Raw genomic sequence first — 262,327 nt, forward strand, 5'->3', positions numbered from 1 at the left:
ACAGACTAACATGGCTACCACTCTGAAACCTGCCACCCTGGCTTTGTTTTTCTGCCTTATTCCATGGCAAATGCTTAGCCAGCTGTCACTGCTAGGTCCCTTTCAGCATTGCTAATTGCCAAGGGGAAGAGGGAAAAGGCACAGGACTGGTAAATCTGGAATGCAAAAATGACCCATTAAGTGCCATGCTTCAGGGCAGGAGATAAGCACCAGCAGCGGTCAGGAAGGAATTACTCCTCTGCTCCTTACAACACTGCATAGGGGGTATTATGGTGGTGCTGCCACAGAAGCCTTAGGTATTGGGGCCTACCACAGATTGGGGTACACTGGACTCGCTGTGTTCTGCTATGGGGATCCCACGTTCCAGAGTGAGATTCAAGGAGGGAAGGAACGAGATGGCTGATACAATAGGCTGTTCTGCCACACACATGGGGATGGGGAGCTGGGGCTGGGAGTGTGGGTTTGAGGTACAGGGCTCAGAGCAGGAGGGCTTGGGGCTGGGGCTGATTTTAGGTCTCCATGGGGTCACGCCAGTGGAGTCACTTCTGATCAGCACCGGTGTGAGCTCAGAGTCAGGCCTGCAGGGTGGTGGAAAGGAGGCGATGGGGCTGGAAGAGGAGCAGGGAGCTGGCAGTGATGATGGGGAAGCGGGAGCAGCTGAACCTGACAGCCTGTCACAAGCCAGATGAATGACTCCTGTGTTCCTAGGAGGCAGAGCCGGTCAGAGAACCACTGTGTTCAGGCGTGGGCAGGTGTGGACAGGAGACGCCCCCCGAGCACAGCTGTCTGGACAGTCTGGGGCAGCGGAGGCAGGCAGTTGTGCCTTTCAGTAATGCTGGGTATCCCTCAGTGTAACACGCTTGCAGCGCACGGGAAGGGACCCTGGAATTCCTTGGGCGGCTCCGTGACTAGTGCCCGGAAGGACACACCGCCAGGATTTGGGCTCGGATGCTTTCCCTGGGAAGCCCATTTCTCAGCGTTGTGTGTTGCGTCTCCCCTACTGAACGAGGGCAGCTTATTCTCTCTGTGCAGCTCAGGGCCCCTGTTCAGCTGGGCCCCTGCACGGAGACGTTTTAAAATACATTGAACAAATGACTGAACCTGCCACACTTTTTGTTGTTTGAGGGCAAGTTTGTGGGGCGAGCAGCCCAGGATGGGAGACAAAAGGTGGCTACAACAAAGCACAGAGGACACCCAAAGTAACAGGCGTTCTGATGAGTGTACCGAGCAGTAGCCCCAGCGCACCAGCTGTCTGGACGGTGCCAAGCCCACGCCATGGCCAAATTGCTGAGCCTAGCTGTGCCTCAGTTTCCCCAGCGGCGCCTACCTCTAAGAGTGCCAAGCTTGTCAAGCGTTCTTTTTGCCCGGTGCTTTGAGAGCCTCACCTGGAAAAGGCTAAGCGTGAGCTATTGGAATGGAGTGAGCTCAACGAAACCCTGATTTAAAAAAAAAAAAAACCCTCTCGTATCGATCTTTCTTTTTATCCTGCTGCCCATCACCCTAGTATCTGGGCCCCTGACTCATAAAAATCTGTAGCAATAGCAAAGTCCTTTAGGGGATTTCATGACGTCTCCTGCACTTCTCTTTTTTGGGGGGATCAGAGCTCGGCTTGGGGTAGGAAGTTGTTGGTTTGTTTGCTTTAGATTTTATCCATTCCCCCTTTTCTCTCTCTTTGTTTTTGGTAGCCGACACGGGGATGAAAGGGGGTCTCAGAGCTCGGATTTAACCCCTCGTTGTTTGGCTGTGAGCCGTAAAGCCTCGTGCCTTCTCCCACGTTGCGCCTTGTTCTTGGGAGGAGCTCCTTGCAATCATCCACGAGGCTACCTCGTTATCCTCCTTCAAATCTCTCCATGAGGCTGCTGGCATGCAGAGTCCACTGCCTGTCACGCTGGTTGTTTCCTCCTGCTCCCCCTCGGTTGGTCTGGCTCCATCTGTCGTCCCTTGTCTGATACCTAGATTGTAAGCTCCTTGCAGCAGGGACTGTCTTTTTGTTCTGTGTTTGAGCAGCGCCCGGTGCAATAGGATCCTGGTCCATGACTAAGGCTCTTGGGTGCTACGACACTACAAATAACAAAGCGGGGATCTGGATCCACAGCCAAGGTTTGAGGTGTTGTTGGCTCCGGAGCATTTCTACTATTGAAGTCACAGAGTTACATCCACACTGGGTTTCATTTCACGCTCAGGCTGTAGAGAAGAAGGTCAGTGGGAACGGCCCTCCCTTTGTTAGCGCCTCGCTGACAGCAGGATGGAAACATCTACGGGAAATAAAGGCCAGGGGCAAGGGAACTGGGATGGTTCAGGGCCTGGAACCTTTCTCCGCTGCATTGCTGGGGTGAGATTTCAATATGAAATTGCAGAACTTCTAACTGTGGAATGAAACCTTTCGTTTAAATCACCCTCTGGACCAGATGGCTGGAAGATAGCTAATGTGATGCCGATTTTTAAAAAAGGCTCCAGAGGTGATCCTGGCAATTACAGGCCGGTAATCCTGACTTCAGTACCAGGCAAACTGGTTTAACTATAGTAAAGAAAAGAATGATCAGACACATAGATGAACATAATTTGTTGGGGAAGAATCAACACGGCTTTTGTAAAGGGAAATCACGTCTCACCAATCTATTAGAATTTTTTGAGGGGGCTCAACAAACAGGTGGACAAAGGTGATCCAGTGGATACCATACTTGGACTTTCAGGAAGCCTTTGACAAGGTCCTTCACCAAAGGCTCTTAAGCAAAGTAAGCAGTCATGGGATAAGGGGAAAGGTCCTTTCATGGATCAGTAACTGGTTGAAAGTCAGGAAACAGAGGGTAGGAATAAATGGTCAGTTTTCACATTGGAGAGTGGTAAATAGCAGGGTCCCCCAGGGATCTGTACTGGGACCAGTGCTGTTCAACATATTCATAAATGATCTGGGGAAAGGGATAAACAGTGATGTGGCAAAGTTTGCAGATGATACAAAATTATTCAAGATAGTTAAGTCCAAAGCAGACTTTGAAGAGTTACAAGAGGATCTCACCAAACTGGGTGACTGGGCACCAAAATGGCAGATGAAATTCAGTATTGATAAATGAAAAATAACACACATTGGAAAACATAATCCCAACTATACATACAAAATGATAGGGTCTGAAGTAGCTGTTACCGCTCAAGAAAGAACTCTCAGAGTCATTGTGGATAGTTCTCTGAAAACATCCACTCAGTGTGCAGCGGCAGCCAAAAAAGCGAACAGAATGTTAGGAGTCATTAGGAAAGGGATAGATAATAAGACAGAAAATATCATATTGCCTCTATATAAATCCATGGTCCTCCCATACCTTGAATACTGTGTCCAGTTCTGGTCACCCCATCTCAAGAAAACACATATTTGAATTAGAAAAAGTACAGAGAAGGGCTACAAAAATGATTAAGGGTATGGAACAGCTTCCATAGGAGGAGAGATTAAAAAGACTGGGACTGTTCAGCTTGGCAAAGAGACGACTAAGGGGGGATATGACAGAGGTCTATACAATCATGACTGGTGTGGAGAAAGTAAATAAGGAAGTGTTATTTACCCCTTCTCATAACACAAGAACGAGGAGGTCACCCAGTGAAATTAATAGGCAGCAGATTTAAAACAAACAAAAGGCAGTGCTTCTTCACCCAGCACACAGTCAACCTGTGGAACTCATTGCCAGGGGATGGTGTGAAAGCCAAAGGTGTAACTGGGTTAAAAAAGCATGAGATAAGTTCATGGAGGATCTAGCAGTGGCTATTAGCCAAGATGGCCAGGGATGCAACCCCATAGTCTGGATATCCCTAAGCCTCTGACTGTCAGAAGGTGGGACTGGACGATGGGATGTTCAACAATTACCCTGTTCTGTTCATTCCCTCTGAAGCACCTGGCATTGGTCACTGTCGGAAGACAGGATACTGGGCTAGATGGACCATTGGTCTGACCCAGTATGGCCATTCTTATGAGAATTCCACCTCAAGTCATCCAAAGCTGTGCCCATCTGACAGCTGTTCAGGGCCATGAGTGGAATGAGTTTGGTGGGTCTCTGGCATATCCCCAGTGGACAGCCTCCAAATCAGTTAAACCACTAGCACCACAACTGGCAGGCTTAACTGAACGGCCAAGTACTGAGTGGACTAAGAACGAGAGACTTTGGGAGAGGAAGAATGGTCCGGTGGCTAGGGCACTAGCCTAAGTCTCAGGAAACCCACATTCAAGTCCGTACTCTGCCACAATCTCCCTGTGTGACCCTGGGCAAGTCCCTTAGCTCCTTGGCCCAGATTTCAATGGGAGATGGGCACCTCACGACCTGCGAGGCTCTGCACCGGCGCTCCCGTCTGTAAAATGGAGATCACTGCGTTAACGCTCATGCAGTGGGGGATGTACTTGTACCTAGATGGATTGGACTAGGAGAGGAAGCTCCCGCTAGCTCGGGGCAGCTTTTTGCACAGTTTCCTGTCCTGTTCCTTTCCTCTGGCTAAATAGAGAGCCCCTCCTCCCCCCAGGGTATCTACCCAGTGATGGGAGAGTAGATCTCAGCCTGACATCTCCAACAGGATCATTATAACACCAGGATTTGGGGGGAAAAACAACCCATCCTTATGCCACCTGAAAGAGTCGACAAGAGCAACATGATTAAACATGAGAGAAATCCACGCAGATCAGCTGTGGGTTTAGCGGAAAAGCCACCTTCTTACTCCACCCCACGGCATTCTAGCGGATGGACTCCTGTCGCTTTGCTTTCTGCCCTTTCTTTGGACTTCCTACTCCGGTGTCGGAAATGGCGTGGAAGAAAGCTTAGTGGTACCTTCAGGCCCCTCCTGAAATTGGGACTAGCTGGACTAGGTGCTGTCTATACACATAGCAAGGGGCAGTCTCCGCCCTAAAGACCTTGCAGTCTATCATAGGCAAGACAGAGCAAGTGGACAAGGTGACGTGGCTGGCCCAAGTTCAGTGTCAGAAATAGACCCCCCCATCTCCGGACTCCCAGCCCTCTGCGCTATGGGCTGGGCCCGGCTGCTTCCCTCCAGGTAGCGCTGCGACGATCAGAAATGACCAAAGTCTTATGATCCGAACCAAATGAGAATGACAGTGACTCTGGGGGACCAGGTGAGAGGCTGCAGTGGGAGGCCTGGGATCTCCCTGCGATCCACCACCACGTCAGGGATGGACAGCACTGGCGGCAGACGGACTCTGCGGACCCAAGAGGCGGTAGCTCCCTCTGATAGATAGGGGAGGTCTCGCGCTCCGTTCAGGCCAGCTCAATGAGACTAGCGCCAGGCTAGGGCGACGGCTCTGCGGCCCAGTGGGGAGGGCACTTCCCATCCCTTCCTATGGGTTTGTGCAGCATCTGGCACAACCCAGTCCCAGCTGGAGCATCTAGGCGCGAACATAATATCACCAACGACAAGAGCCGTGTCTCTGCTGGTGGCAGGTGACTGACACGGGCTGATACAACGCAGCCCCAGGCTCGGGCTACACGCTGCAGTCGGCGTCGGACCCCTGTGTCTATTTGCGCAGTCCAGCACGGGTGGCCGGTGGCTACACAGTGCGGGGCCCGCGCTCTCTTTCCCCAACAGGTTGGCGACCTTTGCAAAGCTTGAGCGACCTTTGCAAAGCTCCTGATTCTAAGGAAGTATTTACAAGGCCCACTGCGCTGTGAGCAGCCGTGGGGTTTGGCGCAGGACTTTACAGCAGCTTTTCTCCACCTTTTTGATACCGGGACGGGCTTGCTGCCTTCCGAAACTGTGTCGGGGAGATCTCAGGGACCAGTCTTTGAGAAATGCTGCTTTAAAGTGCCACACGAGATTGCTTTGATTTAATTAAGGGCTTCCACCTCTTTGCAATGCCAAGTAAGCAATGGGCATCCATGGAGAATCTTCCTGTGCATTAAAAACGGTAGATGGCATGTATGTGTGTGAGAGAGGGCTTATGTGCAGTTGTATGCGTGTGTGTGTGTAACATGCATACACAAGTTCGGGAGCCTTAGCTCTGGGGAAGAGGAGCCCACCTCTCCCCAGGCTAGAGCAGGAAGGCTAGGGCGTCGATTACACAACAAAGGCTGGTGGTGATCAGGTCTGGGAGCGCTTTTCGGCTCCAGAAATTGGGAAGCTGTCAGCTCCCTTCCTCCCCACCAGACTCGCTGGGAAGATTTACGACCCCTTCTTGCTCTCGGCCAGTCCCAGCGCAGAAACCTGCCCCCGCTCCGGCTCTGTAGCCAATCAAAGGGCTGAAACCCGCCCCCTCCCCCCTGTAACTTTTAAAAATGTATGATCTCTCTCTTCTCTCCACCCCCCCCCCCCCCCCACCGGCTTGTTGCTCCCTCCCCTCCCCTCCCCTCTTTCATCCTGGGTCCCTTCCCTCTTTCATGTCTGCATGGAAAAGCGAGGAGGCAGACACGGAGAGGAGTGGGAGGAGGTAGCAGCAGGCACAGTTCCTGGGAGGGGAGAAGGCTGGAGGGGTAGGGCCAAGGAGACACATCCCAGCCCTCCTCGCACACACACACACACACACACACAGGCATTTCCAGCCGCCGCGGCTGCTGCTAGCAAAGCAAACTTCCCCACTTCCCTTTTGCAAGAGAACTTCCTCGGTTCCTCCTGGGGAGGAGGCTCAGATCCTGGGTCTCCCCGGCCCGAGCTCGGCTCGCTCGTGCCAAAGCTCGCCCTGGACTGAACCCCGCGGCTCCTTTACCGACCAGCCTTGGGTTTGGGGTCCGTGGCTGGAGCATCTGGATACGTCTCACTTCGGGGTAGGGGCTGATGCCAGACACAACAAGTCCTCCTGCGGCCGCTGCTTTGTGTTGGAGTTTATTTTTCTAGCAGACTGCTAGATGCGGCGGGGTTTCTCTTAACTTTGCATCAGCGCCCCCCCCTCCAAACAACAGATCCGCTGGATCAAAGGACGACCCCCCCCCCTCCCCGCACGAGCCCTGCATTTGCTTATTAATTGCAAGGGGGGCAGGGGGCGAGGCGGCCGGGACAGACGGACGGACGGTGGAGAAGCCGAGATGCAAGTGACCAGGGTTCCTCTCTGCCTCCTGCTACTCAGCCAGCTCTTCCCTGGCAAGGTGGGTGCCCCGGCTCCTCGCCCCCCCCCCCCGGCCGCTGCCCAGTAGGACCCAGGCCGGTTGCCAGCCTGGAGAGGCTTGTGTGCTTGACAGTAACAGGGCTGGGGCGGGGGGAGGGGGGGGGGGTTTCGGGAGACACTGACCTGGCCCGTGGGAATCATCGGGTTGGGATCGGGCTGCAGCCTTTGGAATCCAGGTTTCACACCCGCTCCCCCCCCCTTGCACGCCCACACACACTCACTCACCCCGCGTGCAAGGAAAGAGTGCCGTGAACACTAGAGGAAGGGGACGGGGGGTTTTGCCTTCCCCTGCGATTCCTCTGAAGCCCCCCCCCCCTTGCTCCAGAGAGGTCAAAGTTACCCGGTTTCTCTGATCGGGGGAGGGAACGGTGAGTAAAATCGGTTTGCATTTTAAAGGGGGGAGATACGACCAGGCGCAGCCCCTGGGTTTTGCATGGATCTCCGGTTTGCACGGCTTACAAATACGTGGGGCATTACAGAGCGGAGTGGGTGCGCCCCACCCCTCCAGTCCTTTAGTTTTTGAAGTAGATCGAAGGGGTTTTGCCACCGACTTCGCTGGAGAAGGGGAAAGGGTTTGGGTTTGGGGCTGGGCTCGGCTGTCACTTACCTCCCTGCAAACTTCAGCTAAACTCAAACTGCCCTGGTGTATGTGAGAGCAGAATCAAGAACCAGAACCAGCCTTTGGTTTGCATTGGTGGCCTGTGTTTAGCTCTAGCCTGATTTTGTACTGGACAATCTAGCGATCTCACAGGTGGGCAAGACACTGAGGCTGGCTCTCCATCTCCCCGATGGAGATCCATTAACAGCTGCTTTGATTTTGCCCCCATTGGGACTGGGGGTGAGAGCAGAATCCAGCCTTGTGTGTGTGAGAGAGAGAGAGAGAGACAGAAAAGCAATGCGAGTCCCTCATTCATTCTTTCCAGTAAATTTCATGTCAGGATTAATGTGGAACACATTTTCCTGGTCTGGAATTAACATTTTTGTGCAGCCAGTCTCTGTAATTATGCGGTCAGCCCATATAAAAGCTGCATTTATCCTCCTATATCCTGAGGAGGTAATTAACATTGCATGGCTTCATTTTTCTATTCTTATTAGTTGTGACTCAGGGAGATTTTTCGTTTAGTTGAGGAGGGGCTGTTGTTGGGTGGGGTGCATAAAATAAATAAAATAATGAATGCAGTTGTAAACCATTCTTTGGGGAGGAATTGCTTGGTGCAGGAGTGACTGTGAAGCGGGGCTGGGGTTTTAGTTAGACTCTGCTTTGAAGAAGCCCTTAGGGAACTTGTGTTGTTTTTGTTTTCAGACCAATGCTCAGACTGTTTTCGGAAGGGCTGCTTTTATAAACTTGGGGAAAACTCGGCAGATTCACATCTCTGTCCTGCTGTTCAGGCTGGGTGAGATTGGGGTGAGGGGGTGTCAGCTGGGTCATTATTCACTTTGTAGAAGATGTAAACACTGGGCCAGTCAATGGGTTCACAGAGGGATGAATTTGGCCTGTTAATTTTTACCAACAGGTAGTGAGAGATTTTTCATTAAATCTATCTATCTATCTATCTATCTATCTATCTATCCCCACACACACCATCTATCTATCTATCTATCTATCTATCTATCTATCTATCTATCTATCTATCTATCTATCTATCTATCTATCCCCACACACACCCTCTATCTTTCCATCTATCTATCCCCACATCCCTATCTATCTATCTATCTATCTATCTATCTATCTATCTATCTATCTATCTATCTATCTATCTATCTATCTATCTATCTATCCCCATACACCCCCTCTATCTATCTATCTATCTATCTATCTATCTATCTATCTATCTATCTATCCCCACACCCCCTCTATCTATCTATCTATCTATCTATCTATCTATCTATCTATCTATCTATCTATCTATCTATCTATCTATCTATCCCCACACCCCCTCTATCTATCTATCTATCTATCTATCTATCTATCTATCTATCTATCTCCCACACACACCCTCTATCTTTCCATCTATCTATCCCCACACCCCCATCTATCTATCTATCTATCTATCTATCTATCTATCTATCTATCTATCTATCTATCTATCTATCTATCTATCTATCTATCTATCTATCTATCCCCACACCCCCTCTATCTATCTATCTATCTATCTATCTATCTATCTATCTATCTATCTATCTATCTATCTATCCCCACACACACCCTCTATCTTTCCATCTATCTATCCCCACACCCCCTCTATCTATCTATCTATCTATCTATCTATCTATCTATCTATCTATCTATCTATCTATCTATCCCCACACACACCCTCTATCTTTCCATCTATCTATCCCCACACCCCCCTCTATCTATCTATCTATCTATCTATCTATCTATCTATCTATCTATCTATCTATCTATCTATCTATCCCCACACACACCCTCTATCTTTCCATCTATCTATCCCCACACCCCCATCTATCTATCTATCTATCTATCTATCTATCTATCTATCTATCCCCACACACACCCTCTATCTTTCCATCTATCTATCCCCACACCCCCATCTATCTATCTATCTATCTATCTATCTATCTATCTATCTATCTATCTAGCCTTCTAGCCTTCTTTCTTTCTTTCTTTCTTTCTTTCTTTCTCAAAATTCTCTGACCTGTGTTATGCACAGGCCAGAGATGATCATAGTGGTCTCTTAAAAATTGTGGGCCAAATTCTCTGCTGGTGTGAATGCTTCCTTGACTTGGGTGGCATTTGGCTGTTGACACCAGCGGAGAATTAGAGCCTATGACTCAAACTCCCATTAGAGGCAATGGAAAGACTCCCCTCCCGAAGACTTTAATGGGAATTTTGGATCAGACCCATGCAATCACGACAGGTGCTCATGGAGTTGCACACATCCATAAGACACCAAGCTTGTCCTGAGGACTTTACAGTCTAGGGCCCTGGCCCACAAGGAGCTGAGCACTTTCAGTCCATGGGTCTCAGCTAAACGCTGGCTGACATCCGGCCAGGCCGGAGGATGTTCAGCTCCCCTGAGAGGGAGTGCTGGTGTTTCCGGCTTGTCATGTCGCTGGCCTCCAGTAAACCCAGTTTGATCCACACAGGAAAGCCTCAAGCCCAGCGACATGAGCTCAAAGGTTCTGTTAGTAACCACCGGGTGTAGGACCCTCGCCTGCAGTACACCAAGGGATTTTTTTTATAGCCCATCTTTGCCTGATCTCTGGGGTCTCGCTCTCTCAGTGTGGACAGAAAACAAATGAGCTGGTTTTGTGGGCGGAGGTGGGGTCAGGAGGACTTTCCTCCTACTTCTATTTAAAGAGACCTCTCAAAGGTTCGGGTGAGCAGCAGGGACTCAAGGCAGGACGCAGGCAGGGGGCTTTATAAGAGCGCCCTGTAAAGTCCCATGTTGGAATGAGGTAACTCACCATGGAGAGGTAGGGAGCAGTGCACCCCCCCCCCCACTACCACCTGGCTTACACCTTGGCAGTCTGGCCACAGAGTGGCAGAGCCAGTGTGCTGTCTCAGCAAAGGTACCCACCGCTGGCAACAGCTGGTAGCATCCTGGCCTAAAGGCTGGTGCAATGGGTAACACACACACACACACACTTTGTTATTATCACCAGAGGGTTGCACACTTTATTGCTTCTATAGGCCCAGTGCACACCCCACGAGCTCCCGATGTCTCACCCTCCCATCCCCCTCTGTTTCGGGGACTCCCTGCCCCCCCGCCATGCCAGGAGCTCTGGGGGTCCCCATTTCTTCTCCTCCTCCCACACCAAGGTCCCTCATGCCAAGGGCTCTGTGTGCCCTCTTCCCCCATACCGGGGTCCCCCCATTCTCCCCAAGCCCTAATTGAGAGCCGAGCCCCATTGTGCTAGGTGCTGTAGGTGCACAGAGTGAGTGATAGGCCCCGCCCCAAAAAGCACATGCCAGTGACCCCCACACACAGTGAAGGAGGGACCCAGATCCCAGCCAGCTGGCTTCCAGTGCGGCTGGACTCTGCACTTCTCATGCAAGCAGAGGACGTGAAAATCTGGCACTGACGGTGAGTGCTGAGCCCGCAGCTTTTTGGAGAATGCGGCTCCTAGAACGGATGCCCTGGCTGTGCACACCAACACACACTGACGCAGGCACACTCACAGTCCGCGCGACACCACCGCTGCACTGGACGAACCCAGCCGAGTTGCACAAAGAGCCCCGACACAAACACACCCGAGCTGCTAGCAAATAGGATAGTGGGCCAGGCCCAGGGCTGGTACAAATCGCAGAGTTCCACTGAACAGAGCTAGGCAGCTCGACACCTGCCGAGGGTCTGCACACACACACACTGTGTAGATACACACGCACAAAGCTCTGCACAAAGAAACACTGAGGTTGTTTCCAGGCTCCCAACAAAACGTCTCCTTTTCAGGGGAGATAATGATTTCCTGCTGCAGGCGTGTGAGCTCACTGCCCGCCCCCCTCCGCACTTGTAAAAGCTTCGCTGCCCCATATAAAGAGTATATTTTCTTCTTCCTTGGCCCGTAATTTTTTTTTCGGAGGGTAAACGAAACTCGATCCTTGCAGTAGCCTGTAATTTGCCGGAGAGTCTGTGCAGCCACCGCTGTTTAATCCCTAATGTGATTTCCTACGGCAGAGCACGACAGTTTACACAACACACACACATATGCATCCCACTCACGCACACACTGCCCCACACACAATCGCATGCACAGGCACAGATGACACCCCAGCCCGAACTCACATTTTTATTCCAGAACCCACTTCCTTTATTGCAGGGAGTGACATTTTCCTATTCATAGAATCTAGGACCCTCTGGAAGCAAGGCCTTGCGTATATCCTAAAATGGAATCAACACAGGCACATAGATGCCACCAGACCGGATCAGACCCGAGGTGCATAGTCCAATACCATGTCTCTGGCAGGGAGCAGCACCAGACAGTTCAGAGGAAGGTATAAGAACCCCACAGTAGCAGATGTGGGATAATCTGTCTCCCACATGAGGTCTCCTCCTGACCTCTAGTAATCAGAGCCCTGAAGCAGGAGGAATCACACTGGAGGGACCTCAGAGAAGGTCAGTAAGACCTGGCCTCATGCAGAAAGTTGAATGGCCTTGGAAGTCCAGGGGAGTCTTTCCATTGATTTCACTGATCTGTGGATCAGGCCCGATATGTCTAGCTTGGTTGACATGCGGGAGACATGCCAACTAGCTAGCAGTATTTCCAGGCTGCAAATCCAGCAGAGGGTTATTTAGGCGGATGTAGTGAGTATAGGAAGGGGGTGTGTGTGTACAATGGGATGAATTTAAGGCTAAGTCTTAAGCAGCACTTACTGACAATGAGTGCGGTTAGATTTCCAAGGGGAACTGATGCAAGCCTGATGAACTGAGGTTTTTTTAAAGGAGAGGGCACGCTGTTAGCATTGGAGTTGTGAGGGACCTATGCTGCACCAGGCTCCGAGGTAGATTGGATCTATCTCTGACTTCTCTGCCACTGCAATTCTCCCTTGCCGCTTCGATGCTGGTACCCACATTGAAATGAAGATGGGGGAAGGATGCCGGGTGACGTTTTGTACTGTCTGGACTGGAAATCCCAAAGCAGGAGAGAGCAGACTGGGTTAGGCAGGGTCCGAATAGGTACATGAGATCCATACAGAGCCTTTCGTGCGATGTACACGTAGCGCTCCCGGAATGCAGCCACCTCTGGGGTGCAGGGCAAAGAGCGGGCTTGAGCTGAGGGAAACCTTTGCTCTAACGGATGTGGCCCTGGTTTTGTTAATATCCCTGCAGAGCGATTGAATGTCTCCCTCCCAGTAAATGACACGGAGCTCACTTAGAGGCCCGGACAGTGGCTGTCTCTCTATTTCTGTTGCACAGGGCTCAGCACAATGGGGTATTGATCCTTGCTGGGGTCCTTGACAGCTGCCATAATATAATAATCGACCTCAGGAGGATGAGGTCTGGACCAGTGACTTCGAGGGAGAGGGGGTGAAAAGCAGGCTGGCTTTCTAGACTCAAGGCGAGAGGCATGTTCTGCTCTGAATCCCTTGTGTTAAACAGTCCTGGGCTGGGTTAAAATTAATATCTTACTAATACTTAGCCCTTGTATCTGGGGCTGTCAAAGTGAACGTATGCTCCCAGCCCACCTGGGAGGCCGGTGGAAACTGCTATTCCCACTGCGTAGATGGGGAAACTGAGGCATGGAGTTTTTGAGCAGCCCAAGGCTGTAGCAGGTGTCCGTGGCTGAGCCAGGAATAGAAGCCAGGTGTACTCTGACATTAGCCACCAGACAACACTGCCAGTAAAGAACACCCCCACGCACTCGCTCTCCAGCTGTTTTATTCTGTGGGCAGCGTAGTGAGTTGTTGTTTATTACAGTGGTGGCTAGCAGGTCTCCCAAACCCTAGCCCAGTGTGCTAGCCACTGGCCAGCACCGGCTCTCATGAGCCAGCCTCCCCATCCCCCACTTCCAGAGTCCTCGCCTACTGCTTGGTTCTGCAGCAGTTTCGGTCTGCAGGCCAGTAGATCTCACATCCCATTCTCCGTGTCTACAGCTGTCCTTTTGGCCCCGTTTCCCACTGCTGCTCCCACCAGTTCAGCTCCACCAGGGGTGGTAACAGCAGGAAATTTTGGGAAAACAAAAAGCCTGGACTGTCCCGGTGAGTAATTTGCCCATTGATGTTGCTAGATTATCCGCTTATTAACTCTAACGCTAGTGATGTGTGAATGCTAAAAGGGGACGATGCCCTTAATGCGCAAACTGGCTCAAGTTGTACAGTCGGCATCGAGATCTGGTTCTGAAACTTTCTGCAAATCTTGGGGCTGTCTGGATCCAGGCTGTGGGTTTTCCTTCAGTTTCTGGCTGTTAGCCAATACCTACATGTTAGGCGTAGCATAACCACACTGATAGCTATTAGAGGCATGGTATTAATATAGCATACATGATTTATCTAAGTGTTGAGAAGCTATGTTACCTGAATGTATTATGTTCCTTCCCCACAGTTCTGTTCACCCATGTCAGGTATCCACAACACTTCGCAAAAATCAAGTCCGAAAATAGGAAATTTGGCAAAATACATGAATGTTCTGCCCCGGTACAAGCTGCTTCCTGGAAGGAGGGGTCTGCGTGTCTCCTTTTCATATCATGTGGCTTTTGTCTTTAGACAGTCAGTGTGGCTAAGTTCGGTATTTGGTCTCTTGAGCATTTTTAAGAACGAACTGCGCATGTCCAACAATTGGCGACACCTTTGAGTCAATAGGAGCTAGGCAAGATGGTCACTGGACGGAGACATAGCAGAGCTGCCTGGCTCTGCCACTGATGTGTTGTTTGACCCTGGGCAAGTCACTTCTCCTTCCACCCGTTGGCTTGTTGATTTAGTTTGCAAGTCCCTCGGAGCATGGCATGGACAAGGAGCCCCCAGTCTGGGGCGTGGTCTCCAAGCACTGCTGTAGGAATAAGCAATAAACATGCGCTGGGTATTGATGGTCTCCTGGCTTCGTTATTCCCGGAACACCCCAAACCTCAGCGTTAATCGCGTTTGGGCAGCAAAAATGAGAGAGGGGTTGGAGTGAAGAGCCTGCTGCTCGCCCCACAGCTGTTCTAGCCTGTTCGGTATTCTGTCCTCGGGCACCACAGTACCTAAGGCTTAGGGAGCACGTGAAAGTAAAGTCAGAGTAGCTGTGAAAAAACACACCCCTGATTGCCAGACCTATGCCGGCCTCACCTCCAGCCTAGACGCAGCTGTGCGGATCCGTAGCTAATGTCACCCGGTCGACAGAGAAACCCCTTCTGTTGGGCTGTGTCTACACTAGCCTGGCGAGACCGACACAGTGTAGACACGCCCCGAGTATAAGCGATGTGACCGGGAGGTCGTGTTCTCTCTCCTCTCCTTGCAGCAGCAGGGTGTTCTGGAGGACTGGATGGGGAGTTCATTGAGAAGCGTGAGGCCGAGGAGGATGCGGGGGGGCTGCTGTGAATGGAACACCCAGTTGGGTGTGAATAGCGTAGGAGCGGGGGGGGGGGATGCTGTCAGTGGAACAGCCCATCTAACAGGTTGGGCAGGATTGACTGGGGTGGGTGGAGGAGCTACTCCTGGAAGAGCCTTACAACAGGTTGGATGCGACTGGCGGCGGGGGGGTGTGTGTGTGTGTGCTGCTATTTATGGCTCAGACATGTCACCAGCGCAGTGTGGATAGCTGCGGGGGTGCTTACCCGGCTTAGCCCCTTGGGTGTGAGGCTGTGAGCAGTGGAGGGGCAAGGTATTAGCAGTGGAACAGGCAAGTAACAAGCTGGGTGAGACTGGCATGGGGAGGGGGACGCCAGCCATGTAACAGATCGGGTGGGAATAACATGTACATGGCCGGTTCTGCTGGGGGTCCCCTCCCTTTGCCAGTCGGACCCTTCTTGTTACTCCACTGTTCCTCTGAGAGAAGCTTCCACCCTCCGCTATTCATACGTCTGCCAATCACACCTGATTAGGGCCTGCTAAGAAAGAAAGAGCCACGGGAAAGGGTGGGGACCACGAGCGCTCACAGGGGCTGTGCAATACTCTGTGCGTGCTCCTGGAGATCAGGAACGTGTGATGTGTGCGCACGCATGGAGATCTGGAACGCTCGGTATGCGCATGCCTGGTGATCAGGAATGCTCGGTGAGCGTGCCTGGCGATCAGGAACGCTTGGGGCGTGTGCGTGTGGAGGTCAGGAACGCTTGGTACGAGCGCATACGTGGAGATCTGGAACGCTCGGTATGTGCGTGCATGGCGATTAGCAACGCTCAGTGAGCATGCGTGCCTGGTGATTAGGAATGCTCGGTGAGCGTGCTTGGAGATCAGGAACGCTCGGTATGAGCACGTGTGTGGAGATCAGGAACGTGCGGTGCCTGCACATGCGTGGAGATCAGGAACACCAGTGACAATTTTCACAATTCCTTTTCAGGATATTTTCCACCTGCTAAATGTTCTTTTCCCCCCACCCTGTATATTGGCCGTTTCTTTTTTCCTACCCTCCATATGCAGACCCCAAAATCTTGCATATTCGAACGTGGGCGCTGAGCTGTGTCCAAACCAAGGGCCAGATCCTCAGCTGGGGCCAACCAGCCCAGCTCCAACAGTGCTACACCCGTGTACCCCAGCCCACAATACGGGCCATTTGTTTTGGATTTCAAAATGTTGATGTGAGATGCCCCATGTTTGCTCAGAAATGGGGCTGATTTGAAATGAACAGAGTTGAGTGAACATCTCTGGAAATTTCACAGGGCGGTTTCCTCTGGAACTTGACCGTTTCTGCCCTTAATCGCAACAATATGAGGGAAATCTCCAGTGCTGAGCTTTGCAGAGTTCATGGGGAATAGCTCGGAGAACAGCTTCCCCCGCAGTCCCTTCTGATCTCACTTAGGCAAACATTTACACACAAGCTTAACTTGAAGCCCATGAGGAGCTTGAAGTCAGTGGGACTGCTCCCCTGCCTAACGTTAACAGGGCCACACTGAGGTGTTGGGGGAACCTAGGGTGAAACTGGAAACTGACCCCCCCCCCCCCAAATAAAACCCCGAACCAATCAAGAATGCAAAAATACTAAGGAGAGGTCCAGAAGGTGGGGGTGGCAAACAAGCCAACCCTGGACTTATTCTGCATAGGCAGTTTTGGCTCCCCCCTCCAGGCACTGTGACCTGGTGCATGGGGTCGCGTTGCCACTCAGGTTTGGCCCAGCTGCCCCGTCGGGATGGGAGGGCAGCTGAGCCAAACCTGAGCGGTGTGTCGCTCTGTGGGGGGGCCCTCTCAAATAGGGGGTAGGGTGACTGGGGCCAGCTGCCCCACCCTGTTGGGCGGCCCTGAGGCATGTGCAGAAATCGTTTGCAAGACTGGAGGCTTAGCCAGTATCCGAAATCCGGGCTCTTTCACTGAGATGCCACAGGCCGGGTTTGGAACGGATTGTTCAAGTACTCAGCCCCCACAGTCAGGGTCAGATGTTCATAAGTGCAGAGCCCCTGATGAGCCCAGCTCTTTGTAAAGCCAGCCGAGGAGCGAGGGTCTGGAACAGCTTCCCGGTAGGAGTTGTGGGGCAAACGCCCTCGCTAGTTTGAAGAGGGAGGTTGATAAATCTATGAGCGGGACGATATCATGGCGTGCCCGGCGCTAGCAGGGGGCTGGACTCAATGACCCAGAAGGTCCGTTCCAGTTCTGTGTTCCAATGAAAATCTGTCCCCTGTTCTCCGGCCACACATAGAAACGCCCAGGAAAGACGAAGTAGACAAGGCCCCAGTATAAGAAACAAGTAGTGAGCTGGGGGGGATCCTCCATCTGCTTTATCCATCACAGAGATGTAAAAAAAAAAAAGGGGGCCCAAGCCCAGCGATTAGAAACAAAGCCCCACAGAAGTGCCAGGCCTTATAAATGATTAATATAATTCCCGCTTTATCCGAATGCTCATTTTGCAGAACGCCTCTGCCCGCACCGTTGCTGAGGGGGGTTAACTCACCAAATGAGACAACCTCTTGCTTCAGCTGCTATTCTATTGATTTCAAATCCTCCTTCTTTTTAACACTTTTTCTCAGGTCAGGAAAAGCTGCGGGGGTTGGCAAATGGAGGTTTTTTTAAAAATTACAAGCGCCGCCTCTTTAAGAGAGACTGGGACGCGGTGGTGGTGGTGGTGGTGGTGAGGGGAGTTCAGCTTTAAAGAGACAGCGCCGAGGTCACCAAGGGGCCAAGCCCTCAGTTGGTGTAAATGGTCATAACTTGCATTGACTTCAATGCCGCTGGGCTGATTTACATCCGCTGCGGCTGCGGCCCGAGGAGTTTAAGCCCCAGCAGGTCTTGCATCTCTGTTCTGTTTGGCACATGTCCCGCTGATCGGCCCCATCTGTTCAGGTTTGCAGCGGATGGCAGAGGGTCGCATTACCCAGGAGTTCAAGTGTAACACGGAGAATCCAAGAGACTCTAATCCCAGCCCTGACCTCCAGCCAGAGTCACTTGATCTCCTTGTGCCTCAGCCAGTCCAGCTAGAAAATTGAGTCAAACCAAAAAGCAGAACTTTACTCAGGACCAGATGCCGCTTCGGAGCAGAGGTTCTTTGGGTCCATAGACGCCAAGGCCTGCAGTTGTGTCCACATCTAGCTGGGATCTGGTTAGATCTCCTCAATTAAGCCAGGCTGGTATTCAAAGGGGAGACCTGTAGGGAAAACCCAGACTCCTGTGGTCAGTGGGGTGAAAGATTGAGTAGGTGGTGCTGGTCCCTCTAGGGCTGTGCCGATCTCCCTTTGATGTTTATCTGGCCCCCATTGTTGTAGTAGCAGGGCACTTCACAATTGTTAATGTATTTATCCCCACAGCACTCCCTGTGAGGCAGGGCGGGGCTATTAACCCCATTGTAAAGATGGGGAGCTGAGACACAGAGCGGCTAAGTGACTTGCCCAAGGTCACACCGGAAATCTGTGGCAGAGCTGGGAAATGACCCCATGTCTCAGGTTAGCACCCCTAGCCATTGAGCCATGCTTGCTTCTTCTTCTTCTATTTGAAAGATGAATTGTAAAACAGAGCCGCTTCTTAGGTACCGCTTAGTGCTCCGTCGCACTCCGCAGTGGAGGAGGACCAGCAGCCAAAGAGTTAACCGAAAATCTGAACACCTGGATGTAGCCAGAAGGGCCTTTGCAAACAGGAGGGGCAGTTAGACATTGGGGGCTCTGTTGCTCTAACAGGACTGCCTTCTGTTTGAACGTTCCCAAACACATGGACGCTGACAAATGTATATTAAAGTAAATCCACTGCCCTCTGGATTCTCTCCCTTGGAGAGCCCAGCCCAGGCCTCCTCCCTCTCCTTTCTTGCTTTATTTAGGCACTGTGCCTTTAAGATGGCCTTATGATAATTAACTGTCTCCAGATGCATGGTGCCAATTAATTTCTTTGTTCTTGGATTCAGAGGGAAAATATTTAAAGGCCCGGCGCCTCTTGAAAGATGCAGCCAGCCGAGTTCCTGTAGCAAATATGGATCAAGTCATTGTAATATGATCATCCCATAAGAAAGGGGTGGGGGAGGGCTGGGGAGAAAGGTTTGGGCTTAATTAGAACAGGCTTTGACTCCGAGCGGGGAAACAGCCAGGGTTCCACCACTCAGAACAGTGTCGTTTTGTCCCGTCAGCTGGGATCTATCCAGCCATGGAGTCTCACTTTGTGCCCACCTTCCTGGTTCTTAGCCGGGCTCCTTTTTGGGGAAGGAAAGAGGCCTGTTGTAGAGCTGTTACTGTTTCTAGGCAATCAGCATGCCCATACTCTGACTGCTGTTAATATAGAGCAGGGGAAGGCAACCTATGGCACGCGTGTGGAAGGCGGCACGCGAGCTGATTTTCAGTGTCACTCACACTGCCCGGGTCCTGGCCACCGGTCCGGGGGGCTCTGCATTTTAATTTAATTTTAAATGAAGCTTCTTAAACATTTTATAAACCTTATTTACTTTACATACAACAATAGTTTAGTTGTATATTATAGACTTTTAGAAAGAGCCCTTCTAAAAACGTTAAAGTGTATTACTGGCACGCCAAACCTTAAATTAGAGTGAATAAATGAAGACTCGGCACACCACTTCTGAAAGGCTGCCGACCCCTGATACAGACACTTCAGGGGGGAGCCGTGGGGTGGAGGGAGAAAGCCGGAGGAAGCACAAGGGTGTCATTTAGCCCTTCTGAACTGTAATGGTAGAGGTGAGCCTTCTGCAGGGGAATGGGAACACAGAGGGGCTGCTGAGGGCCAGGGACTGTCTCTCTTCAAAGATCCCTAGTTTGTCCCTTCTGCATTCGAGGAGTTTCCTTTTCAGCCTGCAGTTATGTTCAGACCACCCCCGCAAAGGTAGGCATGTTTACACGCTCACCGACATGCATGTGCATGGAGCTCCACGCACACAGAACGAATGCACTAATATTCACGTGCACACAAGTGTGTACAATGCTGCCAGCCTCGAGCAGCTACAGATCAGGAATCTGCCCCCCCCCCCCCAATCCTGAGATTGGTTTAAAAATCATGAGAATTAAAAAATAATAATAAAGTGGCTTCTTTTTCTTTGCCTTCTAGTTTCTGAGCCTTCAGAATCATGCTTGGGTCACATTTTCCAGCTTTTCTCTGTGACATGAGAGCCAGAAACATACTTTTTTCTTTATTGAATGACTGCTGCGAATCTCATCTCATCATATTCTTGGAGCACAGAGACACTAGATTAGCACCCCGAATTTCACCACAAGGCTTGTGATAAAGTCATGAGAGTTGGCTAGATTCACGCACACTCAGATTCTCAGGCAGACAAGTGCACAAACAGAGAGGGAGCTACAGACACACACAAATGCTTATAGGCACGGAACGTGTGTACACACCTGCCCGCAGGTACACCAGGCGAAAATAAATAAGGAAGTGTTATTTACTCCTTCTCATAATACGAGAACTAGGGGTCACCTAATGAAATTAATAGGCAGTAGGTTTAAAACAAACAAAAGGAAGTATTTCTTCACACAACGCACAGTCAACCTGTGGAACTCTTTGCCAGAGGATGTTGTGAAGGCCAAGACTATAACAGGGGATCAAAAAGGAACTAGATAAATTCATGGAGGTTGGGCAGGGATGGTGTCCCTAGCCTCTGTTTCCCAGAAGCTGGGAATGGACGATAGGGGATGGATCACTTGATGATTACCTGTTTTATTCATTCCTTCTGAAGCAGCTGGCATTGGCCACCGTTGGAAGACAGGATACTGGGCTAGATGGACCTTTGATCTGACCCAGTGTGGCCGTTCTTATGTTCCCGCACCGCTCAAGCCTGAGTGATTTTTCTTTTATGTGAAAATGTGAAATCAGGAAAGAACCAAAGGCCCCAGGAGGGAGCACAGGGCATTTCTCCTGTCTAACATGCTGCCTCAGCTCTGCTTCAAGCAAGCATAGAATCAGAGAAGATCAGGGTTGGAAGGGACCTCAGGAGGTCATCTAGTCCCACCCCCCGTTCAAAGCAGGACCAATCCCCAACTAAATCAGCCCAGCCAGGGTTTTGTCAAGCCGGGCTTTAAAAACCTCCAAGGAAGGAGACAGGCAGACTCCTTAGAAATGGACAGGCACGGTACACAGACGGCACTCCCAATGGTCACATGGCTACACCTACGGACACAGCTGCTCCAATTCAGCAGTGGTGGGAATCAGATAAGTACCTAGATAAATCATTCCCCCCCCCACCACCACCATACAGACACACAAGCAGAGGCAGGTCCATAAGGGCAGGGGAAGAAACTCTTAGTGGTGAGCCGCCATGCAGCGGAGATTACCCCGTCCCTCACCACACGTGGGTGGGGATTGCCCAGGCGTCCCCTTCTCTCATCACCTCCCCTGCATCGAGGACTGTGGGGTGAGAGAAGAAAAGAGGAGGGAGGCAGAGCACCTAAGATGAAGGAGTGTGGCTGAGAGAGGGAGGGGGAAAAGATTGGAAGATGGAGGGAGAGAGACAAGTGCGGCTGGGTCCAAGGCTGGGGCAGGAGCTATCGCAGCCATGGGCGAATGCTTTGAGCAGCCGCTGAACTGCTGCTGGGCTTAAGAGCCAGGCTGCTGACTCTTCCCACCGGTCAGGCAGCCTACTACAGGCCAGCTGTGCTCGGTACGTTGCCCGGAGACCGGCTCTGCTGCAGGCCCCGGTTCCTGACAGGTAGCCTGGCTCCTGACCTGAAGTGCTTACCATCGAAAGAGACAAGTGATCTTCAAAGAGCGGGGGAAGAAGGAAACGCCAAAATATACACAACTTTTAAAGCACATTCATCCCCCCCAAACCTTGAGCCACCTCTGGCCAATGTCTTGTAGGCCTCACCGCAGAGGTGGTCTTGCGGAGAAGGAGACGGGAGCGGCTTTATGGCCCAGTTCAGGGAGGGCATCAGGCTCAGAGGATTGTGGAAGAAGTTGTCGAGCAGAGGGTGGCTGAGGTGTCGAGCAGGTGAGAGAGGGCACAGCAGAAAGGGTGGAGCGCCCGGCAATGAGAGAGGAGAGTGAGCAAGTGGGAAGAGAGGACGGATGTCATTGTGGTTAGGGCAGTACCTGAGCACTTAGCTAAACTCAGCTTTGTGAGTTCAATTCTTGAGGGGGCCATTTAGGGATCTAGGGCAAAAATCTGTCTGGGGATTGGTCCTGCTTTGAGCAGGGGGTTGGACTAGATGACCTCCTAAGGTCCCTTCCAACTCTGATATTCTATCTCTGCTCTGCTACAGCCTCCCTGTTCAGCCTCCCTTGTGCCTCAGGGTCCACATCTGTAAAATGGGGATCGCAGCATGGCATTAGCTCACAGGGGTGGTGAGGCTAAATACATCCGAGATCATGAGGCTCAGATGCTATGGTGATGGGGGACAGATATGTGCGAAGAGGGAAGGTGCGGCGCCATGAAGGGCCTTTAAAACAAAGGCAAGCCGCGAGGACATGCTCCTATGCCGTGCGTGCTCTGGGCACTCCCAGCAATCTGCCTGGGTGGGGAGAGGGATCAGAGGAGAGCTACAAGACTGGTTGGAGGTCTGCAGTGCAAGAGGAAACCCACTCGAGCTACGTAGCTTATCAAAAAGGAGGTAAAGGGGCCACTTGATCACGACCTTTAAGTACCGAGTATATTTGATACTAGAGGGCTCTTTAATCGAGCAGACGAAAACAGGACGGACGAGGGCCAAGGGCTGCAAGTTGAAGTCAACGTTCAAAGTGGCAGTAGGTTGGGTGTTTCTAACAGGGAGGGTGATCCACCGTTGGCAGAGCTCACCGGGCGACGTGGTGGATTCTCCATCATTGGAAGCATTTAAACCATGACTTGGACATCCTCCCAAAAGATACACTCTAGTTCATCCACAGATTGCTGGGCTTGATGCAGAAAACGCGGTGAAATTCTCCAACCTGTGTCTTCAAGTTACCTAGGGAGGTGGTGGAATCTCCATCCCTAGAGGTTTTTAAGGCCCAGCTTGACAAAGCCCTGGCTGGGATGATTTGGTTGGTGTTGGTCCTGCTTTGAGCAGGGGGTTGGACTAGATGACCTCCTGAGGTCCCTTCCAACCCTGATATTCTATGATCAAGAGATCAGACTAGACGACCACCCGTGTTTCCTGCATCAAGCCCAGACCCTTGTTCCTGAACTAGAGCTTGTCCAACCCTTCTGGCCTTGAAAATCCATGAATAAAACTGAACTGCCCTGTGGGCCCTTCTCTCCGGGTCAGCGCGGAAGCCCATGGACATGCTAGCGTGTTGGGTGTGTGCAAGCAACCCGCATACCTACCCCCGTCGATGGCTGGAGAGCCCCCGTCTGAAGGGCTGTTCATCCGGCATGTTTCCCCACGCTACTGTCCCTTTCCAATACCTGGAATAAACACCGGTTCTGTCCGAGGGGAGAAGGGAGCGCTAGACTCTCGTTAGCTAAGGCAAACGGGGAAGGCTTTAACACGGGAACTGAAGGGAGGAAGTGACTGAAGGACACACTTACTTAGGGAAAGGAATCACTGCATTCATTCCATATAGGATCCCAGTCCCTCCAAAAAAGTTGCTTTAAATCATTCCCCCTTTGGTTGAAATACTCCCTCGGGACCTTCCAATGGACATTTCTGTCCTGACAGCTTCGGCCACGTCTACACGAGCACTTACGTCGGCAAAACTTTTATCACTCGGGGGGTGTTTTATTCACACCTCTGAGCGACAGAAGTTTTGCCGGCATGAATGCTCGTGTGCACAGCCCTCTGTCAGCGGGAGACACCCTCCCGCTACGCTCGTTGAGCTGGTTTTATTATGTCAACAGAAGAGCTCTCGCTGACTACACGAGGGATCTTACAGCGGCGTGGCTGGATCGGTACAGCTGTGCCAGCTTGTTAGTGTAGACGTGACCCGAGGGTGCTATTTGTCTGGATACTGATCCGTCAAATGGAATTTGATATTAAGGTGGTATGTGGGTGCGCTTCCCGGACACAGTTTGTCAGTTAAACACTGGCGGGGGGGGGGGGGCACCCGAGTGCAGTTGTGGTTTATATGGAGGTCCTGCATAAACTGTGGCTGTTGTTTTACACTGGGAGATGTTTGCGGGGCGGGGGGCAGTCGGCCTGTGGATTTGAAAAGGGTCATAGACAGGGGTTTAGGACCTGAGGTGAAATCAGCATCTAACAACAAGGGAGAAAATCACTTAGTCGTGTGATCCTGTCCCCTCCATGCCTCAGGGTTACCATACGTCCGGATTTCCCCAGACATGTCCGGCTTTTTGCTCTTTAAATAGCCGTCCGGGGGGGATTTCTAAAAATCTAAAAATGTCCGGGATTTCCCCCCGGTCGGCTATTTATCAACCGAAAAGCGGCTGACAGGGCAGCCGAGCGCCGCTCGCATTGGGGCCTCGGCAGCCAAAACCTCTTCCCGGCTCCCCCCATCCCCTGCAGCCTTAGCACGCCGCCTGGCAGCGCTGGGGGGCGGGGCTGTGCGCCCGTGAGGGAACGTGGCGGCGGGGCTGGCAGCGGCGGCCAGAGCCCCTTCCTCGCTACCCCCCTCCTCCACAGCCTCAGCACGCCGCTCGGCAGCGCTCGGGCGGGGTGGGGCGCTCCTTGGGGCACGGAGCCAGACACCTGCTCTAAGCCGAGCGGCACGGTAAGGGGGCCGGGGAGTTGGAGAAGGGGGGCAGTCAGGGGACAGGGAGCGGGGGGGGTGGATGGGTCGGGGGTTCTGGGGGGGCTGTCAGGGGGCGGGAAGTGGGAGGGAGTGGCTAGGGGGCGGGGCTACCCCCCCAATGGAGTGTCCTCTTTTTTGAAAGTTCAGATATAGTAACCCTACATTCCTCCTTCTCCATCCACTCCTCTTGCAAGGATCTGTGAGGGCCAGGCCGTGGGCAGCCGGCGGGCACCAATCAGTCAGGGGGCGACTAGCAGAGTCAGGGATAAACTGGGGCCAGGAACCAGAGTCTTAAGGTCCACCGCAAGGCAAGGCCTGAAGCAGAAACAAGCGGGCAGCGTCTGCATCATTGCTCAGACAGCTCCCCATGCTGGCTTCCTGGTTTATATACTGGTATGAGCCAATCAATGGGCTGTGAGGGGCCGCCAATCAGGCCCTGCTGGGCAGTACTTCCGGCAGTGTCTAGCTTCCAGGGTCCCCCAGCAGATCCCCCCACCCTGAGCTTCCAATGGTGATGCAGAAGCATTGATGGCCAGACCCTCTGGAATCCCATGTTCTAATCCCCCAGGGTCTCTGCACCTTTTTATGCCCAGGCTAAATGTGGACTCTACAGATCACCACCACTCTTGTGGTGGGAGGAGACCCCCTCTGCCTCCTGTCTGTAAATCTGTGGGACGTGTTAGCTGAGCGGGCAAGGGGCCATTTGCCTGCCAGCCCCCAGCTTGCCCTCCCAGCTCTGGGGTTGGGGCCATGAGGTGGGCAGTGTCTGTAAAGAGAAGGGCCACTGGTCTCCTTAGCGAGACCTCTTTGTCAGACAAGCCAGGATGGTGGCAAGCGGCCTCCCCTGCATCTAACCTCCGCACTGGGTCGGTTTGCAAGCTGGACAGCGTGACCAGCTCTGCTCTAGAATTCCTGCAACCACCTGTGGGCAAATAGTAAGTCAGAGACACTGGTAGCACACAATAGACTTCTGTGTGGGCAGCGTTTTCAAACAGGTGTGCTTTACGGTCCCCCATGGGGCTCCCCAGCCCGCCTGAAGGTCGGGGAATCAACCAGAGAAGGGCTTCTTCTCTTATGTCACTCAGCAGTGTTTTTCTTCTCTTGCTCTCTGCCTTTTTCTTTCTTTTCATCTCTCATTCTTTTTTCTTTGTTTTCCTTCTTCCTCTATTCCTTCCTCCCCTTCTGTCTTTATGCCTTCCTCTAGTCCTTCCTCAGCTTCTTTCTTTCTTTCTTTCTTTCTTTCTCCCTCCTATGGATGTATTTGGCTCCTCCAGTCTTGCCATCATTCCCCTGGTTCCAGAGATGTTCATTAGGAAATCAGGAAAGGTTGCACCTGTGTGTCTGTGGTGGGGACTAATGCGTGGGCTTTGAGTGAAAACCTTGACAAGGCGACTGGCCGGCAGAAGCTGCCAGACAGCTGCTCCCGACTGTCCCAGTGCTCTGTCCCGAGAGCAGCCTGGTTCTTCCACAGGGATCTGTGCTGCGCTAGGTGAGATGGATTTGGCCTGGGCGCACCAAAAACATTGTGGTTTAACCAATCCACCGTGTCAGGGCAACTCTTTGTATTATCCTAGGGCCTTCTGCAGGTTTGCCCTTCCAGGTGCCATCTGAATGGCAAATACAGCTCTGTCGTTGTAAGCAGATCTGAGCTGGTGGCAGTGAACATGACTGTGTCCACGTAGCAACCATTTTCACAGCCACACTGGTCAGTATGCTCCTAACTCCTATGGGCGTACTGCTGCAGCTTCCCATAGTGCCTCATCACACAGGAGACAGTGCCCAGAAAGAGTCGCACACAGAACAGCATGTGGAGCAATGCACTCTGGGAGGCCCTACCATATAGGCTTCTGGGAGGAAGGAGAACCAGCAAATCCAGTCACACAGGAACTGTGGGGATGGGGGTAGAGGGGTTCCTGTGAATACAGCAAAGAACAAATGTGCTGAACCAGTTATAATGAGGCAACAATTTGCCGGCCCTAGGCCAATGACATTCAGCCATTCGATGAAATTAGAAGGTGGCAAATTCAGCCTTGATAAGGGGAAATATTTTCCACACAATAGACTGTGGAACTCATGGCCACAGGATGTGTCAGTGGAGCAAAGAGCTTAGCGAGATTCCAAGAGGATTGAACTCTGGAATATCGAGAGTTACACTAAAACCTCATGCTTCAGGGCTTAAGCCTGTCTATTAGAGATCAGGCTGACTTAATCAGGGGGCAGATTGTCTCACATCTGCTACTTCAGGGCTCTCACATCTTTCTGCCTGGTTCCCGTCTCTACTAGAAGCTGCAGTGCAGACAGGGCAGCAGATTTCCACGCAGGCTGTGGATTTGAGCTCTAGAATTCCTGCTACCACCTGTGGGCAAACAGTGAGAGACACTGGTAGCACACAATAGACTTCTGTGTGGGCAGTGAGCTTTGCGGTCCCCCCAGGGTTCTGCAGGAGTCTGAATAATCTGGAAAATCTTTCGGTTTTAACTCAGGGAGCCATTGGGGCAGACACGTGACCAGGCCTGTCTCTTTCACCAAGAGAAGTTGGTCCAATAAAAGCTATTAAGCCCATGTCTATAATCACCACGGTGTCATAAGAGCAGCTTTCACTGGACAGTCACTACCTGTAATATCAGCATCATCAGAGAGATTTTTCAGAGTCGCAGCCATGTTAGTCTGTATCCGCAAAAAGAACAGGAGTATTTGTGGCACCTTAGAGACTGACACACTTATTTGAGCATAAGCTTTCGTGGGCTAAAACCCACTTCATCATATGCATAGAATGGAACATATAGTAAGAAGCAGCAGTTGTTTTTCTCCTGCTGATAGCTCATTTTAATTAATTAGCCTCTTACAGTTCGTATGGCTACTTCCACCTTTTCATGTTCTCTGTATATATATCTTCTTACTATATGTTCCATTCTATGCCTCTGATGAAGTGGGCTGTAGCCCACGAAAGCTTATGCTCAAATAAATGTGTTAGTCTCTAAGGTGCCACAAGTACTCCTGTTCTTTCATCAGAGATATTGTGCTCATCAGCACAGCTTAACACAGCACTTTGGATGAGGCCAGGGCTAGAACTGTGCAAAGAACTGGTTTTTTGGTTTGCTGGCCATACTGTAAAACCAGGGGTGGGGGTGGGGAATCATTTTAGATCCATCCAAAACAAATTTTAAAAACAATGTTCAGTGACCTGAAAAGTTAAAAAAAAAAATCATTTTGGGTTGAATGAAACATTTTGTTTGACCGGAAATGAAATGTTTTGTTTCATTTTTGAGCTTTTTTTTAAAAAAGGTTTTTACATCTTCTTTTTAATAACGTTGAAGTACATTTCGGAATGAAGGGTCATTTTGAATCAAGAAATCAAAATGTTTCCATTTTTTCAGAATTATTTTAGTGGAGTTTTTTTTTTTTTTAAATAAAACAGTTTGGCAAATCCGACACGAATTTGTGAAATGTTTCCATCAACCTCAATGTCCATTTTTTGGTGAAAAATAGTTTTGGCTGAAAAATTATGCCCAACTCTAAGGTCTTGCATGTGATCATGCTTGTAAGATTGTAAAGATTGTAAAGCACATAAGAACATAAGAACGGCCATACTGAATTAGACAAACGCTCCATCTAGCCCAGTGTCATGCCTGTGCCAGATGCTTCAGAGTGAATGAACAAAACCAGGAAATTTCGAGTGATCCTTCCCCCTGTCGTCCAGTCCCAGATTCTGATAGTTGGAGGTTTTAGGGATACCCAGAGCATGGGGTTGCATCCCTGACCATCTTGGCTAATAGCCATTGATGGACCTAACCTGCATAAATTTATCTAATTTGGTTTTGAAACCAGTTATAATTTTAGCTTTCACAACATACCACGGCAACAAGTGCCACACTGTGTTGTGTGAAGAAGTACTTCCTTTTGTTTGTTTTAAACCTGCGGCCTATTAATTTCATTGGGTGACCCCTAGTTTGTGTGTTATGTGAAGAGGTAAATAACACTTCCCTAGTCACTTTCTCCACATCAGCCATAATTATATAGACCTCTATCATATCCCCATTAGTTATCTCTTTTCTTAGGCTAGGTCTACACTACCCGCCTGAATCGGCGGGTAGAAATCGACCTCTCGGGGATCGAATTATCGCGTCTCGTCGGGACGCAACAATCGATCCCCGAATCGACGCTCTTACTCCACCAGCGGAGGTGGGAGTAAGCGCCGTCGACGGGAAGCCGCGGAGGTCGATTTTGCCACCGTCCTTACAGCGGGGTAAGTCGGCTGCGATACGTCGAATTCAGCTACGCTATTCACGTAGCTGAATTTGCGTATCTTAAATCGACGCCCCCCTGTAGTGAAGACGTAGCCTTAGATGAACAGTCCCAGTCTTTTAATCTCTTTGTGTATGGAAGCTGGCCCATACCCCTAATCATTTTCATTCCCATTGTGTAATGGGAGCAGAGTTAAGGTTACCAGGGTGTTGCGGGACTTTAAGGGTACCCTTAATATCCTTTGGTTTTTTTAATGTTATAGGTAATCCACATGGCTGAAGTTTGGCAAAGTTGTAAGAAACTGTAAACAGGATCGTATTTCAGAGAGTGTATGTGTGTCTATACAAATGCACCTTAACTCTGCTCCCTAGGAGATGGCAGTAAATCCCTGGGATTATCTGCATGTACTGACCTGCAGTCACTGAGGCTAGGTCTACACTACCCGCCTGAATCGACGGGTAGAAATCGATCTCTCGGGGATCGAATTATTGCGTCTCGTTGGGACGCGACAATCGATCCCCGAATCGACGCTCTTACTCCACCAGCGGAGGTGGGAGTAAGCGCCGTCGACGGGGAGCCGCGGAGGTCGATTTTGCCGCCGTCCTCACAGCGGGGTAAGTCGGCTCTGATACGTCGAATTCAGCTACGCTATTCGCGTAGCTGAATTTGCGTATCTTAAATCGACCCCCCCCTGTAGTGAAGACCTGCCCTGAGTGAGGTGTAGCTGTACTGAATGGTGGAGGCATTAGCTGGTGCACCTAGGAAGTAGTATGATTGTGGTATAAAGGAACTGGAAGGCTGTGCGCCTCTGGGTGTGTGCGTGTGAGCTTTTCTCTGCAATCCCTGTGCATATGATCAAAGGAAAGAGGTACCTGTTGTACCTTGTGAAATCCAGTATGCCTCATTGCCACGCTGAATGTGCATGCACAGATATGTGTGTACAGGTCAGATGGTACTTTTGCTGCTGACTCCAGAGCTAACTATGTCTCTGACTCATTTCCCCACCAGGTTTCACCCATTGTTTGTTGTATTCTTTGCTCTTTACACAGCCAAGAAACTAGGCAGAAACTACTTTGGCCCATTTGGTTCCCATTCTGTGTTAACGAAATATACAAGTCAATGCAAGGCCTAGCTACTGGAGCTGGGTGAATAACGGATTTCTGGTTCTCTGGCAAGTCCAAAAAATCAGGTGGAAAGAATTCATTGGGTGACCCCTTGGAAATTTTCAGCACACTGGGAAAGTAGGAAAACTTTTCGTTTTGGGTCCAAAGAAATGTTTTGTTTCCATTTCAAGCATCTTTAAATTTTTGACTGTTTAGTAAATAAAGGCAATTTTGACACAAAAAGTCGTTTTGAACTGGAAAAAATTGAAACGTTTTGAATTTTTAAAGATTTTCTTTTAACCACCACAATTCGTCGAAGACCAGACAAATTTGCCAAACGTTTCAGTGTCGCTGAATCTGCATTTTTCACCCCCGAAATAGTTTTGTGTGAGAAATTTCCCCAAGCTCTACTAGCTGCTTACACACGTCTGCTCTGATTGGTAGCTTCTAAAACATAGAACACAATGAGCTCCAGGAGTGCTCACAATCTATTTAAAGGAACACTACCCTATTTTCCTATGCACCGCACCTGTGTTTTCTGAACAGCACTGCTTCCCCAACGCTTTTGAAGTTCGCCCCTTAGGCTTTTGTCCCCGGCTCTTGTTAAATGAGCCTCCTGGCCTGGCTTTCAGCCCTTTACTCTAGAATCATTTGCTGTTTCCGGCAAGCTGATATTAACCAGAGAGATGGGAGCATCTTGTGCTATATTGCGTTTGTGTTTAACCTGAGCCCACCGCTGTGTTTGTGGGTGGATGAATCAGTATGTGCATATTCGCAGAGACTTGTCAAAGGGGGGAGTGTGACTTGCCCACCCCTGATCCCCCACTGTGAAGATCTGAAAGGAACAAACAGGCATTGTTAGAAGAGGATTCTACTCCCCCACCCCAGGGCCCTCCCTGTTTTTAGGGCCTCTTTGTCATTCCTCAGATTTCTGCTCTGATATGGAAACTGCTTTACGACTTCCCAGGCTTCACACAGGTGTCAGATCCCAGAGAGCCATCTGCTGGGAGGAGACCCCCCCTTTGGTAGGCCCTGAACGAGAGAAGGAGGGAGGGCCCAGGAAAGGAGAGAGGAGGGTGGGGAGGGGAAGATAGATGAGGAGAGAAGCCCAGATTCTTTCAGGTACCTGGGCTACCTTGCATTCAAACACCAGATGAGGTGTGAACAGCCAATATAGTTAGTACCAGGTATCTGGGTCTAGTCAAGAGACTTGGATTCTGGTCCGGGCTCTGCCACTGACTTATCCTGGGACTGTGGTCGTGTTGCTTTGCCACTCTGTGCCTCAGTGTCCCCATCTGTAAGCGGGGGCAACATGGTACTTTTAAGTAAGGGCCAAAACATAGATCAAACCATCCCCTGCCCCGAGGAGCTCGCAGGCTGGATGGCAGACACAGATCAGGGCCCATGCACTGCGCGCCCCGGAGGAAGGGATGGGCCACACCTCTGTTGTTACGTGTTGAACGTTGCACGCACGATGGGCTAACGCCAGCGTGTGGGCCGGGAGGGAGGAAGGAGTGGAATGGGGGGCAAGGGGCTAGTGCAGTGGGAGCAGGGGGTGCTCCATGTGGGTGGCATGGAAGAGGACACAAGCTTGGGAATGGAAGAAGGAAACAAACTTGGTGGTGGCACCGGTAGAAGGGGCGGATAAATGAGCTTCCAGCTGCAGGCTGGGGCAGAGTCCATAGATTCAATGGCAAGGAGGGAACCCTGGTATTTAGCCAGACCCCCCATAAAGCACAGGCCTCAGGAGCTGTGCACCCGTATGGCGGCATAGCGCTTTGCGGTCTGTGGATGCAGTCGCATTATTATTATTATTTCTATGCCACCAGCGCCTAGAGATCCCAGCCCAGATCAGGGCCCCATTACGTTAGGGGCTGTACGAACACATGCTGCCCTGAAGGCCTTAGAGTTTAAAGAGGCAAGATGGACAAAGTCCCCATTTTACAGCTGGGCAAACTGAGGCCCAGAGCGATGAAAGGACTTGCCCAAGGTCACCCAGGGAGAACCAGTGACTGGACCCGGTCTTGTGACCACAATGCCACCTTGTGTCTTTGAAGTACTGCATGTATGGCTTGAGCATGCGCTGATAAATCCTTCCGTTTCCTTGAACCTCTAGTGACGCTGGCGGGCTATTTGGGCTATTCTAGAGTGAAGCAGGAAGGCTGGGCTGGGCTGGAGGTGGACGGCTCTACGATCAGCCCAGATTGGTAGTCAGCAAAAGGTGTCGCCATGCAATGATGCTTAGAGACCCATGGGAAACACGTAGGGGGATCTCCATCTGACACTCCTATGCCAAAGAACAAGGCGGGCGGTCTGGGCTGCAGCAGCTGATGGGAAATATCGTTTCTCCCCTTCTGGGTCCCTGCAGGCCAGGCAGATCTCAACCCCATGCTCACAGAGGGTCTCTGTCTGCAACCCCACCCCCACACGCTGCTCTCCAGCCAGCTCGGGCCCTGCCTCATTCATCTTCTTTTTCACCCTTCTCCCCTGCAGGTTTCAGCCCGCCAAGGCTGCAAGAGCGGACACTTCACCTCCCTTGGGGAATGCTGTGACCCTTGCCCCCCGGGCTATGGGGTGGCCGTCCCGTGCGGCAGCTCCAACACGGAGTGCGAGCCCTGCAGAGAGAGTGAGTAGAGGGGACCCTGGGCAGGGGAGTGCAGGCTAATGGCTGGGCACGGGAATCCCGGATGGCCCTTTTGGCTGGTATCTCGCCTCCAGCAGTGCCCAGGGCCAGCAGTGACAGAGGGAGGTGCAGAGACCCACCCCAGCGGTCAGTTACAGGATCGCCCGGTTGCCATGGGGATCCTCTCTTCCCCATCTGAGATGCAAGAGACCCGTCTCGCTCTGCTCATGGCAGCCGGCCTAGTGCGCCCCACGCCGCGGGGCACGGGCCGAACCCCTCGCCGGGCACGCCCAAAGGGCACCCACCTCATCCCATTGCATCCCACTGGCCCCACAGCTGCTGCCGTGTGTGGGTGGGTCGGCCTGATCGGCAGGCCCAGGGACGAGGGACCTAACGCGTGTGAGAGAGAAGGGCAGGATGGGGGGGGGGGAGTGTGGGGAGGGGTCCTGGGATGGGGAGGGCAAGGAGATGCTGGGGGAGCTCTGGAGTGAGTGGGGGGGCTGGGGAGGAAAGGACCCTCGGCCCGCACCCCTCTGTTCCCACCCGCTATTCCTGGCCGGGGCCCACACCCCGCCCCACCCAAACCCGGCACTTCTGCCCTGCAGCTGCTCTGAGCCAGAGCCACTCCCCCTCCCCCCCCGAGCACAGCTTGTCAGCCGTCCCGCAGCTGCGTGATGTGGACCCGGCGGCTGAGAACCGGCCCAGCTCGATCCCCACATGACCTGAGCCAGGCCAGGGCGCCCAGGTTAGCGTTATTCCCCCTGGCGAGGACGTTCACCCAGCGAGAGGCATTTTGAAGCTGATCGGACGCGGTGCTGATCTAAAGGAAGCCACCTTCCAACGTCAGCTGGCCTGTCCGTCCAGACGCGCTGCTTGGGTCAGTCGCTAAACAGACAAGCCGTGTCCGGGACTGGCTCCGCTGAGCGAACGGTACCCCCTCCCACAAGCCCGACCGAGACAGCTGGGGCCAGTGCCTGGCTGGGAGACCTCCCCGGAGCCCCTGCAGTCAGCAGGAGAGGTGGTGTGGGTGACACTCCGCCCTTCGAGTCAGTTACTAGCACTGTGCTGCCTTTCGAGTGAGACGTGAAACCAAGGTCCTGACCACCCATGGTCATTGAAGGTCCCAACTCCGATAATCACATCCTGTCCCTTTAAATCCCCCTGCAGCTTTTCACTTCCTATTCTAAACAATCCGGAGGGGTGGAGGGCTGTTGCTGTGAGCTGTTCAACAGCTGCTATGTTCCACCTCAGAGGTGGCTGCATTTCATCAGCTGATAAAGACACCCCGGCGTATAGTTCATCAGTCCGTTTGTAAAATGCTTTGGGCTGTATAAATGCAAGCTGGTTAACATTAACGCACCCTACTAGAGCAGGGGTTCTCAAACTGGGGGACCCCTCAGGGGGTTGTGAGGTTATTACATGGGGGGTCGCGAGCTGTCAGTCTCCACCCCCAACCCCGCTTTGCATCCAGCATTTATAATGGTGTTAAATATATTAAAACGTGGTTTTAATTTATAAGGGGGGGGGGGTCGTACTCAGAGGCTTGCTATGTGAAAGGGGTCACCAGGACAAAAGTTTGAGAACCACTGCACTAGAGGGTTTGGCCGCTTTTACCCACAATGCTTTGCACAATGGTAATGCAATGGCTGAGTTCAGACATGAGCCTGTCTCCCCCTGGTGGCAGGCGCCTGTAACTATAATAGCGGCTGGAGTTACTCCTCTGACTCAAGTGGCGGATGCTTGTGGTTCGGTTGCTGACAGGTGTGTGCTCAGTTGCCAGTGGCTGTTAGACCAGGAGTAGGCTCTGAGCTCAATGTCTCTTCCCACGGCAGATGGGACGTTCTCCTCCAGCAGCAGCGCCACGGAGCCGTGCCAGCCGTGCTCACGGTGCCCGGTGGCAGAGGCGTGCACCCCCACCCGCGACACTGTGTGCATCCCCCAGTGCCCCCCCAGCCACTACCTGCACGCGGAGAACGGGAGCAGCAGCCGGTGCTTGCCTTGCCAGGTGTGCGGGCCAGGCTACGGGGCAGCGACGCCGTGCGGGCCTACGAACAACACCATCTGCCAAAAATGCCCGGAGGGCTTTTACTCGGAGGAGAAGAGCGACTCGGCGCCGTGCCTGCCCTGCCGGCTGGAGTGCCACGAGGACGAGGTGATGATCCGGGCCTGCAGCCCCGTGTCGGACACACTGTGCATGGGTACGTACCGCGCCGGCCGCTCTGGCAGGCGTGGCTGGCTGAATTGGAGAAGGCGGGCGAACACGGGGTGGGGGGATCCGTGCAGATGGCGAGCGAGGGGCGTGTGCTGACTTTTTGGGGGGTGCAGGTTGCGGTGGGGGTGTTGTGTGTCGAGTGGTACAAGGGGTGACTCAACCCAGCGGGGCCCGTCTCCCGCCTGTCGCTGACTCATGACAACCCCGGTAGCCGGGACGTGCAAAGCGGCTGAGAACTAAGCGCTGCGACTGGATCCACAGCCATAGGCCAGGACGCCTTTGGGCCAGGCGCTGTCCAGACACAGAAAGTCCCTGCCCCAAAGACCTGACAGGCTAAGCTGTGTGTGTCCCCCCCCGCAGCCGCAGGGGAACAGTGTGTTGTTATTACAGCTGTGTAAGCTGAATCAGCAGCCCAGGAAGGACGGATGTCAGGCCAGAGTCGCTTTCAGGGCACAATTTATTGGGTGAACAGAAAACTTAACTAAATACCAAACTAAAGGATTTCCTCTGCCCAACCCGGACTGCAGATCCCAGCGGTTCATCCCTCCCCTCTCTCGGCCCCTCTGGGTCCAGGCACTCCTGCAGCAAACTTCCTGCAGTTCTCCGGCTCAGAGCTCTGGCTGGCCTTTATAGGGACTGACTATCACCTGACCCACCCCCAGCTGACCGGCTGGCTGACACCTTATGAATGAATTTGATTGTTGTTGAAAAATGGCATTAAAAATCAGAAATTTTGGTTGGAATTTAAAAAAAAAAAAATTTCCTGGGCGTGGAGGTGGGGATGGGATCGGATGAAATTAGAAGATTTTAAATGTATCTCTTTTTGTTTGTTTGGGTGGGTGGGTTGGTTTTTGGACTTTGGGGGTTGATCATTTTCCTCTTTCCCTCCCACCTTTTAAAAAATAACTGAAAGAAAGAAAGAAAGAAAGAAAGAAAGAAAGAAAGAAAGAAAGAAAGAAAGAAAGAAAGAGAAAATTTTCATGATGAGTTGCAAATAAGCAAAAAAACCCTGTCCCATTTCCTGGTTTGGAATCTGTAGAAGGAAAATGACCTTGATGCTTTTAGCACACTTCTCCCTATCCCGACCCCCCAGCCTTTTGTGAGCCGCTCTGGTTAGGATGGGACCTGTCCTTTGCACACTGCTGGGGGCAGAATCTAGCTGTCTTGTCTTTAGCCTGAGACTGGCTTGGTGCGTTGCATTGGGATAGCCCGGCTTGCAGGGATAACAGGGAGACAATGTCCCATCAGGGGCTCATTCCCCCTACCCTTCCCAGAAAGTCTTGGCATTGGAACAAAGCCACGTGTCCAGATCGGACCAGACCCTGGCCCAGTTTAGATTGACGGGCAATGGGCCCAGGTAGGATTTGACTCAGATTGTCTTAGGTGTCCTCTTGAGACCTGTTTTCCTTTTTCATTCCTCTCTGTCTTGTTCTCAGTTTTGCTTGTGCATTTACCGCTGGAGAAAGGTGCCAGGTTGGTAGCTCTGGAGACTGGAGTCCTCTCCCCAGTGAACAGAAAGCAGCAGGGTTGGCCCCCGTCACACCAACCCTGGCCTGAGCAAACCACGGGTAGGGTTGAAAAGGGGCCTTCAGCCTTTGTAGCTCATTTGGTCCTTGGCGCCTTTGTCAAAGGGTCTGATTAGCACTGGTGTCATTAGCTTTGCTAGGCTTGAGACCTGACAAATTCGTGTCAGTGCCCACCACCAGATGGGACTAACTGCAGGTCAGTACCAAGCTGGGCTGGATTTGAACTGGCGACAGAGAGCCCCGGGCAGGCATTTGGAGAGCACCGAGCTGAGCGAGGCAGGGATGAAACTCAATTCCCACATCATCATTCCCTGGAGCTGCCCCGTCCCACCTCTTCCGCCATTCACTAGAGCTATACTGTCAATGGGGAAAATACTCCTTGGGCAAGGAACATATTTGGGGCCTCCGTTTTTGGATGGCCAACTCGAGTCCCCTAAAAAGGCCCCGATTCTCAGCCAGCAGGTGTTCAGCACTCTCTGAAAATCAGGATCCTCTAAGGGGTCTCAGACTGAGCCCCCAAATCACTAGTCACGTCTGAAAATCTTCGCCTGTCTGTCTGTCTGTCTGTCTAACCCCATACACACTGGCTGGCTGGCTGGCTAGCCCCATATAGACACTGGCTGGCTGTCTATCCAGCCCCATACACACTGGCTGGCTCTCTATCCATCCCCATACACACTGTCTGTCTGTCTGTCTATCTATCTAGCCCCCCACACGCACACTTGTTCATCTGTCTGAAGAAGGAAAGGCATGTTCCGGGGAAGAGGATCAGGGCCAGAATCGGAATGGGAGGCCAGAGCGGATTGAATCCAGCGAAACCCTCCCACTCTCTCTCTTTCCATCGTCCTCTCCCTCGGGTTTTGTTTTAGAGACACAGTTGCTTTTTTGTCTGCGAGGACAGAGTCTCCTTAGGTTGCCCTTAATCTCCCCTTTGTCCCGGTCGCTGCGTCTTTAATCCCGCTCGGCTGTTGCGGGGTGAGTATGTGGGCTTGTTAATGAAACTCTCTGAAGCAGAGTGTATTAAAGGGCTGGGTGGCAGCGCCATGCCGAGGGGGCAGCGCCAATCCCTTAAGACTTCATTGTCTCCCCGGTCTCTGCCTCCAGCTTCCGTGTGATCTCGTCCTCGCTGCTTTTGAAAGGATCCGGCAAAGGGGTGTTGTCATTCCAAGCGCGGGAGGGGGCAGCGCTGCTGGAAGGAGGCAGCGTCCTTGGGCCCTGTTCACTGCTTAAGGGGCAGGGCGGGCGTTCGCGGGGAGAGGCTTGTCCCATAATAGAACAGCGGGGGAGCCATCTCCGGTCAATGATATTATGGGAGCAGGATTGAAATCGACGCTGGTCCGAGGTCCAGGGCTTGCTATATCTTGAGAACCAGCAGGGCAACAAGCCAGTGCTTTCTGCTGCTAGAGCCCTGGGAATTTTGGATTTCGAACAGTGTATGGCACTGATCTCCGTACCCCGGGCCTCGCACGGGACGCTGGCTAGGAGAGGGAGCATGGGGTTGTGGTTCTAGCAGACCTGGACTGGATCCTGCCACTGACTTGGGGCCTCATCCAAAGATTTTTTGGATGAGGCCCTTGGTGCATGACCTCCGGGAAGTCACCTACCCATTCTGTGCCTCAGTTTCCCAATCTAGGAAATGGGGATGAAAGGAAAGTGCTTTGAGCTCTTCGGCTCACAGGGGCTATGTATGTGCAAAGTATTGTGCGGCTGCCGGCTGCTAAAATTGTGTAGGGTGAAAGGCCAGTTGGGAATCAGAATGGCATGGCTTTTCATGTCCCACAATCCTCCAGGGCTAGCAGTGCATTGGCGGCCCCGGGACACATGTTTCCAGGTGTAGGCTCGTGATCAGGAAGAAGAAACTTCTGTCAGAGCAATGGGGGCTCAGGGGAGAGGTGGCTGCTTTGCACACTGCTCGAAATGACCAAGGTTGCGCGAGTGAACCCCAGCCCCTGTGCATTGCAGGATTGGGGTCCAATCCCCAAAGTCCCCGCCCTAACTCCGCCCCTTCCCTGCCCCTATTGGACCCCTTCCCCAAATCCCTGCCCCGGCCCTGCCTCTTCCCCCAGTGCACCGCGTTCCCCCTCCTCCCCCCTCCCTCCCTGCCCAGCAAATCAGCTGTTTCGCGGCGCAAGCGCTGGGAGGGAGGGGGGAGAAGCAGGACGTGGCGGCGCGCTCGCGGAGGAGGCGGAGGTGAGCTGGCACAGGGGGGTGGGGCCACAGGGAGCTGCCGGTGGGTGCTGAGCACCCACCAATTTTTTTCCGTGGGTGCTCCAGCCCTGGAGCACCCACAGAGTCGGCGCCTATGCCCAGGGCTCTTCAGGAGTCACAGGGAGTCTCTGCTGCGGTGATACCTGCAGCGGCATATTCAGTTGTTGGCAGAGAGCGACTGACATGCTGGAGATGTGCAGAGCCGGAGGGGGACTGAGGCCCAGGGCTCAGCACTAAATGCCTGATCCATTGCAATCAGGGGCAGGGGCTGAAAGCCTCCCCCTTACCCCTTCCTCCCTTCCCCCCAGAGCTGGGTCCAGGAGCAGGGCTGAGTCTCCAGGAGGGGAGGGGAGGGGACACGGACAGGGGTAAGGGGGCCGAGACTGGGGACAGGCACTGGGGACAGCCGGGACCCCGGAGGGCAGGGGTAGCAACGGAGCCCCGGGTGCAGGCAGCGGAGCTCTGCGTAAAACCTGGGGGTGCTGCACCCCTAGTTCCCGCACCTGTGATCAGGGGGCATCTTTCCATTGACTTCAGTGGCTCAGGCCTTAGGGGCGGATGTCAGGTGTCTCAGAAGGGGGTGGAGGAGGGGGGATTTCAGGGAGGGACGAATGGGTTGAATTACAAGCGATGGGATGAAATCAAGGCGAGAAGGAAAGGTCCCAGCGGAGAGAACGGCACCGTGTCATTTTCAGCTTGAGGAGAAATACCCAGGCTAGCTCCGATCGAGCCAGTGCTATGAAAAGCGCTGAGCACCCCAAGCCCAGCCTGGCCGAGAGCCTCGTACATGCTCAGGGCAGCTCACGCTGCTGCGGCTAGCTGGCTAGTTTAGCGTGCTCACTCGACTAGAGCTAACGCGGGTACAGCTAGCGGAGCGGGACATTGCGCCTTCCAGGTCTAGTGTAGACGTATTCTGAGCCCGTGGAGGGGTCCCCTTCCTTTACACTAGCCTGGATTAAACACCTGGAAAACGGACTGGGCGGCTCCTGGGCTCAGATATTGTCAGTGGCTTAAGAAAGCTTTTTCATCTCCAGTTTCTCTTGAATTCTGGAACATGGTCAACCTGGGAGGAGCCGAGCCCCTGGGAGGGGAAGGGTCACAACCTCTGACCTCTGAAATGACAATGCTTGTCCTTTTCTAGTTAGTAGATAATTAAAGTCCTCCCCCTCCCCCCAAACACCACACCGCACAGGGGTAGAAAAGACCAAACTCATATGCGCCTGTCGGTTTGAATGAGAGGGGCTGGCGGGAGGGAGGGGAGGACGAGGCAGGTTGGCAGGACGGCGTGCAGGCTTGCAGAGCCATAGCTGGAATGAACGCCGCTTGGAGAAATGGGAGCTGTCCAGGGCGTGACAGGGTGAAAGGTGACCTGCAAAGGATACTGAAAACATCAGGCTTGGGCCTTTTTTCACTCGTACGATGGAGGAAGACGGCCTGAAAGGTTATTCTGGGTGGAGGGAGGTTGCTTTGTGTTCTGCCATTGTTTTATCCTGAGAAATATCCGAAACATCAATTCTTCTCTTCCTTGGTTTTGCTGGAGATCTTCTGGGAGGTCTACTGACCAGCCTCTGTGAGCCTAGAAACACCGTTTTTTGGCCCAACCATAACGGGGCTCCATAGGGGCAGATCCTTAATGCCCTTCTGGTTAGTAAGCCACCCCCAGGAATGCTTTGGGAATTCAAGGGTGGGTGGAGGGAGGAATGGCCTGTGGAACTCATGGCCACAGGAGATCACTAAGGGCAAGAGCTTAGTAGGGTTCCGGAAGGGACTGGAGACATTTTTATGGAGGAGAGGAACCTCCAGAGTTATAGTAGTAGGGATTTAAAACACCCAAGGGCTTTGGAAGGGAAAAAACCCTAATACTTCAGGGCTTAAGCCAATTGCTGTCTAACAGAAGCTAAGAGGCACCTTTCCCCTAGGGCAAGTCATCCCAGAACTGCCCACTGCAGAGATTCACACACCTGCCTCTGAAGCAGCTGTCAGTGAGTGGATACTGCTCTGATCCTGTATGGCAGTGCCTAGATTCCCCCAACCCCACAGGGAACAGCAGGAGTCGTTAGCCCCTTCCTAGCGGGGGGGTTGCCCACGGCGTTCAGAGATGGGCATTAGTGATACAAACGTACAAACGAGTTTTTCTTAGCAGCCGGGCCCAGCAAGCTGGGCCATACGTGTCTCACTGCTAGCCACTTGCATCCTAACCGCTTACCCTTCCCACTGGTCCTCCTGGCTCCTTAAATGGGAAACGCCTTCTCTGATTCGCAGAGGGAATCTGTGCGCTGCCAGCGCTTCCCACCTGCTCAAATTCATCCGCCCGTCTCACAAGGACTCCGGGAAATGAATCCTCAGGCTGGGCCCACTGGGTCTGTGAGTCCCCTGGGATGGGTAGGCCAGTGGAGAGCACAGCTGCGTAAGGGAGTGTGTGTGTGTGTGTGTTTGGGGGGGGGGGGGTTATACTGCACAGTGGGTGAGTGTTAGCTAGACAGCCCTCATCTGCCTGGGTTTGTGGGGGTTTCAGATAGAACCATGCAGCTTCCCCCTTCTCTGCTCATACCGTATTCCTAGTGTTACCGTTAAGGGAATGTAGCAGCTGCCTCTGGTCTTTGCATGGAACATGAGCCCAGCCCTTCGGTTGGTTTACGCGTGACTGAGCGAGTTCTGGCTGCCTGATACACACTCCAGGTGCGTTCACACCACGCACTGACCCACACGCACACACAACCGCCATAGGAGGGCGTGAGGCTGTGTAGCGCGGGCGTCACGCACCATCAGGTCAGCCTAGCGTTCGAACTGGTCCGAAAATGGCTTTTCTGTCTTGCAAAAAAAATGTGAGCTTTGACATTGGGACGAAAAGCCGCCGCTTTAAACACTTCTGTGAAACGATGTTCTGCGGAAAACGTCAGCCTGGCTGCACTCGAAATATTTTGTTTCGATGAGTTCGAAAGATTTCATTTGGATTTTGACCTTTTTTAACATTTAAAAATTTGTCAAACCTCAGAATAAATTTCGAAATGAAAATTCAAAACTTTGTCTTCCAAAAATCTCATCTTGATATTTTCTCAGCACAGCTTTTTTCCATTTTTAAATGAAATTGCATCGAAAGTGATAGTTTTGCACACCCACAAAATCAGTTTAATTGAAATGACATCTTCCAATGGAAATGTTTCAGAAAAAATGTCCAGCCGGTCGTTCTTAGCATCCACTTCCTACTCTGCACCGATGACACAAGCAATGGAAAATGAGGCACTTCCTCTTATGATCTCATTAACCCACGCCGGCCCTGATCAGGGCCCTACTGTGCCAGATGCTGTCCATACATAGCCAGAAATGTCCCAGCCACCCAGAGCTTTCACACACCAACACGCCATTCTCACGCACACACGCTCACACTTACATGCCACTTTCATCTCTGCTTGAGCTATCGCAGCTGGAGGCTCTTGAGGTTAGAGAGGGACCCAAGACAACAATTCCAGAGCCCAGTCCCTCCTCAAACTCCCCCACGCGCTTGTACCTTGCCCCCTGCTTTATAGACGCATAGACTTTAAGGTCAGAAGGGATCATCTAGTCTGACCTCCTGCACATCGCAGGTCACAGAACCTCACCCACCCACTCCTGTTTGGAGGAGAACTTCCCCCAAGCAGCAAGGGGTCCAGGTCCAGGGTACCAAGAAAAGCTGGTGACTTCACATCCTCCGTTGGAGCTTAAACCTCCCTAGAGTTCCAGGGGACCTGCAAGGATTAGACCGTCTGGGCAAGACGGCTCTGCGGAGGGCTCCCCTGAATCACCCACGAAACCGGACGCAGAGCAAATCTGATTGAAATTCTCTGGAGCCTGCCTTGCACCAGCTGAGCTCAGACCCTGCAGCCGGGGAAGGGGCCTGCTGGAAAAGGCTAGCTCACTGCCAGCTCGCGAGTTCAGCCAGCCTCCCGCTGGCCACGCTCCCTGCCCTTCGGGGGCGGCCGGCTCCATTCGGGGGTGAAGCAGGAGGGGAGCTGCGGCTGCAGGACGAGTTCACGCACCCCACTTTGCAGCTTCAAAGGCAGGAGGGACCCTGCCAGCTGTTCCCTCTCCAGCTGTTCCTCCATAGAGGAGGCCTCTCCCCCCATCCCTCCCCCGCCCGTAACTTGTCATCACTTTCCAGCAGACAGACCAGATGCTCCTCGCGGGCACTGGAGCAATCCCCAGCCGCAGCCTATTTTGGAGACTTTGATGTAGCCGTGCAAGGGGGCGGGAGGCGGGGGGAGGGGGCGTGGGTCTAGCTGGGCCAGACGGGGAGGATGGAGAAGGGGAGCGGCAGGGTTGGTTTTCAAGCCCCAGAGCTGAGGGCCTCGCAGAGAGAATGCAGCCCCACTTTGGTCTCTTTCATTATCGGCTGCCTGGGCCTTCGGCTCCTGCCGTGTCCGGAGAATGAGATCAGGGCACCGGCTTGCTGGAGCCGTCACACGTTCAGCAGGGGGCAGATGGACGGCTGCCATCCCGGGAAGGATCAGACCTTCAGGCTTCTCTAGAAGAAGGGTTGCCCCCTCCCCGACGCTGTGCTGGGCCAGCTACCTGGGTTATTTCTGCCTCCGATGGTAGCCGGTGGGGGGAACTTTTAGCAAGAAGGAGGCAGCTCTTGTGGTTCAGGCACTAGACGAGGGACACAGGAGAGCTGTATTCAGTTGCCAGCTCTGCCCATCACTCCCTGTATGGCCTTGGGCAAATCACTTAACCGCTCCCTGCCTCGGTTTCCCATCCGCAAAATGGGGAGGATAACTCTGGCTTGTCTGTTTCGATTGCCCCCCCCATCCTCATGTTGGCGGTGTTGGGGTAGCCATGTCGGCCCCAGGATATTAGCGAGACGAGGTGGGAGAGGTCATCTCTTTTATTGGCCCAACTCCCGTTGGTGAAAGAGACCAGCTTTCGAGTGACACCGAGCTCTTCTTAGACCAGGGCATGCCCCCCAGGCCAAGGCCCACCTTGGGGCATTACATCCTGCATAAAGTCTCCCTGCAGCGTCAATGGAGTCTTCTTCACCCCGTCCTAAACTGCTGTGTAGTGCGGGGCTGTGAGCTGCATGTCACTGGAGGGCAAAGTGATTCCTGTACTGTAGAGGGCCCAGTTGTCCTTTCACACCAGTTTTACGTGAGCATAACTCTGACTTAGTTAGCAGTTACTCCTGATTTATGCCAGTATAAGTGAGAAGAGAGTCGGACCTTTCATCCAAACAGCACTTTGCACCCTTTGGAATGAAAATCACTCTAGACCAGTGGTTTTCAAACTTTTTTTCTGGGGACCCAGTTGAAGAAAATTGTTGATGTCCATGACCCAACAGAGCTGGGAATGAGGGGTTTGGGGTGTGGGAGTGGGCTCGGCTGGGGCAGGGGGTTGGGGTGCGGGAAGGGGTCATGGCTCTGGGCTGGGTAGGGCCGGGGATGAGGGGTTTGGGGTGCAGGAAGGGGCTCTGGGTTTGGGGGGCTCAGGGCTGGGGCAGGGGATTGGGGCGCGGACTTACCTCGGGCTATTCCTGGTCAGCGGCGCAGCGGGGGTGCTAAGGCAGGCTTCCCGCCTGTCCTGGCACCGCAGACTGCGCTGCGCCCGGGAAGCGGCCAGCAGTAGGTCCGGCTCCTAGGTGGAGGCGCGCAAGCAGCTCCGCACAGCTCTCACCTGCCGGCACTGCCCCCGCCCCCAATACGGAGCCGGTGCTCAGGGCGGGACAGCGCACGGAGCCCCGTGACCCCCGCCTAGAAGCTGGACCTGCTGCTGGCCGCTTCCGGGGCGTCAGAACAGGTAGGGACTAGCCTGCCTTAGCCGGGCAGCAGTGCCAATGGGACTTTTAACGGCCCAGTCGGCGGTGCTGCCCAGAGCTGCCGCGACCCAGTGTCTTCCATTCCCAGTACTGGGTCGCGACCCAAAGTGTGAAAAATGCTGCTCTGGACAAGTCACTTTTCACAGAATATCAGGGTTGGAAGGGACCTCAGGAGGTTATCTAGTCCAACTCCCTGCTCGAAGCAGGACCAATCCCCAGACAGATTTTCATCCCAGATCCCTAAATGGCCCCCTTAAGGATTAAACTCACAACCCTAGGTTTAGCAGGCCAATGCTCAAACCACTGAGCTATCCCTCCCCCCTCCTCGTAGTAATCCACCACTTCCGTACAGCTCACCACAAGACTATCTTTAGCCATCCGCTTACCGTATGACGGGCTAGTTCTTTACAAACATCTAGTAACCCACAAAACCCACTTGGGAGGCAGATATTCTCTCAGCGCTCCTTTAGTCGGCCTTTCCCTACCCTCCCCCAGCAAAAAGTTCTGACGAAAAACCTTTTTTTTTTTTTTCATTTTTTGTCAAATATTGCTGTTGAACATTTTTGAGTTTTTGTCAAACTGCCTCCCCCTCCCCCCTCATGTATTGGTTTCTGACGGCCCCAGAATTAAACTGTTTTCAGTTTAAACCCCTCAAAAGTCGGCTTTTGGTTGCTGAAAACTGAAGAAAAAAAAATCAACGTTGAAGCGGTTTTAAGGCAAACTGGAAGATCTTTAATGAAAACGGAACTTTTGCCTGAAAAATTTATTTCTGTTGTGCTAAAAAAAAAAGCCATTTTTTGCTGAAAAAAAGGTTTGATGGAAAACGTTCCACCAGAGGGGAGAAAACTGAGGCACCGTGGGGAACGGCCCTGGCTGCTGATTTGGGAAAGTGTCGCCCACGAGGCCCCCAAAATGGAGGTGCCTGGGGAGCGAGGGGTAAGCCCGGGGCTGTCTCTCTCTCTCTCTTTTAAGCATCTCGTGTTGTTGGCTGTGTTTGCTTGCAGACAGAGAGCTGCAGATCCTGAAGCGCACGGATGGGGACCCCCGCAAGGAGCACCCCAAGAAGCCTCCGCTGTCTGAGTCAGAGGGCAGCGCCTCCCCCAATAACTCCTCCGAGTTCCTCCCGCCGCTGCCAGACAACAGCAAGAACATCATCCCCGTCTACTGCTCTATCCTGGCCGCGGTGGTGGTGGGGCTCCTGGCCTACGTGGCTTTCAAATGGTACGTGTGGCCTCGCTCATGGGGCTGCTTCAGCTCAGGGGAGGGGGTGCCGGGAGAATCACCGCAGGGGGGACACCAGGAATGGTGCCCCTCAGCATAGGCCGGCTCCCATGCAGGGCACCAGCCAGCAAACCAAGTGCTCTCCACAGCCACGCTGACTGGGCTGCCCTCCTGAGCTAACTGACCCCCACTCCTGGCCGGCTGTTCCCCCTCCTGGGGGGACCTTCCACATGTCTTACCCTGTTGGTGCCTGGTAAAGCCCTTTGGGTCCTGCCGGACCTGGGCCCAAACGAGGACACCAGCTCCAAACCCTGAGCTCTGGGGACGTTCCCATCTGACCCTGGTGCTGTAACGGGCCGGAACCAGAATACCGAACCCCCTGACACTCTGGGGAAGTTCAGATTTGGCTTAGGCCCCTTTCTGTGAGCACCGGGATCTGTCCCGCTTTGCCCATCCCTCGTGGTATGGACGTTCATCTCCTCCTGCGCTTTGCATCCGAGTGCTCCTCTCACCGATGCAGTATGCCTCCCACTCACCCCTAGGAGGCAGAGAAGTATCATTATCCCCATGTCACAGATGGGGAAACCGAGGCACGGAGAGGTGACGTAATTAGTCCCAGGTCACGCAGCAAGTCAGTGGCACAGCCAGGAGGAGAACTCAGGAGTCCTGACTCCCAGACCTGTGAGCTAACCGCTTGACCATGCTTCCCCTTCACATGTGAGCTCCCTGGGCTTTGAAAAAACATACTGTATGAAAGCAATAGGAGGGACATCCAGCCAAGGGCAGGGCTTGTCCTATGGCAGGAAGGAGAAGAAAGTTTAATGTCTAGGGGCTCAGCACAGGACTGGGAGCTGGAAACTCCTGGGTTTCTAATCCAGGCTCTGACACTGACTGCCTCTGTGACCTTGGGTGTGTCCTGTAGCCCTTCTCTGCCTTGCTTTCCCTGGCTGGGATCTGGAGGTACCTCCTACCATGCAGGGGCTGGCGGGGCGCAGTGATAAACTAGGGGGTGTTTGTAAGGCGCTATGAAGATGGAAGGCACGAAGTATTAGGAGGGTTTGGCTGGACTCAGTGGGCCAAGTGGATCCTGGGTGCAGCTGCATTGAGGCTGCTGGGCCAAGTCCATTGTGGGTGCAGCACAGCCAGCGATGACTCAGTCACAGCCCGTTCCGGAAGGAGGGATTTGCCCTCCAGTCCCCATGGCCCGCCCGCTGGGCGCACAGGTGTTCAGCCGGGGCACCAGACGGGCGGAGCGTCGTTATTCCCTTCGGGGCAGGGCCGGCCCACGGAAGGGGCCGTGTCCCCCACTGTGTCGGGCGCACTGCTGGGGCCCAGCGGCTGAATAGGATTAAACCTCGTTTGGGGCGCGGGATTAGATCCTTCTCTGCCTCTGTATCCGGCCTCTGCTGGGGAGACCGGAGGAGTGGGCGGTAGATTAATGGGACCCCTGCTGAAAGGATTTCAAACTGCTGGCTGTTCTGTTGGGAAGTGCAAAGCCAACCCCCGCCCGGCTCGCTTTGTGCCTGTGTTTGGGGATTTATTTCCCTCCCTGGTGTTCGAGCCGCCCTGCTCCCCTTCCCGCTTGTTTACATTCTTTATATTCCACTCACATTGAGAGACTCCAGAGCCGAGTGGGTCCCTCCTCCTGCCATATAGATCATAGACCCCCCCATCCCTCCTCCTCCCATATAGATCATAGACCTCCCGTCCCTCCTCCTCCCTTATAGATCATAGACCCACCCATCCCTCCTCCTGCCATATAGATCATAGACCCACCCATCCCTCCTCCTCCCTTATAGATCATAGACCCCCCCATCCCTCCTCCTCCCATATAGATCATAGACCCCGTCCCTCCTCCTCCCTTATAGATCATAGACCCCCATCCCTCCTCCTGCCATATAGATCATAGACCCCCCGTCCCTTCTTCTGCTATATAGTTCATAGACCCCTCTGTCTCCTCGCTCACCCCAGCTTCCTTTCCCCAAGCCTCCCTCTACGTGATGAGTCAGAGAGTATTCACTCGACCGATTCCTTCCCCCCCAGATGTGAGGATCACCCCTGAGTACAGACCCGCAGAGCCTGCTGTGAGCACTGGGGCCGGTGGTGATTTGCACCGCTTGTATTCGCTGGGCAGCCCACGGAGGACTGTGGCTCTGCCCGCATTTGTCGGCTAAAGCACCGGGCTGGGATGCAGCAGATCCGAGTCCAATTCCCAGCTCTGCTTCAAGCTCTGGGTGACCTTGGGCAAGTCACTTGAGCACCAAGGGCCACGTTCCGATGCCGGACTCAGCCGGAGCAGTATATATGTAGGCCCCCCAGACCTGGGCCAGGACCCCATAGTGCCAGGTGCTGTACAAACACAGACCCAACACACGGTCCCTGCCCCAAACAGCTGGCAGGCTAAGGACATGTACAGATCAGGCCTGTACGCTCCTCACAGTCACTCAGTCACCTCTCCGCCGCTCGCCCCTCTCTGCCGCTGCCTAGATATATCCCCCCCCTTGCTGCCTGCTGCCTTGCACCTCCTGTTCTCCTCTCTGTTTAGCGGGTGCCTGGTCACTCGCTGGGGGCCAGTCCTGGGAGCTGCTGAATGTCTGACCTCCTGCTAATGCCATCCGGGAGGGCAGGGGTGGGCAGCACCTCCCAGGATCGGACCCTGGCTGCCTATGGCTGTCTGTAGCACAGCAGCATCCGGTTCCAGCCGAGCGTAGGACCCTGGTTCGATTCTGAGCTCTATGGGGCGGGGAGCGTCTTTTTGTCCTGCGTGTACAGCACCTGGCGCAGTGGGGCCCAGAGCCCGTCCGCCAGCCCTAGGCGCTACCGGGAGGGCGGTACACACATGGTCAGAGACAGCCCCACCCACGATAGTGTAGGGCCTAAACACACACAGGGTGGGGGAGGGGATAGAACCCAGGTGTTCCGAGTCCCAGGACCGGACCCGGTGCGGCCTCCTCGTACCCTATGAGACCTTTCACCAATGCTCTCCCTGTTGCACTAGACATATGCTCCCGTGCACAGACCGGCGCTACAGGACTAGCACTAAACACGGGCATTTGCTCCAGCTCTCTGGCTGGGGACAGGAGGGAGGGGTGCAAGGTGCATGAAGCTGTTTGCAAACCGGGCTCCTCCGTGCATAGGTGGGGAGGATGGGGGCGGCACTGGAGAAAGGGATGGAGCGAGGGAGGCGGAGGGAAGCCGGAGAGGGAGGGTGAAAGAAGTGGAGGCTGGCTAGGGGCAGAGAGACAGAGATGGCAGGAGGACCCCCCACCTCCCTCCGGTCAGCCTGACGTTTCTCCCGCAGCCAGCCCCGGCTGAGCTATCTGTGCCAGGGGTCTGCAGGGAACCGGGGGGGGGGGGGGGAAGGAATTATCCTGGTACACCTCTACCTCGATATAACGCTGTCCTCGGGAGCCAAGAAATCTTACCGCGTTATAGGTGAAACCGCGTTATATCGAACTTGCTTTGATCCGCCGGAGTGCGCAGCCCCGCCCCCCCGGAGCGCTGCTTTACCGCGTTATATCCGAATTCGTGTTCTATCGGGTTGCGTTATAGCGGGGTAGAGGTGTACATGGAGCCCCCTGAGAAAGAGCGCGGCTGAGCCCGAAAGCCCTTCCCTGCCGAGGCTGCGGGCACAGGGCTGGGCCGGATAAAACCCTGCGCTCGGGGGGCGGGGGGGGGGAGAGCTAGGTGTTTCAACAGGGTCCTTCAAGTGCAGGCGCTCAGCTGAGATGCTGCTAAACTCTGGGGGTGTGAAGGGGGCACGTGTGCATACAAGGATCCCCCCTCCCACTGCTAGTACGTTACTGAGCCCAGCCGCTCTCCCCCTTCCCCCGCTGCAGCTGGAACACCTGCAAGCAGAAGAAGCAGCTGGCCAAAGCCAGGGCTGGGGAGCTGGGGGCCTCCCCCGAGGGCGAAAAGCTTCACAGCGACAGCGGCGTCTTCCTCGACACACACAGCCTGCAGGAGCACCACCCGCTCAACAAGGGTAAGGGCCTCTCAGCCGCCGCCTCAGCAGGGCCACACACCCCACCCCACCCCAGGGAGGGTGCCTCTTCCCCGCATAGGCGTTGTTGGTAGCTTCCAGTCCCTTGAGACTAGGGGCCTTGGCGGTTTCTGGGTTCCCCCAAGGAGTGTGAGCATTGGCGGTTTCTATGTTCCCCCAGGGATATGGGCATTGGTGGTTTCTATGTTCCCCCAGGGATGTGGGCATTGGTGGTTTCTGTGTCCCCCAAGGATATGGGTATTGGTGGTTTCTATGTTCCCCCAGGGATGTGGGCATTGGTGGTTTCTATGTTCCCCCAGGGATGTGGGTATTGGTGGTTTCTATGTTCCCCCAGGGATATGGGTATTGGTGGTTTCTATGTTCCCCCAGGGATGTGGGCATTGGTGGTTTCTGTGTCCCCCAGGGAGTATGATGGACCCGTTTCCAGGTCCCCCCAGGAAGTCTGGGCCTTAGCAATTTCTAGGTCCCCCACAGCTGAAAATATCCCCTGGGGAGCAAACGACAGAAGCAGCATTTGATCTACAGTCCGCCCATGAGGGAGGCTGGGACCAGGCCATTGCAGATGGGGTGGCTGCTGTGGCAAAGTGGGCTGCCTGATAGATGCCCTTATGGGCCCCCTGAGGGTCCCCTCCCACTGTATATCCTTGGGCTGGGGCCACCATCTCTCCAGGTGAGGATGACAAAGTAGGGACTGGCTGGTGCTGCTGCATAAATCAGCCAGAGAGGGCGCTGTGGGATGACGACAGGGACGCAGACCAGGAATGGAACCGGGCCTGGTGCTTATTTGGGTGGCTAATGGGTTCGAGTGGCTCTTTTTGGAGCCCCCCAGTGGCTAAAGATTCCAGCCTCTCTGGCTTTCTCACCCTGGGGACCTGCTCCAGCCAGCCGGCCGCAGCAAGGTGCTCAGTGCTCTGACATGTGGCAGGATCGGGGCCTAGTTCCTTAAAGGGAAACCACACCTATTATGGTTAGTTAAGTTAAGCACCAGGGTGGGCACAAGAACAAATGGTTATAAATTGGCCATCAACAGTAAGCAGCTCACCTGAGAAACATTTCCTGCTTTCCCCCAAACGGTGGGATCCCTCCCCATCCTGAATGATCTCTGAAGGAGGCCTTGGCTGGCCGATATCAAGCCTGGACCAATGACAGGTTTAAGGGCTGTCATCTTGCATCTCTGGAGGGGTAGAAATGGCAGCTTCCCCCCACTGGAAAGGGTCGGTGTCCAGCTTCCCAGAGCCAGAACAGCAGGGCGCGTGTCCCTGTTGCTTCCTAAAGCACTCCGGGAAAGGCGGCTTTAATGCCGAACGTGGGACAGGCTCTGTTTTGTGACTCAGCCCAGAGACATGGCCCCCTTTGGCATCCAGGGTGACTCAAGGGGAGGGGTGTGCACTGATTCACCAGGACCGCTTCCTCTAGCACCAGGAGGTCTCGTAGCCAAGCACTGCTCAGCTTAGCCCATCAGCCACAACCCCAGGGGCATGTTGTGCTGTGACCTGCTGGGGCGGTGACTGGGACAGGAGAGCGGTGGCTTCTCTTTCAGCAGCGCTTGGGTAGGGATGCAGGGTAACACCAGCCCACTCACGGGTCCCGGCTCTGACTCTCTCTCTCTGCCTGTCCCTTCACAGCACACAGGGCTGAGCCCCGGCTGTACAGCGCCCTGCCACCCCACAAGCAGGAGGAGGTGGAGCAGCTGCTGGAGAGCTCCAGCCACGGCAAGGACTGGCGCTGCCTGGCCAGCCAGCTGGGCTACGAGGAAGAGGCCATCGACACCTTCGGCCGGGGCGAAGCCCCCGCCCACACCCTCCTCTCCGACTGGGCCGCCAAAGAGGGGGCCACGCTGGAGGCCCTGTGCGCAGCCCTGGCCGGCATCGAGCGGCCGGACGTGGTGGAGAACTTGACCGGCCCAGCTGAAGCCAGCTCGGTGGTGTAATGGCACGGGCAAGCCAGCAGGGGGACGCGCACCCCGCGAGAACGGGACTCGCTAGGAGTTTTAAATGGCAACAAAAAAAGAAAAGGGGGGAGGGGAACAAATTTTGTTAATGATAAGGGAACTTAAAAAAAAAAAAGAAAAGCAACAAAACAAACAAAAAAGCCACAGAGCAGCGGCCTTTGGCAGGACAAGGTGCAGCACCATGATGTGACTGGCGCATGAGCCCACCGTCTCCTACTGGCGGCGACCGGGCCTGCGGGCGCCACACGCCGTCCCTACCGGCGGCGACCGGGCCTGCGGGCGCCCCGCGCCGTCCCCTACCGGCGGCGACCGGGCCTGCGGGCGCCCCACGCCGTCCCTACCGGCGGCGACCGGGCCTGCGGGCGCCCCGCGCCGTCCCTACCGGCGGCGACCGGGCCTGCGGGCGCCACGCGCCGTCCCTACCGGCGGCGACCGGGCCTGCGGGCGCCCCGCGCCGTCCCCTACCGGCGGCGACCGGGCCTGCGGGCGCCACGCGCCGTCCCCTACCGGCGGCGACCGGGCCTGCGGGCGCCACGCGCCGTCCCTACCGGCGGCGACCGGGCCTGCGGGCGCCCCGCGCCGTCCCCTACCGGCGGCGACCGGGCCTGCGGGCGCCCCGCGCCGTCCCTACCGGCGGCGACCGGGCCTGCGGGCGCCCCGCGCCGTCCCTACCGGCGGCGACCGGGCCTGCGGGTGCCACGCGCTGTGTCAGCAGGGGAGCTGTGCCTTAATACTAGGGCAGGTTCTTTAGCGCCAATGGACGAGACCTGGGATTCTGGAGCCGAAGGCTCTGGGTCCTCTCCCCGCTTGACCATGGGCTTGGGAGAGAGCCAGCCCCCGAGGTGAGTTGGTGGGTGATGCCCTACTGCCTGGCAGGGAGAGCGGCTGGCATGGCTGGAGAGGGAGGAGCGTTTGGGGGGACGGGTTCTCTGCCCCTTTGACTCCGTCCCCGTGCCCGCCCTGTCTGGGGATCCCGGCTGGCCTTGTTGTGTGGTTTCCTTCCGTCACGTGGCCATTGTAACCCTTGGGGACTAACCATGGGCTTTCCCCTTCCCTGTGCGCCCTCTGGAAGAGCCCTCAGCCATACGGCAGCCTGTGGACCCAGACCTGCCAGGGCCAAGCCATTCGCCCTCCCCAGGTGGACTCCGGCCCCCCAGGCCAGGGGGTGAAGGGACCAATCACCGGGCACGGGCGTAGGGCACTGCTGTCTAACCCATTCTACCGCCCTCCTCTGTCACCCCTCCAGCCCAGGCCCGGCACCACCCCCAGCCAGCGCCTCCCCCCACAACTCACTGCACCATCCCCAAACCGTGTCTGCCCCCACCCCCCACTACGCGCAGCGAAACGCCTGTGCCAGGCAGGGACTGAATCGGGGCCCTCCTGGCTCCAAGGACCAGTCCCTGACTCAGCGTTTCCTCCCCACCGGCTGGTTTGTTTGAGGGTGGGAGTCGGTTTTCAGACTGTACCCCCCCTTGCAGCCAGTCCGCTCCCCCTCAGCTAACACCCCCCTCCCCATCCTCTCTCTCCATGTCTAGGGCTTGCTCACTAAGGACGGTTCCCAGAATCCTTTAGGGTGCCGCCCTAGGGCTGGGGCCTCATGGACGTTGCCTGTAGCCCTTGTAGGGGTTCGGCCCTTTGCCCTTGGGCCCAGTTGCTGGCGGGGATTGGTCCAGTGTCATATGGGGACTTCCAAGTGACCGAGCAACCCCCCTTCAGCCAGAGAGGGAACGGGGGTGGGGGAAACCAGCCAGCCGCTCGTTTGGCCCTGCTGCCCCCATACAGCACTGCTGGTGATTTCCCCCCCCACACACACACACACGGGATTCAGGCCCCCCGATGCTGGGAAGCGCTAGCTGAGCCTGGCGCTAGGCACAGGCCGTTGCAGTTTGGCATTTCCCCCAAGGTGCCAATGTCGTGCCGCGTGCCCTCCCCCACAGAATGCCTGCCCCCGGCGGGTCTCCGCCCACCTGCCTGTGGACCGAACTCTGCTCTGGGACTGCCCTGTGCAGCACTGCTTGGCACGCCGCCCCCTTGCGCCAACCCCTGCAGCCTCAGCCCGGCCAGCTGGAGCGGCCGCCAGCGCCACGGGTGCGCGCCGAGCTGGGCCGTTTCGGCTCAGCAGAAGGAAGGAACTGATTGCCCCCCTGCCCATGGGCCAGCTGGGTGCAGATCTACCATCGCTGACGGAGGCCTGTGGTCAGCCCAGTCTCCACAAACGGCTCCCCTAGAATAAGACCTTCTCCCCTCCCCTGCACTGGAGGAATGAAACTGACCCTCCCGCCCCCCGGGTCTGCAGCGCTTGGCAAAGTGTGTCTGTCCCTCACAGTTGCCACGTGAGCCCAGCGGTGCTGAACTGCCGCGGGAGATTGTCTGCGGCGCTGCGCCTCGCCGGGAAATGGAACCCACCTGCCACAGCAATCATGGCCCCAAAAGCTCGCCAAGTTCCCCACTCGGTTTCCTGGGCTCAGCCCGTGGCCAGAGGCTGGCTGAGTCGGTGACTGGAATAGCCTGCTGGGGCCAGACCTCTGTACCTCAAGCAGTAGCTGCCCCACTCTGGTGCAGCAGGTCCTCCTAGGTTCAATCCCTAGTGAGAGCCCTGCTACCATCCATGCTGGGCGTCCAATGGTCTCTTCCGGTTCAATTGCTCTGCTACATACTTTGGAGACTCGGGGCAGGGAGGGTGTGGTCTCTTGGGGACCCCGTACCACACGTGATCAGCTGCAGCAGGGCTGGTCTAATGGGCCCTTCGGGAAGGACTAAGTAGCACGTGAACGCACATCAGCTTTAACCTGTAATCGACGCGCTCGTCTTCTTTTTCTTCTTCGTTTTAGGACGGTTTTTGTTGTTGTACTTGACGTCTCTGCCTGCTCTCGGTTTGTACTGTTCGCCCTCTCGTTGTGTATGACGCTGCCGTGTCTGATGACATGGGTGTAATGCTCATGTGTTAAAAACAATTGCATTAAAAGTGCCATCAGTTGACCTGTGGCCTTTGGGAGGTGGGCTTTTGGGCAAGGGAGTGGGTGAGTAGGAGCAGACCAGTGGCCCAGCTAGGCCAGCAGCAGATGAAGCCCTGGAGGAGGCAGTTATGGAATAACCTGTCCCCAGGGAACTTTTCCTCCTGACCCTGAATAGGTGTAGTTGGTTTAAGCCCTGAAGCATGAGCATGACAGCACCACCCTCCCCCTGGGTTAGTCCAACCAGCGACAGGCTCCTCCCATGGGAACGCTTTAGCGCTATGGGACGGTGCATGGCCTGGAGGTGTGGCTGAGCCAGTGACCCACATGGCCCTTGCTGAGGTGGTGTTGCTTGTCCATACAGGCCCAGCATTTAGCTTTTGTAAAGGCCCACACACACACACACACACCTTTCTAGGTGGAGCTGGCAGGGGGACTAGCTGCTTGGGTGTACTGGCATGGTCCTGGTGTTGCAGGAGCAGACTGGTGCCCTGGCCTGGTTGCACTGGGCTCTAATGGTAACTGCTGCCCATTTGCCAGCACCCCACTGCCCAGCAGCGCCTCCCCCAGGCAGTCTGAAAACACTGCTTCCCCGGCCCCTGCAGCCGCCTCCATCCCAGCTGTGCAGAGGGGAGCCGACCGGGAGCCACTTGTGAGCGTGAACGGGGGCAGCAAGCCCTGGCTGCCCGCGCCCCATGGGCAGCTCCCCCCAACAAACAGCCCTGCCCCATGCCAGCCTCCCTCCTGGTGCTGCCGTCCCCACTGCGTGGCAGCTACGGCGCAGCCGGCTGGGAACAGGCCGGGATGCCGCAGATTCAGGCCCCAAAGGCAGGAGCCTGGTGAGGCCGCCTCAGCCCCGCCACACCCTGCTGGGGGCCTCGCACGCTGGCTCGGCCATCAGCCCTCAGCACACTGACTGCCCCATCCGCCCCCTCCCACCCCCCCGGGAGCTAGGCTTTAGATGTACCTGTGAGGTCCCCTTGAGCTCTGGCATGCGATAAACAATAACCACTAGGTGGGGCCATGGCAGGGGCCTCCCCTGGGTGCAGGGCGGGTGTCGGGTACCTCCCCAGGTCCAGGTGGGCATCAGGGGCCTCCCTTGGGTGCAGTTGGGGCTAGGGGCCCCTCCCCCGGGTGCGGGTTGCCATCCCTGCTAGGGGTGTCCCTGGGTGCAGGCAGGCATCTGAGCTGAGGGTGCTCCCAGGCCAGCAGTCCCCTGGCACAGGCACCGCTCTGATTGACGCAGACGGGGCTGCTGCCCAGGTCCCCGCCCCTCTTTGCCTTTCGTCCTGCCTGACAAGGCTGCCAGCATTCCCGGGTCCAGCCGCTGCTGCATGCTGGGCTGACAGAGCAGGGCCGGCAGCCCCCGTCGCTGGCTGGATGCGCCTGGGGGACGGGGTGCCACCCTCGCAGTCACGGGGCCAAGGGCTGAGCTGGCCTAATCTGCTCCTCACTGCGTCCCCAGCTTCCACCGGGTAAGAGCTCAGCGGTGGCGAGAGTCCCTCATTTGCGTCCCTGACCGGGAGGGTGCTGCAGGGGAGTGTCGCTTTACAGCTCAGCCATAAAACCGAGTCCCTGTTGGGCTGAGTCAGGAGCGCCTGGCACGTGCCCTAGGATCACCCCCGGCACCCCAGCCACCTTCGATCACCCCAGGAGTCTAGTTATGTCCAATAGCACCTGTTCCTGGAGGATAACGGCTTACTACTACTGCTGGCTGATGGAGTCAGTCCGTCAGCTCACGTGGTGCCATGGAGGTGAAGGGCCTGGATCCAAACCCTGGGGCTGACCCAAACACCAAGGGCAGTGTGTGTGGGGGGATTGTTTAAGGGGTGCCCTGTCTAGGCTCCCCCGGGGGAAGCTTTCCCACTCAAGCAGCTGAAGCTGGCCTGCCCATCCTCGCTCAGCAGCTGGCGGTAGCTCCGGGGGGGGGGGGGGGTTTTCGCGCCCCTGGCTAGCAGGGGAAGAGCGTTGCCGGGGGATGCGGCAGCTCCAGCGGACCATGTGGCTGCCCCATGACAGACCCGGCCCCAGTTCCTGTCCCAATGGCCCCGCGCCTTGGGGAAAGCTCTCAGGGCACGTCCTGCATGGGGCTGTGGAACGTGAAGGCAGCAGGGGACGCTAATGGGTCTAAGTCCCTCAGCCCCAGAGGCTGGGCAACGCCTGGGTCTCCTGTGCCCTGACCCCTGGGTACAACGGAGCCAGCGAAGAAGCCCCTGTGCCCACGAGGGGGCCGTGCATTGGGGGGCTTGCGAAAAGCCCGGCTGTGGAGCTGCGGAATTGGAGGCGCAGTGTAGGCTGGCACAGGGGCAGGTCTTCACCCACGGTCCCTTCCCCAGGAACATTCACGGCTCCCCCCAGAAAACACACAGGGCTCGTGCCCTGCTGGATGGAGCCTACCGCAGCCCCTGCGCGTTATTAGGAGTATTCCAATCGCACAGCGAGCCCGGCGGTGCTCGGCGCTGTCCCAAACCTAGGCAGAGCCCAGCCCTGTCCTGAAGCGCTCTCAGTCTAACTAGACAAAGGCCGGGGAGGGGAAATGGGCCAGAGACGGGGCCTCGCCCGGGGGGTGCAGCAGGTCAGCCTACAGTGCTAGGCCGAGGGCTAGAAGCAGGTCTCCCAAGCCACAGCGCATTTCTCTACCCATTGGGCCACCCTGCCCCTTGGCCCGTCCCCCCTGCCTTCCTGCGGGGCACAGGCTCTCGCTGGAGTGTGCAGGTGCCCAGCCCGCAGAGCCAGGCCTGGCCGGCCACCTTGCGTGCCACGCACGGGCCTGCGAGCTCTCGCTGCGGAAGTGCCTACGGCCCGGGGCTGGCCGATCAAAGGGAAGATGCTGAGCAGCTGGTGCTAATGGAAGCCAGGCTGGGAAAGTGGATCCCAGAATGAATGGCAACGGGTGGGGGAGGGGCAGGACCGGGCGAGGCTCTTCCCTTGAGAGTCAGCCAGGGCTGCTGTTGAAGCCAACAGGAACCGAGCTTTCCAGAGCCCCTGGAACTGCTTTACACGCTTAACAAACCCCTCACCTAGCACTGCAATGCAGCCACCTCTGGGGTGGGACATGGCAGCTATTTAGCAGCTCCCTACAACACTGCACAGGAAGCACTCACTGGAACGGCAATGCAGCCACCTCTGGGGTGGGGTGGGGGGGCGCAGCAGTTGTTTAATGCTCCAGGAGGTTATAGTGGAGGGCATAGCCAGTGGGCCCCATGGCGCATGGGGTTACGTTACACCTCTAGGCAGGATCATGTTGCTTGCAAAGGCAGCAGAGGCATCCGGCAACCGCCCACAGCTGAGAAGGTGCCGACAGGCCTGACGCTTAAGGCTGGGAACAGCTTGGTTCCACCAGCCCCGCAAAGCGGCCCGTTAAATTGGCCGCAGGCTGGGGAGGTATCTGTGCTGCTGGGGTGTGATCCAAAGCCAACGGGAGTCTTTGCAGTGACTTCAAGGGGCTGGGCAGTGGCCCCCTTTGTCTTCAGACGATGGGGCAGGGAGGGAATGAACGGGGGATTGGCGCTGACGCCTGCCCGATCAAACCCAGCCATGGCTGAACGCTCTGCCCAGCTCACAGGGCCAGGGCTGTGTCCGCTCGGCTGTCAGTCTGATGCCAAGGCTAGCAAGTGAGCTGGGTGCCCGGATGGTGTGTCAGTGGACGACGTGGGGGAGGCTTGCCCTGGGGCTGCGGCGTTAGCCAGCCAGCCCCCAGGAAGGGCGGGCGTTGGCCTGCGTGCTGCAGAGATAACTGAGCTGTACAGGGCCACGGCTGCTCTCCAGCGACCGAAGCACAGGAAGCCCTGAGGGGCTCCACCTGGATCCTTGCTCCCCCCTGCCAGCCTCTTGGCTGATGGCCAAGGTGGCTGTGAGCCAAGAGAATCTCCCCTTGCACAGGCCCGGGCCTCCAGCGCCGTTCGCTCAGGGCCCCCATCCTGGAAGGGGCCGGGCACCGGCCGTGCTCACGGGCTGGCGGGAGTTGAAGGCACCAGGCTTCTGACAAGGAACGACTGAGCGTCTGTCCCAAGCCTGGACATCACAGAGCGAAGCCGCTCGGCATCAGTCCAGCTGACGCCAAGGCCACAGGTCTGTTAGCTGGGGTGTGCAGGCGTGTGGTTCGACTGCACCCAGCTGTGAGCAGGAAGGGGCACCAGACCTGGCTTAGCTGCGGGACGCGACTGGTGGGTCAGCGATGCTCTTGGCAGCGGAAGTGACGCTGTAGCGCGGCTGCAGACTCCCGGGGAGCCCATCCAAATGGCAACCCCTCCTGGCCAGGCCCAGCCAGAGCAGGCTGGCGCCTCCCAGAATTCAGTGCGCCACTGCCAGTGCTCTGCTCCCAGCTTGGACAGCCACCTGTTGGAGGTCACAGAGTCAATTGTCGCTGGAGTTGGGGGTCGAACTCAGGAGTTCTGGCTCCGGGGCCTGTGCACTAGGCCTGTGGGTCTCTGCCCCGTTAGCAGCAGCTAATCGTCACCAGGCCCAGGATTTGAGAGGCGACTTGTGCTGGGTTGGAACAATCGCCCCGAGTCGACTTGGCATCTGTTGCTATCTGGGCTCTTTGGAACAAGCGGATGGAGATGGGGGAGGTTTCTCACATGTTATAGCAGGAAGCACTAGATGGCGCTGTTACAGTGGCCCTAGCAGCGTACAGCCGCGGAGGAAACGGTCTATTGGTAGTTTTCTGACGGGCGGTTTGGCAGAGAGCTGTTGCAAGCAGCAGGGAGTTTGCTCTCTGCCTCCATCTCTGTAACAGGGGCAGAGCTGCTTCCCGGGAACCGGGCACTGGCATTTGGGCTGAGGTTCCTGAGCGAGGCGATTGCTTGTCTCGTTCGTGACCCCCACCTGTTCCAGGACTGGGCGTAGAGTGTAAAGAGAGACGTTGCATGCGGAAACTCACGCTCCAGGCCATGCCATCTGCTGACATGCGGCCGGGGGGGCGGCTGTAGACTGGTGCCCTGGGATGGTGCGGCTGGTGGCCGGGGGTGGGTGGGGGGGGTCACGCTCCGCCTGCGAAGTCTCACGTTTCCGAGTTAATCTGATGGGCCCGCTCTGTCCGTCACTGAGGATTAAGGCTCCCATCTGCCGCGCAGGAATCCCTTTCAAGAGTCCAGGAATGCCGGAGTATTTTATGCTGGGGCTTGTTTCTGAATTACAGGAGCATTGCTTTGGGGGAAGGGGGAGGGACCAGATTCCTGGGATGGGCTGGGAGGAGCAGGGGGGCTGGTGCTCCTGCCCAGAGGAGGAGGTGGGCTAGGTGTGGGGGGTGCATGGCCCTGGTGGGGCTTGGAGGGGAACGCCCTTGAGGACAGAGGCTGAGGGAGGATGACTGGGCCTGAAGGGCACATCGATGGGGTGAGGAAGTCGGTGGGGTGGTTGTGGGGGGAGAGAGGGAGACGGGGACAATATGTTGGAGTGGTGCCCCTCCTCCGCCCCCAGTAGCCTTCAACCCGCAAAGTGCCACCTAATCTGGCTTCCTGCCCCCTTCTACCCTGCATGTCCCTGACTCGGCTTCCCGGAAGGCAGACTCGGCCTGGCCCGCCCTGCGCTGGGGCCAAGGTGGCCGCTTGCCACGCCTCTCCTGCCCCTGACCTCGGCTTCCATGCTCATGGCCCTGGCTCCTCTGGGGTGCGGAGCCGTTGCTAAGGGGGGGGGGGAGCAGCAGAGAGGGACGGACTCCACTAGGAGGAGTGGCTGGGCTGCGGCCCAGGGCCTGGTGGGGTGTGGTGGGGCTCTGTCCCGCTGTTCACGTCCCTCTCGTTTGCTACCAAGCAGCCGTGTACGTACTGACAGGCCAAAGATGTGGGCTCGGCTGGGCCTCCCTGCAGTGCCGCCCCCACCCCTCTGGCTGGGGGGAGAGTGGAACCCCCCCTCCAATAATGAGCGGGAACCATCCCCCGCCGTCAGCACAGCACAGGAGATCCAGGTGACACGAGAGATGGGAACCCCTGGGCTGCCTATTGCTGCCCGGCTCAGCCCAGACGCGGTTCCCATCAACTGGGCCATTTGTGACGGGAGTTGGATGGGTCTAAGCCCGTCCCCGCTGCCCGAGGAGCCACGAACCAGCAGCCTCAACCCAGGCACAAAGGAATCAACCCTCCCCCTGAGGGGGGCCTGCACGGTGCGATAGCAAACCGCGCAGACTGTATTTGTCCTGTGACCGGTCACAGGCCGTGAGTGGCTCCGGCCGTCTGTCCAGCACACAGGCATTCAGAGGCAAAAACGTGCCCAGGCGTTTGAGAGCTCTCCGGCCGAAAGCATTCACAGGAGCCATCGACCAGAGTCCCCCCTCAGCGGGGAAACTGCTTTAAATTCAGTGCTGGGTAAGGAAGGCCCAGATAACTGGATTTACCACCACCCGTTTCCCCCTGTTATGAGACCTTGTGTGTCACTCAACCTGACCCGCAACTGGACGGCCGCTGCGGTATGACTCAGCACTGCCCCCTCGTGGTCACAGCTTTGTCATTCCATCCACCTTGTTCGATGTTTTAAACACCTGCTTGAAGATCCCAGGCCCTGTCGCCCTGATACTTGGGAGCTAAGTCACCAGTCACACCGTCCTGTCACTGAGCTCAGGGGCCAAGGCTTCACCTCCTGGCCTGCTCACTTCATAGAATCGTAGGACGGGAAGGGACCTCGAGAGGTCTCTAGTCCAGTCCCCTGCACTCATGGCAGGACTAAGTATTATCTAGACCATCCCTGACAGGTGTTTGTCCAACCTGCTCTTAAAAATCCCCAATGATGGAGATTCCACAACCTCCCTGGGCAATTTATTCCAGTGCTTAACCACCCTGACAGTTAGGAAGTTTTTCCTAATGTCCAACCTAAACCTCCCTTGCTGCAATTTAATCCCATTGCTTCTTGTCCTAGCCTCAGAGGTTAACAAGAGCAATTCTTCTCCCTCCTCCTTGTAACAACCTTTTATGTACTTGAAAACTGTTATCATGTCCCCTCTCAGTCTTCACTTCTCCAGAGCAAACAAATACAATTCTTTCAATCTTCCCACATAGGTCATGTTTTCCAGACCTTTAGTCATTTGTGTTGCTCTTCTCTGGACTTTCTCCAATTTGTCCACATCTTTCCTGAAATGTGGCATCCAGAACTGGACACAATACTCCAACTGAGGCCTAATCAGTGTGGGGTAGAGCAGAAGAATGACTTCTTGTGTCTTGCTTACACCACTCCTACTAATATATCCCGGAATGATGATTGCTTTTTTTTTTTTGCAATAGCGTTACACTGTTGACTCAGATTTAGCTTGTGATTCACTATGACCCCCAGATCCCTTTCCGCAGTACTCCTTCCTAAGCAGCCATTTCCCATTTTGTATGTGTGCAATTGGTTATTCCTTCCAAAGTGGAGTACTTTGCATTTGCCCTTATTGAATTTCATCCTATTTACTTCAGACCATTTCTCCAGTTTGTCCAGATCATTTTGAATTTTAATTGGATCCTCCAAAGCACTTGCAACCACTCCCAGCTTGGTATCGTCTGCAAATTTTATAAGTGTACCCTACTCTCTATGCCATTATCTAAATCATTTATGAAGATATTGAACAGAACCGGACCCAGAACTGATCCCCGCAGGACCCCACTCGTTATGTCCTTCCAGCATGACTGTGAACCACTGATAACTACTCTCTGGGAACAGTTTTCCAATCAGTTTTGCACCCACCTTATAGTAGCTCCATCTCGGTTGCATTTCCCTAGTTTGTTTATGAGAAGGTCATGAGAGAGAGTATCAAAAGCTTTACTAAAGTCATTTGCAAGGATCATCGTCGTTCTCCACAGAGCCGTCCCTAGCTATTCTGGGGCCCTACGCTGCCCCCCCTCCCCGTGGGGTGTGTGTGGGCCCCAGGCCTCTGTGGGAGGGAGTGGGGGGGCTGGCCCCAGGCCTCCGCGGGGTGGGGGCTGGTTTAGGGGTGGGGGGGAACCACCTCCCAGCACTCACCAGCAGCTGAGGCCGGGCCACTGCACTCCCGCTGCTGGTGAGTGGAGCCCCTGCCCTGCTGCACTCCTCAGGGGAGTGGGGGTGGGGCTGGGCAGGGGCGGGAAGAGGCGGGGTGGGGGTGGAGGCCCTGGGGAAGAGCCGGAGCAGGAGCTGGAGCAGCTGCGTACTTTGCGTATGGGTAAGGACGGCCCTGGTTCTCCACCATCCTGACCTTCCCCCAAGGTCGAGAATTCAGCGACGCAATGGGACAGGCGGCAGTGCTGGGGGAACGGGTTAGAGATTAAGAGCTTCCATATGAAAAGAAAATGGAGGCTGTTTAATTTAGCGAGGGGGCAGGCGGAAGGTACTCAGAATAACAAATGGGACAGAGGAGATAGAGAGTACATGGAAGTTCCCAATCTCTTATAATACAAGACAGACCAAGGTCCGTGGAATTGAAAGGCAGGCAGCAAGTTTAAAACTGAGCCAAGGAAATAATTTTTAACCCAACATAAAATTAGCCTGTGGGACTCTCTGCCACATGATACAGACTTTAAGGGTTTAACAGTATTCAAATTTTCACACAGAATCCATGACACACACACCCAGAGGGGCCAAAGACGACCCGTGTCACCTGCCTGCTCTTCCCTTTGTTTTAGTTTCATTTTCCTGCTGGACAGCTGGACATTTCCACTCTCAAGGAATCAGGTTCTAATATCTGATGCCAAGGGAGAGCTCGAATACTGAGCAGAGGGAGCAGCATTTGCCTCAAACCATTGCCGGACCGGATCCAAGGTAAAGCATTTAAGGATACTTAGGCCCCGATTCAGCAAAGCACATAAGCATGTGCTTAAAGTAAAGCATGTGCTTCGCCAGGTCAGGGCCTCAAGATCTGAAAGTTGTATGAAGCCAGATTCTCTTTTAATCCACGGAGGTGAATTCCTGCTCCGGCTGGAAGTGCAGAGTCACAGTGCAGGGCTGAGGGGAGGGTTGAATGATCTCTGCTTGCCTGAAGCCAAAACATTGACTCACCGGCATGGAGCTGGCTACGCCGGACGGTTAACAGAGATTTCCCTTTATAGCTCAGCCCAACAGTCAGCTAACGTTGGCAGCAAAGGGGCTCCCGCCTCCAGGCGCAACACAAGCAAGTGAAGCTAAGACGTCCTTTTGCTGATCCTGTTTGCAATTTACAGAAACCGTCTGGTGATGCCACTCAGCCAGAGCAAGGGACCTAGAAGATGAGACGGCCCTTGAATCAATGGGGCATTTGTTTCTCTCTTCCAATGACATGAAGCAACGGGACTGATCCCCTTCCTGCAAGATAATGAGTAAGACCCACTAACCTCTATGACAGCTGCTTGTTTACATTGTCTAAGGGGAGGACTGGTGTCACGTTATTGACTTGAACTGGGACCATATAGAACATGGTTGCAACCAAAGTCCTGTAGTGGCACCAAATCTTGTATAAAGGGGGTCAAATGAGGTGTCTAAGACAAGGTTATGGTTTACTGGTTATGATTATGCTGTTTATATGTGTGTATCAATTTTGTAGTTGAAGTTATGAATATTGGCATTATACTGTCTGTATTTCAAACTTATGCTATGCTTCTGGGAGACATCCCAGACAAGTTGGTGTTAGCTCTGCCTAGCCTGCTTGATGGCCCATTAAGGACCATCAGCTATACACATTGAGAGAAGGCAGATACGCCTTGCAACTCAGCAAAGTATGCAGGGACTGGCCCATGTGACTCCAAACTCCATTTTGCTGTAATTTTCCACAGTAAGAACAAAGAGGTGTTCTTACACCTGGAAAAGACTATAAAAGGCTGATGCCTCATCTCCATCTTGTCTTCAATCTTGCTTCTTACCTCTGGAGGGACTTTGCTACAAACTGAAGCTCTGAACAAAGGACTGAGGACCCATCCCAGCGGGGGATGTATTCCAGAGACTTGAGTTGAACGTGCAGTTTATTCCATCACTGCTACAAGCCTGAACCAAGAACTTTGCCATTACTGTATGTAATTAATTCCATTTAACCAATTCTAACTCTCATCTATATCTTTTTCCTTTTAAGAATAAATCTTTAGATTTTAGATTCTAAAGGATTGGCAACAGCATGATTTGTGGGTAAGATCTGATTTGTATATTGACCTGGGTCTGGGGCTTGGTCCTTTGGGATTGAGAGAACCTTTTTCTTTTACTGCGGTATTGGTTTTCATAACCATTCATCCTCATAACAAGTGGCACTGGTGGTGATACTGGGAAACTGGAGTGTCTAAGGGAATTGCTTGTCTGACTTGTGGTTAGCCAGTGGGGTGAGACCAAAGTCCTCTCTGTCTGGCTGGTTTGGTTTGCCTTAGAGGTGGAAAAACCCCAGCCTTGGGCTGTAACTGCCCTGCTTTAAGCAGTTGGTCCTGAATTGGCACTCTCAGTTGGGTCCCGCCAGAACCAGCATCGTTACAACTGGTCTATAACATCAAGTTCATTCATAGGGAAGACGGCATGGTCTGGTGGATCAGGCACTGGACTGGGAGTCAGGAGACCTGGCTTCGCTACCGACCTGCTGTGTCCCCGAGTCACTTCCTCTCCCACTCTGTTTTGGGGCAGGGACTGTCTCAGTGTGCGTATACAGCCCCCAGCACAACGGGGCCCTGATCACAGCCTTTGGATGCTACTACAAATACAAATCAGTTGAGATCACAGTCGAGACCGAGGCAAATTTGAGTTTGGAATGAGGACAGCAAGAATCTGAGGTTCGAGAGGAAAAGAGCCAGTAGCGTATTCAACCCAGCTCTCTGTAAATGCAGAATTCTTCCCTACAGGATGTTTTCTAGTATCGAGCATTCCCGAGCGGTAACCTTCTACTCCTCCCCATGGCTGGCGGTTCCAGCCTCATACAGCTCAGTGGTAACTCGTTCTCCCTGGTAAAGAACCCAAATCATCCCATTCCGCCCACTTCTGCCTCCCCAAACGATTCCTGCTCCCTCCTTGGCCTCTACATCCTGGCCACTGTTGTGGGCACAGCTATCCGCACGTGCTGCTGTCCCTCAGAAATCCACCCCTAGGCGTTCTGATCCTATTCGTTGCCTTTGACTAAACTCCCTCTGATTTGTCGGCACCTGTCTGGCAATCAGGAGCCCAGGCCGAGGTGCAGTATTCCAGGCTCAGGGGCATAGATTCATAGATTCAAGGACTGGAAGGGACCTCGAGAGGTCATCGAGTCCAGTCCCCTGCCCTCATGGCAGAACCAAATACTGTCTAGACCATCCCTGATAGACATTTATCTAACCTACTCTTAAATATCTCCAGAGATGGAGATTCCACAACCTCCCTAGGCAATTTATTCCAGTGTTTAACCACCCTGACAGTTAGGAACTTTTTCCTAATGTCCAACCTAAACCTCCCTGCAATTTAAGCCCATTGCTTCTTGTTCTATCCTTAGAGGCTAAGGTGAACAAGTTTTCTCCCTCCTCATGACACCCTTTTAGATACCTGAAAACTGCTATCATGTCCCCTTCTCAGTCTTCTCTTTTCCAAACTAAACAAACCCAATTCTTTCAGCCTTCCTTCATAGGTCATGTTCTCAAGACCTTTAATCATTCTTGTTGCTCTTCTCTGGACCCTCTCCAATTTCTCCACATCTTTCTTGAAATGCGGTGCCCAGAACTGGACACAATACTCCAGCTGAGGCCTAACCAGAGCAGAGTAGAGCGGAAGAATGACTTCTCGTGTCTTGCTCACAACACACCTGTTAATACATCCCAGAATCATGTTTGCTTTTTTTGCAACAGCATCACACTGTTGACTCATATTTAGCTTGTGGTCCACTATAACCCCTAGATCCCTTTCTGCCGTACTCCTTCCTAGACAGTCTCTTCCCATTCTGTATGTGAGAAACTGATTTTTCCTTCCTAAGTGGAGCACTTTGCATTTGTCTTTGTTAAACTTCATCCTGTTTACCTCAGACCATTTCTCCAATTTGTCCAGATCATTTTGAATTATGACCCTGTCCTCCAAAGCAGTTGCAATCCCTCCCAGTTTGGTATCATCTGCAAACTTAATAAGCATACTTTCTATGCCAATATCTAAGTCGTTAATGAAGATATTGAACAGAGCTGGTCCCAAAACAGACCCATGCGGAACCCCACTTGTTATGCCTTTCCAGCAGGATTGGGAACCATTAATAACAACTCTCTGAGTACGGTTATCCAGCCAGTTATGCACCCACCTTATAGTAGCCCCATCTAAATTGTATTTGCCTAGTTTATCGATAAGAATATCATGCGAGACCATATCAAATGCCTTACTAAAGTCTAGGTATACCACATCCACAGCTTCTCCCTTATCCACAAGACTCGTTATCCTATCAAAGAAAGCTATCAGATTGGTTTGACATGATTTGTTCTTTACAAATCCATGCTGGCTATTCCCTATCACCTTACCACCTTCCAAGTGTTTGCAGATGATTTCCTTAATTACTTGCTCCATTATCTTCCCTGGCACAGAAGTTAAACTAACTGGTCTGTAGTTTCCTGGGTTGTTTTTTTATTTCCCTTTTTATAGATGGGCACTATATTTGCCCTTTTCCAGTCTTCTGGAATCTCTCCCGTCTCCCATGATTTTCCAAAGATAATAGCTAGAGGCTCAGATACCTCCTCTATTAGCTCCTTGAGTATTCTAGGATGCATTTCATCAGGCCCTGGTGACTTGCAGGCATCTAACTTTTCTAAGTGATTTTTAACTTGTTCGTTTTTTATTTTATCTGCTAAACCTACCCCCCTTCCCATTAGCATTCACTATGTTAGGCATTCCTTCAGACTTCTCGGTGAAGACCGAAACAAAGAAGTCATTAAGCATCTCTGCCATTTCCAAGTTTCCTGTTAGTGTTTCTCCCTCTTCACTGAGCAGTGGGCCTACCCGGTCTTTGGTCTTCCTCTTGCTTCTAATGTATTGATAAAAAGTCTTCTTGTTCCCCTTTATTCCCGTAGCTAGTTTGAGCTCATTTTGTGCCTTTGCCTTTCTAATCTTGCCCCTGCATTCCTGTGTTGTTTGCCTATATTCATCCTTTGTAATCTGTCCTAGTTTCCATTTTTTATATGACTCCTTTTTATTTTTTAGATCATGCAAGATCTCGTGGTTAAGCCAAGGTGGTCTTTTGCCACATTTTCTATCTTTCCTAACCAGCGGAATAGCTTGCTTTTGGGCCCTTAATAGTGTCCCTTTGAAAAACTGCCAACTCTCCTCAGTTGTTTTTCCCCTCAGTCTTGATTTCCATGGGACCTTACCTATCAGCTCTCTGAGCTTACCAAAATCTGCCTTCCTGAAATCCATTGTCTCTATTTTGCTGTTCTCCCTTCTACCCTTCCTTAGAATTGCAAACTCTATGATTTCATGATCACTTTCACTCAAGCTGCCTTCTACTTTCAAATTCTCAATGAGTTCCTCCCTATTTGTTAAAATCAAGTCTAGAACAGCTTCCCCCCTAGTAGCTTTTTCAACCTTCTGAAATAAAAAGTTGTCTGCAATGCAGTCCAAGAATTTGTTGGATAGTCTGTGCCCCGCTGTGTTATTTTCCCAACATATATCTGGATAGTTGAAGTCCCCCATCACCACCAAATCTTGGGCTTTGGATGATTTTGTTAGTTGTTTAAAAAAAGCCTCATCCACCTCTTCCACCTGGTTAGGTGGCCTGTAGTAGACTCCTAGCATGACATCACCCTTGTTTTTTACCCCTTTTAGCCTAACCCAGAGACTCTCAACACTTCCATCTCCTATGTCCATCTCCACCTCAGTCCAAGTGTGTACATTTTTAATATAAGGCAACACCTCCTCCCTTTTTCCCGTCTATCCTTCCTGAGCAAGCTGTACCCATCCACACCAACATTCCAATCATGTGTATTATCCCACCAAGTTTCAGTGATGCCAACAATGTCATAGTTGTATTTATTTATTAGCACTTCCAGTTCTTCCTGCTTATTACCCATACTTCTCGCATTTGTATATAGGCATCTAAGATACTGGTTTGATCTTGCCTCCCAGTTTTGCCCTGACCCTCCTTTCTGAGGGGGCAGTGTATGGGCTTTGGATTCTACGTTTGTATCCAGCCTCTCCCCTTCCCCTGGTGTGTAAGGACAGATGTGCGGCATCCCACACTCGCTAGATTGCAGCAGTCCTCCCCCCCGCCCCCCCAAACAGTCAGTGGGAAATCTAGAATATGAAAACAAGGCTACTTGGCTCAATGCTGCAGTCTGCAAGACCCACGACTCCACTCCAAGGCAATGAAGAGGTGGCTGTCTAAGGACTACAAGATCAGGAGAGGTGGTGTGGTTGGAGGGAGAGAGCACTGGCCAGGATGTCAGGAGGCCAGAGTTCTATTTCCTGGTTCTGCCACCAAGTCACCATGAGACTGTGGAAAGTCAGTTACTCTGTGCCTCAGTTTCCCCACGCGCAAAACAGACGATGAGCCCCTGCTTCCTTGTAAATACTCTGGGATCCTTGGATGAGAAGCACTAAGTGTTATTAATTGGTATGAAATCTACATCCTCTTTCAGCCTTACTTACGGGGAAGCAAGTTGGCTCTCGGGAGTTTTCCACACTGCCACTGAAATATGCTGGCTGAGAAAGCGTACGGCCATTTCAGTGCAATTGTTGCCGGCCATTTAAAAGCCACGGGTCCCAGTCCTGCGAGGACTCCTGCACTGGCAGATACCTGTGCCATCGGAGAAATCCTTTTGTAGTCAATGGGAAGTGTGAAGCTCTTTGCCACACAGTAGTCATGAAAAAAGACTATTCCAAGCACAAAATCCACTCCCCTTCGCCATGATGATCATGAAAAAACTTCCCCTAACCCTGCTGCTGTGCCAGTGTGGTCTAGTGAGTAAGGCACCCGACTAGGAATCAGGAGAGCTGGGTTCTGTTCCTGGCTCCGCACTGACCAGCCGCAAGGCACAGCAGTGCCCTGTGCCTCTCCCATTCTGTATGTCCGTTTCCACTGTAAGCTCTTTGGGGCAGCGACGGCCTGTCACTATACAGAGCCTAGCACAGTGGGGCCGGGATCTCTGTTGGGAGCGCTCCACAGTAATCATTTTGTCCCCTCTTGGACATGGAGGACGACACCAGTTACCGAGAGAAGCTGAAGTCTGAACACAACTGTCTGCTCTCAGGTCACACCGCTGCCTAGTTACGTTCAGAAGGACAGAGAGCTTTTGCCATTCCCCTTGCTTGGCTCACAAGCGACTTGCAGGCCAAGGACATTCATTCATTTCATTTCATTTTATTTTTTTAAATTTTTTTTACATAAAAAGTTCAGTAAAAATTGGATAAAGTAAAATGATTTAAGCAGTAAAATCAATCTTATCAACATAGCACGAGGCCTGCCAGAAACCCAGAGGCTGCCTGTTCCTGAATATTTACATGATAACAGATTAACCTTGCAGGAGAACAAAAAAACAAAAACAAAACTATCCTTACAAAGTGTTCCCGTGATATCAGCACGTGTCGGGCTAAAAGCAAAAAAAAAATTATCAATATATTCACATATACGTTAAAATATAATACAGATCTCGGGGACACAAGATGTGCGCATGGGTCAGTGCGCCAAACAGCACCGCCAGATTTGAGACCCGGGTTTGCCTGCGAAGAGGAAGAGGATGGAAGGAGCTGTCTCCGCTCTGCGTCGCCCTCCTCACTCCCAAACAGTGGGCAACTGCTTCATTTCATACAGAAACAGGGACATTTCTGTCCAAGAATAGGCAGGGTCGGGTCAGAACTGAGAGTCCCATCCACGCCAACAGCCTCCGAGATTAGCGGGCAGGATTCCTTCTCGTCAGGTCCAAAGAGGATGGATCGCTCCTTCCAAAGGTTAGAGGTGGTTATTCTAAGTCCGTGTCCTCTTTGGGCTTGTAAACCGCCCCAAACTTCTGCATGTATTTCTTAATGTACTCCTTAGTTTTGTGCTTCACATTCTCGTTGCACTCCAGATCCTCCGGGTTCTTGCAGTATTTCAGCTCCTTGTTCATCACACCATGAGTCAGCTGGAAAGGAAGCAAGAAATGCAAAGGTTATTGATTGATCCAGGAAACTGGAAGGCACCTGGAAGGATTTCATACGCGTGGGGACGGCTGAAATGGAAAGGGGGACTTTCCGACGGGTGGGAACAGGGATTTTTGGACAAGCTATTCGGATATCTAATAGGGTAATGGATTGAGCTGGCACTCCAGAAATAGTACTCCGATCTACCCTCTCTCATCATAAAAGAACAAGGGAAAATCCAGTGAAATTGAAAGGCTGCAAAAGTTTAAGCTAGAAAGAAATCCTCTCTTACACAATGAATAATTCACCCGTGGAACTCATTGCCACTAGATATAAGTGAATCCAATAGCATCATGGGATTCCAAAAGGATTATATATGAATATGGGTAGGGAGAACAACTGCAATTACATTAGACAGAACAAAAGCCCCTCGCTGCCCCAGAGCCAACTGAGCCACTGAGGGGAGCAAGGAAGAAACTTCCCCTACTGGAAAGTTGTCCAACAATTGACCAAAACAGCGTTTTCTCCTTCCTCAAGCAGCTGGCACTGCTGGCCACCGTCAGACAGGATCGCAGACTAGATGCACCACAGTTCCACTCCTATCTTCAGGTGTGGTATGCTGCCCACAGTGCAGCACGGTCCTTTGGCAACATAGGAAGTGACTGAAGGGAAGTGCCCCTTCTCTGGAGCAGAGAAGGCCCAGAGGGTGCAGGGAGGTTAAGCCCCAAGGGTTGTTTGAAAACCACATCCATCTCCTCTGCATTAGCTCCTCCAAAACATGATGAGCCTTCCAAGCACACCACCAGGGACTATAGCTTCTTTGGGGTTTCTGAGTGGAAAACCATTCCTGTTTGTTTTAACCCCCGCGTGCACAGATGCTGTAATAAAGCCAGGGTACCTTGCGTGCTAAGTGTTTGAAGTCTTCTGTTGTGGTTATCCTTCCTACTTTGCAGTCAGGTTTGCGGTAGGGGTTCAGGCACTGCACGATGAACTGAGACATCTGGAGATGGGAAGGAGACACACTAGTAAATAGGAGCGCTTCATGCCATTGCTGATTAGCTACTGACAGTTCTGTGCCCAGGAACATTTGCCGGCAGGGGTAAAACCCATCCCTCCAAACCTCCTCCCACACGACATTTGTGCTTTCACACTAGTGAATTTAAAGGCAACTGTCAATAGAGCTGCAAGCTAGTGTTAAAGTTAAAGCTTCTTGGCAGAGTCTCAGGGACAGATCCCACCTCCCATTCACACCAGCAGTGACTAAGAAAAGACCAAGTTTCATGTTGTAGATTTGTGGCAGTTGCCATCTTTAGCTGACAGACTGGGTGGATTGACCGGGGACGTTCACAGCTAAAAGCCTATCGCTCAAGGTAAATAGCTACGGCTCTGTAACAACTCATATCCTCTGCATATGGGCACAGAGGGGGACCTAACACACACCCACACCAGTGGGTTACATACTCTCTTGCTGAGTAATTGTTACACGATTTCCGTAGGGCCACCTATATTTTCTTCTTATAGCTATTCCTCTCTCAACACACATGCCCCACGCACTACAAGCACACACAAAAGTCCAGCTAAATCAGTGAGCTAGCTTTTGAAAAGTAACTAATTCATTTTATTACACAGAAAAACAAAAATGGTGGGAGAAATGTAACCATGGACCCAATCCTGAACTCCTTCCCCAGGCAAAGCTCCCTTTACTTCCATAAGAGTTCAGGGTGAATAAGGTGATCAGATGGGCCCTCTGTATGCAACCTGCAAGGTTATGAGTATCTACAGTCCTGAAGACTTTACATCCCACCTGTCCTGCAGGATGGGAACTGGGTTTTCCTTGAATACGGTAACTCAGGGCTATTGACAGGTATTCAGCCTGCAGACAGGAGAGTCTCATCCCATCATGCCACAGTCACTTCCAGAGTGCGGCCTACCTTACCATACTGTATGGGAAACGGCTCCTCTGCTCTTGCTCAGCTGCAGCGAGTCCATCTCATGAGACTCCCCTTCCCACAGCTCTGAGCCACCTTTATGCCCTAAGAAGAACCCTAAGCAGGGTGTGTTCTACTGTCCTGGGTCCTTCCCTCTGCCTGCCCTGAAGGGTGAATTCCACTGAGTTGCTATAAAGCGACTCTCCCTTCCAGAGAGAAACATGGCGGTGAAATCCTATCCCATTTAAGTCATTGTGAGCTTCGTCACTGACTTCAGTGGGGCCAGCGTTTCCCTCAGGGGATTCTTAAGGCTCCAAGACTCCACGTATAGTAGCTGGTCTAAGGGATTATTGAATTACGAGCCCAAGTAAAGACTCAGACTCAGCTCTTCCGCAAAGGACAGGACATTCTGCTGCCCTCCAGCCCCCCGCTCTAGAAAGCCCATCTCAAAACCCTTACCTCTTTCCTGAACACTTCTTTGCTCTTCTTAGCCAGCTCACTCGAAGTGTCGGCTTCTGCTGTTTTGGGTTTTTTGGAAGACTGGGGGGGGAGAAAAAAGTCGAACTGTCACTTTCTGATTTATAAACACAAAATACAAACCAAACCAAGATGGTCCCACACTGCTACAACACGAGAGACATTTCCCCATTCCCACCGCTGACATTACAAGAATGCGGGGCTGGCCCAGCAGCCTCCCTTCCAAATAATTTTGAAGAGTAAGAATTCCGAGGACAAGGGAGGATCATCAGGTACCGTAGAAGTCACTCATCATTCCTGGAGCACACGACTGGGCCCAAATGTCTTTTGTGAGTTAGAAGCCTGCTCTGTATCTGCATTAAGACTCCTTGTGCTCATCTGCAAGGCTTTGTATCAGCCTGCACCTCAGCTCTCCTTGCATTCTACCCTAAGCCTTGGCCACTCCTCTTAGAGGGTTTGTCTACACAGGGAAATTGAGTGGCCCAGCTACAGCACATGATTTACTCCAGTACGGCTATGCTGGTATAAGTCCGCTACGTAGACAAGCCCTCAGGCTTTTCTCTTCCACCCACTTGCAATTCACTCCCGATAAACATCCTACTCTTCTCCAGACATCTCAAGACTCACTGCTGCTGGCTCACTTTCCATCGCTATTCTCGGCTCAGGAACTAGTTGTTCTCTCCCTCGTGCCTGACCACACTGAAAACAAGCAAGCACAAAATCGTAATAAAATGGATGATCTTTGCAAATAGCTCATTTCCTCCTACCCATTTATTTCCCCTCCTCCATGTCCTGTTCTTATGTGCTCGAACTCAGCACATGAGCTCCTCAGGCCAGGAAACTGATTTTCTCTTTTCTCTAGGGTGCTATATAAATAATTACCATCCAAAAGCAAAGAGAACATTAAGGTTGCAGAGTCAAGCACTTGAAAGTCTGTAAATGGCAGAATTAAGGAAAAGATAGTACGTGATCATGTAATTAAAGATGGTACCATAACGTATATGCACAAGGGGACTGAATCAACATGGCACAGACTACCTTCATCTGGCCCCCTTGCGTGTATACATTATGGTACGGTCTGATTACATGATCACATACTATTTTTTCCTTAATTCTGGCATTTCCTAACTCACGAGGGCTTGACTTTGCAACTTCAGTGTTTTTAAACAATCTTGTAATTTCCTAATTAAAAAACAAAATTTCAGTTTTTTTCCCCCCCCAGTTTATCGCGTGGAACCATATTGACCCCCAACTCGAGTCACCAGCAAGGTTCAGACCATTAGATCCGCAGCATAGTCCTCTACCATTTGAGCGAACAGAGTAACTGGTAGCAGTCGAAGGTGGTTAACTTCTATGTGGGTCAGGCAGGGGGATGAGAGACACTGTGCCAGTCAGTTTCATAGCCATTTATCCCCAGCCTGCCTCTCACCCCCATAGGTCCTCTGCCTCTGCTCCTATTCCAACCCGTTCTCCTCACCCTCTGGCTTCTGCAACCCGCCGCTTCTATTCTCCCTCTGCCCCCCTCGGCATTTGAGTCCGGATGTTTCCTCCTCCTCTTCCACGCTGCCTGAGCGCCAGCAGCAGGAGCACAGGCACGCTGCTTTCCGTTCTGGTGCCCAGTGCCACAGCAGCCAGAGCAAGTCCTGCAGACCTGGACTAGAGCATGCTCAGTTGCTCGGTGGTGAGGGCACACGCTGCGTTTCGTTAAGCATGCTCAGTGCAGACACCATGAACTGCCAAACTGAAATCTCTGCAGAGCACATGAAAACCAAGATTTTTCCAGAGGCTCATAACTTCAGAGGCCAAATTTGCTCTTCTTTGTTTTCCCTCTTGAGGCATCGGCAGCACCGGCAGAGACAAAATGTCTTTGGCTGCCTGGAAGGCCTCAGGTGCTGGGGACCTGTACTACTGCCCGGGGTGGCAGGCTGGTCCTGGAGGGTGCTCGATAGTCTAAACAGTGATGTTGGCGCCTGGCTGAGCTCCAGAGATGACAAGCTGCCCCGTGCAGGTCTTTGCTCTTCTCCGGACTTCCCTTTCCCTTAAAGGACATTGGGGAGCACTCTCTGCTTCTTAGCAGGCCCTGGGGATGGAGATCGGTGCCGGGCAGACGTCGGTGCCGATGGTGCACTTCGCACGGATGCTGGTGCTTGGCGCCGAGACCGAATGGGCTGGCTTCATGAGGAACGCTCTTAACCTTATGTCCCGCTCCTTCTTGGTTTGCGGCTTGAAGCTTTTACAGATGCGACACTTGTCGCAGACGTGGGTTTCCCCCAGACACTTTAAGCAACTCTGGTGGGCATAGGTTTCTTGCAGCGCTCACAATGTATGAAGCCCAGGGACCGGGGCTTGCCCCATCCCTGGGCTAAGTCCCTTAAGGGACTAACTAACCTATCTCTATAACTAAGAAAACTACAAGAACTACTTCTGACAACTATGTACACGTAAACAGAGTAGAGAGAACTACTGGTAGATTTGCTTGCCAAGGCAAGAGAACATTCCAGCACCGTTACTGGAATTAAGAAGGAACTGAAGGGAGGAGGAGCCGGCCGCACCCCTTATGCCAGCGCATGTGCATGTGACTCCAGAGGGCGCCAGAACCGGTCCCCTACGGATACTACTGAGGGAAAAGCTTCCGGCACTGGTGCATGTGGCAAGCACACACCTAACATGGAATGGACATGAGCAAGCACTCAAAAAAACATTTTCTCTTATCTCGTTTTCAGAAATGGCTGAACCATCTTAGCTGAAACTTTCAAAAACAATTCAGCCTATAGCAGTCCTCCAGCACAGAAAGCTTCATCCCAAACAGTTAAAGGTTGGCAAAGTTATAAGCAACTGAAAACAGGGTCTTATAACAACGTTAGCCAAGCTGAACTTTAGGAATAGCAGGCACTCCGCCTGTAATAAATGGGAGATCTATTACACTAATAATGAACATCACTTTGATTCCAAGGGGAAATACTGCCCTGTTTCAAAGGGTCTTGTGCTCAGGAGCATACACATATATATTCATTCTGTTAACAGCTTGGAAGTCCCCTTCTGTGCAATCAGAGGCAACAGTTTTCAGTATTGCCTTTTGTGCTATAGGACACCCGGGAGACACAGTAGTGGAAATATCCATAGGGAATCTAAGACTGGACCAGAAAACTCCAGGAAACCACATGCCCCTTATGGCATACGTTTTTCAATGGAATGTGAACCTGGTTTCCCTGCTAATGGATCACTTTCAAGTAGCACAAGGAGCCTACGATTGCTGTTGCATTGGTGTAGCACGCCAGGTTCAAGTCTGCTATTAAGGAAATCCGTGCAGGACACTCTGATTCTATGCAAACTCCTCTGTTGCAGTGGCATTGGAACTTTGGAAATGCTCTGCTGTGTTGGAGGGAAAAGGCAGCAATGAATAACAGAGCAGAGAAGGGCTGGGAGAAAGTCCTCCCACTCCCACAAACCGGGGTTTGTCTACACGGGACATTAGAGTGCAGCAAGCCAGCGTGTGACCCTACAGTGTACTAGTCGTAACGTCCTACGTGGACACTGCTAAAGTGCACTACAAGTTTTATAGTGTGCTTTGAGGCACTCCCATTTCAAAACAGCAGGACGTCAAAGTATACTACAGAACTTTCAGTGCATTGCATCCCATGGGGACACTGCTACAACTGTGTGGCTAAAGCACTGTAGATTCACACCCAGGTTTCCCGCACATCAACATCCATGTAGACAAGCTCACATTTTCCATGGAAAAAGCTAAAATTTGCAAGCCTGGCTACTTGAATACAACTGGTTAATTCAGAGAGACCTAATTCAGGTTCTCTATGGATTACTGCGGTTAGCATTATTAGTGCTCAAGTATGTTTAGCTAGAGGATAGGAGGAGGAAATTGGAGTTTTATTTCTCATTTTATTTCATTCATGTTAACGTGCTATTACAAATGCAATTATGATTCTGTAACTTTCTTTCCCTTAACCTTCAGCACCACGGCTGCTTTCATTTCTGGTGCTTAAAGCTCTTCTCATTGTTTCCAGGATGGGTCTGCCCCACTTTTTAAATACTTCACCCCATATTTTTGTGGAAGGGAGAGATGTTAATACTTGAAGCTATTAGACAGCTCTGGCTTACAATCTGCAAACTACACAGATCTGTGGGGTGCATTATTTTATGATAAATGTTTCTAAAGTTTTGTTTTTAAAGGGATGTTATGTTTATACAAAGGCTCACCCCAGCTCTCCCTTTGAAATCAATGGGACTATTTGCTGAGACACTACCTAAAGCTATCTTAGAAAAAGGACTGTAGACATCCTGCAGTTAACCCAGGGCCTCTCTCCGGGTTAACTGCCTAGCCACTCGGTCAGCAGTCCTGCAGAAAAGGACCTAGAGGTTACAGTGGACGAGAAGCTGGATATGAGTCGACAGTGTGCCCTTGTTGCCAAGAAGGCTAACGGCATTTTGGGCTGTATAAGTAGGGGCATTGCCAGCAGATCGAGGGACGTGATCATTCCCCTCTATTCGACATTGGTGAGGCCTCATCTGGAGTACTGTGTCCAGTTTTGGGCCCCACACTACAAGAAGGATGTGGAAAAATTGGAGAGTCCAGCGGCGGGCAACAAAAATGATTAGGAGGCTGGAGCACATGACTTATGAGGAGAGGCTGAGGGAACTGGGATTGTTTAGTCTGCAGAAGAGAAGAATGAGGAGGGATTTGATAGCTGCTTTCAACTACTTGAAAGAGGGTTACAAAGAGGATGGATCTAGCCTGTTCTCAGTGGTAGCAGATGACAGAACAAGGAGTAATGGTCTCAAATTGCAGTGGGGGAGGTCTAGGTTGGATATTAGGAAAAACTTTTTCACTAGGAGGGTGGTGAAGCACTGGAATGGGTTACCTAGGGAGGTGGTGGAATCTCCTTCCTTAGAGGTTTTTAAGGTCAGGCTTGACAAAGCCCTGGCTGGGATGGTTTAGTTGGGGATTGGTCCTGCTTTGAGCAGGGGGTTGGACTAGATGACCTCCTGAGGTCCCTTCCAACCCTGATCTTCTATGATTCTGTGATTCTCTACGATTCTCTCACCCCACTGAAATCTAAAAAACCTGACACGCAAGCTAGACACACAAGAATCACTCCACCCATTACCAAAAGGGCAGCTACCACAGGGGTAAAACGCAGCAGCTGTAACTGCACAAGGCAACACTACCCAACAGTCTAGTGGAGATGGTGAAGAAGAATAGGGTACTCAGTTGAAATTGCCACGGTCATTTAGGGAGACAGATTGCTCCAGCTAGAATTTGACCAGGGCACCCAGATTAATATGCATTCTTTTACATTCCTAATTCAGGACAGGAGTTCCCAGCTTCACTCTGGCATGCTCAGAACCCCACCCATATGGCTCACCAGAAATCCTATGCTAGGAATAGCTAGAGTAGATCCAGGAGTACCATATGGATTTGTTTGCTGTCACTGTATAAATACATCTGAAAGTGTGTGATATCTGACTGGAGGATGGTGAACGCTTTTAAGCCAATCCAATGGTGCAACTCAGTACTAAACAAAGGGTAGAGTTTGAACTCTGGGATCACAAAGCAGTGGGAGCTGGGAGTGTCTCAGAGATGCTCAGTTCCTCACGTGCAGTGAACTGGTGACGGAAGGATGCTTTGTGGAAAATGTGAGACATTTTAGTTTGCACTGTGGCACTTTGGGGGATGGGAGAGGCTGGTGGCTCATAGGCAAGCAAAACAAACTGGACCAAATTGGAGCAATGTGTCCTGAAATGCTACACAAGGAGTTCTTTGACGCCACCTGTTTTCTCCCTTCTAGTCTGTGAAGGGACAATCAATCTGTTGACATAAGCTCTTAAAAACTTAAAAATGAGAGCTCGTAGTCTGAAATATCAGGCTGCCATATGGAAAAATCACATTTCACTGCAGCACCAGGATCCAATATTAACGGGTATGGCACACAGCCAGCTTATACTGCGTTTTATATCAGCGATCGCACAAAGACATGGGAAGTCAGACTGGCGCGCTCTCAGACATTTGGCAGGGCCATTTTCATTTCGTTTTACATCCCCGTAAATCTGACGTGCTGAGACGGAGCTGGCCTTGAGGGAGCTGTGAATCACCTGGACACAGAAGTAAAGGAGATGCAGTATGCAACAAGCACGTTTTATCTCCGCCTTTTTTTTTTTTTTTTTTAAATACATGGGGTGCTGGAGTCTAGTTTGCTTTGGGTCTGTTCGGCCAAAGTCCAGCTTTATCCACTCCTCTAACCAAACCTGGATATTTGGCAGTAGCTGCGAGTCATTTATTAGCGAAGTAGTGCCAAAAATACCTTCGGAAAGGGCCTTGCTAAATGTTCTTGATTTTACATTCAACATGGACATCATCAGGACTAGTTAATCACTCAAAAGCAAAACAGGATTGTCAGATGAGGTTAATTAATGGTCCTGTAAAGTTACCATGCCCTAATGATAAAAATCAGGGCTTTAGAGCAAATCTTTACCTTTAGATGCATCTGTTCCTCTCTATTTCCTTAAAAAGTAACTCTGGCTGGTTTCAGTCTGGGATCTCTTGCCAATTAAAATTTAGACGACAGAAACAAGAAACAGGTAACAGTTTTTAATAACCCATGCACTGCTTTAATCAGCTAAAGTAGTATATAATGCAAACTGGTCCTGTCCGTTCTATACAAATACTATAAGACTCAGATTTGTTGAAATTCAAAGATGTAGCTACAGTTGCATTTGGCAAGTTCCAATGGACACTATTCCACTACCTAGTTGAACTAATAACTGATGATATCAAGAAGGTTGAGGTGTTACATGCCTATTTTGCTTCAGTCTTCATTACAAAAGGTTAATGGTGACCGGATACTCAACAAATTAATACTAAGAACAAAGGGGAGGGGATGCAAAACAAAATAAAGAGAGAACAGGATGAAGAATATTTAGATTAGCTAAATATATTTAAATTGGCAGGGCCTGGTGAAATTCATCCTACGGTACTTAAGGAACTATATGAAGCAATCTCAAAACCATTAGCAATGGTCTTTGAGAACTCATGGAGGACTGTTGAGGTCCCAGCGGATGGGAGAAGGGCAAAAATAGGACCCATCTTTAAAAAGGGGAACCAAGAGGAATTAGAGACCTGTCAGCCTAACTTCAATACCTGGAAAGATACTGGAACAAATTACTAACAATCCATTTGTAAGCACCTAGAGAAAAACAGGGGTATAGAAGGAATAGCCAGCATGGATTTGTCAAAAACAAATCATGCCAAACTAACCTAATTTCCTTCTTTGTCAGAGTTACTGGCCTAGTGGATTGGCAGGGAGGGGGGCATGAAAGGGAAGCAGTAGATGTGATATATTTTGATTTTAGTGAGGCTTTTGACACAGACCCACATGACATTCCCATAAGCAAATTAGGGAAATGCAGTCTAGATGAAATAACTATAAGGTAGGTGCACAACTGGTTGCAAGACCGTACTCAAAGAGTAGTTATCAACAGTTTGCTGTCAAACTGGGAGGGTGTATCTAGGGAGGTCTTGTGGGGGGCGGGGTCAGTCTTGAGTATGATATTATTCAATATTTTCATTAATGACTTGGATAATGGAGTAGAGAGTATACTTATGAAGTTTGTGGATGACACCAAATTGGGAGAGGTGGCAAGCACTTTAGAGGACATGATTAGAATTCAAAATGACCATGATAAATTAGAGAATTGGTCTGAAAACAAGATGAAATTCAATAAAGGTAAGTTCAAAGTACCTTACTTGGGAAGGGGGAAAAAAATAAAATGCACAGCTACAAAAGGGGAATATAACTAACAGCTGAAAAGGATCTGGGAGTTATAATGGTTCACAACTTGAATATGAAGCAACAATGCGAGGCAGTTGTGAAAAAGGCTGGTATTCTGCAGTGTATTAACAGGAGCGTCATATGCAAGACATGGAGGTAATTGTCCTGCTCTACACTTGGCACTGGTGAGGCCTCAGCTGGAGTAGTGTCCAATTCTGGGCATCACACTTAAGGAAAGATGTGGACAAACTGAAGAGAGCAACTAAAATGATAGAAGTTTTGGAAAACCTGACCTATGAGGAAAGGGAAAAAAACTGGACATGTTTAGTCTTGAGAAAAGACTGAGGGGGACCTGATGACAGTCTTCAGCTATGTTAAGGGCAGTTATAAAGCGGACAGTGATCAATTGTTCTCTGTGTCTACTGAGGAGAGGGCAAGAAGTAACGGGTGTAATCTGCAGCAACAGAGATTTAGGTTAGATATTAGGAAAAGCTTTCTGTCTATAAGGGTAATTAAGCGCTGGAGCAGGCTTCCAAGGGAAGTTGTGGAATCCCCCTTAGTGGAGGTTTTTAATAGCAGGTTGGACAAACACCTGTCAGGGATGGTCTAGGTTTACTTGTCCTACCTCAGTGCAGAAAGCTGGATTTGATGACATCTCAAGGTCTCTTCCCGTCCTACATTTCTGTGATTTTATTTCTTAGATGCATGAACACTGCTTGCTTGATGGAAGAACAAAGATAAACAAGACGAGCATCGCCACAGCCCTGAATATATTGATTTGACATTGCTAAGAGCATTCTGCTGTGAAAAGAGGGAGCCAGCCAGCCAGCATCACCACCCGGTATACTGTTCTTTATGTTACAATGCAGTAAGGCAGTTTGAGCATGCCAGGCTGTCAGACAGTGACCAAAAGCCATTGGTCTCCTCCAGTCCCTTGCTGACACACCCAGCTGTGAAAGTAATGCAATGCAATATTAATATCTACTCCACACGGAAGGCAGCAAAAACCACTGCTCCTGCCAATCTTGCTCTACATGTGAGTAACTGTCTATAAGGGTCCCTTGCCTGGGATCATTTTTCTGAGCATAAACAGATTATTACAAACAAGAGACTCGCCCCATTTTGGCAAGGGCCATATAGATACTGGAGAACCAGCAGGTCTGACCACACAATCCTACCTCCATGTTGTGCAGATGTTATGCTGACAACACAGCTTACAGTCTGAATTACACAACAGTGGAGGTGAGCTCAGGGAATAATAAATAGACAAAGACTTCAGCCTTAATTTCTCCCGCTAGTAAATGACTAACATTTTCTCTTGTTCGGCACACCTTTTCCTACCTCGCCCACCAGCACCAGGCACATCCCTGGCTTTTAATAGATTTGTAAGCATGTTAAGTGAAAAGTCAGCTGGTACGTCACACATGAAGGAATGGTAGAACATTCCTGAACTGCTGCCTCTGTGTATATTTAGAGCTGGATGAGCCATGCCTTCATCTGAGGGATGATATGCCCCATGTCCCCCCCTAAAGTATAACTGCATAGCCATGGCTTGTTAATTGCTCTACAGACCAGCAGCTGGAAGCTTACACAGGACACTGCATACACCATTTTGGAGAGAGCAGGCTAACATGGTGGCAAGTTTTAAAACAACACTTACTGAGGGGGTGGATTAGAATAAAGATTGAGAGAAACATTCCACAGGTATTCCTGGCTATTTTGAACAAGGGCTAACAACAAATCTGAATACTTATTCTTGTCTACAGCAAACAGTGCACTGGTCCTTGAAACGCAACCTCTTACAGGAGTGTTTCAAAGTTAACATTCTGGATGTTTGGTAGAGCCTAATGAAGTGAAAAATGGCGAACAATACTTAGCACTTCTCTGTAAACCTCAATGCACGATTACTACTGTCCACATTTTACAGATGGGCAAACCGAGGCACAGGGCGGGGACGTGACTTACCCAAGGTCATCCAGCAGGTGAATGGCAAGGCAGGATTAGCATCTCCATTCTCCTGCCTCCTAAATCCAGTGCCCTAGCCCCACTGTACCAATGCAAGTGTTCTTTTTAGAATCAAAGCAAATACGACTTTTCTCCCCCAAACCAAAAGTATTTTGAACTTACTAAAAGAATGTGTACGCATTTGCAAGGAGGTGGGACTTCAAATTCGGAAGCGAGACATAAGTGCTTTGTAATAAAACGAATGCTGGGTTTAAAGAACATTTTCACATAGAAGTGAGGCAGTTATGGGCTTTTAACTTTTATTGTTGAGGGCTTTCTTAAACAAAGTGAATTAGTGTTAGTATATTCTACTTGCTGGCTGAACATCAAAGCTCATTCATTTCCCTCATCTATGGTACCCAGATCAAAGGGTTAATAATGAAGAGCAGAGGAGTTAATTTTGATCCTCTACACAGCACAAAAGGTAAATGAGATACCACATAGAGAAAATCCAGAGAACATAGAGTATAGTCAGATTTCACAATGGAGTCTGTGTATGTTTGGAAAAATCTACTTGCATCTAGGTATCTGATTGTGTCAGTAAACACAGGCAGGAGGTTATATTGCTGCCAAAAAGACAAATCCCGAAGTGCAAATTACTCCATACCCTGCTGCTAGAACTGGCTTCAAGCCAACTCTCTTGGTACAGAATTCAGCCTATTTCCCCCCCGCGTGGCAACTCAACATCATGTTCAAACTAATGCAACCACAGCCTCTTTGATGGGCACTTTTATGAACTGAGAATTAATAATCAAAGCCAAATTTGAAGTCTGCCGTGCCAAGCTAAGGCTGGTTGTTACCGTCCAGAGCCAGCAAGGCTTCTCAAATAACACACAATTACAGACTCCAGCCACTATGCGCCACAACTTGATTTAGTGGGGTGCAAGTGGTTCCAATAAAATGCATCCTTTAAAAAACTAAGCCCAAGTGCCGTGGTAAGATTCTGCATTTGGTGGTACAGAAGATATTGCTACAGCCAAAATACAATCACGTGGCTTGACACTGGGGAATGTTGTGGGGCCGTGTGTTGTAACAGTAACATTTTAAGATCCACAGGGCCAAATGACGCTCTCACCCTTACGTGTAAACTCTACAGTCACTATAGTGGCATCACTGCAAATGACAACAGAATTTGGCCTGTAGTATTCCAACATTTTTATATCCGACTTTGGTGCAACGGGAAATTGAACAACTGTGACACCTTACACGTATGAAAATAATACATGGTATTTCCCCTTAGATTTTAAGAAGTGAACAAGGGTATGTCTCTCCAACTGCAAAGTAATATTTAGAAGAGACTAGTTGGGGAGTGGAGCAGGACTCTTCTGATTTTCTTTTAAGACAAGCTCTATTATTACACCCTGAAATCCTGTAGCTATCAGACATGAACAAATAATTATTGTCAGGTATTTCAGTGGTCTGCTCTAACCTGCGATGTCAAAATTCTGACATGCATCCTAGCCAGTTTCCCTCTGTGATCCTTCAACACTTTATGCAGAGGAAAAAGAGTAGTTAGCGTCCTTCTGTATCAAGCACCTTACAAGGGAACTTGCTTACAAAGGGAAACTGATGAGCACTGCAGGATCTTAGTTTTGTTTAGCAGCCAGCCCCAGCTGATCATTGGCGGAGTGCCACTGGGGTTGTCTGCAGGGTGGCAGCTAGATATCATGATTTTTGCCCTACGGATGTCTAACCTGGTAGTAGCCAATGGCATATTGAAGTGTGTAAGGGAAATAATGTATATATTTTAAATCTGTACAGTTCAAAAAGAAGGGTCCAAGCTAACATTTTTTCTTCAATACCCAAGAGAAACATTTACTCTGTCCTAGTACATGTGTGTGTTACTCTCTCTGGTAGGGTAAATGTATTAGTCACAATGCCAATGGTAACCACTTCGTTGCTGGCTCCCCCCACTGCAGCTTGCTGGGCGGCTGTCATCCATTAGGATCCCGCTGAAAGCAATGGAATATCAGAATGCACCGGACACACTCCACAGCACAGCAGTTGCATTCTGCCTATACAGGCTCGGAGGCCCAAATGTACCAAAGCGTACAGCACATACTCAAAGCCCAACGAGTGCACACAGGAGTGGATGTGCATGTAAATCCCTGCCTCACAACGTGCGTGAAGGTCTGACACGCAACACTTAGCTCTTCGACTGTGCTTTGATCTATAGATCTCAAAAGGCTCCACAAAGGAGTTCAAGTATCATCAACACCATGTTACAGATAGGGAAACAGACACAGAGAGGAAGCCCCTTGCCCAAAGACACAGGTGAGTGACCAACTGGGGAAACAAACCCAGCTCTCCTGAATCCCACCCCAGTGCTATCAACTGGAGCACTGCAGAAAAATTGAACCAAATGGCTGACAACAGCGAAGTGGTTAATAGCCCCTTGCATAAAAATCAATGGGTTATGTCATGGGTATACGGGATTTACTTATTAATAGATGCCTCCTGAGGTGACACTATGACCCATCTTGTGAGTGGGCAGTGATTTTAAGCCATTACTTCTGTGTTACTTCTCTTTGGACAGAGTGTTTTGAGATAGGTACATCCAGCAGTCTGTCTTGGAATGATGAGTCCAGAGTAAAAACTGAGCAACCTTTTGAAAAGATGCATTTTCTTTCTCTAATAGGTAGAGCACAGCCCAGTTGTGCCTCGCACCCCACTGAGTGAGAGCACCATAACATTGTGGTTGCTAAGGCCTAAAGGGAATCCGGGGACAGTAGGGAAGGACCAGCTCCTTTCTTGCTCCCTTCTGATGTGGATCTTGTGATACTGCCTCTGCCACCAGTGCCCATCAGCCAGCCCCAGAGCAGCTTCTCTGAGTCCCTCCCTGCCACTGAGCTCAGGGCAGAGGAAGCAATGGTGGCTCCCCAGCCCTTTGGAAAAATCACTGCCTCACCCCCTCTGCCTCACCGCACATGGCTGAAAATTGATCCCATACCCACAATCTTTTCAGCCACAAAGGACTATGGGATACAGGGGGCACCAGAACAAATCTCCGGCCATTTTGTTGTGGGTTGTGGTCCAAAAATAGTTGAGAATCTCTATTATAAAGTTAAAATGATTCTAAGTGAAACTATGAATTTAATCTTTTATAGTACCCTCTCCCACCCTTCACATCTCCACTATTCCCAAAAAATAATACACCTTATACAAGCTTCCGAAAATTATATGTAAATTTTTTCCCCTGGACACACTGTAGAAGTGTCCTTGAATGGGGAAATGCAATTTCATATAAACAAGAGAATAAATAATATGCTACAAAGAGCAAACGTGAGTTAGAACATGCGTTCGCGCAAAATCTGCATTTTCACATGAATGTACCTTTTGCACTGCAAATTAAATACATGTACTTTGCAGGCCCTGCTGTTTTCCCGGTGCTGCCAATTCTCATGGTTTTATGACAAATCTCATGATATTTGGTGTTTTTCTTAAAGATGCAGCCTCTGGAGTCAAATGATTAACTGAGAACCTCAACTTTCATTTAAAAAGACATTTCTAGCCCTTATGAATGCACAGAAAGCCTGAAAATGTGGCCCAAGTGAGCCCTACAAGCTCAGACACCGGATGACAAAGAAAGTAAGTCCAGAATGGTCATTTTAAAAATCTCACACTTTTAAGGCACTCATAATGCTGGGGAGTATGGCTCATGATTTTTGTATGCTTAGGATTGCCGAGACTGCTTTCCTTTTGTGAAAAGTGATATTAGGGACCTCTCACTAATGGAAGAAAACCCTTACACTTCTATTAGCAGCCTGCACAGCTCATTTTCTGCATATTTCCAGCTCAGTCTATTTTTGACATGCAGCTGGCTATTTTAATGACTTTAAGGGGGTGTGTGGTGTGCAGTACAAAGCAATAAAGCTTCCAGAGAAGGTTCTTTGAATGGCAAGTTAAACGAGATACAGTATCCTTCATTCCAAGGACTCACATGATATGGCCCAACTAACAACCAACAGGTAACTGTTTGCTCTGATTATCAGCTCTAAGAACAACCTTTTGCCACCTTTGTTATTTCTCTAAGGTGTGTTTAATCCCGTAGTATCCTGAAAACGAGTATATTTTCTTCAGTGTTCTGCACACAGGGACAGAAAACAATCTGAGGCTGAACATTAGCAGAATTTAAATGCATTTGTCTGGTAGTTATGTTTAATACTAGAACAAACAGCTCCTCAAAGCAACAGCATTGAAAGAAGATTCCACTGATCCTGGCTTGGAGAAAATGGAAAGCCACTGGAGCCAGTAACCAATCAGAAAATGCTTCACGTTTCTACAGAGCCTTCTATGCAGGGTTCTCATAGTACTTCTCTAACATTAATGAATTAAGCCTCACCACCCTCCTGGGAGGTAGGTAATAGCTCCTTTTTACAGATGAGGAAACTGAGATACTGAGGTTAAGTGACTTGGCCAAAATCAGTTATAAATACAACCCAAAACTCCTTTGCTCCCAGCCCTTGTTAACCACAAGACCAGCCCATCCCTTGTTTATCACCCCAATCCTTACTGACAGCTGGCATGAAGAGAAACCACAGATGACTCCTATGACAAACCCCCTTAGCATGGTGTAGAAAATGTATAAATACAAGCACATGCACAGAGTATGTGTACGGTAATAGACAGAAAAAGCAAGCAATACCTTATAAGCATTTGGTGTACCCTCTATGCTTCCATCTTGAGACATTAATGGATCCTGGGGGGAAAAACAAAGGTGGGGGGATTTTTTTCTAAAAATATCTTAGTTGAGATGCTATACACAAAATGCATTGGAAGACCATGGCCTTTTACAAAGGTGATATTATATAAAGCAGGGAGTTGGGATGAGTTTTTAACCACATGGGTAAGTGCAAGAGACCAGGAGCGAAGATTTTGGGCAATGTGTTATTTACTCTGACAGCTATGAACTATGAAACTGACATCCTTAAGGGTTAAATTTGGGGGGCGGAAAAGGGAGGACAGAACTTTCTTGGTAGCTGGTCCAAGACTCTAGAACTCCCTTCAGGAGGAGATAACATCCACAGATCTTATTCTGGTTCTAATTACTCCAGCTACATTCAGTAGTGGCAAGTTTTCATGATGAAGGGCTTGTCTATCATGGGGATATTTGTACTGGTGTAGCTATCTTAGGACAAACACCCAGCATAGCTGTGCCACACAAGTGGCAAATCAATGCTTACACTGGCATAACTTACCCTTGTTCAAAACCAATGCAACCCCATGCATCTACACTGGAGGGTTTGCACTAGTATAACTACCCCAGTACAGAGATCCCCAGTATAGATATACCCTAAATCACACAATAGTTGGTGGTGTGGATGGAAGAAATACCTACACATTAAGTCACAGAGGTGCTTGAAGAATTCAAGTTAATGTAAGTTGTCATCCTTCTTTTGCTTTGTGCCCAAAGACAACTGCATTAGAAATCTCCAGCTGGACAGTTCATGAAGTTGCTTTTCACACCTAGGGAGCTGGGGTTAGATCACAAATTTGACAATCATGTCTTAGCTGCTAATGACATTTTGCCAGAAACAAAAAGTTTCACCACTGGGCTGGGGAAGATGAGAACTGGGACTAGAATCATGGTGTCGCAGGTCCAGAATGAAGTGCATTTGCAAACACCTGTCAGGAAAGTCTAGTTATTACTTAGTCCTGCCTGGAGTGCAGGGGACTAGACTAGGTGATCTACTGAGGTTCCTTCAGTCCCACACTTCTTTGATTCTATGGGAATGGCAGGGGGCAAAAGAACCTTGAGACTGGAATGGCAAATATTGCAGTAGGCCAGAGCTGTACAGGGATAAAGCTTTGTAACTACATAGGGACAGAATCAATGAGAGGTTAAAGACGAGACCAGGGACCACCAGGAGAAAGCGGAAAAGCAAAGCTTGGTGCAGTTGTCTCCCACAAGCTTTGTCTGTTGCTGGTCTGCAGTCCAACATGTCAAGATCTGCATACTGCATCAGTTCTTTGAGTCTGACTCTTAGCTGATCTGACTGTTTCCACTCACACGCATAAGTAAGAAAACTGAAGTACTGCAAAACTCCTAAGGCACATGGAGGCCCTACTCTTGATCGGCCAATAGATACAAAATAGTTCAAAGAATTTCTTAGATTGTCTAATTTACGGAGAGGGCTTCTCTGCAGAGAGCATAAAGAAAAGGTCACTTTCTACACTCACTACTATGCAAAAATAGAATCCGAGTTTGGTTTTGGGTTGGGAAAGTGATGTTTTGGGCATTAATTGATTTGCTTAACGGGAGAGCTGTTTGGAAAATATGAACATTTTTCAGAAAAAACTTCTGTGTGTTTACCAAAACTTTCAATTTAAATTTTTTTCAACCAGTTGTGAAGCTGACTAGAAAACAGGATGAATTTGTCACTGAAATTTTGTCTAAACAAACAATCACCCCTTTTTTAAGATCAAAATTTCAATGTAAAGTTTTGTCAATAATTCAAAATTTGGAAAATTTTGACCCGTTCTGCTTAAATGTTCATGTTGCAATCTTAGATCCTATCTACACTACAGATACAAATGTGTTTTTCAAACCAATACATGACACTCCTCTGGCCCAGGTACATAGTTTTCCCATGCCACAAATGTGTCAACCCTATTTGTTCTAAGCCTGACCTCTTACCTGTGTTTGCATCGCTGCACAGGGGGAAAAAATCTGTGCAGCTGTCTCACAGCCTCATTGGAGGACAGGTTCTAGAAGACATGCATGCAGAGTAGCACCAGAAATTACACACAGCAATATACTTCACAGTGTCCTACCGTAGGGAGAACTGGGAGGAAGGAGGATTGGCGAATACAATTGCCTAGGTACAATCAGTGGGTCCTGTGTGCACTTCAAAACACTGTGTGCCAAACCAATTATAGGTAGACAACCAGGCACCAGCCTAAGCCTATGGCAAGGGTGAAACATTTAGTTGCCACGGCTACTAACAAACAAAGTATTAACCATGTTGTATGTGGACACAAACCATGTTCAAAACCAGCTATAACCCTACCTGGTTACAGACTCAATTTGTAGCACAGACAGGACCCAGCTGAAAAGGAAGGAAGGAAGGAAGGGAAGGAACATGCAGAGCAGAGACGAGTTTTGTTTGTTTGTTTGTTCAAACCAAAGAAAATAAAGATGTGTAGCGTAAACCCGCTCAGAGCTCCCTGCAGCCGAATCTTGGATTCTTCTCCGGAGAACCATTCATGGCTCCTGTGCCTCCAACATGAGCCTTTGCTGCACAAGATGAAAGCAAGCTGTTCTGCTTGTGAGAGCTGGCATTGGCCGGCATTTTAGAAGGGACATGCCCAGGCTATTCTTAGCACCTGCCCTCTTCTGAAATGAAGACTGAGGCAAGGAGGAAAAGAGAGTCTCTTGTTCAAATAAGTACAGCAGGGGGAATTATTAAATGAACACTGACAAGTAGTTTAGTCACACAGATGAACCCAACTTGACAATGGTCTTAACCAATAAGAAATAATTTAGCTGTGCACAGAAGGCCTTAGGTGAACTCACGGTCTCATTACTCTCTCCCTCATTCTCCATCCCCCCCATCTCCTTTCTATTGGTGGTTTCACCCACTTCTTGCCTTAGGTTAAATTATAGATTATCTTTTCCACTCTGTTTAGACAGCACCTAACACAATGTGGCTCTGATTCAGTGCACCTGGAGTACAAAGAGGATCCCATTTGCTAACGTACATGTAGTACAGCAGTTTTTAAACTTCGGATAGGATGGTAGTTATACTGCAAGTTACATTTTACACATGAAAATTTAAAATTACAATTTAAGGATCAAAATACTCTTAAATCTACCATCCCGCTGCCAAGAAATTAAGATCGACCCGAGCAACTTTTGTTTTGTTTCAAATCTACAGACAAATATTTTGCAACCCAGTGGCTCTCTAGGAGCAGCAAGCTAGCAAATACTATTCCCCAGAACGGTGAGGGTGAAGGGACTGTTGCACAAGTCCCAGATTTGGCATATCAAAAATGATACATAAGCTGAAGTTAAAACGTGATCATCTTGGTTCATTGCAGCTGGTTTTGGAACATGCAGGATGGATTGACGTCAGCGCTCATCAAATGAAAGAATCAAATCAGAAAGAAAAAATCTCGAGCTGCGAGCGGTGGGAAGTAAAATTAATTTTAACTTTATTATTTTTAATCTCAGTGTATTTTTTTCCATATAGAAACTTGCTTAGTATTTATTTTTATTGCAAAAGTGCCTAGGAGTCCTAGACATGGATCAGCACTCCACTGTGCTAGGCGCTGTACAAACACAGAACACAAACACAGTCCCTGCCCCAAGGAGCTTACAATCTACACAAGACAATAAACAACAGATGGCTAGACAGACAGGCCAACATGGGAGTACAAGGAAATGAGACAATGCTGGTCAGTATAATAGGTAGCGGTCTCTGCACACTAGCAGCCTAGCTGTCGTCACTTATCTGATAGGCTTCACGGCAAAGGAGAGTTCTGAGGAAGGCGTTGAAGATGTTGATGGGGAACTTCTCCCAGGAGTGCGGGGCCACATGGGAGAAAGCACAAAGCTGCTTATTTGAAAATCTAACAAGATGGCAATGGAGGCTAGCATCACGGGCCTATCAGAGGGGGAGCTGATCTTTTGACACTGAATGAGAAATAATAGGGAGGGTGGGGATAGGTCGTGAATAGCCTTGAAAGTGAAGACAAGTAGCTTATGTCTGATACAATAGAGACGAGGGAGCCAGTGAAGGGATGCAAAGAGAAGGTGACGTGGTCAAAGCAGCGGGCTAGGACAATGGTCTTCGCAGCAGCATTCTGAATAGATATCAGCAAGGCCAGGCTGCCTTTGGCAAGGCCAGAAAGAAGGATGCTGCAGACAGTAACTGAAATGCGAGAATCACAGTTGTATTAGAAACCGTATCAGAGGCTTGTATTTCAGCACAGGACACAGGATTTGTTATTTACATCACTCCAAGGTCTTCCTAATTGACAAGTAAGCTCTGCCGTGATTGGATTCCTGCCTAGCAGGAAAATGGACTGCGTGCTCACTCCAGTGCTGCACAATATACCAGTAATATGCAATATGAAAAAAGAGCACTCTGACGATATTCAGATCCCTTAATCTTGTATCAGTGGGTGATGTGTTAAATGGAAATGCTGTAGAGCTGCGTTAACAGCACTAGCTGGCCCTGAGGAGCAAGAGGGGCAAAGAAGATGGTAGTTGGGAACCCAAGAGAAGGAAATCAGGGTTGTAAGTGAAGAGGCGCTGAAATGGAAGAGACTAGCCTGCGAGGGAGGGAACAGGTCAACGTGGTCAGTTGAAAGAGAAATATTGGGAATTGGAAGGCAGGAGCACCAAATGCACCAAGAAAGTCAGAAGGGGGATCCCATGCCTGTTGATGTCCTCCACCTTCTTTGAAAGGAAGACGAGGCAAACAAGAAGACAGAAGGAACCACCATGTTACTGCAACCATTGGGTAGCCTTCTAGAAGTGTATCTATAGGCGACATTAATATAGGGAGCTGGAAATACGAGGGTTGATGTATTAAATCCAGACAAACATCTTAAAAAAAATCCTAGGTATTTTAACTGCTACTTCCCAAAGGCACAAACTCATCCTTTAAAGCAAGCACAAAAACCGTCCTTGACTCCCACTTCTTACAAGAGAAGGATTGAAGTGGGAGCAACACAGCAGACTTCAAAATCATTTTTTATGAAAGAAGAATGGAAGTAATGATAATAATCATGCTTTAATGCATCTACAGCATCTTTCATCCAAGGATAAAGCACTTAAATTGATATGCAAACTACATAGAGGGTTTGCTTCGCCCACCACTGAAATGCAGCCACCTTTGGGCTCTGGGTTTAACAACAACAAAATGAGTAGTCATACAATCAGGTCAAGCCTTCCTTTGTGGGTCAAAAGAATCAAAGAGGGGAAATAACCATTGGTGAAGACCATCTGTCATCAACGCCACATCCATTACTGCCAATATTCCAGAATTGTGCCTCCGCATATCACCACATGGCATAGAGCAGTGATGCTGGGTAACAGGCTAATCAGACCAAGGACTGCAGCAATACTACTCCTCAGCAGAAAGAGCATTGGATCTAGATTAGGAAGAGCCTGAATGGTGTCTGAAATTTGATCCTAGTTCCTACCCCAAAAGGTACAAAACCAGAGTAAGTGGGAATGTGTCTTCTTCTGAAATCTTGTTATTGAATGTGGACAGCCTGCGTCTTAAGCAACAATCAGACAGCATTCAGTTTGAATATTTGTAAACACATTGCTATTTCTAGTACAGACAACAAAAAGGCATGTCTGTAAAAGGAAAAAATTAAACACTTGCTAGTGACTAAACAATATATTGTCATAAAACAGAACGTGGCTTAAGGTTAGCCAAGGCATCGTGTGGGGGCAATAATTTAGATCCATGGAGTATTTGACTGTAGCAAGTTCCACACCTGAGAGCAAGGGACTTACCTTCTTGGCTAGTTATAAACAACAGAAGGTTTTTCTGGCCAATACTCAGAGTATAGAGAGTTCAAGAAAGAGTTCAAGATTGCTAACTACCTTTACAAGGATGCAAATTCCTTCAACTGAAGGAGCAGTCAGACTTTTCCAGATGCTCAGAATGCTTCCCTCTGGCAACCAGTATCACTTTGGTCTTCTCCACATTGAGCACCCAAGTCCATATCTGTCAGATACAGAGCAAGGGAACATCTGTCTGGGTCCAATGAAAAGGAGATGTTGAGCTGAGCGTCATCAGCATATAGATGACACTGGATCCCACAGCCTCACGTAAGATCTCTCTCAGAGATTTCACATACCTACAACAAAATGGGTACTAAAAATGAACTTCACAGAACTCCTCAAAAGTCCTGGGAGAGGAAGGGCAGTTACCCATATAAATACATCTCTACCCCGATATAACACGAATTTGGATATAATGCGGTAAAGCAGTGCTCCCGGGGGGGGGGGGGGGGGGGGGGCTGGCTGTGTGCTCAGGTGGATCAAAGCAAGTTCGATATAATGCGGTTTCACCTATAATGCAGTAAGATTTTTTGGCTTCCGAGGACAGCGTTATATCGGGGTAGAGGTGTACTATATTAAACACACAGCTCCCATTTTCCAGCCCTCATGAAATTTACCCTGATTTTAATTACAACATTCAGTTCCTTAGGACAGTGCAATTTCATGTCTTTAGACAGGTGACAAATGTTGCATATTTTGCACTAGATGCATAACAGAAGTTTGGTTTTTTTAAATAAATCTAAGTGAATTCTAAATCTGACATCGACATGAATGAACTCTAGAAGATTTCCTCCAATTATGTCTAATAATCATGACTAAACAGAATCTACTAAAACAACTAAGATCTTGATTTAATTTTGATGAATTCACCAAGAGTAGGTGGAGATTAATTACATCAGTAGTTGTACCACTCCTTTGTGCTCACTTTCATGTGTAGTGGCAAACCTGATCTAAGTTACAGTGAAATTCCCAGAGAAACAAGCATCAGACCCACATTGATTTCAACTGAAGTCAGCATTAGTAATGTTATTACAATGCATACCAAATTTTTTGGATTATAAGTGCATAAAGTAAAATTTAGCCCATCTTTTACAGCTGCAGATTTTCATAAAGCCACATCTCAGCACTGATAATGCATCATGATGTCAGTGGGATGCTGAAGCAGTATCAGCCTGAAACATGGCATGAAGTCTTTCATTTTACAGCAAAGTTCTCTAACAGCAGGAAAATAGTCTAATTTGGTGAGATCTCAATGCACAAAATGTTAAAAGTTTTACTGGGATACAATCAACCTGAAACCTAATCAATTTGGGGGACGGATAGTTCAGTGGTTTGAGCATTGGCCTGCTAAACCCAGGGTTGTGAGTTCAATCCTTGAGGGGGCCACTTAGGGATCTAGGGCAAAATCAGTACTTGGTCCTGCTAGTGAAGGCAGGGGGCTGGACTCAATGACCTTTCAGGGTCCCTTCCAGTTTATGAGATAAGTATATCTCCATATATTTTCAAGATGCAAATTAATAGTACTTTCAGCTGCCCAGAGTCTTCCTACCAGTTTCTGTGGCTTTCCAATTTAATTGTCATATATTTAAAAAAAAAAAAAAAAAAAAAAGTTGGGGTTGCTTTTTGGGGGAAAGGGGGTACTCCTGTTGATGCATGAAAGACCCACACTAACAGAAAATGACTGTGCAGGAGAAACAGTGAAACTGACAATGAAAAATTTTTCTGCCAAATGCACAGAAAAATACAGAAAAACATTCTCCTCCCCCCCAACTCTGTTACTGTAATTTAAGGCATCCATACTAGGTAAAGCAAAACAGATGTGATTTTTAAGTTGGTGTCCTTTCAACACCATCTAGTCTATTGACTATATATTCCAAAACTTTGTATATCTTTTTAATGACCATTTTCCCATTTCTAATGGTTATCTTTTACCAACAGCACGTAAGTGTATTTTATCATACTTGAAAATAAAGTGTAATCTATTCACTATATGTTTAATACAGAGACTAAAAACTATCGATCCTTTAAAATGATGACTGCCTCTGACCCAAACGAAACATCTGGATTTACAAAAGGACCCATTCCTAATACAAATTAATGCAGATCAGGTCCTCTTCCATTTACAATAGGAAGCGTCCCTACCACGGTTAGTCCAGGCACCATTAAGTTACTACCTAAAGGCAAGATTCAGACGTAACAGATTCCAGAGTCTGATGGATCAGAACAAAGAGCAATCACTTTTTCCAATTCATTTCTCATTCCCAGGAAGAGTGAAGCCTTTATTTTCAAGTAGACAAACTAATGTATTCTAATTAAAAGGACATTAGGAGGGTCTAAGTTATAGGTTTTGTTTAATAAATATTTTACAAAACTTAATTGAAATGTCCTTTTAAGTTTAGATGGAAAAAGTGTGCTTTTGGTTTCGATGCAACCATTTCCCTGTGCTGTTTGCAACCTACACAAAGCAGGACTGGGTCAGTACAGGTAAACAAGAAAATGAAATTGACCAGAAGCAGATTATAAACAAAAGGTAAATTGACTAGATTTCTTATTTTTTTCAGGCTGAGTTAAATGCAACTATATAAATGGTGAAAAGTACAAATTTAACATTTCTTTCACTTTTAAAAATCAAGAGCATTCATAAAGGAAATTAATTTATAGAATTTTTAATCCTTTTCTCCATCACACTAATTACTTTAAAGGGAGACATTTTCAAAATGGTGTGGTGTAGGGAGTTAGCGAAGTCACACTGGAAACTCACTGCACTGAAAATGTACTCAATTGCCTTTTTTTTAAAACTACACAGGCAAAAGTGAACCAGAAATGACAAGATGTGTGTATCTTTACGACTCATCTATTTTAAGGGACATGACTGCTGCCTGTCATACCAGGAATGTCTTGACATTCCATGGATTCCAATGGAAAGCAAATGCAGCGGATGGGATACAGAACTAACAGCAAAGTAGTTAAAATGGCCTGGTGGATTTTTTTTTGACAATTTGCAAAACTAACTGCTCCACAGCTGAGCAGTTGTATACCAAGTTCTTGCTCATTATTTTTGTGGTGTTCTTTTTTCGCAAGGGAGTAAACATTTGCAAATTAGGTATTTATAACAGAATGCTGAATGCTATACTACTTAGAGAAAAAACAAAAACAAAAAAAACACACATGGATTTGATTAATCCCTAGGAGCACTGGCTTCTTTCCAGGTGGTAACACCTAGGAACTGGATGTTTTCAAGGGGTTTTAGGAGAGCCCTACGGACATTTGTACATGAGGCTGAGGAAAGCCTCCCATTGTAGAAGTGAAGTGGGACAAGGATACTCCTGCTTAGAGCAGAGCTCTTCATGGCAGGGACAACATCTATCTCTATGTTCGTACAGAGCCTAGAACAACAGGGTCCAATCCTGGATGTCTCAGTAATATAAGCAACAGAAACCCTCAGTGAAATTCACCTGGTGCTTTCCATGTATCTGAGAGCTCGTGACTTGAGCACTGCGTGGGCTACTAGCAGGAAGAAGATGGGTTAACTAGTAGTGCATTACCATAGGAGATAGAAAGGGGGCTAGCAGGGGGAAGACCAGCAACAGTAGGTAGAGAGAGTGAATAGTCGGAGCAGGAGGTTGGGCTGGGAGTTTTCAGGATTGTGAGGGGGCTGGAAAGATGGAAGTTGATCAGTTTTGTTGTGTTTTCAAAGAGCTTTTGGGTGCTGAGTTGTTCTGAAAATATAGTCCCTAAACCTGTTGACTTTAGAATCTTGCTATGTCCATAGTAAACCATTTCCTGGAAGTTATAACTTAGTCCTGCCATGAGTGCAGGGGACTGGACTAGATGATCTCTCGAGGTCCCTTCCAGTCTTATGATTTTATGATGCTATAACCCAGTAAAACACTTTCTCCAGTGCACCTTGACACAGGTCTCCTTTTTACCCTCATTTGTTTAAATTGCAAAAGTGCAAGAAAAAAGTTATGATTTCAGATCCTCACTGAGACCTTGGACATAGGCCATTGGATGTTAAGAAAAACCAAGCCTACTCCACTCTTTGTTTGCTTTGCAAGTGAAGTTACTTTCTTAGTGGGATTTTGCTACATATTTTTAACACTCAGCTACATACATGACAGACAATCCTTGGATTTACAATCCCTTAATGCACTAACAATACAGGCAATAATGGCTCCTTTGGGAGAGTTAAAAAACTGTCAGCGTTTGAAGTAAGAGCAGTCAAACTATGTATCCATAGAAGAGTGCTTAACTATAAAGCTAAATAGCAGCTTTAAAAAAAAGTCTAAATGGGCCAGTAAGGAGGGCTCAGTGAAACCTGGAAGGTACCGTATATACTCGATCATAAGCTGGTTCGTTTATAAGCTGACAGCCCCCCCCCCCAAGGTGGATACGTAAAAATGGAAAATTTTATGACCCATTCATAAGACGACCCTATAATTCAGGGGTCAGCAAACTTTGGCTCCCGGGCCATCAGGATAAGCCACTGGTGGGCCAAGATGGTTTGTTGAGCGTCCTCAGGCACGGATGGGGGGGAGGGATAGCTCAGTGGTTTGAGCATTGGCCTGCTAAACCCAGGGTTGTGAGTTCAATCCTTGAGAGGGCCACTTAGGGATCTGGGGCAAAATCAGTACTTGGTCCTGCTAGTGAAGGCAGGGGGCTGGACTCGATGACCCTTCGGGGTCCCTTCCAGTTCTATGAGATAGGTTAATAATATAATATATGGAGATACACCTAAGTAAACAAAGTGTCCCGCCGGGACAGCAACTGGTGGGGAAATTTTTTAGGGGGGAGAAGCTGGGAGTCAGGGGAGTAACCACTGTGACCACCCCCCACATGACCCCACCCCTAGCTCGGGACTCTCACACTCTCCCCATCCCATCCCTTCCCACCTTATCTGGGGAGGGCCAAGGGAGAATGTCTCTGGCCTGGCTGGAGCTGCTCCGGCAGGCTGGGCAGCATGCTCCAGCGGGCCAGACCAGGCGGCGCGGCCGCAGCATGTTTCAGCGAGCTGGGCCAGGTGGCATGGCCGCAGCGTGCTCTGGCTGGCCGGGTAGTGCGGCCGCAGCGTGCTCTGGGGGGCAGGGCCGAGCGGCACGGCTGCAGCCTGCCAGCCCCGGAGCTGCAGCTGCTTCGGAGGCTGGGGGGAGAGCAGCGTGCCCAGAAGCGGAGACACTCTGGTCCCGCCTCTTCCCTTCTGGCTCTGCTGCCTCTCCTTGCTCCCTCTGTTGGGGGGAGGGGCTGTCCCACCTCTCCCTCTCTATACCTGTTCATAAGCCGACCCCCTTCTCTGGTGCTTCCCTTTTTTACTAAAAAATTCAGCTTGTGAACGAGTATATACAGCAGGGGGGGAAAAATTAAGTGTGCTGAAAGGACTGCCACTCAATGTTAAATTCTATAAACTCTCAGTATCGCATTAGCTTTATATCGCACTTCCTCTATAGATCTCAGTGTGTTTTACAAAGAATCATCCCCATTTCAGAGATGGAGAAACTAAGGCACCGAGAGAATAATTAACATGCCCAAGGTTATATAGCTGGTCAGTGGCAGTGCCAGGAACAGAACTCAGGTCTCCTGCCTCCTAAGTCTTGTGCTCTGCCCACTGAATTCAGGCTGCCTCTTTTTGGATAGACAGGATCTCTCTTTTGAGGGTACTATCTATGACCTTGTCCCCAAAAAACAGTTACTAACTTTTCCGTAACTGTTGTGCTTCAAGATGTGTGGCACATGTCCATTCCATGTTAGGTGTGGGCGCGCTTCGAGCACAGTCGCCAGAAATTTTCCCCTCAGTGGTACCCGTCGGGTTGGCTCTAGCACCCCCTAGTGCCGCGCTCTCATGTCAGCAGTATAAAGGGACCAGCTGACCCCGCACCCTTCTCAGTTCCTTCTTGCGAGCCAACTCCAACAGACGGGTAAGGGGGTGGGTCACAGAATAGACATGTGCAACACATCTCGAAGAACAACAGTTACGGAAAGGTTAGGAACAGTTTTTTCTTCTTCGAGTGCTTGCACAGGTCCAACTCCCCATTAGGTAACTCGCAAGCAGTAATGCAGGAGGTGGGATCGGAGTTTACGGACATACTGATTGTAATATGGCTCAACCAAACCTGGCGTCATCCCTGGCCTGCTGGGTGATGGCATAGTGGGAAGAAAATGTGTGCACTGATGACCAAGTTGCTACTCTGCAAATGTCCTGGATAGGGACCTGGGCCAGGAACACTGATGAAGAAGCTTGTGCCTTGGTAGAATGGACAGTCAAGACAGCTGGTGGAGGGACCCCTGCCTGCTCGTAGCATGTGCGAATGCATGCTGTAATCCAGGATGAGAGCCTCTGAACTGAGATGGGAAGGTCAGCTACCGACACAATGGATCTATGGAATGGTTCTGTCCTCTCCATATAGAGCACTAGGGCACATTTAAAATCCAGTGTCTGGACATGTTGTTCCTCCCTGTTCGCGTGAGGTTTCGGAAAGAAAACCAGCAGGAAAATTGCCTGATTACTGTGAACCTGCAAAACTATCTTTGGGAGGAACGCGGGGTGGGGGCATAGCTGTATCTTGTCCTTAAAGAAGACCGTGTATGGGGGTTCTGATGCAAGGGCCCAAATCTCTGAGACCCTTCTGGCCAAAGTAATAGCCATCAGAAAGGCCACTTTCCAGGAAAAGTATTATAGGGAACAGGGTGCCAGCAGCTCAAAACTCAGGGGCCCATGAGTTTTGACCAGATGGGGTTTAGGTCCCCTACGGGAATGGGCTCCAGAATCTGTGGGTATAGTCTTTCTAGGCCTTCAGAAAACAGATGGACATTTCATGCGAGAAAGCGAATCCGCTATCCATCGGATGGTGGAACGCCGAGATCACTGCAAGGTGTATTTGAACTGATGATATTGCCAGACCTTGCTGGTTTAGATGTTGCAGATACTCCAGGAACAGTCTCCAGAGACGATCGTATGCTGGGAAGTCCAAATGGAAAAGCACTTCTACTTGGTGAGGTATATAGCTCTGGTAGAGGGTTTCCTGCTACCTGAAAGGACCTGGCGGACTTACTCTGAACAGGCCAACTCCACGGGATTCAGCCATGGAGCTTCCAAGCCGTCAGGTGGAGGGTGCTGAGGTTTGGGTGGAGCATTAAACCGTGGTCCCGTGGGATCAGGTCCAGGAGAAGAGGGAGTGGTATTGGAATCACTTCTAAGAGACCTAGCAGTGTGGCAAACCAGTGCTGATGGGGCCAGACTGGGGCCTTGTGCACAAGCGGAATGGGGGGGGGGGGGAGAGAAGAGTGTAAACAAGATGCTCCGTCCAAAGGAGCAAGAAAGCGTCCGTGTGCAACCCCGGGCTGTGGCCTTGCAGGGAACAAAACTGGTGGGTAGTCCCTCACCGCTGGAAAACGACTCTCACTATGTCGGATGGAGGAAGCACTCATGGTGACTGGGGAAAGATCTGCTGAGGTGATCTGCGAGTTCGTTCTGGACCCCTAGAAGGTGAGGAGCTTCGAGGTGGATTGAGTGCATTATGCAAAACTCCCATAAGCGAATAGTTTCCCAGCACAGGGGGGACGAGCGAGCCCCACCCTGCCTGCTGAGGTAGTACATGGCTGCCGTGTTGTCCACGAGCACTAGCACGCTCTTGTTTGCTATGTGCAGTAGGAACACCTGACCGGCTAGGCGGATCACTCTGAGTCCTCTGAGGTTGATATGTAATGATAGCTCTTCCTGGGCCCAAAGGCCATGGGGTCCTGAGGTGCCGCAGGCGAGCTCCCCCATCCTAGCTCCGACACATCCAAGACTAGGGATAACGAAGGCTGGAGCCTGATGAAGGGAATGTCTGTGCAGACTGTCAGAGGGTCCCGTCACCAATCGAGAGGGGGCGAGGACCAGGGGAGGTACAGTGAGCACTGAGTCCAAGTGGTGGCGGCTTGGTGAGAACACTGAGGCCAGCCAAGCTTGAAAAGGTCAGAGGTGTAGCTTTGCATACAGCACTCTGTATGTGCACAAGGCCATAGAAGTTTGAGGCAGAAATGTGCCATCGTGAGAGGGTGGGCCTGGACCTGTGCTATTAACAATGCTATCATCTGGAAGTGGGTTTCCGGCAGGAAGGCCTTGGTCTGGCTGGAGTTGAGCACTGCTCCAATAAACTCTATCCTCTGCACCAGGGTGAGGGTAGACTTCTGTTTAACAGCAGGCCCAATGCCTGAAAGGTTGACTGAATGCAGCAGACGCTGGGCCTTGGACCGGCCTTTACTAGTCCAGGGGTGGCCAACCTGTGGCTCTGGAGTCACATGCGGCTCTTCAGAGGTTAATATGCGACTCCTTGTATAGGCACCGACTCCGGGGCTGGAGCTACAGGTGCCAACTTTCCAATGTGCCAGGGGGTGCTTGGTGCTCAACCCCTGCCCCCACTCCCCTCGCTCCCCACAGAACCTCCTGCACGCCACCAAACAGCTGATCAGGAGGTGCTGATCGGCGGGGCTGCCAGTGGGTGGTAGGCACTGGGAGCAGGGTGGGGTGGGGTCATGGGAGGCTGCTGAAGTATTACTGTGGTTCTTTGGCAATGTACATTGATAAATTCTGGATCCTTCTCAGGCTCAGGACTAGCCAGTTGTTGAGATATGGGTACACTTGTACCCCCCGCCTTTTCAAGAAGGCCGCCAGTACCTCCATGCATTTCATAAAAATCCATGGGGCTGCCAACAGGCCAAATGGAAGAACAGCAAATTGGTAGTGGGCCTGATTCAGAACGAACTTGAGCAACCTGTGTCCTTGGAAAACTGTGATGTGGAAAGAGGTGCCTCTCAAATAGAGAGCAGCATACCAGTCCCTCGAATCCAGGGAGGGAATGATGGTGGCCAAGGAGACTATGCAGAACTTCAGCCTTTTGAGATAGCCGTTGAGATGGCGCAGGTCTAGGACAGGCCTGACATCACCTTTGGCTTTGGGAATTAGGAAATAGAGTAAACACCTTCCCCTTAGTTCTGAGGAACTTCCTCCACGGCTCCCACTCGGAGGAGGGCGTGCACCTCCAGGGCTAAGAGTTGCTTGTGAGACGGTCCCTGAGGAGGGACAGGGAGGGAGGGAGGGTGGGACAGAGGGGTGGGAACAAGCTGGAGAGTATAACCCATCTTTACAGCACTCAGCACCCAACAGTCTGTGGTTATATGAGATCCTGCTCAGCTGAAGTGGGACGGGCAGCCTGAAAACAGTGGGAAGGCAGGATCCAGCATTATGGGAACTGATATAATGCCCTCGGGCATCCCGCCAAAAGCTCTGTTTAGAAACACCCCCCCCCCCGCCCCTCCTCCCCGAGTGTCTGGGTAGGGTGGGTAGAAATGCTGAGGTGGATGGAGGTGGCTGTCTGCGCCTAAAACCCCAGCTTCATTTCTTTTGTAGGTTGGGATGGCCGAGTGGAGAAATGGGCACTCTGCTGACGCTTGAAATGTTCCCTCAAGGGCGCTGGGATGTAAAGGCCAAGGGACTGACGGTAGAGCTCTGGAGTCCTTCAGTCCATGGAGCTTTGCATCTGTCTTGTCTGAGAAGAGCAAGGCCCCTTCAAACAGAAGGTCCTGGAGAGACTGCTGGACCTCCGTTGGCAGGCACAACGACTACAGCCAAGAACACCTGTGCATGGCCAGGGATTTAGTCACTGAGACTGCCGTGTCCCAGGTGGCCTGCAGGAAGGCCCGGGCTATTGACTTCTCCACACTGGTAGAAGTGACCTCCTGCCTGGACTCCTGGGGAAGCAAGTCTCTGAACTTTGACATGGAGTCCTAGACATTAAAATCGTATCTCCCTATCAACACCTGTTGTTTGGAGAAGTGGAGCGGTAAACCTTCTGTAGAATAAACCTTTCTACTAAATAGGTCTAGCTTCTTTGAGTCCTTTGTCTTAGGGGTCGCTCCATGCACCCCGTCGCTCCCTTTCGGTGGCCCCTGAGACCACCAGGGACCCCAGTGGGAGGTGGGAGTACAAGTACTCATACCCTTGGTGGGAACAAAGTACTGCTTCTCAGCTCTCCACAGGTGGGCAGCAGGGAGTATGAGTTTTGCCACAAGGCTTTAACTGGTCCCATGATAGCCTCATTGAGAGGCAGAGCCACTGTAGTTGGCCTAGCCGCAGCCAAGATGTCGACAAGGCTGTGGGAGGATTCTTTGACTATCTCCAGTTGCAGCCCTAAGTTCGAGGCCACCCTCTTCAACAGCTCCTGATGAGCTTTGAAGTCATCACCAGCAAGGGGTCCTCCTTGTCTCTTTCTGCAGCGACTGGGTCCTGCAGGTCTAGATCCTAAGGATCAGTACTGGGTTCGGTACCGGAGTCCAGGTCAGAAGTCCTCTCCATGGCCACCAAATATGAGCGTCTGGAATGTGTCCCTGACATCGGAGGAAAACCCCAAGGGTTCCAAAATGGCCATTGCATCAGCATAGGCCAGTGCGCACTGGGCCAAGCGCTCAGCGGTATCTGAGCCCGGGTCCACCACCACAAAGGGCTGACTGGGGAGTATCAACAGCAACCCCTCTGCTAGGTATACGACCCCACTTCCAACTCAGACGTCGAGCCCTCCTCCGGGGACCATGGAGGTGCGGTACTCATCGGTTCTGGAGATAAGTGCTGAGACAGGGAGGCCTGCATTCAGGATAGCAGGGATGGTTTCCTGCTAGACGGTACAGAGGGCAGCTTGGGGTGACCCGCTCCTTTCTATCCACCTGCACCGCTGACACCTGCTCTTGGATTAACGGTGGTACCAATAACGCCAGCAGGTCTCTTTCCGCCGCGAACACCTCCAGGGCAGATGGAACCACAATTGCACTGGACCCTCGTTGTCCCTCTGGCACAGGCTGGTCTGGTACTGGACTCAAGGGAGGGGAATGCCCCCTGTCGGCCAGCTGCTTCTTATGTTTCCTTCTCGGCACCGGAGAATGGTGAGAGTCCCTGACAGTGGGAACAGCAATCCTCACCGATGCTCAAGTACTCACTGCTGAGTCTGACCAGATTGGCTCTGTAGAGTGCCTCTTCCATCAATAGGAACTTCCATATGGCCTCCTGGTCCTTCATATGAGGCTTGAATTCCCAGCAGATGCGACAACAGTCCCGGACATGAGCCTCACCCAAGCACTTTAGGCAACTGGTATGTGTGTCACTCAAAGGCATAGGCTTGCTGCAGGAGGCACAGGGGGCAGATGAAAATCCATTAATAAGGCAGAATCTTCAGCTAAACTATGTAGAAGAACTATTTACAGTCCAAATGAAAAATAAATAACTGGAAGAAAGAAACTGGGGAAATGAGCAGTTTCAGCATCCGTCACGGGCGGTAAGAAGGAACTGACGGGGTGTGGGGTTGGCTGGCCCTTTTATACCGGCACCAGGAGGCACTGGAGCCAATCTGACAGGTACCATTGAGGGAAAAATTTTCGGCAACTGTGCTCGAGGCGCGCATACACGTAGCGTGGAATGGACGTGTGCAATCACTCGAAGAAGAACAGTAAGCTTCTCTCTCTCTCGAGTTGCACTCGAATCGCAATTCCAGAAACAGGATTCCACACTGGGCAATGCTGATGCCCAGCTTTAAGAGTATGACCTCTATCTGGACACACAAAAATTATTTCATGACCAATAACACAAGATAATTCTCTTTGCTCAGCCAGACTCAAACATTGTATCCATGACACTGACTTTGTAAAAGAGCTAGTGTCAGGGTCAATAATAACCCTATATGGGTATTTATTTATTTGGCGGAGGAAGGGGGAGCTGGAACATCAGGAAGACCTCTAACAAACAAGCTATCATGTCTGAGAGGGGAGTCTACTAGGGCCCCCTCCTAGCTCCAGCAAGAGGAGTTCCAGATAATGAAGAGAAACTTCTTCAGCATCTATTTCCTATGTCAAAGGGTCAAGGAAAACCTTGTTTAATGATTTACTAACAAAGCTTTCAGAAACATCTGGCCAGACCATTAATTTGAGCTTTTCAGTCCACATTTAAAAGAACACCTCGATCTTCTGTTCATACTCCGTCTATATAAGATATTGTCATCCACCACTTCAACAATTTGAGTTTTCTCGCATGCTTGGATTTGCCACACAGTAGATTATTTGGCCACAGGATTTACGGAACGACACAAGTTTTCCACTCTCCATTTAAAGAAGCTGTGAAAGATGAGATGTTTCACCTGCTGATTGCACACTTACCTTCATTGGGTTTTCATCGTATGTTGGAGTCCCAAGGTCCATCTCAGCTTCATGTTCGAGGCTGGCATCATCTCCGGGGCTGTCCCAGGTAGGAGGATCCCACTGGGTTTGCCTAGAGAAAGAAGGGAACGGTCTCACTTATATCTTGGAGTAATGGAAGCACACTCATGAAATTACCATCATGTCCTATATTCTGGACACTTGGAAGCCAGCCCTGATTGCCTTCTTGCAAATAACTGACTGGGGACAGGACTCTCAGCTTTGATTGCACATAACCAGTGCCTCACAAAAACTTCCTGGAAAAGAATATTTTTAATTGACAGGGATATGAACAGTGTAACATGCATTGGAAGTATTATAAATAAGTCAACAATAAACAGCAATTCATTTCATGTTGGGGCATCTATGAGCATGCCACTGGATTAGGGGCAGACCTAATCTTGACGTTGTCCCTTCTTCCAGATCAATAATGACTAATAGCACAATAATAGCATACACAGATGATACCAAATAGGGTAGTTATGCTTGCCAGTGAAGACAGAGAATTATGCAGTATAGACATGTCTATGAAATAAAATGAGGTTCAATCCAAAAATATCCAAGCTAGTGCATCTGGGGAAACCATCATATACCTGGGAGACTGTAACGCTGAAAGGTGTAGGGATTACATGAATTTACAAAGCAACAGGGTAGTAAGCAGAAACAGTGCGGTTTTGGTTTGTCTGTACAGAGACATCACGTCACAGAGCCTGAGGGTAGTAGTCTCTTCTCTACAGAAATGAGGTCAGACCACACCTGGAATCAAGTGTTCAGTTCTAGGCATTTCATTACTGGAAAGATGCAGACATAGAGGGAAGATTTCATAAGAAGTGCAACAAGAATGAACAAAGGCCTGGAGAGATCGATTGATTGGTGAAGAATAATTAATTTAATATGGAAAAGCTTGGCTAAATGATGACAATCGAGATATAATTGCCAGCTAAAAGGGTATATCCATCAACAAGGGAGAGAAATTGTTTAGTGTGATCCAAGATGGGATAAGTACAAAGTAATGGGATGAAAGGGCGCAATGGAAAATTTAGGCTATCAGGAAAGATGTCTTAAAAATGCTGTCTATTTGATTGTGGAATGGTCTCCCAGGAGAATTTTTGGAAGTCCCATCCCATCACTGGAATTATTTAAAATTAGACTAATCAAAATCCTGAAGGGGACAACAGAGAGAACTATTCTGCACTGGGCCCTGGCAAATAGACTAAATGACCAAATGCTATAGGTCTTTTCCATCTCTAACTTTTGATTCCAAACATGGCCTGGACTTACAGCTGTCTGTATACTATGGACAAAATCTGAAACTCTGAAGAAAAGGGACCATCTGGTTTGAAGGTTCTGGTTTTGACTCATCAATGGAAGTACGCAGACAATCATCACAATCCAAACAAAAACTTATTTTGGGGATGGGGTCAGGGAGGAGAGTAAATGATGGATTCTCTGTAACTTGAAGTCTTTAAATCTTGATTTGAAGACTTCAGTAAACTCAGCTAGAGGTTAGGGGTCTATTACAGGAGTGGGTGGGTGAGGTTCTCTGGCCTGCAATGTGCAGGTCAGACTAGATGATCATGATGGCCCCTTCTGACGTTGAAGTCTATGACAGGACTGTGGGGAAAATCAAATATGCTTGTTTAAATGGACCACATGTCCTTCTGCAAACCCAAGACGCTATTTTTAAAACCTACTTAATGGTGTGCAGCTTGATTTTATTCCATCACTACATAAGCCATAATATTAAACTAATATTTGCCCCACAGGGGAAAATGGACTGATAAGTAAAAGGAAGGGAAAATGAGTAATCATGCAATCTGACTCTACTGTATCAGCCTTAGAATGCTGCTACTTAAAAAAAGTGCTTACAAAACATTTCCAGGGGGTAAGACTGCTAGGAGTTTAAGTCTAATAATGTTCAGTCAGCAGTTTCCAAAGCAACTGATGGAGGATTCGTTGCCTAAACGTATCAATACCAACAGCTGAAGGCTGAATTGCATGTCATTCCTTTTATATGCAGACTCCCCAAACACGCAATATTAATTGTTGTTAGGCAATCAGTAAGGTCTTCCCATTGCCTGGTGTTCTGAAATGCTCCTTATGTTGGTACTACATGGGGCTCGTAAGTCCTAGTACAAATAGGGATAGCACAAATCAACAACAGAGTCAGGTTTTTTTTTTAAATGGAACTATTCACACTAGCTCTCCTTAAAATAAGGCCTGGTCTACACTGGGGTGGGTGGGGGGGAAGAGAGATATCAATCTAAGTTATGCAACTTCAGCTACATGAATAACGTAGCTGAAGTCGACGTACTCAGATCTACTTACTCAGTGTCTTCATTGTGGTAAGTCGACAGCTGACGCTCTCCCATCGACTCCGCTGGCGCCTCTCGCCCTGCTGGAGTACCGGAGTTGACAGGAGAGCGCTCTGCGGTCAATTGATCATGTCTAGACTAGACGCGATAAATCGACCCCTGCTGGATTGATCGCTGCCCAATCCAGACAAGTCCTAAGAAACTGAATTCCCATCCAAACCTCTTTTCTGACTTATATTAACCATTAAAAACCTTAACAACCACATAAAGCATAAGAACAGAAGAATGGCCATACTGGGTCAGACGTATGGTCCATCTAGCCCAGTATCCTGTCTTTTGACAGTGGCCGGTGACAGATGCTTCAGTGAGAGTGAACAAAACGTGGAAATGTATCGAGTGACCGATCCCGTCACCCAGTCCCAGCTTCTAACAGCCAGAGGTTTAGGGACACCCAGAGCACGAGGTTGCATCCCTGACTATCTTGGCTAATAGACATTGATGGACCTATCCTCCATCAACTTATCTAATCCTTTTTCAAACCCAGTTTTACTTTTGGCCTTCACAACATCCTTTGGCAATGAGTTCCATAGTCTGACTGTGGGGGTGTGAAGCAGTATTGCCTTTTGTTTGTTTTAAACCTGCTGCCTATTAATTTCATTTGGTGATCCAGGGTTCTTGTGTTATGTGAAGGGGTAAATAACACTTCCTTATTCACTTTCGCCACACCAGTCATGATTTTATAGACCTCTCTCATATCCCGCCTTAGTTGTCTCTTTTCCAAGCTGAACAGTACCAGTCTCCTCACATGGAAGCTGTTCCATACCCCTACGCATTTTATTGCCCTTCTCTGTACTTTTTCCAATTCTAATATATCTTATTTGAGATGGGGCAACCAGAACTGCATGCAGTATTCAAGGTGTGGGCATACCATAGATTTATATAGTGGCATTACGATATTTATTTATCTATCCCTTTCCTAATGGTTCCTAACATTTTGTTAGCTTTTTTGACTGTTGCTGCACATTGAGCAGATGTTTTCAGAGAACTATCCCCAATGACTCCAAGATCTCTTTCTTGAATAGTAATAGCTAACTTAGACCCCACCAGTTTGTATGTATAGTTGGGATTATGTTTTCCAACATGCACTACTTTGCATTTAACAACAATGAATTTCATCTCCCATTTTGTTGCCCAGTCACCCAGTTTTGAGAGATCTCTTTATAACTCTTCGCAGTCTGCTTTGGACAACTATCTTGAATAGTTTTGTATCATCTGCAAACTCAATGTTTACCCCTTTTTCCAGATCATTTATGAGTATGTTGAACAGCACTGGTCCCAATACAAATCCCTGGGGAACCTCTCCACTGTGAAAACCAACCATTTATTCCTACCTTTTATTCCCCATTTCCTAACCAGTTACTGATCCATGAGAGGACCATCCCTCTTATCCCATGATGCTGAGTTTGTTTAAGAGCCTTTGGTAAAGGACACTGTCAAAGGCTTTCTGAAAGTCTAAGTATGGTATATCCACTGGCTCACTCTTGTCCACGTTTGTTGACACGCTCAAAGAATTCTAATAGATTGGTGAGGCATGATTTCCCTTTACAAAAACTGTTTTGCTTCTTCCCCATTATATCATGTTCATCTATGTGTTTAATAATTCTGTTCTTTACTATAGTTTCAACCAATTTGTCTGGTACAGAAGTTAGGTTTACCAGCCTGAAATTGACAGGATTGCCTGCAGAGCCTTTTTTAAAAATTGGCATTACATCAGCTATCCTCTAGTCATCTGGTAAAGAGGCTGATTTAAGCGATAGGTTACATACCACAATTGTTAGTAATGCAATTTCATAACTGAGTTCTTTCAGAACTCTTGGGTTAATACCATCTAGTCCTGCTGACTTCTTATTGTTTAATTTCTCAATTTGTTCCAAAATCTCCTCTATTGGTACCTTAATATGGGACAGTTCCTCAGATTTGTTACCTAAAAAGAATGGCTCAAGTGTGGGAATCTCCCTCACATGCTTTGCGGTGAAGACCAATGCAAAGAATTTATTTAGCTCCTCCACAATGGGCTGGTCCTTCCTTGATTGCTCCTTTAGCACTTCAATCATCCAATGGCCCCACTGATTGTTTGGCAGGCTTCCTCCTTTTGATGTACTTCAAAACATTTTTGCTGTTAGTTTTTGCGTCTTTTACTAGTTGCTCTTCAAATTATTTTTTTGGCCTGCCTCATTTTGCTTTTACACTTGACTTACCAGTCTATGCTCCTTTCTGCTTTCCTCAGCGGAATTTAACTTCCAATGTTTAAAGGATGTCTTTTTGTCTCTAACTGCCCCTTTTACTCTGTTGTTTACCCACGGTGGCGTTTTTTTGGGGTTCTCTTACTTTTTTTTTATTTGGGGGTATGCATATAGTTTGAGCCCCTATTTTGGTGTTTTAAAAAGTTTCCATACAGCTCACAGGCATTTCACTCTTGTGAAGCTGAATATGTATTGGTAGGATCTAAAAAACCAATATTCATGTGCTAGAATAGGCCAAAACAGTAATGGCAACTTATTTAACATTCAGCAAGAAAACGACATTCCTTTTTCTGACCTACTACAATGCTGACCACAGGTTTAAGGATGGGAAGGCTGACAAAGTGGGGAAATAAATCTATGATGCCAAGAAGCCATAATCACCTTGGAAATACAGCAGTGCTGTAAGCACATCTAAGAAACAACAACACATTGCATTTACATGGTATCTCATCCCAAAAGCGTTGAGCACTTTAAAAGACTACATATGCTACTATTTGTATAGCACCAAAAGTGTGGTACATATTTTACAGAGAGGTAAACAGATAGATTGTAAGCTTTTTGGGGCAGGGGTCCTATGATGTATTCAAGAACTGCTTCACCCACTGCTGGGGTGGAACACAACAGCTGTTTAAACGGAGCACAGCAGCATAACACAACATTTTAAAATAGGAAGATAAGAGGAAAACTGTTTCCAATTGAAACTGAAGGTTGTATTTGCCAAACATTTAATCAGGATGCTGGGGCTAACACCTCTCCACTTGCAAAAAGTATCGCTGAGTCTTTAATGATTTAAGACCTCTAGAAGGAGAGCACCCCTACCATCATTCTGGGTTATCAGCTGACATAGGGGGACACTGCTAAACGAATTTCCAGCACTACCTCCTGCAGCACCTTGGTGTGGCATTGTAGAGACAGTACAATACATTGCACAGTAGTTTGGAATACCGCCAACACAGAATAAGGGTGCGGTTTTTACACATGAATAAGAACACCAGCATGAATAGGTAAGTGAGCATTTACCTTGTGATCACATGGTAATAATAGATCTTCCCCTCTGGATCGCGGGCTGTTTTCCAGTTGGGAGGGAGGACAATGGTTTTGGGTTTTGGAGGAGATGGCGGTGGTAGATCCAGAAGATTGTTGGTCACTACCAGCTCTGGCTAAAAATACCCCAACGACAGCAAAGAGAGAAAGATGAGCAAAGAACGACGATATTACAAAGTTTTTAATACAAACCTAGGGTGTATAAAAAAAGTAATGGTTACCTGACCAAGTCCATTCATAAAGCAGTAGTCAAGTGGGCCACCCTTCACTTTCAATGTGATGCTGCTGATTAACTTAGCGAGTTTAAGACCATGTCTACACTAGGAGTGCCTAATATGTATAGGAAAACTGGCATACTATCCCAGCAAAGCGCTCCTAGTGCGGACACAGCTATACCAGCAAAGATGAGTGAAAGAAGCTATGCTGGTAAAAGCACAGATTTGCTGGTATAATTGCATATGCACTCAGGGCTTCTGATGCCACAGTTCTGTCGGCCAAGGATCACATCCTGACTGATGTAGCTATGCCAGCAGAAGTCTGTAGTGTAGACATAACTTTAGGCAGTCAATAGCCTCAGAGGAATCTACGTCATTCCATCAGGTGGCCGACAAGAACAGCACCACTAGCCCTTTTCACGGGATCAAGGCTTAGTATACTGAATCCAGTCTGAAACCAAGGCCACTACAGAACCTAATCACCTTTCCTATACAGTGGGGAGACAGGAGGCTGGTAGGGAGGCAGAGATATTTTCCTTACACAGAGCAGCATTGAGGCCAGATCACCAAACATAACACAAGTGATTCTCTTTTCTCAGGACAGAGGATCAAGCTTAGGAATCATTCACAGCAAAGTCCACACAAAGAGAGAGGGAAGAGAAAAGGATGTGCCATTTTAAGATAGATAGCTTATGAGAGTACTATGTGTACAAATGCTATTGAGTGGGAGACAAGAACGGTGGATATGAAATCAACCAGCCCTTCTCTCAATGCCAGACAGTAGAGCAAGGGAAGGGATGCGGTTTGCAAAGGAATCAACTCTAGGTTTTAACGACTCTTTTGACAGTAAACCCACTGGCTTTCTAGTTACAATTTAGGGGAAATGGACAGGATACTGTCCTCCCCAACATAAAAGGGAAACAGGGGAAGGGTACACCAAATGGGACATACATCAAACCATTCTCTCTCATGGGTCATGAAAAAAATTGCGCCCCATTGTTGCTGGCATGTTACCAGGCTGGACTGTAACGCTCCAGGCCTCACCTGCTGTATGGGCTGAGGCTGCCCGGCTGCTACGATTGTTGTTACTGCTGCCGTCGGCTGCACCACCACTCCCTGTGGATGAGCTGTGTAAATCTGCTGCCCTTGGATATACTGAAGACCTGGCTGTGCATAACTCTGAAACAAAGCAAGAGAAACTGGGAAATCAGTTCCCTTATTGAAAATCTTTTGTTACTTCTGTGATCAAAGGTGGAACATAGAAACAGGGTAAAACTGGTTTATTTCAAGATGCAGTGGAGAGTGGAATATACTGTTTCTGTTGTACAACTGTTCTGGAGCAGGAATATATATGAATGCATTTTTAACTTCATAAAATGTTTTCCATAAATTTGATAGATCTTTGTTCTTCAAAGGAAATTTAAGTTTAAAAAAATACGTAAAATATTCTATTTCTTGGTATTCAGAACTGCCATTCTGTCAGTACTAGAAGAAAACTGCAAAACTGAGCAAAATGGATGCCGTTATGAACATGCTTAGGTCAAGGAACAGGTTCACCATGAATAAAAACTGCAATGCATTTTAAATTACATGGCATTTCGGAGCCTCCAACTGGTGGCAGTCATCTTGTTGAAAACAGATATCAGTGTCTGCCACAAAGGGCACACATGTACTGCATGTATCTTGTCACTGCAGATCAAGTATTATCCAAAGTAGGGATGTCTTGGATCTCTCTCCAGTATAAATTAGCTATTATGTTGAGCAAAACTCACTGCCAGTACTACTGCAGATACCACACATATAACCTATGAAATACAAATTTCCAGCAGAATATTGATACTTAAAGGAATGACACCTTGTTCTTCCACTGGACAGAAGCTTTCGGACATTGAACCTCTTCAGCGGGACAACTGCACACAAGAATGACCACACTGGGTTAGACCAATGGTCTATCTAGCCCAGTATTCTGTCTTTTAACAGTGGCCAGTGCCAGATGCTTCAGAGGGAATGAACAGAACAGGGCAATTATTGAGTGATTCATCCCTAATCATCCAGTCCCACCTGCTGGCAGTCAGAGGTGCAGGGACACCTAAAACATTGGGGTGCATACCTGAGCTTCTTGGCTAATAGCCATTGATGGCCATATCCTCTATGAAGTTACCTAATTTTTTTTTTAATCCAGTTATAGTTTTGGCCTTCACAATCACCCCGGCAATGAGTTCCACAGGTAGACTGTGCGTTGTGTAAAGTAGTACTTCCTTATTTTTTTTAAACCTGCTGCCTATTATCTTCATTGGGTGATCTTGGTTCTTGTGTTATATGAAGGGGTAAATAGCACTTCCTTATTCACGTCCTCCTCACCATTCATGATTTTATAAAGCTCTATCACTGAAAAGGGTCTAGGTATAATCTGTACCTGTAGACTGAGAAGACATAAGAACGGCCATACTGGGTCAGACCAAAGGTCCATCCAGCCCAGTATCCTTTCTGCCGACAGTGGCCAATGCCAGGTGCCCCAGAGGGAGTGAACCTAACAGGTAATGATCAAGTGATCTCTCTCCTGACATCCATCTCCACCCTCTGACAAAGAGAGGCTAGGGACACCATTCCTTACTCATCCTGGCTAATAGCCATTAATGGACTTAACCTCCATGAATTTATCTAGTTCTCTTTTAAACCCTGTTACAGGCCTAGCCTTCACAACCTCCTCAGGCAAGGAGTTCCACAGGTTGACTGTGCACTGTGTGAAGAAGAACTTCCTTTTATTTGTTTTAAACCAGCTGCTTATTAATTTCATTTGGTGGCCCCTAGTTCTTATATTATGGGAACAAGTAAATAACTTTTCCTTATTCACTTTCTCCACACCACTCATGATTTTATATACACCTCTATCATATCCCCCCTTAGTCTTCTCTTTTCCAAGCTGAAAAGTCCTAGCCTCTTTAATCTCTTCTCATATGGGACCTGTTCCAAACCCCTAATCATTTTAGTTGCCCTTCTCTGAACCTTTTCTAATGCCAGTATATCCTTTTTGAGATGAGGAGACCACATCTGTATGCACTATTCAAGATGTGGGCGAACCATGGATTTATATAAGGGCAATAAGATATTCATCTTATTCTCGATCCCTTTTTTAATGATTCCTAACATCCTGTTTGCTTTTTTGACTGCCGCGGCACACTGCGGGGACGTCTTCAGAGAACTATCCACGATGACTCCAAGATCTCTTTCCTGATTAGTTGTAGCTAAATTAGCCCCCATCATATTGTATTTATAGTTGGGTTTATTTTTTCCAATGTGCATTACTTTACATTTATCCACATTAAATTTCATTTGCCATTTTGTTGCCCAATCACTTAGTTTCGTGAAATCTTTTTGAAGTTCTTCACAGTCTGCTTTGGTCTTAACTATCTTGAGCAGTTTAGTATCATCTGCAAACTTTGCCACCTCACTGTTTACCCCTTTCTCCAGATCATTTATGAATAAGTTGAATAGGATTGGCCCTAGGACTGACCCTGGGGAAACACCACTAGTTACCCCTCTCCATTCTGGGAATTTACCATTTATTCCTACCCTTTATTCCCTGTCTTTTAACCAGTTCTCAATCCATGAAAGGATCTTCCCTCTTATCCCATGACAACTTAATTTACGTAAGAGCCTTTGGTGAGGAACCTTGTCAAAGGCTTTCTGGAAATCTAAGTACAGTATGTCCACTGGATCCCCCTTGCAACAGGGCAAGAGTCCCTCAGTAAAAGGTCTCAGACATACTGGTACCAAGCAAAGTGTGATCAAAATGTCCTGGGACACAATATGTAAAAATAATAATAAATAATAAATAATCATCATCATCAAATATTCTGAAATCCTTCATTCTCCTGCAATAATCACCTTTAGGTAAATATTGTTCATTACAGCTCTGGGTGAAATCTGCACTTGTTAACTAAGAAGATGAACAACTGTTTTGAAAAGAAATAGTGGACCAGTTCTGAATGAAACAAAGCTTCCTTAGTCTTGAGTACTGTACACAGGCTGAACCCACAAGGGGTAATATGACCCACAGATATGTAAACTGGGGAATCATAGAATCGTAGGACTGGAAGCAACCTCAAGAGGTCTTCTAGTCCAGTCCCGTGCACTCAATATAACACCTCTACTCCTACGCGTTGGAGCAGAGGTGTTCTATTGCCACTGATGCAATCACTACTGGAATACTGTATCCAGGTCTAGTATTTAGAATTCAGGAAGGATGTTGATACATTAGAGAGGATTCAGAGAAGAGCCATGCGAATCATTAAAGGATTGGAAAACATACCTTACAGTTATGGCTTCTGGGTTTTGGGGTTTATTGATTTCACTTTTGGGGATTTTTTTTAAAGCAATTTTTGAGTTTTATGCAGATGTATTTTTTCAAGGCTCTCTCTTTGTATATACTTTAATGTGTAATATATATAATTACAGTAGCATATACTGTAATTAGTAATCTCTTTGTAACATTCCTTAGTGAGCTTTAACAAAGTACTGTTTCAAACTCCACAATGTTAAAGCACACTAGGGAATCTTTAGTAACAACCAAGTAAGGTCTAAATGGACCAATTAATGCTCAACAAATCTATGCACTTTAGAAATCACATCCATATAATCTGCATTACTGCTCTGTATAGACAAGCCCTTAGATACAAGTAACCATTTCACGTGTTAATCCAATAAACACCGATTTCATTTTTGAGATTGAGAGAGAGAGAGAGAATGAATGTGTGCGTTTTGGGGGTGTTTATTAGTTAAAACCTAAAATTGGAAGCCCTACCCATAATAATAGACTCAAGGAGCTCAGTCTATTTAGTTCATCAAAAAGAAGGTTATGGGGTGACTGATCACAGTCTAAGTACCTACACACAAGGAATAAAAAATAGGTAAGAGGGATCTTCGGTCTAGCAGACAAAGGTATAAGATCCAATAGCTGGGAGTTGAAGCTAGACAAATTTAGACTCAAAAAAAGATGTACATCGTTAACAGTGAGCGTAATTAACCAACAGAACAATATACCAAGGTGCATTCTCCATCACTGGGAGTTTTTAAATCAAGAGTGGATGTTTTTCTAAAAGTTATGCTCTAGTTCAAATAGGAATTAATTCAGGGGAGTCCTATGGCCTGTGTTATGCAGGAGGTCTGACCAAACGTTCACAATGGTCCTTTCTATCCCCGTAATCTATGCATATATATGATCATCTCCGCCACCTCGATTAGTGACTGACCTCTCTGTTACTGAAATTCCTGTATTAAGCTTTCAGTTTTGGTTGCACATCAGCAGCAAATATTCTTTAAACACAGGATGTGAACTGGCTATTTTTTTAAGTTGGCATTACACAAAAATGATTCATGAAGAGTGAATGAATACACTTATGTCACCCTTAGATGCACTTATGTGGCTTCATTATCACTATATTTTTCAATATTAATAGCAATTAAGACTACTTTCCATTTATGTCTGAGGAGGTTAAAGTAGCTAAAAACTAATGAATTCTCATCACTGCTTTGAAATATTGTGTGGATTTTACAGCTTGGTAAACTGAGGTACAGAAATGTGAAGTAACCTGTTCAAGGCCAGTGATAAAGCAATAGAGTAGAGTAGAGAATTTAGGACTCCTGGCTCCCAATTCCCTATATCTAATCACAATCCCTCCAGTAATGGTACTACACATCTGTGTATTTAAAGTCTGTATCATAGCCTAGATATGACTGTGACAGAACAATAAAAATTATGCTAGAATCAGCCCATGGAGTAACCACGACAATTACATGTGGAAATGGAAGATTATGTGGAACTCAGCAAGCAACAACATAAAGCTGATAACTGAAGTCCTGTTTGTTTTTTGTGCCTTCTCCCTTGAATTGATGCATTTTTGAATTGATGCATTGAGGGATGCATTTTTGTGCTCTTGGTGAGTTCTCCCTTCCATCATAACAGGACCAACTTAATCTCTTTATTGTATTTGGAAAATGCAAAAAATAGACCTGAGAGTGGATTTAGTGCTTCTAGAAGGAGCCAGACTGATACTAGCAAAACTGTCTGCAGAAAGTCTACAGCAGGGAAATCCATCTCCCAATGCTCAATCCTGGCCTACTGGGACTACCTCTAGTGATGAATGTGTGTGTGTGTTTTGCAAGGGAAGGCTTCAGTCTCCATGGCCCAATCAGTCCTGGTTGATGTGTTGAGAATGCCAATACGAAACAAATTAGTGGTGGGCATGTTTTTTGTGATGGACACCTGTCCATGAGGAATTGAATTGACTAGTCAAGTCATTTCACACAGCCCACCAAACAGGTGCTAAATACCAACATCAAACGGTGATAATCATTGATCTGTGCTGAATTCAAATCAGTGACCTACAAATGAAGGACCATTTGTCCTATTAGCAATCTTCAGAGCCATCCAGTTACCCCATGTGCTGCATTTGAAGGAAACACAGCTGTTACCTAAGATCAAATAGCAGAATCTTTATTAATAGGCAAAAGGAGTCCAAGCTTGATTTTTCAGAGTGCCAGACTGAGTTTAACCAAATCGGTTAGGGAATCGAAAGGGAATGAGTACGGAACACTACATTTTTTGACGTCATTTCAAGATCTGGTTCCAAACGAAACCCCTCACACCACTGATGGATTGCAGTAAATTGCATGGCATCAGTATCATGGAGTTCCAGCATCATCATAAACTACTCCCTCTTAACCCTCAATTCAGGTCAGCAGAATCCCTGAAGGGATAGATTTCATTGTACTGTTATCCCAACACAGTCTTCTACTTCAGAATTGCAGTAACACTCTAGGGTGCACAGGTACTGCATTCCATATACATGACAGAGAACCTTAGAGCCCTTGGCCACGTTTCTAAAAATCCACCCACGGGTTAGGAATGTTAAATGACTGCACACCTGCATGTTTTACTGCCTCCATAACATACTACATAAGAGCATAATCCCTTGCCCAGAAGTATCTGTTCTCAAAAACAGATAACATTAACAACAGAAAAAGTAATGGATAAAACATATATAGAGTAGGAAAAATCTCTCTCCAACTGCTAAGCACTCAGTCCCAATGACTAAGAGATGCTTCACTGTGCACATTAAAGAAAAACATCTTAAATTGGAGGAGTATGCTTTACTCAGACCCCACAAAGCAGGCCCCCACGATTAAACTGCATCAATGCTCCAGACTCACCAGATACTAGAGTTAACTGTAGAAAAATGCGTCTTTCAGCTAGCAACCTAACTCCTTTCATTGTCTGGTGCTTATCGACAAGCTGTGTTTGAAGGGCTCATTATGCATTCTCTAATGGCGAGTTACCTGTACAATCGGTGGAGTCGTCTGAGAATAAGGGGATGTCACCCCATAAACAGTCTGACACGTCTGTCCTGGGTAATAGATGGTTGGCTGAGCCTGGGCCGGAGAGTACTGCTGTTGCACAGCTACCGCCTGCTGATTGGAATCCCAGACTCCATAACTCTGCCCCTGCACTGGACCCGGGGCAGGCACTGGCAAGACAGCGACATTAGGTTCCTGATGGACCACGGTGTCACTTTGTGCTACGTACTGAGGCGCAGAAACCTCCATCGTTGTTGCTACATGTTGTACTACTGGTACCGGCTGAGGAGTAGTCAGGGGTGGTTCGACTGCGTGCCCAACCAAAGTCTGGGGATGCTCATAGGCTGCAGGAGAGCACATAGGATCCAGGCTCGGCGTGGGTAGTAGCACCTTCCCAGCATTGGGATTGCTGGGATCCACATAAGCCTGCATGGGATAGCCAGGGGGATAGCCAATAAAGCTGTGGTGGGGAGCGCTGTAGCCCATGGAATCGTATGGAAGTGGGGAAGTCATCCCTAGGTTCTGTAGTTGCTGCTGTTGTTTCTGAGCCTCCCGCTGAGCTACTTCCTGTTCGAACAGCTTCCTGCGTTCTTCCGTGGACAGCTTGTTGCGATCCTTGAGCCGCACTTTCTTCTTAGAAGAAGCGGGTGTGTCATACCTGAAAAAGAGAACCACTTCATAACTTCTGCCCCAGAGTCACACAGATTATAGGGGCACCCTCGGATGCTATTTATAGATAAAGGCCCATCAATAAATGCATTAAAAACCAAAAGGAGAGGGAAGGTAGGAGTCGTAACAGAACATTTATTGCTCCAAATTGAACCTTGGATCACATTTCTTCACTCTAGAGTGAATTTTAAAATTCTTTTAAAGAAAAGATAGCCCGAAATAGAGTGCAAAAGAAAAACAACTCACTAGGTTTGGACTTTTTTCCATTTCATACACAGACTCATATTCTCTGCATGTGGGCGCAAGACATTCACATATATATACACACAGACACGTATAGCATTTACTTTTCTAAAAAGCCCATTCAAAATAATGCAAAAGAGCTTGTTCATATCATCACAGGCAGATCTAATCCTGAAACTTAACCTTTTGGTGGAGGAAAGAAAACCACAGTACTGAAAGAACCCCAAACGAAGTATCCAGTACCACACCAGATAAAAAAAAAAAAAAATCCAGTGAAAGGTTATTCAGACCAGCAATAGTTTACACGTTCCCTTTCTGGGCTCCCTCAAGCTGCATTTGCATAAGTAAAAGTTAACATAACTTGTTATACATGGGGTAAATGTAACCTACTATACAGTAATAGAGGCATTCCTAAAAATTTTCATAGCGTGGTCCACATCTTAAGTTACTTGGTTCCCTCTCTTCCCATTAACATATCATCTCTCTGTGGTCAGTACAGTAATGGCCTTTTGGAAAAGTAATATTAGGAAAAGAATATTTTTAGGGTTTTTAATGCGCTTTTAGCAACTGGAACATGAAGAAGCCAGAACCTTGTGATTAGCCAGCCTTTTGCGAGCCAACAGTGGTTCGGACCACAGCTGGGTAGCCTCTGCCGCCTTGCAATATAATGCATAAGCAAAAGGAGTTTGGGCAAACGATCTTTCCAGTGGGAACCTAAACCTTAGAATTCCCTAACTATTTTATGTTTACACTGGCAAGTCTTAATTGTGAATTAAGAGGTTGACATTGAGTAGCATCCAAAAATATTGAGGAACCTCATGTCACTGTTTCCCCACTCCTGTAATGTTCAGTCCCCTGGAGGATTTCCCTCTTCACAGCTGCATCATGGCTCTGGGTCTCTCAGAGCATTTAAGGATTTTAGCAGAGCAACACAGGTAATTATGCTGTCTCTGTGTAACATACATTTTATGTGCCTTTATGCCCTCAAGTTCAGGCAATGCAACCCAAGAGAAATTGTGCTGGATAATCTAAACAGTATCTATTGCATTATAACTTTTCCTAGTGGTCAACATGATTGCAGATAACATTACACTGATATTTCCTTATAGCTCCCTTTTCATAGGCTCATAAATTTCTCAAAATGTATCTGTTTTGGCTGATATTTTCCATGCTTCATGACTCTCAATTTTTTTATAAAGGGAATGAAATATATTCACTGATCTGGAGCTACGCAAGGGTGAAAAACATTCAAACGTTTCTGCCACAAGAAGATTAAGACTTCTTTGAATGCATAACTCAATAATTGACATTCAACCACTGAGACCTTTTGGAACGTTAATTATTTCTGAATACTAGTCTCCATCTTAATTTGCAAATGTTAAACAATGGAATAATAAACAACTGACTTCCATTTAGAGTTGTGCTATTTACTGGACCACAGATCTGACTAAAAAAATGTGGTAAGACTTTTTCTATTTATTTATTTAAATAGGAGTAACATTTTTCTTCCTGAAACACAAAACAGCTGAAGAGATTTTCCAAGGGTAAAAAAGATAGCTTAGGTCAGACACAAAGCATGTAAAATTAAAGATGAAAAGGTGGATATTTTTGAAAGTTATGAGTGCATGAAAACAGGGGTTACAAGTGAAAATGCTTTGCAGCATTAACTATAGTGGGTTCTACAAAGCATCCAATATATTCATATATGTCAACTTTTTATTCATGCATCCAGTTTGCATATCAAGAACATATTGCTACAAGTACATCAGTTAAGATGCCCTTTTGTTTCTTCAGTCCAATTCAAATACCTGTGAGTATTTATGTTTATATGAATCTTGTTGGTAGTGAGAATCCAATTTAAATAATTAAACGAAAAAGTCAATATTTTTCTGCACTTATCCGAAGAACTTACATTAAGAGCCAACTCACACAAAGGAATAAATACAAAAAAAAAAGCAAGTGATTCAGTCGTGACGTTAAGCGTGTGTCATAATAGTTCCTCCATTCATCCAAGGACCCATCTCCTTTAGGAGAATCTCCACTCCAGAGCAGCAGCAAGGGCAAGGAAGCGTGACAAGGGCATGCCAGCATACCTCCAAATCCTCCAGTGTTCTGAGAACATCTTTGGAGTTCTTCACCCCTCTGACGTCATCTGTTCTGCTCACCTCCACTATACGGATTTCATACAGTTTTTTGGAATGAAGTACTATCCAAAGTGCCCTAGCTACAGACTGATTGGCCCATATTACGAGATGGGGTCAGATTAATGATTATTAGGATGCCTCTAAGGGCAGTGATCCCCTCATTCTCCAAGCCTCATTTTTGCCATGCTACATTTCGCATATTTTCCTCTTATACAAAGTCGCTGTTTACACAGAGAGGGTGCATCTGGGAAGAACATGCAAAGAAAGGGCTTCCTGACCTCTAGCACCAGAGACCACTCATGCTCAATCATTTGCTAGTCAGTATTTTCTGTTTTTCTAATCTTCCTCTTGCTGTAACAAGAACTTTCCTGCCATGAAGTTTACCGTGTCTCATGTTTCCTGTGCTTTTTGCCTTTTTATCTCTCTCTATATATATGTTAGTAATTCATCCATCTCGACTTCTGCCTCCAGTCATTTGTTTGGTTTTTGTTCTGCAAATGGATATTTTTTGTGGATTTATACTCCAATTTTTATGCTGACCTTTCAAACATGCTTAATAGAGAATAACATGAGGACAATGGAATGCTGTGTTATTTGAAAAATGTGACTTTTTAGTAATCAATTCTTCTCTCTCGGCTTTTCTGAAGTCCATATAGTAGACCTTGACTGGCTTGGTACTAGCTTTAACAAGGATGTGTGCTGCATTTTAGATAGTCAGAACAAGAGTTCTGTCTTGCCCCCAAGAATCCCACATACTTAATGTAACGTTTATTAACGCCACAGACCTCTGCTGCCTTTCATCATCTCCAAGTATCGCTTATTCATAATTCTCAACTCCTTGTTTTCTGTGAACAGCTCTACACACTCTGCTTCACTTGCCCAACCCGCTCCACCAGCCGTCACATTTGTCTCTCCAGCCGTCAACACTGGCTCACAGTATCTTGGCTCTCTGAGCAGGGGCCATTTTATTTCCTTTAGACTCTACACAATTCCACACTCACATACAGCACTTGAAAAATAACCATCCAGATGACAGCAGTTGCTAGCCCGGGCAGTTTAAGGGTCCACATGAAAACGAAAGGATATTCTGTAGTGTGATTTGACATTGTTAACGTACACATATGGCTCATGCTCAATACTTGGGACATACTTTTAGCCATGTGTTATATTTAACAGGACTTTTCTCCCTCCAAACATGGCGGTATTTGCTAATCCTGCAAAAGGAATATATATTATATTAAACATGGACCATAACTATTAAATTTCAGTAGGTTGCCACACTGTTCCCAACCAACTTTCTGTATGCCAATTTCTCCTCTTATTGTCCGCCACTCCATTTACTTCCATCGGGTTGTATTAATGACATCAGAATAATGAAAGTGTGCATGTATTCTGACTTTAAAGTTGCAAGCAGTTTAATGGCAGGCAGACAGGAGTGGTTGGACCACAGGACTAGGAGCCAGAAGGTTCTCAAATTCTAATCCTAACTTCCTGCATGGTCTGTGACAAGTCCCTCTTGGACTGGGGGTTGAAGCTCACTCAGCAGATTTGAGTCCAATACCTAGTTTTGTTAGACTTCCTGTGCGATCTTGGCCAAGTCACAACCTCTCTTTCCCTTAGTTTCCCATCTGAAAAATGGGGATACTACCTCTTTCCTCCCACCCTTTGTCCATCTTGTCTATTTAGATTGTGAACTCCTCTGGGCAGGGACTGTCTCTTACTCTGTGCATGTACTGCACCTAACACTATGGACCCCGGATCTTGGTTAGGGCCTCTTGCTGCTAATGTAATACAAACCAAATGAAATCACTTCTGAATTGTTTTTGTGCATTGTCAATTTCACTGTTTCCCATAGGTAATTAGCCAGTTCTCCCCTTTGTCTGGATGTTTCACAGAAAAGTATTTTTAAAATAGTTTGATTAAAAAAAAAACCCACAAAAATTTGCAAAGGGTCTCAGGGGCAGGTGTAGTAACTGAAGCTACTTTAAACTAATTAAAAAAATTAATTAGATTTCAAGGTGAGGGCATCTCTAACCTCTTATTTAAAGTTTGCCTATATGTAATATGAAGACACTGCTTACCTACCTCATAGGATATTTTTGAAGGGCTAATTAGATAACCATCTGGAAAGAACTTTAAAGACAAGAAGTGCTATACAAGTAGTATGCAAGACGGGAATAGCAGCGCTTCACTAACCTCTCACGTGCTGGCAAAGCTAAGCTGTGAAGAAACTGTGCAGGGGAGACTGCCAACAGATTGCTCAGGAAGGACCACCATCATGTGGAGCCATCTTAATTGTTTTTATAAGTTTCTAAGAGTCACTTTACCTGAGCAAATGCAGCCTGATGAAACTGTTTGTGGTGAAAGGGGAAGGAAGGGTAATGGGAGAGAAATAGCTGCCTGGTGATGTATTTCCTTGGGTTATTTTTTGCTGGATAGCTACTGGATAGTTTCAATTTTTTATATATAAAAAGGTGCTTTTGAGGATTTTCTATGTATCCAGGGAAGTTATTTCATTTTTGGCTTTGCACTTTTATTATCTGCAGTGTGCAGGCAGGTCCTAGTGCCAAGTAATTTAAAATTAAATACAGTATCTCCTGGATAGGCTAAAGGGAAGTCTTCTGAGTCCAGTTTGGGACCCTCTGACTTCCCCTCTAAACTTTCCCACTTTCATGGTCATTTTTGAATGAGGACTGGATACGGCTTCCATCACCAAAACACCACCAGCATAATTCGTTCCCAAGCAGCACTGAGAAGTTGATGGGAGGCGCTAAGGGTATTTGTGATGGTCTGGTCAGCTCTTCTCAGCTGTAGCTACACAACTCCAAGCAACACTAGCTGAAGCGGACAACATTTGAAGCCGTCATCTACAAATGAAAGACTTGCTTCCACGTCCATTATCAGTAACCACACAGCGTATTCATTTAATAGAAAATTTCCTCTTTCCTATTTATTTTCAGGTGGTCACAAATATCATCTTTAGCAACTTTAGTTTGAAAAGGCAAAATAAATTCAACTTTCCCCTCCTGGACTGACACAGGATCATCAGAACCCTCAGCATGAGCATCCTTGATGGAAACGGTACAGTAAGACAACTTGCCTGTCATCCGGCCTCTTGGTTCCTCGCTCGTAGGCCGAAGATGGTGGGGACAAGGACTCTCTCCGTTTCTTCTTCTCTTTACTCTGGCTCTGCCTCTCAGGGTCTCTCTCTCTGCTCTGGTTGGGATTCTTTGGGGTAGCAGTTTGGTCCCTATGACCCACTGCATCCCTCCCACGATCTCCTGTTAAGCAAGATGGATAAAAGGAAGCAATCTTTACATTTCAGTAGGTTTCTGCTTTCACCTTTGCTGCTGTTGTAGTATGTGTAATTTTTGGTCCATTCACTCAAATGAAATGCAGGACACCCCATATTAGCACTACACTGTAGTTATGGCTGAGACAATACTTTCTTTTTAACACCCTATTTTTAGTGACTTCTCTCTTTCCTGGGGTATTACGTAACAAGCTGAAATGTATCATGCTTATTCTTAGACCCCATGGGAATTCCTCCTCCTCCTCCAACTGAATTTGAAGAAAATTATGTAATCAGAGTGAAAAACGATGTCTTCAGACCTTAATATAGGTTATTAGATGCATTTTTGCACTTGAAAAGTTTGGATATAAAAAAAACTTGGCATGTACATAGTCTTCAACACTGATTATGTATTTTATTAGACTTGAAAAGCATCTGGCTAAGAACTCTAGAAGTTTTTAACAAGGGGAAGCACGCAGTGTGTGTGGTAAAACTTGAATTTTGTCTCCAGATAATCAGCCCAGGTGACAAAGTGCACTGGCGGAGTGTGCCTTTGTATCAATCACTAGGGACACGTTTTGACACTACGGCCTCTTTCATATACAATTTGAACATAATTGCTTCCGTAAAACCCTTTTAAACAAGAAACAGGTCCTAATCAGTGTTTAGACATGTTGACACAACACAATATATTCCTTCAACTTTTTGGCACTCTATATCTTTTACTCTACTGTCATTTTTCACAATTGATCTGTGCACCCCAAATTTACAGCACTGACAAGTTACTATAGCTATCAAGGAACTGTCACATTAATTATAAGACACTTGCAGTGAGACAGGTCATGATATTTTGCACTGTTATCAGTGATTCTTCAATAGTGATCTCCAGAGCATACGCTGTCTGTCTGCAAAACAGTGTCACACTGATGAAGCACCTGTCAGTCTGCAAGGAGTGATGCCTTCTGCTAACTGTAAGCACATTCTAGGATGCTTTTCATAATGGCCAACCCCCAACACTTACTTATATCCTGATTCCTGTCTTAGTCAAGGGTGGGTCGGGAAAGAGGAATTAAGCACAATCAAAATTACAGAGGTACCAAACATGCAAAAGGAAAGAACTGCCAAGTGACCTGGAGAGTAAGTACAGCAGGAAACAGGGACATTTGGCCCCATAAAATAAGAGCCTCCTACAAGCTGTGAAGAGAAATAATTTTATAGAATAAGACTATTGAAGCCCATCCGATAATTTCTACACCTAGCCCACAACTTCTCTCTGAGCTATGAATAAACGGCAGGGATACAAGATGCAGATTTCATAATCAGTTACACCTATCACATTAAGAGAATTTCTTTAACAGTGTCCTATTTTTTCTCTCTTTAATAGGGTCTTAATATTAATGTCTCCTATACGGCTGCCAGATGGAAAGGCATAGAAAGGGGAAAGAGAAGTGGAGAAGATGCTTCAAGAGAGGAGCTTGATTTTAAAAAATGGCCCACTTTTGGAAGCCACAGCATTATACCACAAGAGAACTCTGAAGTGAATGTATTATCACGGTATGAGCGCACATATAACATACCACGGTGCTGTACTGTATTAATAGCTAATTCCTTGAGTGCTCATATCTGAATCATTGCAAAGCTGAAAATTTGCAAGGACTTGGTTGTGCAAATGTCTAATATATCCAACACATCTCAAGAACGCCATTAATTCTTCAGGGTGCAGCAGAGTATTTTCTAACAGAAAAACTACCCTTTGGCAATGTCGCTAGCACAATTCAATTAATTTGTCAAAGGTCACCCAATCAATGTAAATTGTAGCATGAATTGCTGTTTGTGAAGAGCAGTGGGGTTGCTCTTTCTGCAGTGCTCGAGAACAACCTCTTTAGCTCCAATCTTTTTTACGTCAGGGAAAAAACAAACAAACAAAAAAAACAGGCTCTTAGTCCCTGCAAATGGGCAACATAAGGTGCCCAGAGCATATAAGTCACTTTCCACAAATGCCCCCATGTCACGTAGCACTAGATGTAATTTAACATCTTGTTTTAATTGATTTTGTTCTTGTGGGGCTGTGCATAGATAAAAAGTAACAAGCACTACACACCAGTTTTGAGTTCCCCCTCTCCTCATGAAACAGTGAGTAACAGGTGCAAACACACAGTCTGAGCTAAAGTTACAAATCAGTGACCTGGTGAGACAGAACAGAATTGCTACCTAGGGGTACAAACTGCTTCTGTTTCATGTTTATATCGAACTGCAGTATGCGTGGAGATCCTTGGACCCATGTACAAAAGAGCTACTGATATGTAAACTGAGCTTGGAAACCATGTTCTAATCTTGCCTTTTACCCAGGCTATGGTACCATTCTCAAAATTGGTTTAAACCCCTTTCAGGTCCACTCACATTGGTCTGCTGAAAAGTGGTTTTAAGCTGGTTCAGCAAACATGACTTAAGACCTGGTGCGTACGACACCTGAAGCTGGGGACCCACCAAAGGAAGATATTCAGTTAACGGGAGATGCACTGTATGGAGTCCAATACCAATAGGCACAGAGAGAAGCCTCTGAGTTTAAAGCCCCCTCTGTCCATGTACCGATAAGCCTCTGTACATCCCACTCTGAATTTCCTTACTGTGATCAGATTATGTATTAGCTGTAGAGAGGAACACTGGCCTCATGGTTAAGACACTGGGCTGGGATTCAGGAGATGTGGGTTAAATTCTTAGCTTTACCATAGACTGTGTGACTTTGAGCAAGTCATTTACTCTCTGTGCTGCAGTTCCCTATCTTAAAATGAAAAGAGTAATATTTCCTTTCTCCCAACGTTCGCCTATATTGTCTACCTAGATTGTAAACGGTTTAGGGCAGAAACCGCCTTGAACAATGTGTATGTATAGCATCAACCACAAGGGATCCTGTAGGCTCCATTGTAATACATATAATAAAAAAGTGATTTTGTGTGTGTGCGTGCGCGCGCAACCTCTCTGATAAGCATTCAACTTTAGACACAAGGAAAATGAATCCTCTCTGGAGGAAATTACAGTTTCAGCTGCTACTTGAAAGGTATCCTTGACTACATACCACTACTCTCCTTTTCAGCTTGACTCTTCTTCGGGATTCGATACACCTCCTGCAAAGCAAGCCAGAAAAATAATCAGATTTTCAGCTGGACATTGAGACTACTGCTGATATAACTGTGGGGTGGGAAGGATCACGTAAATCCCACAACTTTGTAAACAACAGAACAAAAAGGTCCAGGTCTCTTAAAGTGCAGATATAGTTCTAAAAACATGGCATTGTGGTGGGTCCTATTTTATTTTCTCTCAATAACTTGTATATCAAATCTGTTCAGTTTATACAACCATCCCAAGTGCTACAGTCACTCGGTGTCAGCAATCCAAGTATGTGAGCAGAGGATTCAAGCCAGCAGGATCTAAAGTTGCCATCTTTCCTGTTGACTATAAATATACAGAGTTGGAGATGTACTGAAATAAAAATCAAAGGATGCCTTTTCTAATGGTAAACCAACTCTGACCTGAATTAGGTCATTCTCTTTCTGCCTCTTAAGGCCATGTTTACACTAGAGAGCTTACAGTGGCACAGCTGTATCAGTGCAGCTGCGCGGCTGTAAGCTCTCTCATGTAGCCACTCTAAGGGCTTGTCCACACTGGCACGTTACAGCGCTGCAACTTTCTCATTCAGGGGTGTGAAAAAACACCAACCCCCCCGAGCGCAGCAAGTTTCAGTGCTGTAAAGCGCCAGTGTAGACAGTGCACCAGCGCTGGGAGCCGCACTACGCCCCTCGTGGAGGTGGTTTTTTTAGAGCGCTTTAACATTGCCAGTGTAGATTAGCCCTAAGGTGACAGGACAGAACAGAACTCTCCTTTCGACGTAATTAATCCACTCCCAACGAGCGGTGGTAGCTATGTCAGCAGAAGAGGTCAGATATGATGTGATCGACCAGGCCAAGACAAGCGTTCGAGCTAAGCAGAGCTCTTCTTCAAGTCTGAGAAAGGCAATCAGAGTGTCACAGCTAAATGCAATGTGGAACAGATGGGGAAGCCTAGGAGTTAACTCTGTTGCAAGGGACCATTCAAAATGAAGTGGCCCATTAACACCTCTGCAGTCATAGGACAAAAGAGGGTTAGCCATGTCTACACCAGAAACCTTAGGGCTTGGCTACACTTGCAAGTTAGAGCGCATTAAAGCAGCCCTGGGCGCCCTAACTCCTGAGGTGTCCACACTGGCAAGGCACGTGGAGCGCCTGGACTCTGCAGCTGGAGTGCTCCTGGTAATCCACCTCCACGAGAAGCATAAAGCTTGCTGCGCCCCGGCTGAAATGCCCGGGCATCAGTGTGGACAACATGTTGCATTACTGCGCTGTGATTGGCCTACGGAAACATCCCATAATCCCCTGAAGTCAAGTGGCCACTCTTGTCATTGTTTTGAACTCCGCTGCAGGCATGGGAATATCCCCTTTAAAAGCGCCGTTTCTGACAGCCGGCATGCTTATCTGCTCCGGGACAAAGCAAACTATTAGTGTGGAATTCTGAACTTACAAGACAGCACGCTGACACACACTCAGCCCCCCCAAAACAAACTGTCTCTCCCCCCACATATACACAACACACTCCCTGTCACACTCCATCCCGCCCCCCATTTGAAAAGCATGCCACTTGCACACTGGGATAGCTAACACAATGCACTGCTCTTTGTGGCGCTGCAAGAGCGCTAATGTGGCCACACCAGTGTGCCTGCAGCTGACAGTGTAAACACACGGCAGCGTTTTCCCTGCTGCGGTCTCCAAAGGCTGGTTTAACTCCCAGCGCTCTACATCTGCAAGTGTAGCCAAGCCCTTACACTGGCACAGCTGTACCGATGCAGCTGCACTACCAAGATAGTTCTTTCGTGTAGCCGCTCTAGGCAGACGGGAGAGAGCTCTCCCGTCGACATAATTAACCCACCCCCAACGAGCGGCGGTAGCTTTGTTGGTGGGGGAAGCTCTTGAAGATGTGCAGGTTGGTGGGAGAGGTCAGATATGGTGTGATCGTTTTGTGAAAAGTTTTTGCCCATGGGTAGAAAATGCTAAAAAAGACAAAAAACACCCATCAGATGCAAGCTCCTCACAGACCAGGACACACCAACTCAAAGCAGCACCAGATATGCCAACTTTCGTGAACTGATCGCAAGAGACGTGATTTCTGAGTAAAATTAAGCCTCACTCATGATCTTGTGATAAAACTCTCAAATGTCAGGATTCACGGCTGAAAAAACAAACAAACAAACAGAAAAAAACCTCCTGACATTTGAGAATTCTGGAAGTGAGGCTAATTTTACTTGGAAATCCTGTCAGCCCCAGGTATGGCAGGGACTCCTGCTGTCAGGTTCACCTCAGGAATGATGGCTCCCTTGCCAGTCTGGGAAGTGGGAGAGGGGACCCTACTGCAGCTCCCAGGCCTGGGGAGGGCAAAGAACCCTATGAGGAGCAAAGGTGAGGCTGGGAGAGCTGGATTATGGCCTGGGGACTGCAGGGGGCTGAAGTGACGGGGGTGAAGGCTGATGGGGTGGGGGGCTTTATTGATGGTGGATTCTGAGCAGATGGGATGAGTTCTGGGAGCGGTGGGAGGTGATGGGGGGGGTGCTGAACTGATAGGCGGATGAGAGCAGCTGGGGGACAGAACTGATGGGCGACTAAGGGGACAGGATTAATTGCTGGGCAGGAGATGGGCAGATGTGGGGGTGAGAGCTCCTGCAGCAGGGGCCAAAATCACCTTATCTAATACATAAGGGAGAGTGAACACTAGTTGTCCCAGGCGCACACCCTGGGGATGGGCAGGGGGAGTTTAAAAAAAAAAAAAAAACCACACCAAGAAACTGACCTAAAAACAGGTCATAATCTTTTTTTAAAAATGTCATGATTGTTGGACCAATCTCATGATTTTTGATCTCTCGAAGTTGACACTGCAGCACTAGACCCTGCTGTAACAGATGCAAAACCCGCAGACATATCTCCACTGCTACGATGATCAATCCCCTCACCCTCGCAACAGCACACCTTTCAAGATCCAAATATACCTATCACAACATGTGGTGCACCTCAGACCAGCGCATCAAATGCCCCACAACAGCTTTGAAGGTAGAACCAGACAATCACTATGCTCTCGAATGAACTCGCACAGAAAAATGATAAAAGACAAAAACACGCTATCATCTGCGGGCGAGCACTTTACACAAAATGATCACTCTATACATGACCTCTCAGTCCTCGTCCTCAAAGGAAACCCGCACAACATCTTCAAAAGATAAGCCTGGGAGCCTACAGTCATTACTTTGCTAGACACCAAAAATCATGGACTCAATAAGGATACCGGTTTTATGTCTCTTTACAACAATCTGTAACCCACTAACACTCCTTTGTCCTATGACTGCAGAGGTGTTAACAGCCCAGTTAATTTTGAGCGGTCCCTTGCAATGCATTAACTCCTATACTTAATCTGTTCCACCTTGTATTTAGCTGTGACACTGATTACCTTTCCCAGGTAATCTGGTCTATACTAGAAAATTAGGCTGGATTTACTGTGTCAGTCAGGGGTGTGAAAATCCACACTCTCCGAGCAGCATTGTTAAATTGACCTAAGTCTCCATGTAGGCCTTGTCTACACTAAAGGGAAAAGTCGACCTAAGCTATGCAATTTGAGTTACGTGAATAGCGTAACTCAAGTGAACATAGCTTAGATCTACTTACTGCGGGGTCCACACTACGCAATATCGACGGGAGACACTCTCCCATCAACTCCCCTTCCTCTTCTCTATTCACTGGAGTACAGGAGCCAATGGGAGAGCGATCTGCGGTCAATTTAGTGGATCTTCACTAGACCCACTAAATCGACTGCTGATGCATTGATCACCGAGCGTCGATCCCCTGGTAAGTGTAGACAAGCCCGTATATAGCACTAGGCCTCTTGGGGAAGTGGATTACCTATGCCGATGGAAGAACCCCTTCCACTGGTGTAGGTAGCGTCTACACTGAAGCGCCACAATGGCGTACCTGTGCTGCTGTAGCATTTTAAGTGTAGACAAGCCCCCAGACTTGAAGAAGAGCTGTGTGTAACTTGAAAGCTTTTCTCTGTCTCTTCCACCAACAGAAGTTGGTCCAATAAAAGCTACTGGCCAGGTCTACGCTACAGACTTCTATTGGTATAACTTGCTTAGGGATGTGAAAAATCCACACCCCTGAGCGACGTAGTTATACCGATGTAGCCCCCCATGTAGAGAGCACTATGTCAACAGGAGAGCTTCTCCCATCGCCATAGCCACCGTCTCTCGGGGAGGTGGATTAGCCACTCTGACGGGAGAAGCTCTCCCATGGGGTTAGTAGCGCCTTAACGAAAGGGCTACAGCAGTGAGGTAGCACTGGTGCAGCTGCACATGAAGACAAGCCCATTATCTCACCCACCTCGTGTGTCTCTTATTTTATTGTCAATAATCACGCCCCTGCAATCAGAACTGAAGTGAAGTACAATGGATTATGCAGAAGCCAGTACAGTTTCCAACTGACTCTTCAGTAAGTGTATTGGCTCTAGAGGGCTAACAGCTAGAATAGTGATCAGGAAAGCATTCCTATGTAGAAAGGGTGCTTACGCATATGCTTAAGTGCCTTCCTGGGCCCCAGAACCATGTTTGTGAAACTGGGACTGAACATGTTTAGCTGACCCTCTCGTAGCAAACAGTGTCAGCACGTCCGCCCAGTAGGCTTTTCCAGGAAAAAGTGCATCAACTGTGCGTGGTCATACCTTTCACGTTACACAATTGTGGTTCAATCAGCACACCCCAGGAAAATACAAGCAGCTATCCCACATGATCTCAGCTGCTGGCACAAAGCTCGGGGGTGTTTCTCAAGATAGATATTTTAGGATCTGGGATTTCTTATGCCATGCCGAGAAGCCAACAACCTCATTGGACATAGTGAAGAAAGGAAACCTGCTTTGTGATTCAGGCTGCTATGTTTTCAAGCATTAAAGTGTCAAAGCTGGATTGCCTAGCATTGAGCAACATGTAATCCCACCTGTAGCTGATCTCTCTGTATTGCTGACCTGACCTACGAGATGATGCTCTAGGCCAGGGGTCTCAAACACGCAGCCCGGGGGACGCATGCTGGATTTACACACACACACACACACACACATTTACCTAGAGCAGCTCAGGCCTGAGATGCAGCGGGGGCAGGGCAGGCTCCCTGCCTGCCCTGAGCCCCATGCCACACCTTGCACTCTGACCCCCTGCCCTGAACCCCCTGCTCCACCCCGCACAGCTCCCCCCACTGCCCTGAGCCCCCTGCCGCATCCTTCCTGCACCCTGACCCCCTGCCACACCCCTCACCCCTCCTGCATCCCAGACCCCAACTCCCTGCCATACCCCTCTTGTACCCCCTGGGGGCAGGGAGGGGGCAGAGTTGGGGTGGGGATTTTGGGGAAGGGGTTGGAATGGGGGCAGGGAATGGGCAGCACGGGGGGAGGTGTCAGTAATGCGGCCCTCGGGCCAATGTACTAGTTCTCATGTGGCCCTCGTCGTCATTTGAGTTTGAGACCCCTGCTCTAGGCCAAGCCCGGCTTTACCCCACTGGCAGAATAATAGTGTGACCAGCTACTACGAAAGGAATTTGATGAGGAAATTGGATGACTAAGCACACTCTCAGCATTCTCTTTGAATGGAGCGAGCTCTGATGCTTGAATAAGACCATGCACCGGGTGAAGAGAACTGATTCACACTGTGCAGGTTGGCTACCAACACTCACTACTGCTGCTTGACCTACATGTAGAGCTCAGGGAACTCATCAGCAGTCAACACTGTTTAACTGTTCACACTTCTACCACAGAGACAAGGTGGATGAAGTAATAGCTTTTATTGGACCAATTTCGGTGGGTGAGTGAGACAAGCTTTTGAGCTTTTGCAGAGCTCTTCTTCAGATCTGGGAAACTTACTCAGAGTGTCACAGCTAAATACAAGGTGGAAGAGATTCCTCAGCAAGGGGGGGGAGGGAAGGGGAAATAGCTCAGTGGTTTGAGCATTGGCCTGCTAAACTCAGGGTTGAGAATTCAATCCTTGAGGGGGCCACTTAGGGATCTGGGGCAAAATCAGTACTTGGTCCTGCTAGTGAAGGCAGGGGTCTGGACTCGATGACCTTTCAGGGTCCCTTCCAGTTCTATGAGATAGTAGTAGTACTAATATATGGAGATATACCTAAGTACTGCTTATGCTGAACAATCTGTTCCACCTTATATTTAGCCGTTACACTCTGGGTAAGTTTCCCAGACCTGAAGAAGAGCTCTGTATAAGCTAGAAAACTTGTCTTACTTACCCACTGAAATAGGTCCAATAAAAGATATTACTTCACTCACCAGGCCTGCTGACAGCAATTCCGGACCCCAGGACAGAACAGTCAATGGACCCCCTAGAAAGGGATGGCTGAGGTTTACAACGCTACCTTTTATGCTATTGATAACACATTAGAACCCACTATGCGTAAGTTGTGGCGTTGCTTGATCTAGTTAACTTTTTTCCCCAGTTACAGCACCAGTATTAAACAAATTGTGAGCCTAAATATATGATGTCGAATTTGTTATTTTGAATTGTATATTTAAATTAAATAAATACATTATGGAATAAAATTAATATATAAAGCATTTAAAGAAGCACAAAGTAAGAAAACACCTAAAGTATCAAGTAGGCTAATTAAACACCTAATCGTGATTCATGTGTAATATAAAGACAAGGAAAAACCTGATATACAAGATGTAACCGAATATGACCAACCAGGTTAAAATACACAATACAATATTTGTGCAGCTGGTGCTGTGGGACATCAACACCGAGAGCAATGAGCAGATGGTAGGCATGGTCCACCACATCTACCGGGAGATCTCCAAGGAGGCGACCAGGGGATAAGGCAGAGGGAAAACCCACGCTTCATTCTCTGGCTTAGCGGCAGAGGTGGCCCCTTATCCTGCACTCCAGATAGCGGCTCCTCAGCCAGTGCTAGCGGCAGCGAGGGGGGAGGGGGGGGCTGGCCCCACCTGCCTCTCGGCAAACCTAGGGTGGTTCAGTTGGGTGGCTGAATTTTCTGGCTTGTGTCTAGCGATGTGCAGCCCCGGGGGAGGAAATCTGGTAGCGCAGAGGGAGCTTGTTCCTCTTTCAAGTCCCCCTGTCCTCAGCCCTGCAGCCGGAAAGCCAGCACGGCAGGCATAGCGGTTCCCGAGCAACCGGAGGAGGCAGCAAGCTCTGCGGTTCCCAGGCTGCTGTTGCGAACGCTCTGCCAGACCAGCAGGGTGCAGCAGCGCTCTGAAAAACTGTTACTGGCACAATGAGGGAAGGCGCTCTGTACAGAGCAGCAGGAAATGGATCGCTCTCTTTTTTTAAATTGTAATTTTTATTAAAAAATATGTATCTATCCCATCCACCTTTTAAATTGCTGGGCCCCTGGGCAATTGACCCCTTCCCCGTGTCGGCAGGCCTGTCACTTACCGTGTGTCTCTAATATCCTGGGACCAACAGGGCTACTACGACACTGCATACTTCTACCACAGTAAGTCTCATTGTCTTGCTTGATGATGCTTGCAAAGGTGCCTGAGATAATGGAGGGTTCTGAATACCTTGAGGGGAATTTCCTCATTGTTCTAGAGCTACTGAAGAAGCTCACTTTCCCCTACATAAGGAGTTACCATGGGTAAGGTGACATTTTTGTCATATTTTTGACTACTGCTATATTAAGACAAAAATGAATAATGAGGATTTCACAGTGAAGGTACTGGGAAAGTAGAACATTTCTTGCTTTTACTCTACTGTCCACTGAATACCTGCTTCGCAGATTAAAAATAAATTCATTTTCTTATCACAATATTATTCTGTGGCAAAACTTGCTTGTCTTTGGTATTTCTAACACAGGTGACGTTAGCCACCTTGTTCTGGTAATTTCTCTAGCACGGATCATGCCAGAACATCTTTGTATAGCAGGAGGATGGTCCTGTGTTTAGGGCACCAGGCTGGGGCTTGGGAGACCAAACTTCAATTCTATGCTCTGCCACAAACTTCTTCTATGATCTTGAGAAAGTCAGTGTCTCTGGGCATTAGGTTCCCCATCTGTACAATGGTGATAGTAGCACTTCCCTACCTGACAGGGTGTGTGTGAGGATAAATCAATTGGAGCTTGTGAGATGCTCAAATATTATGGCAATGCAGGGCCACAAGAACCTAAAATAAGAATGTTGCAAACACCAATACAGCTCTTGGGACAGTATTTGGCTGCTGATGCCTCATTAAAAGGAGTGCAAAATCTATGCGATCCTACCATAACCAGTTTTTAAATTCAGAGACTACATGGTCTAGTGCAGTGGTTCTCAACCAGGGGTACATGTACCCCTGGGGGTACGCAGAGGTCTTCCGGGAGGTACATCAACTCATCTAAATATTTGCCTAGTTTTACAATAGGCTACATGAAAAGCACTAGTGAAGTCAATAGAAACTAAAATTTCATACAATGACTTGTTTGCACTGCTATATATACACTATACATTGAAATGTAAGTACACTATTTATATTCCAATTGATTTATTGTATAATTATATGGTAAAAATGAGAAAGTCAGCAATTTTTCAGTAATCGTGTGCTGGGACACATTTGTATTTTTATGTCTGATTTTGTAAGCAAGTCGTTTAAGTGAGGTGAAGCCTGGGGGTACGCAAGACAAATCAGACTCCTGAAAGGGGTACAGTCATCTGGAAAGGTTGAGAGTCACTGGTGTAGTGCATCCAGTACCACTGGGTGCTCAGGTCAGTTGCAACTGCTGTGTCTCAGTTCCCCCATATGTAAAATGCGAGTAACTATTTACTTCACATGAGTCTTGAGATAATTAGTTAGCCATTCCTCAGCACTTTCCACCAGTGGTCTGAACACCGAGACGATTATTGATTAGTGTAATTTTTTTAAAAGCAAAAATAGGCCTTACATACTTTCATTATTTTAAGGGTTGTTAAAGTTTCAAACTTAATTATCCAGCGGATCCTTGGAACTAAAATAAAAAAAACTCCATTTTATTTACCTTTTATAAAATTCTCCTTGCTACTTTAACTCTTTACCCAACACTTGTTTAGCAAGGAGTTCATTGCTTACACAGAGCCTCTCACCTCCAGCCATTTTACCAGGGTTTGTGAACTTATCAGATCTCAAGCTAATCAGGGCTGGGCCAGGCCAGTACTTGGCTATGAGTACCACAGGAAGTAGGGCTAAGGATTCATGCTTCTCTGAGGCATGAACCAATGTCACAGCATAGTGTTAAGGGTTTTGTGCTGGTGGATGCACCGCCTCTCAGATGAGACATAAAACAGAGGTCCACTTGTGGTCATTAAAAATCCCGGGGCAATTTTTACAATGGTAGATGTGTTAGGCCTCTGATTCTAACCAAATTCCATCTCATGTAATCACATATTAAATGCATACAATTTTCCCTGTTCCAGATGACTTGGTATTTTTCTTCACTTCCTGGCCTATGCTATTGTTTGGTGTTCATTGTGTGCTATAACTTGATTCCATGCCCAGAGCTGGTTTCATTGGTAGGTGAAGTGAAACCAATGTCCCTTATCTACTTCAGAGATGTCGAAGTTAATGTCTAAAGTATTTTTGAGGTCTCTGAATTAAAGGTACTACAGCACTGCAGAGTATTATTAAAGGTGCTATGTAATTATTTACTTCCTACTTTGCACTTGACAAACTCTGTACAAATTATTATTAAAATAAATCACTTTTTTTCTCTGAGGCTCCAGCCAAATCCTAAGTGATGCATTTATGACCTCCCACAATAACATCCACAACAACACTTTGTTTGTAATGTCAGATGAAGACATCGCTGCAGGAACAAAGGGGAGAAAGCCAGTTTAGGAGAGAGAACTCGGAACAAACTGATTTTGTGTGTGCATTTTACTCATCTTGAATACAAGTTACACACATGTGCACATTTCTTAAAATTTTAAGCTCTTTAGGGCACGGATTGTCTCTCTCATGTGTCAAGTATCAGAGAGGTAGCCATGTTAGTCTGGATCTGTAAAAAGCAACAGAGAGTCCTGGGGCACCTTTAAGACTAACAGATGTATTGGAGCATAAGCTTTTGTGGGTGAATGCATCCGATGAAGTGGGCATTCACCCACGAAAGCTTATGCTCCAATACATCTGTTAGTCTTAAAGGTGCCACAGGACTCTCTGTTGCTATCTCATGTGGATAATGCATAGTACGTTGTTGGTGCTACTAGAATATTCATTTACATTTTTGGTGTCAATAGGATGGTCTGTGACATGCCTTTTATGCCTAGCACTACTTTCATCCTTATCTTAGAAGATTTCTAATGAGTATGTCACTGTTATATCTACATACCAGAGCAGTTAATGTAATAGGAATCTTTCTATGTTTGAGCAATTAAAATGTCTATGTATTTTCTGTAAAAAGCAACAGAGGGTCCTGTGGCACCTTTAAGACTAACAGAAGTATTGGGAGCATAAGCTTTCGTGGGTAAGAACCTCACTTCTTCAGATGCAAGTCTTGCATCTGAAGAAGTGAGGTTCTTACCCACGAAAGCTTATGCTCCCAATACTTCTGTTAGTCTTAAAGGTGCCACAGGACCCTCTGTTGCTTTTTACAGATTCAGACTAACACGGCTACCCCTCTGATACTATGTATTTTCTATGAACTAGATCTGTGATTATATTTTGGGCCCTGAGCTTGTAAACATGTACACACATTTAGTTTTACTCACATGAGTAATTAAGATTAATGGGACTACTTAGGTGATTAAAGTTAAGCACATGCATAAGTGTTGGCAGGATTAGAGTTTTAGATTGCAATTGTGATTAGTAGCCTAAGCGTTCTTGTCAAGTGCCTCTGGATGTGTTTAGTAATAATTATTTAAATGAAATGTTAACCAATTGTATAGCATTATGGATTATGAAACACCTTTCATAATCACCCATGTTTTAAATTGTATACTATTTACATTTAAATGTTTGTTCTTATTGCATTCATTACTTGTAATAAAATATGCATTTCATGATAATGATCCTATAATATGTGTAACAACTTGCATATGAGTCAATTTGTGGAGCTGCATTCTGGATCAGTGATGTTTTCTTTGTAATTTTCTCCTGTTATTATTTTAGTTTCAACTCAGACCAAGACCCTGCTGCTACCTACAGGGCTAACTGGAATAGCTAATGGGGAGCATCTCCAATCCATGCCCTTCCCAGACCAATTAAGGTTAATTAACAAGACTAGAAACTAATTTAATACTCTGTGGAAGTGGAATTTTCTGTCTGCATAATTCTGAAAGTCAGGTGAAAAGATACAATGGCATTCCATACTGGGAAAGAAAACGGACCTATTGGAAAGTAACAGAGGCAGACTGTTGTGGGGGGATGCTTCCATAAAGTGCGAGGGCTATAAATGTAGGCCAATTCAGAGCATTCTTGAGCATCTGTACCCCTCTATTAAAAATGCCTCCAATAAAACATGTCCTCTTTCAGGTCCACAAATGCTAAGTCATATCAGTAAATGGTCACCACCACATCATACAAAAGAGACTAGGTTAGCATAATCTGCTGGGATCCCGTTGTTTTGTATTTGATTTTTGTTTACACAGGGCTAGATTCTGCTAATGGGTCTACACAAGTACCCAGTTGGAACCTCACTGAAGTCAACAGTACTCTACAGCACAATGGTCCTTACCCTGAAACTATCAGCTCCTCTGAACAGGGTCTTTCCACTGGGTGTCGTACGGACACAGTGTACTGTCAGTGCTTCGATGTCCCAATCAACGTAATGCACTATTTTCAACATAGCATTAAAGAAAACCTTTTGATTCCAAAGGCGGGAAAGACTAAACTGATGGTTAACAACGTGAAGTCTACACAAAATAATATGATGAGGCTTTTCTGCCACTGTGATTGAGTGCTGGCAGTTTCTTTTGTATATTTCTATAACTCAGCTGCACTTAAACATTAAAAAAGTTAATCTCTGCTTAACCTCTGCCTTCAAAATCTCAACTCTAAGTCAGTTTCATTTTTTTTAAAGTTCAATACAAAACTTAATTTAAAGGGAGGCTGCATTACTAAGCTCAGCTGTCTAAGCGTTCAGAGAATAAGTGCTTGTCAACAGGAATAAAAATAAGTTCATATTCTTCAAAAAGGTTTAAAACATTTCATTATTCATTTCCCCATTTAAAGCTGGGTGCAGCCATCTTGCTCAAAAGTGATATCATTTGAGATGCTGTCAGTGAGTGTCTGAATGCACAGATTAACCTAGCTTCCAGCCTGCTTTAATGCTTTCAGGTCAGAAGTAAAACTAATAAATACTTCAACAAAATGTTTATTGTAAAATACTAAATATAAAGTTTTTATTATTTAAAGCTGGTTGGAAATTGATTTACAGCCTTTTCCACTGGACTTCCCAGTGTCACAAAATGACAATTTTTGGCAAGGTGTTTATCTCCAGCACTAGACTTAGAAAACCCAATAGCCATTAAAAACCACATTTTGCAATTTTATTGATGGGGAGAAAATGCTTTTTGTCCTACTCGGCTGTTTGCACAAATTTCCTTTCAATTAGTTAAATCAATGTTTAAGAAATCCTAAAGAAAAACAACTCACTCTGCTTAAAGTGAAACCTTGCAGTACATTAGTGCAAAGAGTAACTACCGGATAACTAAGCAAGTGCTATTGCAGGTCCAAAAACACAGCGTGGGTTTCAGATAGTTTTAGTTATTTGGTTTGGTTTTAGTGTTCGCCTCTCTTTATAAGGGAAAATATAATCCTTATTTTTGTTTTTACACAGAATTTATAGCGGTGCTTGAAACAGTAATTTCAAATATTTTTTGCTGAGTTTGACATACTGATTTATTGGCTTTGATACAATTTTTGAAGTATGAATCCTATATAAAATGTTCCCATTTGAATTGTAAATGGGGAAAAAATAAATGTTTTGTTGAAAGTATTTTTGCTTTAATGAGAATAAGATTCAAGATAAAATATATCCAGAGTCCCACAACCAGTCGAAGTCTTAGGCCTAGTCTACACTAGGAAATTAGGTTGGTATCACTACATAGCTTAGGGGTGTGACAAATCCACATTCCAGAGTGACGCAGTTAAACCAACCTAGTCCCCAGTGTAGACAGCTCAAGTTAGCAGAGCCAAGTTTCTCCACTTGAGCTAGATGCTTGCGTGAGGCCAGATCTACACTACACACTTCTATTGGTATAACTATGTCACTCAGGGGTGTGAAAAATCCACACCTCTGAGCAATGTAGTTATACCAACCTAACCTCTGATGTAGACAGTGCTATGTTGGCAGGAGTGCTCCTCCTGTCAACATAGCTACTGCCTCTCGCAGAGGCGGATTAGCTACGCCGACAGGAAAAGCTCTCCCGTCAGCATAGCAGTGTCTTCACTTAAGCACTGTAGCTGCACCGGTACAGTGGCACTAATGCAGCAAGCACACTGTGAAACAACACGAGCTACACAGAGTGATCTGATCAGCAGTACATACGGATTATATTGGCAGGGTGATTGGATTAGCTGCTGAGGAGGTCTAACTCCAGCTGCTGCATCCCAACTGCATTATTAGCTCCAGTGGTAACAGCACGCATTATTAGTCCCGATGGGTTAGCTAGCTTGAATTTAAGAGCACAACTTCACTTGATCTAGAGATCTGTGTGTGTGGATGGGAGTCACGCAGGGGCAAAACTTAAGTTATATCTCCAGCTAACAATGCAGTAAAGATGAGCCCTTTGAGTTCCTTACGTGTAGATTGGGGCTAATATTACTTGCCTTCCTCATACAGGTGGTTAGGATAAATTCAGTGATGTTTTTGATGCTCATCTAGTACAATAAGAAGAGCCACAGAAAAGTCTAAATACTTTTTCATATGCTCTTATTCATGCATTGCTATCATGTATTTGTGGATCAAAAAACCTGTGCTGGGTTTATGATTGTGTTTATAGAAAATATACTCACACAGGAAAAAAAAATCAGAGGGAACTTCCTGTGGTAAGAACATTATTAAAATGCTAAGTCTGTCCTAGCCCAATTTTTGCACCATGGCAAGATATGTAATTTGAAGTTAACAAAAGATCGAGAAGAACAACATCTGAAATGGCGCCATCCCACCATCAACCTCAGCCTGGACCAATCCACACAAGAGATCTACTTCCTGGACACTACAGTGCTAATAAGCGATGGTCACATAAACACCACCCTAGACCGGAAACCTACTGACCACTATACTTACCTACATGCCTCCAGCTTTCATCCAGACCACATCACACAATCCACTGTCTACAGCCAAGCTATAAGATACAACTGCATTTGCTCCAATCCCTCAGACAGAGGCAAACACCTACAAGATCTTTATCAAGCGTTCTTAAAACTACAATACCCACCTGCTGAAGTAAAGAAACAGATTGACAGAGCCAGAAGAATACCCAGAAATCACCTACTCCAGGACAGGCCCAACAAAGAAAGTAACAGAACGCCACTAGCCATCACCTTCAGCCCCCAACTAAAACCTCTCCAGCGCATCATCAAGGATCTACAACCTATCCTGAAGGACAATCCATCACTCTCACAGATCTTGGGAGACAGGCCAGTCCTCGCTTACAGACAGCCCCCCAACCTGAAGCAAATACTCACCAGCAACCACACACCACCACAACAAAAACACTAACCCAGGAACCTGTTCTTGCAACAAAGCCCATTGCCAACTCTGTTCACATATCTATTCAAGGGACACCATCATAGGACCTAATCACATCAGCCACACTATATGCCATCATGTGCCAGCAATGCCCCTCTGCCATGTACATTGGCCAAACCGGACAGTCTCTACGCAAAAGAATAAATGGACACAAATCAGACGTCAAGAATTATAACATTCAAAAACCAGTCAGAGAACACTTCAACCTCCCTGGTCACTCAATTACAGACCTAAAAGTTGCAATTCTTCACCAAAAAAACAGAGTCCAACGAGAAACTGCAGAACTGGAATTAATTTGCAAACTGGACACCATTAAATTAGGCTTGAATAAAGACTGGGAGTGGATGGGTCATTACACAAAGTAAAAACTATTTCCCCATGCTAATTTTTCCCCTACTGTTACTCACACCTTCTTGTCAACTGTTTGAAATGGGCCATCCTGATTATCACTACAAAAGTTTTTTTCCCCCCTCCTCCAAATAGCCCACCTTAATTGATTAGTCTTGTTAGAGTTGGTACGGCAACACCCATTTTTTCATGTTCTCTGTGTATATATATATCTTCCTACGTATTTTCCACTGCATGCATCCGATGAAGTGGGTTTTAGCCCACGAAAGCTTATGCCCAAATAAATTTTTTAGTCTCTAAGGTGCCACAAGTACTCCTCGTTCTTCACACTACACAAAGAAATTCTTTAAGCGTAACAGAAGCAGGAAGCTTGTGAGAGAATATGCAAGTCTGGTGGCCACCAGAGTATAAAGGGAGCAGCTTTGAACGATAAAGACACTGCAGAGAGGCTAGATGATGCCCGTGCCCTCTATCTCCATTACCAAGGACACTGGGGAGATGCAATGCCAGGCTTTTTCTTCTAAGCCTCTTCATACTGGAGGGAGTGGCAGGCTTAAGGACACTATTTATGTAGATCCAGTGCCAGCAACTGGAGTAGCAGCAGCTGTGTGAACTGCCTACAATTTCAGCACACCCCCCTCACCACCACCATTGCCCAGAAGAAGCCCATTTACTTGGGCCATGTATGGGGAAGAGTTAGTCTATACTGCATGTTACCCTACATCCTATCAATTTCCAAGGGAACTTGCATAATAAGATTTGTAATACAATGGTCCCGTTGACACTTAATACATGCAGCTCTCAGGAAACACAAAAAATTGGGTAGGATAACCATAAAAAACTCCAGTACTCAAAATGAGCCATGTAGTGTGGCTAAAATAGAAACAGCCTGAAAGTAAGAGGGAAGAGGTAGGTTAGACTCTAGGAACTGGATTCCCTAAGTCCCACAAACCATTAGGCCAATTAAATAATGGACTTTGCCAAGGCAGGTTACTGATAGAGCCCTGCAAATCTGCGGATCTCCACTTTATAGCTGTGCGTATCTGCATCTGTGGTTGTATTGTTTACTATCTTTGCAGATCTGATGTGGATCCAAATTTTTGTATCTGTGCAGGGCTCTAGTTACAGAAACATGGTTCCTAGGGGTCTTCTAGAGCTACAAAGACTATGACAAGAACAAGGGCTCACCTAATAAAAACAGCACCAATAAATTTACAACAAATTAAGGGAATTTGGTTTCACGCAGTATATTGTCAGTTTATGCAATTTACCGCTGCAGGTCATTGTGTATCCAAGTTCTAGGGCTGTACTTTAAAACAGATGGATATTTTATGACTATTAAAAATATTTTCAGCTTTGCAGACCAAAATAAAGGTAATCTACCCTCATGGTTCAGGGCCTGAAGGAGGTCATGCTGCAGGGGTCAGGAAGGTGCTTGCCCTCCCCATACACAGCATAGCACAATTAGCTTGGTGGTACATCTTCCTCTGAAGCAAAAGATATTGGCCCCTGTTATAGGCGGGATTGCAGACCTGGTGGATCAATGATCTAATCTGATATGGCAAATCTTACATCCCTATTTAACAACTTTCAAGTTTAAGGTAGAAGACAATCCTGAACCAACACATGGCAATGAACAAGATGCTCCAGGGGCTTCTTCCCAGGCCTACATGTCAGGGTCATTCAGATTTTGAAGGATCCACCGGTCGAGTGGTCTGGCAAGCAGACGCATGTTATATCAAGTGATGGATCAAAATTATTCTATGAAAACCATGTGGTGATCAAATGAGATGCAAACCAGATAGAACGCCAGTGAAAGGCTGATTTCATTTTTTTGAAACTTAAGTGTCTAACTTGCATATACATAACGACTGAATCAACGCAAGCGCCGTAACAATGTCCAAACACTTTTCTACCCTCTTTCAGAAACAATTTTTGTTTAACAGGATACACAGAAAATTAAATACAAAAAAATATTAACCTTAAAGGTCTAATTTAAACTAAAGGAAAAGCGAGAGTTAAGACGGCCAGTCTGCCCCTAAATCACCCTATTGGGTCTAGGTAAGGTAGCATATTTGAGATCATTCTGCAGCTCTAAGGAAGGAGTATCAAGTTTAATGGAATTTCCTTTTAATGTCTCGCTAATATAGAGTTTAATTTTTTTTTCATTTAGCAGGATAGAATGTAGATGAAGAAAGGACACTGGACAATTAAGACAATGAATATGAACGTAGGAAAGTTACAGTACAACAGGGAAAGAGTACAGCTCCACAAACCAAGGGAGAAAGCTGGTCTAGCGTAACGAATATGGATGAACGAATGTTACTATGTGGGGAGAACGGTAAAAAGGTAATCATGTATCCACACAGGTATCTCAGCATGCTAGACAACTGCAGCAGAGTAACTGCTCATTTGATTATTTTGAACTTTTTCCATCTTTTGATTATGAAAAATCTGTGTATTTGAAACTCATCAATAAAACTGGGTACAGTCACTTTCATGCCTACAAATCCATTGCACTGCAGTTTGTGCAGCTACAGAATCACACGAACACTTCTCTGGAACTTGTGTCACTTGGCAAAGTTTGCAAATTAAGGGTGGAAATTATCAGTTGCTTGGACTTTTTAAAGATCTGCCTATGCCTAACTACAAGCTCAAGAATAAGAAGAAACTTAAGTTTCATCAACAATATTTGGTCACTGCTTTCTGCTCTTCAGTGCCAAAACAGAGCTAGCAGATGCTCTCCAGAGGAACACAATAAAATACAGGAAATAATATGTGCACATATAATTCCACTAACCTGCATGCAATGCATGGCATCGCATTTATCATTTCTATTTCTGTCCCTCTCTCCTCTGCCTATTGTTTCTCCTAGTCCTCTCTACCTCGTTTTGCTTATTCTCTAAGAGTACGTCTATACTACCCGCCGGATAAGCAGGTAGTGTTCGACGTATCGGGGATCGATGTATTGCGTCTCATGTAGACGCGATAAATCGATCCCCGAATCGACGCCCGTACTCCACCTCAGCAGGAGGAGTAAGCGGAGTCGACGGGGGAGCCGCAGCGGTCGACTTGCCGCCGTGAGGACGGCCAGGTAATTCGAACTAAGATACTTTGGCTTCAGCTACGCGAATAGCATAGCTGAAGTTGCGTATCTTTGTTCGAACCCTCCCGCTAGTGTAGCCCAAGCCTTAGCCTCTTTCACTGAAAACATTGGCTTCTTTTACAGCCACTGAATCAAATCTAATTGCTATTGTGTTCTCTTCCCTCCCATCTTCCCTTATTAATTGTGAATCCTTTCTCCATCCCAGTCATAACTCCCCTCCCTTCTCCCCACATTCTACTTTCCTCTTCCCTGCTTGTCTGTATCATGTGCGGCTCTCCTTTTCCTTGAACAGCTCTCCCCTTTCTCCTCTAGTCATTCTGTGGACACCATGAGCTACAAAGTAACACTTGTTATTGCAAGAGCTACCGAGGAGGGGAAGAAAAACTATGCAAGGAGGTGTGGGCAGTGAAGGCTAAATAAATGCAAAGACGGTTGAGTTAGATTACCCACTAAGCAGCAACTATATTTTCATATATATTATATGTAATTCATATTTTTCTTAATTTGAGGTTGGTATTTGTATAAGGTGCAAGACGGCCATCCTGGGAGATGAAGTCTGTTATCTATAGAATAGGTATGGCCTGAGGAATTGTACTTGTAAAGTTTCTCAACACTGCTCTACCCATGTGCCTCAGTTATGACTTGGAAAGACCACTTTTAAGGGCGAGAGGATAGATTCAGTCTGCACAGGCCATTCAATCCTTCCCGTCTCTGCTCAGGCTGCTAACAATCATGCTATTTGTGATTTTGTTCTAAATGGATGGGGGCTCTTTTATGCTGATACTGGGAAGCAAACTGCAACAGAGACCAAATCCATCTCACCTAGGCCAAACTAGGACAATTACTTAACCACTGCTGACCTCAGAAATATTTGCAACTGTGACCCAGAGTTCAAAGCTAACTTAACCTTTACTAATCCCATGAGATACCCAGTTCAGAAAGGTACTCAGAAAAGTACTATAAAAAAAAGGAGTACGCTGTAATTTAAGTGCATGCTCTAGGAAGCCTAACTAATAGCTATAACCTAATGCTTCTGACCTCTCCCCAAGAAGATTGTGAGATCGTCTGCACACCCAAAAGTATTGTGAAGAAAGGTGCCAGAAGCTTAGCGCCACCAGCCCTAGAGAAGTGCGTATATGATGCTAACTTTATTGCAACACCACAAATTGAGTTGCTATTGCCAATTCTGTTAAAGTAATTAAATTCTCTATGTAAAGCCTTTGTATGAAAGAAACAATATAAAACTAAATTGAAACTAATATTTCTAATACTTTAAGGCTGCTGAGTTCAAACCCAGGCAGGGGCAGTCTCAGCTACGAATCCTCAACAGCTAGACTGTCTTCAAAATATCAGCACTGTTAAAATGATGCAACTAAACGTAAAGTAATAATTATAAGCTCTTTATTTTATGAAAGATTAAGGAAGAAGACCAAGATCAAAAGAACCTGTTGAGGAAAGCTCAGCCCTTTCCTATGTATTATTGTGATCCTCCTAACACCATGAGTTTTTAATGAGTGTTAATGAGTGTGAAAAACACCCCACAAATTCGCGTTAATGGTCAAGAACATCAGCCCCCTCAGATACCACTAGGTGAAAAGCACTGGAATCATTAGCCATCACACACCATGCAGTATTCATAATAAATGTCAGTAGGTACTCATCAGTCCCACGGGGGCCTTACCTGTTTCCTTTGAATCCTGTTGTACAATAGCACAGTACAGGTTCTTGCACAGGCTAAAGAGCATATAAGTATTGCATTTAACCACCACCTGTTACCTACTGTGTGTTCACCGACGCTTACGGTACATTTTCAGCATCAGGAGATATATGCACCATTTCCTCTTCCAACAGGAACTGTGTGCAAAAGCCTATGCTGAAAATTTACCCCACTGGATATTGTGAATGTTTGTGTTGCAATGAGGTATGTATTATCAGCCAATATTCCTCATGGGTTCAGGCGTCAAAACGTACAAGGCCTTGCAACCCAAGGCAGCTGTCCTGTGTATAGAGGTATATAAAAAGATAGCTCACTTAATCCTTTCATGCCAGGAGTAGGGATTTTCCCGGAGCGACGTCCATTGCCGGCAATGGACGCACCAAAATAACGTCGGCATCAATGAGTTAACCACCTCTGTCCTCTTTTCACCTATTATATTTCTCATGCATCATCCAGCTTCCCAACCATCTTCCTGTTTCTTCACAGTATGCACGCTATGTTCTCTCCCTTCTTCAGCACGGAGTTGAAAATGGAGTTGAGAAAAGGAGACACATGGTCAGCTGGTGATGTTAACAAGCTCCTTGCTGCCCTGAGAAGCTGGATGGAAATGGTTGAAATTACAAGGGGGTCATCATCAAGATCGGGGAGGACATAGCTTAAGTTACGAGATTTCACAACCTCCCACCCACCCCTCCTATGACACTATTATTGCAGATGACAAGTTCCACAACTCAATGAAAAACCAGCTTTAAAGAGCTTGGAAGCACCTGAAAATTCACCTTGCTGTCTTCCTGCTTTGGTGATGGGACAAAGTTGATGGGAAGACAGACCCAGCTCCCACAGAAAGTCTAAAGGATCAGGAGACAGGGTAACTATGCATCCCCCTTTATCTAGAATATGGGACTTTACTAGGTGCCCCAATGGCCTTCCTGTAGCCTAAAAGTCTTAAGACTTATCAGCCATTTCAGAGCTGTAGTATCTTGGTCTGACAGTTAGCCCAAAAGACAATATGCAATACTCTAACAGGTGAAAGTTGGACAGAAGCAGTTAACTCTTTTAGTGCCATGATAAAACACAGGACGGAATACATCCAGAGGGTCATCACAGTTCCCCAAGAACACTTGGCAAGATAAAAAGGTTTTCACAGACTTAAGGCTTGATTCTGATTTCAGATACATGGTACATTATAATTTAAGTACCACAAAACCAGCTCTTGGGCAAATATACCCATGTACCCAAGATCAGAACTTTAAACCATGTTACATAAGGTTATTAGTGTCCTCAGAATTATATCAGGTAAGTTGCAACAGGGCAGACCCCATAGGGAGGAAGTGAATCCACATCTCAAATGGCAAATTTGATGGGTAATGATTCCATAGCTGACCACAGGCTTGAGCCAGTGGATTTAGGTAGCTGAAGTCAGGGCTACTCCAAATTCAACAGAAACTGCAAGCGTGCTGGGAGTCAGCACTTGGTGTTAAAATGACACTGTCAGGTCAAATCTGGCCCCAAAATAAGGTTTTATAAAACTTATCATTAGAATCCAAGATTTTCCTTAAAAACTTCAATAAAATTGGTTTTTTTAAACAATTATTCCCCTACAGTATTTGCAACTCAAACAATACAGCATGAGATCCTGAAAATGAAAGTAGCTGGAAAGAGTATAACCAAAAGGGTAGCTGAATAGTCCATGACTGTCCGAGGTGAGAAAAATTCAAGAACAAAACAGCATAAAGTGAGGAATATTTTTTTTAACTTTTCAGTTTTAATAATACATGGTATTAATTACATAAGGAAAATGTGTTTTGGTTTATATATATTTAACCTGACAGTGTCCCTTTAAGTGAAGAAATCTTCAACCCCTGATTAATTAAACAAACTGCAGACTAAAGCTGTTAACCAATATACTGTAGATACACGGGGTTAAAAAAGGGGGAAAATACATACAACCTTATTTGCATATATAAACATATTTTAGTGCATAATTTGTAACTTACAAAGGTCACATCTTTTCTCCTATTAGGTTTACAACATAATTATAGTCAAAACTCTGTAAACGCACACAAATTAGAGATTATTTTGAATAGTAACCAGGTAAGAGAAGAATTTCACTTTCCTACCAAAAATGGATAATTTTATGGCCATTAACGTTGGTGGCTATGGAAGCTAACAGAGTCATAGGAAATAGAGTCTCATGAATTCACGCCTAAACTGATCTCCAGCAAAGGCCAGGAAGGAATATCCCCATTCATGTACAGCACTGCCCAGTGAGGTGCATTATCAGAATTCTCTTTACTAGACTCTCCTGAAACATCAAGAATTGGACATTTTAAGGGGCAAAATACTACCATCGAAGGCCTTAGGGTGTGTTGTCTGATAGGAATGTATGCTACAAGAGAACTTCTTATTAAGGGAGGGCAAACTCTTTTCTTAAAATGAAGGCTACCTGTACCTTAACTAACCTAACCAAGAATAAGCCCTTTTGGAAGTACAAGAAAATTTCAGGACTGTATTTTCCATCTCTCCCACAAGGAGGCCACTGGGAGAGGTCAAACTAGAGTCCCTCCCCACTACTTCCTTTTGTTATCCTGGCTGGGGAGTATGAGGGACAAGTGTATACTTAAACCTTGCAATCCTCTGTTCAGCACCTCCCCTCTTCAGGAGCAGCTCTTTCACTCCAGTGCAGTGGCCTGTAACATCTCCGCAGGGTCCCAATGAAATGCCACTTTCAAATTTAAAACTAACCTCCCACCCTTCCATTCCTGCAAGGAACGCTCATTTTATGGGGATGGGGTGAGGGGTTTTAACTGTACCACCGAGAACTCTAGGACAGATGATTGAGTGTTTTAAATTTTCAAGTGGCAGACTGTTAGGATTCACTGGGTCCCACTGGGCCAGAGTAGGCTGCTCCCGGAAAAGATTCATTACCAGAGAAGGCCACTCAGCTGCTCAGAGGAGAGGTCAGCCTGACGCTGGAAGAAGGAAGCAGCCTGCCAGCCACCACCTCCCTCACCTGCCAAGACAACACCGCAGGTAAGGTACAGGGACTGGAAAGAGTGTATGGAGGATCACAGCCCCCACTGTCCAGTGGCCGGCTTCAAAGTTTCAGATTAGCATCCAGATGTTTCGATCTTTAGCTGATCTGAACATAAATCTTCAAATCTTTGGAACTTAACTCAACACTAGCAATAATGTCAACAGAACAGAAAGTTGCCAGAAGACAACAGTCTCCTAATGCTACAAAAAATGGCAGATGAAAAGCAAACATTTATAGGACAGGCCACACTGCCCGTCTCGAGATAACAATTTAAATCTAGATCAGACATTTGGTATAACATTCAGACGTATGCTGAAGCTGTTGAGCCAGAATTGCTCACTGCACTATTACTGCCCTGCTATTTTCTGGCTGGTTTAGAAAACAGGCCTGCAAGTTAGCCCCAGCCAAGCAAAGGCCAAATCATCAATAAACAGCTTTTAAAAAAATAAACTAAACTGAACTGGATGAATAAGCCGTCATCTCAGTGGTCAAGCTGGACTGATTCATCTTTGATCAATGAATAACACATTGGCATCTAGCAAACTAGCATAAATCCCATAGGGTATAATTTGCAACAAAGGGAATTCACAGAAAGTACCTGGAGGTGTGTTTTTTGGCTGAAATCCCTCACTTAGGGAAGGCGTTCCTGTTTGTTTGGCAAAAAAACATTTGCCAACAAGGCAACAACTTAGTCTTATTTATGTTCAACTGCAAACAATTACGTTTTTCCTTTATAATACAACTGTCATAGCTGCAGTGAGCTACTGTTCCTCTTACCTTTAGGTCTTTCCAGCAGTCCAGAAGCTTGGTAGCCAAGTCACTCATATCCACTATTTTGTCAGTCTGTTCTTGGCTCCTCTCACTGTCTACATCAGACACCCCCTCCTCTTCATCTTGAGATGGTGTTTCCATTGCAATGGGCTCTTCTAGCTTTGTGCCATTGCTCTCTTTGGCCTCTGCTTCAGGCTCAGCCTCCAGCTCAGTAGCCTGAGGTTTGCTGCTGTCCACTGCAGCATCAATGGCAGCTTTGATTTCCTGTTGCGGCTGCTCCTCTACCACCTCTGCAGGCGCACTATCCAGCGGGTCTAGGTCTTCTTTGCCCTCCTTTCCCTCCAGCTCACTGGTGGTATCAGAGATCGCACTGTCCATGCTGTTTTCACTTATAATTTTGAGCCTTCGAAAGACAAGCTTCTTCGGGGTGTCTGTGTCGCCTTCTGTGCTCTGCTTGATGGAAGGATCTGGCGTGTTGAGTGGCGTATGAGCCCGTGATGTGTTCTCACTGGAATAACCATCCCCCTCACTGAGCTGTGGGACTGCAGTCTTGGTCTGAGCCCAGCGCTGGATAATTGGAAGCACTTTGCTCTCCTCCAACATGTTTTTATTGGGTATAGGCAAGAGCTCCAGAGTCTTCATAATCTGGTTACAAACACAAAACCACAGCAGTTACATTGAAAACTGTCACTTTGCACTAGTTTTTTTATACCTCTGACTTGGCGATAGCAATTTCTTCCAAGAGGAACTGAGTTCTTTAGTATTTGCCAGAGCCATATTCATACTGACACAAGTTAGTAGGGATGCATTTGCTGTAGGGGTGGTAGTGAACTTTTGTTGACTACTACTGACACCAAATAAAATATATGGATGGGAAAAAAGACTAAAAGTATTCAGGTCACAACTGCAATGAATTCAGAGGACTCAGACACTTACAGCTGATGGTGCATATCTTAAGTTTCCATGTAAACAAACCCAAGGTAGAATAGCTCAAATAAAAATGTGTTGATTATTTAAATGGTTAACTTTTTAACTTAGGCTTTGGTATAGAAATCACACTTTTATATGGTTAAGTTGATCTCTCTCTAAATTGGCTTTGATTGCATACTAAACGTTGTGGATCAGATTTTCCTCTTTGTAAATGTTGCAGTGATTATTTAATTTGTAACTATTTGTATATTAATGGAAGAGGTTAATAGAAACTGATTGATAGATAAACCGAGATAGATCAACCATAGGAAGATTTGAACTTACTAATAGCAATATTTGAAAAGTTCTTTTTTCACTAGACAGCAGTATTTAAAACATCCACTGGATGTCACAGAATTACATACATTAGCTGAAGGAAGGCCCTGACATCATTCTCCTGGGTGGAATGTCACCACTGCCAGCATGTGTGTAATCATTGTTTGAGGCTTAAAACTAGACTGTACAAGACACTAGAGAAATGTACTGTGGACAACAATCCTGCACTGGCAGAGAGAGAGACTGGATAGCTTTACATTTCTATCTATAACATCCATGATTCTATGATCATGTAGATTTCTGAAGCCTACAGAAAATAAAGACAAATACTACTACAGAAATGTGCATTTTTTTTCAGGTTGCTGCTAGTTTAAAAATCTAAGTTTTAAAGAAAGCTAAAAAATTCAAGAAGTGTTCCTAGCTAGATTGTACCATGATGCATATACATGCAAAAATCTTACAAAAATTACACTTTATTTACTGTCTGATTTGCATCTTGAGTAATTAAATAAAATAAAAATCACTCCACATACCTTCTGTATAAGAAGAATTAAATTCCCACTCCTGGTTTTAGATTCTCAGCACCTAACTTGCAGGATCTCCTATTGTTTTAGTCTTCTGAGGTCACTAAACCAACTCATGAGAAGACAGCAATTCCCAATCTAAGGCCCCTTGTGCCTCTAACTACCAGTTCATTTTACAAGCAAATGACAGAAAACAGAAGAATCAAAAAAACAGTTGCCAAAAACTATGCACACTGGATCCATTGTAAGTGATATGCCTTCTAAGAAGAGGAAGTACATTTAAGTATATGAAGAAGCTAGCGGTTGTCGTGCAGAAAGACAGGCATGAATCATTCCCTGAAGAAATCTCTTCACAGGTGGACAGATGAAAACTGAGAATTCCTTGGACAGGCAAATCAAAGGCCAGAAGGATGGTGAGATAAAGTCTGGGTTAAGCACTTGCACTTCAAGGTGCATTGTAGATGGTCTGTGAAATTTTAAGACATTTTACCTCATATGACCACTGTTGTTCAATGTCTGAATGGTCCCAACATCCAGGCGGCTACATGGAGCAAGTCTGAATGTCTGAGAATCTGATCCCACTCCAAATTGAACAAGGGAGAACAGGTCATGGAACAGGGCTGGACTGAGGTCTACTCTGAACTCTCACAGCTCCAGACTAAACGTAACGGAACTCAGCTTCGCTGTCCAGAATTCAAGACCACCACAAATGTGAGAGTCCCTCCAGTGACAACGAGGAGGGTAATGCCACGTCAGTCATATCTCAGGAGCGAAGAACAGAAATGGCTATACGGCTTCCCCACTCCTTCAATTTGAAGACTCCCTCAGCAGCACGGGCACCTGAGGACACATGGTACATGTACTTGTGCTCCACTACTTAAGAGACTGGAAAGATAGTAATGTGGGTGTTACCACCCACTCTGTTACATCCACCCAAAAGATGATGGTGCCATGGCAGAAGGGAATTCTTAAGCTAGCTCATAGTCTCTGCTTTGGAGTCCATGAAAGTTTATAAAGAGTAGCTCAGATACTCCAAAGAGGATGGTTGTCACAGCAGGAATTGTGGTCTTTCTCCCCAGGCCCAGTAGATTCAGCCTTAGAGAGGTCTTTCAGGTAACCCACATAACCTGATGAGTCTCTCCTCAGATAGCAAGCTCAGGCTGATGCATTAAGTCAGGTGGGGAAGGGATGTTGAGTCAGCAGATGTGAATTACAGTTGCACCAAGGCCATTGGAACTGAAAAGAACAACAGCGTCAGAATAAGCACTGATGCTGACTGCACTGAATCATGTGGGATGTGTACAGGATCCTGATGGGACCATAAGCTCAGAGTGTGCACTCTAATAGCACAAAGCTTTAACAGCCCAGGAGATTAGTACATCTCACCCACAGCTGAGGCAGTGTGACAGTCTGGCCCAGGAGAACAGATGTTTTATAAGGCTAACGAAGCAAGATCCTTGTCAAGATAAGGACAGATGAGGCATGGACGATGGAGTCAACTGGTCTCCCCACCCCATAAAGCATTACCATATTTATAGCAGAAAGAAGCCTTTTTGCCCCCCATTAACTCCAACTGGAGGGAGTCCCTAGCCACTTTGAAAATGTCAAGATCTCTGCATAGGGACTTATTAGGCCTACACCAATAGACTCTTGATGACCAGCTGAGTTAGCATATTCTGGAAACGTTCATCCCAACTCACAAAGACATACTAAGATACTAGAGAGCCAAGTCATAGCCTATTGCAAGACATCAGGCATTGCTCACATCTACCGTAACAGGCATTTTACAAACAATCTAGGCTCCTTCTCAGCTATTTCTGTAAAAAAAATATTGTGACCCGGTACAAGAGAAGAAGAAAAGTAACCCATGGTTGCAAGAGCCTTTGGATTTCACTTCTATGTAGCATTATTTTTTTTTTTTTTTAAATAGATAGATTGTAAGGAAAGGATACCACTCGAAGAAAATCTGAGAAAAATCATCCAACGATTCTAAACAACTGAGAGAAACTGTACTAAACTAACAGCAGAGATAGAAGAGAGCTCCTCTATCAGCAGCTATGAAAAATTAACTGAAGTTTAGAAGTAGTAATGACCATGTATTATGGATGTCTTCAGATCTTGAAAATTTTTGGAATTTCTGCTGTCACATGCTGTCCCCAGGAATGGAAAGTAGTTCTTTTGGAGAAAGAAGAATTTTATGTTTTGACTACAAGTGTCTCCATTAAAATAAGCACCAAAATGATTTTTGTATGTGATGCTAACATGATTATCTATAGAAAACAGCAGAAGACAATAATTTCAATGCTAGATATTATCGGAGCAAACTCTAGATTCTCCAGCCAGTCCCCCACTCCTGAATAGCTAGTAATGGCAGTGCCCTTTTTTAAAGCTTAGCATATGCTACTTAAGTTTAAGGAAAATCACAAAGGCAAATTCCTTCCAGGTATTTCAAGCTTTCTGTATATGAACTAATGTACTTAAAGAAAAAAGTTATGGGTTTATCTGTACTTTATGTCAAGGTAAAGTACCACATATGACTTTCATTAACACTTTATGTATTGTACTTCACTGTCGGTGGATTTCAAAATGAAACCTTATTTTAAACACTAACTCAAGGAGGAGGTCGACAAATTGGAGGGGGTTCAGAGAAGAGCAACAAGAATGATTAAAGGATTAGAAAACCTGCCTTATAGTGACAGACCCAAGGAGCTCGATCTATTTAGCTTCACAAAGAGAAGGTTAAGGGGTGACTTTATTACCGTCTACAAGTATTTTCAAGGGGAACAAATATTTAATAAAGGGCTCTTCAATCTAGCAGAGAAAGATATTACAAATTCAGACTAGAAATAAGCCATACACATTTTTACCAGTGAGAGTAATTAACCATTGGAACAACTTACCAAGGGTCGTGGTGGATTCTCTTTCACTGACAATTTTTAAATCAAGATTTGAAGTTTTTCTAAAAGATTTGCTCTAGGAATTATTTGGGGCAGTTCTCTGGCCTGTGTTATGCACGAGGTCAGATTAGATGGCCACAATGGTACCTTCTGGCCTTGGAATCAATGCATCATATTTTTATTCATACATGTTCACTCTTCTCAGCAATTACTACAGCTGCTTTGAAAGCTTCATGTACAAATAGAGGGACCTGGAAATCCTGAGACAATTACTGACCTCTAGCTGGAGCTTCAGGTTGTTCACAGTGTTTCCCCGTCCATCACCCAGCTCAGCCATCCAGATCCAGAGGAGAGACAAGCCATGACATTCCAGGAAGGACTTCAGGCAGGCTTGCGAGTGTGTGTTCTAGATGAAACAGTTACGGAGAATCCATGGAAACAGTCAGCAACTTCCTCAGAGACTAAAACCTAATTTCCACATCCTGACATTGTTAACTACTGAACTATGTACATGTTACTGACAAAACGCAACGCTACTAAAAATGCACACAACGTAGAGAGCCGAGCCTAGGCATGTGCCAATATCGAACAGCACCACCAAAAGTCTACAGTAACTTTAAAGTGAAAGGAACAGCTGTTTTTAGTGCAATAGTGCATGCAGAAAGTAAATAAGTCTCCCTGGTAGCCAGCTGGTATTACAGCATAAAAACTTAACAGGAGGTTAGAGTGAGCAGATAATTGGCAGTAACTAATAATCTTTTCCACTAAGTCAGAGACACAAAAATTCAGGATGGCTTTAGAAGAGAAGTGTAAATAAATTCATTCTAAGATGTCCAGGTTACCCCCCTCTACATTCACTTCCTTTTAAATTTTATTTTATCAGACATCTTAGTATATTGGTAACCATTATTCTCATCTCAGCAAAATTAATCACTACTTTTGGATGATTTTGTCAAAATGACCCTTTTAAGTTAACATCTAGAAAGGACTATGCAGGTCACCTTTCTAATCCTCCAAAAGGCAAAACACTCTGGCTAAAGTGTTAGCCACCGGGGGGAGGGATAGCTCATTGGTTTGAGCATTGGCCTGCTAAACCCAGTTCAATCCTTGAGGGGGCTATTTAGGAAACTGGGGATTGGTCCTGCTTTGAGCAGGGGGTTGGACTAGATGACCTCCTAAGATCTCTTCCAACCCTGATATTCTATGGTTCTATAAAGAGTTGGAGCTACAAAGGGTCTACAAATTCTTTAAGTATGGCTGCAAACTTACCCCTTTGCCACACTAAATAGAGTAGCTCTTCCCTCCAACTTCTGTACTGGCACAACCGTAAAACCTATTTTCCATTTTCTCCCTCTTCCTCACTAGCCTTTAAACACATTATTTAAAATAAAAATACTTCACATAATTTTACTTCCCTCCTCCTTCAATCAGGTTGGGATCTCCTCACCTGTATGAGTTTGAGGCAGGTGAGTTTCTGCTCCAAAGTCTCAATCCGAACCATCAACCGGGATAAACTGAGAACTTGGTTCTTATCTGAAAGCCCCTCTCCATTCTCCAACAGCGCTTCCAACTCCCCATCCACCTACCACGTCAAAGGAAAATGATTATACAACTCACAAAACACCCCGTCAGACTCACAAGGTACCACTCAAATCAGCTGTTAAGGGAATTTATTCTCTGGCTTTGAGGTTCCATAAGAAGTCTCTCCATGACCAAAGCTCATATACTGAAAGGGAAGAAAATCTAGTTTTAGGTATACTTAATTTCATTTGTAGTTTTTTTTATTTGCTGCCCCATAGTTCTCCTCTGACTCTTTCAGTCATTCCTTGAATAAAGACTTTGAATACAATATGTAAATATTTCACACGCTGTGCTTTTCTCTCAAGTTAGCGGCTTAGACCAGTAAAATGGGCGGGGCCGGGGGGAGGGGTGAAAATCTGATTGCGTTCTTGGGAGCAAAAATGTGTGTAACATAGCATCTTCCATCTACACCTGAAGCTTTAGCTTGTGCCACACATTCCAATCATATGCACCGCCTATGTCCTTAGTTGTGTGCATTTAACACGTGCAGAATGCTCTGAAAAGGAAACTCTGGCTGTATTATTTAGCAAGATATTCTGGTTTCAAATTTACCTTTTCATATATGAAAACAGGAGATGCTATTTAAAACATGGCTAAGGCTGCTTCAATTTATGACGCCACAAAACAGAGGTTTCTCTATATCCAAGATATACACTGGGGCAGTAATAAGCAAATGTTCACTCTAAAGTTTGTATGAACAAAAAAAATTACCCGGGACAAATATTCATGATCTAATGTGGCAGTAATTAATATTTTAACTCTACTTTATAAGTGATAATGAAGTGTGGGATTTGACCAGGAAGTCTTCTTAAGCAGGTAGAATATGGAAGCCTTGGCTCGCTCTGTACTAAAGGCAGCTATGTCCCTAATGGAAAGCCCTCAAGGAAATTTGAAACATAGGAAGAGAGTGATCTTGTCTTAAATCAATGTGATTGCATTCTCTGATCCAAGGATGCAAAGACCTGGATATCTGTTCTCAAGATCAAAGAACTTTCACTTTTAACAATACCTTATTTAATGCAGAGAATTGCAACATCCTGTGAATACTTAAAAATGAAGTTTGCTGGAGAGAAGCATATCATTCAAATGTAATTTATAAGCTATTTTTAGGAAGACAAGTAGGAAAACGTAAAAATATAAGAGGTCAATTTTAAGAAGTCTAATTCCCTGACCACCCAAACAGAGATACGGTCGATCAAAATGAAGCTGCTAGCTTCAGAAGGCAGTCCCCCTCCAAAAGGGTACATATATGTAAAAGCAGTTTCATGGAGGGTAATTAGCATTCCCATAAGCCAAAAAACAGCTACATTTTACAGACAGTGAAAAGGATCCTTCCAGTTTCTTAGAGGAAACTTGTAATCCGGAGGTAAAGCTTTTTTCTTTCTTTCTTTAAATTGTGCTTCTCATGAGAGTTTCCTGTGAGGCTTGTCATTGTCACTGCACCACTACAACCCAATCAAAGGATTGAATTCACATAAATACCTTGATCAAAGTTATTTGGAGGAAATGGTAGAAGGCCTGATGAAAGCTAGGAAAGGCTCTAGTTCTGTATACATGAAATGTATCACATGGGGCAGCAAATACAACAATTAAAACGGATGTCAAAGCAGATTTAATGCATAGTCACATTGGCCTCTAAGCCAAGGTGAATGCAAGTTCAAATCTACCACCACACCTTCAGGGCTCACCGACAGCAAGAAAGCAAGGAACAGCTGCACTCGTTCAACATCTCAACCAAAGGATTGCACTTAAACCAGTGCAGATGTTTCCTGCAGTGGGTGAGCCCTGAAGCTGTCGTGAGAGATCTGAATTTGCAATCACCTTGGCCTAGAAGCAAGGGAGCTTGCAAAGAAGTCACATGAGCATGCATTACATATTAATAAACCATTCTATCCTAAGCTGGCCTTGAGTGTGCTGCGTTTGCTTGGGTTTTTACAGGCGCGTAAAATAGGTTTGCGGTTGGCAATATTCTGATGAAACCTTTGGGTCACACTAAACTTCGCTGATCCCAGAAGAGCTCTGTCCCCTTCTTAAGGCTGCCTTTTGAGACTTCGATAAGGAAGATCACCTCCTTGGGTCACCCTTTATGGAAAGCAGGTTGTACAAAGCAAACAAGAAAGGGTCGCACTCACCGAGTCTTTCTTACGAGAGCGTTCCTTTTTCATTTTTCCTCCTGCGGCTCTGATGCTGACCCTGTTCTCTCCTCCCAGGTAACCCCGGCAGTTAGTTGAGCCACAGAAGCATTTCTGAGCCTCTTTGCTGTTCAAGGGGTATGAGTGACACGTGACGTTAGTTTGCAGAGGTTAGTAAGAGATTGACGGCATTCACAGCAGGGTTGTTTTCCTAACTACTAAATGCATTTTAATTTTACTGTCCTGGAAGAACAATTACAGTGCTGTATAATCACTCCTTATCCTTTCTTCTTTCTATTAAGCTGTTATTTCAAATGGCTACTGAAGAGCTATTAGAAAATTTTGAACAAACATTCTTAAGACAATTCTGTTTGTCATGTGATTCTTTGTATTTTTTTCCTCCATTTTGTTCTGAAAAATTAAGAGCTGCTACATCGAACATATAAACCAAATGGTTTCTAAACAGAACGTTTCACACCATTTCCCTCCTGCACAAGAAAGCAGTCTATAAGGTTATAAACCACTGTACATGGCAGGTCCTTTCAGTTCTGGCTGATGCAATCTCTCCCAAACTCAAACAAACCTCTTCAATTTCTTTATGGTTAGCGTATTCCCATATCTCCTTAACAAGAAGTTGGGCAAACACTTATGGAAACTCAACTCCAGGCTGCGTCAATATCTAACAGACAGAAAGCAAGAGTTCATTCATTTTCCTGCTGTTTTTAGCTAACTATAGTGCTTCTGTTTTTCTACCTGCTTCTCAGGGCCTGTCTTTGTTTTACTCCTTTGTACACTGCTTAGCACAACTGGAGCCTGATCCCTGACTAAGCAGTGCCTGCAAGCCGCAATATAAACAACAGCTTTATCATTATGGCTGAGACACTACACAGTTAAGGTTGTCATGGCAGAACAATTCTAAAACCCACGTTGCAAAATAACTTTCTCAATAAGTTACTCTGAAGAGGAAAGTCTCATGCTTGGGCTCACCAAAAGGGGGCAGGAGAAAAAAGCTTTCTTCAGCAATTCACACGTTCAGACTCTTGGTATTTAGAGAACTCAAAAATGACCAATTTAAAACTTCAAATTGCATGTAACGGTGACAATTCGAGGGGCTGTCTGGGTCCCCAGTCTGATTTTGTGAAAACCATGTTGTATTTCAGCTTCTATTTTGAGTGTAAACTTATGTCCTTCACCATAGACTGTAACAGTCATGTTGGACTGCATCATCGCTCATGTTATGGAGCCTGGTGCCTGAATATGAGGCACATCAAGGGGCTACCACCTTTGAATAACACTCCCCTATTAGAACAATGGGTTTGCTAAAAAGGAGGACCTAAGGGAAGCTGGTTGGGGGAGGGGGAGAATAGGAGGGGCAGGCGGGCTGGGAATTTAGCCACATGATTAGGGCTTTGAAGCCAGCCAGTGAATCACCTGACAGAGGAGACAAACTTTAGTTAAGGGCAAGGTCTGCCCCAGATCCTCTCTCCCACTGGGGAACATCACCAGGAAGCAGAAGGCCTGCACGAGGAAGAGCCCCACCTCACACACACTGGGCCTAAGGACACACAGAAGGGGTGAGCATAGTCTCGGAGGAGTGGGGAAGTGTATTGCCATTTGTACATAGATCTGTAAACCTCCTGTGCTGTCTCTAAGTGAAGCGTATATATGTTTAAAAGGTTCCTTTGCAAAGCCTCAGTATTCCTTACTTTATCTGCCACATGTCCCTGAAGAGTTAAACTACACATCAGAGTACCCATGAGGGTGGCCTATGGTGATAGCATGCATAGACCTCTGAGAAGATCTGAGGGGTTCATCAGTGGCCTTGGGGCCTAGGGCAGCAGGACTGCGGGATCCACTGTACCACAGAAGGGTGCTAGACAGGGAGTCGGCACCCTGGGAGTGAGACAGAGACCACAGCTACAAACAGTGTCTGGATACTGCCCAGACCCAGTGGGCTTGTGGGCATGTGAGATCCAGGTTGGGTATAGGACAGCAGAATGGTGACTGTCCATTGCGAGGACTCAACCCAAGCTGTAACTATTTGTCCGGAATAAAAACTAATACTTTTGAATAGTTTGAAATAATTTGCATATGAAATAAGGTTATGGATTTTAGAATGAGCAGTAAATTTGTTTCCTTAACTTCAGGAACACTTCCCTATGTGCAATATTCTACACACTCATCGATGCAATACACTCAGCTGCAGAAGGTTGAGGAGATATTTGTTACATGTCAAAGCAAGTTCATGTGTCTTCAAAATAGTTTGCATACTTCATACAAATGCTTAACATTTTCCTGCCACAGTAACTCTCCTATATTTTCATCTGGGACAGCAGTTTATAAAATTAAGTTAGTGGTACAGTAAACAAATACTAATTCAGATGTACAGATGCATCGTGGGAGTTGCAGTATGTTAGATCAAAAGTAGAAAGCAGTAGGAATGCTTGAAGACTGACTCTCCCCGTAGGTGGACAGGCTCATATGGTCTGGTTTCAGAAGTTTGGCAAGGTTTGAGCTTGGTTACTACTTGGAATGGGTGACCACGTGAGAATAATTGACATTTTGGAACAGGTGATTTTTTTTTTTGTAGACAAACAATTATTTCCAGCCCTCAAATTCTAAATATACAGTACCTTCTGATATGGAATGGTGTCTGTAGGAGTGGACTATTCATTAAACAAATGGCAAGATGTTTTAAAACGGTATTAGTAGGAATTTTCATTGAGTATAAATTTCTCTACAATTCAACTCTGTTTAAGTTAGAGAGTGCCTCATTCATCTGTCAGACACGACACACAGCAGAATGCAGAGACATCACAGTATGAAGCATCTCGCTGTAAACCTAGGGTGAGAACTGGAATAGTACATCTAGCTTTCCAAGTTAGAGGACTTTCAGATAAAAGTAACTACGATAAAGTAACCGTTCTACAAGGAAAGACAGAGTTAAATACATATGCTGTAGCTTGTCTAAGCATCGGGGGGGGAGGGGGGAGATGGAGGGGAAATAGTGAGTGTGAGTGAGGGGGAGAGAGTGTAAGGGGAGGAGGAACATGGTATTTGTCTACAAATATTTGCAAAGCTGTAAAATACTAAGGGTGCAGGAGTGGAAAACAGGAATTATGTAAAATGGGTGCAGCTAGGATAGCTAGCAAGGGGATGAAATTAGGAAACAGTATATAAAATCTTTATCTGGAAAACTCCCATATTATGGACAGTAGGATAGTCTCCGAAGGGAAATGGGGGAAGCCCCCAGACTTGGGACATTTAAAGGCAGATTGAAAGAAATACCATAAAATCTACAGGAATAAACCTACATTAGATGAGACATTGACTAGATTATCCTATTACCTTTTGCATCCCTAACCTCCAATTTGATTTCCACTGTTCACATTCATTTGGATGTCTTTTCACTGGTCAGTTTTGCAGCACAATTTTTTAATTGTATGAGCACTCAGGGAGACCCACTCGTAACACTGAAGCAGACAAACGGAGAAAATACCTACCCATATCTCTGGAACTGGTAGTCAAATGTTAGCTCTGAGCCTGATGGAACTAGTTTGGTGGTGAAAAAGCCAACCCTTAGCTGTCCATTCACAGTCCACTACAGCAGGAAAAAAATAGATGACAATATTGATTATTACAATATCCAGGCTTGACCCCCAGTTTCTGTATTAAATTAAGGAACTCTGGTAAGTGACATTGCTAACCCTCCAAGAGGCAGAAAACATCTCTGAAGGATCTTAAAATCCCAAATTGAAGTGTCTGCATTAGCCGGTTTCCAAGGTATATATTTACTTTTGAATAGCAGTGATTGAATGATAGAGGCGCAAAGGTCAATGGCAAATGAATTTTCTACTATGTTAAAACTCAGAAACAAAACTGAAAACAAAGCAGCAGTAGGTTTTCTTTGAAGCTCACCTTTTGTGTCTCACAGTTTGGTTCACAGCTGTGGTTCATGAAACGGGAGCAGTTTCCTTTCTGGGTTGCATCTATTATCTGAAAGTGAAAAGTAATTATAGCAAAAAGCACTCTCTTCCTCTCCTCTGTGCTATGGTAGAAGCAAAAGTCAGCATGTGTATGTAGCAAGGTGAAGGTGAAAACATCAATAAGAATTTTAATAATTTTTTCCTGTTTCATGCATCAGCCTTAATAGCTTTGGAGAAAAAATTTTTCGTAATAAAAATTGTGTATCAGAAAACAAGACACTATTATTTGATTTACACTGTTATCCATAGTATTTAGAGAGTATGCATCGTATTTCTCCTTGGTTCTGGGGTTATTATATTCTAAATTTTAACAATTATTTCCCACCCATGCAGCCCCCAACAATGTCCACAGCAGGAGATCTGAAATGTTTTTGTCATAGATCACGTTTTAATACAAAGATGGTCCCATGGACCATGTTGCCCACCCACTCACAAATGGGCACACTATTTTACTGCACCCTCTCCCCCCAAATTCATGACCACATAACAACCCCATGGCCAACTACAGAAATTGCTTACGTGGAAAAGGAAAATATTTAAATGTATTTTTTACAGACATGGTCCCCTCAGAGCCTTAGGGCCCATGAATCTTGCTTAGGCTTGTAACTATTCCAGATCCATGCAGTTAGGGATTTAACTCCAAGAGCAGCGATTTACAAAAGACAACTAATGAAGAACTACTGATATATCAATAGCTTAAATTAGCTATAAGTAGCCAGTAACACTGTTTGGTATAGCTCCTGTCAGGTAAAAGGGCTTAAATGAAAAACAGGAATTTGGGACTTTGAGAAGAAAACTGCTATTTCTGCATGGCACATTCAAGTAAAATTGTATTTACCTAGAGCTGTACACACGTACACACACACACACACACGTACACACACACGTACACACACCTCTCTCCTACAAGTGCGTATACACTGCCACTCACCTCATCATTTTTCAGTGCCATGAAGTAGTAGTGAATGTTCTTACTTCGGGCATACTCTTTCACTCGGGCTTTGAACTCTTTGTGATCCAGCACTTCTCCACAATATTCCAGCACAAACGTGTTACTGCAAGACCCCAGGAGGAAAAGCATCATTATCTGCTTAGGAGCAAACCAAGTTAAATACCAAGGATGAAACCTATTGTTGTTGAGACAAACTCACAGAATTGGCCGTTAGAGCTGTCAATATGGCTTAGATTTTTGTATTGAAACAAACAGTTTTAAGTGCATTATACCTTGGGCAACTAGGATTTTTTTAAACTAACATTATCACAGTTATTTACAAAGCAACATGAAAGGCACTTCAGAGAAGAATACAAGTTCCTTGCTAAGTAGAGTCTATCATATAAACGCATTACATTTTACTGAGGAAGTTCTTTGATATGAAGAATATAAGGAGTTTCAGCAGAATGTGCATTGTCAGATTTGGAAAAAAAAAACATGAAAAGCTGTCTGTGATGGCCTCATTTTGTACCTCGCTGACCTTGTGGGCAGGGATGAAGAGGGGACTAAGTATCCTTTGTATTTTTAGGAAAAGATGAATCCAAAATGAAGAGTCTTATTAGGTCATCTGCTCCATCTCCCTCAGAGCCGTCACAGGATCGTGCCATAGAGTACATTAAATGGCAAAAAAACTTCATTAGCACAGCGTTATGATTGCTTGGTGATAGCTTGAGCCTTTCCAGAACATCGAATTCTGCTACGCTAAAACTTCTGATATCAAGATATACAGAGTTAAGGTAAATGCCCATGCAACCATAACTCTGCCCCACTGGAGCTGGTGATAGTTACTGGGAATTATCTGCATTCCCTCAAGTTGTATTCACTGTGTTAGGTGTAGCTATACTGAATGGTGGAGGAAAAATTTGGAGCAGCTTGAAAGAGCTGTGATTGTGATCTGTGGAGATCTGTACTGAGCCCCCCCCTCCCCCTTCCCGCCATGTGTCGTATCAAAGGAAAGAGATACATAAATACCTTGAGGTTCCAGTCTGCATCATTTCAATACAGAATTGTAAATGTGTCAGTTGCAGGGCACTGGGGACTTCTTGCCATAGGTATTGTCAGTAGCGAGGTAGAATATGAGAGCAGTCTGTGGATTTAATGATGGGTAGGTAGAAGAAAGTATAGGCTTAGGTGGCATTCTGTGTGCAAGGGTTGTAAAAGGGTATGAAGTGGTTGTGAAATTTCACAAAGTGTGGTATTCTGACAGGGGGAATAGGTTGTGTTTGAGCATAGAGCACATGCAGGCAGTGCCTGTCCGGTACAGTGAAAAGGCTGAGTGGCAGTGTGTGCCTTAGGGTTGTTGTTGCTCAAAGAGGACAGAGTTACAATTGTGTGAGCGTTGTATTTCCTGATTTTCTGAACTCAATGTTCTGGAAGGGCATAAGCTATCACCAGGCAATCTTAACTTTGCGTTAAAAGTTTTTTCCCATTTAATTTCCTGGCTTTGTGGAACAAAAAGAGAATTTTTTTTGGTAGGAGTTAGTGGTCATGTAAGCAGTTATAGTTCTCGCCAAGGTTTGCAGCTGATATGCTACTATGGCTAGGTAATAATCAAAAGACCTAGATTTTATAACAGGCCTTTTTTTACCAGTAAATCTCAAAGAGATGTAGATCATTACCTCCATTTTACAGATGGGAAACTGAGTGCAGAAAGGCAAAGTGACATGCCCCAGGTCACCCAGCAGGCCAGTGGCACACCTAGGAATAGTCTCAGTCCAGAGGTCTTGCCACTAGACCACACAATTGCTACATGATTCCACAATGACCCTCCCCCATCCTCTACCTTTTGTTGTAGTAGAATGGGGATAATGGCCGTGCTTTGAAATGTTTGCAGCGTGTGGCTGCTGACGGGGCCTGTAAGAGAAATCTCATCCATGGTCTATGTCCCGAAACCTCGACAGTTTTATTACACGATTGTTACTGTAACTTTAAGCGTGAGAGAAGAATGGTGCCTCTCTCTCCTCTACCTCCTGCCCCATCATTCCCCACAACATGTAGCCCTCCCAACATGTCCAGCTATCCCTTCCCATCCCATTGAGCCATTAGCTGGCACTGTACAAGCCATTAATATGTAAGAAGATGCTCTTTGCTGTCTCCTGTCCTATGCTGCTGCATATATGTATCAGAGGCAGCAGCTTACTGGAGGGCCACAAGCTATCTTGGTTACGTAGCCCGAGCTGCACACTCAGCTGGGTCCCTCACTCCCACTGCCCACCTCCAGCCTGGGCCTCCTCTTGCTGCTTCACCCAGGCTCCCTCAGCCATGCCCCAGGTCCACCCCTCCTCCACACATTCTAGTGAGATGTATCTGACCTAGTCATTTCCTGGATTTCAGATATTTAAATCTGCATTACCTTCACCACTCCCACTACTCCAGATCCCAACCCACATGGAGGGGCAGGGAGATGGGTTCAGACAGCCCAAGTGGAACAGGGTCCCCCAGATCCCAGAACACACAGTGGGCAGGGACAGGGGCTCAGGCCCCTGCAGAGGGGTAGGACACCCTCCACTTCCTAAAATGCCTCTCCCTATGGCTAGTGTGGATTTTTTCCCCCCCTTCCACTGCCCCCCCCCCCAAAAAATACTTTGATTACATTTCCACAAAATAAAAAACCCTGGCAGAGAACGATTTTAGCAATATGCCTCCCTATCTTTTCCAGATTTCTGATCAAAGTGGGACTCAAACAGGCACTAGATGGGTCAGATTCAAAGGACTGCTTATTCTCTTGAGCTATCCCGCTAGTGTGAAATTTTGAAGGCTAACAATCCTGTAAACGCCTCTGTCTGGGCATGCTCTGTGTAGTCTATTAGGAGTGAGAATAAGCACACGTCATGAGGCTTGCAACAAGCTGAAAAGGAGAAGCAAACTCTTTTTCAAAGAACCTTTTAATTTGATTTCCCTCAAAGGGCTGGTGGGTGCTAGGCACTCTATTGGGGCAACCCTCGAGCGTTGGAGACCCCGGTGCAATGATGTAAGCCCTGGTTTGATCTTGATCTGTGAGCCAGATTCTCTCCACTTTAAGAAAGCTGGAATTTTTTGGGGTGGTGGTGGGGCTGTATATCAGGAATGCTTTGATCTCCAAAATGGTCTCCAAATTTGGATAGGTAAAAGAACCTGGTGCCCCCCATGAGGCACACCAAATTTCAAGTCAATCTGAGTAACTGTGTAGATTTTAGAGCACTTAGAAAAGTCAAGTTCCAAGCAGAAAACTGGCTTTAACCTTAACTATAACCTTTAACCAATCTGGCTTGAAATGCTTCAGGCTTTCCACACTTCCCCTGGCTAGTAGGTTGCACTGTCGAGAATTTTTTCCTGATATTTCCCTTAATTTTCCTTTTCTTAATGTCATCCCACTAATCCCCGTTACACTTTCTCATCACATTCTAAAAAAATCCCTTTCACTCCCTAGAGTTTCATACCCTGCAAACATCAAAGGATAGATCAGGAGGAGGGGGACAGTGGGAAGGAAGTGACGGTACCCTCTTGAGCTCCACTTGAACTGAACATTCCTCACTTGCTACACCAAAGCATGGACCCTATGCACCCCATTTCCCCTGAACTCCTGTAATCTGTAGTCTAGACCATCTATATCTCAACCCACAGGTCTGTTACCCATCTCTTCTAAGATCCTGTGTTCATAAGTCAGGCTCCTCTATTCCATCTCCCCTGACCCATTTATCCAATAAACCAGGCCCCTGGTACCTCAGAAAGCCCCAACTCCTGTATTCCACAACTGAGATCACCTAGACCCCATCCCATGATTCTCTTATGAAGTAGCTGGGTTTTTCCCTGGCTCTGTCTTGGGGTGGGCGCAATGAGGCAGAACTCAGCCCCCTGGGAAGTTGGTAGCAACAGTTTTCAGACGGACGCTCTATCGCTCCAGCTGGCTCTTTTCCCTTTTACAGTCCTGACTGCACTTTCTGTTGGGCTTTTATGCTTCAGCACAACTCTGAACTCAGCATCATTGTCTCTAGGATGGGGCAGCGGTGCTACCATCAGGGCATGGGAGCACAGTGAGGAGAAAAACAACAGCACTGAGCTAAAAGAGTGCCTGCCCTAAAAACAGCTGCAAACCAGGCTGGGCCAACCCAGCTCCTGGGTTTATGTCCCTTTCACCTTCAGCATTACCTTGCCAAACTATACAGATTTTCTTCTTTACATTTTCCCTCCTAAGTCAGTCCTGTCTCCTCAATATTTTGCTGCTCCTCTCTGAACTCCTCCCCAATTCACATCCATTCTCTGATATGAAGGAGCCCAGTACCAAATGCACTATTCCCAAAGATGTATAGAGACTCACCTCTGGGACAGCTGTGGGGGTCTAAACTGTGATGCCTTTGCATACCCAGGCCAGAATCAATCAAAATTATTTTTGATACTAGATCACACTGCAACCTCACAACTGATTTGCTAGCCACTGTCACACCTCTGAAGCTCATCCTTATCAAAGCTTTGTACCAGTGAGAGGAGTAGATTGTGACTACTCTCAGTAATCAATACATAAGATAACCATAGCTTTGAAAGACTGGTTATTTACCTTTCACATGGACTTTCAGTACAGAGGTCGTCAGTTAAACACATATTGCTTTAAATATGCTGCTCATTGTGCTTCATTTGTGAAGGACTGCTTCACATTAAAACTCTCCCTCCGTCTTCCTCATGCAAAAGCTCATATAATTGACAGGACAACAATATTTCTAGCTGCTACAAGACCAAATGTGTCCTCTTGTTAAAAACTAGCAAAGAACTTCTGTTGGGTTCCTAGCATGCTTCAATAGAAGCAAAGAATCAGAATTTCCAAGGGAACATACGAAAAACTCCAAGAAACCAGAAGATCGTTGCATAGCAAAATACAAGACACAGTCATCTAAAACTTCCCATAGTCACATGCACTTGAGACAAAATAGACTTACTGGCTCCCTTTCACGGCCTAATGCAATTGCCAATGCACAACATTGGTTCTTCAGACAACCAAGTGTGCAACTACAAAAGGTTTTGCGGGAGAAAATCTAACTACCACATTCTATAGAGAAACACTTGAATTTTCTCTTTGGATTCTGAGAGGCTATGAAATATATTTAGAGGGGGGGATATGATGCTGTCTAAACCAAATAAGCAGTCAGGAAAATGTATCCAAGTATTTAAGCATAGAATTTACCTTTAAGGCCATCACAACTTAGCCTCTCCCTACTCATCCACTTTTGTCTCTAATGAAGTCTCCCCCTGCCTCCTTCACAGACCATTTTGTCTGCTTCCCCCATTAGCACCCTTGCAACTTTTTCCAAACTGCCTCTTTTGCATGGAATACCTGCCCTAAATTAGTCTATGCAGACACGATCCTGTCCTCACTTCAGTGCCCCCCACAACTCCTGTCTACTGTGCTCAGGGGAAACAGCCAACTCCTAAGTCGGTAAAGGGCCAGTAGGGACGTCTCAGATATATTTTAAGAAAGTTTAACTGACCTGAAGCCACCTAGCTGTGCACATTTCACTTATATAAAAGCATATTCCTCCCATCACTCTTCTCCTTGTCTTTCTTCTGAGTATCATACTTTGTTACACCCAGCTGTTATGCCTGTGAATGCAAGCTCTTCAGGGCAGGGCATGTAACTCTGTACAGCATCTAATACAATGGGGCTCCAATACTAATCGGGGGTCTCTTGGCACTATTATAATAGATGTGTATTACAATCATGCCTGTAGGCCCGGATAAGGACTGGAGCCCTTTTGTACTAGGCACTGTACAAACACATGAATCCATGGCCCTCAAACTTAGAGAAGTAACACAGTGTGTGTGTGTGTGTGTGTGTGTGTGGGGGGGGGGGGGGGGGGGGGAGAGAGGGATATAGTCAAATATATGTAGATTTACAACAAATGAGTACCAGCAATATCCCCATCTGCCATCATTAAATGGCTGATTTCCCAAAAGCATTACAGCAGAGCTGGGTGTGGAGGGGAGATATGAAGGATATAATAGGACTGTGGCCTTACAGATCAGTTCAGCGAGAGAAGGCCAAGATGTCTCCCATGTAATTGGCCTCAGCCACAAGGATGGTGGTGTAGTCACAGTCAGAAAATTAAGGGGAATAGAGAGGATTTCAGTGGACAGATCAGGAGTTCAGTTGTGGCCACCTTAAGTTTAAATGTCAAACAGGTTGTGATGTGGGATTAGCTAGAGGGAGACAAGTTAAGCGTGGAAAGTCAGACCCATGAATCATCAGTGTAAAAATGGTAGTTAAAAGCATGTGAGCAGATGGGATTACCCAGAAATAGGCTTAGAAGGGAAAGAGGGGAGAGGACCAAGAGCCAATTCCTGTGGGGACCCACACACACACACAAGGAGGGGGAGGACGAAGAACCAACAAAGGTAGCCAAAGTAGTGATCAGAGGGGAGGAGAGATAGTAGGAAACAGAGTCACAAAAAGAGAGCACAATATTTCAAGGAGTATGTGACAAACAGTAGTAGAAACAGAGGCCAAGGAGGACAAGAATGGAGTACTGGCTATAGCATCTAGCTATTGGTTGAGAAATAACTCAATTAAAGGTCATATGAAGAGGAAAGCCTTACGATGGGAGATCTTTGGCAGCTCTCAGTCCCCAGCCTTTTTTCTCAGTTAGGATCACTTCAACATCTGCATGCTGTTTCCTCTGGAACCGCCTGTTGGAACAGTAGTCCCCATTCGGGCACCTGGAAGAACTAAGTAGAGGAAACAGAACAATCAACTCCCAGTGGGTTGGCAGTGACAACAGAAGCAGCTTGGGAAATAGCTGGGAAATCGACATGAACCAATAAATAATAAATTCAGTGCAAAACCCACAAACATATTTCACTATAAAGAAGTATAACCACCTGACAACCAATGTTCAATTTTGAACGGTTTATATTTAGACTAAGATTTTTTTAGCTCAGCAGTGTTACTGTGATTAAACCAACATACTGGCATCTGCTCTGTATATTTTATGGCTTCTTCCTAAGAGACTGCCCCCTTCCCTGCCTCTAGAGCAGAGGTGGGCAAACTATGGCCCGCGGGACCCTCCTGCCTGGCCCCTGAGCTCCTGGCCCAGGAGGCTAGCCCCCTTCCCCACAGCCTCAGCTCACTGTGCCACCAGCGCAATACTCTGCAAGCGCAATACTCTGCAAGCTCCTGGGGCAGCGCAGCTGCAGATCCCGGCCTGACCTGGTGCTCTGTGCTGCGCGTTGGCGTGGCTGGCTCAAGCCAGGCGGCGCGGCTGTAGTACCGCCAGCTACCGGTGCTCCAGGCAGTGTGGTAAGGGGCAGGGAGCAGATGGGGATGGTCAGAGGGCAGGGGAGTTCGGGGTGGTGGTCGGGGGTGGGAGGGTGGTCAGAGGGTGGGAAATGGGGTTGAATGCGGGCAGGGGTCCCGGGGGGGGGGCAGTCAGGGGCAGGGGTTCTGGGGGCAGTCAGGGGACAAGGAGCAGGAGTCCCGGGGGGGCCGTCAGGGAACGGGGGGGTTGGATGGGGCAGGAGTCCGGGGGGGGAGGGGGACATCAGGAGGCAAGAAGCAGGGGGGGGTCGGATAGGGGGCAGTCAGGGGCAGAGGTTCTGGGGGCAGTCAGAGGACAGGGAGCGGGGGGGGGGGTGGATAGGGCAGGAGTCCGGGGGCAGGGGGACGTCAGGGGGCGAGAAGCAGGGGGGGATCGGATAGGGGGCAGGGCCGGGCCATGCCTGGCTGTTTGGGGAGGCACAGCCTCCCCTAACCGGCCCTCCATACAATTTCCCAAACCCGATGTGGCCCTCAGGCCAAAAAGTTTGCCTGCCCCTGCTCTAGAGCTTGGACTGATCAGAGATCCAGGGTCTTAGATACCAAAGGGTCTGTATCATTCATCCCTCTTCTCCCATCTTACTTGGTAACAATCATTATGTCTCCACCTATCAGGAAGCAAATCTGATTGCCAGTCAGCTGTCAATGCAGCTCCTTTTGCCCAGTTCTTTGCCTCCTGCCAACTGAAAACACGGAGCAGCAGTTATCTCAGCCCTGCTGCCTCTTTCTTCCGAGCAAGAGGACTGAAAAAGGGGAAGGAAAGGGCCTGGTAAGAGCCTAGTGAGAGAGGAGAGGTAGGCAACAGAGGAAAAAACTGAAAAACAAGGCAGCGGCCTGGAAAGCTACGCCTCCCCCATTCCTGCCTCCCTCAGGCCTAGGCTGCAGTGCATTGCGCCTCCTAGGCAGACACTTCAGTGCTTTTGTGATAGGCTCAGAGATGAATATGAGACTACTACACTGATTCACAAGCCCGAAGTTAGGATTTAAATTCTGATCTCCAAAAGGGAAAGGCCAACGTATGAATAGAGGTCACTGCAAACGGCAACACAAAGACAACTTGGTGTCTTCTGCTACTCAATGCCAGGGAAAGAGCTCAGCTTGGACATCTCACCAAACGGTACTTACCATTCTATCATGAGCAGGCGATTGAGACAATCTTCACCACAGGCTACCTCCCCTTGAGCTCTCTCTTCTTTAGAAAGAGGCGGACATTCACACTGCATTCGCTTGATATCACGATGGGATTTGTTCTTCTTCCTGGGGGGAGGTTAAGGCAGCATTAGAACATACCCATATAGACAAAAATCACTCCATCTAAAATTAACTCAATCTTTATCATTTGTGACTGGACTAAAATTGATTTACTGTTTAGAAATCACTGTTCAACTATTCAGCTTCCATCAACATGATGTAAGAGCAGTCAGGAGCATTTTTTTTGGTAAATTCATGACCAGATGCGATATTCAGAAAAGACTGCCAAGATGTTAATGCAATTTATGTATTCTCCACCTCTTCTTAATGCACACAATCCTATTTTAATTTCATTGCAGCTACACACTGAGTAATGGTAAAACTCTAGCTTAGTTTTTTCAGTACAGGGTAAGAATATAATTTTCAAAGGAATAAATCTTAAAATCTTTATAGAAATTAGCCGAAGCTAGGCTGGCACAAATGATAGGCAGAGACCATTCTAAGTCGCCACAATTTATGGAGAAGAGATGTGTGGGGAAGTCTTCAGAAAGACTGTACCTGTATTTCAGGGGCAAAACAGGCTTTCTGCCCCAGGTTCGTACTGTCCTTCAGCAGCCTAGAGAACCAGAGAGCAGGACTGGGAATCAAATTTGTGTTTCTTGCATCACAATGCAAGATACACAGCTTGTAGGGCACTAATCATAAACAGTTTCATAAATGGGGCCAATTTTTTTTTTTTTTTTTTGGTCCTGAAAAGGATAAGACGTGGACAGAACTTGGCTGAGGTAGTCAAACCTATGAAGAGAATGATAAAGTCCTACTTATTACCTCGTCCAATCGTATGAGAACAAGGAATCACTTGAAGAAAATAAGGGCCATTAAATTTAAAAGATATTAAGTATTATTTTGCAGATCATACAGTAAACCTGCTGAGTTACATACCACAGCTAGATTTGTTGCCTGGGGTCACAGGCAAATGGATATGTCAAGCCCAGAAGAGAAGTTGCTACACCTCTACCTCGATATAACGCTGTCCTCGGGAGCCAAAAAATCTTACCGCATTATAGGTGAAACCGCGTTATATCGAACTTGCTTTGATCCACCGGAGTGTGCAGCCCCCCCCCCCCCCCCCCCCGGAGCGCTGCTTTACCGCATTATATCCGAATTCATGTTATATCGGGTCGCGTTATAGCAGGGTAGAGGTGTATATGCTCCAGGCTCTTGTACACTCACATGAAGTTCAGATGAATGGTATAAAACAAAAAATCGAGGCAAAAAAATGAAAACCATTCTTACAAACTGCCACGTGTACACGGATATGTATGACAATAGTAAGTGCTAACTGGCATGGACTTGAGCAGCCTCAAATGCACCCATATTTTCAATCTTCAGCTTTTCAGGCTACTCAACAGCAAAGACAACCAATTTTATTTTTTTAGCACTGCATGTGAAAATTAAACCAGCATAGCCAATTAATATTAGCAGGAGCTAAATTCCTCCAAGGACTGTCACCCCTCCATTTGGCTACATTTTGCTCTTAGATGTTTCAATGGACTGCCAGTCAATCTAGGATTAAGCTGATAACCTTACCCTTCTCTCTCCACACCCCTCATGGCTAATCCTTCCTCTTCTCTATGAAAAGCTTTCTTAGGTGGTGGAAATGTGATATTCCCTCTCTTTCATCACTCTACTACTGCTCTGAGAAGATTGTTGTATCTTTCTAAATGCCCTATCAAATGATCAACTGAAATGTAAACTATTAGAAGCAAACAAGGTGAAAATCCATTAGTTACCTTTCTGTTAAATACACATTTTCCTCAATAAGGTCAAAGTAGCAGGGCATTTTTCCTTGCTTGGCACACTCCTTCCAGCGTTGCGGGTCTCTGAACTCTTCCATGATACACAGTGGGCGAATCATTGCTGAACCCTGCGGCAAGGACTCCGACTGCTCCCCCTCTGCATCCGTTTTTACTTTCTTTCTCTCTCTTGGGTCTCCATCGCTCTCAGAGTCACTCTCTAATTCTTGCCTTCTTTTCTTCGGTGGTCCTCGCTCTTTCACATCATTTTTTTCCAAAATCTTTGCCTGCTCTTTTTTCTCATTTACAACTGTTGGCTCCTTTGCTGAATTACTGCTTATCTCATGTGCCTGCACAGAACCCTTTTCTTTATCACTGAGAGAATGAAATTTACTTGACTGGCTAGGAAAGTGAGCTTTGCAATCATCATCCCAATTGTCATCCTGTTCATACTCTTCGTGGTCCTCTGTTAGGGAATCTGGTACCTGCCCTTGTATTCGTTCATAATTAATTCCAGAGGGCCTACTACCAGACCTTGGGTCCCAATAGCCATTGCCTTGCCAGTAATTCTGTGAGCCACTGTATGATCCTGAACCCTGCTGGCAAACGTAACCCGAGTACATTCCATAGCTGCTGTCGGGCTGCTGGTATGTGCTACTGGGTTTCTCTGGTTGAGAGAAGTCCCACCCCAGGCTACTCAAGTCCTCTGTTGAATGAAAACCATCCAATTTGGAGAATTCTCCTGTACCAGATACATTACTGAACCCACTCTTTCCCTGCCTGCTGTCTGGCTTGGAAGAATTTGTCTGGTGCCTAGATTTATTTTCAGCACTTTCAAAGCTCTCAGAAAAACAAAATGGCTGCTCGTCTTGCTGTCTGCCAACCGGTCTAGCTATGGACATCAATTCTTTCAATATTCTTTCATCTGGATTTGGTTTGCCATTGGAATTTGATGTTAGGTCTGTCTGACTTGTACTATCAACTCCATCACTCTGAGGCTGAGACATATCAGGCTGGAGATCTTCAGCTTCCTTTCTATTGAGCTCAGTAGATGTCTCTGGACTCCTGTCCATTCCCCTAGAAGGAGAACACTTGTTCTCAATATGTGGACCATTTTTATTTGCTATATTCTCTGATCTTTCTTCATAGTAAGGCTTGCTGGACTCTGGCCTATCGTCTTCCCAATTATCAGAGTAACGTGTATTACCTTGGCTGCTCCGAGATGAACAAGGACTACTTTCTTCCATACTTAGAGTGGAATTCTTAGGAACCACCACAACTGACTGAAGACGGTTCCTTGGAACACTGTCATCAGAATCAGAATCCTCTGTATCACTTTCTTCACTGTCCTGCTCACTCTCACTTTCTGCCGTATCAGAATAATCATCATTATGAGCAGAAATGAATTCCGAAGTATTGCCACTACTGTCACACGTGGCGGCTTGAGCTACAGTTTCTGTTTCTTCTGCAGTCACAATGACATCACAAGATGGAAACAAAGCCTCTGAAAAAGCAGAAACCACCAGTGACTCATTTTCTTCATCCTTGCCAACTGAGACTTCCAGAGACTGGTCCTTAAAATCATCAGACCTGATTCTTTCAGCGAAGATGGTAGAACTTTCCTCAGCTGGTTTCTCTTTTTCTAGGTGTTCTGCTGGTACTTCTAAATAATATGAATGCTCATTTTTAAATGACGGTTTTCCTTTTTCTAAATCAGGACCAATTTGCTGGGCATCTAATTCAATTATCGTCTCCGTTTCAGAATGTTGCAAGCATTCTTCCCTTTCATTCTGCATGGCTCTATCCAATTTGGAAGCAAGGTTTTCCTCTGGTTGTGGTGTAATAATTTCATTGTCTAATTTGATTTCCAGGGAGCATTCTTCTTGGGAAGAATCTCTGCTTAAACTATCTACTGTTAGGCTCAGCTCATGGGAAGGACTAATATCATATAGTTCATCTTCACATGCAGACTTCGTTGAATTTTGATCCTCCGTGTTTTCATAATCACATATAACTGTTTGTGGCTCTACATGAATGTCCATTAAAGTTTCTTGAGTAACTTTTATATCAGTGGGCTCAACTTCAATTTCAACTTCTGAATGATACAAAGAAGGACTAGTATCATCTGAAATGTAGCAAAAGTCTGAATCTTTGGTTCTGTTACAAGGAGTTGCCAGATCATCCAATTTTTTAACTAACATTTCAGAATGATCTATATTCGTAACAGGAAAAGAAATAACTTCATCTTGCTCTGAAGGAACTGGAGCGTCTGTTTCTTTAAATGAACTGTTGAACTCATTAGACTGTATATGAGAATCATCCAAATCTTGTTCTTTAGATTTATATACACTTTGAAATCCATTAGATGGCAACACACAAAATTTATTACTTTTTATCAGCGGTGATACCTCTGATCTACCTAGACTATCATCAGAAGACATTGCAAGATCCTCTGTTTTGGAGACACAGAAAGTTGCTAAGTCATCAGACCTACCCTCTGGGGACCCATTTATATTCAGTTCTATGGGACAATAAGTTCTTAATTGATCACGTTTTACCTTTATTAAATTTTCTGGTTCTTTAATACTGTCATGGCAATCATTTCCTATAAGTTCAGACTTCAAATTAGGAGAACCATCTTTTGACTCATCTAGCTTTTTAAAAGTAGGTGAATCATTTAATTGACTGAATGGAGAAACCGTCTTTTCCCTTTCAAACTTTTTTATAATAGTCATTCTCAACTCATTGCTTTTTAGACAAGGTGTCTCTAAATCTAAAGAATTAGACTGCTGTTTGATTTCTTCAACTGATTCTGTACAACAGAAAGAACTTTTAGACTTATCAGACTTTGGTGCAGAAGTCTTTGTAGGGGTGTACTTATAATGGGAAGAGTTCACATTACTATCAGGTTTAGAATGGGATGACCCCCTTCGATATCCCAGCTCATTAAGGGGAGAACATCTTTTTGATACTTCACTTTCTGAAGTCCTTTTTGATTCTCTATCTGATTTTGAAGACTTTCCTCTCCTCTCGGTTTCAGCATAAGACGACTCTGTTTTGCTGTCCCGGTCTGATTTAGAATAGGAAGAAGTTCTAGAATCCCTGTATGAGGAGGAATGAGATGACGTACGCCTTGAGTCACTAGACTTGGGATGGGTCCTCCTATACTCATCTTCTGAATCAGAACTCTCTCTTGCCCTATTATCTGTGTAAGAACGTGAATACCTTGTCCTCTCTCTGTAAGGGGAGCTTCTATGGTATCTTCGGTCAGATTCATAATAATGAGAGCGTTCTGATCTTGAATAGGATGAGCTGGTTCTAGAACCTCTGTCAGACCTAGAACGAGAATGAGACCTGCTCCGTCTTCTGTCCCTGTCTGACCTAGACCGGGAGGACATATACCTAGAGTCTCTCTCTGGTTTTGGGTGGCTAGAATGTTTTTCATCTCTGTCCGATTTAGATCGCGAGGAAGATTTCACCGAATCTTCACTTTTGAGAGAAGTTGAGCTCTTTTTTGGATCTCTTTCCTTTTCTGTGCTTGTTGATATTTTTAGTTCATGTGATCGCTGACTTGAAGAAGTCCTTATAGAATCTTCATCGGATTCAGAACCCAGTAACGTGGCATCAGATTGAGAAAATTTCCTCTTAGAACCCTGCTTTTTGGAACACAGAGAAACACTTCTTGAGCTGTTTGAAATTTCTTCCTCCTTCCCAATATGGGAATCTTCCTGCTGTGAAGTTATTTCCATTTGCTCAGACATATTTTGAGTTACATGTTCTTCGGAACTATTAGATGCAGAATCCTGTTTAATGTCCAGTTCTAAAGTTTCTTTCACTACTGCATTTGATAGCTCCTTTGAAGTTTGGACTTCTGATTCTACAGGTGGTAGCAGAAGTGGTGCTGCTGTCACGGCTACGGCTACGGGTGGTTGGGGAAAAGCTACTGCTGTTAGCACTGGTGCTGGTGGAGATGCTGTTTGGGAGAGCGGTGGAGGCGGTGTCAATGGCAATTCTGCTGCTGCCATTTCTGCTGGTGCTACAGCTGCTAGCGATGGTGGCGGTGCTACAGCAGCTGGCAGTGGCTTTGCTGTTACACTGAGCAGATGCTTCTTAAAATGGATCTTGCCCAATTCCACCTTAGGTTTTGGTGGTGAAGATTCTTCTGCTGAACCAGAGGTATCCCCAAGGTCCATTTTAATTTTGGGGGCGAAGTCAGTTGGAAGGGGTGTAGCTGGGAAGTTCTGAGTTTCATTTTGTTTTTCATTTCCAAGAGCAGTCAGAAATCTATTCTGCAAGGTTTTCTTTGTTAAACTAAAGCTGAAAGACACCTTCTGTCTTCCTTGTTCCTCAAGGTTAACCTTTGTCTTGGTGCCTTTGGGCAAAAAGCGGCTAGAAGCAACACCTTTGAACACTGGGCCTTTGACAAAACCAGCTTTCTGCACATTTTCAGTCTTGCCCTGCAATAAAAAGATAAGCAGTTAAAGGAATAACTGCACTCTGCATACAGTATCAAACAATAACCCTTTAACTCAAATTTTTAGTGATCATAAAAATAACAGATAAGCTTGGCTGAAGTTAGAGATAGTATGGCCCCACTAAATTCCAGAACTGGGTCTCTTCTATACAGAAACAATCATGCAGTAATTTTGAAGTTTGAACAAAATGTCTTTTAGGACCTAGACAGGACCCATTCAAAATGTTAATCCATTTCTCTTAGAGGTAAAGGATTTAATATATTAAACTATTTCCACAGTTGCACAGCTCCCTGTTCTGACTTCAGAAAAACTGAATGGATCACAAACTATACTGGATTGCCAAGATTATGTCCATTTGTTTTCACTTCCTAGAAGACTTTGTACTGTAATGCAGTAATTTTTCAGAACAAGACAGATTGCAAGTGAAATTTCTGACAAACTCACAAAAGTTTGTTTTCTCCAGTGATCTTACATCATTCATAGGTAATTTCTAATGAGTTGGGTGTTAGTGAATGGAATTACTCTAACGTAACTGCCTTCTAGAAGCTCCATTAACAATCAATCAGTCATTCACACTGTTGTCACCTCCAGGCAGCTGTCTAACTTATGATTTTTGGATAAAACCCAAATAGGGTGTTAGTATTTTTCCACCAATTCCATTGGTTTTCAGACACATTTCAAGTGTGGGAGGAACTTACTGAATTGTCTGGGACCTGGTTATCTGAGAGGCTACCTCTTTCTCCTCAGATAAAATTGGAATGCTCTTATGATGGAAGAGAAACAGAACTCAGAGACTGGCAATAAAACTTTATCAGTAAAGAGCCTCTTCCTCTTTGGAATTCACTTTCCTTATCAGTCCATCAGAACCTGAAATCAGCAATGTTCAGTGCATGAACCAAAGTGGGCTTATTTGGTTTTTGGACATCCATTTTTAAACTTCGAGCTTATCTACACACAAAAATTGTATCGCTTTAACTATTCTGGTATACGAACAATACAATCCCCTACTGTGGATACCACACTGGTATAAAGAGGGGCTTATGCCAATATAGCTTATTCCCATAAATCCAAATTAGGTGTCGTACTGGTATAACTAGCTCATTAAAATAATCACACCCTTAACCGAAATAGTTATAGCAGTACAAAAATTGTATTGACCAAGCCTTAGTTTCATAACTATTCCATGAACACTATTCCATCCTTGGCAACAGCAACTGTTTCTTGCACTCCGTTGTGAATCACTTATGTTCTTTGTTATTGTTTAACTTTTGCAAAACAGGCCTAGTTGCTAAGGAAAGAGGCACTATGGTAAATAATTAAATAGACTTCAGTGGAACTGAAACACCATTGCATTTCACCTACTTGCTATACACAGTAACCAGTTTTCATAAATAATATCCTCCATTATATTTTTACAAATAGCAAAATACAGTAGGTCTAAATTAAAGCTGATGACCTGGAACTTCAGGCATGACTAGTAATTTTGAGTGCCCAACCTGAGACACGTAAAGGGGCTTGATTTTCAGGAAAGGTAGAGCACATGCTAGCTTCTGAAAATCAAGGTCCTTTAAGGTATCTCAAATTTGAGCATCCAAAAATTGAGACCCAACATCACTAGTCACTTCTGAAAATGTAGGCCCACGTGCCTGTTCAACTGTAAGATACAAGATTAGAGCATGCGTGTCTCATGATCATCTTTGGGAAGGATACTCTAATAAAGACATAGAAAATGTTAGCAGATTTGTTTCTCAGGATTTGTATGCAACGTTCCTTTTTTCTTATAGGTGACATGAAAGAATTTTTTTTAAAGATGAACTATAGGCTTACAAGCCAAATTCTCCCCATAAGCATAAAAGGTGAATTCACCCCATAAATAATTTCAAACCACTATTTTCTTCTCTCAGTGCTGCCAAAGTCCCAAACCGTCAGCTTCTGTTCTGTGAGAATTCCCAGGAAGTGGAATGCTAATGACATCACAATAATGTACCTACACCAGAGTATGGAATTAGCCTACAAAGGTTCAGGCAAAAAGTGTTTTGTGAGTTTGCTTATTTTTTAAACACTGCATATTGAATAGTTTGCAAAGTTATTTTTAAGTTACTTAATATCCCCATGAAACAAGAAGATATTTTCAAAGTTTTGCCCACAATGCTTGTATTTCATGATGCACTGTAAGGATGTCTGGACTGACTCCATTTTGTTTCTTGTTACATTTGTATTGGATATCTGGATCCTACCAGAAAAATTAGGGACAATATAAAATAGCAGAATTCTGGATTCTTCTTGGACTGAACCTTCTATGAATTTTATTTAATGAAACAATTTAACAGAGTTAGGGATAGGCCCAAATCAAAATCTCAGATCAAAAACTTCTGAACTTTGGGGGCGAGGGGTTTGGAATCTGAACTCAGACCTGAACCTTGTAGTCTGGGTCTATTTATACATAAAATAAGGTGCTAGACTTGTAAAATAAGAAAAACAACATGTAAACTACATCTTGTTCCTCCAGTTTTTAATAGTTTATTTAGTATAAAAGCCTGGAGTTGAGTTGTGTCAGCCACCTCACAAGCTAGCTCTTTCACAGATGTTTTTTTCCTTCAGAAAATACACAAAAAGGTTAAATAATGTGAGCGCCACATTTTTAAAAAGTTACAGAAGGGAACATTACAAATTCTGTGAGCCATAAAGTTAAATTTAATTTAGAAAACACTTAAAACAAAGGGGTTCATCTTGTATTACAGAAAACATCTGTATTTGCAAAATACACAGAGCAACATTCTGAAGGCAAACATGACAAAACTGATAAAAGATCAGTCTGCCTGGCCTGTGCTGCAGTGCTGATTGACTGCTGGAGATGTAGAGTGAATTAAGAATGAAGGAATAAGATCTTGTTTAAATTAATCTGATTTCCTGTTTGCTACAAGAGTAGGAAATGTGGACACTTGTGGGGATATCTAAACCACAACAGTGAAAACAATCTGTGGCTGTAATGCATCAAAAATTATAAATTTGAAATATCCCTCCTGGCCTGGGAATTTATAGAATAGGTTTCAGCTTGAAAAAGATTCCCCTTTCTCTCTCTCACCCCCCCCTCCCCCCGAAAGAGGAGTTTCTTGACTCTGAAGTCCTTACATAATCTTGAAATTATGGAACACAAGCTTGGTTAGAAAGCAGTCAATATAATTAGATATTCAGAGGTTCAAATCCTTCTTCTATTCTGTTAGCACTGGTATTTGTGAGGATGTTCATAACGAGAGTAAGCAAAGATCTTCAGTATGGGACAAGGGATTTGCTGGCCGCCGCTTCCCGCAGCCCCCATTGGCCTGAAGCGGCTCCCAGTGGGAGCCGCGATCGGCCAAAACTGCGGACCCGGCAGGTAAACAAACTGGCCCGGCCCGCCAGGGGCTTTCCCTACACAAGCGGTGGCCCCAGTTTGAGAACCAATGGACTAGAGGGACCACAGAATAATTTTTTAATCTTGTTACTTTCGATACCTCCGATGCCAATACTGTCTGATCAGGTTTTCTTTATATTTGATGTCTCAATCTTCCTTTTTTTCAGGCACTCTAATGCAGAACAAACAACTAATGCTTTAACTTCTCCCCACTGTTCTGCTAAAGCATTTCTCAAAAAGGTGAACAATTAATTAGGACACACTCACCTCATTTTCTTCTTCTCTATTGCAATCCAGCCGAGAAAGCATGCAAAAGAAAACACAGAAAGAAAGTGTAAATACCTTGCCGAAACAATAGACCTAGTAATAGTCTTTAAATTAAGAAGAAACAAAACCTATGAGCCAGATTCTGAAACCTTTATTCACATTGAGTAGCATTTTACTCTCCAAACAGTCCCACTGCAATGAATGAGGCTACTTGCAGAGTAAGGGTGCCACAGTCTCTTCCTATGAGCACTAACTTTCTTAACATGCAGCAAATCACACATGTCAACTACCTCTAAAAAAGAAGAGGCAACAAATCTTTGTTTTTTAAAAAGTCAGTCATTTCCCCTAGCTTCAATAGTCAAGGACACTGACAGGGTAAACCCCTTGTTAAAACAGAGCTAATTAATTAGATGCCCTTTTTCTGATGCTTTAAGAATTAATAAACTGCCTGTTTCAATGAGTAAGACCATATGATAGCATACTGCAGGCTTCCAGTTATGAAATCATGAAAAATAAACTTGAGAAATTTTAGTCATTTTTTCCTTCCAGTTTTGTCAGACGACTTTTAATAACTCCATGAAAAGATCACAACACCTGTCCTTTTCCAGAGAGTTCCCACTCCATCACTACCAAAAATAAAATATTTACAACTTTTTTATAGCTTGCTATTATTTTCCAGGGAAACCAAGAGAAACACCCCCAATTTTATGTTATGGACTCCAATACTTAACTTCTGTACAGCCAAGGAGATAGGTACTTTAAACATTCTCGCCTCTCGAGCACTAAATGATTTCAAGCTAATTATAACTAACCTTATAGCATTCAGAATTAAGTGCAACACTCATTTCTGACTTAGCTTTCCTTCATTAAGTTCTTTACACATATACTACATACAAAAATAAGTGATTTCTTCTACAAGAAGAAAAGAAGATGAAGATTTCTATTGCTATTTGTTTTTAAATACTTGAGAGATGCTCAAATACTGCATTGATGGGGCCATGTAAGTACCTTTATGGATAGATATAAAAAGCTCAGATATTTCTATTACCAGAGGTTATTGTTAAAGTTCAGTTTTATATATAAACTAGCCATTAATCTTCATCAGTCACGTCCTTCCTCAGTCATTTGTTGTTTAAAAGTTCTCCAAACATTCTGGCCTTTACGGACTCGCACACGTGTCCTTTTATATGTAAATCTTATAAACAAAACATGATTTCCCAGCTAATTGCAGATTCAGACCAATAATTCACCACTGGTGCAGCTCAACCATTGGCAGAAATGGTGGAAGGGCTCATGCAGAGAGGGCCTGGACATTTTACCACTGTCTTCCAATCCGGAGGCTTCCTGTGAGGTAACAATTTTCAGAGCAGAAAGCCAGCTTTCACTTTCTGTACTGAGCATGCAGCAACTCCTACAGATGGGAGCAAAGACCTGATTGGACACTTCCCCTCCTAAATAAATGTCACAAAATAGTTAGGAACAAGCTAGAGGAAAAAACGATCACCACAGATAATATGATATTGCTTCTCTGAATCATCTGCCTGGGAACGTGCCCAAGAGGGATCTGGGGGTTGGGATAAATTGTGAATGTTTAGTTGGTGACATTTAGTATTTATTAGTTAATCCTAACCCTTTCCTTCTCCAGATCTATTTTCGTGCTCCCAGAAAGCATCATTCACAAGTTACTTTTACAATATAAATAATAGGCTTTGTTTTTATGAAGAATGGGCTTCACAAAGGATGTAAACGCGATTTAATAGGGTTGTGAAAGACCTGAGTTCTCTATGTTATCTATGTGCAGGAAGCCCGCGCCCCTTAAGAAAAGCATTTTAACATAGATTACAAGGACAAAAGGGACTATTGTGGTCATCTAGTCTGACCTCCTGTATAAATAAGGCCAGAGAACAACCACAAAAAAATACTAGAACAAATCTTTTAGAAAAACATCAAATCTTGATTTAAAAATGGTCAGTGATGGAGAATATACTGTGACTCTTGGTAAACTGTTCCAGTGCTTAATTACTCACTGTTAAAGATTTAGGCCTTATTTCCAGTCTGAATTTGTTATACCTTTCTCTGTTAGACTGAACAGCCCATTTGTTCCCCATTTAGGTACATATAGAGTTTAATCAAGTGACCCCTTAATCTTTTCTTTGTTAAACTAAAGAGATTGAGCTCCTTGAATCTATCACTATAAGGCATGTTTTCTATTCCTTTAATCATTCTTGTGGCTCTTTACTGAATGCTCTCCAATTTATCAACATCCTTCTTGAGTTAGCTTTTAAAAGTAGGTTTCATTTTCAAGTCCAGACAGTGAAATACAATAACAGAAAACCACCATCCTTGAGTCATGTACTTCACATGTTAAAAAGAAGTGTTTCTGGGGTTGAAAACTCACAATGAGATTAGATATAGCTGACCACCACCATGTGAGTCGTCTATAAATAAATGTTAAACAGAGTGCCTCTTATGGAGCAACACAGTGCTGCCATACAATAAGGACAAGTGGTTGCAGAAACAAATAAGAAGGGTTTCCCCATGAGTCACATACTTAAAGATAAAACCAAAGTAAGCAGCTGTCTATCGAGCACTGAATTTTCAAAATGTATAATCTGTTTACAGGTAACACACTCAGGTTTTTTTTTTTTTCTGTAACAGCAAACTTCTACTTGCAGCCAAGAAGAATTATTCAGTGTTTTAAGGTCAGCAACGTCATGCAAAGCAAAATTAATCTAAAATAATAGCACATACATATAGCGTCTATCACCTGTGGATCTCCAAGTGATTATAAACATTAAGGATAAAAATTTCAAAGCACCTAAGTCATTTCCCATTTTCAAAGTGACTTGGGCACTTAGGAGTGACAAAAATGATTGAATGTGACTTAGGGCACGTCTACACTACAAACTTAAGTCAACTTAAGTTAAGTTGACATATAGTCACTGCAGTCATTACTGAGGTTTTTCATGTCCTCTCTACCCTCCTTCTGTCCGTGGTGCTGTGAGCTCCCCTCCTGCTCTGAGTCCGGGCTCTCAGCCAGACTCCAGATAGATACTATCTCAGGGCTTGGCTACACTTACGCGGTAGTTCGGCGGCTGGCAATCGAACTTCCGGGTTCGATTTATCGCGTCTTGTCTGGACGCGATAAATCGAACCCAGAAGTGCTCGCCGTCGACTCCGGTAATCCTGCTCGGCGAGAGCAGTACGCGGAGTCGACGGGGGAGCCTGCCTGCCGCGTCTGGACCGTGGTAAGTTCGAACTAAGGTACGTTGACTTCAGCTACGTTATTCATGTAGCTGAAGTTGCGTACCTTAGTTCGAATTGGGGGGTTAGTGTAGACCAGGCCTCAGACAGATACTATGTACACTTGGTGCAAGTGCTCCTATTGAGGACAATGTCCTCAACAGGAGCACTTGCACCAACTTTAGAGGAGTAGCATGAGGGGCTGCTGCCCAGGATCTCAGCGGCTTGCTCCTCAGGGAGCCCAACTATCTAGAGTCTGGCTGAGAGCCCAACTATCTGGAGTCTGGCTGAGAGCCCGGACAGCAGCCAGGCTCCAGCTAGTGAGCTCTGGGATGCAGGGAACAGAGAACCCAGGTGGCAGCTGGACTCACAGCTGAAGCCCCCCACCTGCCCCTGGGTGTCTGCCTGAGCTCTGAGCCCACAAGGGGTTCACAACAGGGAGCCTACTAGCCTTTACTGTCAATTTCAGGGCTGCCTCAGACTAGGAGGGGAGCTCACAGCTGAAGCTGTGAAATTGACAAGAAAGGCTGGTAGGCTCCCAGCTGTGAAATTGAGCCCTACATAAGAACATAAGAATGGCCCTACTGGGTCAGACCAAAGGTCCATCTAGCCCAGTATCCTGTTTTCCGACAGTGGCCAGTGCCAGGTGCCCCAGAGGGCATGAACAGAACAGTTAATCATCAAGTGAGCCATCCCCTGTCGCCCATTACCAGCTTCTGGGAAACAGAGGCGAGGGGCACCATTTCTGCCCATCCTGGCTAATAGCCATTGATGGACCTATCCTCCATGAATTTATCTAGTTCTTTTTTGAACCCTGTTATGGTCCTGGCCTTCACATCTTCTGGCAAGGAGTTCCACAGGCTGACTGTGTTGTGTGAAGAAATACTTCCTTTTATTTGTTTTAAACCTGCTGCCTATTAATTTCATTTGGTGACCCCTAGTTCTTGTGTTGAGAAGTAGTAAACAACACTTCCTTATCTACTTTCTCTATACCAGTCATGATTTTATAGACCTCAATCATATCTCCCCTTAGCTGTCTCTTTTCTGAGTTGAAAAGTCCCAGTCTTATTAATCTCTCCTCATACGGAAGCCGTTCCATACCCCTAATCATTTTTGTTGCCCTTTTCTGAACCTTTTCCAATTCCAATATATCTTTATTGAGATGGGGCGACCACATCTGCACACAGTATTCAAGATGTGGGCGTACCACGGATTTATATAGAGGCAACATGATATTTTCTGTCCTATTATCTATCCCTTTCTTAATTATTCCCAGCATTCTGTTCACTTTTTTGACTGCCGCTGCACACTGAGTGGATGTTTTCAGAGAACTATCCACAATGACTCCAAGATCTCTTTCTTGAGTGGTAACAGCTAATTTAGACCCCATCATTTTATATGTATATTCGAGATTATGCTTTTCAATGTGCATTACTTTGCATTTATCAACATTAAATTTTCATCTGCCATTTTGTTGCCCAGTCACCCAGTTTTAAGAGATCTTTTTGTAGCTCTTCAGGGTCTGCCTGTGTGTTAACTATCTTTAATAATTTTGTATCATCTGCAAATTTTGCCACCTCACTGTTTACCCCTTTTTCCAGATCATTTATGAATATGTTGAATAGGACTAGTCCCAGAACAGACGCCTGGGGGACACCACTATTTACCTCTCTCCATTCTATTTACCTCTCTCCAACTGACCATTTATACCTACCCTTTGTTTCCTATCTTTTAACCAGTTACTAATCCATGAGAGCATGTTCCCTCTTATCCCGTGGCAGCTTACTTTGTGTAATAGTCTTTGGTGAGGGACCTTGTCAAAGGCTTTCTGAAAATTTAAGTACACTATATCCACTAGATCCCCTTGGTCCACATACTTGTTGACCCGCTCAAAGAATTCTAGTAGATTGGTGAGGCATAATTTCCCTTTACTAAAACCATGTTGACTCTTCCTCAACAAATTATGTTCATCTAAGTGTCTGACAATATTGTTCTTTATTATCGTTTCAACCAGTTTGCCCGGTACTGAAGTCAGGTTTATAGGCCTGTAATTGTCAGGATCACCTCTGGAGCCCTTTTTAAAAACTGGCGTCACATTAGCTATCCTCCAGTCTTCTGGTACAGAAGCGGATTTAAATGATAGGTTACAGACTACAGTTAGTAGTTCTGCAATTTCACATTTGAGATCCTTCAGAACTCTTGGGTGAATACCATCTGGTCCTGGTGACTTATTGCGGTTTAATTTATCAATTTGTTCCAAAACCTCCTCTAATGATAGCTCAATCTGGGACAGTTCTTCAGATCTGTCACCTAAAAAGAATGGCTCAGGTTTGGGAATCTCCCTCACATCCTTAGCTGTGAAGATCCATGGAAAGAATTCATTTAATTTCTCTGCAATGGCCTTATCGTCCTTGAGTGCTCCTTTAGCACCTCGATCGTCCAGTGGCCCCACTGGTTGTTTAGCAGGCTTCCTGCTTCTGATGTACTTTAAAAAAATTGCTATTACTTTTTGAGTCTTTGGCTAATTGTTCCTCAAATTCTTTTTTGGCCTTCCTAATTGTATTTTTACACTTCATTTGCCAGAGTTTATGCTCCTTTCTATTTTCCTCACTATGATTTAACTTTTACTTTTCACTTTTTAACGAATGCCTTTTTGCCTCTCACTGCTTCTTTTACTTTGTTGTTTAACCACGGTGGCTCTTTTTTGGTTCTCTTACTATGTTTTTAAATTGGGGTATACATTTAAGTTGAGCCTCTATTATGGTGTCTTTAAAAAGTTTCCATGCAGCTTGCAGAGATTTCACTTTTGGCACTGTACCCTTTAATATCTGTTTAACTAACCTCCTCATTTTGTGTTGTTCCCCTTTGTGAAGTTAAATGCTACATTGTTGGGGCACTGCGGTGTTTTTGCTGCCACAGGGATATTAAATTTAATTATATTATGGTCACTATTACCAAGCAGTCCAGCTATATTCACCTCTTGGATCTGATCCTGTGCTCCACATAGGACTAAATCAAGAATTGCCTCTCCTCTGGTGGGTTCCAGGACCAGCTGCTCCACGAAGCAGTCATTTAAGGTGTCAAGAAACTATATATGCATCCGAAGAAGTGGGTTGTAGCCCACGAAAGCTTATGCTCTAATAAATTTGTTAGTCTCTAAGGTGCCACAAGTACTCCTGTTATATCTTTGCATCCCGTCCTGAGGTGACATGTACCCAGTCAATATGGGGATAATTGAACTTGGGGGATAATGGGGATAATTGAGGCTCACAGCTGGGGCTGTCCCTGGCGTGGGGGCAAGGGCTCCAGCTGTGAGCCCGTCACCTGGCTGACAGTTGGGGGGGGAAGGGCAGCTGTGAGCCTGGTGCTGGGCTCAATTTCATAGTAGGGACCCTACCAGCCTTTCTTGTCAATTTCACCGCCCCAGCTGTGAGCCCAGTGCGGCAGAGGCCTGAATTAACAGCCTATATAAGAAACAGTGTCTACATAGACACTGCGTCACCCTAACTCCACCTCCACAAGAGGCGTAGGGGTTATGACAGTGTACTAGGGCACTTACATCAGCGGGAGCAAGGATGTAGTGTAGACACTGACATAATTAGGTAGACGTAAGGCACCTTATGCCGGCTTAACTCTAGTGTAGACCAGGCTTTAGGGTGCATCTATATCAAAATCACAGATTGTGGTTACAGCTCAAGCTGACACAGCTCCATTTATAGCTTAGGTATCTTGGGTGCTAGAGCAGTGCATGCTTCAGTGTAGGTTGCATAGGCCCGCCTAGAACCTCGGATAATTATTCAAATTACTCACGGGGCTAGCGGAGCTTGAGCTGCTGCAAATGTATTGCTCTGGGACCCGAACTAGGTAAGGTACATCACTAGAGCTCTGCAAATCTGCGGATAACCCCGGACGCGGATATCCACATCCGCGGACCATATTTGCGGACTGGATGCGGATACAAATTTTGTATCCACGCAGAGCTCTATATAGCAACATGAGCTGTAATCACACCCTCTGATTACAAAACATACATACTCTTAAGGTTCCTTAATCGCAGTCATTGGTGAAAGAAAGACTTATGCTCATAAAATTTTACCCTAAGCCTCAACACTTCTGGGAGGTACACTGAGGCAGAGGGCCATTAAGTAACTTGCCCAATGTTACAACATGGTCAGTGGTGAATGTTGGAATACAGCCCAGGATCCTGACTCCCAATGCTATACTCTAGCCACCAGACCTCACTGCCCCAGTAATGCTTCAGAATATGGGGGACTGACTGGATGGAGATTTGGCACACATATTTAGTTAAAGTATAAAAGTCAAAGAAAAAGAGTAGATGGCAGCTGTTTTGGCAACAGTAATCATGAATGATAATATCTAATTTGTTCTCACTTCTAATGCAATATCACAATTCATCATACACATCTGCCTGACAAAAACAACATGACCGTACATGAATCACCTATACTCTCCTGGAATGTTGGTGGCAACCACCTCCACAATTATCACCTTATATACTTTTTGGCAAATCAAAATCTGATTTAAAACACAGATGTTCTGGTATGTTACTGTATTGTACCAAATTCCCTGACAGGGTCTCTGGAATTTAGTCATGTTAAACAAATCAGTCACCACGTATGTGCATCCATTAAAAACAATTAACTGTAATCCTTCAAATGCCCAGTGAACATTTAGTGGGGGAAGAAACCACCAAAGAATTAGGAAATGAACATGTTGCTACTCTAAAATGCCTTCCCTCAACAACCAACTGTTTTCCCGCAATTTTTTTACCCAAACCATTTGGTCCTCTAAAAATAAAACATTATCAGAACAACCGTTTTTAATGATATCATCATCATCTAGTGAAAAACACTAGCATTTGAAAAGAGAACTTTTTCCATATGTCTATAGTTTATACCAATTTCTTTGGCAGAGGTGAACTAGACAGTTCAGGTATTTCATTTCACTCTGTCTGGGAGGATGGGCTCCCACTACCCTCCTCACAAAGACCATGCACTTACTTTAGAATCTACTGTTCTATGTGCAACCTGGGGAGGTGCCTGAGGATTTAGGGAGAGCAGGAGAAAGCAAAATTGGTAATGACTCCAAAAAAAGAAGGATCCTGATCTAGTAATTACAGTCCATTAAATTTAACTCATTGAATTTTACTAGAGAATCGAAGTATATTAGCAGAACAGAGCAATAAAGGTGGGAACAAATCATGCAAGATAAATTTGGTTTTGGATAGAATATAAATAGGTAAAAGGAATGCTGTATATATAACTAATTTTGTAATGCATCTTGTATAATCTCCAAATCTTATCTGAAAAATTTAATTCATACTGGAGGGAGACCATAAGAAATATCTTCTCCCTTGCATAGTACTTCAGTCAGCAGAGAACTGAACTTGCTGCACAAATCACCTTCTCCATAACCCAGTATTACCTACAGCTTTAAACTGACCAGGATTGTATGGATTGCATCAGTTTCACCCTGCTGCTGCTGTTTTCCTGAAGGATATTTTTAAGAAGCAGAAGATGTGACACCTGATATCAACAATAGCAAGTTAAATTTAAAACCATCTCCTCTGTTGCATATCAAAAATATGCATGGGCTTCTAAATGTTACCAGCTGCACTGGTTTTAGTTGAAATCTGTTTGAGAGATTCCGGCTACACTGGATTTAAAGTCATTTGAAAATTCCATATTGCTACATATTAAGTACGAGCATAGTAGTAAACTTTATGAAAGAAGAACAAGCACAACAAAAAGGTATTAGCCTGATGACTTCATTATAACCACAATATAACTACAATGGCTTAGCGATGGCATGTTAATGGACTATGTTTCTAGTAACCTTGCTTAAAGTTTTCCTGTTTTGCATTTTATTAAACTTCAGCTATAAAAGAAAACATGTTTCTATTTAAATCAGACACTTTTCCTTTTCTCCGAGACCTCTTGGTAGTTTATTTTTGTAAGTTTTTTTTCCTTAGAAAAAGAGGATTTTAAAACCTAAAGTAGAAATCACATTTTAAATTGAGGACAGCTATGAACAAGTGGGTGGAATTCTGATCGATGCAATTCGCCCAATCATACTATCCTTTATTTGCCTTCTGCAATCCTGTATAAAATACTACAAGTGTTAATTAAAAAAAAACAGTTTTTTATGCTAAGACAAATTAAAATGAAGAACCATATTTCACAATTCTGACAGCCTGTCACAGTTACACAACAGTGAAAAATACTTTTATCCAGTTAGGTGGCGGTGAGATTTGTAAATGTACATATATACACAAGCCCCACGGGTCTGACTCTGACACTGACTAAGAGTAAATATAAATCCTAACTACTACATAATAAGGAACATCTTAGCCATTCCAGGCTGTCATGGGCATGTTAATACAAAGGAAGGTTCCCTCCCCCCCGATGTACAGCATCTCAGGCATTTCTAACGTGTTTATCAACTCGGTATGAAAGCTTTCTTTTGCCTCTATTGTATGCCACCTCACAAGTGTCATTTACTTCTAAGCTTTATCTACACTAGACAATGTTACCAAAAAATTCCTGATGGTGATAGAACCACTAATAGAACCAGGTTCTGGTGGCTTCCAGCATTTTTATCACTTAATTAAACATGCAGGTTTTTTGAGTTCTGTGAGTGCAAAACACATACTGATATTTTATTTTTTTTTAATTTGCAGAAGACATCTGAAACCAGAAATTACAATTTGACTTGTTTTATATGGTCTTCATTGAGAAAGAAAGGATCCAAGTTTGAAGAAGTTCTCTCCCTTTGCTATGTGGCTTCTAGAGGAGGAAAACAGATTCAAGACAGTAAACAATGCAACATCAAAATAGACCTCTTCAGCCTCAAGAAAAGGTACCTTGCACTTTTTTCCTGCTATTCTCAGCCACACAGCATATTCAAGAATGAAGTGTTAACAATATTGCACTGGGAAATAGAAGTAAAAGAAGAGAGATATAACAAGGACTGCACTTTCTTATCCCTGCAGATATGCAGTCCACACTATACAAGAAAGGCATACTGCAAATAATAGGGGAATACTGCAATTTTTTGAGTGCTTCTTCACAAGCACTTTATAAAAAATCCAAGTTTGGGATCATAAACAGTATTAGCATACTACAATATTTATAACCTTGGTCCCTAATCGGAGCAGCAGAAATACAACCTTCCTCATACTTCCAGCAGTCAATCTGGACCTGGTGGGACCACTTGTGACAGGGGGTGAGTGAAAAGTGTAGTTCAGTCTCAACACCTATTCAAGCCTTGGCCTGACTCATGTCATTGCCAGCAAGAATGCCTGGTAGTGCCTATAGACATGGTAAGTTTTGTGATATGAATAGCTGTACATTGGGAATAAGAGAACCCCTCAATTTCACCTAGACCACTGAATCACCATCGCCCAGCAACACCTGTCAGTCATTACTGTCCTAGGCTGAATCTGAACCAACAATCCAGACATGAAAGAATCTCTATTTTATTGCTCAATTCAACCCACCCAGTTTCCATAACATTTATTTTCAGCGTGAAACAATATCACACAGTGAATGCATCAGTTAACATTATAGAATCTATATCAGGGCAAGCAATATATTTAACATGATACTGAAGCCACTACAGAGATGCTGGACATAATAAATGAGAGGGCATTATTCATGCTTAGAAGCAATACAAACGCCCAATTCACAATTATTAATTTTTATTTCTGTTACTCACTTACTGACAAATGTAACTAATAGTAAAAAAAAAAGTTTAGAAATCTCAAGTTTTATCATGTGTTTGGTTAATTAATCCCTAATGTGCCTGGAGATTTAAAATAATAATACAAATTAGTACCCGTTTCAATGATTAAATTTAATAAAGGTTGTGCTACATTACTGTGAGCAGTTTCACAGATGATAAAGTTGTACTTCTAGTCCACAAGAATGTCCTTGATAACAACAACTGGATTATACTACTGTGAGAAAAGCAGTGAAGTAACAGACAATCCAATACCTTTTCCCCTCCTCCCAACAACTGGCATAGAGTAGGAGGGCTAAGACATACAGCAATAGTGTCAAGCCCCCTACTTAAAAGAAACACCAACTTAAACTCAACTCAGTTTCCGAACTGGAGTTAAATGAGTTTCAAGTATACACGTGGGGTGTCCCTGAATCAATCCCCTCCCTCCAACCCATCGCCACTCTCTACTATGGTCAGTGTTTGTGGTTCTATAATAGATTTTCCTATTTTAAAAGTGGTTCTCCTTTGTTGCTTTGTGAAAGAACCCCACAAACAGGGATAACTGACTGCCTATGCCAGGAAAACAGCATAATTTACTGCACACGCATTTCTATCAAATGCAAAAAGTGTATCAAAAGAAAGAACTCATTCTTCTTTCATCTTTCATTTACAGGAATCTTAGGGGCTACTTGTAACAATAGTGCTAAAACATTTTAGACAGAAATGTGATTTTAGAGCTATTACTGCTGAGCTGGGAAGTTGCTGAAAAGAGTCTTGTATAGGGAATGAGAGATGCTCCTACTGGAGGAGATGTCTTGTTAGGCACAAAGCAATCCCTGGTCCGATTAAGGAGAAAGAGGCACAAGAAACAGCTTGTTGAAGCCATAAATTTGTATTATAAGGCTTGTGCGGCTTCCTGTCTTCCCATCTCTGATGAGGTCATAATTTGCTAACACCATGAACGGTGACCTTAAATAACAATGTGCAGTGATTTTCAAGACACTGGAGTACATAAAACTACCTTTAAAAATCAGTCATTTCCCTCAGAGTTGTGTGGCAGTACTCCGTAAGTGAAGTTGAGGGAGTAAAGTTAGTATCCAGGAGGGGAGGGATGAAGAGGATGCAATAGTAGGGGCAAAATACTACCTGCACCTGGACGAGTGTTTTGATGTTGAGTACTCATTTCTATTGAAGCTTGAAGGGTGTTTTTTTCCACTTTTTCCTCTCATTTATTCTGGTTTACACAACTCAGTCCAGTACATCAACCTATCCTCCTTCAACAAAGAGCACCTTTTTAAAACCAAGGAACTTCACTAAAACTGAGCACTGTTTCTGAGCTGATATTCCTGGGAAAATAAAATAAAAGAGTAGTGCTTTTCTAGGACTGGTCTACACTATGGGGAGTGGGGAGAGATATCGATCTAAGTCGACGGATTTAGATCTACTTACTGCAGTGTCTTCACTGCAGTGTGTCGATGGGAGACGCTGTCTCGTCGATTCCCCTTGCGCTTCTCGTTGAGGTGGAGTACCAGAGTTGACGCTAGAGCAATCGGTGGTCGATTTATCATGTTTATACTAGACAATAAATCGACCCCCGCTGGATCGATTGCTGCCCATCGATCCGACTGGTAGCGTAGACAAGCCCCTAGTTAAATCCCGCACCTGAGGATACCTTAAAGACTATTGTTTATAAGTCACTATAGGTGTGTGTACATTTTTTTCCATTTAGAAAACAAAATACTAGACCTTGATTGTAACACTTTGCTTTCAGGTTGTTGTACCAGCCCCTTGTCTCACAGCTACTATAAACAACGTACAACGTCACTAACACACCTGTTTATCAACTCAGCCCTAACTTCAGAGCTGTGACAGGCACTTTCATAACAAAATGCCTGCTTCCCAAGGAAGTTATTAACCGAGATTTTAGACAAGGGGGGTTTCCTAATTTCTAAGGCTTTGTCCACAATGGAAATCTGCCTGGTTACAACCATATGTGCCCTGCCACTGATGTAATGATACCAGCACAAACCCCTAGGGTGGACAAGACAAACGGCTGTAAGCTATAACTTGCACTGGTGCAGTTTATCCCAGTGTCACACAGTGGTAAGCTCCACTTGTGCATATACCGATCTACACAGATTTTCTACTGATGCAGGTATACCAGGGGCCCGTTATCAATGGCAGTAATCAGGGCAAATGTCAAGTGTAGACAAGGCTTTAGTTTCAACCCTGCCTTCTCCTTTCCTCACTTAATCAGGCTCTAACATTCAGAGCTGGAAACTAAGATCTGTTGCTCAACATACATTTTGGTGAAGAACACTTTGAAGGAAAGCATTATCTAAATACTTGACTTGTACAGTACTTGACATTTTCAGGATGTTTAACTTCATGTTTTAGCCAGGTCTATAATAATCCTACATCAGTGCTCCGTGGCATCGTGCATTGTCACTGGAATGTCAGTGTAGAATTTCTTACACGTGCTGAGCTACTGGCACAGATTACCCCAGCAATCCCCAGAGTTAATGTTTCTCTCTTAATACACAAAAAGCTGAACTTTGCAAACTGAGAAAGAGGCAGATCAACTTTTGAGCCATGCAAATTGACACTGTCCATTCAACTGCTAGATATTAAAATGATTAAGAACCTAAATTGACACAGCTTCCAATTCAGACATGCACAGTATCCCTACATGGACAGGAGCCATTAAGAACAGATCCAATAGGCATCATAGCACAATATGGAAAAATTATAGCTCTAATTTTTTTTTTACTATGATCATTTAAACTCAGTTCTTTCACAGCTGGAGGGAATATAGGCTTGATACTGGCATGAGCTAAAATGCCTTTTCTTGGCCAACTGGCATCCTCAAAGCTGTAGTAGCAGAGAAAACTCTCCCCTAGCAGCCATTAAATGCTGCCTCTGGTTCCAGAGGAGGTGTGTCAGGGAAATGGAGTGGTAGGGGTAGGTGAGTGGGTGAAGGATGATTGCCATGATAAAGGGCTGAGCTGATTTGGTAGGAAGCAGTTGAAGCCCAAGGAGAAGATGAAAAATGGATACATGGCCATGTTATGAAAAGCATTAGCCTTTCACTGCTACTCTGAGAAGACACACAAAGAGAAAGTGGGTCAAAGAAAGCAGGCACATGTGAAAAATTGCAGTAAATTTCCCCCAAATGCTAAATGTATTAGCTGCTATTTGTACATTTTTATATTAAAATATTACAATTTTTGAGCAAGTAGGATACTTTGCTCTAGGAAGCAGGAGACTCAGTCAGAATTATACCACTAGCTTTCTGTGGCTTCTGGTCTTTTGTTCTGATAAAGAATACATGCCCCCACTACTTCCCCTTAAATAATCTAAAATCTCCCTGGACTGTTAAAGATAATTCTGTTCAACTCACCCTCTCTCCCCCTTTAGTTCAGCACCAGGAGATGTCTAAATAAGAAACCAAATGAGTGCTTAATTTTTAAACCATGACAGGAATCATCATAAGCAATGTCGTTGCCATAGCAGCCATGCACAGGATTACTGAGAACACTGCAAGTAAATTAATGACTGCATGCACAATGACTAAACAAAGGTGGAGAACGAAAAAGACACCAACACAGTCCAGCTGAGACAGCGTGTAAAGGCAAGAAAAGGATATTAAAATCAATTATTATAAAATCAAAATTAGTTAGCCACAAATCCACAACATAATCTTAAACGAAGACTTCTAGTCTGGTAATATTTCAGACCCAGCATGGGTAGTCCACAACTTCCTTGGAATGTCCTCTCCCCATCCATCCTCCTCTACATATCAGAGGATTTTTTATTTGTAGCTCTTATAGGGTACAAGAGCTGGAGACTCACCATTCTCACTGCCTTTACTGGTTGTTAAATGCCAGTGATTGGTTTAAATTTAATCTCACTTCCTGTAAACCCTGGTACCAGAATTCTGCCTCCCCATACCCCCCATCATAAAACAGCACACATGGTGATGAAATACCGACTGCTGATGACAGGAAGGACTGCAAGGTATCAGAAGAGCCACTGAAAATTAATCTTCCAACTCTAACAACATCTTCTCTCCTTAATGTGTTTGCATTGCTACTCCCATCTTCCATATAGTCCATGGTAGGTTGTAGGTGCCTCATGGCAGGGACTTTGCCTTTTCCACATCTGTAATGTATTGTGTACACTTACATCACTACAACAAATAATCCATAGCTATCTATTAGGCGTCATGAGTCCACCTGCAGGTGAGACAGAAAAAGATATAGAACTTGACTGAAGCCACAGAAGCTTAAGCAAACTAAGCAGTCATGGGATAAGAGGGAAGGTCCTCTCACAGATCAGTAACAGGTTAAGAGATGGGAATAAAAGGATAGGAATAAATGGTCAGTTTTTACAATGGAGAGAGGTAAATAGCAGGGTCCCCCAAAGATCAGTGTTAGGACCTGTGCTGTTCAATATATTAATAAATGATCTGGAAAAGGGGATGAACAGTGAGGTGGCAAAAACTGCAGACGATACAAAGTTACTCAAGGTCATTTAGTCCAAAACTGACTGCAGAAAGTTACAAAGGGATCACAATAAATTGGGTGACTGGGCAACAAAATGGCAGATGAAATTCAATGTTGATAAGTACAAAGTAATACACACTGGAAAAAATAATCTCAACGATACATACAAAATGATGGGATCTAAATTTGCTGTTACCACTCAAGAAAGAGATCTTGGAGTCATCATGGTTAGTTCTCTGAAAACATCCACTCAACGTGCAGTGGCAGTCAAAAAAAAGTTAACAGAAGGTTAGGATCCACTAGGAAAGGGTTAGCTAATAAAACAAAAAAATATCATGATGCCACTATGTAAATCCACGATTCGCCTACACCTTGAATACTGCATACAGTTCTGGTCACCCCATCCAAAAAAAGATATAATTGGAAAAGGTGCAGAGAAGAACAATGGAAATGATTAGGAGAATGGAACAACTTCCATATCAGGAGAGTGTAAAAGGACGGGGACTGTACAGTTTAGAAGAGAGATGACTAAGAGGGGGTATAGGATAGAGGGCTATAAAATCAAGAATGGAATAGAGAAAGTGAATAGGGAAGTATTATTTACCCCTTCAGATAACACAAGATACCCAATGAAATTAATAGGCAGCAGGTTTAAAACAAACATAAGGAAGTACTTCTTCACACAACACACTGTCAACCTGTGGAACTCATTGCTGGGGGATTTTGTGAAGGCCAAAAGTATAACTGGGTTCAAAAAAGAATCATAAGTTGATGGAGGATAGGTCCATCAATGGCTATTAGCCAAGATGGTCAAGATGCAAGCCCATGCTCTTGGTGTCCCTAACCCTCCAATTTCTAGAACCTGGGACTGGAAGACAGATCACTTGAAATTGCCCCATTCTGTTCATTCTCTCTGAAGCATCTGGCACTGGCCACTATCAGAGACAGGATACTGACCTGGATGTACTACTAGTCTGAACCAGTATGACTGTTCTTATGTTAAACATTTCCTGATGACACACTAAAGTGACTGTTTTCAAATCTCTCCTTTGGGATACAAAGTCACAAGAAGAAGAGCTATAAAATCAAGTGTAACATTAAAAAGACAGTGACATACTCCTAATCAAAAGTAATGTGGTACTTACAAAGATATGGCAAATTCATGACGTCCCTAGTACTTTTCACTTTGCCCTTTTAAATATTTTTAAAACTCCTTGGAAGCTTGAAATTAAAAACCACATCCAATGGCTAAGGCCTGGACTGGGATGTGGGAAATCTTGGTTCAGTTCCCAGCTCTGCCATAGACATTCTGTGTGACTTTGGGCAACTCACTCAATCTCCCTACCCCAGTTCCCAATATTATGCTTGTATGTTCTATCCCTTTCTCTCATCCTGTGTCTTGTCTATTTATAATTAAAGTACTTCAGGTTGGGACTGTCTCTTACTATTTCTGTGCACAGCGCCTAGCACGATGAGGCCCTGATGTTGGTTTAGGACTCAAGGCATTACTTTAATACAAACAAAAAATAAAAAGATTTCCTCCACTGGGTACACCCTGTTTATTGCTATAGGATTATTTTTAAGTGTTGAGCATATATAGTAGAAAAGAATTAAAATTAAGGCCATGAAGAATTACCTGAATTTTGCAAAGACAGCTAAAGACAAAAATTAAGTCAAATGTTGATCTTGGAATGAATCTTAAGTGTCCTTTTATGTCCTTTTTTATATGAAAACCATTTCAGCTTTTCAATTTGGAAATATTTTTGAAAGTTCATTTAATCTCCTGTTTGTGCAAACAATCGCTTGAAATACCATAAGGAAGGGGTTGGTACATACTTTTCATAATGTAAGCTCTACTCGGTCTTCTGATTCATTTTAAAAATAAAAAAATAAGCTTACCCTAGGGCAGAATGGCTTTCCTAAAATTATGACACTATATGAGAATCTTATTTAGATCAGACGCAAACTTGTGAGAGCTCAGAAAAGATGCAAAGAAAAACCCTCATGGCCACAAAACTGACACGTAACCAGAGGAAGTAACACAATTCTAAAGAGAAAACACAACATTATACCACAAAGGGCAATGATTATGCAAACTAAAGATCCACACATGGATATGCAGAGAACTTCTCAAAAACACTCTTGTGAGGACTTACATTGCTAGTAGTACGGTGTTTTCCCCTTCAATTTCATTAATGAACAAATGGCAGCTATTTGTAAACTGCTCCAGTGTTTCATCTAAGTGTCTGAGCTGCCACCAACTGGCTTTTTGCTCATAGCTTCTTCCATTTCAAAACTCACCCTGACAGTTTCATGTAATCACCAAAGCTCTACGTAAACAATTACGTGGGCAATGTGTTGATACCGTTTCTTGGTATGGAGGCAAAAGGTACTAAAGAAACATGCTTCTTTCCCCCCCCGCCCCTCTCCTACACAGAGCAAAAAACAGTGAACCATCCTGTATAAGCCGAGTTTACACATTGTAGTAACTGAAACTGGTTATACTAAAAGTTTGGTCTACTCGTGTGGACTGAGCGAAATTGGGTTATAACCAGGTTAAAAAAAAAATGCTCTCAATACAATGAAACAAGATCAATACCAATAAACAATTTTTAAGATGCATGCTCTAAACCAGGCCTGTACCTCCACCTGGTTTCATAACCTGTGATAACGTTGTCTGGACCTAACTATATTAGCAATTTTTCTAAAATATTCCCTGCTAGCAATGGTGGGAGCAACAGTAGACAAAGTACCACAAGTCACAAGACACAAGTCACAAGACACAGCAATAGCAGCTAGCTAGACCATGCTTTAACAAAGTTTGGCCACCACCATGTCAAGGAATGTTTGCCGTGTGTAGACAGACTTTTTGCTAACGGGAAGGAAAACTAGACTTGTCTGTGTCACTTGAAGAAAAGTCATTTTAATGCTCTTAACATCAACTAAGAAATAAGACTAGTCTTAAAGTAACTTTGTTAAAAGATTCAAAAATGGATTCAAGCTGAATATTTCTGGGCAGGATCTTTCAGATTTCCTGAGTTCCATAAACAGTTAGGATTTAGACTGCAAATTTGATGCTTGAATATACATACCAACACCCTCCTCCCAAAAGCCAGCCCTTTTCAAGCTGGCCTTTGAAACACGGAATAATCAATGGTGATACTTTTAAACTCTTTGGCACTAATGGCTTCAGAGAGCATGTTTATAGTTGTGCAAGGGAAAAAAAGGTTTTGGCCATTAAATTTAACGAATCTCAAGGTCCCTGCAAAACAAACGTATCGACTAGACAAGCCTAATAATAATGTGCAGCTCTGATGTGTCATCTGCAATTTGTTTTCCTCTCTGTCTTGAAGAAAACAATTGGGTCCTCCCTGCAGGGCTCCTTCTAGCAGAAGGGTTCTATTATATACATTTGCAATCTCCTCTGAGGGCTGGACAAGTACAGTACTCCTCCGGATTGAGCCAACATGTTTAGTCTCCTTTCCTGATGCTTCTTCACTGTTCCAAAGGCTCTCCGTCAGCCAGTGAATGCAAAGTCCACTCATCCATACATTAAAGATATTTAGGGGTCAAAAATTGCCTGTCTAGGAAACATTTTAAGTGACAGGCAAGAAATAAGATTCATAGTTAAAGGCAATCAAGCTGTCTAACCATGAAAAATCATGGAGCTGAAGAAGAGCTCTGTGTAGCTCAAAAGCGTGTCTCTTTTACCAACAGAAGTTGGTCCAATAAAACATATTACCTCACCCACCTTGTACCATGAAAAAAATCAGTTTGATAGGCCAGGAAATTATAGCCATATACATCACTCCCACCTGTCATAATTCCCCCCCGCAGATATTTACTTTAACAAATACAGTTTGCATGCATAACCTATGCCTGCTTGATGTGGCGCTCTGTTCCCCTCTAGTAGCACCTAGACCATTCTAGAGATTAACAAGTTTACTACAGCATCAGGTAAGAGCCATGTGGCTTTTAGTTCATGCAGTAGAGGCGCATGCACTAAGCTTCAGAGGTCCCAGGTTCGATCCCGCCCGCCGATGACCAGGATCTGTCAGTGTTACACACGCATTACTTAGTCTCTAATAAAAGGCAGAAAGTTTTTATGTTCATCATTACCCTAGAACTACATGACAAAACAAATGCTATCAAACTGTAAAAATGGTCAGGAACCAAAGATGAAGGAAAAATCCAGATTGTTCAAAATAGACAAAGCACTGACATATCAAGGTGTCAACTTACACTATCTGTGGTAGGTATTAGACACACTTATCATTAAAGTTGATAACTAAGCCCTTGTTCCCATTATTTCCTCCCAAAAGGGAAAGAACTAAAGACTCAACTAATCATGTCCTCTGCCGTCCAACCAGCACACACTTTTCATATATATTCCAAGATTTTTCCATGTCAAACTTAATTTTAAGAGCATTCACTTTTAGAATGTTTTCATTGTATTTTTCAGTACTGAGAGTTCAACAGTGTGTATATATATATATATATATATATATATATATACACACACACACACACACACACACGCATACACACGCATACACACGCATCTTAGAATAAATTTGCCAATAGTTTAATAATCCCCATCATTAATTAGATTCCTAGGCTCATTGACCTCTGGATGAAAAAACTAAAATCTAATTTAAATCATTCCCTGGGTTATCAATGCTGTTAACAGATCAAGAAGAGATTTTTACGTAGGTTCTGGTCTGAGTTTTTGGATAATTTAAGATCTCACTAAGTAAACTTATCTCAAGTCTGACCATGTTTAGTTCTTGAAGCCTATCTTCACAAGGCTTTACATTTGTACCCCAAATTAGTCAATGTTTTCTTTCCCCTGTATGTCTTCCAATGCAAGGATGTCCTCAAAAATCAGAAATCAGTACTCCATTTGGTATTCTAGATGTGGCCTCAAGCATCTTCTACAGCAGAATCCTAAGTCCCTTCCTTTATAACCCAGTGCATCCAAACACCATTTACTTTCCCTGCAGTATCTTATAGATCAATACTTACTAACACACTTAGGGTCTTTCTAAATTCCAGTTCTAGCATGTTACCCATTCACTGCCTACTACACCTCATCTCATCAAATGCTGGTCCTTACATTTTATAAGAAGACTGCCTTTGCCGCTTATCTTCTCAGATCCTTCTGCGAATCTGTATTTCCATAGTATTTATGACAGATCCAATGTAGGCATCATCAAGTTTAGATACATGTTTTTGGTTTTACAGATAAAATTGAGATTAGCCACTATATAGAGCCCTGAGGGACATCACTTACTCCTTTGCTGCCATTTATGAACTATGTACCACCCCAGCCAGATTTTTATCCAGGTCACTGCTTCAGTACAGAATCCAAAATCCTTGTTTTACATTGTTGTTTCTTATGTGATAAATAAAGTTTAAGCTTATATTACAAAACTTGCCGACTGGGTTCAGTGAGCAACAGCACACATCTTGAAACTCACTCTCCCCTCCAACACAAGGGGCTACAAATTTTAAAATAATCTAAACTCCAGGCATTACTTTTTAAACAATTGGATTATCTGAAATAAATTATTGGTAAAGCCCACCACTGCAGGAGGGGGGAGAACCAAGTTATTGAAAACACAGTTAAACACTCTGGGCAAACATATGAAGTGTATTATTGCCCTCAGACAGGTACAGTTCCCAACATCGTAGTTTGGTTGCTGTGGCAACAATCAACAGAAGCTGATTTCAGGTGGGCAAACTACAGTAGCAGTAGAAACTTAACATATCCTGTTTTTATGCAAATGTAACAAATAATAAAGGAAGTGAAAATGAAAATAGGCTATGTAGGTTTCTAAACACTGGTCTTCAGAATTTTCTGCAAGGTATCAGCACTGCTATTAAAGGGTATTCTAATTACAATTGCAAGTGCTTCGCTACTTTCACTGTAACCAGAGTTGCCAACTTTCCCACGGTTAAATAAGCACCCCGACTTTCACAATAAGCCAAAAATCAAGCTAATTCCAATTCAAAACAAGGCCAAAACAAGCTAATCCCTAAGAACCCCAACATTCTGTATGTCTAGATCCCCCCGGCGTGCAGTCTGGGACTGTGGTGGGCCCACTGTGCACCCCTGCCTCTCTCCCCACTTTGCCCCTTGCCGCTGTTTGCCGGGAGCCGATCAAAAAAAAAGAAGCTACAAGCAACAAGCTACAAGCCAAACAAGCAATAAGCTACAAGCCAAAAACTAGCCAACAAGCAACTCACAAGACAATTAATCCAAAAACAAGCCCAATTTCTGCGTTTTTTTGCGGGTTTGACATGTCTGACTGTAACACTATTTCCACTCAGAACTGTCAATTTCTCCTTGTCAACTGCAAAACCTTGCCTGTTTAGTCTCAAATGGGATATTTTGGGGGGAAAATAGAAAAATCCATTAGATATTTATGAGTAATCTAGGTGGGAGAAGGTGATTCTTCTACTCCAAAACTTTTTTTTTAAAAAAAATAGCTCAGGTAATTGAACTAGACTTTGTGTTTCACATGTGATTAGTTTTCAATGAGGAATATTGGGTCCCATCAGCATACACTGAAAATTAACAAGATACAAGCAATTAAAAATGGGCTTGACCATGCATAGTAAAAGTAATGCCTATGGAATTACGGAGTTATAAGAACCAGCTGCATAACTGTCCAGTGTACCCAGTAGGTACTGAGTGTCAGTCAGTAACTAACAGACTAGTCAACTTTAATACCTATGAAGTGATCAAACAGAAGTTGCACAACTCCACTAGTGCAACCAGGATCCATTTTTTTCTTTTAAATTAAGCATAATTAAATGCAAACAACCTATTTTTAATGCAGCATTAAGTTTACACATACGACCATACAACTCAGGAAATTACACTTAAATTTCTCATTGCACTGTTAGTTCATCCCTGTTGCAGAGGCAGCACTTTTCGTTACTAGTTAGGATACTACATGTATATCTGATAGATAGATAGATAGACAGATTCCTCAATACATATATACTTAAGAGTTCTGCCCTTTATACTTTTGAAGTCTAACTTGTTACTGACATGTTAGACCTATAAAACTAGAAAGTATTTAATATTAAAGAATTAAAATACTATGCTAACTGTTTCTGTCCACAATGGGACAGGGCTTCACATCATAACAAAGCCAGGCAGAAAAAGGCTTTTTTACCTGCTTCAGATTTTAGCATCTGTCTCATAATGGTTTGTCCAGCTAATCAGAGGCCTGAAAACATATTGTATGTGCTACAATACCTAGCAACAGCTAGGATATACTAGCAACCTTAACTCCTGCTTTTGTTATTTTTCATCCATCCATAACATTTACCGTAGTTACAAAGAAAAAAGCGTTACTGACTTGGTCATGCCATTTAGCATGGAGCAGTTACAATGTCAATGCAAATACACAAGTCACTGCAAATATTAAACACTATTCAGTGTTCAAAATAACTATTTTGAAGTGCTCAAAAGCTGCTACATTTAGAGGACACACATTTTAAGAAAACATCAAATTGAACACCTAATTATGCAACTACTCTCCGGATGCCATTTCACCTGTTTCTTCCATTCCCTTCCTTCCACTTTCTAGAACTATCCCATGTCAAAGGGACACTCCCAACCTAGATCACTTCTGTCTATTGTCACCACACACCTAGAATTACTATCACTGGAAGCTGGGGGGGGGGAGGGGGGAGGGAGTATTTCTCCATTCCTAGTTTGTTTACTTTGTGCATTTGACAGCATTTTGTGTACACTCAGTTTTCCTTTTTGTAAGAATCTTTTACACCAGAAGCAGAAAACAAAGAGCCTTATAAAAATAGAGGGAAAATTGTAAAACGACAGAAATTGGCACAGGAACTCAGTGGTAGATGAAGTACACCTCTACCCCAATAGAACGCTGTCCTTGGGAGCCAAAAAATCTTACCGCATTATCGGTGAAACCACGTTATATTGAACTTGCTTTGAGCCGCCAGAGTGTGCAGCCCCCCCCCCGAGCACTGCTTTACCGCGTTATATGTGAATTCATGTTATATTGGGTCGCATTATATCGGGGTAGAGGTGTATCTGAAACATAGTGTAATTTATACTCTTTCAGTTAACTTAATTTCAAGTTGACTGTGTCCCTTCCTTCAAGGAAGAGTGACACAGGGGAGATGTCTAAGGTGGAAGCTGTATAAGAAACAAGAAGAGAAATAGGACAAGCAATGGAGGGGAGAAAGCGCAGAGCAAGAAATCCCCCTCCATCTGCCAAAAAAAAAAAAAAAAAAAAAAAAAAAAAGAAAAGAAAAAAAGAAAAAGAAAAAGAAAAAGAAAAAGCGAGGGAGCTCAAAAGTTAGATACCCAAGAACACAAAAGGGAAGAGAATTCTTAATGCAGGAAAGAGAAGTCCAGCTCTGATTTGTAAATAATAGATTTTTTTATTTTTCAAAGAAAGAAAATTAACTGTTGGAGAACACGAAGTTGGAAAAAGAAAAATTAGGTTAGAGCATGACAGAACGTAAGTTATACAGTACCATTTTACACACCATAAGCTTATTGTCCTATTATAAAAGTGCAAAGTGATCAGCAAATCGCCTCATGTAATATCACTCAACTAGTTCTCTATCAAAGTCCAGAGAACAGGATCATTTTTTGTAAAATCCAAAACAGGGTTTCCAGTTAGAGAACCGTAACACCTGTACAATTTAAGCTATACAGGATGATTTCATAAAGTACAGCTCTAGTTGGGAACTTAACATACAATTACCACATGAATAGTCTGCAGATAATTAATGAATTATTCAAATAACTTAACCTGCTTATATGAACAAGTCAGTAAGCTATTTTCCCACAATTGGGTACTGTGCACGGTTCTGTTCTACATTACCCCACAATATTTTCAAACTGGGTGGGACAATTAGATCTAATTTAAATTATGGGGCTGATCTTGAAAACATTTACGATTAGGTGCAGACTCAACTGCTGAGAGTAGTCCCATTGAAGCAAGCACTACACCTGTAGTAAGTAACTGAAGGGTCAGACACTATGCAAGTACTGTTCTCCTCACAGACACATAGGAATAATTTTCAAACTTGGCTGTCTAAAGCTAAGCACCTAAAATCCATATTCAGGGACTAAAATAGAGGTGGCTTCATTTTCAGTGAAAGCTGCAGATGTTCGGCATATCTTACTTCAGCTGGAACTGTGGTGTCCAGTGAAAGTTAGGCCACTTCTTAAGGTGTTTAAATAGAGATAGAGGTGCCTAACTTTAGGCATCCAAAGTTTGAAAGTTTTGGCTGTAAGTATTTACATTCAAAATGGGAACAAAAGTACTGGATTCAACTGATTCCTCATTAATCCTTCAACTGGTATGATTAGCCACCCCAATGCAGTCTAGTTATCAATGCAATGACAAGATTCACAGTGTACATTTCAGGAGCACAAGAGAACTGCATTGAATTTATAGCAAGCATTTTGGGGACAAAGGGGGAGGTTCAAGTCTATTATTATTCATTGTGTATCCCTTCCTGTAGAGAAAAAAATACACCGCTACCTCGATATAACGCGACCCGATAGAACACGAATTCGGATATAACGCGGTAAAGCAGTGCTCCGGGGGGGGCGGGGCTGCGCACTCCAGTGGACCAAAGCAAGTTCAATATAACGCGGTTTCACCTATAACGCAGTAAGATTTTTTGGCTCCCGAGGACAGCGTTATATCGAGGTAGAGGTGTATTGAAAATAGGAAAGATGTACCAAAGTAGTCTTGCCCAATATAAATTTCTGCAGGCACAAATTGTGTTTCAAAGTTTTGAAAAACAGAATAGTTGTCCTAAAATTACAGACTGCATATATACAGATTCTGGAAATAGAAAACAATGGGTACATTAATTGCATAATTTAACAGAAATGCTACATACATTTGAAAATATACTACACTTTGGATGCTTTCATTCTTTAAGACTGACTTGCCTGAGAGAATAAAAAAGGACTTAAAATTATACACAGCACTCCAATTATAAGTGATGTAAGCAGAAATCTAGGGCATTGACAGTTTTCTGCCTGGTTTCAATTTATTTATTGAACAACATTGAGATGTTTTAATAAAAAGATTTATACAAACTTGCACCTGCAAGCTACAAATTATCTGTTTTTATGGATATTAGGCTCAAAATCCAAGTTGTACATGCATCATATAATTAAATGTCATTTTTTTTCTTTAAAATAGCTCTTTCTTAGAGAAGCAAGTGACACAGTGCAGTAATATAAAGAATGTAGTTAAAAAAAATTCACATGCCACAACAGCCAAGTTTCCTCCCTCAGTTTCATGCCCTGGGAGACCATTAGTCTCTCTAATAAGGAAGAGTGATCAAAAGGAGAGGCAGCTGTAAAATAAGTCTTTTTCAGTTGCATTAGTGTCTCCCTGATGCATTATAACAACATAATTGAGGGAACTACCTTTCTGATTTAACTATATCCACCTACAATGTGTTTGCCAGGAGCGTCTACCTTGTGTTGAGGGTACTAAGCTACCGATAATTTTCCCTTGGGGAAAAGAAAATAGAATCCAGCTGCCAACAAGAAAAAAGTAACCAAATCCCAAAGTGACACTACCCACAAACAGTACTAAATTGCCCAGGAGTCTTTATAATAGCAACAAGTTTTGAAAAATAATAAAGTCATGGCAACTACTATAAAGCTCAAATTTTAGACTAAGCATTTCCTTAAAATATTTTAAAAATCTATCAATTTTGAATACCATAGTTTTAGGCCCTGATCCTGAAGGGCACTGGTTTTTAAACTGTAGGGCATGCCCCCCTGAGGGGTGCACTGAGGTTATCAGGGGGATGCAATGACCTGACTGGTTAAAAATGAACCATTACCCAGCACACCCAGTGCAGTACTGCCATTCTACTGCCAGCCCGCTCGTCAAGAACCCACACCTTCCTCCACTCTCAAACGCTCACCCCGCCAACCCTAGTGGCTGCACTTAGAATCAACATAACCGTAATACCGCAGACATGTCCTAGCCCCACAACAGAAACCTCACACCTGGCGTTGCACATGCATGCACAGAGGGGGTGGAACCACTGCGCACGCATGAGTAACTGCTCTGGGCAGCTGGGATTCAAACAGGGTGCACGAGCCTCCTCCCTGTACACGCTGGTCATTTGGGGATTCCCCCCACTCCCTCCAGGGGCTCCAAACTCTGCACCATCCAATTCCCCTCTTACCCCTATCTTAAGTGGGGCACGTGTGGAACATGAATCTCCAAAGGGAGGGGTGCAGCAAAAAAAAAAAAAAAGTTTGGGAACTTCTGCTGTAGGGTGATCCATACAGGCAGACCTTTATGTGTGGATGGGCAGTGTCACCCATCTAGGTCAGGGGCCTTTGGCAGTAAAGTTGAAGAAGATACAGCCAAGTTATAACCTGCAGCAGAGAGCAAAACAAGAAACAAGTGCAGATTTCGGCCTTATACTGTTCAAATGTGTTAATTTATTCTGCTTTTTTGTTGCAGGCAATTCTTGGTGGTGTATTCTAGTTTCCGGGTGTAATAAATGGTTTACAAATATCTAAAGTAAACTACAAAATTTTTCTCTGAATTTGTCTCACATTGAGCAAATATTTAGTGCCACAAAAGTGTCAGCTTTAATCTGGCACATTTAAGATGTTTTTGCATTTTCAATTCACTAGATATTTTAATACATACATAATCTGAACTGAAAAATAAACTGAATTTCTTCTCTAAGAAAATAGTTTGTCCAGTATTTAATTGCACCACTAGCAGCCCTATACACTCACTAGTAACTTTACTCACATACAGATTACGTTTCCTCCCACTTCAGCCTATCCAAGTTCAAAATAAACAAAAATAACTAAATTTGTCAAATATCACTGCTAAATCAAAGTCAACACTTTGCAAATTTACAGGAAAAAACCAGACAGATTTACAGTGAATGTGACATTGAATCTGGACACAAAAATTAGGGAAGACTGTCTATAAGGCGGTTATCCAGATATACTGCAAGTTCTATTTCACACAAAGGCAACATGAATTGGCGTTATTATACTGGGAATTTCACAAAAATTGTAAATTTTACTGTTGAGAGGAACATGTACCATAAAACATAAGCAGATGTAAATGGACTTTAATTCCTTACAAGAAAACTCAAGTCAGTGGCATCATCACTGTACACCCCAAGTTCAATATCTTGGCACTTACAAATATAACAGCCAACCATGTGATTAAACAGCTCCCTTCAGTCTAATATATCTAGTGCAAAATTCACTCAGCAATAGTCCCATTAAGAAAAACCACTGCACTAGCTACAAGCCTATTGATTTACTGGTCTCCAGTTAAGGGTTCAAGTCAACTAGCCATTACTGTCACTCTCCAAAACACCACTATTTATGTATACATTTCAGACATTAAAAGTTACAAATCCTGCTTTTTCAAAATATGAAAATGCATCTCCTCTTTCTTTTCACAGCAACTACACCTAAACACTACAAGAAATTCAAGAATGTTCAGACGGGTCATTAATTGCATTAGCTACAGGGATAACTAACAAGTATTTCATTTAATCTCCCAGTCAAAGGGGGACGAACAGAAATTCTGGAGCAACAGGGTAAGAAATCTGTCAGTGACAAGTCTGCATACAGGCTGATAGTTTGTACCCTGCAGGGGTACCATATTTGGAGGAAGCCATCTTCTACAGCAGCATAAAATATCCTGCAGCTATCATGGTTTGTTTTTAACCTGTGTCCTCCAACATGACAGACAACTGTGCTTTGAAAATACTCAACTGGCTACTGGAATATGCTATGCACTGCATTTTTTAAAATGTGACATTTGAGAAGGGGAAGGAGGTTATTAAAGACAAAGCATTCCTGCCTCTAAAGAAGATGCCATGACTGATCTACTTTATAAAGCATATGCACCTTTTGCTTTATAGAAGGACATGTGCCTGAAAAAGATATAACACTTGCTTTAACAGAGTGGGAAACACTGATCAGATGTATAAGAGCAAGGTTCCAGGATCTAGTACACAGAAGGATGATTGGGAAGACAGCTTCTCTATGGATTCTTTCCATGACCACACTTCAAAACGCTTCTCTAACATATAACTTTTGTCTGAAGATTTTTCAAAATCTCACCCCTTCATAAATTTATTAAGAGATAATAAACCCCTGTTGTGATAAAATATTAAAGAAATATTTGTAACTAAAAGTTGTTAAATAAAGCCAATATGAATTTTTATAAATCCGGTTTAAAATATGTTTGGAGATTGTTCTAAGTGACTGGTGACTATGCAAGATGATAAATAGGTTTTTTAACATGTATGAACTTAATATGAGCTACTTATTTTAATACTGAAATGACCTGGAATGCCAAAAATTACACCAACAATTAGGGTTATCTGTTATGAATAAGCACTTCTACATACACCTATTCATCATTTGCTAGAAGAAATAAGAGACCCTATGACCTAGGCTTAGTAAAACAGAACCTGAATTCAAACTGAAATCCTTGGCATTTTACTAATTTTAGAAGCATCATATGTAAGCATCATTCAGCAAAACCTCATTTTGGGTGACACATAAATCCCGTCTGCTCTCCTTGAACATTAGAGATCTTGTAGCATTTTGCTTAAAAGGTTTGCACTGTTGTTCAAAATATCCCTTTTTACCCTTCACACCCATCCAACTATTGCACTGGAAGAGTGCTATGTGCCAGTTGTCTGCCTCCTTCCATCCCAGAGGTGACTGCATTTCAGTGATGCTGCATGTATAAAGTTTATGAAGCACTCTGGGATCCTTCAGGATGCAAAGCATGCTATAAACACAAAATATTATTCAGGACCAGTAGCTAACTGTTAGACTGTTGAGGAAGAAGACGAAAAACACTATTAGCTACTGAACCACCTTCTCCAAGAGGCGATGAAACCAGCAGCCCTGACATGCTGATTGTTGTGTGTGTATGTTTTGGTGAAAATCCCTGGCAGAGAGAAAAACAAACAAACATCAGCCATTAGTCTGTCCCCTCCTCAGGCTTGTATCTCATTGACCGTTTTTCCCTTCAGCTAGAAAATGGGGCAGGGGCCCAACATGGCTTTAGTTCAACTTCAGTATTTCCCTGAGAATGCCATCTTCACCTACCTGGCCAGAGCCTGAGTCCCAACCTGTTACCCATCCCTAAGGGAACTGGGGACGATTCACAAAGCAGCAGGCAGGGAGAGGAGCCATTTAATCATCCACACACAAAAAAGTGGAGAAAGAGCCTCATTGGGAGAGCTGTAAGTGGCAGGGAGAATGACCACCCCTAGCCTGCCCCCCCTACACACCTGGGGGGTGACAGGGAGAATGACCTCCCCCACAAACAGACCCCTGGAGGAGTGGCAGGGAGAACGATCCCCACCCCCCCCCCCCATACACTCTCAGGGGCTGACAAGGAGAGTGACCCACCCTGCCTTCCCCACAGACGCTGGGGGGTGGAGGGGTGGCAGGGAGAGTGACCCCTCCAGCCCCCCACAAACAGACCCCTGGGCAGGGGGCAGGGAGAATGACCCCCCAGCCCCCCACAAACAGACCCCTGGGCAGGGGGCAGGGAGAATGACCCCCCAGCCCCCCTCCCAGAGACCCCCTGGGTGTGTGGCATGGAGAGTGACCCCCCAGCCCCCCCCAACAGACCCCTGGGCGGGTAGCAGGGAGAGTGACCCCCAGCGCCCCCCAACAGACCCCTGGGCGGGTAGCAGGGAGAGTGACCCCCAGCGCCCCCCAACAGACCCCTGGGCGGGTAGCAGGGAGAGTGACCCCCAGCGCCCCCCAACAGACCCCTGGGCGGGTAGCAGGGAGAGTGACCCCCAGCGCCCCCCAACAGACCCCTGGGCGGGTAGCAGGGAGAGTGACCCCCAGCGCCCCCCAACATACACTCTCGGGGGCTGACAAGGAGAGTGACCCGCCCTGCCCTGTCCCCACAAGCAGACCCCCGCGTGGGGCCAGAGCCTGCCCTTGGCTGTGGGCTCCTCGCCGCCCCCACACTGCACCTCTCCCCGGCTCAGCCGTTGCTTTCCCGGGCCGGGCTCTGACTCGAGGCCGGGGATGCGCGGCCTAGCCCTCCCGCCGGCTCCGACAGGCCCACAAGCCCCACTCTAGCCCCGCGCGCACCTGCCCGCGTCGCCGCCGCCGCCTCGGGTGCCCTTCCCGCGCCAGGCCCCACAGCCCGGCCCCAGCCCGCTCAGGGAACCATTTTGCCTCCCTCCAGCCGGAGGTTAAACCCCCCCCCCCAAAAAAAAACCCCGGCCTGTCCCCTGGGGGTAACCCCACGAGCAGGCCTGGCCCGGGGGGCGTGGGGAGGGGAGCAGGCCTGGCCCCGGGGTGATGTAACCCCCCCCCCATAGCAGGGCAATTCAGGTGTGTGTGTGTGGGTGTGTGGGTGGGACCCCCCCTCCCCTGAGCCGGCCGTGGGTGGGGGACCCCCCCCCGCCCCCTGGAGCCGGCCTGCGGCGAGGGGTGGGGAAATTCAATACTTACTCAGGGGTGGGATGTTCCGGATCATAGAAATCCCCCATCTTCGGCCTCCCCCTGGATCAGCGGCAGCGAGGATCCGAGCAGCCCCCGCCCCGCATAGAGAGAGAGGGGAGGGTGTTAGACAAACGCCCCCCCCCCGCTCTGCTCCGCCGGGTCCCCACGCACCAGAGCCACCAAACCACCTCCGGGATGGGGGGCTCGGGGGTGCGCGCTCTCCTGCCCCAGCTGCCGCCTTCACATCCTCCTCGCCCTCCCCGGGGATGGGGACACCACAATGGGCACCGGGGGCTGTCCCGGCGGCGGGGAGTTTCTGGGGGTCGGAGGGTGTCTCAGGGCTGATTCTCCGCCGGCCACCCCCTTGCAGACAACAACACGCTTCCCATGCACCGAAATCCGCCTCCTCGCCTCAGGGACAGGAACCTGCTGCTGCTGCCCAGGCCATGGGGCTCCCCTCCATCCCGCGGGGGGAGGGGGCAGAAAGAAGCCAATTTATAATTAGCACTAATCCTCTCCCTCCAAAAGCGATCGCCTTGCCGGGGTGGTGGAGAGAGCGGGTGGGCTGTGTCCTCCACGGAGAGCCAGGCCCCACCCCAAAAAGGAGCCACTCTTCTTCCCAATGAAATAATCCAGCCAAGCAATGAAATGAAATCCAAAAAAAAATCAATCAACCCAACTGAAACCTCCTTCCCTCAGTAACTGTAAATCCTCAAGTTTAGACGTGGACGAACGTGTCTCTCCCGTCGCTGATTCGGTTTCTGCTCCTCTTCTGCTCTAGGGGTCCGATCCGATTCCCTGGAGGCAGGGGGGCGGGGGGTTTCACAGCCCCTTATGATGTAGTTGTGGGAGTTAAAAGTGGATTATATTTTTAATAGCTCTCCCCTCCCCCTTGTACTGTATTTTTCCTCTTTAGCGGTGGCTGAGCTTAGAGGCTTCTTCCTCGCTCCCTCCTCCTCCTGCTCTGAAACACAAACGGAAACTGTAACTCATCTACTTCCTACTAAGAGAGTAACAGAAAATACAGAGAGCGAGAGAAACAGCGACAAGGCCCCAAAGCAAGCAACTGCCATAAATGCAAGCTGCTGCTCCTTCCCTGCAAGGTAAAGAAGCAATTTCATGTCGTGGAAACAAACATGGAGCAGGAAGCTCATTATTAAAGGAGACATGCCTGGTTTGGGGCTTGTATTGAAGCTCAGGTTTTTCTTCCCGGATGAGTAGTTTGCAGCCTTTTTTTTTTTTTTTTTTTTTACATTTGGGAACTAGGAGCATTGCCCTCTCCCCCCTAAAGTACCTGTTCCATGGATATAAACATTCAGTAATTTCCCCAGCCCAAGGGCTGTATTTTTGTCTTCTATAGATTTTCTGAGAATTTGCATAATCATTACAACACATTATTTACCTCCATCCACAGCGTTGGTACTTTTACTTGATTTTCCTCCTCTTGAGTAGCCACTGCAGAGCTTGCCCCCAGTTTACAGGAAAAGGTAGACTGGTGCATTTTAAGGCTATGATACTACAAGTCACTCCTGTGGGTGGACTTATTAGTCAGTGGACATGGTAGTCCTCCCATGCGGAGTCAAGTGGCACCACAGGACACAGTCAGGTTAAAAACCATATTTTTGTCAAGTGTTGTTGTAGCCGTGTTGGTCCCAGGATATTAGAGAGACAAGGTGGTGAGAGACACAAGCTTTCAGAGCTCTGTGTAAGCTTGAGAGCGCTTGTGTCTCCCACCAACAGAAGTTGCTCCAATAAAAGATATTACACCCCACCCACCTTATCTGTCTAATATTTTTATCAAGGACATTTCTTTACCCATGTTAGCATCTTAGCTTCTTATTAATAAAAAATACTTAGTACTTACAGAACACATCATGACAAAGCGTCCTGTGGCACCTTATAGACTAACAGACGTATTGGAGCATAAGCTTTCGTGGGTGAATACCCACTTCGTCAGATGCATGTAGTGCATGTAGTACATGCATCTGATGAAGTGGGTATTCACCCACGAAAGCTTATGCTCCAATACGTCTGTTAGTCTATAAGGGCCACAGGACTCTTTGTTGCTTTTTACAGATCCAGACTAACACCGCTACCCCTCTGATACATAACACATCATGTTCAACATGATTACAATCCTCAGCACACCATAGAGGCATGTATTATTCCAATTTTACAGACAGGGATGTTGAGGCAGAGAGATTCAATGACATGTCAGAATCTAAGGCCAGAAGGGACCATTATGCTCATTTTGTCTGATATCCTGCATATCATAGGCTATTGAATTTCACCCAGTAATTCCTGTCTCAAGACTATAACTTCTAGTTGAGCTGGACACGTCAACCATGAATCTAGTGGGAAAGCCAGAAGTACAATTCAGAATTTCCTGATCTCTGGCATGAACCATTGAACCATATTGGTCTCTGATTCTTAAAACAGAAGGAATTTAAATTAGATCCCTATCCCACAATGAGCTCCACATGTCAAGACTGGATGTTTTTCTAAAAGATATGCTCTAGCACAACCAGGAGTCATGGGCTTGATGAAGGAATCACTTGGTGAAATCTTATGGTCTGTATAAAATGGAGATCAGATTAGGTTATCATAATTGTCCCTTCTTGACTTAAATTCCACAAAGCTATGAATGGATGGGGAGACTCTCGTGCCCTGACATAGCCCCATTGCAGCTCCATGGAGCTTATTGCAGAATCGAGGTCTTGTTTTTCACCATGTATGTTTGTTTAGGTTTTGCATTTCGATCAGCTTGGATAATAAAAGCAGATTCGTCATTTTTGCTTGCTGGTTCTCCTGCACTTGCACAACTACTGCAATGTTTATATTATAGACACTGTCATAAAAGGTTTAAATCCAAACATGCCATGATCCTACCAGCTGATCAGATCTCTGCACCTGCATGGAGTCCCACTGAAGTCAGTGGGACTTGAGGTGGCCCAAAGGTCCATGCCTGTGGAACAGCTTGCAGGGTCGGGGGCAAACAGTTTTCACTGAAGTCTGAGCAAAACAATGAAAACATTTCTATTAATTTTTGTGAGGGGAAAAAATCAATAATTCAGTCTTGACCCTAAAGTACCTGGTAGTATCCTAAGAAGTTACAAAATTAAGGCTCCAATTCTGCAATTATATCTGCATGGTTGTCGGTGCAAGGACCTAGCTCCCACAGAGCTGACTTCTGAACTGGGGCCTTAATCTTGAAAAGGTGATTTTGAGAGGCATTTGCAAGAGAATCTTTGAAAAGGAGTTATTGTTACTGAACAGATATTGTGTATTCATGTATACAAGCTAACCTTAAATGGGATATTAGCCACTCAGTTTTTTAAACCTCCAGCAGAGATTTGTGGATGATAAAATATTACGTAAGATGCAAAGTGGAGTCTCTCAAGTAAGATAGACACCCAAAGCTGATTGATAATCGTACACAAAATTTTGGTGATGCAATTGAAAAATGTCATAATTAGAATTTCACTAAATTAAAGGGCTGGAAAATTTTCTTTGATTTTATCCTTCATTTTTTACAGCAACAGTAAAATAAAGCCTGCTACTTAGGCACAATAAAATAATTTTATTCATCAATAATTACGTTAAAAACAGCAACAAATAATGAATGCTATTTAGTCAATATAAAAGATCTACAATACAAGGGACAGTTACCTCTTAATGCATCATGAAAGGGATACGGCCATAATCATCATCAATTAATTATTAAGTAACAACATCATTCTCAGTACTGTACAGACATAAACAAAGACAGTTGCCTCCTAATGAATTTACAGGGCAATGCTCTGAACCTGCAATTTGTTCTGGACAGGTGAACCACTGTGCCTGTGTGGACTCACATTGACTTCAGTGGGTCTCCATGTGAGTACAAAGGTTCGCCTGTACGTAACAAGTTGCAAGATTGTGCCCTAAGGCTCTGATCCCATGAACACTTACACATACGCTTAATTTTTTACACACGTGTGCCCCAATTCGGCAAACACTTACACACATGCTTAACTTTACTACAATGAGTCTTACACCCTTACCTGCAGCGAGTTCTGCATGGAAGACCTGTGCGCGCACACAGTCAAGTTGATTTAAGTGAAGATCCACCATACACGAAACTCATGGCAGTGTTAGGGCATAATTCATACAGTTAAACATGCATGTGAATTTGTGCAGGATTGGGGTAAAAGGCATTTAAGTCAATGGTAAAGAGAACCCATGTGGAGCAAATCACTGGATTGAGGCCTAAAACATAGACACAGAGAAGACAGGATGCCCTGGGAAAGCCAGAAGAAGTAATTTAACTTTTATTAATAAAAATATTAGAAATAACAATTTATTAAAGATAGACTTATCTTTACTTCTGCCTTAGCATCTGAAATTCTTAGAACAAGGAACTTTTCAAATCTAATTTTGCTCTACTTTCTCTTTAGTTTTTACTTACTTTCCCTTGTACATTTGCATTTTCTAGTGATAATTATTTAGCAAAAAAAAAAAAAAACCACGGAGTCCTTGTGGCACCTTAGAGACTAACAAATTTATTTGGGCTGTAGGGGAGGGCGGGGGGTTGTTTAAATTACAATATTATTGGCTGAAATTTAAAATTGCATGAAGACTTTTTTTTAAAACAACCTCCAAATTTGGGATTTGATCAAGCTGAAAGTGCTGCAATATGCGATGCAATATTCAATACAACACACAATCTGTTCAGTACACTTGTCAGATAGCATTCAGTGGTGTATATTGTTAGTCGTTAATTGGATGTGTAAAATTAATTAAATAATCCACAAATAAATTACTTAATATGCTATTGTGTGGTGACTGTTAGTAGATAATACATGGTTGAGTATGGTTTGTTAGGGATAGCAGCCAAAAAGAATGATTAGGCAGAGAAAGTAATTGTAACACACACACAACAATGTTCATTGTTTACAAGGTCAGCCCAGCTACAAGGGGCTTGGCTAGAGGGAGTTTCCCATATTAGTTTTCCTGGTATGAGGTCATGGCAGGGAAGATCCAAATAATATACAGGAAGCAACAAGGTCCTAATCTTGTATGCTCATATGCATGCAAGTAACTATCCACATGAGCAATCCTACTGAATTGATTAGTACACGTGCGTAGTCCCATACTCATGCATAAATGTTCGCATGATCAGCACCAAATCATCTACCCATAGACAGCTCAATTGATTGTATCTGCTCTGGTGTCTACTGTCTAGGATGACCAGATAGCAAGTGAAAAAAATCGGGATGGGGTGGGAGGTAATAGGAGCCCATATAAAAAAAGCCCCAAATATCAGGACTGTCCCTATAAAATCAGGACATCTGGTCACCCTACTACTGTCTAGCCACTTAAACACTAGCTATGAAAGTCGCTATACAAGAGCAGAGCTGAAAAGAGTCCAGGATACTAGTTTTGCTAAGAAGCAGGAGCAAGCAAAGTGTGATCAAGGACAGTGGATGTGCCACCAAAAGTGACTTTAGGCTCCCTATGTTGTCTTAGGCTGCCTATTTTCCCAGTAGACTACACTGTGTTTGAACCTATCCAATTCAAATGTTTTATTTCAACTGTATTTTACCTTTGGGGATCTCTTAAGTTAAGGGACTTTTCAATCAGGCTTAGGAGGATGAGTTTTTAAATCACCCATTGGTGGTTATGGGGGCATGAAAGTAACCCCAACTTTTAATAAATTATTTTTCTAAAATAAACCCATACAGTAGAATTTATTATTCCTCTTACCTGATGTAGCATTCCCTCAGTATATGCCCTATTGCTGTGCTAGTACAGCTGGGTCTTTGATTTCCTTAGGGGGAGGGAGGCTGGCTGCTCTCCTCTTTTATTGGGGCTAACAAGAAACAGAGGTAAGTCACCACCTGTGTTCCACCCAGGGTCTGTCTCTAATAGCTGCGGGGTGATAAAAAGGAAGTCTGAGGTAAGCCAGCAGGTTCATTTAGGCTGAACAGTAAAGCATTTAGGTGTTACCTCTTTGAAATAGGCTTACCCACAAGAAAAGATTCTCTGCATAATTATTTTCTAGGATGATATAAGTACTATCTTTCACTTGTGTGGTGTCACTAACAAAGCTTTCCCTTTCAAGTTAGTCAACTCATTCTGAAAAGTGACTCTTGAAAAAGGAATTATAGGCTTCTGTAGTTAATGTCTCAACAATTTCTAAATGAAATGTATTCAATTTATGAATGAAAAGTTGTTTCTTCAATTAGTGTGAAGAACCCAACCTGGGATCTGCTAGTTAAACTATGTTTTTCTCTGGTCTGTGTAACATCACCACTAGGCCCCCTATTAGGTGTTACTTGTGTGCTTAAAGTTAAGCACATGTGTAAGTGTTTGCAGAATTGGAATCTTAGGCAGCTGCTCGAATATATGACTTGATGCTGGTATTTGTTATTTGACAGATCACTTTTTGAAGTATTTGGTCATCTTTATAGCTGATTTAATATGAATAATTGACTTGATAAATAACATTTGTCAACATCTGACAATATTTTTACTGCTATTCAACCAGCAATAATCATTAGGAGCTTGATCCTGTACACATGTAGACTCTACTCCTGCAAACCATTAAGCCAGTACAGAAGGGAATGTATTGCTGTTGTTTTGGCTGGGCTGTAATTAGAACTCCATTATCTGTTACTTTGATAACTCAACTTTTTAATATTTTAGGAATCAATCCACCAATGAGCCCCGTCTTTGCAGAATCCTGCATCCATGTGCAGTCCCATGGACTTCAAAGGGGCTTTGCATGGGCATCAGGAATCAGCTCACACAGTTACCCTAGTGCTCTGTGCCTGAAGGCCATTAGGTGCCTTATCCAAAATGAATTAAACAATATTCACTAAAGGCAACATCTCCCAGACAAACTGCTGAGGCAGGGCTAGCGTAGGGCTGTTGTCCTAATTGTACTCTGTAGTCACTGGTATTATTAGACAGATTTTTATTGAACTTTAGAACCGTATGTGCTTGCATAATAGGAGCAGTATTGCCAACCCCAGACGTTTAAAAATCATGAGTCAAACCCCAATCATTAGATTGGCTTAAAAATCATGAGATTTAAAAAAAAATATGGATTCTCTATATTTGCCTTCTGTTTTTTTTTAGTCCTTAGGTTACACTTCAGTCACATTTTCAAGCTCTTTTCTGCAACCGTGAAAGCTGAGGGTCTCGTATATTCACATGACTCAGGAAGCAAGGGCTTTAAGATTAACGCCAATTATCATGTTTGTCAATTGCAATAAAATAAGGAGAGTTGGTGAGATGCAGGAGATAGCAATTGTTACTGTTATGTCCAATTGATTGTACTTATGGTTTAATATTTGACTCCAAACAGAATAGTTTGCTGAATCAGAGGTAAAATATTTTTACCAGGCTCTGTCTGGTGAATAGTTTATGTTCTTTTTTATGGTTTAAAATGCTCATTGTGCCTTTTCTTCTAAGGCCATATTCTGATCTGTTACCACTGTCTGTGTATCTCCATTGAAGTTAATGGAGTTATTGTGGATTTACACCTGGTTGATTGACCTCAGACTCTGGACATGTTTTCTGACTACTATAGCAGTTCTGTGTCTCTCTAGCTGCCTTCATTGCCCCCATTTGCTTTCTCTTTCTGTTTCCAGAGCCTGGTCTCATTTTCTCTCTTTGTATAAAAACACTATCAATAAAAAAATGAATACAGAATTTTAAAATGTATTCTTAAGATGATAACACTTTGTTCTCATGGTTCTCCTGTCAATCTCTTGTGCAATGTGGAAAAATGGTGCAGCAAGTTTTTGTGTGGTGAATAAACATAATATTGGGATTAATATTTAACCACAAGATGTAGATTTCGTTTTAAAAAAATCACGTTTACCTCTGAATTTCCTAGTGTGCCTCATCTTCTGTTAAGCCCTGCAAACACTTATGCACATGCTTAATTCAGTATTGCCAACACCAAAGTGTTCAAAAATCATGAGATTATTTAAAAAGTCTGAGGTTCTTTTGAATTGCCTTCTGGTTTTTGAGCCTTTAGGTTTCACTTTTTCAAGCTTTTCTCCACAAGAGGGCTAAAAAATTCTGAACCGAAAAAAAGCTCAGATTTTCTTTATTCACAGGAACTGGGGCCTTAAGAAAAACACCAAATGTTCTGAGACTTAGAACATCAGGAGAGGTGGTTATAATAACTTCAAGCATATGAGACATCACTTGGGCTCTTCACATGCTTAAAGTTAAGCACATGCGTAAGTGTTAGCAGGATTGAGGCCTTGGACTGTAAGGTCCCTGGGGCAGGCACTCTTTCTTTCTGTGTGCTGGCAGCACCAAGCACAGTCTTGGTGCTGACCAAATAATACTAAATAATAGTGTGTGGCCCAGAGGTGCCTGTATTTCTGTATCTCTCTGCTCTATACCCTTTTGACCCAGTGTCTTTATTCATTTTATTCCTTCTCAAGACCGCCCTGTCCCTGACATTTGCAAGCCTTCTGTCTGTACTTTGTCCCACAGTCCCACCACGCTTTAGGCTGGCAATAGTCAGTCTATGGTTCTTCACAACCATCAGGTTTGAATATGGTGTTATGTGACATACTAATGATACTGTGGTAGTTGCCCTGTGGGGGAAAATGGCAAATTAAAGCAGACACACCAATCATATACGTGGCAATGATATCAACCAGAGCCAGACTATTTGAAACTTGTGACATGCTTAGAATGGAAGGTCCCAGGGCCCTGAAAGTGGCAGTTGCTTTGCTTTGCTTTTTTATATATATGTGTTTTAACTATGTTTTTGAAGCGTATTTAGTCACCATACTCATGTTCATATATACTCTTTTAAGAAACACAGCTGCCTGACAAAAGCAGCCAGAGAGACAGCCTTGAACTGAAGCTTTCTGTCTATCACAGAACAAGGACTCCACAGGACATGTGTGAGGGAGCGCGCCCACGCTCTAGTAGAGAGGAAGCTAGCGAACTCTTATGGGCTCAGCCAGCACTATCCAGACAAACCTGTAAGACTTGCTGTGCCCGGAAGGAGGAATCTTAAAAAGGGAAAGCCTACTACAGGAAGGGGATGTGACTAGGAGAAAACTAGGGAATGACTAGGGCAGAAGCCTTGGAAAAAGTGGCCTACAAGGATAGAGCAGCAAAGAGGAAGACATTTGCAGACCCTTCTTCCCCTGAGACTTCATGGACCAGGTATAAAGTGGGGGGTAACCAAAAAGAGGGGCTGGAGGCAAACCCTAACCCTGATCAAGGACACTAGAGCCTGCAGATAAGCTGAACCCCAAAGGGGTGACCAAAAGATTGCCTGAGAAACTGACCACCTTTGCCTTTTTTTTTTTATTCTAATTCTCCCTCTCCAAGAGGACGGAGAGGGGAAAGAACCTTTTGTTTGGAGAATCCCTTGTATGCCACAAGCAGGGAAGGACTCTGTGAGCAGCCCAAAGGGTCCCTCACCCACCTCAAGGGGTGGAGAATGCGGGCATAACACCTGATACAAGGGTGTTTACTGAGCTTAGCCGTTCTGAGCAAGATGGAACCCGAGCAGCGGTGTAAATGGCTAGCGGACATGCGACAGCAGCACGGGGCGCAGCAACAACAGTTCCAGCAGCACTTGCTGCAGCCGTGGGCTACCCGACAGCAAGTTCAAACCACGCAACAGCTGCTGAGGGAACTGAAGACCCAGGAGCAGGAGTTACACAAGGAAATGATACAACAGATAGCGTTGGCCCTATCCCCCCACAGAGTGCCAGTGGGTTACGCTTCCACTGAGGTGGGTCCCCCACCTGTATCTGTGAAGCTAACCAAGATGATAATCCTGAGGTCTTTTTAGTTACATTTGAGAGAGTGGCACTAGCATCTCTGTGGCCCTCTGAGCAGTGGGCTTTTTAGTTCCACACTTGACTGGTCTGGCACAGGCAGGCCTACCGTAGCCTGGACTTAGAGGAGGCTAAGGGCTGTAAACAAGTAAGGTTTCCCTCCCAGTTGATGTGCAAATTAGGCTCCCTTCTGAAGATCATGTCCCTGAAAACTTCCGTGTTCCACCTGCAGACAGGTGGCCTAGTGGAGCAATTTAATGAGACTCTGAAGGGAATGTTGAGACACTTCGTTAGTAAATACCCCAAGCACTGGGACCAGCTACTCCGGCCACTCCTGATTTTCCTAAGGAAGGTCCTGCAGGCCTCCACAGGGTTCTGTCCCTTCAAGTTACTCTGTGGCTGCCAACCACAGGGAATTCTTGGCCTTGTTACGAGAGGGCTGAGAGGAACAGGGCATAGGCGCCTTAAGTGCAACCCAATATGTCTTACAATTAAGGGAATGACTCGGGGTCCTACGGGTATTTGCAAGAGAGAATTTGAGAAAGGCCCAACATACTCGGGAACAAAATTATAATTAAGGGGCACAACTACAGACCTACCTTGATGACCGGATCCTTCAACGGCTTCCTCAGCTGAGTCAAAATTAATGGCCCAGTGGCAGGGTCCGTTTGAAGTTGTTAGACAGGGAGGGCCAGTGGACTATGAGACAAAACTGCTAGGTAGAAAGAAGGAAACGAAAATTTATCACGTGAAGCTTAAACCTTGGAAGACGCAAGAGGCCTTGTGATAATTCCCTTGCTTACAGAGCCTGAATTAGGGCCCCAAGTACGCAGTGGCCAAGAACCGACACCAGTGCCTGTACCCCTGCACAGAAGAAGCAACTCATCCAATTGACCAATGACTTTGGAACTGTATTTCCTCCTCCCCCCTCGCCCTCCGTGGGAGAACACAGTCCAATGCCACCTAGAGATCAACTTGGGCCAGCTAGTCAGAGAGTAGCCTCTGCCATTCCCATGGAGGATGTGGGACACATTCTGAGAAGTATGAGCAATGCTGGAGATGAGGGTAATTAGGGAGTCCAGAAGTGAATGGAGGATCCCTATAGTTCTAATTCCCAAACTGGACGATTTGGTTTTGCATAGATTTCAGGAAGGTTAATTCCATTTTGACATTTGATGCCTACCCGATACCAAGGGTAAAGGAGTTATTAGAGCAGCTGGGACCAGCAAAGTACCCGAGCACTATTGACCTGACAAAAAGTTATTGGCAGATCCCTCTGTCCCCATCCTCACACAAGAAAACTGCTTTCGCAAACTCCTTCAGGAATTTCCAATTCGACACTAGGCCTTACAGCCTCCATGGGGCTGCTGCAACTTTCCAACTTATGAATAGGATCCCCAATCTGCATCATCAGTATGCTGTGGCCTACCTAGATGATGTTGTTTACAGTCCTACTTGGGGAGACCATCTACAGCACTCAAAAGCAGCGTTAAAAGCCCTTCGAGACACAGGTCTTGCAGCCAACCCCGCAAAATGTTGAATAGCCATGACGGAAGTAATCTATTTGGGGTACTGCGTAGGGGGCAGCCTTATGAAACCAGTGATCGACACGGTACAGGCCCTAACGGATGCCCAGTTCCCCAGGCAAGTGAGGCATTTTCTTGGCCTGACAAGGTATTACTGGAAGCTTATCCCCGGCTTCGCCTCATTCGCAGCTCTCCTGACAGACCTCATAAAAGGTAACAACTCAGAGAAGATCCGATACAATGGGAACAGTGAGGAAGCTTTTAACGAGCTGCAAACACCACTGTGCTGGATGCCCATGCTCTTCAGCCCTGATTTCCCCGCCCCTCTCGCCCAATGAATTCATATCATACGTATCAGAGGGGTAGCCGTGTTAGTCTGAATCTGTAAAAAGCAACAGAGGGTCCTGTGGCACCTTTAAGACTAACAGAAGTATTGGGAGCATAAGCTTTCGTGGGTAAGAACCTCACTTCTTCAGATGCAAGTCAAGATACTCTTGCATCTGAAGAAGTGAGGTTCTTACCCACGAAAGCTTATGCTCCCAATACTTCTGTTAGTCTTAAAGGTGCCACAGGACCCTCTGTTGCTTATATCATACGTAGATGCCTCAGGTGTCTGTCCCAGTGCCATGCTCTCACAGGACTTCAAGGGGGAGGAATACCCAGGAGCGGCGCCAGGGTTTTTGGCGCCCTAGGCGGGGGTCCTTCCGCACTCCTGGTCGTCGTTGGCAATTCTGCGGCGGGGGGGGGGTGTCCTTTCGCACTCCCAGTCTTCGGGGCACTTTGGCGGCGGGTCCCGGAGTGAGTGAAGGACCCGCCGCAGAATTGCCGCCGAAGACCCGGAGCGCGGAAGGACCCCCCGCCGCCGAATTGCTGCCGAGGGTGGCAAAATGCCCCCCCCCCCCAAATCCTGGTGCCCTAGGCGACCGCCTAGGTCGCCTAAATGGAAGCGCCGGCCCTGGGAATACCCAATCCTATGCTTGAGCAGGAAGCTATTCCCTAGAGGAAAAGGCCTACTCTATTGTTGAAGAGGAGGCACTAGCAAATGAGTGGGCAGTGGATTCCCTCAGTTATTAGCTGCTGAATAGTCCCTTCTCCTTGACCACTGATCAAGCCCCCCCTTTGCTGGCTCCATACCATAAAAGACATGAACCTGTGTATAATGCGATGGTACCTTGTACTACAACCCTATAGTCTCAGAGTGCAACACTGGGAGGGAAAGGACCATACTTGTACCGATTTCTTTCAGCAGGAAATTGGAGACGAAGATGACCAGCCTTAAGATGGCCTTTCCAACTTGAGGGGTGGGGTTTGTGAGGGGGCACTCTCAGAGGAGGCTAACGAGCTCTTATGGGGCTAACGAGCTCAGCACTAACCAGACACACCTGTAAAGGTTGCTGTGCCTGGAGGGAGGAAAAGGAAAGCATGCCACCGGAAGGGGGCAGCTAGGGGAAGAATGCTGTGCCTCAGAGACAGCTGGCGACAGGGATAGAGCAGCAAAGAGGAAGACAGTTGCAGACCTGCTGCCCCTGAGACTTCATGGACTAAGTATAAAATGGGGGTGAGCAAAAAGAGGGGCTGGAGGCAAACCCTAGCCCTGATCAAGGACACTAGAGCCTGCAGATAAGCTGAACCCTAGAGGGGTGACCAAAAGACTGCCTGAGAGACTGATCACCTTTTGCCTTTTTTCCTTTACTCTGATTCTGCCACTCCCAGTGGATGGAGAGGGGAAGGAAACTTTTTGTTTGAAGAATCCCTTGTATGCCACAAGCAGGGAAGGACTCTATGAGCAGCCCAAATTGTGATCTAGTAGGGACTCAAGAGGGCCCTCACCCACCACAACATGACAGTGAATGGCATTTGAAAGACACTGGCAATGTGCCTTAACCATGTTCTGGAGGGAGCATCAGTAGGGGCATGATGGGGTGTTCAACCCACACTGGAGAAGAAGGGGTTAATGGAGGCCTCATGGGCCTGCCACCCCTGGCCCAGAAAGGAGCAGTGAAGGTGAGTCCTCCAAGCAGCCTAGGGAGGCTGTGCAAGAAACAACCAATCAGGGCCCAGCGGGCTCACATAAAAGGGAGTTGCAGGGCAGAGCAGGGTTAGTGGCTGCTGGGTGCTCAGGATGTGAGGACTGTGTCCCTGAGGGGCTGAGAGAATTGGTAGCACCTCGGAGAGAGCACTTGCTGGCAGGGACTGGGGGAACAAAAGGGAGCTCCTGGCTGGCTGCTGGAACTTGCTGGCTGAATGCCCTGGGAAGAGGGTGAAGAAGGTGCTGTGGCCATGGGGAAGTGTCCCAGGGAATTGAAGCAGCAGAGACCGAGGTTAAAGAGATGCAGAAGGAGGCTGCTATCCACAGGGTTCTTGGGCTGGGACCCAGAGTAGTGGGCGGGCCCAGTTCCTCCTGCCCCCCCACCCCATTCGCCACTGGGGAAGTGGCAGAATTTGGACTGTGATACTAATTCCCCTCCTCCCGGAAGGGGATAACCGCAGATGGTGACATGGCCGGAGGGCTGAGCCATGAAGTGGACACTATGGTACTTGGACTGAGTGAGGTCTGCAGGCAGAGAAGATGACAGGAGAGGTGCCACCAGAGGGAGTACTGGCTAACAGAGCTAATCCCCATGACGACCAGCAGGAGGCGCTGCTGTGGTGAGTGGACTCCGTCACAAAGGGTAAAACAGTCGTTTGGGCTCCATGGCCCATTTGGTACTAGGCAATTCAACTGACCTCTGTCAACAAGGTACCCAGTTTTTTTTGTGCCTGTGGATACCAATCCATCTGGAACTGGAGTGAAGCCACCAAGTTACAGCATATAAAAAATTGAACCATCATCAGATGGGGATAACTATGGGTCACTACGTATTTGGATTTTATTTTTTTTTGCTTTCAGTGGTTGTTTGATGTTGAAGTCGCTCTTTGCTTGTTAAACGCAGAGTGGCATTGTATAGACTAACACGCCCCACCAAATTTGGTAAGAATCTTAGAGGCCACAGCTGAGTTGGAAGCACAAAATAAGATCGAATTTTTGTTTGTTTGTTTTACATGCAATAACTCCAAGCCCCAAAGGGATATGTAGGACAGTTTGTAAAGAAGCTTTTCCCAGGCTGAGATCTTAACTGTAAAGATTCAGTGTGGATTGAATTTTTACAGCAAAATAATAAGCCTTTGGAAATGGATTATTATAAAGGAAAGGCTCATTTACAGGCTATTAACTGTAGTGGTTGTAGTAAGCAAATAACACTATTATAATGTGATTGTGCCACAGTACACTAAATTAAGCTTAACAGCTTTGACTAATTAATATGCCGAAAGATGATGTGAACATCCAGTTTCTTGGCTGTCCTTATATTCAGCTGTAATTTAGATTAGCCTCTCATTGATTGGAAATGGTGGGGGGGGGAGAGTCTTTTCTGAGGCTAGAGTGTTTTAAACAGTGAGAAAAACTTAGGGTGATGTCCTTCCTTAAATGGAAATGGAAAAATGTTGGCCCAGAAAGTCCTATGACTGTTGGAAGTGCCAATTGGTCCAAGAAGAAGCAAACAGCAAAATGGGGTGGTGCTGGACACTTGTGCCATCGGTGACTAGCGACATCCCCTTACCACACCCTCCGCCCCATCTCTCAGAGGCGGAAGAACATAGCCTCCATCTCAGCAGTGGAGGGGAATGAGGAGTAAATTGGCAGGGGGAGTTCAGACTGAAGTATAATGAACTCCAGTTAAAATACTATTGATGGAGGAAACAAAGGTGGTGATTTGGCCTGGTTGGGATAGGAAGTGTTAGGATAATGTTGTACTTGGGTATTGGTTATAGAGCGAATCAGAGTAACAGCAAGTTTAATGAGTGCACTTCTTAAAATAGGTTATTTCATCAAAGCTTAAAGGGTGGCATTTTAAAAAATACACCCTGCCTTAGCCTAATTCTGCTCCTAGTGAAGCCAATGGGAGTTTTACCATTGACTCCAATGGCAGCCGATTGGGGCCAACACTGAATGCAGCTGAAAATCCTCTGCTAGAACTGCAAACAGACTTCCACTGTTTTATGTGAGTTAACCTTGGGAACATATAACCTGAGGGGTATTCTAAAGATGACCTATGATAACATGGGTTTGTGCCCTCTTTTTTCACTTCTTTTCATGTATACAGAAGACTTGGAAGAGTTTTGTTAATTTTTGTTTCCTGCAATTTTTTTTTTTTTTTTTTTACCTTAGAACTGTCCGCTGGAGGACACTTTGGAAGTCCAGAGAACTGGAGCTGCAGTTTTCTTAGTAGAAAGGGTGCTGAATCTTCAACAAAGGGATCTTTTCTCTCAGATATTAGGCAGAAAGAACGCAAGCCAAAGTAGGGAAAGAGCAGATTAAAGAATATTTAGATAAGTTAGGTGTAGTCAAGTCAGCAGGAGCTGACAAAATTCACCCTAGCATACTTAAGGAGCTAGCTGAAGCAATCTCGGAACCGTCAGTGATTATTTGCAAGGACTAGCGAAGGATGGGTGAGGTCCCAAAAGACTGGAGAAGGACAAGCATAGTACTTATCTTTAAAAACGGGATCAAAGAAGACCTGGAAACTATAGACACCAGTCAGCCTAACTTCAATACCTGGAAAGATACTGGAACATTGTTAAACAATCCATTTGTAAACAGCTAGAGGATAATGAGGTTATAAGGAATAGCGAACATGTTTGTAAAAAAACAAATCATGCCAAACTGACCTAACTTTCTTCTTTCCTGGGGTTACTGGCTAGGACGGAAGCTGTAGGCATGATAGTCTTGATTTTTAGTAAGGTTTTTGACGCCATTCCACATCACATTTCCCTAGTTCAGTGATCTCCAAAGTGGGGTGCGCGCAAGAGGATCCTTCGGGGTGCGCGGCAGGAGGAGCGCTGCCGGAGCAGCGCCGCTTTTTTTTTTTTTTTTCCCCTCCCTTAGTTCGGCCGGGAGTCCGAGCGGCTTTTTTTTTTTTTTTTTTTTGCTTCGACAGTTCGGCCGGGAGCAGGGGGTGCGTGCTCAAAATTTTTTTTACTGATGGGGTGCGTGATCAAAGAAATTTGGAGACCAGTGCCCTAGTTTTGCTTATTAGAATGTCATCTAGATGAAATTACTATAAGGTGGGTGCACAACTAGTTGAAAGACTGTACTCAAAGAGTAGTTATCAACAGTCAAACTGGGGGGATGTATCTAATTGGGTCCCACAGGTGTCTGACTTGGGTCCAGTACTATTCAATATTTTTATTAATAATATGAATAATGGACTGGAGAGTATACTTATGAAATTTGTGGATGACCCCACACTGAGAGGGGTTGCAAGCACTTTGGAGACAGGATTAGAATTCAAAATGATCCTGACAAATTAGAGAATTAGTCTGAAATCAGCAAGCTGAAATTCAGTAAAGACAAGTGTAAAGTACTGCACTTAGGAAGGAAGAATCAAATGCACATCTACAAAATGGGGAATAAGTGGCTAGATGGGAGCACTGCTGAAAAGGAGCTGGAGGTTATAGTGGATCACAAATTGAATATGAGGCAATAGTGGGATGGAGAGGAGTTGCAAAAAAGGCTAGTATCGTTCTGGGGTGTATTAACAGGAGGTAATTGTCCTGCTCTGCTTGGCACTGGTGAGGCCTCAGCTGGAGTACTGTGTCCAATTGTGGGTCCCACACTTCAGGAAAGATGTGGACAAATTGGAGAGAGTCCAGAGGAGAGCAATAAAAATGGTAAAAGTTTTAAAAAACCTGATGTCTGAGAAAAGATTAAAAGAACTGGGCCTATTTAGTCTTGAGAAAAGAAGATTGACGAGGGGACCTGATGACAGGCTTCAAAGTATGTCAAGGGCTGCGATAAGAGGACTGTCCTCAATTGTTCTCCATGTCTGTTTCTTGTCCTACCTTCAGCAATCAGCTTAATCTGCAGCAAGGGAGATTTAGGTTAGATATTAGGAAAAACCTTTCTAACTGTAAAGATAGTTGAGCTCTGGAATAGGCTTCCAAGGGAGGTTATGGAATCACCATTAGATGTTTTAAAGCCCAGGTTGGGACAAACCCTTGTCAGGGGTGGTCTAGGTTTACTTGGTCCTGCCTCAGCGCTGGGGGCTGGACTAGCCAACCTCTCAAGGTCCCTTCCTGCCCAGCATTTTTGAAATTCTGTGATTAATTTATGCATTGGTATTACCACAAACAAAGAACTTTTTTAAACCATCTTAATGAAAATCCCTTTCGCTCTCATTTGCTCAGCTTTCACTTTCTTGGTTCTTGCAATCTCAAAATTGTGCCGCTTGTCCAATTGTCCTTAAATCTTCCAGGGGGCGGAAATGAAAAACCAAAACACATGCACAAAAACTCAACAGTGCCGTCGGGCTACATTTGTAATGGGAAAGCAGATAGAAAGTGGATGAGGTAATCTCTCTCTTAATGGACCAAGTTCTGTTGGTAATAGAGCCAAGCTTATACAGAGCTCTTCTTCAGGTCAGCAAGCAACCATGTAAAAACATGCAGATTTAAAATTAATCCCGTCCTTTCTTATATATCATAAAGAAACAAAACGAGGAACACCACCTTTTTTACCCACTCTGCAGATCCCCTGTACGCATCTGCAGGAGGCCCATGTTCTACACAATCTTAAAAACAATTATTTTTCCTGTCAAATAGAAATTTTCCAAGTGCCACCCTCTTCCCCTTCTTCATTATGCTTAGGCTGTAATCTTGTGCCCTTTGCATTTGACCCATTGACTCCTCCTCCAGCAATATCTTGAATCCACTACCTTTATCTGAAAATGTTAAATGGGAACATGAAGGCATTGTGAAGAAAAAGTTTGACTTTCGCCACACTTTGATATATGAAGAAAAGGTCAAGGTGTGACTTCTGCTGCACTAAGAGAGCTGTTCGTGCACAAAGGTGTCCTTGTTCAGTTAATTGAGGTTTTGATTAGGCTGTTCTTGGAAGGCCCATGATCGGCATGGGGGACAACACACCAGCTTTTCCAGGTGAAAGGAAAAAGTCCCTTCCTGCATTTTGTATTTAGTACCTAGTTACACAATAAAAATATCAGAATCCTGAGTCACAGGTCCTATTCTCCCTCTCATAACTTTTCAAATGGAAGGCCAAAAGAAACAACTTGTGTTCTAGCTGAACTATGGTATAGTGCTCCTTCCTTGGGCTTCTGGAGAACAGAAGCCTGACTGGTCCGCTTCTTTCCATCTGTCCTCCTTATGAGAGGAGACAGACCTCTTACTGATTCACTGTGAATGGGGCTTCTCTATAGGGTTGCCAACTTTCTAATCGCACAAAACCGAACAACCTAGCCCCACCCCTTCCCTGAGTCCCTGCCCCCCCCCCACTACATTCCCCCTCCCTCGGTTGCTCGCTCTCCCCCACCCTCACTCACTTTCACTGGGCTGGGTCAGGGGGTTGGGGTGTGGGAGGGGGTGCGGGTTCAAAGGTGGGGCCAGAAATGAGGGGTTATGGGTGTGGGAGGGGGCTTCAGGCTGGGGCAGTGAGGGCTCCATCTGGGGGTGCAGGCTCTGGGGTGGGACTAGGGATGAGGGGGTTGGGGTGCAGGAGGGGGCTCCAGGCTCGGGGGTGGGGCAGAGGGGTTCCGGGTGTGGGAGGGGGCTCTGGGGTGGGGCGATGAGGGTACTGTGTGGGGGTGCAGGCTCTGAGGTGGGGCCGAGGATAAGGGGTTTGGGTGCAGGAGGGGACTCAGGGCTGGGGCACGGAGCAAGGACAGGTACGGACTAGTCTGCCTTAGCTACCCAGCATCGCCGACCGGACTTTTAACAGCCTAGTCAGTGGTGCTGACCAGAGCCACCAGGGTCCCTTTTCGATCGGGTGTTCCAGTCGAAAACTGGACACCTGGTTACCCTACTTCTTTAAGATAAGATGGTCACCGGCCTGACTAACCAGGTCAGTAATGAAACTCCTATCTCATTTTTGCATGGGACAAGGTGGAAAGGCAGCCCCCTCTTCAGGACTGTTTCCAAAGATACACAAGGCAAGACTAAGATCACGATTCATTATGGAGTCTTCAGATTCCTCGGGCCACATCTTGTGACCTTTGTACATTCTGGCACCTTCCAAAGGCCAATGAGCATGTGCTCCAGCTTAGATATTGGGCTTGGGTGATTCTAGTCTTTAAATAATTTTTTTCCCCCCTAATGATTCCTGAAGAGCTTGCGCACTCCTTCACATTGTGATTAACTTATGTTGGGGGGGCATCTAGGAAATCATTTGCTTAACTTGTAAATTATTACTGTTTCAGCCACTCTTGATTTCCTGTGGAATGAGGAAATGAGAGAGACAGAGGGCAGAACTGGATGGTTAAGCTCATATGAGATATATTGCAGGAGCTTGAGAGCACTGAGCTGAGTGAGGTGGCAATGACGCAACGTGCCTGTGTGTCCTGATACAACATGAAGAATTGACAGCTCTGTTGTTTGTGGAGCGCTGGCAGGGTGTTTGGCTCTGGTGGGCAGCTTGGAGTAAGCAATGCGCGTAAATTGGTGAGAAGATAGGTGTGTAAATGGCCTAGTGTAACTTGTACTAACGTGGCATTCAGTGGGGGTGCAAAAGGAGTGTAATTGATGTGCTAAGGGATTAGAGCAGGAACAGAATTAACAAAATAGTTTAGGATAATGCAAGCCCCAAATAAGTTCCACCGTGACCATCTCTAGCCCTCTGAGATCCAAATTTAGTCTTGGTGTAACATCTGCCATTTATTCAATGGGAACTGCTTATACCAAGAACTGAATTTAGTCCCAAAGACTATCAAATCTGCATAAATTATACTAATTTGCAACATCCACTGAACGTCAAACCTGTGCTAGTCCTAGACAACTATTTATTTACTATTTGTATTACCATACTTCCTAGAAGCCTAGTCATAAACCCAGACCTGAACAAACCCAGAACAATAAGATTGGCCCTACCCCAAAGATCTTACAATCTAAATATAAGACAAGAGAGAACAGATGGCGACAGACAGAGAGGGAAATACAAGGAAGCAACGAGACAGTATTGGTCAGCATGATGGGCTGTGATCTCAGCACACCAGCAGCCTACCCATTCAAGTGTTTTGTAGACATCACAGCAAAGGAGAAGTTTGAGGAGGGTTTGAAGGAGGATCATGAGTTAGTTTTGCAAATATTTATGGGGAGTTCCTCCCAAGTGGGAGGGGCAGCACTGAAGAAAGCACAAAGGTGCTTATTTGAAACAAGTGGGTGATGGAGATGGGCATCCTGGGCCTACTGGAGGCAGGAGTTGACATCTTGATAACAAATGGGAGATAAGTCGGGTGGGGATAGACCCTGAAAGGCCTATCACCTATTTGCTGACCAACTTACATTACCACTTATATCACTACTGACTGTGCCCCAGGGTCCCTCCACAAGAGGCTTACCATGGAAGCAGAAGGATTGGAAGAATTTAGGGTGGAGACATTATGACATCATATTCAGGCAAACGTCTTTTCATCAATTAAGTCTCAGTGTAGGTCATCTTGCCACATCTGTGTAACATTCTGCAACTTTCAATTATCAAATGCTAGTTGCTTCACTGACAAATTTGGCCCAGTTTTTCTAATAATACTGTTGCAATCAGTATATTTACTTAATTACTACATTTCAGACTGGTGTAATTAACTATGCAACCATAAGCCTTAATGGGTTAATAATTATTAATAATAGCATTCATATTGTGCTTTAACATGTTCAAAGCACTGTACTGACACTAATTAAATACGCCAGGTTCCCAGTAGTTGACAGCTCACTGGTTATGCTCTTCCCACTGAAGACAGATTTTTTTTTTCTAGTTTTGGCTACCCTAATTCTGGTTCTGATCCGTCTCCCATTGAAGTCAATGGTGAAATTCCCCTTTGCCCCGCTGTTTGACTTTCAGTGACCAGGTAAGCTAGCCATCTGGTTCTCAGGCCAAACCTCACCACCTAGTTTTCCTACCAGGGCCCCAATCCTGCAAAGACTTCCCCATGTGCTTTAAGCATTGCAGGTAATCACATTGATTTCAGTGGCTGTATTCAAAGTGCATACAGTTAAGCACATATGTAAGTCCTTGCACTATCAGGAGCCAGCTCTGGAAGGGGCTAAGTGGCTGGAGAACTGATGTAGGTGGGTGTCATTTACATTACAGTGTCCAGTGCCCGGTATAAAAAAGGAGGAATAGGAAAGATCTGGCTGATGGGACATGCTAGAGTCAGAGTATGCCTACCCTACAAGCATTCCTAGGGCACAGCTGTGGCAGTGCAGCTACACACCATTGTAGTGCTGTTGTACAGACACTTGCTCCAGTGACAGGAGGGGGGTTTCTGTCGCTGTAGTAAACCCACCCTCTTGAGAGGCAGTAGCTTGGTTGACAGAAGAATTCTTCTGTCAACTTAGTGGTATCTACACCAGGGCTTAGGTTTAACTATGTCACTCAGGGGAGAGAATTTTTCACAACCCTGAGGAACATAGCTAGGTTGACCTAAGTTTTAGGTATAGACCAGGCCTCAGCCTGAAGGGGGAGACTGGCTGGGCCAGCTTGCACTCGCGAACGATGAGAATTCTCTGGTCCTGATTCCCCACTGCCCTGCACCTTGTGCAATATTTACCCCAGTGCATAGTGTGTGTAAAATGCTACCGAATCAGAATGGTGGTGTTTTTATACTCACTTTGCATGGGGGCAAACTGCACAAGGGGCCGGGCAGTGGTGAACTGGGCCTGATGGGTGAGTTTTCTTTGTACCCTGGAAAGGGGAGAACTGTGTAGTGGGGGGTTGTTTTGTTTTCTGCTTGTACTCTGGAGACGGGAAGCGGCTGGCTGGGGGAATCCTTCTAAAACAAGATGAAACCCCACATCAAGGGAAGAACAGTATTTGGTTGGTTTGTTTGACCTACCTGCACTACAGGTGAGAGGAAATCCACCTTGCTACCCTTTCCTATAGCTCTGATGGCACTTCAAACAGTGTCCTGCTGCAGATTATCATCACAGGGTTCTCTTTTTGATTCCCATCAGAAAACTCTGCCACTTGCAGGGACAACTACTTGGCCCTAATAATGTCTTCCACTCAGCACTTGAGCATAGTCCCTCACTAGAAGGCCCAGATGATGGCTTACTTAGACTTTGTTTTTTTCCATCTTTCCTTTTAAGTTCATTTATGGATTCAAATGCCACAGCTTCCCTATCATTACTGAACAGCGCATCATGGTCAAAGATGGGAGGTTGGAAGATCTAATTCTAAGAGAACTAGCAGCTGGGATTACCTCTCACAATTGGCAAACAATTTTACCTCTAATTTGTGACTAGACTCAGCTGTTAGATTGTATCTCTTTACAAGAGGGTTTTTTCTTTACATAGTATTGCAAAAGCTGCCTGACACCATGACCTGGTGGTGATTTCAAAGGGGGTAATAAAGTGAAATAAATACCCATTCAACCGCTTTTAGTTATGATGGCCTTGAATCAGTCACTTCATCACCTTGTGCAATTCAGTTGGAAAGTGAAGTTTAAAAAACAAAAAAACCTATCTGGATACCAGATGTTATATCTGAACAAAAGCTTTCCTGGGTGGGTACATGTGCAGAAAATGTTAATAGATATTATACTGAATGTAATTAAATGTACCTCTCCATCCTAATAGGGCTTTTGCAAGAGAGTCAGATAAAGGAGAACTGGGAGGTCTAATTTGTTTGGACTTCTGAAGCACCTTGGATAAATTGCATCTTCAGAGGCTATTCAATAAACTAAATAGAGTCATAGGAGTGAGAAGTAAAGTACTGTCATGGATCAGTCATTGGTTAAAACAAAGTGCCTGAAGTGTGGTTGTGTACTGAACACCACTTGGTCACGTAGTGCTATCTCTGATCCTTGTTTCCAGCTACTTAATTGCATGGAAAGGCAGCTAAAAATACATTAAATACCTTCCTAATAGTCCTTTTCCATTGAAGCAACTGCCGTAGTTGCCAAAGGGATGTTATTCGATTACTAATGGGAGTGGAGGTGGCTCATGTGATCATAAACAAGAGGGAAGTGTCCATAAGATAATGCCCTTTAAGATGTGCTCCTCACTAGGGAGAGAATTTGAGAGTCCCTGGTAAGATCAGTGATAGAAAATGGACCATTTGTTCCTATTCTTTAGCTAGACATTTGCTAGTTTTGAACCAGCAAAGCTCTTAAAGATGTGCTTAACTTTAAGCACATGAGTAGTCCCATCAAAGTCAAAGAGACTTAAAGTTAAGCATGTGTTTTTGCTGGATCAGAGCCTATATGTAGCTGCAGATTTTCTTGTTATTCATTAGGATAAAAATTGATAAGGACTATAAACCCTTGTATTTCAGAACATAAGCTGACCCCTTACTGCCCCGGGTTGGGAAGATGCTGCTTCCTTTGGCATGCAAGGCCCTGATCCGAAGCCCTTTGAAGAGTTTCATTAGTGCACAATTGGCCATTAAGGGACTCACATCCATAGACTCTTTTCAAAGTGTTTAGAGTAGCAGGAAACAACTAGTGCAGCCCAATTGCTGCAAAGGGGAAATGTATTATTGAATCATCTTTAATACTGAAAAGCTGTAATTGAGCGAATGCAACCAAGAAGAGGGAGATGAAAAAACGTCAGTGGTGGTTTACTCGTGAGTCATGCTAAGTACTGAGATGCTGCCACTCGCATCGTGACTTGTAAAGGGCTACGTGTATGTTAAAACAGAGCGGATGGCAAAGGTGGCTCCTTGCACTGCATCAGGTGTTTCTGCTGTTCATGCAAATGACAGGTCTATACAATTGGAATATGGTGCACCTGAGCCTATTTCTCTTGTAGCTTCTTTGGAGGTTATTTTTAGACTCAAACTCTCTGTAAGGCATACATGCCCAGTGCCCTCAGGTACAGTGGAGCTTCTTGAGAAAGTATTACATGAACTGGGCTAGCTGAAAGAGCTTGTGGGTTTTTCTCATAGTTATGTAAGTCTTGAGAACTGAAGCATTTTTGTAATTGGTGGGTGGAAGGCAGTTTCCCATTCTGTTCTCTGTTTCATACCACAGCTGCAAAAAAAAAAAAAAATCTTCGCTTTCTTTAAAAGGGTCTTGTCAATAAATGGAAGCTTCAAGGCTGCAAAACAAATCATGACAAGCATGGAATGCTGCAACTCCACTTCACCTTTCTGGAGTGGTTAGGTTGATGGTGACATAGGCAGAAGCAACAAACTCTAGGTCATACCCTGTATCTTCTGAGGGTATGTCTACACTTACCTGCTGGTTCGGCGGCAAGCAATCGATCCCGGAAGTGCTCGCCGTCGACGCCGGTACTCCAGCTCGGCGAGAGGAGTACGCGGCATCGACGGGGGAGCCTGCCTGCTGCGTCTGGACCGTGGTAAATTCGAACTAAGGTACGTCGACTTCAGCTACGTTATTCACGTAGCTGAAGTTGCGTATCTTAGTTCGATTTGGGGGGTTAGTGTAGACCAGGCCTGAGTTCTCCAGTCTTACTCTACTTCACTGAATCACAGAATCCCACACCTGCTCCTTCTGTGTAATACCAAACAATGAACTGTTAGTAAATGTGACTGAAAAGGCTGAAGAATTTAGGGGAAGTGGAGTCTGGTTATCTTGGTGGGAACCTCCCTGATGTGCTGTTAGCAGGTCGGTTTGTCTCGTGTTCACAGGACTCTGTCATCCAAGATGCTCTGTGAGGCTTCTGTTACTCACAAGTCTTCAGTGTCTGGAAGCTCAGATGAAGCTTTCTCAGCAGCAGTCATCCTATTGAAAAGGGAGGAAATCTCACCCTGGCTATTTCTTCATCAAATGCCTTCCAATGTCTTTTATTCCTAATCATATTTCTTTCATAAGTAAAACTTTGACTGAAGGAAGGGCCTTCATATCTTCCTCCCTTTCTTAAGATAAGCACGCCAACTGCATCATGTAAGAAAGCATCTGTTTTTAGCTTGCCACCCACGGTCAAGCTATCTTGGCTCTTGCAACCTCTAATAACATTCTCCTTAATGCCGTGGACACAAATTATGAAGGCCTGATGGGCATTGCTGAGAGTTTTAGCTCCATCTTCCCACTTTCCTCATTTGAGGTGATGGTAGGGTGCCCCAAACTGGCATAGGACGAGGATTCTGATGGATCTGAATTGGAGGATATCCCAAAGGATGTACCTGAGTCATCTCATTTCCCTGATAGAGGACTTTCAGTTCCTATGTAGGAATATCACCAGCATTCTTAGAAGACCTTCACCTCACCGGCTATCTCTGGGGAGCTTGCCTTCATCTTGGCAGAGAAGGACTCTGACTTGATCCCTCACCATTCTCCATCAATGCACTCAGTAACACCCAGGCAATGCCTGAAATTGCATTGCCCTTGCTACCAACTTAGCCAAGTTCTACCACCACTTTGCTGCTAAAGCAAAACTCTGACCTTCAGCCCTAAGGTATATTCAGCAGTGACCTCCCTCCCTTCTGAAGGCATGCCACTCCCAGAAACCTATTGGAAAAGAAATCAGGTCCTTAGCAGAATGAAAGGGAGAACTTGTGGTCTCCTCTATGAAAGTGTCTCATAAGTTGTGCCTTGGAACCTTGACCCTTCGTGATCTGATCTCTTATCTCCATGTCTTAGAGCAAAGCTCCCTCTGAATCTATACCTGCAGTACAGCCACTCTCTCAGTTGTAAGGAGTACCCTCTGGACATGTTCTTGAACTCCAGTTAAACCCATGGTAAATGTCTTTAGCAAAGTTGGAAATGGAGAACTTTTATTCCAAAATAAGTGTCCACATCCAGACGTGCACTGAAATAACAAAGTATGTGAATTAAAACTGATAGAGGCCTTGTCTTCACTATGGAAAAATAGGTGTATTCTTAACTCCACTTAGCTAACATGAGGTAAAGTCCGAGTGATGACAAGGCTCTTTGTAATTTTCACAGGAGTTAGCAGGTCAAGTTAAAGACTGTCTGTCTTTTTTCCAATCTGCTACTTGTGTGAGATTTTTCTAATGTAGCCAGGGCCAGATTTATTTCAGTGCAAGGTTTGTGTGTTTTGTGTATCCCCCCTTCGCCCCAAGCACCTCAGAAGCAAAAAACACTGTGCATTGCTACAGGATTCTAAATCTACCCCTCCCTTTCCCAAATTCCCCAGCAGGCTTAATCCAACACCCACTGAATAATACTATGTAAAACCTCCACATGACAAGTTATCTGTGCCTGTAGGATGTGGAAACTTCATTAGCAAATTTATTCTCATTACCTTTCCCTGGTGCATCCCAAAGGTTGTCCTATTGCTTGTTTTAAAAAACAACAACAACAACAACAACCCAGGAGCAACACTTCTTCATCATATTGTCTGTTCTCTTCGCCCCCCCCCCCCCCCCCCGATCGCCTTTGTCCAGATGTTTGTCGACCCCCCTCAAAGAATTCCAATAGATTGGTGAGGCATGATTTCCCTTTACAAAAGCTGTGTTGACTCTTCCCCCACACACTGCGTTTATCTATATCGGGGTGGTCAAACATACTGATCTTCCAAGCTGCATATGACAATCATCAGAAGTTCAAGAGCCGGGGCACACCTTCCGCAGGGCTGGCGGGAGGGGGGGGGGGGGGCGCAAGGTGGAAGTTTCGCCTAGGGCGCGAAACTTCCTTGCACCGGCCCTGCTTCTATGCCACTCCTTGCTCCGTCTGGGGTGGATTCGGCCGCTCCTGCTTATGGTTTTCCCCACACCAGGCCACTGTCCTCTGGTGCAGGTGCCTCCGGTGGTTGGCTGACTCTCTTCGTTTTCCCATCATCCTTTGAGACAGCCGCAGCCTGGTTGTCAGACTCCCCACAGGTGGGGAACGCCTGTGGAGCTGACGCCTGGGTCAGAGAAGGGGGCCAAAGCAAACCCTCCCCAGTCCCAGTGGATGAGAAGGCCGGAGTGCATAAACCTCTCCTCCTGCACCTTCTGACAGGGGAACAGAGTGGAAGGGACACCGCCTTGGTCTCCTCTTTAGACCTTTCTCCACCATCCAGGGGTGTGGGCTGCACTGTGGTAACTCCAGTCAGGAGAGACACAGCCTCTTAAACCCCCCCCCCCTTTTTAGGGTGACCAATATGTCCAAATTAGACCAAATGTTATCCACATTACTAATTAACGTTCTACCTATCGCAGTAGGTGCTGGATTCCACTGCCTCAGGTAGCTACTGGCAGGGTAGAACAAAACCAAGGGGGTGTCTGAAAGGTGGGGGCTAGTCTTTCATCAGCCATCCAGGCAGCTTTGATTCTGTCCCCTACACCTACAGACAGGCAATGACCCACGCCAAGGAGTATTGTGTCCAGTTCTGGGCACCGCATTTCAAGAAAGATGTGGAGAAATTGGAAAGGGTCCAGAGAAGAGCAACAAGAATGATTAAAGGTCTTAAGAACATGACCAATGAAGGAAGACTGAAAGAATTGGGTTTGTTTAGTTTGGAAAAGAGAAGACTGAGAGGGGACATGATAGCAGTTTTCAGGTATCTAAAAGGGTGTAATAAGGAGGAGGGAGAAAACTTGTTCACCTTAGCCTCTAAGGATAGAACAAGAAGCAATGGGCTTAAACTGCAGCAAGGGAGGTCTAGGTTGGACATTAGGAAAAAGTTCCTAACTGTCAGGGTGGTTAAACACTGGAATAAATTGCCTAGGGAGGTTGTGGAATCTCCATCTCTGGAGATATTTAAGAGTAGGTTAGATAAATGTCTATCAGGGATGGTCTAGACAGTATTTGGTCCTGCCATGCGGGCAGGGGACTGGACTCGATGACCTCTCGAGGTCCCTTCCAGTCCTAGAATCTATGAATCTATGAATCTATGAATAAGGACCTGTGGCTCTGGCCCTGAGAGAGCATTTGAAAATTATTATTTCCTGTTCATTGTAGCATTCGCCCTTTTTGCAAATGTCGATTCCTCCTCTGCCGCCCCATCCCTGTATTTCCCAGGGGGGAGCATAGAGTCCGTTTGGATGATGACTGTTTCGTTAACAACAACTCACATTTCTTTTAGGGCCTGATTTTTTTCAGAAGTGCTGAACCGCCACAAACCCTGGCTGAAGTCAGTGGCTCTCCTGTGAACCTCAGTCCTTTTTGTCTTTGGAGGCAAATGAAATATATTGTGTCTGCTCCTCATTGGAACAACATCCGTTTACACCACCTGAGGATCTGGCCTAGTCTTTCTTTTGGCCCAGCCTCATCAATTAGTGATGTTCTCTAGTTCATTGCCCCTGCAGAAGAAGCACAAAACATGGGGCTATTGTAGGGTCTGCAAAACTGGTAGTTTGTGTATGTTGTTTAGTTCTTGGCAGTAATGTATGCGATGTATCCGATCAGGGGTTCTGAAACTTCAGTGCACTGCGACCCCCTTCTGACAATAAAAATTACTACATGACCCCAGGAGGGGGGACCAAAGCCTGAGCCTGCCCCAGTCTCACTGCCCCAGGTTGGGCGTGCGGGGGGGGGAGGCCTGTAACCTGAGTCCCACCACTCATGGCCAAAGCCGAAGCCCTCGGGCATTGGCTTCAGCCAAGGGCAGTGGGGCTCAGGCTTCAGTTTCAGCCCCGGGCCCCAGCAAGTCTAAACCAGCCCTGGTGACCCCATTAAAACAGGGTCACAACCCACTTTGGAGTCCCGACCCCCAGTTTGAGAACCACTGTATTGGGTTATAATACATTCTTGACAGGTCAGAAATTGAGTTTAAGGACTTGACATTGACTCTTTAAAGTATTTACCTCCTACATTTGTGTGTGTGTATTTCTGCTCTCAGGGCAATGTCTGCTGTGTGGCTACACGTTGGACAATGTGGCAATCAGATTGGCGAGGAGGGATGGCAGATCCTAACCAGGGAGAACGTGCCTCACGCAGAGGCTGATCCGTATGGTAACTCTGCAGTTCTAAGGAGGGAACCAGTTTTAAGCTACTCATGAGCCTACGCCTGCTAGTACTTGGAGTCAAATGGGTTAAGTGATCCATCCCTACTTTTAACAGAGGGCAATCGTAGGAGTTCTTCTGCAGTCTCTGTGCAGCTGGCAGTCCTATCACAAGGCCTCATGCGGCCTTGCGGAGTGCTCCTAGCTTTATATTTCTGATAACAATAAGATCATTGTTCCAGTTCACTTTCCACAGACCATTTTAAACACAAGCATGCTGCAAGATGGGGCAGAGGGATTAATGCTGTTGATCAAAACCTTCCCTTGCTGGCCTCCGATCAAAGGCAGGCATTCCCCCTGTCAGCATGTTTGAGCCAAGGGAAGGGTATGTAAAACTCTGGGTTTAGAGTCTAAAATTCCAATATAAATATGAACAAATGTAACTGTTTCTACCCTTGAAACTGCCCTGAGAATACCCCTGGAACGGCACTGAGCACTCCTGGGGGAATTCTGCGCCACTGCACATGTGCAGAATTTATGTCTCCCGCGGATTTCTTTGCTTCCCTGCAGAAAAATGACTTTCTGATGGGGAAGCAAAGGGGAGCCACAAGAGCAGTCATGCAACTCTCCCCAGCAGTATGTTTTGGGTGCCCAGGGAAGCTGGCAGAGAGGTAAATCACTGTGGGGCAGGGGAAGACCCAGCTGGTGGCTCGTACCCTGTGCCAGGCACAGCTGCTAGCGGGACTTCCTCTACCCCTGCACAGCATCTGGGACCGTGTCAGACCCACCCCCAGACTTCTCCCCCAGCAGCAGGAAGCTCTGCAAACTCCCCCCCCCCCGCTTCCTGCGCCCATCACTCCTCAGCTGCAGGGGGAGGGATCCCTGTACAGGGAGCTGTTTTCCCCCATGCATCCAGACCCCCTCACCCCCTTCCACCAAGCCTCACCCCCTGCACTCAGAACCCCCATTCCCAAGGAGCCTCACTCCCCCTACACCTCAACAAGCCACCCTCACCCAGATCTTCACCCCACTGAGCCCCAGTCCCCCAGCATCTGGACCCCCCCTGAGCCTCCCACACCCAGACCCCCCCCTGCTGAGCTCTATCCGCCTCACACCCAGACACCCCCCCCCCGCTGAACCCCAACCACCTTCACCTGGACCCCTGCAGAGTCCCAGTCCCCCTGCACCCAGATCCCCCACTGAGCCGCCTGCACCCAGATTGCCCCACACAAAACCCTCTCAACCCACACCTGGATCCCCCTCACTAAGCCCCTCCACACTTGGATCCTGCCTTGCTGAGCCTGCCTGCCCACACCTGGTGCACCTGGCACAGGGGCAGGCCCTGGGGTGTTTCTGGGGCAGGCCCAGTCCTTGTGCTGCGTCAGGGTTGGGTGCAGCCTCACCGCTGAGTCCATGTCCCAGGGTGGGAGCTGCTCAGTGATCTCCCACCTCTGTGCAGCCAGTGGCCGGTGCTCCTCAATTATTAATTAATTAATGGAGATATCCTATCTCCTAGAACTGGAAGGGACCCTGAAAGGTCATTGAGTCCAGCCCCCTGCCTTCACTAGCAGGACCAAGTACTGATTTTGCCCCAGATCCCTAAGTGGCCCCCTCAAGGATTGAACTCACAACCCTGGGTTTAGCAGGCCAATGCTCAAACCACTGAACTATCCGTCCCCCCAATGCCATGCTGGAGCCTCCACATTTATTTAACAAATAAAATTTGCAGAACTTTGCAGAATTTTTAATTTTTTGGCACAGAAATTTTTAATTCTTTGGTGCGGAATGCCCTCAGGAGTAACTGAGAAGTAACAGCTGCCTAGAAAAGAGAGCTGGAGAAGATCTAGTAGGTCATCCAGCCCATCTTCCCAGGGCAGGGCAGGACTGTTCCCTGAGTTCCGGAAGGATTTGCTGTGGGGATCAGAGTTGGTGGGAGCCCCCTTGCAGTGTATTTACCCAGTCGCCTTCAGGAATGGATGCTCTTGAACTCCTGTGCTGAGCACCCTGCTAGGTGGAGTCCAGATCAGGCTTCAGGGAAGAGGGCTTCCCATACGCACAGCTCGTGTCCTTTTCAGATATCCGTTCTGCTCCCCCGATGGAAAGCTAAGCGCTATCTGCGTGGACAGCGAACCCAAAGTGGTGAGGAAGCTGCAGAAACAAGTCAAGAGCGGGTAGGAGAACAGGGGCTTGTCTCATTCGTTTGAAATCCAGGCTGAATGCACAGCGCACAGCTGCCTTTCCTGCCCCCTTTAGGATTATGTGCGCCTGGTGGGAGCATAGAGGTTGCAAGGAGCTGGGTTGCATCGTGTACACACACACACACACACACACACACACACACACACACACACACACACACACACACACACACACACACACACTTGTACGTCCCTGGGGCAAGGAGCCAAGGGGAGTCTAGGCCTCTGTTTGCTTCCCCCTTGTCAAGTTGGTAAAATGGCTCAGGAGTCGTGTGTGAAATGCTCAGTGTGACTGTCCGCTGCACAGACTAGACCCTAACTCCTCTCCCAGCTCTTTCAGGGAGAACAATCTTATCGTGGGGAAGCGAGGAAGAGGCAACAACTGGGCTTATGGTGAGTGTCCATCTTTCAGTGCCCCCTAGATGAACTGTTCTGGGTGTGGACGATGTCCATCAAGGTTTGAAAAAAATATGTATTTGCAGTGCAGCGCTTAGCCACCTGCTTCCTGAGGAAAGGCAGCTCCTCCCTCACACCTGCGGCTGCGATGTACCTGCGCCATTGTGCTCTGCTGGAAGCAATGGCAAGGAAAGCTTCTCCTCTCTCGTTATCGCTCAACAGATTCGGCTGCTGGTGTGCAGAGACCACAGCCTATCAGTGTTGTCTCATTGCTTCCTTGTACTCCCATGTCATCTGTCTGTGTCGATCTCTTGTCTGGTACTTCAGTTGTGAGCTCCTTTTGTCAGCGACTGTCTTCTTGTTCTGTTTGTATGGTGCCTACCACAATGGGGTCTTGGTCCATGGCTGGAGCTCCTACATGTTATGATGAGAAGGCTGTAAAAGCCTTACTGCTACTGCTAGCTAATGGAAATTCTCCTTTAGCTCTCTGATAAAATGACAGTCATCCCACATCCTCCATCAGCAAAACAAGACGGGTGAGATCCTCAACCGATATCAGTTAGCACTGCTCCAGTGATGTCTATTACTAAGATGTCTCTTTCCCTAGTCTTGTGTTATCCAGCGTGTAGCACTGTTTGGCTTTAATAATGTCACAGATCCACAGGGCCCAGTCTAGGCCCCAGCCTGTCCCCAGTCCCTTGGGAATGACCCCTCTTGTGTGCTGGGCCCCAAGGACCTACACAGTTCCACAGGGCAGGGCTGTGACCTCCAGGACTCCAAAACTGGGCCTTCAAATGCCAACCAACCATGCCCCTCTCCATGGCTCCCTCCAGCAAAGCCAGACTCCAGCAGTGGGCTTGTCCTGTACCCCTTCCATGCTCCCAGTATTTGCGGGGACACCAGGCAGCCTCTTCAGAACCAGGTCACGCTGTATTAGTCACCTGGCCTACAGACTCTGAAAGTCCTTAGGTCAGCCTAGAGAAGCAAAGGCTAAGGCCGCATCAGGCTCTTCCAGGCAAGCTGCTGCAGAATCCATTTTTGCCCTGTCTCTTTCTCTCTGTTTTGTCTCCGTTTCCTACTGTGCACGCGGTATTTCTGTGAGCTCAGCTCTTTACGCAGTCACCTGACACCGTTTCCCCCCTTTGTTCTCCCACTCGGGGGGCAGGGGGGCTTTGCTCTGCTTCCTGGGGGGATGAGCAGGGGGAGACTCTGCTTCTGCTTGGCCGTGGTCACTAAATGTGATTGTCCTGGCTCTTGGGGTTTCCATTCCCTCTTTGGATCCTCCATTCACCTGTGCCGATTTTGTTCAGTTTATTATGACTCTACTTTCCAACCAGGCTGCTGGGTCAACCCTTCATCCCTTCCCTTTGCACTCAGTGCATGGCAATGCAAAGCCCATGGGGAAACTGAGGCACACCTAGGCATCAAAAATATTCCCACCATGCCCACATCCATCACAAACAGTAATAAAAAGGCCCTTTTCAGCCCACAGACAAAGCAGCCCTTCCACTACCTCCTTGGAGGTTGCTTCTCCTCTCTTGCCCACAATTCACAGAGCGCCCCCCCCCTTTTTTAATTGCAAGCCTCCATATTGGGCTTTCAGCCCCCTTGCCCCACCCATCTCCACCTACAGATCTGCGGTCAAAGCTAGCGCCTTCCCTGCTCGTGTTCCAGTATCCTGGCAGCCCTGTGTTTTGGGAGGGACAGGCTTCCGTTCTATCCCTGGAGCTGCATGGCCGCGGTAGAGCAGATGCTCTTGATGCATGCACACAGGACCTGGATTCGCCACGCTAGGAGGTAGCTGGAGCTGAACCTCCTGAACGTGTGGAAATAAATTAGGGTGACCAGATGTCCCAATTTTATAGGGACAGTCCCGATTTTGGGGTCTTTTTCTTATATAGGCTTCTATTACCCCACCACCCCCATCCCGATTTTTCACATTTGCTGTCTGGTCCCCCTAAAATAAATCCATCTGCTCACACTGAGTGTTGCTTGGTGCATGGCAATAGGGGTGGGGGGCCAGAGTGGCTTTAGGCTCCCCTGATCTTGGGGCCAGTGCACCCCGTGTGTAAACTCCTGGTGTAAACCAGAGAAGCCTGAAGTGGTGTGTATGCGCTGTCTGGCCTTCACTCATCCTGCATTGGAAACAGCTGTTGCTCTGCTGAGATTAGTTTAGACCCAGTGACACGCAGAAGGATTCAGATGCAGACGATATGCCCTCAAGGCAGAGATGAATGAGGTGTTGAATCCTAAAAAAAACCCTTAAGTCGTGTGACCCTGCAGCATGGATCTATCTGAGTGCCGATGGCTGAGATGAGCTCACCTTGGCCTCTAAATGGTTTAATGTTGACAGGATACCACGGCCTGCACTCAGCCACCGAGAAGAACCTCCTAGAAAGGACGATGGAGAGTCTGCGGAAGGAGGTCGAGCGCAGAGACTGTTACTGTGGGACGGTGCTTTTCCATAGCCTCAGTGGTGGTACAGGAGCTGGTGTGTAGGGACTTTGCCCTTGCAATTGGTTTTATGTGGAAGGTGCTCGGATACTTCATGGATGGAGGGCTAGGTAGATGTTGTGATGGGAAAACAAGAGAACTTATATTTTTTCAGGACGTCCTCCCAGGTTATTTCACATTTCCCTCCATGTGCACCATACAAACTTCCTTCCAACCAGAAGCCTGCTTTCCACAGGTGCAATCCAGGGGAGATGGCAGATAACTGTGAAGCAAATTTAGCTGGATTACATTTGCCATCACATTTTCACTGTTACTCTTGTGATGTTTCATTGTTACTTGCAGCGTATTTGGTACTCTGTACCTTTCAAGAAAGTGGTTTTCCAAAGGACTCTGCCATACAAAGCAAACCCACCCACCCCCACTACAAGCTAATGCTGCATACGTGTACCTAAGGTGGTAGAAGAAAAATGGTATTAATTAGAATGAATAACTGGAGAAATATTAGGTAAACCCTAACAATTAGGCAAGCATTCATGGGGGCAGAGTTAAGGTTGTACATGCAACTGTCACTTCCTGGATGTTGAGTGTTTAACAGGCAATGTTAACATTTTTAACATAGTTTATTGATGGAATTTCTAAGGTTTTTTTTATTTACAGAAAAAGGATAGGAAAAAAATCTATAATATGGAGATATTTGGTTAGGCCATTCTGATGGTTTCTATCTCCTTATGCAGCATTTGCAAGAGGTGCAGTGAAGAAGGCAGGAACTCCGATAGAGCCTGCCTCATTTGCTGAGGGCTTTCACTACATTTTTTTTTTCTCTGCACAGCTCAGTGAGTTTGACATTTGTGCGCAGCTTAATCTGCCTCTGTGAGATCAGCTAGAGGATGTTTCAAGAATTTTTTTCTAATGAGGAAAGTATATTTTTCCCACTCTCCTCTCACTCAAAAGTGGCCTGACCATTATTGGTCAAACTTGCCAGAAAAATTCACTGCCAGGAAGAGAACAATCCTGGAAGATTTCAGCAGGAAAGATGCAAGTTCCTGAAAGTTCTATTTATACACACACCCACAACTGAAAACAGGGGGTTAGAATGGAAATGCTTATGCCACCTTAACTATAATAGTTGCTACTATTCTAATATACAATCAGCTCTTAACTAGCACCACGCAGTGAGCACCTCCTTGTGGCCACCAGTGGGTATTATTATTGCACATAGAGACCCCAATCCGAATCTGGGCCTGCTGGGCTAGGCACTGACCCCCAACAGCTTACAGTCCAAACAGACAAGGCAAAGGAAGGGTGGGCAGGGAAACTGAGGCACAGAGCTGAATTGACTTGCTTGGGGTTACACAGTGGGTTAGTGGCTGAGCTGGGACTAGCATCCAGGGCTCCTGGCTCCCAGTTCCCATTGGAACACACTGCCTCTCAGGCACGTATGGATGAGACCAGCATCGTGATTGCTAGAGCTCTCTGCCCTAGACCAGGCCGATCACGTTTATGAACAGGTTTGGGGGCTTTTTCCCACGTAGGCCTCGGTTCCCGGCTGTGTGAAGCGATCCGAGACAAGTACTCCCTGGGTCAGATCCTGTCGGTGACGGTAGCCCCGCACCAGGCTGGCGAGAGCCCTCTGCAGCACTACAACTCCTTGCTGTGCCTTTCGTGGCTCCAGCGGTACGTTCCTGGGGGCCGTGGGAGTTGGGCCGTGACAATAGGTCAGCAGCAAATGGTGGTGCTACGAGCCGGACGCTGATCACCGTTCACTAGGGTGGTTCCCGCAGTGTGGAGCAAAAGCCCGCTCTCTGCTCCTGAAGAGCTCGCTGTCTGAGAAATACAGAATACAAGACCTATTGCCTAGTAGTCAACTATGGAATAACCTCCACTAAGTTACCCTGCTTTTCCTGGCAGGCGCTCTCGATGACTGGCTGTCACGGCTGGGCAGTCTGATCTGGGGGTGGAGCAGCAGTCAGGAGCCAGCAGGCAGGCTGGGTCTGCATACCAGGAGATCAGAGTCCGAGATGGGCCAGAGGGCACGCTGGGAGTGAGGGTCAGGGTACCAGGAGGTCAGAGTCAGGCAGCAGGAGCAGGTAGCACAGGGCAGGCCAGCCGTCCTAAGCAGGGAAAACCCAGTTACACAGACAACTTCCTGTTCCTCTGCTTGGTTTAAACAGTGGCAGGGGACCAATCAGGACCCTCAGGGTTTTGCCAGTGAGAGCTCAGACCGGGAGTCCTCTGCCAAAGTCGAGTTTCAAGTTGTGGCAACTCCTAGCAGATCATGGGGTGGTAGGTTGGAACGTAGTGGCTTCAAAGGGCCCTGTGGACCGGAGTTTGAGACCTGCAGCCCCTGATGCTGGAGTGACTGGTACGATTAGGTGAGGGAAGTTTTGGGTGAAGACTGGGCGAGGGAAGTTTTGGCACTACTGCTGAGATGGGAGGATGGTCGCAGGTGTAAGGCGCTGGCCTGGCACTTAGGAGAGCTGGGTTCAGTTCCCCCATCTCCTACGGATTGCCTGGGTGGCCTTGGGCAAGTCACGCCGTCTCAATCACACCACCTTTCCCCAGCCCTTTGTCCTGCCTCTTTAGCTTTCAAGCAGGGGCTGTCTCTCGCTGTGTGTCTGTACAGCGCCTAGCACAATGAGGCCTGATCTTGGCTGGGACACATAAGCACTCCACTAATACAAATGAATGGGGTTTCACTCACATGGTCATCTGATGTAGCCCTGGAATGAGCTGTGAGGACTTGCTCAGTCCTGATCCAGGCAGAAATTCCACTAACTTCCGTGAGATTCCTGCCTAAGGACTTGTGGCTGAGATCCTAACTCCAAAGGAACAATGACTCCATTTTATGTCTGTCTAGACATGTCGACGGCGTCCTCCGGTTCCAGAACGATGCCATGCTGAGGAGGACGGCAGCCCTGCTTGGGAAGAAAGCGCCAGTGTCTGACATGCAGCCTCAGGTCTCCCTCTCCGCCATGAACACCTACGTCGCTTCCTGCCTTGCTGGGCTGCTTTACCCGCTCAAGGCTTTCACGACAGGAAGGTGAACCGAGCAGATATTTGTCTTCTTTCCAACAGCTGTTGGTGCTCTGCAGATGACACTAGACGTACTGCAGTCCACAGCTGGCATAACTCTATCAATTACAACAGAGCTGTGCCAGTATTCACCATCGGAGGATCTGGCCCATAAAATCTAGTGCATAGAAAGCTTTAGTCGAATCTTTTGGCATGGAGGCAGAGGCGCCTACTTCTTCTGGCGCCGGTGGGTGCTCAACCCTCCTCTGCCCCTAGCCCTGCCCTGACTCCACTCCTGCCCCGCCCCCTCCCACCCCCATTCCAACCCCTTCCCCAAATCCCTGCCCCGGCCCTGCCTCTTCCCCGCCTCCTCCCCTGAGCGTGCCACATTCCCGCTCCTCCGCCCTCCCTCCCAGGTCTTGCTACAGCTGTTTGGCAGCGGCAAGCGCTGGGAGGGAGGAGGAGCGGAGACGCAGCGCGCTGGGAGGAGGTGGAGGAGGCGGGGGGCGGGGAGCTTGGCTGCCGGTGGGTGCAGAGCACCCACTAATTTTTCCCCGTGGGTGCTCCAGCCCCGGAGCACCCACGGAGTCGGTGCCTGTGCATGGAGGCAAAAACTCCTAAGTGCAGTCAAAATATTCCCAGTGTGCGAACAGAGGGACCAAGGGAGCACAGATAATTGAACATAGAAAGCAAAAGCAGCATGCATGAGTCCTTTACATCCAAAGACCTTATTAATAAACTCAGCAATAGCTAACTGGATATTACAGGATAACTAGCCTGCAACACTCCCTGGAAACCAAGAAGCCAGCAGAGGCTAGCAAGGTTGTCTGTGTCTAGGGTGACCAGACAGCAAGTGTGAAAAATCGGGACAGGGGGTGGGGGGGTAATAGGAGCCTATATAAGAAAAAGACCCCAAAATCAGGACTGTCCCTATAAAATCAGGACATCTAGTCATCCTATCTGTGTCTGAGTGGGGCAGTAAAGAGGTTCTGAGAGATAAGGCTGCACTACTCAGTAGCTGCTTAAGTATCACGGTGGTGGTGGTGGTAGATGACTGTATGTCTCTCCCTTGCTTTTCAGTGGGATCAGCATGGGGATGGAACCCTGGGAGCTGCTGAGGTCTGTCTGCCCCATGCCGACTATGAAATTCCTTCACATAGCTCAAGGCTGCAAGAGGTAGGAATGGGGCCTGTCCCACCACTTGAAAAGCGATTCTGAGCCTCTCCGATGAGTCTAATATTCTCACTCTCATTGTCCAGGTCAGTCCGTAGCCCAGCAGCTAATTTAAGAGACCAAGACAAGACTGCTGTGGAGTCTTAAACCTGATGGGGGCCACGTTTTAAGTACAGAAGCCCGCACAGTGGGTTTAAGCAGAGCCCGTGATGCTCTGAAACTCCTGTGACATCCCAGTGTCTGAGCCTGGCCTGTGAGGATCAGGGGCAGCTTGTGATGGGCCGCTTGCAGGAGGGAGATTGTAAGTGGCTCGTTCACAAACACCCACTGCACAAAGAACAGGAGTCCTTGTGGTACCTTAGAGACTAACACATTTATTTGAGCATAAGCTTTCGTGGGCTACAACCCACTTCAAAAGTTCGTGCTGCTGCTGCCCCCGGAGGCCGTCTCCATTTTATCACGAGTCTTGCGATAGCTGGGGTTATTCTTAAAGCCCCCCCTTCTGGAAACGCGTCATTGTATGAGAATCTCCGTTTTCAGGCTTGGAAATGGTAAATTTCTAGGCTCATGGTTCTGGAGAAAAGTTTGGAAATCTGAACCTTATGGGCTCAGAAACAGCAGGCAAAGAAAAAGCCAACGTTGATTATTTGTTTAGCTTTAAATTCATGAGATTAAAAAAGTCTCATGATTGTTTTTTGGCTTGTCTACACGTACAATGGTCATAGGTGCCGACTCCGTGGGTGCTCCGGGGCTGGAGCACCCACGGGGAAAAATTAGTGGGTGCTCTGCACCCACTGGCAGCCAGGCTCCCCTCACCCCCCGCCCCACCTCCTCCTCCTCCTCCTCCCCTGAGCGCGCCGCATCCCTGCTCCTCTGCCTACCTCCCAGCGTTTCCCGCCCAGCCACCGCCAAACAGCTGTTTGGCAGCGTTAGCACGCTCTGGGAGGGAGGGGGAGAAGCAGGAACATGGCGCAGTCAGGGGAGGAGCAGGGCCGGGGCGGGGATTTGGGGAAGGGGTTGGAATGGGGGCGGGTCCTCATGGAAGGGGTGGAGTGGGGGCGGGGCCGGGAGCAGAGTGGGAGTCGTACACGCAGGGGAAGTCGGTGCCTATGACAGCGATGCTGCTGCAGCACGTCTGGTGAAGACGCTCTATGGCGATGAGAGAGCTCTGCAGTCGGCATAACAAAACCACCCCTGTGAAAGGCAGTAGCTACGGCGACGGGAGAGCTTCTGAGTACTGTCCACGCTGGCAGTTATGTCGCCCGGGGGGTGGTTTATTCACAGCCCTCAGCTGCGTGAGTTCTGCCGACACACGCTGCAGTGGAGACATAGCCGGACTCCCCCTCACTTGGGGCTGGCGAGACGGCAGGTGCACCACTGCCCTGCTAACACAGCTTGGCAGAAAATGCCTTTCACCCGCCAGGGAGTCAAAGCAGCAACGATTTGACCCTGACCCTGAGTGAGGTCAAGGCTGAGTGGGGACCCATTTAATTTCTAATGGGCTTGGGCCACTTTTATCTCCCCTTTGTTTGGAAATTAAATGCAAAAAATAAAGTTCTTCTTTGCATGATTACACAGGTGCATTCCACCCATGGTGTCTGCGCACCCAGCGCACGGCCATTGGACATTTTTTCCACTCCACGGTACCTGCTGGGCGGCTTGATTGTGTGAGAGGGGATTGAGACCCATGCAGTGTGGGAGAGTTCACATTGCTGCGTTCCCTGATGCGCTGGTGTTACTGTCACACTGCACCGATGCAGCTGTTTGTGCTTTTTTTTATTGGAGGTCTGTCCATGGACTTACCTTAGTCAGACTAAGCTCAGGCTCTGCCCCCTAGTTTTCAGTGAAACCGACGCGTTAGTTTTCACTGTAGCTCCTGGTGAATTTGGTTTGTTTCTCATTTCCCAGGGGGACGGTATTTTGGGACAGCTTGGCAGCGTCTGTTGTGCACTCATTGCCCCGTGAGTCTCACGCAGGACAGCCCGTATCCTTTCTCTACAAGCGCCGCGTCTACCAAATGTGCCTGAACTGGGGACTCGGGTGGAGGAAGGAGAGAGAACACCAGCGAGATAGACAACTTCCCTTTTACCTGCCTATGACTTGAGCCAACAGGCCCTTGGAAAGCCCTGTAGTAGTGCTCCATGCGCCTTGACTGGGGCAGGGAGAAGAGAGAAAGCTAAACCAGTTGTCTTCTAGTTTATTCCTTGCAACCTTCAAGATGAGATACAGGGTCAGCAAGATTACACATTCCAAAACGTCCAGCTAACTACGGGGCGAACCCTACCTCTGTTCATCCGCCTTGAAATCCATTTGGAAACCTCTAGATGTAAATGCAGTCCAGGATGGGACCTCTGGACACCCAAAAGTTTGCCTGGGGGACTGGTCTCTTTAAAAGTCTGATCTGCTGAGAAGGTAGAGTTGTGAGCTTGTCCCTCCCATACCTATTGTTGTCTGTATTACGGGTATCAGCTAGAGCAGCAGTTCTCAAACTGTGAGTCGGGACCCTAAAGTGGGGTCACCAAGGGCTGGCATTAGCTTTGCTGGGGTCCAGGGCCTAAGCCCAAGCCCCACAGCCCAGGCTTCAGCCCTGAGTGTGTGGGGGGCTCAGGTTACAGGTCCTCCTCCTAGGGCCAAAGTCCTTGGGATTCAGCTTTGGCCCCTCTCCCGAGGCAGTGGGGTTCAGGCGGACTCAGGCTTCGGTCCCCCCTCATGGCGTCGTGTAGCAACTTTTGTTGTCAGAAGGGGATCATGGTGCAATGACATTTGAGACCCTCTAAGCTAGAGGGCCCCAACCAAGGCAGAGGACCTGTTATGCCAGGCACTGTACAGACACCTAGCAGGTCCTGAGAAGCTGACTGTCTAGCAAGACAAAGGGCGGGAGGAAAGGAGTATTATTGTCCTCATCATACAGGTGGTGGTATGGACACTGCCTTCACCCCATCCCACTGAGGCACCAAAAGGGGAAAGTGACTTGCCCAAGGTCACCAGCAGAGCCAGGAATAGAACCCTGGTCTCCTGCGTCCCAGTCCACTGCTCTAGCCAGCCGGCCACATGAGTCCATTGGCTTCCCCCTCCCCACACAACTAGATTTGGGATCAAAATGTCCCTCAGATTCAAACCCCCACTTGGCAACTCTAGGGTGGGAAGTGTTCAAGATGGGACAGGAGAACTCTTCCCCACCGGCGGGGGGAGAGCTCTGAAGGTCATCCCTGGATCTGCTTTGCCCTTAGCTTGCCTTGTTTGCAGCATTATAGCACCTCTGTGCTCGCTGTAGCCCGCAGCTACCAAGAGGACACCTTTCTTCTGTCCCGTGACTCGGTGCTGAGGAAGTTGAAGCAAGCTTACCGCTGCGTTCCTTGGAACCCCTTCCCTCTCAGCTGCTGGACAGGTCAGTCTCGCTGGGCCCTCTTCTGTGCATATTGCTGCTGGGGATATGGGGCAGGCTGACAAATGCAGCCAGTCTGCAAAGGTCAGACCAGAGCGTCACACATTCCTTGTGTTCAAGAGAGGTTTTCTTTGCTTTGGAGAAAAGGTCACAGGCCGGGGAGGCATCTGAAAACCTGCATAGACTTCACCAAGTCCATTGAACTCACTGCTGGTCTTGTCTAAGCACTTGCATCTCACTCACCACCATAGCATCTGAGCCCCTCAGAAACTCACTTTCATTTATCCCGACAGATGCATAACGAAGGACGGTTCTCCATTTTACAGAAAGGGAAAGGAGACCCACAGAGATTAAGGGACTTGCCCAAGGTCCCACAGGAAGTCTGTAGCAGAGCCAGAAACTGGGCCCAGGTCTCCTAAATCCCAGACCTTAACCACAAGGCCATCCTTCTGTTGGTACATGAGGAACCAATTCAAGCCTGGTGGAAGCAGAAACATTGACTTCAGTGGAGCTGCCTCCACGTATCCCAGGACTGAATTCAGCTCGAGGTCATTGTGGGTATGTCTACACAGCAACTAGATTCTTGCAGCTGGCCCACTGCTGTGGAGACATTCACTGAGAATCACTACTGTGCCCAGCCTAGCTGGGTGGGCTATGTAGGAAGGCAGAATGTAATGAGCCAGGTTGGAGCTAACATCCCCACTCGCTCAAAGGGAGCCAGGGGCTATTTGATCCTTGAGGACTGGCCAGTGTCCGAGTGGCTAGAAGCCAGCCTGGGGAAGCAGGTTTCAGCAGGGGCTCAGGCTAAGGGGAGGGGGAGGACGCTGGCAGTGAGGGGAAGGGTCCCTGCAAGTGGAAGGGTGGAGGTGAGGGACAGAGATGTGGGAGGGCTCTGATTTGGTGGGGAGGGAGGTGGGGTGTGCAATATCTGGTTGGAGCGAGCGGAGGCAGGAAGGAGAAGTAGAGTATCGCCTCGTCGACACAAGGCAGCTCACGTCAGCCTAACCCTGTAAGCGTCTACACTCCAACGGCCCGCCCGCCGCCGTAACTCGCCCACTACGCTGACTTAACTCCACCTCCGCGAGAGGTGTAGCGCTTTGGTCAATGTAGTTAGGTCGACACAGTCTCACTCTAGATCAATGGTCTCCAACCTTTTTAAGCCCACGATCAGTTTTTGAATTTAAGGGCAACCCAGGATCTACCCCGCCCCTTCCCCAAAGCCCCGCCCTGCTCACTCCATCCCCTCCTCTCTCCCTCACTTGCTCTCCCACACCCTCACTCACTTTCACTGGGCTGGGGCAGGGGTTGGGGTTCGGGCGGGGGTGCGGGGTACTGGTTCTGGGAAGGGGCTCAGGGCTGGGGCAGGGGCTTGAGGTGCAGGTGGGGGTGCGGGGTGCTGGCTCTGGGAGATGGCTCAGGGCTGGGGTGCGGCCTCCCCCTGGGTAGCACGTAGCCTCCCACTGATCGAAGTAAGGCAGGCTCCCTGCCTGCCACTCCTGGAAGGGGCCAACATGCCCCTGCAGCCTCTGGGTGGGGGGGTACGTGGCTCCACACGCTGCCCCTCTCTGCAGGCACCACCCCCAAAGCTCCCATTGGCCACAGTTCCCTGTTCCCGGCCAATGGGAGCTGCGGGGGTGGTGCTTGCAGGCAGGAGCAGCATGCAGAGACCCCTTCCCCCCGAGAGTGGCATTGGACTGCGGCAGGCAGCCCCACTGCACCATCGTGGTCGGAGCTCATGATCGACTGGGAGAGTGCCCAGTTGATCGCGATCGACGGGTTGGTGACCACTGCTCTAGATACGGTGTTGCTTACGTCCCCTGTTGCTGCTTTTCAGAAGCCGTCCGGCAGTGCCCCACACTGACAGTCTCCTGGTGGGGATGCGCACCACTGACACAAGGAGCGTAGAGTGGACATGCAAAAGCAATTTCATGACTGCAGGTGGCCGTACAGCAACACCGCTTAGGTCAACTTCACTTTGTAGTGTAGACTTGGCCTCAGATTCCTCGGGAGTCTCTCAGTGTAGCTCACTGCCACTCAATCCACGCATCCTTGGGGCTCGAAGAGTTAATAGCCATGAGTGGCTCAGGCCTTTGTTTTATGGCTCAGCAGGCAGGGATCTCTAGCTGCCTGGTGCCCCCAGCACTGTGCTGAAGCACTAGATCATGACTGACCCAAAGAGCGGTGTCACCAGCACCTCCCCTCCAGCTCTCCCAGGGCTGGGGGCAAGCTGGGCCCTCTAGTTCATTCTGTAGCTTCCCCAAGAATGTGGGGACTCCAGATCCTTGGTCCATTCCATAGTGAGGTGCTCAGGAGAGGGAAAGGCGGACAGAACTAGTTGGTGCTGCTGGCTTTGTGGGCGCTTCTCTCCCGTAACGAAGGCAGCCCAGTCCTGGCCGCAGCACCCTCGCTAGTGCAGTCCTGGGACCCTGCTGAGCAGAGACACCAGGAGCACTGTCGAGTCGCCCGCATTTGGAGGGAGGTGACCTCAGATTCATTGGCTCATCCCTCAAACCTCCTCATTTGGAAGGTGCACAGGCCCCTCGCACCCAAACGATGCAGTTGTGGGAGGGATTGGAAGGGAGAAATGAAGGAGGGAGGGGACAGGGGGAAGAGATTGGGGCAAAATGGGAAAGGAGGGAGAAAAGGCAGCAAAACTGAAAGCAAAACCAGGTAGGAGCTGCAGTGACCCTTGTGGGGGAAGGCTCCTTCCTTCTGACTCAGCTGTTTGCCTGTCAAAAACCGATGGACAAAGGCAGACCCAGCAGCAGGGACTACAGCTGCAGAAACCTTTGAATCCGTGTATTCATTATTAGGAGTGTTCCCGTAGCCTCTAGTCACAGACCAGGAGCCCATTGTGCTAGGGGCTGTACAAACACAGACCAGCCCTCAGTGCAACGCTGGGAAGAACCAGCAGGGAATTGCACACTTAGAAGCAGGGTCATTAGTCTTTTATTTATAATGTTTCATATAGACACAAAAATCAGTAACTCTAGGGTAAGGGAGAGAGCGGAAAGCTGCACACACCTTTGCCTTGTTGCGTTAGCCAAGCGTGTGAAACAGGCCCAGCGCAATCAGTCCCCTGCTCAATACACTTCTTGAGGCCCTTGTCCGATAGCGACTGAGGAGCAGTGAGTGAGGTGTTCATGCTGAGATTCCTCTCGGACTGTCCTCGGCTCTGAGGTGGTGCTAGTGGAGTTGTGTTTAAAGGGCCAATTTACCCCGCAGCTTTCACGGGAGGATCTCCCCTACTTTACACCCGTTAATGAAGCATCACACCACTCCAACGAGGGAAGTCTGATCCCCGCTTTAATGAGAGGGAGGTAGAGGAGTGGCTTGTACCCAGTCCCAGGGTGACTGTTTATTTCAGGGGAGCGGGATAAGGCCCTGGAAGATTTCACATGTGCGTATTATTAGAAATCAGGCTCTTGTATAATTCCACTCTGCACTTTGCTGCAAGACCAACGTTAGGAAGAGTTCTCACCTGCGCCGTGGTAGACCGGAACTTCAGTTTAGTTTAGCTAGGCTAGATGTTTAGAATTCAGAGGGCTTTCCCCCTCCAGGAATGAGGTAGGTGCCATATGTCCCTTGTAACCCTTTCCGGGTGGGAGAAGACCTCTCGGGAACACGTCACTTGTGAAGGGTTAATATCTCTGGGTGAAGAGATGACTTTCCGTCCCACAGACTCTCTCAACATCGTGGAGCCCGGATGTCACAGCCACTCGCTGACCATCTGCGCCAACCAAGGCAGCTCAGCGGAACTCCTGCAGCAGGTGGTGGCCAGAGCAGAGGCCATGTACAAGACCAACACCTACCTCCACTGGTACTGGCGATACGGCTGCGAGGAGGCGGATTTCCAGCAGGCCTTCGAGACGCTCTGCTCAGTGGCAGATGATTACAGCCGGCTGGGAGAATAACACTGTCTGCTTTGGCACTTCCAGGCTGCTGGCTGTCAGCCTTCCTCCTGAGAGCCTGGAGAACCTCCAGGAAAGATCGTGCCAAGGTCTCTGGGAAAGGGGTGGTTCTGCATTGAGGGGGATGCTGCTTTAAATCAATACTGTGACACACCACCAGGCAAATAGAATCGCTTCTCAGCTGGTGGGGTGTGAGTGTGTGCAAAACAGACTGTGGGCTCGACTGTCTCTTGGTCCATGGGCCCATGCAGGGGTGATAGGGAGAGTAAGATCCCTTTGTGCCCCTGCACAGGCTACCCAGACCTTGTATAGAGGAATAAGGGGGTGAACCAACCCCACCCAATGAGTAGATGGGTGGGGAAGGGCTCCCACCCGCCCAGGGCCAGCCAGCATCGCAGGGGTAGTAATTTACTGTTGGTTTGGATTAGCAGCAAGTTGGTATGCCCTGGAACAAAGGGGAGTCATAGAGGAATCATGCCTTTGCTTCAGGAGAACAGAGGGCATGTGGCAAGGCCACCAAGAAAGCCTATACACGTACCACCCGGACATGCCTTGCCTCAGAAGATCTCGCCCACTTTGGGATGGTGACATAAGGCTCTTAGGGATCTAGGGTGTGGGTCCTTCTCCTTAGCGTTGAGCTAAAGCCAAATCCTACTTACCTTCCATAGAGGGGGAGCCACCCTGTATGACAAAGGGGAACAGGTTTTGGTCCCTAATCTGGTCCCTGGAAAACCAGAGAGGCAGCTAAAGCTACGAACAGGCAGGGTTACAAAGCAGAGAGATTGAGCAGGTAATTAGAGGGCTGAACAAAACCCTGAGCAGATTTATTCAGGGAGAAGACTACACACTAGTAAAGACCTGACTCATCTCCACTTGTACAGCCAGGCAAGAGACGCAGTTACAACGTGGTTGCAATTTGGCCTGTAGACAGGACCTCAGATGTTCCTTAACCAGGCTAAAGCCTTGGACACGTTCCATAGGCAATGTTTGGGGACAGGCAGGGGCAAACCTCACCCTTCCATTGGGGCATGTGACAGAGCGCCTCCGCAGGTTTTACAAGGACCCTGTTATTTAATGTTGTGAAGGCCAAGACTATAACAGGGTTCAAAAAAGAACTAGATAAGTTCATGGAGGATAGGTCCATCGATGGCTATTCGCCAGGATGGGCAGGGATGGTGTCCCTAGCCTCTGTTTGCCAGAAGCTGGGAATGGGCGACAGGATGGATCACTTGATGATTCCCTGTTCTGTTCATTCCCTCTGGGGCACCTGGCATTGGTCACTGTCGGCAGACAGGATACTGGGCTGGATGGACCTTTGGTCTGACCCAGTATGGCCGGTCTTATGTATTTAGCACTAAGCGGAGAGCAGGCTCTAGAACCAGCTGTACCAAGAAGCAATTGTGCACAAGGTCAAAAGACTGTTTAAAACCCTGGCCCAACATGATACCTGACTGGCTGCCTAGTACTAGCTGAAGGTGCCCCAGCATCACTAGGTTGTTAGGTTTTGACTCTTTCTTCTCCCTTAATATTGTGCCCTTAAGATCAAGAGGAAGGGGGTCCTCATAGGACCACCTGTGGCTGCCTTCTTCCGTTCTTTCACAAGGATTCCCCATTGGCTGGATCGAGGGTTTTTAGGGTGTGTCTACACTGCATGCTAAGCCCGGGCTTTGACTCAGATTTGAGCTCAAGCCCCGCTTCCCCCCTTCGCACCCCCCACAAATCAGTCTGACTCAGGTCAGCAGGCACTCGGCTCCTAGGACCCTGCTAGCAGAGCCCGAGTCCTGCTGTGACTTGGGTCCCAGCCCTGTCATTATGCAGCGTGGATGCAGCTCAAGCCGCAGACGTGAGTCAGGTGGTCAGCGTAGCGCAGTATGGACGTGTTAGCACGGCTGGGAGATCCGGTCCAGTAACCGTAAACCCAGGCTTGCAATGCAGCGGGCTGCTCACACATGGGCTTGGAAACACCATAAGCCCAGTTCCCACAGACCCGGGCTCAGTGTGCAGCGTAGACAGAGGCTGAGAGCCCCTTTGTGTCACTCTGGCCACTTTACCTGGCATCAAGGGGCTGGAGTGGGGGGTAAGATTCTGACATTTCAGAAGCTCCAAATTCTCTGGG

The 262,327-nt window shown here is 46.7% G+C and overlaps 3 protein-coding genes across 3 annotated transcripts; 2 read left to right on the top strand and 1 right to left on the bottom strand.

The window, feature by feature from the left end:
• Nucleotides 1–7,001: 7,001 nt before the first annotated feature.
• LOC135874880 (tumor necrosis factor receptor superfamily member 16-like) lies at nt 7,002–51,557 on the top strand. Its single transcript, XM_065399826.1, has 6 exons — nt 7,002–7,061; nt 32,543–32,675; nt 34,505–34,870; nt 45,408–45,624; nt 49,464–49,609; nt 51,253–51,557. Exons 1-6 carry the CDS (start codon nt 7,002–7,004, stop codon nt 51,555–51,557), a joined length of 1,227 nt encoding a protein of 408 aa, XP_065255898.1.
• An 18,186-nt stretch (nt 51,558–69,743) lies between these two features.
• SETD2 (SET domain containing 2, histone lysine methyltransferase) lies at nt 69,744–214,548 on the bottom strand. Its single transcript, XM_065399039.1, has 23 exons — nt 214,524–214,548; nt 212,916–212,988; nt 183,504–183,519; nt 175,365–179,824; nt 173,506–173,637; nt 171,666–171,794; nt 165,042–165,165; nt 164,043–164,120; nt 163,628–163,725; nt 160,125–160,251; nt 157,859–157,993; nt 156,689–156,817; nt 151,752–152,390; nt 128,063–128,111; nt 124,795–124,975; nt 118,621–119,296; nt 112,327–112,461; nt 111,044–111,183; nt 105,367–105,478; nt 87,313–87,366; nt 72,862–72,942; nt 71,373–71,474; nt 69,744–70,476 (listed from the first exon to the last, which is right to left on the bottom strand). The coding sequence occupies exons 1-23, from the start codon at nt 214,546–214,548 to the stop codon at nt 70,315–70,317; spliced, it is 7,857 nt and encodes a 2,618-aa protein (XP_065255111.1). The 3' UTR covers nt 69,744–70,314.
• Nucleotides 214,549–243,583: 29,035 nt separating this feature from the next.
• Nucleotides 243,584–260,214, top strand: LOC135873355 (tubulin delta chain-like). Its single transcript, XM_065397789.1, has 11 exons — nt 243,584–243,687; nt 245,758–245,853; nt 246,212–246,273; nt 248,630–248,767; nt 250,263–250,404; nt 251,588–251,770; nt 252,823–252,918; nt 254,824–254,899; nt 255,341–255,343; nt 256,162–256,303; nt 259,982–260,214. The coding sequence occupies exons 1-11, from the start codon at nt 243,584–243,586 to the stop codon at nt 260,212–260,214; spliced, it is 1,275 nt and encodes a 424-aa protein (XP_065253861.1).
• Nucleotides 260,215–262,327: the final 2,113 nt, after the last annotated feature.

Source organism: Emys orbicularis, chromosome 2 (genome assembly GCF_028017835.1).
Source record: "Emys orbicularis isolate rEmyOrb1 chromosome 2, rEmyOrb1.hap1, whole genome shotgun sequence".
In the NCBI taxonomy this organism is placed as follows: Eukaryota; Metazoa; Chordata; order Testudines; family Emydidae; genus Emys; species Emys orbicularis.

What these genes read in the sequence shown, in the direction of transcription:
- LOC135874880 (XM_065399826.1), top strand. Translation starts at nt 7,002, where the DNA reads ATGCAAGTGACCAGGGTTCCTCTCTGCCTCCTGCTACTCAGCCAGCTC. An exon ending in GTCGGACACACTGTGCATGG is followed by an intron (nt 34,871 to 45,407) that starts GTACGTACCGCG and finishes GTTTGCTTGCAG; the next exon opens with ACAGAGAGCTGCAGATCCTG. An exon ending in GCCTACGTGGCTTTCAAATG is followed by an intron (nt 45,625 to 49,463) that starts GTACGTGTGGCC and finishes CCCCCGCTGCAG; the next exon opens with CTGGAACACCTGCAAGCAGA.
- LOC135873355 (XM_065397789.1), top strand. Translation starts at nt 243,584, where the DNA reads ATGTCTGCTGTGTGGCTACACGTTGGACAATGTGGCAATCAGATTGGC. An exon ending in CAGAAACAAGTCAAGAGCGG is followed by an intron (nt 245,854 to 246,211) that starts GTAGGAGAACAG and finishes CTCCTCTCCCAG; the next exon opens with CTCTTTCAGGGAGAACAATC. An exon ending in AGGCAACAACTGGGCTTATG is followed by an intron (nt 246,274 to 248,629) that starts GTGAGTGTCCAT and finishes TAATGTTGACAG; the next exon opens with GATACCACGGCCTGCACTCA.
- SETD2 (XM_065399039.1), bottom strand. Translation starts at nt 214,548, where the DNA reads ATGATCCGGAACATCCCACCCCTGA. An exon ending in TACCAGTTCCAGAGATATGG is followed by an intron (nt 160,252 to 163,627) that starts GTAGGTATTTTC and finishes CCCCTTGAACAG; the next exon opens with CAAAGAGGCTCAGAAATGCT. An exon ending in AAGAAGTGTTCAGGAAAGAG is followed by an intron (nt 71,475 to 72,861) that starts GTAAGGGTTTTG and finishes TCCCATCTCCAG; the next exon opens with ATGTCTCAGTTCATCGTGCA.